The 248,232-nt window shown below is 38.5% G+C and overlaps 1 protein-coding gene and 2 pseudogenes across 20 annotated transcripts; 2 read left to right on the top strand and 1 right to left on the bottom strand.

Annotated features, from left to right (window-relative positions):
* Nucleotides 1-30,248: 30,248 nt before the first annotated feature.
* On the bottom strand, nt 30,249-30,347 carry LOC116587415 (annotated as a pseudogene).
* Nucleotides 30,348-70,655: 40,308 nt separating this feature from the next.
* PAM (peptidylglycine alpha-amidating monooxygenase) lies at nt 70,656-225,496 on the top strand. Of its 20 annotated transcripts, none has more exons than XM_032335635.1 (26): nt 70,656-70,814; nt 71,796-71,916; nt 107,233-107,290; nt 119,801-119,888; nt 131,540-131,625; nt 133,034-133,117; nt 158,256-158,304; nt 159,584-159,651; nt 160,898-160,978; nt 161,267-161,343; nt 161,854-161,957; nt 168,889-169,073; nt 170,519-170,587; nt 173,019-173,102; nt 182,043-182,378; nt 190,351-190,480; nt 200,610-200,726; nt 202,853-202,925; nt 204,071-204,281; nt 204,707-204,907; nt 207,068-207,183; nt 212,232-212,331; nt 214,595-214,648; nt 220,106-220,309; nt 223,234-223,287; nt 224,360-225,496. In XM_032335635.1, exons 1-26 carry the CDS (start codon nt 70,726-70,728, stop codon nt 224,539-224,541), a joined length of 3,021 nt encoding a protein of 1,006 aa, XP_032191526.1. In that variant the 5' UTR covers nt 70,656-70,725; the 3' UTR covers nt 224,542-225,496. The 20 variants fall into 20 exon arrangements, with proteins under 20 accessions (XP_032191526.1, XP_032191525.1, XP_032191529.1 ...); XM_032335634.1 differs by having other exon boundaries at nt 223,231-223,287; XM_032335638.1 differs by lacking the exon at nt 173,019-173,102.
* Nucleotides 225,497-239,042: 13,546 nt separating this feature from the next.
* LOC116586079 lies at nt 239,043-240,470 on the top strand (annotated as a pseudogene).
* Nucleotides 240,471-248,232: the final 7,762 nt, after the last annotated feature.

The raw sequence follows: 248,232 nt of genomic DNA, 5'->3' as shown, positions 1-248,232 counted from the left end.
TTTTTACTTTTAATGCTTTTTCAAATATCTTACAATTTGCTCCCCATTATTGTGATAAGTGAAATTAGTGCTTTATAAAAGTTTTCTTTTGATACATATTCCTGCTTCGTAAGGATGAGCAAACTGAGTTCAGCTTTATGACAAGAATGCTTTAGTACCACTTACAACATTCACATAGAAGATCCATGAACACATACTTCCTTTTTAAAGTTTATTTTCTGTTTTAATTTTTCTATTACAGTATGCCTCATCAATAGACAATTGACAAGAAAGTACACAAGCCAGGTTTCTTCCTATCAGCCTGCTTCTGAATCTCACTGCATTAGGAGTGTTCTGTCCACATGACAATATTAGTTTTTTATATATATTTACTCTTTGATTTCCCACCGGACTGTTTGAGTGTGTCTTTGCAGAACATGCTACTGTGTATAAATGAAGTTGGTAGGTGAAGGCAGTTTCTAATTCATTAGTTAATGGATAGCCTTCCAGAGGAAAAAAGAATAAGGGTAGAGTGGATGGGTTAGGGAACTGCCTTCCGCCCATACACATTTTTTAATGTAACTGAATTTTTATTGTGTGTGGAGGTAAACGTCTGGATCTTTTGAGATGTGGGTAAATGGTTTTGTCTGTCCATTTCTCAGTGACGTTGATTAAAATTGGCATTTTTGTTTCTTGTATTTTTTAAATTTTTTTTAAGATTTTTATTTTTTATTTTTTATTTGACAGACAGAGATCACAAGTAGGCAGAGAGGCAAGCAGAGAGAGAGAGGGGGAAGCAGGCTCCCTGCTGAGCAGAGAGCCCGATGCGGGGCTCGATCCCAGGACCCTGAGACCATGACCCAAGCCGAAGGCAGCGGCCTAACCCACTGAGCCACCCAGGCGCCCCATGAATGTTTTAAGTCTTATAGATACTTAAACTTGCTCCTGCTTGAAACATGGAAATGGCAGGTCTGTAGAGTTTACCGGCAAGAACCGATGAAATCTGGCAGAGGAAGGATCACTTTGGTTCTTACTAGAAAGACAACAAACTGTATCAACATAGTATCCGCAAGAATTAGAGGAAACTGTATGGAGAACATAGACCTGGAAGTGAACATTTTTTCCGATGAGAGGAAAGAGGCTCACCTTGTGAGGGACTGGTTAGGTGCTTTGCCCAATTATTTGGTTATGTCATGGCAGAGCTAGGACTGGGACCTGGATTCCCACACTTCCACAGGCTGGTTTTCGTTTTCGTGGCAGCATACTCTCTAGTTAGAGGTGAGCGCTTTTTCCTATCAGCTTTTCAACTTCCTTTTCTCCTACAAAAGGAAGGATTAAAACCATCTCACAAGTAGGACTTGTATGAGTTTTCATTTGTTGCTTAGACATGACTGCAAACCTGGTGGCTTAAAGAATACGGAGTTAGTGTTTTGTAGCTCTGTTGGTTAGCAGTCTGGCACAGGTCTCGTGGACTGCAAAGTCAAAAGTGTCAGGAAGGCAACCTTCCCTTCTGGAGGCTGTAGGGGAGAGTCCGTCTGTCTCCCTGTCTTTCCCACCTTCTAGGTGCTGCCGGTAGTCCTTGACTCGTGGCTGCTTTCATTCTTCCTCACCATTAGCAGATGCTCAAGGAATCCTCATGCAGCCACTTCTCTGGCTCTCTGCGACCAGGAAAGAGTCTCTACTTTTAAAGACTCAATTTTTGTAACCCAGGACGGTCTCCCCATTTTAGGGTCCTTAACCTTCATCCCATCTGCGAAGTTCCTTCTGCCACATAAAGCAGCGTATTCCTGGGCCCTGGGGATTAGGAAAGAGACGTCTTTAGAGACCATGATGCTGCCCCTCAAAGGAAGATTACAAAATGCATAGCTGGTTTTATCAACATTAAATTCACGAAACAGTTATTTTTACCGAGAGCTCTAAGTTAAACTGGGGGCTGCCAGCAGACACCAAGAAAGTTTGACCTAAATGGGTGGGTGCAGCCATCTCCTTGCATAATTAATGAGGGAAAATCAGATTAGAAAGACATGTTTCACCAACTCCAACATTGAAAACTCTGAGGTACAGACGTCAGCCCTACAAAGTGACACTATTCTCAGTTTAATATTTTTAAGTGAGAGGCTCACGTCAAGTGAAGTTAATTAAACAAAGCTGATTGGGGAATGCAAAAACTCCATTAGTTAACTCATTTGTGAATCAGCCTGGGTTTCTTTAGAAACTAAAGGGTAATGGTGGGGCCACCAGAGACCCAAAGGTGAGCTCTCCTTACCTAGAGTTTTGAATAACACTGTCATTCATTGATCTGGTATTAAGCCATTTGCGTCAAAGACCCGGCAGATGAGTCTGGCAGGTGTGCCCTATGTGGTTTCCTAGGAAAGGCACAATGTATTACCATAATCAATAACACGAGATGGGAAGCCAACAGCTGCAAAACGTAGTTTCTTTTATTGTTCACATCCTGTGTTTATCGTAGATTTGAGCCAGTGCAGGGCACATGGGTCCTCCATACTAAGCATTAGATCATTATATCCAGCGGTAGCTTTTAAAACTTCTTTGCTAAACACTAGTGATAAAAGATGCAGAGAAACGACTCTAACATATTACTTTTCTACAGAAAGCCAAAGATTACTTTCTGCTGTGGTTCTTTGAAGGAAAAGCAATGGAAAGGAAACCAACTCTCTTCTTGCTTATATTCTTTTTCATTTTTGGAATCATTGTCTAAGGAATACTGAACAGTGTCTTAGGACCCTTGCTTAAAAGACAAGACCTTGCGGAAGGCACATTTCGTTGCAAGAAGTAACCGTTTGTCCCTTTGGTCCTAGAGGGATACAACAACCATAAGATTCTATATAAAAGTGTAATCTGATTTTATGCCATCGTGGAATTTATTTGTCAATAAAAATATCATTATTAAAAGAAAGATGTTATTTGACAATGAAGTTGAAAATCAAAATTAGCTAGTTAAACAGTTTGATCAACAACAGAGTAGCTGCATCTGTAGAAAATGCCTCTATAAACAAAAATATATATTTAGTTGAAAGTTTCTTACTTTATGCACATATTAAATTCACTTCATTGTTTACTTTCTTTATCAATAGTATGTGAATTTCAAGTGCTAATACAAATGAAAACTCAAACACTTTTTTTTTTTTAAGATTTTATTTATTTATTTGACAGATCACAAGCAGGCAGAGACAGGCAGAGGGAGAGGGGGGAAGCAGGTTCCCTGCTGAGCAGAGAGCCCTATGCGGGGCTGGATCCCAGGACCCTGGGATCATGACCTGAGCCCAAGGCAGAGGCTTTAACCCACTGAGCCACCCAGGCGCCCCCTCAATCACTTTTAAACATTAGAAAAATGTATATATAGACAGTATCCAATCTAATCCTGAATTTCCCCAGCTATGGTAAATTAGAGTAGAGATTAAATCTCTTTATGTCCTTAAAAGAAAAAATCATGAAGCAGCTGCCTTCTCTGATAGAAGAGACTATTTAATCTTTAAATCATTTTGAACTGGCTCAGTTGCTTTACTGATCCTTTAACTTTGTTAAAAATTATCTTAAAAGCTTATCATTGACAGAAATCAGAGATAAAGGAACTAATTAATGGAGATGAGAGTTTTGAGGTTCTGAATCTTATGTGGTCAGTGAGCATGGTGGATAAGGTAGAAGGAGACTTCAAAATCAAAACCTCAAAGATTATTATGATTTCTCATGGGCTGTTTTGAAAACTAGCTCAGTTTTATTTCTAGGGGGATTTTTCCCAGGGAATGGGAGTGAGGCAATTGGCAAAGAAATGATGGAACTAGGAAGTTATCCTAAATCTTTGTTGCTTGAAAGACTTTGTAGATCAGAGAACCACCACCCACGCTACTCACTTTCCTCACTGACCTTGCATTCTGTTGATTTCCTTTAATTTATTGTTGCTTTAATTTGACTTCTCTTTAAGATGGGTGAGACTTGCAAAAAAGAAAAGCAATCACTGAAATATTTATGAAGAAAGTTCTGTTATCTTAATTTGTGGAATGCCTCTATTTCTGCCAATTTCTGCTATAGAAGCAAGATTTTATAACTGGACCAATTTTTCCATTAGCTCCTGATTTGTTTTATTTATTATTTTTTAAAGTTTTTTTCATTTATTTGAGAGATAGTGAAAGCGAGAGAGATCATAGAGGGAGAGGCAGAAGTAGACTTGCTGCTAAGAGGAGACCCAATGTAGGGCTCCATCCCAGGACCCTGGGATCGTGACCTGAGCTGGAGGCAGTCGCTTAACTGACCGAGCCACCCAGGTGCCCCTAATTAGTTCCTGATTTGGAGTGAGTATTAATGGAAATAAAGGGTATGCATTCTGCACGCACCATCTGTGGCCTAGGGCAATTAGGGAGAGCAAAGTGGGAGCAGCACAAAGGCACAAGGACAGAAGCTTGGCATCTTCTGTTGGGAGGTAGGGGTAGGGGTGGTTGTTGTGAGCACTGCAGTGCGCCACCAGCCATGAGGTGGGAAATCGTAGAACCATTCCCCATACTTGGTGTTACTGTGTTCTAGATGACTTTATAAAAAGCAAGCCTATGTTGGGTGCAGGAGGTTGGTTCCTGCGTTTTAGCCAGCCATGATGTTGCAGGATTTCTTTTCCTTTAGTGCTTTGGGTTCTCGGTCCCACCACTTTGAAGAATGAAGAGGTAGACCAGAGGAAGAGTGGTGGGCAGCAAAGCAAAGGTTATTGAGTGTTAGTACGAAGCTCCTGAAGGGCGAGGAGAGCCGAGACGGCTGCCATTTTGGCATTTAAATCTCGGGGTTTTTATGGGTTCTTTGGTGTGGGTTCTTTTAATCTGATTAGCCCTCCCTGCGCCTGTCACCCAACCTGATTTTTGTCCACGTGCTCATCTACCTTTCTGGTAGTTGTTCATGTGGGAAAGGGTGGAGGGCTCCCTTCAGGGTGGTACTTAGTAACCTCTAGGATCAAGAAGGCTGCCACCCATCACTGCCCTAAGGCCTACCAGCCCCCCAGCCTAAGGCCACTAGAACAAGCTCTTTGTTTAACTATCCCGTTGGCTGCTGAGTTGCTGTTGGACTGGTTCCTTGGGCCTGGGTTAGGAGCTCAAGGCCCTTCTCTTCCTTGCTGTCACAGACAAGTTTTAAGTCCTCCCAGGGGGAGGAGTTAAAGCGGGGGCACTGAGTAAAGCCTAGAATTACAGGATGGGTCTTTTTCCTTATAAGGGTAGTTTCCTCTTGGTGGGGGGTGGGGGAGGTTGCCCCTGCCTTTCTTGCCTACTGTCCTCTATTTATGGTGGGAAATAGAGCTGCTCTCTGGTGCTTCTCTCCCACACACCAAAGGGGCAAGAGAGGGGAGGCAACAGCTGACCATCATGCAGCCTGGGCAGGAGCTCCCCAATTCACTGATTTTGTTAAATTGAAACCTTCTAATAACAAATACATACACCACAATTTAAGCTCAAAGTTTTTCCAAGAGTCAGGAGAGAAAGTGACAGGTGACTATGACTTAACCAATTGGAATATCAGAGCATGACAGAAGTCAGGCGGCCTTGTTTTCCTTTATTGGTGAAGGTCACTCTTGTCCTCTTCAATCAAAATGCAATCTCAGTAATTACTATTGAATGCCTCCACGTGCATGATGGTGCACTGAACACAATGCAGAATTAATCTAAGGACGTCGTGACCTTGGATTTCAGGGAGTTCCAGCTAAGAGTGGAACTATATATGGCAAGTAGCTTCCTTATCACTTAACAACTCGTATTGTTTTATTTTTAGGGTAATTTTTGCAAAGTGACAAATTGCAGTTGGAATTTGATAAAGTCATTTTATGCACATTCTAATGAAAAGTAAATTTCTCCTAAAACACCAAATGAATTGATGCATTTACTTGGTGGCAGACCTATTGTTTTGCTCTTCAGCTTTTTATCCCCCACCTCTTTGAGTCCCACTTGCCTGACTTTGAAAACACCTAACTTTCTCTGTGTTTTTTCGAATGTAGCGTACAACATGCACACGCTGACTTACCCAGAGTCACTTTCCCGTGGACGTTTCCTGCGTTAGTCCTTCTCTTTACTCCTGTTCGCATCTATCTTTAGTTTCTCTGGAACACTTCGTGTAAGCCGCCCAACTCCTTTTTACCGGATCTCTTTGAGTGTAAAACCCTTGTGCTGCACGCCCAGGCCTCCGCCTCTCCTTTTCTCCCGCGGCAGAGCGTGGATTGTGTCGTTATCAGTATCTCCTTCTGTGGCTGAAGGCACAGGACAGAGTGGGCAGAAGGAAGGGCCGTGGCGGGTTATAGAGAGGAGACATTGAAGTCAGACTTTGTAAACCAGGGAAAGGGGGACTGGACTCGAGCACGGAGCTTGTGCTGAGAAGTCGGAGTCTTGTTAAGTCGACAGGACGAGGTAAAGAAGCCACACCAACGGAATTATTTTGAGCGTTTCCTAAGACATTTTGTGGCGAGCAAGGTAGATTGCTGTATCTACACATGGAACCTTCTGCACGTTACCAGTGTATCCTTTTGAAATGGCTAAAACCCAAGTTGAAAACCCTTGAACCTTACATTTTTTCGAGATCACTGCACAACTATTCTGTTATCCTGCCCATTCTCTGGCCGACATTCCTCAATCTCAGGAGCTAAACTTGTAAAATGAATCCTCTACTTCTATTTAGGAAGAATTTACGTTTTCTAAATGGAACTTAAAGAACAGGGATTTTTATGCCAAGAAGCAACATATATTGGACTTGCTAATTAGTTGTCTAGAATTACCTCCTAATATGTTAGCTCTCTGCAGATTTTACTGGTAAGATTGAACCATTGTTGGAACACTGTGCAGAAACAATAGCTTGGAATTTGCCCAGACATAGTAAAATATGGAAAGTTTGAAGAATAATTGATTTTTCTGGTCACTGTAATTTTCATTGTAACAGTCTCCTGTATTGATTTGCTTACAGTCTATGGTCTTTTTGTGTCATAGCAGATAACTCACTGGTTATCTGCTTGCAGTTTTGGTATTTGGGTTTTTTTCATCTTTGCAGTAATGTCCAAGAAATGTAGTGGTTAGTTTTAAACTTGAGATTTGGCAAAAAGAAAAAGAGCATTCTTGATGAAAGCTTTCACTGAGAAATTTATACTTAGGCTTTGTGACAGCCAGTAATTATCAGATTGCAGTTACTTTTCAGAGGTGTTTATCCTGAATTGAGGTTTTCTCCAATTCATGATCTGAATCATGAATTAACTTTGATGTTAATCCATTGGTCTACCTCAGCATTCATTACGCCAGCCTGTGTAAAATTACTATATTACTCCTAGGCACATGTTTTTAATTCTTTGCCTCAAAAGTAATACTGGGCTCAGAGAATTAAGGCGTTCCCTGATTTAAGAAACTTATGTTAGAGTGGGAGAGAGAAGGTAAGAACACAGGGATATGATTCCACACTGATACAAACACTGTATTTCTTTGCCTTGCCTCATAGCAGAATGCTCAATATGTGGTCAACGAATTTTTCTGCGATTCATCCTCTCTTGGGCTATCTTGAACCTGTTTCTTTCAGAATCCAGTTCTCCACCAAGACTGTTCATGCTAGGACCATGACTGCTTTAAGGTCAATACCTTTGGTCAGTTTTCAGTCCTCTTTGGACATGACTTGCAGTATGCTTTGAAAAAGATGGTCAGGAGCGCCTGGGTGGCTCAGTGGGTTAAGCCTCTGCCTTCGGCTCAGGTCATGATGCCAGAGTCCTGAGATCGAGTCCTGCATCGGGCTCTTTGCTCAGCGGGGAGCCTGCTTCTCCCTCTCACTCTGCCTACCGCTCTGCCTACTTGTGATCTCTCTGTCAAATAAATAAATAAAATCTTAAAAAAAAAAGAAAAATAAAAGGATGGTCATTCTCTACTTCTACACATTCTGGTTTTCTTTCAACCCAACTTGCTGGTCTTCCCTGTCTTGTTTGCTTGTTTTCATCATCTTCCTTACATTAAAAGTTGGACATCCTAGTACGCAGTCCTTGGTCCCGGTTTCTTTTTTGTTGAAACCCGCTTCCTTAGTGATCTCATACAGTCTCTTGCCTTTAAATTCCATCTGTGCATTGATAGTTTCCAGATTCCTGTTATTGACCAGAACCTTTCTTTTCAACTCTAGACAATATATTCCACTTGGGGTATCTAAGAGGCACCCTAAATGCAGTATGTTCTGACCCCTCTGTGGCGGATGCTACTCTTCCTACAGTCTTCTCTTCATCAGTTATCCTAGAATGATCAGTATTAACACTTTGACATATATGTTTCCAAGCTCATGTATCTGTGTTTATTTCTCATCCCTACTCATGAGATCATTTTGTGTAGACTGTTTCTTCATCTGACCCTTCCCACCCTCCCACCCCATATTCACTATGACTATGTTTTGCATACTTTTAAATATTCTTTGGGAACCTAGCTTTTAGTAGCTACTTGGTTGTACCATAATTTATTAACTACCCTTATGAGTGAATATTGGATTGCCTCCCATGACTTGCTACTGTAATTTAAACTATAACTAGTATCCCCATTGCATTTAGTATCCCTGGTACAAAAAAGAAAGCAAAAAAAACCACTTCATCATTCTAGTTCTGCACTGTCCCAGTATGGTAACCTCTAACCGAGCACTTAGATGTGACCAGACCAAACCAAATGTGTTATAAACATAAAATACACACCAGATTTCAAAGAATTTGAAAAAAAATGTAAAATACCTTATTAATAATTGTTATGTTGATTACTTGTTGAGATAATTGTTTTATTGTGCTAAATAAGATATATTTTAAAAGGTGGTTTCATTTTTGCGCTTTTATGTTTGTAAATGTGACTGTAAGAAAATTAAAAGTTACCGTGTACGGCTCACACTGTGTTTCTTCTGCTGGACAGCGACATTTCTGTTGCTCACATCAAACACTGTCCAGTCACCCTTTCCTCCTGTTTTCTTCGTATGCTCCATATCCTGTTGGTGCTAGCCAGAAGCTGGCTCCTTCCCCAACCTGTGCTACCCTTCTTGGACATACTCGGGTCCAAGGCATCATTATTAACTCTTGCTTTGATTCTTGGAACAGCCCTTTAACTTGTCTCCAGACTTCTGCAGTCTAATTTCAACATAACTGGTCAAAGTGATTATTTTAAAACATGTCAGATCTCGCCTCACCTCTCCTGCAAACCCTCTAATGTCTTCTCCTCATATTTGGAGTATAAGTTAAGTTCTAAAAAAGCTGGTCTCAGCCTACCCCTTGGACTGTATTTCTACAGTCTCCTTAGGGTAAGCCAGACGCGTTTCCCACTTGAAATCTTGACATTCTCTAACCCCCAACTGAAGTGTTCTTTGTCTGGTTATCTGTAGGGCCCTTTCCTTCACCTCCTTTGGGTATTTGCTTCTTTGTGAAACCTTTCCTGAACATCTTACTTAAAATTATGAGCTTACCCTGCCCAACTGTACCCCAACTATCCCTAACTCCTTTTCTTGCTTTTTTCTTCTTCTTAGTGCTAATCAATAACTAATGTATTTTTCTTGTTGGTTGAATTTGTTTTCTCCTTTTCCCCACCTGAACGTAAGTTCCATGAGGGCAGGCACCTTTTTTTTTTCCCCTGCTGTATCTCCAGCTCTGAAAACAATGTTTAGCACATTAGGAAATAAATAACTATTTGCGGAATGGTGAGTAAATCAATGAATTTATTAGTACCACAAGTGCTCTAGGGACCCGAAGAGAAAGATTACAGTTGTTTGATGAGATACAGCAGCTGCTGCTTTCTATCCTGAAATGAACTAGAAAGAGTTGAGAATGGTGGTCAAGTTTGGGGCATTCTTAGAGAGGACCTTAAATCCTAGGGATCTACATTTAATTCCGTGGAAAATAAGGAGCTATTGAAATTCTTTAAGCAGAAGCAAACAGATTGGGGTTTAATCTTGTAGCTGAGAGAACAGATTGATAGAAAGACCGTTGATAACAGTGCATAAAAGAATAATTGATCAGATCATGGAAAGGCCAGAGGTGAGAGGAACAGTTGAATGGATAACGCAGTCATGCAGTTGACAATGAACGAAGGACTTAGCGCAGGAACCTACAGGTTTTGACAACCAGTTGTATGTGAGAAGGAAGGGATGGCTGTTCTCTAAACCCCGGTGACTGCACTGATGGCAAGACAGAAGAAATGGGGAAAACTGAAGGAGATACATTTTGAGAGAAGTTGATGATCCCCGTCTTGGGAATCTTCAGTTTGAGGAGAGATGAATTCACACAATGTTTCTGTGTGCATTTCGAGTCTCTTCAACACTAAGTGCACCAAACTCGGGAGCTTACTGGCTCTTAAGTTCATGCTATGATGGTGTTCTGGGAATGATAATACAAAGAGGACCCTGCTTATATTAGGATTTGCTAGTGGAAATCTAGTGAACTCAACTCTAGATCTGCATACTGCAGAAATATTAAGGACTCCCAAATCAGTCTGGGCCTAACAAGAAACTGGAGCACTGGTGAAAGAGATAACGTCCAGTGTTGAGGGTTTGCTTGCTGCTAATTAGTAATGTTGGGATGGGTATGTTTGGAGCAGTCATTAGGACTAAAACTGAGTTATTTTGGTCATGTTTGAAAAGAAAGTCACAATGCGTTACAAAGTACTTTGGTTGTGAAATTACATTTTCTGACCTCTTATATATTTTTAGAACTGAAGTTTGCATGTCCTTGTTCATTCAAAAGCTTTCTATAATGACATCAAGGAGCTTTAAATAAAGGTGTTTTCAATGGTTGGCCAGTGTTTGTGGGCAATCAGAAATAATCTCATCAATTTTCTCTTATCTAAGGATTGATTCAAATTCTTGACCTCACAATTGACTTTATCTCTTATTTTTGATTATTGATGCCAAGCCTTTAATAAAGTTATGACTGTGATTTTTTACCTAAAACACAAGTTCTAAAGAAAGCTCAGAAAACTTAGACCAGTCTAAACTTTTAGCCACTGTATAAAAAATGAGATTTATGCATCATTAGCAACTATCTGATTTGATTCATTCATTCGGTAGATAATTTTTGTGAATCAGCTGTATGTCAAGTACTGTTTATCTACAAACAAAAATTCTGCCCTTGATGGAGTTTGCATTCCAGTTGTGTCAAACTAACAATAAACAAATAATTAAAATGTATTGACTTTTAGAGGATGGTTAGCACCACATAGAAATATAAAGGAGGAAGCAGAGCTAAGGACTGGTGAAGTGTTTATGGTTGGGTTTGCAGTTTTAGTTTGGGTGGTCAGAGAATGACTCACTAAGGATTACATTTGAACAAAGAGCTTTGGAGGTGATAGATGAAAAAGCAAGCCACAGAGAGGGCTTTGTAAAGAGTGTTTCAGCCACAGGAAACATCGAGGGCCCTGGACCTGGGATAGGTGTGTGCAGGTGTGTTTGAGTAACAACAGGGAAGTTGCTTTGTCTGGAGTGGGGTGAATGAGAGTGAGTAGCTGGAGATGAGATCAGACAGGTAAGGGGACCACATGGTACAGGGCCTTCTCTGTCCTGGCAAGAGCAGAAGCCACTGGGAGGTTTGAGCATGGGAGTGACTTGATCGACTTGCCTTTCTGAAAGCTCACCCTGCCCAAGGGGCCAGCAGTGGACATGGGGTGATCAGTTGGGAGAAACTATGGTAACCATGGTGAAAGGTGATAGGGATGAGGGGGCAGTGAAGAGATATTCTAAAAATATGCTGAAGGTGGAGTGGAGAGGAAGGATTAGGTATGAAAGAAAGAGAGAACCAGAGATGACTCCAGAGTGTTTTTGGCCTGAACAACTGGCAAGATAGAGTATCTACATAGCCGATTATAAAACATTGTGTGATGTTTCTTGATTGTTCACAAGGACACATAAAATAGTTTTACTTTGGTTGATTTTTGGTAGCCTGGAGTCATTTTTTAATTTCCAAGGGTTATGAATATCGAAGAATTTCCTTTCACTCACCTGTCGTTCCTTAAGACTTTTCTTTCTTTCTTTTTTTTTTTTTTTTTAAGGATTTTATTTATTTATTTGACAGAGAGAGAGAGAGATCACAAGTAGGCAGAGAGGCAGGCAGAGAGAGAGGGGGAAGCAGGCTCCCCGATGTGGAGCTCGATCCCAGGACCCTGGGATCATGACTGGAGCTGAAGGCAGAGGATCAACCTACTGAGCCACCCAGGCGCCCCACAAATTTTCTTTTTTCTTTTTCTTTTTTTAAAAATTTATTTGACAGACAGATCACAAGTAGGCAGAGAGGCAGGCAGAGAGAGAGGAGGAAGCAGGCTCCCCACTGAGCAGAGAGCCCGATGCGGGGCTCAATTCCAAGACCCTGAGATCATGACCTGAGCCGAAGGCAGAGGCTTTAACCCACTGAGCCACCCAGGTGCCACCCCTTTTTTTCTTAATTTAAAATTTTCACCGTTTCTGCATGTAAAGACTCTATTCTTTCCTGAACCTTTGATCTATTGCTGTAGTGGATTATAACGGCCTCCTCACTGTTTTATTTAACTTGGATGACTGACTGCAATTATAAATCTATCAAGTTGTATATACTTCCTTGAATGGGAGGGAACCTTTAATGTAGCAGTATGGCAAAGAGTATAATGTATTTTGTTTTACTCCAAATTTAGTAATTTGGTCTAATAAATAACTTGTATGGAAAACACGTTTTCTTTAAAAAATAACCATGGTTTTTTGGAGTTGGGTGATGTGGCTTCTAGTTTTGTAAGAATTCAAAGTTAAAAACAAAAAAAAGGAAAAGAAAGCAGCTGGTTGTATTAAAAAGTCTCTTTGTATAGTATTAGATTAGTAACCTAGTTACTTTTTATAGGTGGATGAGGTAGCATTTAATTGAAGATCAAGATTCTGGTAATTGTAAAATGGTGATTTTAGGGTTCTAATGGTAATCTGTCACCTATTTCTAAGTTTTGTGTTTTCAAAACATTTTGAAAGTGTTTCTCTTAATATACTCAGTTCTGAGTTATCCATGTTAAGGGACTCTGATAATGAATTGATCATCTGAATTCCATAGCAAATACGAAAATTGACGAAAGACAAGGCTGATGTTTTACCCATGCTATGAAAAGGTAGCTTATAATAACTATCTTGTCACTACTTTTTCTGTGGATAAAATTGAGAAATAAAATTATGATAAGGTAGGTAGGTATCATAAAGATGGGAGATAATTTGGATAAAAAAAAGAATTGGCAAAAGGTAGGTATTTTGTATTTGATTGTATGATTTTTTCAATTAGTGTAAGAAGAAATAGTTCTTTAGTTAATTAAGAATAATTCAATAAATAATTTTGAAGAAACATATTTCTTTGACTAATTATAAAAATAACCCAAGTTTTACAGTCCCACGAAGCACAGCCATTTCTGTCCTACTTCAGCAAGCTTAGATCTTGAATTTTCTTTCCACTCTGTCTCCTCTTCAAAATATTCACCCCACTCCTTTCGTCTCTCTTCCTCCGCTTCCCTTCTCCCTCTTCTCCTGCTCTTACTGCTAAACTGCTACCCACTTCTTCATGTTATTTTGAAACCCGCTTCAAACCTAGGACTATTCTGTAAAACGTCACCAATAACTTTCAAACAGCTAAACGAAATATGCCCCTCTCAGATCTTATTCCAAATAACCTCTTGGTAGACCCTGTAGATCACCATTCCCAAGAGAGTAGGCATGAGGAAACAGTAGAACTGTCAAGTGTTCCCACCTTTCTACATGCTGTCTCCCATCTGGAATGTTCTTCCCCCACATCTGCCTTATTTCTCTCAGTGAAAGCCCACTTATCCCTCTGAAAGCCTCCCTGAATCCCCACACGCTTCATTCTTCCCTCCTCTGCGGACCAGGCATGCACTTTATTCAGTGTCTTACAACATGTGTTTCTTGTTTTGTATTCCGTTACTTGAGGGGTTGGCCACCTTGCTAGTCTCGGAGATCCTTTAGGACAAGGGAGCATTTTTATTCATCTTTACCTCAACTCAATGTATAATAGCCACTTGATAAATGCTTAGTGGATGAATGAAATTATTTTATTTTGTGCATATTTGGAGTTTAGAGATCCTTTTACTGTCAGTATTTGGGTATGTTCAATTGATCTTCTCAAACTTCAAAATGTAACTGAAACTTAGAGATCCCTATGAAACTCTGAACTATCTCAGGGATCCTTGATGCCAAATATTTGGTGCTAGTGGAAGGGTATTAGGGAAGACTGAGCTGGGAGAATATAAAATGAAAAGACAAAGGAGAGCTCTTTCCATTTAATTCTTCCCTATATGCTTCCTGTTTGCTTACACATCCCAGTCCTAGAGAGCCTCAGAATGCCTCCAGGGTAGAAGTGTAAACCAAGTAACATCTGTACTCCCCCGCTTCCTGTCCACACAGTGATGAAATAAGGTGGGTGCCAGGATAAATTCATTTATGAAAATACTAGAACAATAACCAAACATCCTGATACCATTAGGGAGGAAATGAGCAGGGTGTCACTTGCCAGAAAAGTTTTGAAAGTTGAGCTATTTCTTTTAATGAAATGAATTTTTATAATAATATAAAGATATATGAACAAATATAATAAATATACAATCTAATTTTAAAAATTCAATAATATAAATTTGAATATAAATTTTCTCATTTTATTGAATTTTAGTAGGATTACTCTTCATTGCAGCATATTTGGATAATATTTTACCTTTCAAATATCGCCTCTTCATGTTTATGTGTAGAATTCTCTCACACACATTAGAATTGCCTTAGAGAAAGAGTGAAATAGAGCTGCAGTGAAACAAATATTTTTGAGAGGATATTCATACCGTCACTAGATTTTGTTCTTAATTGACAGTGCTTTTTTTTTTTTCTGGTACTGTTTATGGCAATTTCTACTTTAGTTTTTGAAAGAAAGTACGTGTTATGTCTCTTGTACTCCATGAAAATGTGCAGCTCTGGCAGTTACACTGGATGGTTTTGCTGTAGTAATTAAAACACAGATGGAGCTCATTTCTTTCCCAAGTGTTTGATTGGCAGATACTCTGTGATCAACGCTTCCTTCAGCTGAACATGTCGGCACCATCTGCCTTCAGTCAGCTTGGAGAGGGTGGTCGCAGCAGAATTTCCTATCATCACATGAGTCGGTTTAAAGAGAGTATATTGGTCTCCCTGAGGACCTCAAATGATTTACGTAAAATCGCATGTAATATATAAGGGTTTTCATGACAGTTGGTTTGCAACTTGATGAACTATTCATTAATTAATATATACTTTTAAATACACCACTTCCTGTCTCCGATTAAAATATTTAGAGCATAACACAGAGTCACCACATCTTAAAAAGCTGAAGTTTCTAAACAAATTAAGCTGATGGGGCATTTTGTTTTTATTTTTTTATTTTTTTATTTTTTTAAAAGATTTTATTTATTTATTTGACAGAGAGAGATCACAAGTAGGCAGAGACACAGGCAGAGAGAGAGAGAGGAGAAAGCAGGCTCCCTGCTGAGCAGAGAGCCCGATGCGGGACTCGATCCCAGGACCCTGAGATCATGACCTGAGCCGAAGGCAGTGGCTTAACCCACTGAGCCACCCAGGCGCCCGGGCATTTTGTTTTTAGTGAGGTTTTTAAAGGAGATTTTAAATCAGGGTCCTGTGTTTTGAACCATTAGTGCAAGCATTAGTTACAAATAAAAAATCTCCAGTATGCTGTGTCCCAAACCCAAGAGTAAAATAGTTTAGAAGAAAATGCTAATTTTGAAAAAATTGGTATATTTGTAACTGTTAGAAATAGATGATGATGAATGGCACTTATTTACATATCAGGGTAAGAAATGGATAGAAATTTATGCTCATCCAGTTTTGATGCAGACGAATGAATGGGGTTGATTATTATGTAGAAAAACGTACATTTAAGATACTAGAAGCACTGAAACAAGGATGTATTTAAAAAGAATAAGATGGTTATTTCATATTCCTGGAAATGTATTTTGAAATCTGTGGTACTTGTGCAAACATATAGTCTAGATTTGTAAAGAACACACATGTATTATGCATAACAACATGATTTCTATATATAATTAAGTAATGGAGACCTGATTTGAGTTCCCCCTTCCCTGTCCAAGTGGATAAATAGTTATGATTGACAGGGACACCTGGGTGGCTCAGTGGGTTAAGCTGCTGCCTTTGGCTCAGGTCATGATCTCAGGGTCCTGGGATCGAGTCCCGCATCGGGCTCTCTGCTCGGCAGGGAGCCTGTTTCCCTCTCTCTCTCTCTGCCTGCTTTTCCGTCTACTTGTGATCTCTCTCTGTCAAATAAATAAATAAAATCTTTAAAAAAAATAGTTATGATTGACAAATGAAAAACATGGCTCTACATTATTGGGGGTCAAGGGGGTAGACAATAAATGAGACTATTGCTCACAGAATGTTAGAACAAAGAATAAAGGAATTGAGTTGAAAAATATTCTGAAGAACCTGAAATACACTCATTGCTTATGGTTCCTGTAGAAACCCACTTCAGTAAAGGGCAAGACTGACTTTTGGGACTTTGACAAGAATTTGAAGATTAAATTCCTCAAGCTAATCACTTTGCAGGTGGAGTGAAAAATGCGATGAGTTTTGGAAGGGAACCAACAGAAAAGAAGGAAAATAATTATGAATGTTTAGAAATTTATCATCTTCTATTACCAGAAACTTTTAAAGATAAAACTTTGAATTAGTTTCTCATTTTGTTTTAATACATAATCACTTCTATTCAAGGTTGGAATTTTTCAAAGGAAGGAATAGGGGTGGGAAGGAAGAAAAGGGTTTTAATTTTAGTTACTTGAAATGCATTTGAGTTTCTGTAGCAAATATTTATGCCAAGGAGCCTACATTCTCAGAAGGGGAAGGTTGGGAAAAATTTCGATACAACAGAGCAGATTAGGATAAGGACCGTAAACAAAGTGCTGTGGAAATTCAAAGAAGGGAGTTCCCAAATTGAAAGGTGCTCCAGAACACCTGAGTACAGTCTCATTCGCGGACCGTCTCCTGCTCTAACTTGCATTGTCTTCTTTCCCAACCAGTGTTCTGCGTTGATATTTTCTGTATGATTTACATTTGCAAATACGCTTCTTATCATGATCGTATGTCTAGTGTGAATCTCCAGGGAGCTTTGCCAGATGTCATTTGGCTAATAACAGCCAACATTTATTGAGGACTTCCTGTGTGCCCGTTTTCTAAGTACGTTCTTAGTTCATTCTTACAGCCACCCTTTGAGAAAAGTACTATTATTATTACTTTATTTTGCAAATGAAGAATCTAGTAATCCAGCCCTTCCGGTAGAGGGACTGGGTTTACTCTGGGCAGACAGGCCCCAGGTTACTGTTCCCTAGAGCCATTTAAACCCACCTAGCTCCTCGAACAAGATGTCTTGAGTATGAAGAGTGTTATGTCCCCTCCAACCTCACCTTCTCCAGGCAAGGGGCAGCAGAGGAGATTGAGAAGATCGTCACAATGAGAAATAAAACTAGACAGAGGGAAGAGGAGTTGAGAAGGGCATTTACAGTCGGGAGAGTTGGGCAGGGAACAGACTGCTTGGGACATGCACCCACCTTGGCTGGGAACAAACTCCCTGCCACGCTTGCCACCCAGCTTCCTCCTCATCCCAGTGTGAGCTCCTCCACCCATGTCCAGTCCAGAGGCTGGTAGATGATGGAGAGACAAGGTGATGAAAAAGTGCTCCTTAGTGGAAACAAAGTTACATTTCACCAATTATCTTTTTCCGGTTAAAAAGGATTTCTGAACACCTGGACTTGGTGTTGACTGGGATGTGGAAAAGGGAATCTCTCTTTTCACATATGACAGAAAGTTCACTGGTCAGAGAGAACGTGAGTTCTGTTGTTATAGTCCCAGGATTTACACTAATTTTTTCTTGTTCTTTGTTTTCTTGTGGGTAATACGAGGGACTTGGACAAACAGTTCTAGAATCCTTAATCAATTTACCGTTGATACCTATGGATAAGTTAGGTGAAAGGAGACAGTGAAATAGCAGTTTAAGATCTTAACCAAAGATAAAAAAAATTTTTTGATAAAAATTTTAAGTAAGAACAAAAGAAAATTTTAAAGGGACAGCCCAAAGTATACTATCACATCATCACTATAGAAAAAGGGTGACAATGTAGGTGACTGTTTAATGGGTTAAACACAAAATCACATAGCATAATAAAACACAAATATGTAGTGATATTGTCTAACAGAAGGGTCACCCTGCACTAGCTCTAAGAAAAGTTGTTGATGTTAAGTCTAGCTAGATTTAAGGTAGCCCAATAATAGACCTTGCCTTTTTGTATATGACAAAATATAATTTTGCTTCCCTTAATCATTTTTATTTCATTTTTCTTAAGATTTTCAAAAGTATTTTTAAGTAATCGATATCCAACATGGACCTCAAACTCACAAACCTGAGATCAAGAGTCCGGTGCTTCACTGACTGAGCCAGGCACCCCAACCATTTTTTATTTCTTAAGATAGTTTTGAGACTATTGGATTTTTTTTTTCTCTTTCCTTGTCTTAAGTTGGATCACATATTTCTTGATTCTTTCTTTCTGCGCTGTTTCTTCAAATTTCCCTCCTTTGTTTTTGTTGTTATTCTTGTTTTTAGTCTGGCAGTTCCTGTGTGAGGCTTACATATCTAGACAGTTCCTGGCACATATTTAACACCCCATAAATATTAGTTACACTGAACTGTTGAGTTTCTATCACTATATACTTGTGCTTTATTATGCCATGTGATTTTGTGTTTAACCCATTAAATATTCACCTACATTTTCACCCTTTTTCTATAGTGATGATGTGATAGTATACTTTGGGCTGTCCCTTTAAAATTTTCCTTTGTTCTGATGGGATTGGGAGGGAGACAAACCATAAGTGACTCTTAATCTCACAAAACAAACTGAGGGTTGCTGAGAGGAGAGGGCTTGGGAGAGGGTGGTGGGACTATGGACATTGGGGAGGGTATGTGCTATGGTGAGTGCTGTGAAGTGTGTAAACCTGGCGATTCTCAGACCTGTACCCCTGGGGCTAATAATACATTATGTTTATAAAAAATAAAAAAAATTTAAAAAATTTCCTTTGTTCTTAAAATTTTTATCAAAAAAATTTTTTTAATCTTTAGTTAAGTTCTTAAACTGTTATTTCACTGTCTCATTTCACCTAACTTATCCATACGTATCAACGGCAAATGACACTGAACGTGACACTGAAATTTTTGTTGTTGTTATGTCCAGTCTAAAAGTTTAAAAAGTGGTGCCTGGTTTGCTGTTAGATGACACAGGGATTAAAAGATAGTATGGTTAAAAATGCTTTATATTTAGGGGCGCCTGGGTAGCTCAATGGGTTAAGCCGCTGCCTTCGGCTCAGGTCATGATCTCAGGGTCCTGAGATCAAGCCCCGCATCGGGCTCTTTGCTCAGCAGGGTGTCTGCTTCCTGACTCTCTGCCTACTTGTGATTTCTCTTTCTCTGTCAAATAAATAAATAAAATCTTAAAAAAAATGCTTTATACTTAAAGGTCTTGCATTTAGGCAAGATGGAAAGATTGAAGGAGAAGGAGTACATGAAAGCAGTTGGAATAATGTTTAGCTTCGATGATGAGGTATTGAGGATGGAAAGAAGCACAAGACAAGGGATGGCAGCAGTTCCTGCCCTGCTCCTGATGCTCCTTTACCCAATGCCGTTACCAAATTAGCCAATCTCAATTTTTGCCGGTTGGAATTCATTCTGATTTCCTGTTGGTTATTTTAGGTCTTTTTTTCCCTCCTCGGTCCCTTAAGCACGTAAAGTCCATGCCAGTGTTACTCATTTCCGAAATCCAAAAGGTGAAACGGACCCTAGAAGATGATCTGGCTCCCTGGAGAGTCCATTTTCAGACTGCCCAAGAGATTTCATTTGAGCTCATGTCAATATCTCAAGATGTCCAGTTTCAGAGTTTTGATAAAACAAGAATAGGTTCTGGGCAGTGGTGGTATCTGAAATCATGGAGATGGAAAGGGTAGGATTAAAAAACTTTATGAAGAAAATAAACATGTTTCTATGGGACTCTGTAAAAATTTCAAATACTCCATTCTTTGTAGTGCAGTTCAGTGGGAGGCCAGATGAGTTTCTAAGCCCCGAGATGAAGGAATCCCTGAGTGGACATTAGCACCAGGGTCTGTCTGCAGTGAAGAGAAGCACAGAATCACCTACAATTTTTTAGCCTCATCTATTTAAATCTGAATGCTAAAACCAGATTATAAAAGCTGGTGTATTATACATATTTACATTTAATTTGTTAACCTTCTCTTAACAAAGTCACAAAATACAATGGTTGTATGTATAATATAATTTGAAGATAACGTTAGAAGTTTGAACTTAAGGTTGTTCGGGATATCTAGATTGGTGTTTTCCCACTGCCATCCTTGTGAACTTTCTGACTAATAATATTTAAACTTTTCCAAATGGATATGATAGAGACTATGTCCACAGAATGGTAGAATATTCAGGACAAAAAAAAAAAATCTCAGAAGTTATTTCTTTGAAATAGAAAACTTTGGTGGAAAAGTGTAGAATGAATGAAGAGTGTAGAATTACAGAGAAGATAGGGAAAAATTTAAGGAAAAACATTAGCTACTTTAGAATTAGATCTCTGGTATTTATATTATCAAAGCAGGGAGTTTTAGGAATATGGGAAATTGTTACAGTTCAGAATAAAAATCACAATGTTTATTTAGCAACAATGAGTTGAAACAGTCCTAAATTGCTACAAAATCTTACCTTATTTTAGGGAAGAGAGTTACAGGAAAAAATGAATATGTATATTTTTAAAGTGTAAGTAGTGGGGCTCATGAGTGGCTCAGTCGGTTGGGTATGACTTTTGAATTTTGCTCAGGTCATGATCTCAGGCTTGTGAGATTGAGCCCTGCCATCAGACTCTGTGCTAGGTGGGGAGCCTGCTCAAGATTCTTTTTCTCTCTGTCTCTCTCTCTTTAAAAAAAACAAAAAACAAACAAAAAAAAAGGAAGTAGGAATTAATGGTTTATATTATTCCTCTAATCTTAAAATCAAAGCCTAAAATAATTTTTTTTTCCTCCTTAGAATGTTTCATTTTATTTTATTTTATTTTTTTTTTTTTAAAGATTTTATTTATTTATTTGACAGAGAGAAATCACAAGTAGATGGAGAGGCAGGCAGAGAGAGAGAGAGAGGGAAGCAGGCTCTCCGCTGAGCAGAGAGCCCGATGTGGGACTCGATCCCAGGACTCTGAGATCATGACCTGAGCTGAAGGCAGCGGCTTAACCCACTGAGCCACCCAGGCGCCCATAGAATGTTTCATTTTAAGTATGTGACTATCATGTAGAACTTAAATGTGGGAAATAATTAGACAGGAAACACTCGAACAACTGGTTGATTCATTCTTTCTTGCATCTGTGACTAGATTCCTGGAAGGAGTGTTGGAGCAGATGTCAAACCACAATCAGGGTGAACAATTAAAACCAAGCCATCTTAGAGCATACTTGACTAGGAATTAGAGTTATGGATCCTTTCTTTTCCTTTGGGCATTTTCTTTCTTCTTCTTCTTTTTTCTTTTTTCTTTTTTTCCCCTAAGAATGCCCGTGAAGAAAGAAACTGAAATGATCCAGAATCAAACTTTAAACTCCAGTGGTCCTGCATTTAAATTTACCATAAATCTTTACATTCCTTGCTTACAGGTTAACTTTTAATAGATGTATTCTCATGTATACTTTATAAAGCAGGGCCTGAACTTTTGATAATCCAGTCACAGTACGGGAACTAAGTATATATCCAACAGATTCTGGCCATGAAAAAGATAGCAGTTCTTCTCCCTTGTCTATTTAGGAGAAAAATACTTAAACTTTCATTACTTAATCTTTTTCTTTGTGCATTCCCAGTTTACTAGGCATTAATTTATCTTATTGTGGTTAGGAGCATTGGAAATGGAACATTTAAGATGACATTTGGTTTGTTAAAACCTCACAAAACTAGCAGATGGTTTAGGAAAGCAACATTGAAGCTGCTACTTGATCCTTAATTCAAGACCATACTTGATGCTGCATCTGGAAAAAGAGCTATGCCAAGAAAAATGCTATTGAGTTAAAGACTATGTTATTCATAAATATTTAGGAATATAAAAGACAGGTGTTCATGAGCATAGCTTGTGAAACCAAATAGATGTGCCATGGGAGAAGGGTTCTGCAAACATTTCCAAATGTATAGTATTTATTCTTCTAACATTTTTTTTAAAGATTTTATTAATTTATTTGACAGACAGAGATCACAAGTAGGCAGAGAAGCAGGCAGAGAGAGAGAGGGAAGCAGGCTCCCCACGGAGCAGAAAGCAGGCTGGATGGATCCCAGGACCCTGGGATCATGACCTGAGCTGAGGGCAGAGGCTTTAACCCACTGAGCCATACAGGCCCCCCTCTTCTAACATTTTAATAAACCTATGGAGAATAGAATTGTATAATGAATCCAGGCTGAACTTTATAGCTGTAATCCTTTATCTTATTCATGCTCTGTACAAATGGAAGTTGTCATTTCTTATAGTCACTAGGATGAACAGTCACTGTGTATTTAAACTCCCTCACACCAGATACAGAATCCTCCAAGTTTTAGTCTTTAAATATTTTCCCAACACTTACAATATTAAAAAGCTGAGTGTAATTAATTGGTACCATATATAACTGTTGATAGCTGGCATCTGGTTGCATTTCTTGTTATGAAGTTTACTGTTTTGCTGCAACCATTACATTGGTGAAGTTGTTATGCTTCCTGCTTAATAAGTGCTAAATGTTTTGCTTCTTTTAGGCTAGGAAAGGAAAGCTTCAGAACTGTTAAATACAGGTTACAGTGTTTCCTAATTCATTTTATGGGAGTAGAAACAAATTATTTAAAAATTTATGAGCTCTTTGACCCCAATTCTGTTATTGAGAAATGCAAACTTTATAGAATACGGGCTTTTTGTAAACAAACACTTTTTTGTGCTCTAGTTCATGTAGTTAGCACATCGTTGCTGACCTAAGACCCTGTGTCTAGATGGCAAGTTAGACTTCAGGAGACCCTGTCAGATGCTGACATGGTCAGGAATAGGAAATTAAGCACTACTGGTACAGGTACCTATTGATAAAAGGCCTCTGTGGGCTTCCTAAGACCCAGGAAGCTCAACAGCTGGAAAGGAAAAGCCTTTTCTGCTTGAGCAATGATGCTATTTGGGGGCTTCTGGCTCTGGACTTGTAACATGTTAGCCTCTTGTGCAAGTTAATAGAAAATGTAATAATCTAATTTAAGCCATCCTCAAATATATGAATTAAAAGGCTAATAATTTTATTTTAAACAACAAACATTTCCTTAACGGACTTCTGAGAAGAAATCCTGGATAATGGATCTCCCTAGATACAAGTGGTTTTTAGATTCTATAATACTATTATCTTTTGTTCAACATTGCAAAATTTAGATCTAAGTCTTGGGTAGGAAATTAAATATTAACTAAATCAAATATGTTCTTAATAGTTCAAGAGAACGGAATCAGAATAGAATCAATGACATGTTTAATAGGAACCTGGTCATTTATTGTTTACCTTTGTAGGAGATCAAATATCTAATGCCAGATTTTTTTTAAAAAGATTATTTATTTATTTACCTATTTATTTATTTGACAGAGATCACATGTAGGCAGAGAGGCAGGCAGAGAGAGAGAGAGGAGGAAGCAGGCTTCCCGCCAAGCAGAGAGCCCGATGTGGGGCTCGATCCCAGGACCCCAGGATGATGACCTGAGCTGAAGGCAGAGGCGTTAACCCACTGAGCCACCCAGGCTCCCCTCTAATGCCAGATTTTAACAGCAGCATGATATGCTGGAAAGGCCCTCTAATGTGGTGCCAGGAGACCATTTAATATAGCCCAAAATTCAAGCTCCAAGAGCACAGGGTGTGTGAACTTGCCTTGTCATGGAATCTCTCTTTGAGTCTCAATTTCACCACATCTAATACGGGTAAATATGAGAATAATACTATTTTCTAGGATTAGAATATTCTGAGATGCGAATGAGATTATGAAAATGATTTATGCCTAGTATAGCCTGGGTTTAAATTCTGACTTTAGCACTTTCTGGCATTGTAGTTTTGGATACATTACTTAACTCAATAAAGCACATTTTTCATGATTTAAAAGAAAGATAAGAATCCAATATCTGCAAACTGTTAAAAAGTAAGAGCTTCAAAAATGTTAGTTGTTGTTATAACTTACTAGTTTTACTAAGTCTCTACAAATCTGTTGTCATCTGGAGATTGAAATTAATTAATAAGGGGCACCTCGGTGGTTCAGTCCAGTAAGCCTCTGTCTTCCGCTCAGGTCATGATCCCAGGACTCTGGGCAAGCCCAGCATCCGGTTCCCTGCTCAGCATCCCTGCTTCTCCCTCTGTCTGCTGCTCTGCCTACTTGTGCTCTCTATCCTTCTGTCAAATAAATAAATAAAATCTTAAAAAAAAAAAAAAGTAATGTAATTAAAATTATATTTTCTTTTAAGTTATTTAAATTCTATTCTAATCGGTCCTTACTTTTACTTGAAGATCTGTTACTGCCCACACCTTCTTGTAAATTAGAAAAACTTTTAAGCTAAGTATTTACGTAGAATGAGATACTTTCTTCCTAAAGAGATAATGTCTCCTCTGTATGTAATATTTTAACTTATTGATACAAGGGACTTGATGAGGAATGGATGTCCGAGACTCTTTCATTGTTTATAGCGTGCCAGAATTAATTACAATTTAAATCGTCTTGTGGGTGTATTTGGCATAAAATAAGGGAAACTTGTTTGACTCTGTAGATAGAGGGTCAGTGTTTAAAAAATTTTGCAATGAGAAAACCTTTGAAGCTACAGTGAGCTGCTGGTGCCCTCAGTGGAGAACATATTTGAGACACACCCGGGATCGCCTACCTCTTACAATCCATTTAGAGAGTTCACCTCGAACCTTTTCTTAGGTAATGGGATTAGCGCTGTGTTGGGACTGCAATCCTTAAAGAGACAAATTTGCTTCTCAATGTTCTAGCTAGTAATCCTGTGCTCTATTACAGGTTTTACAATGTAACTGACATTCTTGGAATTGAAAATGAAGACCTAGACCTCTTGCTGTCTATTGGGTTAGGAAATTCAGAGGTTTTAACAGAAAATGCTCTGTTCTGAGAGAGGTACAATGAGTTGCTCCTCATCTTTGTTCTTCAATGATGGTTTTGTTGAAGGAATGTGATGAATAAACTGCATTTAAGATACAGTGATACACAGATGCTTTTATAGCCCATTCAACCATACGTGAAAAAATTTCCTTTTCATTTGCTTCATTTTTACTTCTTCAAAATAAAAGCATGTTAGGAAATATTTTCAGTTTCAGCACATCTCTTGATACTTAAAAACTTTCTGAGCCAATTAGTTTTAGTATAAAAGGAATAAAAGTCAAGAAGAATTCAGTTCTTCCCTTTGCTATCCTCTTTCAACAAGCCATCTGTTAGTTCCCCGGAAGGACAATACAGGTATATTGAGACATTATTGTTCTTGGAAAATAAAACAAGACAAAATCTTAGTAAACGTGTTTTGTAACACATTCCTGGTCATATTCTAATGCTTTTATTCCCCTTTATTGTTAATTATATCCTAACATGAATAATGACTGAACATTGTAAACAGATATTATTGCTTTTAGAAAATGCCTGTAAATTGAAATATCCCAAGCCTATTTTGTGAAGCATACTTTCTTTAATAGATAGGATTCCAATGGACTATAGTATATAAACTACAATATCTTTTGAAGACCACTGTGAGTTTAATATAAACATTACCCTTGTACTACAATGAATAATTTAGATATTAAAAAGCAAGTATTATTGTATAGCAGAACTTTACCTGATATTGGTTGTAATTTTTTTCTTTTGAAATTATGTTCAGTTTTTTCTAAATTGTTTGTTTCATTTCCCTTTCACCTTCGATGTACTGGATTGACGATAACTTTAGCTTGTCCCTTGATGGCTTCTGACTATAACCTTGAATATCAGTTGTATCTGTGCTGTAGAAACTCTGGGGTACACCCTAAGGAATAATGACTTGGACATCAGAGTCTTGATTTACTACATGCTCTCTGCCTGCTTGTGACTTAGCCATTCAGCCTCATTTTTCTCATCTGTAAGTTGGGGCTGGTAATATACATCTAAGGCAATGGTGAGGGCTACATGAGATTGAGTTACCTCTAACAGTGTGTGGCAAAGGTGTTTCCTAGTTCACTAAATTTAATTTCTTAGGTCACTGCAGGCAGAAATGGAAATGCACATGGTTGGGTTTGGGTTTGGGTTTGGACTGCTCATGAACACATGCCGACCGAAGCTGTGGCCTTGAGGTTTATCATTGATTATTTCTTTTTTGCTTTTCACTAAAAAGAAGAAGAAGAAGATTGAAACTATATAATTTTCAAGGTAATATAATATGGCTCTTAGCAATATGGTTGAAAATATATGTGATTTAATCATCTGCATTTGCAGATGAGAAGTTCCTGCCTCATCGGGTTATTTTCAAGACTCAAAGATATGTAACAATTCAAATTGCTTAGCATATGCTAAGTGCTCAGTAGAAATAAGCTATTACTAGTAAAGTTGTGACTCTTGTGATAGAGGTTGGGTACTCTGAATTTTGGCTGGAAGTCATATGTGTAAAACATTTTCTGGGTACTCTAATGTAGGCTGCCTTTTTTTTTTTGAAAGATTATTTACTTATTTATTTGACGGACAGAGATCACAAGTAGGCAGAGAGGCAGGCAGAGAGAGGGAGAAGCAGACTCCCCACTGAGCAGAGAGCCCGATGCGGGGCTCGATCCCAGGACCCTGAGACCATGACCCAAGCTGAAGGCAGAGAGGCTTTAACCCATTGAGCCACCCAGGTGCTCCTAGGCTACTTTTTATTTCATTTTTTAAGATTAAGCTTTAGTGATTATAATTAACAATTAAAGTTGATAAATTTTGAGAATATATTTGAGCATATATTCATTTAAACAAATAATCTCTTTTAGATTTTTTATATGTGGTCTTTAAATAAAAGATCCCCAAATTAGCAGATAAGAGCTTTTTATTTTTAGAAAATTCTGAATGTATCTTATACTTTATCCAAATGTATACAGACTGTCTGTGTGTCTATTACCTTCAGAGACTTCAGAATCTAGAAGGAATTTTCTTCATCCCTCTTTCTGGGCCCTGGCCTTATATCATCTCAGTAGTGCACTGGTCTAAGAACATATAGAGAGTTTTTTCAATCTGCTGGTAAATATTTGCCCGTAACCCAGGCTTTTGTCCAGCTGGCATGCACTCCTCTCCTACTAATTAAAAATACTGTACCTAGCAAATTTAGCATTTTTGCTTTGAAAAAGGAAGGACCTAAAGGAGATTCACAGTTTTATAGGAATAATGCTTATCAGTTGGTAGACTCCAACTTGGCTCTTTTTGGGAATCTGAGCATCAGGGTCACAAGGTAACGAACTAAGAAGCCAGCTCTCTCAGTTTAGAGTTCAGAATATGAAGTTCACTGCAGTTAAGGTACGAGCCTAGGGATGGATAAGTTTTAACTTCCGTGTCAGCTCTGTTCAGTTGGGATTTTGGCTTCTTGGAGGCCGTAGATTTGACATTCTTCAGTTAGATCAAAGTCACACAGACAGTTTGTGGGCAAGCTTGAACTAGAATCTAGTTCTTTTGGTTTCTAGTCTAATTTTCATTTCTCCTGGTCATTTTATTCTCAAACTCACGGAAATCTTTATGTTGAATACGTTTTTATAACCTTGTAATCCATTATGTAGGCATAAAAAGTTAAGATTCTGACATTTTTATTATATGCAAAGGAAGTGAACATTATCTTGTTAAAAATATCATGCTTATTATTCAATTTTGGAAAATGCAGACAAGATGTGTGAAAGAGAAATGTAGCTTCATCTGCATATCTTTTAAGTCTGACCCTTTGTTACTGAACTCTGTTTTACAAAAAGTATGCCATCAGCTTTTTTAAAGACACATTTAACATGGATTAAATCTTTAGGAAATTAGCTTGAATTATTTTTAGGTAATTGCCAAATCATGCATATATCGGTATGTGCATAGAAATATATTATCAATAGCTAAAAGTAATTGTGATTTTATGAGTAATATGACTGTATTTCATATTGTTTTTAAGTCTGGTGGGTGTAGTTTGTGTTTTTCCCTGGGTAACGTTGTTAGCACACCGTAAATATCTAACAGTATGGTAACTCTTTCCCCATATAGTATTCACTTTAACTGGAGAAAAATTTACTACTAATCTGACATGGTACAATCAAATTATGTTAAGATGCTAAGTGAAAGCGAGGCATTTGTTACAACACTCTCATTTGTATAGGAAGTGATCTGTCTTTCTTCCTCTCTCTCTCTCACCTTCTTCCTTCACCTGTCCTATATCATGCTCTGTTTTCATCTTACTGCCTTAGTCACCAGTGGTACTGAAGTTCTACTTTCCCTTGAAACACAGGCTTTACAGATGGTCTCAGCGCTATTCCCTTTACTTCTTTTATCCACTAGTTCTTTATAACCTGAAAAATTTATAAACGTCCCAATTTAACCATGATTACAACTTCACAGACTTTTCTCTGACTTGAAAATTGAGCCCTCTTTTATCTAGCAGTGTACTGATTATTTGGGGATATACAGTGACTCCTCTTAACAAGAAGACTAATACATTATTGGAGCTAGCATCGTTGTAAGGCAAGCCTGACATTGACCTCTGCCTATAGCTAGGGCAAGGCCAAGCTAGTCTAGTAAGTTTCAGGAACTTGCTCATGCTCCTCCTCCCAAATACTATCCTCTTTTTCTCTTATTCTTACATACAGCACTTTATTCTGTAATAAGATATACAGCTTCTTTGCCAGAACTGTTTAGGGGGTAAGTTATGGGGAACTCATTCACATAAAAGTGTATAAACCACACAACTGTGTACATAACCAGCTCTAGACCAACGGGAGACAGAGCTGAGTAGCCAGGAGCATGAACTCTGAGTCAGACAGTCCTGGGCTTGTCTCTTCTTTCTTCTGAGACATTCTGTCACTTTGAATAAGTCAAAGTTCATCACTTCACTCAAACCACTGTTTCTTCACAGTGTAAAATAAAGATGATAATATTTCATCAACTGTTATTAGAAACTGTTAGAAACTATTAGAAACTGTTATTAGGCGCCTGGGTGGCTCAGTGGGTTAAGCCTCTGCCTTCGGCTCAGGTCATGATCTCAGGGTCCTAGGATCGAGCCCCGCATTGGGCTCTCTGCCCAGCGGGGAGCCTGCCTGCCCCTCTCTCTGTGGCTGCCTCTCTGCCTACTTGTGATCTTTGTCTGTCAAATAAATAAATAAAGTCTTTTTTAAAAAAATGAATAAATGAGAAGCTGAGGCCCCTACAGGCAGATTTTGTGGGGATCATATCTTTGTCTTCCTGTTGACTTGTATTGGTTGAGGAAATGTAGAGGCCCTGTTGGGGCTAATAGCTGTGTCCCATTATTTAGACACAGCTAAATTTTTTTTTTTGTTTTTCTTTGATGATGTTGTAAATGGATTTATCCTCACTAAACTGAGTATTTCTTACTCGAGGGTTTCTGCCCTCAAGCGTCTCTCACAGAAAAACAATATGGACATACAAGAAGCAGTTAAAGTACAAAGGTTGTTCTATAAAGGTCATCCGTGCTGTAGGATGTTAACGAAGGGAAAGAACACACCGTGGGGGTCAAACACCATATAAACGATGCCACTTTTCTGTTTGATGTGGCCATTGAGATAAATGGCATAAAAGTGTGTTTGATACCAGGACTCAAGGTTAGTCCTGTAAAAAGTCAGATCTTAAAAAATTTGCAAGATTTGATTTCATAGAAGAAATTCACATTTCTTCCAAAAGGACTTAATTCATTTGCCATCAGTGCTTGAAAGGCAGCTTGATTTCTTCCCATTCCAGTGAGTGGAGCCTAGAATTAATTGGGTTCCCCACACCTGTCCCTCAGGGCTCACATTTTCTGAGAACACACTGTACAGTAAATTTGTGATTATCCAAGAAACCATTGTAGAGTAATGGCTGAGATACAAACTTTGTCATGTGTTCTTTAATTCTACATTGACTATTTAATTAAGCAAAAGTTTCTATGAATATGTTGGAACTCTCCTGAGTTTAATGCCAGTTAGTTTATTTTGTTTTGGATGATTTTTAAAAATCTCCCTCTTGGTCCTCATTTTTGTATAATCTTTCCCCCTTCTTGTTGGGTGTCATCTTTGCACAAGGGCCAGTTAATCCTCTCTTTATCATTCCAGTTTTAGCATATGTGCTGCCAAACCACATACCCCTTCTTTTTGGAACATTTAGCTTGAACCTTAGTTCTGAAGAGTTTGTTATAATACTGTAATGGTTTACAGGTAACTCAGACTTGTATATGTGAGAGCTGCATGTCTGTTAACAAATATTTACTGATGTCTTGCTGTGTGCCAGGCACTGTGCTAGGTACTGGGGGTATAATAGTCCTAACATACGAAAATCTCTGCTCTCATAGAGTTTACGGTCAGAAATTAAACAAAGTAATAAGTAAAATAGGTCATATTGTAACGAGTCCAAATACTTTGGAGTAGTAAAGGGTGGTGGGTGATCCCAGGAACACCTGGGAAGGTTGCAATTCTAAATGTCAAGGTCATGAAGACCTCACTGAGAAGGCGGCAGTTGAGTAACCAAAGACCTGAACTGAGCAAGAGAGGAAACCACGTGGATACCTATGTGGTGTGAGATTATTCTAGGCAGAGGAAAGAGCAAGTGGGAGCTTGCCTGTGTAAAAAACAAACAGCAAGAAGGCCAGCGTGCCTGGGGGTCAAGGAGCTGGGGAAAGGGTGGAGAGAGGAGAGACTGGTGAGGAGGGTTAGGGGGTGGAGAGGTTGGCTTTGTAGGGCCTGGCATGCCAGGATGACTCTCGCTTTTATTCTGACCCAAATGAGAGGGGTGTTAAGCAGCAAGATATGAGCTGCTTTACCAAAGGCTTACTATGATTGCTGTGCATTGAGAACAGATTATAAGGTGGCAAGGGCAAAAGCAGGGAGCTGAGTTAGGAGGCAATTACAATAACCCAGGCATGAGAAGATGGTATCTCACTACTTACTGTGCGTTTTGTGCTGCCTATATTGTACACAGAGACCAGTGCAAAGGGACCATTTCTGTTTATTTTTCCGTCTCGGCATTCTCCCCTTGTGGCTCAAATCTTATGTGAAAGGGCAAGGGAAATCGATGACCTTGTTTCAGTCATTACTGTAAGAATATCAATCTTATGCGTGGGTGGCGTTTTATGGTATCCAAGCATTCTTATATGTCGCCACATCTAGCCCTTACTGTCTAAAGGGTGGCAGTCCCGAGGTGTATTGGACACAGCTAGAGTCAGACAGCCAGCTCCTTCTCTTTTCGGGAGTGTGCACGTTGGTTTCTGTGAATATGCATAAGCTAAGCAATAACCAATAACCATCTATTCATGGAAGATGGGATTTGGGTGCACTTAAGGAAATTTACTCAGCTGCCGGCTCATTAAAGAGTATATCTATCAAGGGTGATGACTGGGATGTCAGGCTGAAAAAACTTCCTTGTTATTGGAATTGAGCCTCTAAATTGTTCAGGGGACGTTCTTCATCAAACAAGAACATGCATAATTTTCTCCTTTTAAGTTCACCATTTCTTTTTGCAGGATTCACAAATCTAAAGATTAAGTAGATAGAAGTATACTAGAACTAGAGGACCCTCCCCCCACAACCGGGGGAATTATAATACCAAAAGATACTTAATTTTTGCTGAGCAGTAATACTAGGTACACTGTTGCCTTGTGTATGTCAAAATATTTCAGGCAAAGATGGTTTTCATATATGGGATTTAAATAACAAGGCCCATGACATTTTACTTTTAACCTACCAGATACATTGAATACAATTAAAATATTCAAGTTAATGTCAAAGAAAAGAACATAAATAACTTTTCTCTGTGATTTAATTTAAATTTAAATGTATTTTCAGTGTTTCAGAGAAAAGATGAGGGAATTGTAGAAATTGTGCTCTGTTACAGTTGAGAAAGCGGAGAGTGTGTCTTGTATGATGTAACAGCGTTTCCCAGATTTGAATGAAAAAAATCTGAATGGGAAAATATACCTTTGTAGTCAAAGGGAATAATATATCACTTGAATTGTGTTCCTCAATTGCCACTTGTCTAGGAGATTGAATTTTTGAACATAACCGCAATAAAATGCAAAAAAGGCATGTTAATACAGTGATGGCGGAAAAAACTTAAGTGCTCAGGGTAGGAATTTGAACTTATGGTTCAAACAATTGTATTCCATCTCTTTCTTACAAATATGATTATTGGAAAGATTAATATTTTGTGTTGAAAAAGCCACTTATTTGAATAAGCTCTCAATTATAATATTCTCCATTAATGATTTTTTTTTCACTTTTCCCTTGAAATCACGGTATGTGTAAAATGCAGTTGATGTTCCGGCTTTCGATCTGACAAGCTTTCACACTGCGTGATAGGTATAGCCTTTTCAGAATGTTCTTTTTGAACTTTTTGCTGGGTAATGGTTTCTGGAACTTTCTTCATCTCTCCTTTTACTTCTCTTTCTCACGGATTTCATTCCTGTGTTCGACAATGTTATTGAGTGCCTGCTACCTGCCAGGCATTGTTGTAGGGGCTGGAAATATAGCTCCTTGCTCTCTGGAAGCTTATCACCTTGTGAAAAGGGTGAAATAACTGAAAATAACTGAAATGACTGAAACAGGTGAAACCATTCACTGTGAATACGCCCAAACGACAAATGGTGAGAGAGTAGTACAGGCATGACGGTGGCGGGGTTGTGAAGGCCACTCAGTTCATGAAGAAAAGTGGTGCTGTTTCTTCCTTCTTGTGCCCTTTCCCCTTGATTCTGTCCCTGATGCCTAGTAGCCTGGCTGCCCTCACAACTTTCATGTACCCAGAGTTGAAGCCAATGCCATGTTATACCTCTTCCTCCACTCAGAGATCTACAGGATATAGATGGGCTGTCATTCCCTAATGTGCTTTCTCTTTCTTACTTCTTAATTCACTAATCATTATGTTATTTTAGGTGGCTTTCCCCTTCTGTCACCCCTGGCTTCATCCTCTTAGTAACACACACATTGTATTTGCTATTATTATAGACCTTCTCATGCTGTCTTGTAAGGTTTGTCTTCCTTCCCTGTATTATGCCACCCCCCGACTGCCCCAGGTCAGCCTGACTTCAGTTTATCTTTGTTTTTCCAGAGGCCAACACAGTGTCTGAAGAAAATAAGTTTCAATAACTTACATTGTATTTTTTTTAACTGAATTAATGAATTGTTTAATCTTAGAGTATTTGCTTTTAGAATAACTTCAAGCCTCAAATATATTTCTAAGACGTAACTGATTAAACGAAAGCATAAAATGTAATATATTAGGGGATTAATTTAAGAAACTAAATGCATTCTTGTCAATTAAATAAATGTAAAAGGTACATTAATAACTAGTTTCTTCTGTTTCACTATTTATAGTTTTCATAGCTGAAGAGAGAAGGTTTCTGAACCACATTTAGAATTAATCAGAAGATACCTAAGAGGCATATAGAAAAGTGACATAATTATATATGTGGTTTTATATATGCACTGGAAAGTGAAATTAGATAAGTCATTTGAAGAGCTGTATGATTCATTATGATGCAATTTATGTGGCTCACCTTGAACTATAACGTAACACTGTAAAAAATGCTATGACCCTAAAGAAATATTTTATGGGAGTGGTGTCATCAGGCATTTACAGGAATCAGTACAGATATTTGTAAATTTTTATGGGAAAGTTTTTAAACGTTTTCAAAAGAAGATTACATTTTGAATATTTAGTTACTTGTTTTTATTTGTTTGTCCACTCCTAAGGTAGAAAGAACTTGATTTTATCAAGCTCATTCTTAAGGTTATAAAACTCTTTTCCAATAGTTAAAAAAATAAATGAGTAAGTATAATCAGTTTACAAATCAGTGGTCATGGACTTTAAATGTCACGACATTATTGTATTTTGGTACAGCCTTTTTAAGTCTCCATATGTTTTTACCATCTTTAGACCTACCAGTTTTAAAGAATGGTTATTAAGTTCCTTGGACATGAATTACTGTCCCCCAAAGGGAGAGAATATAAACATCACAAATACTTAAGTTTATTTGTTTATTTATTTATTTATTTGTAAAAATAGTTACATTTAAAGATCCCTTTATTTTGTTCCTTCTAAAATGTCAGTTAGTAGACAGTAAAATCATAAATTTCAGCTGAATATAATGGAGAGAAGGGAAGAAGAAAGGTGATCATGACTTAATAATTTCGTAACTTTTGGTTTCCCCCAGTGTGGCAAGGAAACTTAGGTAAACTCTTTCAGTTTTATTTGAATGATAATTCTTATTGGTTATAAGAGAAATGTAGCATCATTGTAATTATATTCCCAAGGTGGATGTTTGCTTTTATTTTAATTCATTGTGAGTTCAAAGGGAAGAGTTATTTCATAATGAGTTTCTGCCCATGATCAGCAAATAAAAATAGGAAGAAAATAGTGAGCAGAGGGCAAAGTTGCAGCCTCTGTTTCATTTTCTAATCTGTTAGGATAACTTTTTTTGTTTGTTGTGAATGTTCTTTTTTTTTTTTTAATTTTTTTTCAGCATAACAGTATTCATTATTTTTGCACCACACCCAGTGCTCCATGCAATCCGTGCCCTCTCCAGTACCCACCACCTGATACCCCAACCTCCCACCACCCCCCTTCAAAACCCTCAGATTGTTTTTCAGAGTCCATAGTCTCTCATGGTTCACCTCCCCTTCCAATTTCCCTCAACTCCCTTCTCCTCTCCATCTCCCCTTGTCCTCCATGCTATTTGTTATGCATTGTTGTGAATGTTCTTAATTCTTAATTCAAAATCTTGATTAAGATGGAAGAGTTTCTGGTTTCTGGTTTTTCATCTTTAAATATTCTTTAACATAGAGAGCCAACAGTGATGGATGGACTAATATGTAATAAATACAGAATCAGAGGTTTAGAATCATCTTTGAAATATCACCTCCAACTCCCTGAATCTCAGAAGTAGTACACCCAAGTATTTGAACTCCTAAAGATCTTTAAAGAAAATTTCATTAGTTTTTTAATTGTCATATATATCATACATATGGGATCTTCTTTTTAAAATGTTTAAAAATTTTCCCATGAAAATTTACAAAAATCTGTACTGATTACTGTAAATGCATAAAAGAATAGCCATAAATTCCTATGGAACCATCATCCAGACCAAGAAATAGAACATTACTCTTGCCTCAGAAGTCCTCTCTCTGTGAAGTTGTATTTACTGTCTGTCAAAACCAGTTCCAGTTTTCTGTAATCTAGAGAGATTACATGAGAGAGATTACATGTAGAAACACTGCCCCACCCCCTCCCGCCCCAGTTTTCAGGATTCATTATCGGAGAGAGTTAAATCCTGCAAACACCCTGTCTAGACCAGAAGTATTTCTGTTTCTGGCACTTTTGAAATGCATTTAGTGGCTAAAAATAAAAGTGTATTATGTAGGTAATTGTGCCTGGTGATGTGTTTGTCGAATCGCTATGGAGAGCCTCCTTCTTTTTTTTTTTTTTTTTTTTTAAGATTTTATTTATTTATTTGACAGAGAGAGAGATCACAAATAGGTAGAGAGACAGAGAGAGAGATGAGGAGAAGCAGGCTCCCTGCTGAGCAGAGAGCCCAATGCGGGACTTGATCCCAGGCCCCTGGGATCATGACTTGAGCCGAAGGCAGAGGCTTAACCCACTGAGCCACCCAGGCGCCCCTGGAGAGCCTCCTTCTAACTGTCTTTAAAATGCAGAGGCTTAAGATGATGAGAGATGATTAGAGGTTTGGGTGGATGGGATTGAGAAGAGATTCTTGGATTGACACCGATTACATCCATCTTTCCCGATGATGTAACAAATCCAGTAGTGCCACAGTCAGTTGAAATAGCAGGGTGGAAGGTGGCTACCAGAAGGCAATTTTCAATTAAGAATCAGACAAATGATTTCATAGTAATATAATCAAGTTTTTCAGAAAAAAACAAAACAAAACAACAACACATACTGCCTTTCTTGACTAGACACTAGATCTTTAAATACACACCCCAGTGCTCTGCTCATAAAAATGTTTCTTTTCTTCATTTTGATAGGTACAGCATTTTGTCCAAACTTATTTCTTATGCCACTTTCTTATATTGGGGCCATTCGTTTGGTTTTGTTTTACTATATTTTAGATTCTTAGTCCGTGAGCAGATACTTGAGTACTGTTAAAAGGAATTATAAATATCATTGAGATGGTGCTGGTGGTGAAGGAGGAGATGGGGGCTGATTTCTGCAGTTTTTGGTTTTTTCATATTTTTTCATATGGTTTTTGTTTTTTCATATTTTCCCCTGGGATAGCTGTTGGCAAAGTGTAATGACCTACGATCAGATTATCGGAACAGAAAGAAAAAAAGGAAGGAAAGGTAAATTAACAATATGCAAATCTATGTATTTTTTTTCTAAAAAGAGGAAAAAACCCAACACCTTTAAATATAAATGTTTATTATAATTAAAGAGTGTAAACAATACTTCTATCAGATTTGCTATGACATCTATCCCACCTCATTCTTTATTTTCGTTTCCCCTTTCCCTCCTGTTTAACCTCTCTGCCCTGCAGCCGGTCCCCCGCGCACTCCCTGTTGCCAGTGCGGACCTGCCGTCAGCCAGAGAAGTGACAGTTCACAAAGAGAGATGTCTTGGCATTGCAGCACACAGAGGACATTAAATTTGGTGTGAGACAGAACAGGTCTTCTTTATTTTGACCTATAAAACATAGATGCTATTGTAAAAAATATCACTACACAAAATACCTTCAGCCAGTAGCTCTGGATGATATCAATCTTCAAGGTTCGCACTGTATTTTATTACTGGTATTTTTTGCCTTCTCTTCTTTATATTTTGAAAGGAAAACCAAAGGGATTCACTGTATGATATATCAATTTTGAGGCAGCTTGTCTGGCTTCAGAGGCATCTCTGAACGGAGGGTTCCATTTCCTTGTTAGAGTATATTCTTTAACATGTTAAAGGATCATAGGTTTTATTATCACCAGCTGGGGTAAAGAGCAAGAACTAATCAATATTCTTTCCTAGATCTGTCCCTGGGTGTCTTGCAACCCGATCTGTTTCCTCTTTCTCCTTTACTTCTGCTTGAGAGCTCTTCTAGTTAAAGTCACTCACATCTCATGCACAATCCATTAGGATATCCCACTTTCTCCACCTTCAAAACACACTCAGAATCCAACCACGTGTTATCTCAACTGCTACCACTTGGACTGAGCTACCAGGATTAAACACAAAAAGATAAAATGATATAGAAACACTATATAGGGGCACCTGGGTGGCTCAGTGGGTTAACGCCTCTGCCTTCGGCTCGGGTCATGATCTCAGGGTCCTGGGATCGAGCCCCGCATCGGGCTCTCTGCTCAGCGCGGAGCCTGCTTCCTCCACTCTCTCTGCCTGCCTCTCTGCCTCTTTGTGATCTCTGTCTGTCAAATAAATAAATAAAATCTTTTAAAAAAACACTATATAGATAACAGCAGTGTAATAATGTACAATAATGTAAATTTATAATGATTTCATAAATTAGATCAATGAAACAAATGTATAATAATTAAATTTATAATAATACAATATACAATAAGAAGAATATACTTTCTTTGATTTACGTTTTTGCTGCCCCATTCTCTCCACTGCCCCCAAGTCCAAGCTCAATAAAGGAGCCAAAATTATCCAATTGAAATGTAAGTCCCATATTGTCATTCTTCTCAGACTCTGCAGTGACTCCATTTGACCTCAAGCCATAGTCCTTACAGTGACCCACAGAGCTCTACTGATCCAATCTCCATCACCTGCCTGAGCTGCTCCACTGACCTGATGCAAGCACATGTGCCTCCTTGTGGCTGCTTATGTCCCGCTCTTTCTTCTATGTGGAGACATCTGTAGGCAGCCACTGTGCTCACTCCTGACCAACTACCTCCCTATGAGTCTTGGTCAAGTGTCACAGTTAGAGTCTCACAACGTACTGCACATCTTACGCCAGCTATCTCACTCTCTATCACGATGCTTTCCTTTTTCTTTTTCCATGATGATTATTACCTTCCAGCACATACTATTATTAACTTATTATATGTTCATTGTCCATTTTCCTGCTAGAGTGTAAATTGCATGAGGGCTGGAATCTTCATTCTGTCAATGTTGTATTTTAAGCACTTACAAATTATTTATGGAACAAATGAATAAATATGTATAAGATAAATAATTGGTATACCCCCCCTACTGGTTCTTTTCATGTTTCTTCCTTCCAGAATCTCACAGCTACCCTTATCTGTAATTAGACAAATGGGGGGCTCTAAGCAGAGCTCAAAGCATGAGCTCTGCTTAGATGCAACATCCCAAACCAAATATTAGAATCAAAATTTTAAAAGGAAAGCGAATCTCAAATGTAAATATCTTTGGATTATCTTTGAGTGACTATAATGTCCTTATTTCTGTCTCTCTCAAAAACATCTACAAACCCTCTTTACCTCTTATATCCAAAAAGGAGTTACTAAGGAAAAGAAGACATTTTCAATGTAGGATTAATATCCTTCTTGATAGCCATGTGACTCTAAGGGTAATAGAGTTCTCCATTAACTTATAGTTGGGAGTGAGGAATGAAAATCTCAGAATAAATGCGGAATAGGATCAGATAAGAAAATTATAGTCATCTTCTCATCGTCCATTTAGGCTGTTACAACAAAAACCATACACTGGGTGCTTATAAACAATGGAAAATCATTTCTCAGAGTTCTACCAGCTGGGAAATCCAACATCAAGCGGATTTAGTGTCTGGCGAGAACCTGCTTCCTGATTCACAGGTGGCCATCTTCACATTGTATCCTCACATGGGAGGGGCAAAGGAGAGCTCCAGTGTCTCTTACAAGAACACCATGTTCTCATCATCGACCACCGCTACTTAATCATGTATCAAAGGTCGTATATCCTAGTATCATCACACTGGGGGTTAGGAGTTCAAACATAAGAATTTTGAGGAGGGACACAAACTTTCAGTCTAGAGCACCTCTCTATTCCCAGATTTAGAAATAAGGTTGTATCAAGATTAAAGGAGGAAAGTTTTTAGGAGGAAGTTTGGCATTGAAATCCACCAAAATATTAAAAAATGTATTTTGGCAATATTAAAAAAAAAAAACAACCAAACACTTTATATATTATGGCCTAACTGAAAAGCATGATTGTTTAGTTCAGTGTCGTAAAATGTTTTGAGTGAAGTTAGGTGATAACATTTGAAGACACTATGGGTTCTGAATGAAAGAGTTAAGGTCTCATATAAATTAATGAAAAAACATAGAACCACAGAAAATGTAATAGAAATATGGGTTGAGTGCTGGAACAGGAAGGTGGATTAAAAATTTTACCAAACTTTGGCTGAAAATTTTTGCCAAATACTAATCAACGAAGAGAGAAATCCTTGAATTCAGTTTTATCCCTCACGCAGATCTCAGTGTCATACATTAAAAAGCTGGAAGGGACAGCAGGTACATTTGATTAGAGAGTCAAGGTCCCAAGCAATTGAGATGAGTTGGAGTAAAACAAACAGAATTTAATGCAGTTGTGAGGACTTATTATTTAGTACCAAAACAAAAAGCAAGCAAACAAAAAACACCCAAACCCACAACTGCATAATGAAAGCATGATAAACTATAGCATAGAAGGATCATTAGCATTCTAGTAGCTACCAGAGAAAAAAATCTGATGTGAAGATGAACTATTTTAATGCACACTCAGGGTACAAGGACACTTCTTAGGATTTTTCACTCTCAGAAACCACATTTTAAGAGGGCTTGGGATAAATGGGAACTCTTTCCAAGAATGTCGGTCAGAGTGCTAAATGAAGGAAGAGGAATGAACTATCTGGAAAATACACTGTCTAGGCGCAGGCAAGGTTTTCTTATTTAATCTCCTTTAGCTCTGTAAGTGGGCTAATATCTACACTATCCAAAAAATTTAGTGTTGCTCTTTCTACTAAATAGGAATTATCAATGAAACTCTCAAATGGGCACAATCTTGTTAAAATATTTTGACAGAGCTACCTCAAGAAGAAATAAAAAATTGAAAAGGTCTAGAGCCTTGAAAGGGATTCAGTCACTTGTTAAAACCTTATTTACAAAAACATCTCAAAAGGCCCAAACATTTTTACAGGAAAGTTCTATGAACAATTTCAAGCATATACAAACTGGACAAAGTAAGAGTCCAGAAGAATGTTTTATTCCCAAGTCATTTTATAAGGCTTGGATAATCTTTATGTCAAAACCAGAGAAGGGAATATGACCAGAGAAGATTAAAGGTAAATCATACTTGTAAAATTAGATATAAAAATCCTCAATGAAATAATGAAAACTGAGCCCAGTACATATTTAAAACATGTATCATAACCAAAGATGCTTTATCCAACAAGTTAAAGAGTGGCTGGGCATCAGAAAATTATTAAGGTAATTCCCCACATTAACGGATTAAAGGGAAAAAAGCCATTATTTTCTTAATGACTTCACAAAAAAGTTTGATAAAATATAGTTTCCTATTTTGTAATTAAAAACTGTTAGTTGGGCACTGGGTGGCTCAGTGGGTTAAAGCCTCTGCCTTCGGCTCAGGTCATGATCCCAGTGTCCTGGGATCGAGCCTAGCGTAGGGCTCTCTGCTCACCAGGGAGCCTGCTTCCTTTCCTCTCTCTGACTGCCTCTCTGCCTACTTGTGATCTCTGTCTGTCAATAAATAAATAAAATCTAAAAAAAACAAAAACAAAAATTCTCTTAGCAAGCTACGATTGGAAAGTCACTATTCTTGACTGGATAAAGGGAGTCTACCAAGACCCACAGCAAATGTCATACTTGATGAAGAAATATGAGAAGTGCTCCCTTTACATGAGAAATGAGACGTGTCTAATCTCACTGCTTCTGTTCACTTTTGTACTAGATGACCTAACAAGAACAGTAAAACAAGAGAAATGAAAATTCAAATATCATATGCATATATACATTAAAATTAGCATATGTGTATGTTACATATAATTTGATAGGTTAATTTACATTAAAACTAGTATACAGTCTTTTCTTGGAAACAACACTGATCCAAACTATTTTTAAATTATGCATAAAAGGAAGAAAATTAGATTGTCTTCATTTGTTGTGTATGGGTTTTACAAATATATTCTTTGTTTCTATTCGGAAGTGTTGATATTAATGGAAAAGACATGGGCAAAACAGTCTAAAGTATGATTGTTTTGTATTGGAAACTCTTTGGCATAAAAATTCTATGATTAAAATGTATTGGCTTAGATATGGTCTATTTCTGTAACAATGATAATTTAAAGAGAAATTTCTGTACAAAAGTAATTTAATACATTGGGTCCCACAGACTTTAATCTTACCGGGTAGTAGTGGTATATAACTTGGGAGTGGCTTCAGCTGCATGAAACAAAACAAATGAAAATTTTTCAACAGAAAGAAGTTACTTTCTTTCACAAAGGAAAGAGATTTATTTGTTTTGGAGATAAGGTGGGCTGGCTTTTCCATATATACATCAGGGATCCAGTCTCCTTCCAGGCTAGCACTCCTACATCTCTACGTATAACTCTTGTCGTCATGGCTCAAGAACAGCTATTAAACCTGCAGGCATCACATGCCCCCTTTAGCCAGCAGTATAGAAGAAGGGGCAAAGAAGGGCACATGAGGGCGCCTGGGTGGTTCAGTGCCTTAAGCCGCTGCCTTCAGCTCATGTCATGATCTCAGGGTCCTGGGATCGAGCCCCGCATCCGGCTCTCTGCTCAGCAGGGAGCCTGCTTCCCTTCCTCTCTCTCTGCCTGCCTCTCTGCCTACTTGTGATCTCTCTCTGTCAAATAAATAAATAAAATCTTTTTTTTTTTTTTTTAAAGAAGGGCATATGAATAATATTTTGGCTTTCCCTATCCACAGTTGCGTTTGAAGCATGTCATCCTATAATTGAATAGCAACGTAACCAGGTAAAAATCAGGGTTCTTGTGATGGAGGAGGAAGGGGTAAAGGGAGATTGTAAGCCTAGTGGGCCCTCTTATAGGAGGCTATTTCACTTCATAATAAAGCTGGTTTAATTGTTGGAAAACAGACATAGTCAGACATAGTCCTTCCTTAATTCTACCTTGTCCCTTTCAGGGTAAGAATAAGTGTGTCATTGAACTGTTTTGTTTTGTTTTTAAGACAATTTTGTCGTTGTGGATAGTAAACAAACTTACATAGAAACAAGAAATAACACAGATAATAAGCTTCATTAAAATTCAGTTATTTGGAGTGAAATTGCTTAATTCTTTCGGGCAACGCATGCTAACAAATTCTACTTAACATAATTGCAGGGTTAATACAATCTCTTTTTCCAGATTAAATATTTTTGATTCACATTTATTACAGCAGTTGTCCTCTGCACTTGGGGTAATAGCACTCTGTTTATTTATATTAATTCTAGGACCCAGAATCACGTTTTGTTTTTTCCTCCCATTTCCACCTGTTCACTCTCAAACTGTTAGAAACACACACAACTCAGAAACCGGTGTTTCTGTACCTTGTAGTGGAAGCATCATTATTTCCTCATTATTAAAAAAAAAAAAAAAAATCAAAGCTAAGGGGTCATCAGAACACTTGCAGTCTGTATCTTCTGCCCTTTAAAGATCATGGCACTTTTGTTGTGTGTATGTAAAGACCTAAAGAACTTTAAAGGCTAAAACAGGGAGTTGTGAATTTTAGTGCTTCAAGTAAATTTAGAGAGCATCCCCAAGTATTTCTCTCAATTGGCATTTCTTGATTTTACCGAAGAGCAAAAATGAACATTTGTAAAATCAGAGAGCACTCCCTAAAAATATTTATAGATTTGGTCACAATCAAAGTCTCACTAGGACTATTATTTTGAACTTGAAAATATAGATTCATTAATTTGTCATTAAAAATTAGCTGGAGGGGCGCCTGGGTGACTCAGTGGGTTAAAGCCTCTGCCTTCAGTTCAGGTCATGATCCCAGGGTCCTGGGATCGAGCTCTGCATCGGGCTCTCTGCTCAGCAGGGAGCCTGCTTCCCCTTCTCTCTCTGCCTGCCTTTCTGCCTACTTGTGATCTCTGTCTGTCAAATAAATAAATAAAAATCTTTTTAAAAAAATTAGCTGGAAATGATAGTAGCCAGCAAAGTATTGACAAAGAAGTCAAGGGGAACTTTAATTGTCAGATGGCAGAAGGAACTTATTATTTATTTATTTATTTATTTATTTATTTTTTAAAGATTTTATTTTTATTTATTTGACAGACAAATCATAAGTAGGCAGAGAGGCGGGCAGAGAGAAAGGAGGAAGCAGGCTCCCCGCCGAGTGGAGAGCCGGATGCGGGGCTCGATCCCAGGACTCTGGGATCATGACCTGAGCCAAAGGCAGAGGCTTTAACCCACTGAGCCACCCAGGTGCCCCAGGAACTTATTATTAAGTTAAAATATGACCCCCCTAAAAAAAGAATAGTTAAAACAATGAAAAAGATTAAGCACCTGGAAGGTGTGTTTAAATGTATATAGGTACAAGTATGTGTCTAGACTGTTCAGATAGGATTTAATATGGCACCTTTACTGAAGACATTGTCTTTTCCCTGTTGTATATTCTTGCCTCCTTTATCACGCATCAATTGACCATATAATCATGGGTTTATTTCTATCCGGTTCCATTCACTTGTGTGTCTTTGTTTATGCCAGTACCAAACTGCTTTGAATTACTCCAGCTTTAGGAATATCTTGAGATCTGGAATTGTGATCCTTCTAAATTTGTTTTTCTTTCTCAAGACTGGAGAAGAAGCAAACCATTCACGTATAGGCTGCTTTGCATAACTTTATGAGCCAGACTTTGAGCATGACGTAATTTCTTCATTGCATATGCACAGTGATGTAAGGATCTAGTTTCAAAACCCAGAAACATTCATATTCCACCATCAGAGGCTGGTAAGCCAGGAGGAAGAAGGGGAAATGCATTCATGTGGTTCTAGGAAGCATGTCAGCACAATGTCCAGTCATGAGTCTTACAGCTTGGTCAGTGGTATTATTGTATAGTGTTCTATCCTCAGGCCTGATGCTTCAAAGAAATCAGTACAGTCCTAGAGCCTGCAGATCCATGAGCAGATGTACCACCATATGTGATCCAGGACATGATAAAACATTTTAATGTTTCTACAGCTGTGCTTTCCTATATTTTATATGTACATACAGGGTAATGACTTGATTTTTTTTTTTCCTCCCTGCAAAGTTTCTATTAAGTTGAGGGCACACTTCAAAACTGATGATTGGTCTAAGCAAATAGAAATTCAAAGTCAAAAAAAGGAACTTCAACCTAAGCCTCACAGCTTATATGAAAACTAACTTAAAATGGACCACAGTCAAATAGAAAACATAAAATTACAAAAGTTTTAGGAAAAAACATAAGAGAAAATCATCAGGTCCTATGGCTAGGTGAACAAGTTCTTAGACTTAACATTAAAACCACAGTTCACAAAAGGAAAAACTGATAATTGATGTCATCAAAACTAAAAACATTTGCTCCAAAAAAGACCCTGTGAAGAGGATGTAAAGACAAGGTACAGATGGAAAGATATATTTGCAAACCACATATTGTAAGCTTTTAAAATTGAATAATAAAAAAAAATCGAAGTAATGCAGTTAGAAAATGGACAAGACACATGAATAGACATTTCACTGAAAAAGATATATGCATGGCAAATAAGCATATGAAAAGATGGCCAGCATCATTACTCACTAGGAAGATACAGATTAAAAGCACCATGAGATATTACTACGTATCTGTCACCCTGGCTAAAATGTAAAAATAGTGATAAAATCAAATAATAGTCAGGCTATAGATAACTGGTTCACTCATATTTTACTAGTAGGACTCTAAAACGACACAGCCACTTTGGAAAAGAGTATGACAGTTTCTCACAAAATGGCCATATCACCCAGCAATTGCATTCTTGAGTGTTTATCCCAGAGAAAGAGAAATTTATGTTCACACAAAAACCTGCACACGCCTGTTCATAGCAGCATAATTTACAGAAGCCCCAAACTGGAAACAATCCAAATGTTCTTCAAAAGGTGAATAGTTAAACTATGGGTCATCTATACCACGAAATAAGACTCAGCAGTAAAAAGTAATGAATTATTGATATGTACAAGTTGGATGGGTCTTGAGGGAATTGTGCAGAATGAGAAGCCGATCTCAGAAGATGACCCACTGTATGATTCTGTTTATAAAACATTCTTGAAATGACAAACTTATAGGAGATGGAGAACAGATTTCCTCGTTGTGCAAGGTACTGTAATTGTGCAGGATGTTACCACAGGGAGAAATTGGGTGAAGGGTATATGGGATCTCTCTGTATTATTTCTTCCAACTTCAGGTGATCTTAAAAGCAAACAGACAAACAAAAAACTAAATGGTCCCTTCCACTCAAGGGAAAAGGGACAATAGGCTCAACCTTGTAGTTAAGTAACTTTCTCATGACCCCACGCCCTCTGGGTAGCACTGCTTGGACTTGAACCAGGAGAACTGGCTTTAAAGCTTGTCTCTGTTTCTACAGCATATGCCATCTTCCCAGTCCCACTCAAGATAAATGGCAGTAATTTTTAATGCAGGCCTTGGCAGCCACTTTTCCAAAGGAAGAAATTGAGAAAGAAAGAAAAATTGAAATTGAAGAAATTTAAAGAAAATTAGGATCGGAGGTTAGGTTGTAGTCAAACCCTCTTCCACCATGTTTCTTAATAATACCTGGCCGTGCCTCTAAAACATTTCAGGGCCACCTGGGGATCTTGATAAGATGCAGATTCGAATTGAGTCAATCGTAGATGAAGCCCGAGACTATTTCTGATAAGCTCGGAGGTGATGCTAAACCTGGCCCTGAGCAGCGGGGATAAAAGGAACTTCTGTCACAGCTGTTTGTAACTAAGGTGACTTGCAGAATGCCTTCCAACAAAGAGCATTTCAGATGTGGTTAGGATGCTGCAGTCCAGTGGCACACGGGATGAGAGAGGATGGAAAACATGGCCGGGCTGTAGCTGAAGCCTGGGGAATCCTTCTGTAAGTGAAGACAGCTGAAGAGAAAGAGACAGACTCCACAGAGTTTATCACCACCTTCGTGGTAAGGTGATGCTTTGTGGTCAGTAGCAATAGCAACAGCTGTTTGTTGTGACGGTGAGGTTGTCTCCTTTCCACCGTTGTGTGTAAGAGAAATTGCTGATCACGTAGGAACTTTAGTGTGTCCGCAGTCTAGACTATCATCAGACCCGACAGCTCCAGTTCTATCCCTGTCAGTGTTTTGGGATTTGATTTGTCTTGTTATCCAAACTAATTAAGATCAGAACCTCCACAGCTTCCATTTTTTTTCAGGGGTACGCACGTTTGACTTTTGTATTACCGAAGAGCACAAATAGAGGGTACCAAAGAGCTTGCAGATGCCCTTCGTTCAAAGTCAGTCATTAATTATTAACGCTTTTACCAGGCTTTCTGAAAGGTGCCATGTTTCCCGAAGTAACTAAAGCTTGATGTGGCTTTATGTTATGATGGGAAATTAATAAGTGAGTATGAGAACTGAGGAAATGAAGTGTGAAATTGTGTGGTATTTCAAAGGGTGAGCTTCTTTTGTGATCTATATTTTATCATGCACTGGGTCCCATTTGGTGGAGTATTTGCTCGTTGGTGAGCAAGCCTGTAGGTTGTGGTCGGTCCTTTAAGACAACAGGCCTGGAAGGTGGAGTCCTGTGCAGCTACAGCGCTGGCCCGGCTGCAGATTCTCATTTCCTAGGGTGTTGTGCTGACTTGCTTCTTAGGAACAAGTTGACGCCTTTTTCTTTTTCCTCCTCCCATAGAACAGTCCCTGATAGTAGAAATAATGACACACAAAACTATCCTGGAGAAGCTCACTTTCTCAAGTCTGTCTCCAGTCTTTCCCCCAATCTCCTGCACTTCAGCCTCCACTCCACAGCCCAAAGGGTCTCCAACACACTTCTGATTCCATCCCCTACAGGATTAAGACGAAATTTTTTGGCATGGATTGCCTCCTGCCTTTCTCGCCAGCTCCATTTTCTGACCCTCCCCCTTCCAGTGTTCCTTGAGCTCTGGCTCTACGAAACTACTTGGGGTTCTTAGAACTCAACTTGCGTATCTGCCTCAGGGTTGAGTTATAAATTCTTCTCTCTATTTGGAATGTTTTTTCTCTATTGGCCACCTGTTACGTAGCTCAGTCACTTCCTCCATGAGCATGACTTAGTCAAAGCAGGTTGGTTTCAAGGAATAGAAACCCCAAAATTGATCACAAACAAAAGTATTTCTGTAAGTGAAAAAGCAGACAACTTCATGTTTTCCTGAACAGGTCAGGAAATATGCTAGAACTTTGGGATAAAACCCAGTTAGGAACCAAGGTTGCTCCCTTAGTGTTGCCTGATTTCCGGCATTTCTATGTCAGCTCTGTTCTCTAATGATCTACGAAGTGATGTTCTGGCTTCTCTACTCTTGTCGCTTCACCCTGCTGATGGCTTTGCTTTGGCTTCCCCAATGTCATTCTGGCCCTTATAGTACATAAATTTTCAACTTATCTAACATCTCATTTTTGCAACATCAGATTTTCAGACAGAGACATCTGGACTTGTCCAGTTAAGTCAAGTGGCTAATTAGCTACAGTGGAAGAGTCGGGTCCTACCTTAACTTACTTGGAACCCACCTTTCAAGGCTGGGAGGGCTTGGTGCTGCTACTCTAATTCCACCACTCAGAAGTAAATGGTTGTTCTTTCCTCCAAGTCCCACTTTACTGTGTTCCTACATACAGTTTGACTTACCTTTCACTCAGAGGCTATATGGTTCTCAGGTTTTAGGGCATAACATCTCAATTCATATGAAGAAGCCCTTCCCCAGATTCTGGGGTTGCTTTCCCTCTCATGGATTTCTTGTCAATTAAGAAGGACAGGTTCACTTATTGGAATGGACATGCTCACGGGGATTATAGAATATCTCTGGTGGTGGCAGTGCAGGGGACTCAATTCTGTTTATTTGGGGAAAAGTTATAATTAAATTTAAAAGAAAGTTGGATTTTTAAAACCTCTTGTGCTGTGCAAATGTATCTACTTGAGTGAGCTAAAGATAGTAAAATTACATTGAGGTTAATATCATTCAGCTCTCTAAACTCCTTCCTGACTATTCCAATGAGAGTGCTTTAGATGATAAGGGGCAAATTTTTTTTTGGGAAAACTTATTTAAGTGGAAATACCCTAAAGAAACTCAATTAAAGCTGAAATCAGTCAGAGAATTATGGAGTTTTCTCTTTAAATACATGACACATCCTATAAATTCTTCCATGATGCCCTATTTTGAGAATTTATCTTACAGAATACCAGTTCTAAAATAGTCAGAATAAGAACATGGTGAAGATTTTATTGATTATTGCCAAGAAAAATACTGTTTTTGAGAGGTCTATTCCAAATAGCCTGTGTGGTCCTTTTGACAAACTTCTTACTTCATGCTGAGATTTGCAGAATATATAGAATGATTTCCCACTGAGACTGTCAGAAGGAGGGTATACCTGAGGAGAAGGAGAATTGGGTAAAAATTTTTGAATTATAAAATGTGTTCTCTTTCTCTCTCTCCATTACTTTCCTTTTCACTCTCTCTCTCTCTTTTTAATTATTTCTCCAGGAGTCATAGAACTTGATTGTGCTTTATTTTTCTCACCTATAAAATATTGAGGACATTGATGCCTGTTATCCTTACTTATTATGATTATTCTGGGGAATCACGGGCATGCACCTTATAAACCATTATGTGTTAGAAAGATGAGACACTGTTAGGGTCTAGTATGTGCAGTGCGGGTAATAAAGATACCTGACCAGTGGCCCCTACCCTGAAGGGTTAGCAGTTAGCCTGGGAGTCAGGCAAAACTAGTCTGCTCTTCTGAACAAGAGTCTGAAGATTTGGAATAGGATCTGCTACTATTTTAAGCCCCCACTCTCCTGCCCCGGATTATTCCTATTATCGGATAAGTTTAGGAAATACTGAGGGAAGATTTTGCTCTCATTTTCTTCACTCATGAAATGAGGGATACAGTGTCTACCCAGGAGACTGTAGAATGAATATGGTAACATCCCTGAAAGTGCCCATGTGGTGCTTAGAACAGGCTAGGTGCTTAGTAAATGGTAGTTCTCCTTCCTTACAATGAAATGAAGAAAGAATGGACAGAACCCAAGTGCAAGTGCAAATTAAATCATCCCGGTCCGTCAGAGCAGCAGGAAGAAGAGCTTGTTTCCATCTGGGAAGGAGAGATGAGTTCCTCCTGCTGACCTATCACTATGAAGTGTGGTGTGTGCAGCGGGGTTAGTGGTGAGGCTTTGGTATCTCTTCGTGCTACAAGACAGGGCTTCAAATCCTGGGTTTTCACTGAATAGCTGAGGAACCTGGAATGTGTCACTTAATCTCATTTTGTCAGTTTTCTTCTTTATTTAATAAGAATTAAAAAAAAAAAAGAAAAAAATCACACCTAACTCCTAGGATTGTTGTGAGACAATAAAGCACTCATTCATTCATTCATTCATTCAGCAAGTACTTTTGAGCACCTGCTGTCTGTCAGGCATTGTTCTGGATGTTAGGGATATAGCAGTGAACAGAGAAGAAGCAAAACACCACCATAGAGTGAACGCCCAAGAAATGAGAGCCATTATTATGCTATAATAAAAGCCTGCCGGCCCTGTTGTCTGATTTATATTCTGTACCATGACAGAGATATAAATTACCAGAGCTTTAACTATTTGACTGGAGCCACAGAATGAAAATCATAGGCCTTCGCTGGAAGGAGCACCAGAGTTCCTGTAGGATGTTTTTGGTGTTGCCCATTGTATACACATTTGGTAGCTGTTGGTGCATAGTGAGTTTGTATCATCGCTTATTTTTCTAGAAGTAGTGACCGATTGATCAGTGTGTGATCTAGGTGCATACTCTTATGATATCCTTCTTGTGAGCCAAGGCTCATCTTTGAAGCACTTGATAGTGGCTCTATTTGTAATCGTTGACCATAGGATATAATAAATTTAACAAGTCCACATTATGTGCAGTTGTATGTTCTGAAGGCACAACATTGGCAAGGAAAATGAAGGAGAGGGCAGGAGGAAGGATCTCCCACGTTGACTTCATTATCATTAGATACCGTTGGTCAAAAACCATTCATTATGGTCAAGATTAACATATTAATAGATTGTGTTGACAGTTTTGTTCCTCATCTTAGTTTATGGCTTATTTATTTTGCTGAAGGCCCTCTTCGCATACATGCACTGATAGTGCATCAAAACTTTGCATCAGGATTTTGGCAAATACCCAAAAGCCAGTTAACTCCTTGTTAAAGTGTTGTGATAACAGATAAGAGTCAAGAAAACCAGGACAGAACTTTAAGATGGTAGGAAGAGAGATGACATTGTTACATTTTAGAGGCGTTGTCCTTGAGCACAAACGCGAGATGTCTTCACAAACTAGCAAAGCTGAGAATTAGCACTGGGAGCCTTTGTGCTGAAAATTCGTGCTGTTTGTACAGTTTATTGACTAGAGACGTTTGCCACTTTCATGAATAAGAATTCTCTTTCTTAGTTCTATTTTTAGTCATTTCATTGAAGAAATAGTTTTCCTCACCCTAACATAGTTTCAGTTTTGGATAGAAATTTAGGGGCGCCTGGGTGGCTCAGTGGGTTAAAGCCTTTGCCTTCAGCTCAGGTCATGATCCCAGGGTCCTGGGATGAAGCCCTACATCAGGCTCTCTGCTCATCAGGGAGCCTGCTTCTCCCTGTCTCTCTGCTGGCCTCTCTGCCTACATGTGATCTCTGTCTGTCGAATGAATAAATAAAATCTTAAAAAAAAAAAAAAGAAATTTAAAAACATTTTTTATCAAATAAAAGTCACTAATTTAAATACTATTTTCCAGGAAAAAAAGTGTTGCCTTCAGAGTAGGCATAGGTACATTAACTTCTAATTAACAAGTGCCTTGCCAATAGTCCATTCCTCTGTATTTATCAGCTGTCATAAGATGTATTTGGATTTATACTGATCTGTTCTTACCATTTGGGAGGGTTAGGCAAATATCCAAGTTTACCTTATTGTCATTCAACTAATAGAATAATTTCCTGCCTTCCGGGAACAAAAATACTGAATGGAAAACGAAAAAAAGGTGTACAAAACAAAGAGTTGCTTTTTTGTAATTCTGCAAGTGGTATACTCCCTGACATCTCATGTTTCTTGTGGTCCATGTGAAGCCTCTGCTCTTGCCTAGAGGCGGGAGATAGCTATAAAGGCTCTACTCATCCTTGAGGATACTGTGCTCTGGACTGAGGAAGGGTCAGGGAGAACTAAAGTGCACATGAGGCCTTCTCTTGTCATCTCGCTCTGTTTCAGTCACAGCCACTGACCTCAAGAGATTTCAGTGTATCATTATTGGAAGGGCAGGGGAGCGGGGATAGTGGACTGTGACTAGAAGACTATCAAGCTGTCTCCTTTCCCTCAAACATCAAAAGCCCACCTCTGCCCTCCTGGTAGCCTCTGAGATTTTCATTATTATCCAGATACCATTTTTAGGAACAAACTATAGAATCCTAGATTAGTGCAAGTGGGATGGTTTTCCCGTACACCCTGGATTATGGTCAGTCTAGATGTGACCACCAAGAAAGAGAAGCCCCAAGGAAGAAAAGTCAAGGAGAGAGATTCATGGAAATGATGCTCAGTCTTTGATCCTGAATGGCTCTGAGAGGATCTTTTGGTTTGCAGACCTTACCAGTAGGGTAGATTGTTATGCATCAGATTTAGGAAGGCATCAGTATTTCACAAGACCCTGGAAAGCAATGCCTGTTGCAGAGTGATCAAAACCCCCAGGCTTTGTTTCAAAATTCATCCTCACCTCACCTGTGTCAGCAAACACATTTCAGGGCCTTATCAAAAGCTATTAAAACTGGGTCAGTAAATGTGTGCTCTGGAACCTACATTTTTTTAAAATAATCTTTTTGAGAACAAGTAGTCTGATCACAAAGAAATAATGAGTGATAATTTTTTTTGATGATACCAAATTCTCAAAACTAATTTGCCCTCAGTTTACTTAATTTAAAAAGTATTGGTTTAGGGGCGCCTGGGTGGCTCAGTGGGTTAAGCCGCTGCCTTCGGCTCAGGTCATGATCTCGGGGTCCTGGGATCGAGTCCCGCATCGGGCTCTCTGCTCGGCAGGGAGCCTGCTTCCCTCTCTCTCTCTCTCTGCCTGCCTCTCCATCTACTTGTGATTTCTCTCTGTCAAGTAAATAAATAAAAATCTTAAAAAAAAGAAAAAAGTATTGGTATACATTACTTGAAGTCAAACAGACACTATGATGTATTTTTTAAATTAAATTTTTTTCATTGTGATAAATGTACTCTTTAATCTTCACCCGCTATTTTGCTTATTTCCCCCACCCACCGCCCTCTGGTAACCATCAGTTCATTCTTTGCAGTTAAAAGAATGTTTCTTGGTTTGTCTTCCTCTCCCCCCCCCCCCCCCCCCCGCTCATTTGTTTACTGTAAAAATTTCCGCATAGCAAAGGAAACAATCAACGAAACTAAAAGGCAACCTACTGAATAGAAGAAGATATTTGCAAATGACTTATCCGATAAAGGGTTAATATCCAAAATATATAAAGAACTGATAGAACTCAATACCCCAAAACACAATGATCTGATTTAAAATGGGCAGAAGACATTTCTCCAAAGAAGACATCCAGATGGCCAACAGACACATGAAAAGATGCTCAACATCACTCACCATCAGGGAAATGCAAATCAAAACCATAATGAGATACCACTTCCCACCATTAGAACGGTTAAAGGCAAAAACACAAGAACAAGTGTTGGAGAGGATATGGGCAGAAAGGACCCCTCTTGCACTGTTGGTAGGAATGTAAACTCGTACAGCCACCTTGGATCACAGTATGGAGGTTCCCCAAATGATAACTACCCTAGGACCAAGCAATCATATTACTAGGTATTTACCCAAAGAAAACAAAATACCAGGGATATTTTGAGATGCAGGCACCCTGATATTTGTAGCAGCATTTTCTACAGTAGCCAAATTATGGATGTAGGCCAAGTGTCCATCAATAGATGAATAAATAAAGGAGATGTGGTATATATATATGTATAATAATATATATATGTGGTATATATATATGTGGTATGTATGTATATATATAATGTACATTATATATATATTTTAAAATGATGGAACATTAGTCAGCCATAAAAAGAAAGAAATCTTGCCTTTTGCAACAATATGGATAAAGCTGGAGAGTATAATGCTAAGTGAGATAAGCCAGAAAAACCCAAATACTATATGATCTCACGCATATGAAGAATTTAAGAAACAAAACAAGTGAGCAAAGGAAAAATGAGAGAGAAACCAAGAAACAGACTCTTTTATTTTTTTTTTAAAGATTTTACTTATTTATTTGTCAGAGAGAGAGAGAGCGAGCGAGCACAGGCAGAGTGGCAGGCAGAGTTAGAGGGAGAGGCAGGCTCCCTGCGGGGCAAGGAGCCCGATGCGGGACTCGATCCCAGGACGCTGGGATCATGACCTGAGCCGAAGGCAGCTGCTTAACCCACTGAGCCACCCAGGCATCCCCCTCTTTTTTTTTTTTTTTTTTTAAAGATTTTATTTATTTATTTGACAGAGAGAGATCACAACTAGGCAGAGAGGCAGGCAGAGAGAGGAAGGGAAGCAGGCTCCCTGCTGAGCAGAGAGCCTGATGCGGGGCTCGATCCCAGGACCCTGAGACCACGACCCGAGCCGAAGGCAGAGGCTTAACCCACTGAGCCACCCAGGCGCCCCAAGAAACAGACTCTTAACTATAGAGAATAAAGTGATGGTTGGCAGAAGAGAGGTGGGTAGGGGGATAGGTGAGATAAGGGTTGGGGATTAAAGAGTACATTTATCATGAGGAAATATAATACAATACAATACAATGTAATAAAATAAAATAAATTGTGATACGTTTATTGAAAAGCTGGTGGTACAGGAAGGGGTGTATAAGAGACTTAAATAATCATTTTCCAAATTAAGAAGTCAGTAGCTAATGAAAGGAACTGTGAATCAGTAAACCAGAGCATTAACACGTTTGGAAAAATGAAATTAAATACCAGAATAGTCAGCTAAGAGCTGGCAAAGAGTTGCGTCTGAGGAGTAGGACTTGAGATATTTGGGTAGAGAACTGCTGTTTCATTGCAGGATTTTAGTACTATTTGACTTTATCTATGTATATACTACCTTGATTTGCAAAATTATTTTCAAGTTTATTTCCAATTTTCTAAAACTTGATATATATCCAAATTTTGGTATGTATAATTTTTCTTAAGCTTTACTATGAGACCCTGGAGAACTGTATGATGTGTTTCTTTGTATCCCTTGTTCCCATTCATTTGCTTAACATTTATTGAGTATGTCAGTGTTGGAACACGTAGGATGAAGTTCCAATCTCACTGGATTAAGAAAGAAAAAAAAACGAAACAAACAGAGTTTTTTCTACCTGAAGATGAGTATGAGGCCTTAGCAAACAGAGTGCATTGGGTAGAAGTAGGCATGGGAATGTGTACTGAAAAATCACGCATTTTCTTCTCTGTAACTCATATGAACTTCTTCCTAACACCTACCCTACAGAGTAGTTGGGAAGTAGTTAAATTAGCCCATTGGAATTATGTGGTTCTTCTGCTTTAACTTTCTTTTTTTGTGTAAATATTTGGGTAATTTCTTTCTTTCTTCCCTTTTTAAAAAAAAAAAAAAAAAAAAGATTTATTTATTTATTTATTTATTTGACAGACAGAGATCACAAGTAGGCAGAGAGACAAGGGTGGGGGAGCAGGAAGCAGGCTGTCTGCTGAGCAGAGAGCCTGATGCGGGGCTCCATCCCAGGACCACCTGGATCATGACCTGAGCTGAAGGCAGAGGCTTTAACCCACTGAGCCACCCAGGTGCCCCAATATTGGGGTAATTTGTAAATTCAAGTCCCTATAAAGGTGGCTGTTCCTTTTATTTGCCCTCTACTTTACTCAGGGAGGGTCTTGGTTCAGGCTGTTTGTGCAGCCTCCCTCTGATATCACCAGTCACTGAGTAGAAGGGCTGCGGGTATTTCTATAGGTAACACAGAAGGAAAGGAGGGGAGTGGTGAATTACCAGTGGCTTTTAAAACTTGAGCTTGGAGGTGCCTGGGTGACTCAGTGGGTTAAGGCCTCTGCCCTGACCTGAGGGTCCTGGGATCGAGCCTCCGCCCCCCTCCCTGCATTGGGCTCTCTGCTCAGCAGGGAGCCGGCTTCCTCTTCTCTCTCTGCCTGCCTCCCTGCCTACTTGTGATCTCTCTCTGTCAAAATAAATAAATAAAATTAAAAAGAATAAATAGAACTTGAGTTCGGTTTAAAACAGTTCACTGCTATTCCCCTTTCATTGGTTAGAAGAAGTCACATGCCCATTTGGTGACCAGTCCTAGTGATTTCCTTCCTTATAACTACAGGGAACTGAGGTATGTCTCTTTTATAGCAGATTATGGTTTCTGCAAAATTCAGACTTGGGAAATTTTGATATGAAGAATAGAGAAAAAAGAATTATAGGGGTAGATAGAAGAGCGGCAGTAGCCATTGGCTACCATTTGGGCTCAGATTCAAATAAATTGATTTGTGGGGCAAATATGAGGGGAGAGGAACTTGAATTAGTAAGTTCCATTTTGGGAAAATCAAAAGCAAGATAAGATACTGATTGGATCAGTGTGGAGCCTTAGGAATGTGGGATCAAGAGACCTTGAGAATGAGTATTTGTGGGGGACTCTGCTCCATAGATGCATTCTCCAGATTAGGAAATACTATTTTATATGCATAAAAGTATGATTGCTTCTCCCCAGAATTTTTCTATAAATTGATTAATGTTGACTTCCCCTTAGGAGAAAAGTTCAGAAGTTTCCAGGAGTGAATGAAATACTTGTGTGTGTATATATGTATTTTGATTATGTATTGGAACATATTGTGTAATTAAACTTAAATATTGTAATGATATCTCATTTGCTATATCCTCGGAGGATAATTGTAACTCAATAAAGAATTTCCCCTCCAGGGTGTTTTGATTTTACATAACAAAGGCTGCCTTAATGAACCTTTATCTCATTACAATGTGGTACCAGTAATGATTTAAATATCAAAATGAAAGGGAAATTTTATCATACTTTTATTCTCTTTTAGGCAAATTAATACTGCTTAATCCATTTATTTTCCTGGTTTTCATATTAGCATTGGTTAAGATAAAGCTCACTGATAAAAAATGACCTCTTTGATAACAAGCAAATTTTTTATTTTTTTATGAGAAGATAATGAGACAATTACCAAGTTTCAGGAAAAAGAAATAAAGCAAACCATCTTAAAATGTTAATTTGGCATTATATGTTGGCTAATTGAGCATAATGATAAAAAAAATTCCAAAAAAATGTCAATTTGGCTAAATCAGAATGAAAATTAATAGTATTTCTTTAATATCTTAAAACAATTCTGTGGTCTTGAGTTTGAGACAAAAACAGCACATGTTAGTGCTATATTATTATTTATGGAGGGAGAAATTTCACCTTTTTTCCCTAACCTTGACTTACTTGATCAAGTACTTTAAAGTATGTTTTCCCGGGGCACCTGGGTGGTTCAGTGGGTTAAAGCCTCTGCCTTCGGCTCAGGTCCTGATCTCAGGGTCCTGGGATCTAGCCCCTGGGATCTAGCCCCGCGGCGGGCTCTCTGCTCAGCAGGGGGCCTGCTTCCCTTCCTCTCTCTGCCTGCCTCTGCCCACTTGTGATCTCTGTCTGTCAAATAAATAAATAAAATCTTTAAAAAAAAAAAATAAAAAGTATGTTTTCCCATTGTTTGAATGAACTCCACTCATATTTAATAATGTTATTTTTTTGTTTCTATCATTCAACTTTAGTCATAGATGAAGATATCATGAAATAAAATGCAAATTCTACCATGCCCAAAGAGCAGTTATTGGTGCAGTATTTTCCTAGATGTGGAGCTGCCTTCCGGTTGGTATCCACCCTGACATCAGTGAAGCAGTTATCTCGCTGGCCATTATGATAGTGGGAATGACCAGCTGGTCAAGCATGGGCCATTAATTTTGAATGCATTGATAGAGACATAAATTTCCTGGAAAATCATATTGAAAGATAAAATGGTCAGCTTCTTTTAAATATATTCTGATATACCTCTGGGCTGATTATGTGAACCACCATTTTATGGTTTTATTTTGTTAAAAGGTTTGATGATATTCTTAATGTATTTTCAGGTAACAGTAAGTATGATCACTCTAAATCTTAACTACTTTACCTCTATGAATAGTATATTTAAAGGCCTAATGTCCTATTTTTTTTTAATTTGGCTTCTAATTTTACAAAATCTTTAGGAATATGCTGTTTCAAAAGAGAGAAATCTTTTGGTGGAATTACTGGTTTGGTAGTACATTGTTTGCTTTATCAGTAGAGTTTTGCATATTGTCCTAAGTTTTCTTATCACCGGAGTTTCTTTATCTGCATTATTTCTTTGCTTTTTGAAAGAGAAACTTAACCTGATGATCATAGAAATTCGCTATAATAAGAAGCAAATTTTTAAGAAAATAAAACTTGTGCTTAAATATACGGACTTAAAATTCCGTATCAAACTGTGAAAAAAATTCTATTTTGAAAGAATCATCTTCCAGCAACGTAATTCACATAATCCCTCTATCCCTCTATTTAGGAATAAATATTAAATTCTGTAGAAACAAGTAAATAGTAGTAAACTTGATAACTCATATAGCATTTAATACTTGTGTAGTACCTGGTAGTTATATAGCACATTTGATGTCAAAATGCTTTAGCAACAGTAAGTTATGTTTCTTGTCAATATTCCTATAAAGAGATAGACAAGCATTACTAATAAGAACCTGTTTGTCTCACTTAAACCCCAAGCACCTACTTGGGTCTACCATTTTATATTTATTTGTTCCCAGAAAAAAAAAAAAAATCTAACTGCTTGTGGAATATAAATTCTTGTTATTTACCTCCACCACTGATTTCTTTTGGCAGCTTGTTCTACAAGCCTGCCTCTGTATGGTTTTCTTAAGTCGTGCGACACAAACTCGAAGGCTATGACATACCATACCTGTCAGAGCCCATACCCACTAAATGATTCCTAATAATCTTGACACACCATTGATAATTCCTTTGAAATATAGATGTCAGATGTTATTCCTGATTAGTGGAGCAGATTTCAAGTGATTTAGGTTAAGATTTTAGTTCTCTCTTTGCTGAATGACAGAGTTACTATTTTTGTTCTTATTTTTCTTGTGAGGAAGAGTGTTTAAATTTGGATCTTTTAGCCTTATTTTTTTTCCTGACTTTCCAGGGATAATTTTACCATGTCTGCCATATGAAAATGTTCTAGTACTCTGAAACTTTACTCAAAGATGACGCATAAGTACATTACGACTGAATAGTGCGGCGTTAGAAAAACAAGAGAAATATTTTTAAATTTATCCATTGATAAAGCTGAACCTGAAACACTAACAAGAACTTATGTGTCTCTGATACTTTAGTCGTTTCAGAATTTGCCCAGGTTATTGTGTTTCTCATGCTAGCCATTTAGTAGTGCGTTTATCAATTACCCCTTATTGGTATAGGAAGAAACCAAAGTTCAGAAATGTGAAATGAATCCCTAAAATGGGACTTGGAACCACAGCTCCTGATTTCAAGTGCAAGTCTCTACTCCCCATTTAGCACCAGTGGTTTCCACCTTTTGACTCAGAATCCACTGGAGGAGGGAGATTCCGCGTGGAGACTGGAGTCACTGGTGGGAAGCAGGCGTTGTGCAATGTGAAATGCCATGTCTTATGTGTACCGTTGGTTTTAGTTATATGGGGGGGGCAAAATACAAATTCACTGAAAAGCATTATTAAATCAGTAATAGTTTACTTAACCTTTCCATATCTTCTTAATAAACAAATACCCGACTTACAGTTTCTATCAAGTGTAGCCTGACGTTTAATAGCTCCTACCTCTGAAATCAGCCATTGTCTATGTCAGTAAATTCCTTAACGTCTCTGTGCCTCTATTTCCTCATCCGTAAAATGGAGATAATACTCTAGTTCAAACGGTGTTGTGAAAATTAAATGATATAATACATGAGAAGTGTTGTGAAAATTAAATGATATAATACATGAGAAGTACATGTCTAGCATAGAGTAATCATTATTAAATATTATCCTAATTATTAAAAGTATCATGATGATTGTGGGTGGGTCCACGAAATGTTGTGATTTTAGAAAGGAGTTTTCTGACTTCAAAGGTAGGAACCAGTTTTCTTTCTGATCCTGTTGTGGGCCTCTTTATTTTGGTTAAAATTGGCCAACACGGCTGGGCTATTTCACATTTTTCTGTGATTTAAAAACTCACCTATTAGTTGTGATATAACTCAAGGTTAGGGCATATACCATCCACAATGGAGAGAGAAGGCAAACAAAATCAACTGGGTATGCTCAGGCCTCCCTTTCTTGGAGTAGGACCAACAGGACTCTACCCAGGGTGTTCTCTGAGGTACAGAGGATTATGGGCCTCATCCTTTTTTAGCTTTCATTTTCAGTTCCAGGGTGTAGTGCAAAATACTATGTGAAACTTTGTAAAGAAGTTTAAAAATTGAGGAAGAACAAGCTGGCCTGTAAGCATCTTGTTAAAATAAACCACTTCTTCCTAAGCTCAAGACAGCAAGAAACACTTTAATAGCAATGAAATAAATTCACCACCTGTTTGTGAAGCAGTATCAAAGAGTTCTAGCAAACATAAGAACGCTTTGATCCTTTTCAGCCAGAAGAAAATTATGAAGCTCTTCATTGATAGTTCATGGGGAGTTTGGGGACGCTGATCAAAGAAAACTATTATTATAGACTAGAAATTAAAATAATCTGAGTATAAGCTACTTCACTACATTATACTTCTTTCAATGGTGAATTGCATATTTAAAACTTCAAATGAACATCTTATGATTAAGTTAAATGTTATTGTTGCCTCTATATAAAATAAAATAAAAACACTAAAATGTTTTTAAGCAACCGTGTTCTTATTGTTAGCGGCTTTCGAATTACAGAGTTGAGATGGACCATGCAGGCGGTGCGTAGTGTAGACATTATAGAATCCCTCTAGGTTATGGTAAACTCAATTGAGTAGAATTATATAAATGAAAGAATGTTTTGGCATTGTTTTATGATCTTTAAGGAAAAAATCACAAACGCTTTTCAATTATATAATAGCATTATATGATTATAGATTCCACTTTTCAGTACTGTAATTATAGAGCTGGGAGCCTTGAAGAAAAGGATAGCCAAACTTATATAATAAGAAGGGGTATGTTTGTGGGCATTTTATTGTAAGTATTTGAACTCTTGAAATGGAAAACATGAGAATCATTTGAAAATTTAGTTCTGCTATGGGAGAAAATGCCTCTGTGTATCACAAGAAGCAAAAGATGAAGTTAAGTATTATTTTTGAATAAGAATCTAGATATTTGCCTGTAGATTTTTTATTTATGAAGAAAAAGAATACTTATTTTTAAACTTATTTTTAGCATATTCTGGATCTGAGCCAGGTTTCATGTGTAGCTAATAGCTCCTGCCTCTGAAGTCATCAGGAAGCATTTAACAAAATATGTAGTAAAGTGCTTTTGAAATAACCAAGCCTAAGGATGTGGAATCAAACAAGGAAAAAAAAAAATCCCTAAAAAGAGGACATCTTAAAAAAAAAAAAAAAGGACATCTTTTAAAAACTTGTGTTGATAATTGCAAGATAGAAGAAGAGACAGATCCAAACCTCTGGACCACATCCTTCTAAGCCTAATGCCAAGCACTAAATATTTGCACTTAAATGGGGTCCCCTCCACCCTCTTCTATACCAACTTCCTCTTAAAAATGGAAGAAAAGAATAGAGTGCAAGGACCCACAAAGGAAGCATTTCAAGAGTAATGCAAAACACCTTTCAACAACAAAATCAGTGTCTTTCGGTGATCCACACTTCATTGAAAAACACCAGACACTTGAAATTTAATCAGGTCGTGGGTATTAGTTTCGAACTAGTTTCTCAAAAGCTTCACGGAAGAGCAAGAAGAGAATTTATTAATTTTTGAAGTGGCATCTTGTGGAGATAGCTTGTAAGTTCAGGCGGGCATCTCGGACTCACTCCATGAGTTAGGACAGCAGACATCACGGAGGGCTCTTCACCTTGCTAAGTGACTCTGCAGGACAAGGCTGACACCTTGTTCCCTGTCACTCAACAGGAATGTTTCAAGGAAGAAAGTGGTGATAGCTAGCTGCAGAAGCGCTTTGTGCTTTTTTTCTGAAACTACATTCTCTGTGATCTTTTGAGCTCATAAATAAATCAGATACCTGCTAGGCAAATGAGTTGCATGCAAAGGAGGCCTTCTACTTTTCTGACATCATCAGGACTGCTCTGCTGTTCAAGGCACTGGTTTCTTGAAAACTTCCCAGTGCTGTCCTTAGAACTCAAAGATGTGTGCTGATTGGAACTCAGGGATCTGTTTTATCTTATATTAAACCATGCCAGCACTGACTTTAGATACATGTGTTATGAAGTAACATTTGTATTAGTCAAAGCTGAGAAATTTAATTAAGAATAATGTCTCTTGTTTTTTTCCCCATGGAAGTATTTACAGGACTGAGTGAGTTGGTGACTAATGCATATATTTAAAGGGCATCTGGTACTGATCATGGAAACCAAAAAATAAAGTAAAATTTGTTCCTGTTGGCAAGATGTTTTTCCAGTAGGATCATATGCTGAATGGTACCCCTGAGATTTTTTTTAACATAAATATTCTATAGTTACCCAGCCAATTTTGACTTGCTAGGGAAAAATACTTCAAATTGGGTACGTATTAAAATAACGAGTCCCAAACAAATCCACGTGAAGAAAATGCCACCCAATTTGGTGCGCCTTGGTAATGAAGAGAACCTTAAAGAGACAAGAAAACCAGACAAAGGAAAAGAAAAGTAAAGTAAAACAAAGCAAAGAAAAGAAAAGAAAAAAGAGAAAAGAAAAGCAACAACTTTGTATGTCAAATTTGTTGCAAATTCTGTGCTATACATAGGTTGACGTTTATCTCCTTACACAGAGGAAGGGTGTACCTCTGGGATCACAACACAGATAATTTTAGGGTACAGCTAGTAATGATAATGAGCAGGGCTGGCCAGGTGTGAAAAACAAAGCAAAGCAAAATAAAGACCTCAGATGAATATGCATACAACAACTGTACCTAGGTGCTGAGTGGCAATTAACACAACTCCTCTTGTCCTCAGGATCTGGGAGTAATAGGGAGCAGTGGGGAGTGTGGCGATGTTCAGATTGTTGGCCCTGTCTTAAAAGGAAGACACTACTTGGCTCAGTTAATTGTTGCCATATGGAAATGTGGGTCCAATGATGCCAGATTTTACAGTTCTTCAAAAGACACTTTTTATGTGAAATCTTTTCATTTTGAAATGTTTTCTCAGAATTCAGATTCAGTTGGGAAAAATTTATGCAAGCCAAACAAAACCTACTTTGGGACCAGATTTGGACCTTAGTCATAAATCTTCAATTTGTTCTTTCTGAATTAGCTAAATGAGTAATGTTAGTAGGCTTACAGAGGAAGTATGAATGCTTCCTAATATGTGAATGAAAAAAAAAAAAAAAAACTAGGTTGCACTGATAGCTGAGTAGTTAAAGGCTTCAAGTGTGGCATCAGATTTTCTGTGTTCAGTCCCAGCTATGTTTCTTAGACAAATTACCTATTCCCTTTATGTCCAGTTTCCACTTTGTGAGATGGGAATGATAATGGTACGGACTTCAGTTGCTTCCGGTGGGATTCAGCTGAGATTATTAGTAGCACAGTGCCTGTCATGTAATAGTTGCTCAATAAACAGTGGCTATTATTTTATAGCAAAGTGATCTTTAGACAACTTGGCATTTTTGTACTTGAAGAATACATCCACTGTGAATAGAGTCTTTTTTTTTTTTTTTTAATGCTGAAAAACAGGAACCAAGAGTATATTTTCTGAAATATACAAGCCAGGATTTACTGCTGGGTCACCAGAGCAAGTAAAAAAAAATTTTTTTTAAGGCGTAGAGAAATCATCTATTAAATGGGAATAATAGCCTGTATGTCAAAGTAATAAGAGTTCAGTGAGATAATATGTATAAAATCAACACCTGGCATGTAAGTCAATAAACATTACTTGCTTTTTTGTTATTTTCCCATTATTTAGAAGTTCCATATCTGCAAGTGCTTTTTGGCAATTTATGTCTCATAAGTATTTGAAGGGAATTGCATGACGTTTCATTTATAAATTAAGCTTCACCTTAATGAACCATATTACAACACTGGTTCTCAACCAAGGTGATTTTACCTTGCAGAAGACATTTGGCAATGTCTGAGACATTTTTGTTGTCACAACTGAAAGCAGTGCAACTTGAGCCTAGTGGGTCGAGTCTAGAGATGCTGCTGAACATCCTGTAACGCACAGGCCAGTGCCCTACAATGAAGAAGTATTGGGCCCAAAGTTTTGCTAGTACTGAGCTGCAGAAACCCTGTATTACAGCTATAAAACCACCATAAAATGTGGTTCAGAAAGTTCTTGCCAAGAAAGGAGAGTTATTTGTTTTTCAAGACATCACCTAGCTCAGAGAGAAATTAACATGTATATTGAAATACATAGATTCACATCCAATAAAGTATTTTAAAGATACATTTTATTTTATTTATTTGAGAGAGAGAGAGAGAGAGAGACAGCATGAGAAGGGAGAGGTCAGAGATTGGAGCAGACTCCCCGCCGAGCAGGGAGCCCGATATATGGAACTCAATCCCAGTCCCCCTGGGACTCCAGGATCATGACCTGAGCCGAAGGCAGTTGCTCAACCAACTGAGCAACCCAGGTGCCCCCAATAAATTATTTTAAAATGCATATCTTCACCTGTATCTGCATGTATATTTTTCTGGTTACAAAATGCAATATACGCTTGTAGAAGTTAAAAGACTACAAAAACCTATCAATGGAAAGTAAAAGTTTATCTCCCCCCCATCTCCAAAGAAAATCACTGGAAATACAATTCAGTTATATTTCTTCAGATTTATAAATACATGTTTATAGTGTTCCATAATTTGATTTCTTTTCTCTTTTGAACAATTCAGTACTAAAGCTGTTATGTGGGGCAGAGCAAGGTAGGCATTCAGGGAGGGCAGCCTGGCATAGGGTATGGAATACAACTTTGGTAAGGAGAGCATCATTGTGGTGGGCTGGTGGCCTGGCATGGGTTGTCATAGCCCAAATGAGGTAGAGAAGGTATCCGTGTGTGTGGGCAGCCCACTGTAAGATGCCAGCAAAGGCCAAGGGGAATGAAAAGCATGAAGAGAAGGACCTGGTATGGGATTTTTGAACCCAGGGGCAAAAAAGCAAGAAAGTGCTCAAAGAGTACTAGGGTATGTCAGAAGGACACAAAAGCTAACTTAAAGAAGCCACAACTGAGACAGTTTGAGCATCAAAATAAATTAGTGTAAGTAAATTGAGTTAGTATCAAATTAAAACCCATTGAATAAAATAGGAAACAATGAGTCCATTACGATGTAATAAATAAGTGAATAAATGAAAGTTTACTAAAATTAGAATATTTACAAAGTCAAAAATAACTTATCCACCAAGAAAATTAATTACAAAGGGAAAAATGCTATCTTTACAGTGGAAAAGCCTAGAAGACCGCACCTTTATCAAATGATTACAGTTAATGTCATCAGTGATGAGACACATCAAAATTGCACACCATCTCATGAGATGCTGCTGTAACCAGCTTCCAAGAAGATGAACTTTGCCTCATGGTATTCACGTCCTTGGGTAGAATTTGCCCACACTAGTGGAGTTGACCTGTGTAACCATAGCATATTACAGAAATTGTGACATGTGACTTCAGATGTTCCATGCTGAAAGACCTTGCTCAGTCTGGGGAAGGACAGCTGCCATATTATAAGGGCTTTTAAGCAGCCCTTATAGAGAGGGCCACATAGTGAGGAGAGGTTGTTTCTGCCAAAAGCCAGCACTGACTTGCCAGCCACTTTGCAAGCAGATCTTTCTGCCCCAGTCAAGCCTTCAGATGACTATAGCCCTTGCCAACATCTTGATTGCAACCGCATGAGAAAATCACCAAGCTAACCAGCTTCTTGTCCATATGCACAGAAACTATTTGAGGTAATATTTGCTTTCAACTACTAAGTTTTGGGATGATTTTATATGTGGCAATAGACAACTAATATAGAAAGTCGAGAAGAACACAGCATCCCTTCCGTCATATTCCTCCCAGAGATGAACAACATGAATCTAGTCCTTGTGAAGCAGGAAACAAACACTGAGAGGCATTCTGCGAAACAACTCGCCTGTAGTCTTTTTTTTTTTTAATTTTGTTATTGTTATTATTATTATTTTTAAAGATTTTATTTATTTATTTGACTGAGAGATCACAAGTAGGCAGAGAGGCAGATGGGGGCGGGGGGGGGGAAGCAGGCCCCCCACTGAGCAGAGAACCTGATGCAGGACTTGATCCCAGGACCCTGAGATCATGACCTGAGCCAAAGGCAGAGGCTTAACCTACTGAGCCACCCAGGCGCCCCATAACTAGCCTGTAGTCTTAATAGAGTCAAGGTCATGAAAGGTAGAGACAGACTGAGAAACTTTCTTGGAATGTGGAGACTAGACACGCGGCAACCTTACATGTAACACTTGATTCTGAACTGGATTCGTTTGCTATAAGGGATACTGGTGGGATAGCTGGCAAAGTTTGGAGACCGAGGATTAGATGATAGCCATGTGTTAGTGTGAATATGTTTATTTTGATGGGTGTATTGTGATCATGTAGTAGATGTACTTCAGGAAATGCATACTGAAGTATTCAGGGGTGATGGGGCTCCACGTCAGCAATTTACTCTGAAATGGTTAAAGGAAAAAATCCTTTGTAACTATACTTGCAGCATTTCTGTAAGTTTGAGATTATTTAAACATTTTTTTAATTATGCAAAAAGAAAAAGGATGTCATAGACTACAATCTTGCCTATAAAAATAGACCCATCTTGTCCTTTAAAAAAAAAAAACAAAAACGATTTTATTTATTTATTTATTTGTCAGAGAGAGAGAGAGAGAAAATAAGCAGACAGAGGCAGAGAGAGAAGCAGGATCCCCACTGAGCAAGGAGCCTGATGTGGGACTTGATCCCAGAACCCTGGGATCAATGACCTGAGCCAAAGACAGCAGCTTAACCCACTGTGCCACCCAGGCATCCCCATCTTGTTCTTTTTTAAAAGGAAGCATAGCACTCAAGTTTTTATAACCAAAAAAAATTTTTTGCTGATCTCCTATTGATGAGCATTTAAATTGATTCTAATTCTTTGCTATTGTAAACACACAGTTCTTTGTTATTATATACAATGTCAGTAAATACCATTTTAAACACATTTATGCCTTTGTTCAATTTTTGCCTAAGAACAAATCCCTAGAGTTGAATTGCTGTGTGAATAGATATGCATCCTTTCATCAGTTTAATCATAAGTCGTCATAGGAAACCACATAATATCTCCTTTAAAAAAATGAAATTTATAATTTGGGAGTTATTTTCATTGGTTTTCTCCCCCAGTAGAAAGTGATCTCTATAAGACTGAGAACTTTATCTGTCTTGATTATCACCATCTCCAGCATTAATATACTCTTAGGCACTCGATAAATACTTGTTGCAAGAACAGTAATAGCGAACATATATTATGTGTCTGGCACTGTTCTAAGGATATGAATTCATGTACTTCTTGAAACAGCCCTACAAGATAGGTAGTAGGATTATTCATTTTACTTTTGAGGAAATTGAGGGGAAGGGAGGCGAAGTACTTGCCCAGTTTCAAAAGGCTATTCTGTGAGGGAGCCAGAAGTCTGGCCCGTTTTGCTTTGGTTTACAAGCTCTCAGCCACTGTCTTCTATCTTGGTTCTCTCTTGTTGAGTGAATGAATGAATGAATGGCCAATATATTTATTTGATTGTTTGATCAATTACAAATTTCAGCTACCTTTTTTTTTTTTTTCCCAAATGAAAATGGAAAGGAGTGGAATGCTTACTTCGTAAAAGCTAAGTTAGTTTTATGGTCCTCTGTACTAGGCTGTACTTACTACATTATATTACTGTTCCTGAAATTAATATCTGTACCGGTATAAACCATACATCATTCTTGCTAAGCATTTATGGATGTGGAAACAGAATATTTGCTTTGTATTACAAATAAAATAGTAAATCTGCGTCTGCCCAGCACTGGGGCTCTGCCTACCACTTGGGCTCCTCTGTCCCTGCCTTCCCTGAACCTGGAATATACACTGTCTCCCACAGTGAACCTTCCAAGCGAATCCAGTGGATTCACTTCCACTGATCACTGCTTTGACTTTTCCTTTTCCGACTCTCCTCTTGAAGGTCAAGATGATCTTTTCTTCCTCAAAATTACCTGAATCTTTTTTATAGGAATACTATATTCTAAACATACCTTTTATTTTTTTTTTTTAAAGATTTTATTTATTTATCAGAGAGAGAGGGGGGCAGAGAGCAAGCACAGGCAGACAGAATGGCAGGCAGAAGCAGAGGGAGAAGCAGGCTCCCTGCCGAGCAAGGAGCCCGATGTGGGACTCTATCCCAGGACGCTGGGATCATGACCTGAGCCGAAGGCAGCTGCTTAACCAACTGAGCCACCCAGGCGTCCCTAAACATACCTTTTATTAACTGTGTTAAGTCCTCATCTCCCTTAATAGATTGTATTCTTCCAGTTTTATTCACTTTATAAATCCCAACAATATTTTGAACAGAATATGAAATTACGAATTAGTTTTTTGGATGAGGGAATGGATTCTCTCAAGGAAATATATTTTGAATCTTTAAAATACTGAAAAAAGACTACTAAGATTGGGATATTATATTTTCCACAATTATCAGGAATTATAAAATCACGAAATGGTTAGCCATTATTTTTTTCATGTGGTGATTTGTATTCTGTCTTTAGTTTATAAGGCAGGAAGAACCAAGAAGCATAATCAGCTTTCATTTCTGTAAGACCTTTTGTTCAGTTCATGGCTATAAATATCAACTTTGTTTCTAACCCACAACTTCAGTTCCCTTTCTTTTAGTGGGTGTTTTAGGGACATCAAAGGTAATAAAATCAATCAGATAAGTGGAATACTTTTTCAAAGGCTAGTGCTTAAGGATGTGTTCCTGTTAGAGAATTTTAATACCAAATTTGTTTCAAGTGTTTGTATAGAATCATATCTCCCTGCCAACTAGAAGGACTGTCCTTGAATCCTGTTCTGCATGAAATAATAAAATACAATCCTTTCTTCACATATATTAAAAAAAAAAAATAAGAACTTCAGGGCGTGTGACATACTGTTACTAGACAGGATTCTCTTTTGTTGCAAAGGCAATAGTATAGCCTTCAGGCCAATTGTTTCTCTTCCTCCAGAAGGGCTTCTTTTCCTTTACCCACAGGATTCAGACAAAGCTGAAGGGTTTTGTTGCTTGAAGATTGAACAGCAAGCCAAAGAGAAAGTTCAAACAATTATCAAGTCTTTTAAAAATGCCATTGCTTATGTAAATTAATTGGGAGCTGGTGAGCCTTAAGCACCCTTAGATTGGTTGGATATTCAATTATGTTCTATTTGCATTTGGTGTAAGTCACGTTTCCTCTAGAAAGCATTGACCATGAAGTTTTCTGATTTAACTTTAGGTTAGTTCATACTTTTTTGTTTTCTTTTAGGCTTTTGTTTTTTTAATTTTTTGCTTGTTTTTGTTTGTTTTTGTTCTTGTTGTTTAGGTTAGCTTCAATATCTTGTGAATTCCAAAAGATAATTAAGAGGCTAATATGTTATTGTGATGCACTTCTATATGGTCTTGCTCATTTTTGGTTTTTACTTTTATTCAGCTGACTAATAGATTTATTTGAGATTTCCCCAAACCATGCTTATAATTAGTGATTGAAGTAAAACTTTAAGACATATTTTTCTTTGGAACTATTTCTATATTGTGAATGATACATCTTAAAATAGTATCCTCTAACCAAAGTTTAAAACTTGATACATAGCCTGAAGTATGTTCGGAAAAATAGTTAAGTCAAAACAAGCATATTTCAAAATTTAGCCTAGTTGAGTCTTATTTCTAAAAATCCTGAGTTTTGCAAGGCTGCTCATATACATTATCATTAAGTTCTTGATCATATCCTATGTAGATAGAATTTTGGGGGGGCCAGCTGGGATTCTCCTTACCGTTTCTAATTGCATTGCATTGTAAATCTCCAAACTTTGTCCGGGAAAGAGTATCTTTTGGGAGGCATGCCTTATAAGTAAGAAATTATTACTTTGCGTATCCGGTACAGGATTTTTTAAATAGGCATTTAAATTTCCTATATCATATTAACTGCAGATTTTTTATTTGCTTTTAAATTACCCTGCGAACTTCAGAGATTACTTGTTTGGTGATCATTCTTGACAGAGGGTATCTTTCTCCTTAAATCTGTAGCACTGTTGATGCGTGTATATAAACATGCCTTTGTTCTCAAAGTCCTTTTCTGTTTGATTACTGTTGTAGCCAAGTGCTTTGTCTCTGTCTTAGTTGTTTTTTTTTTTCTTTCTCTTTTTTTTCCCTCCCCTCCTTTTTCTGGTACCTTTGTCATTTGCGTGAATAACTTTGTTTACATTCAGCAAAGGCATTAAGTGCATTTTTGATGACCAAAGGGAGTGATAAAGGAAGTAAGGAGAAGAAATCCAGAGAGTGGGGTGGATGAAAGGGAAAAGGAGGGAAGAATCCGGAGAGGAAAAGGAGAGAGTGGGTGCGATGGAGGAAGAAAGAGCAAAAGGCTGAACAGGGGCTATGAGGGTCTTCGAGATCCTGGGGGCTGGTCAAGGGGGAGGGAGACCAACAGACCAGCATTTTCCCCAGGCTCGGGCTCAGGCTTGTGAAAACTACTAATGTATTAAAGAACCTCCGCTGGGATTTGCTGAGGACAAATGCTGTAATGTGTTAGTCATCCATTATCTGCTTCTATTTTTGCAGGTTCTGAATGATGACTGACGCGGGTTTGTGTGATAGCCCTCCCAGTGCCTGTCATTCCTGAGGGATAAGGTCCCCGCGCGTCCAGCCCCAGCAGCGCCAGGGCAGAAAGGGGCTCTGGAGGGCGGAAAGCGTCCGCGGGCGGACTGGACAGAAGTACCGCCTCCGCACGGGGTTCTGCCTGCGGCGGGTGATCCAGACCCCTCGCCTCGTCGTCCGGCTCGCCGCTCTCGCAGAGGCAGATGGTGTGTGGCCGCCGCAGGACGCCCGCCGCGCCCGGGCCATGAAGTAGCGGCCGCTGGCGGCGCCGCTGCCCGACCGCCGGCCCCAGCCCAGCTCCGCGCTCCCGGGTGCGCGCCCTGCGGGGCCGGAGCGGCGAGGACATGGCTGGCGTTCGGAGCCTGCTAGTTCTCCTCCTGGTTCTCCCAAGCAGCTGCTGGGGTTTCAGAAGCCCACTTTCTGTCTTTAAGAGGTGCGTGGGTTTTTTTGTTTTTTTTGGGTTTTTTTGTTTTGTTTTGTTTTTTAAAGCAGGCGGAATGTTGTTTGGATAGCTCCTGGGTAGCATGCTGTTGAAACCGGGATCACGTCTGCGAACCGGAGTGTTGGAGAAATGTGCCAGGTCGATTGACTTGGCCCAAACGACTTGGGGCTTTTAGCACAGTAACTTGGTGTGAAGTCCTCCTGAACAGAAAAAGCCCACTGTGTTGCAGCCAGGCTGCCCTGGGTCTCAAAACTCCAATTACAAGTTGTGATTTCCAACAGGAATTCCCTCCCTCTTGGGGAGACGGGACTGTTGAGTCGTTTAGACTTGAATGCCTTCTTGCTGAAACCAGCTCAGAGAATAAAATATCAAGATAGATAAGTGATGGGGAGAAGCAAATCATGGGCTGGAAGAGCTCAGGAGAAAACACGGAGCTGTATACGCAGTCCTCATAATTACCATATGCAATATTCATGCACTTGTACATTTGTAATTCACATAGCAGTCTTTTTCCAAACCCCTCCTCATGCAATATTATTGTTGCTGTTTTGTTTCTGGCTAGGGATGCGAGACACTCACAAAGTCGTTACACAAATTTTACTGAGTTATAGTTAATGTTTATGCCATTAGAAAACCGAAATGCCAATGTTAATTTCTAATTTACTGATATTGTATTTTCACGAAATAGAAAAAGTATGTATTTTGACAAGCTCTTATGCAATCGAGTTTTAAATGTAGCCCGCTTGCTTGTTTTGATCCTATTTTGTTTCCAAGTTGATCATATGTTACTCCTAGACTGTAAACTGCAATTCTGATGTTTTAGAACATTATGTAGTCATTATATCTTTTAGAGTTGTCTTTGGATTTAAATCAATAATCTTTCATTTTAAGGTCTTAGAATTTTTTTTCCTTCTCGTGTTGAGTTAAAATACCATTATGTTCAGGGATATTGAAATGTTCTTCTTTTTTAAGGTTTAAAGAAAGTACCAGATCATTTTCCAATGAATGTCTTGGTACCACCAGACCAGTAATTCCTATTGATTCATCAGATTTTGCATTGGATATCCACATGCCTGGAGTTACACCTAAACAGGTGAGAGGAATTCTATATTTCATCATTCCTTATTCTGTATATGATCTATAATGAAGCAAGGAAACTGCGTTTACAGTAGTAGTAACTTTCTTTGAAAGTAAGCATTTGTTTTCAGGACTCCTTAGGTAGGGCCAGAATAATTGAATATTATAAAGAGAAGTAAATCTTTCAAAATAAATCTTTCAGGTAAATTTCTTCTTTAAAATTTTACTCATATTGTTATTTGTGTTTTAAAATGGAACCTTGGAAATTTATGTTTTGAAATCCTCAGTGGACTAATAGCCTCTGTAACACAGCATGTAATTATGGATTAAGATATGAAAAATTATTCTAATAAAGGGAAATGATATTGAACAGCTGCTTCTGAGAAACTACTTTATTTAAATGCTCTTCTACTGCAGCCACAAATTGAGAAATTTAAAAAAAAAAAGCGTGTGTGTACTGCCAAGAATTTCCAAAACATTGCATACTTTTAAAACTTAAGAAAACTGTTCATACAGGTGGTTGATTGTGAGTTTTCTTTGGTGTGATGTCCTTGTTAGAAAAGATATATTATGAAGAGATAATGGCAGAGCTCATACAAATGTGACCTACAGAGCATTTTGAGTAGAACTAGGTTGTTGCTAGGGCTTTCCCTATTTTAGAAGAAGCTCTAACTCACTGCTGTCAGTTTGTGCAAGGTGTTTCATTAAGCATAAAAAGGCCAGAATTAATTATGCTTTGCAGCCAGGCAGTGCAGGGATTTACGTGTGTCATTAAAAGGTAGTCTTCTCCTTTGGAAGGGCTGCGGAGATAGGGGAAGACTGAGGTGTTATTGAGCCGCAGTGGCTGATGACTCATTGCTGCAGATAACATTCTATTTTCTTTCTTTCTTTCTTTCTTTCTTTCTTTTCTTTAAAGTCCTAAGAAAATAAAAGTCTTCTATTTATTGGGGAGAATTCCCTTGAAATTGACAATCAGATGCCCTAAGAAAATACACACAGTCCTTTTTGGGGGGGAACTAAGGACTGACATTCATTTACTTGAAAACCTGTGTGTAATCTAGCTATCTATGAATAACTACTTTACCGTTGTCAGAATGACCCTCGCCCCGATCCCCTGTCCATTCCCAAATGACCAGGCACGTGACTTTTCTGTACGTTCAGTTGTTAGTGTCCCGGCCTTTAATTCTATAGCTCTTGATTTGGTATTTAGTCAGAAGAGGTGTAATGAGATTGGGAATAGGAGAGACCAGCGCCAGTTGCTCACTTGTGAAGTGTGCTTCTTCTCATCTCTTCTCACTTTTCAAAAGCTATTTTTCACCTATATTTGCTTTACATTAAAACTGACTTTACGGGCACCTGGGTGGCTCAGTGGATTAAGCTTCTGCCTTTGGCTCAGGTCATGATCTCAGGGTCCTGGAATCGAGGGGCTCTCTGCTCATCAGGGAGCCTGCTTCCTCCTCTCTCTCTGCCTGCCTCTCTGCCTACTTGTGATCTCTCTCTTTCTGTCAAATGAATAAATAAAATCTTAAAAAAAAAAACCTGACTTTATGTTACCTTTTTTTTAAAAATCCACCAATTGGTCTTTAAGCACTCTTTTCCCACAGGAATATTAATATTTTCTCATATAATCATTTGTCAAGTTTCGTTATTAGTCTGTAGTTTTTTCTTCTTATTATTTTGCAGTATTATTTAACTTAACAGTAATAATAGTAAGTAACTGTGTTTGCACCAGTACTCTCAGAAAGAGTTCCTAGAGGAATTGATTATTTAAAAAAATGAAGAGTAGCTCAGTTTCCATAAAATAAAATGTGTTTACTCTTTTTTATAATCTTATAATTATCAAAATAACTCCATGGCAAAAAGACTGCATATCGAGTTACTGCTTGTTCTTTTCCCCCATCTGCATTTTTTTTGCCTCATGCCGTGGACACTTGCTGGTCGCCTTCCCAGCAGACAGTCCCGCATGGCTCCTTCTCTTTAAACCACACGGTTTCCAGGATTTTTCTAGCCAGGATCTGGAAGTGGAGCCCATGGATGAGGATTAGCAAATCACTGCCCTCCACCTCCCCTGCTACACTAATTGGTTCAGAAGAAGGTGTGTGACCTAGGCTAGTTCAATTAAATCTTGGGACTTTTGCTGGGAATGTGTTTTTCTTTTGCATGCGAGCACAGAGCACACTGTCCTCGGATCTGCTGCATTCACGAGGGCAGCCATGCCTGCGGATAAAACTAATACCACAGAAGGCGGTGCAGAGACACTGAAAGAACTGATGTTCTTGGTGACCTTGCTACATAGGGAGTTTTCAGTTATGTTAGGCTTTTTGTTTCAACCAGGTTGAGTTGGGTTTTCTCTAAACTACCTAACTGGCTAAGTGATTCCATTGTTGTGCCTCGTCAGCTCAGAACTGGTGGTTGAATGTTTCTTCCGCTTTCCCCACCACAAAAATGCCATGACTGTTTACTGATTTGATCCAGCCAACCTATACCTCGTAAAACTTCATGAGAAATGAAAGTTACACTCCTTACTGAGTATAGCCGGGAAGAGACGGACGCGGAAATCCCTTTCTCTCCTGAACTTGGGGTTTTGGGTGGTGAGGAAGATGCGGAGCTGTGGTAGTGTGAGGGCGCCTGGTCAAGAAAATATTCTTTTTGTAAAATGCAGATGAAACTAAATTTAACCCAGACTCTTAAGAGGAACAGAGATTACAAGGCTAGAAAAGAAAAAGGAAACATATTAGAGGAAAGAAATGAAAGATAGAAGGGAATAAAAAGAGTTGGCTCTCCTCTAACCCTCCGTCCCCCCAAATCTAAGAGAATGGAATGATCCAGGACAGATATAAAAGGCAAAAGAAAAAATAACTATAATTGGAAGAACAAAACATTTAAAAAATACTATAAACAGACCCCTGGGTGGCTCAGTCAGTTGAGCGTGCAACTCTTGGTTCCGTCTCAGGTCATGTTCTCAGGGTCCTGAGGTGGAGCATCCTGCGGGGCTCCCTGCTCAGCAGGGGGTCTTCCCCTTCTTCTGCCCTTCCTCCCACTTGCATGCACACCCTCTCTCTAATGAATAAAGGGGGTCTTTAAAAATAACCAAATAAAAGGTTAATTATAGAAAAAAATCTTATAAGAAAACCAGGAGTAAGGAAACATCAAAGAAAGAGAAGGCCTTGAGGATTTAAAATCTTTTTTTTTTTTAATAGCAGAAGATCAAGAAGAGCAACAAAATTAATTAATTTTAAAGATTTTTCTTGGTTTATTAGAGAGAGGGAGGAGAGAGAACACAAGCTGGGGAAGAAGCAGAGGGAGTGGGCAAAGGAGGCTCCCCGCTGAACAGGGAGTCGGAGGCCAGGCTCCATGCCAGGACCCCGAGATCATGACGGGAGCCGAAGGCCGACGCTAACCGACTGAGCCACCCAGGCGTCCTGAAGATTAATAAACTTTAAGGAAAGAAGTTGAGTTGGTAATTGAGGGTGGACCATGTTGGTTAAAGAGATATTCACTCAACAGGTTATTTTTGTTTTGTTTTGTTTTTTTTAAAGTTTATTTGATAGAAAGACATCACAAGTAGGCAGAGAGGCAGGGAGAGAGAGTGAGAGGGAAGCAGGCTCCCTGCTGAGCAGAGAGCCTGACGCGGGACTCGATCCCAGGACCCTGAGATCATGACCTGAGCTGAAGGCAGCGGCTTAACCCAGTGAGCCACCCAGGCACCTTTTTTTTTTTTTTTTTTTTTTAAATAATACACCTCTTAAGTCTTGGCAATAACACGATACATCAGTGAATCTGGTCTAAGTCCTTTCCTTGGGAAACTTGAGATTGTCCGGTGGGTCTGAATAGAGAAACAAGCAGATGCAGAACAGGGGTGGGGAGAGCTTAGCTATAATAGAGACACAGTGCATGTAACTAATTTTGCTGGTGGAATATCAGTCTAAATTAGTGTCTTACCAAAGAATATCCAGTCGTGTCAGGCCTCTGTGTTGCAGTCTTTTCTACCATATCATAGAATTCAGAGAAGCCTTTAAAAATTGCTCTCATTAAACCAGCTCTGGAGAGTCTGGGGAAGGTAGTTTAATTATCTATTGCGATATCAATTTTATATTCAAAGTAAGCTCACTCTCTTCTGTGACTTGAAATTTTAAAAAATAATCTCTGTCCTCTTGAATAAAATCCTTCTAATTCAGTGTTTTCTCAGGCTTTGGGAAGTTAGGGAGAATAAGCAGCCAAGTAGTCTAGAGTTGAGGTAAAGAAATCAAAATCTGGTCTCTGATGGCACAGGTTTCAAATCCAGCAAAGCCGAGGAGTGGTGCTATCTTGAGGTATCTTGAGGCTCTTCTCTTAGCACTTTTTCTTCTTCATTTAATTCTCTTTTCCACCAAAGATCCTGTGGGCTTTTGCTGTCATCGATTCATATCAATAAACAAAAACCAACTGATAAACTGCCAGTTCCTGGTCATAGTAAGGTGCTCTCATCAATTTAGTATGTTAACTATCCCATGAATGTTTGCTTTTAAACTAAAAATAGGGGCACCTGGGTGGCTCAGTGGGTTAAGCCTCTGCCTTTGGCTCAGGTCATGGTCTCAGGGTCCTGGGATCCAGCCCCACATCGGGCTCTCTGCTCAGCAGGGAGCCTGCTTCTCCATCTCTCTCTCTCTCTGCCTGCCCCTGCCTACTTGTGGTCTCTCTCTGTGTTGAATAAATAAATAAAATCTTAAAAAAAAATAAAATAAGTAAAATAAATGAGGCACAATTACGATGAGTTCATGTAAAGTCATTGTCTGACAATAAGCCAGATCTAGTGGGTCATATAGGCTTCAGAGCCAGGTCAGGAGCCTTCTCGTCCTAGCTCTTGCAATGTCAACGTCTTTATGGTTTTGGACCGTCTAGGCCTGCTCCTTCATCTGTGGACAGAATCATAACTGGACTTCCCTGCGACTGTTTTTAGGCCTGAGCAAGGTTATCCCCATGGCACATTCAGTTGTCCTGCACGTGATTAAGATCTCATAAAATGTGAACCCGTACTGTTATTGTTATTTTGTGTATTGAAGGAAATGTGACTGAGTCTTAAGAGGAGAAAGAAATTGCCAACCTTTATGCTTTCAGAAATAACTTCCTGGAGAAGGTAAGACATCATCGTAATTTTGAAAGAGAGGAAAGTTAGCCAAATGAAGAAAAACAGAAAGTATGGACCTGGATAAGAGAAACCTGGAGAAAGTAAGCAGGGAAGTCAGTCTTGCCGTGTGCTCATTCCTCAGTAATTTCTATTAGAAATGGCCCTCGTGATCAGAAAATGAAGGAATATTGAGAATGGATATGTTTTTCTCTGAGTTCTTACATATCTTACATACCGCTTAGAAAAGAAAGTATCAAAAGCCATTTCATCTGGATAAAGCCTTATTTTTTTTTTTAAGTATTCATTTGAAATTAGCCTGGATTTCTTCACTTTACTAAGAACTTTGTCCATTGGCCTTATTAAAAAAAAAAATCACTCTTACCTAATGTTAAGTCTTTTCAAATCCTAGGATTTATATAGCATTTTTATTTATTTGTTATTTGTGTCCCTTGGGTCCTCTGGTTTAAGGACTTACTAATATAAACTAATTTGTAAGAGATACAGTTTTATAGAATTAAATACTTTCTTTGATCCTAAAAACTTGAAATCATGTAATAATTGCCTGTCTTTCCACTAGGGTATGTTAGGCTGTCGTTACTGTGGTCACAGTCCTCCGTTATTTTGGGAGCATTTTGAGAACTATAAAGGAAAGCACCTTCTCCTTCTTGAACCTCTTGCAGATCCTTGTCTCATTCTGTAGTTGTCTTTTGAAGAGTCACACGTTATGCTCTGAAATTAGACAACTGTCTTATCCTCTGTTCCTGAGCACAAATGTCTATGGCCAGGAACACCAGGAAATGGAACAATTCTGAGTTTAAAGATCGCAGCAGGTATCTCTGAACAGCAAGTTGAAAACCTTAAATTAGAGTCTTAAGTTATCACTTATTTTACAATACCCTGAAAGAAAGTAGCATTGACACATAATCAGAATGAACAAAGTACTCCTATGACATTTTCTGAAAAGCTTCCCACAGTGTTTCTCTTTGCTTTTTTCTCAAAAAAGTGAGAAACCATTAGGAAGTGTTTACTAATATATTTTAACTTTTCATTCTCTGACATAAAAAGGAAGAGAATTCCCTTTGCTTTCACATGCATATAAACTTGTAAGAAGGACCCAGCTTACACATTCTTTTTTTACTACACCTGTTTAAAATATCAAGCCGCTATAATATAATTTCACTTTTAAACAGCACTTGCTTAAGGTACCTGTTTATCAGAAGTAGTATACAAGTAAATGCAGAGTCGCTGTGGTGCCATAATTTTCTTAAGTTCAAAATGCTGACAAAATTCAGATTTTTTCATGTAGTCAGCTGTACAAAATTTGGCTTATGGTTAATTTGGGGGATATTCTAATATGTTAAATGTATATGTTTTTAATTTAATGCTTATGGGGGGAGAGGAATCCCAACCGGTGCTTAGAATTCAGGACAGAATTACCAAGGATACCTCCTCTGCAAATGGGGCTTTAATGGAAATGTTTTTATTCTTTGGGAGTTGTGATTTGCTTGTCTCCTTCTCTCTAGTTATTAGTATGTAATAATATTTGCATTTTTAAAAAAATAAAAATTCTGAGGTTTTCTTTGAGCATGAGGCCAAAAGAAAGGGAGGTATCCCACATCCCACTGCAAGACTAGTTTGACTTTGGGATTAAGCCCTATTGTATAAGGGGAGAAAATTAATCTGCGGGTACCAGCAACCTTCTGGATACTTGTCTGCTATCGTCATTGGGGAGAATGGATTCAGACTCTTCTCAAGGCAGCTGGGTGTTTGCTGGGAAATGCCCAGAATAGATCCCTACCTGACTCTAGAGCCTGTGTATCTGGAACCCTCCTAGGTTCCCTGCCCACCTGTGTGTGGTCAGTGGCCATGTCCTACCCTACTTTCTCTAGTCCTCTGACCGACCTCAGTGTCCTCATCCTCTGCTAATTAAGTCTGTACAGTAAGACAAACACGGAAGATGGATTTGATTTTTTTTTTTTAAAGACTTATTTATTTGACAGACAGAGATCACAAGTAGGCAGAGCAGCAGGCAGAGAGAGAAGGGGAAGCAGGCTCCCCGTTGAGCAGAGAGCCCGATGCGGGGCTCCATCCCAGGACCCTGAGATCATGACCTGAGCCGAAGGCAGAGGCTTTAACCCACTGAGCCACCCAGGCGCCCCTGGATTTGATTTTTGAGGCAAGTCCATTTGATTGGGAGTTACTGCCTAGAAAATGTTAAGAATTGTGAAACCACGAGTGTGAAAAACAGAGGTAGTGGCTCTAGTAGACAACCCTGTACCAGTGCATTTCTGTTGTTAGAAAAAAAAAGATCATGGGTAAAGGTTGAATGCTTTAAGTCGTTGTCTTAAAATGAGCACAAGTCATGGCTTTTAGTGTTTCTTAGTTCTTAGGTTTTTAATTTTTTTCTCCCTTCGCAAAAAAAAAAAAAAGAAAAAGAAAAAGAAAAAAAAAGCATGGAGGTCTTGCTGTTGAAACAGGAAACTTGAAAAATATCCTTATTCTGGACTAGTATTTGCTTTTTATTCAGAAAAACGTAGGCAATGTATATAAACTTCCAATTTAATTTAGATTTAGAGAAAGAGCAACAGAAGAGATTAAAATGCTATACACGTCCCGTTCCCCAAACCAAAGAAGTAATATTATCCATTTACCAATGGAGAAGCTAATAGCAAAGAAAATTCAATGATTATTAGAAAGAAGGGTCACCAGACCCTTGTTTTGTTTACTTAGCTGCCTCATGTTAGTTTTTCCCACTTCCTTTTTTGAAAGTTTGGGATTGGTGTTGTTTCAGAGGCTGCATGTCCCATTCCCTGGTTGTATTTGTTTGTGAGATTCACCCCTTGATTCATTGGCGAGGCTCAATTATGTGAATTAAACAATATAGAAATATTAAAGGGATCTTGTAAACTGCAAATTAAAGTCACGTGTAGTTCATTGCTAATTGTTTACACTGAAATCATGACACTTCCTCTTTATTTTTTTACTGAAACCTATGTAATGTCCACTTAGGGAGGATATGATTGAGCTAGGAACAGTTTTTTCCTCTGTGAGAATAATCTAAACTTCACAAATTTGGGTTCAGAACTGCAAATACACATCAACCGGGTTTTTTTTTTTTCTCTCTCTCTCTTTATTGAAAATGAGAAACAGAAAGGGGACTTTTTATTTTTAATTCTTTCTTGGTATTTTTCTATCAGTATGACACTTGAAGAAAATATTTTAAAAAGTTAACTCCAGAGGGGGATGGAGTAATTGGATGATGGCATTAAGGAGGACACGAGAGAGTGAGCACTGGGTGATCTACGCAACTGATGAATCACTGATTTCTACCTCCGGAACTAATAATACACTCTAGGTGAATTAATTAAATTTAAATAAAATAAAATAAAATAAAAAGTAACTACAATCCAAGAGACTCCCTTATGATTACCTATTTTCTCAGTAAGATTTAGAGTTCTTGTGGGTCTGAAGGAGGGCAGGTGTTGTGATGGACACTGAGTGTTATACGCAATTAATGAATCGTTGAACACTACAACAAAAACTTATGATGTACTATATGCTGTCTGACTGAACATAATAAAAAAAATTAAAAAGAGAAAGAGAAGTCCAAAAAAAAAAGATTAAGAGTTCTTCTTGTTTTGTTTTAAAAAGAAATATATTTATTGAGTACTCATTATATAACAATATATTAGGTATTTTATAAGCATTGTCTTATTAATTCTCATAAAAATGTTGTGTTTAGGGGCGCCTGGGGGGCTGAGTGGGTTAAGCCTCTGCCTTCGGCTCAGGTCATGATCCCAGGGTCCTGGGATTGAGCCCCGCATTGGGCTCTCTGCTCAGCAGGAAGCCTGCTTCCTCCTCTCTCTCTGCCTGCCTCTCTGCCTACTAGTGATCTCTGTCAAATAAATAAATAAAATCCTTAAAAAAATTTTTTGTGTGTGGTTAGGGTAGTAATGTTCCTCACACATTTTTTTTAATGTGAGATATTGAAACTCGGGGAGATTAAATAGCCTGATGATAACCAAATAGCCAGTAAATAAAAGAACACAGGTTTATAAACAGGTTTATTTGAATCTGAGACCATGTTTACTTCATAATTCTGTGCTGCAAACCTGTTAATGCTTTATAGGTATTTTCTAGAGAATGTTTCTATATGCATTTTTATGTGTGCGTATGTGTATGTACACACACATATATTTTTTATTACACATATGCTATAAAATAAGAGCTTCCTTTTGTTATATAAATTAAATACAGATTACTGGATCCATCCTAAACCCTTGAATGACTTTTTTCTTATATTTTTCTCCTGTCCATCTAGAAAGAAATGTTACTCATCTGAGTTCTGATAAGGTATTTCTGATCACCTGGCTCTTAAAAGACACCTTGTAATCAGCCTCATTCAGTTTAACACAATTTTGACATATCCCTCTCTAAATCTAAATGGAGATTAGTAAATTATTTCTTAAAGTGTCAGATAGTAAATATTTTCAGCTTGCCAGCCATACGGTCCCAGTCATAATTGCTATAGATAGAAAGTAGCCCTAGATAATATGTAAATGAATGGCTTGACTATGTTCCAGTAAAAAAATGTATTTACTCCAACAGACAGCCACGCATGAGCTGTAGTTTCCTGATCCCTGATCGGAAACCATTGCATATGCCAGTTAGGCTAATAAATGGATTTAACCTTTGATATCTCATGCACTCGGTTTTCTGACTTACAGAAAATGAAGAATAAAAATACTGATGCGAGGTGAACAGTGCTGTGACCTTTGTTCCTTAGTTACCTATTTAGTTTTCATGAGTTAAAGGGTCATACACAGGAGTTTTCTTGTTTGGGATATTGTCTTTCCGTCTTCTCCATCCGTGAATAGTAGTAATCGCTGTTATATGGTTCCTCTAAGCCAAATACACTGGAGTTTTTATTGGTTTCTCTTTCTCACGCAACGGGCGATATGCCAGCAACTCCTGTTGGTTCTCCCTTCCAATATATCCAGAAACCAGTCCTTTCTGACCACACCCATCTTTCCTACTCTGGCCCAGACACCGTTCTCTCTTTGCTGAATTATTACAGTAGCTCTCCTAACTGGTCTCCTTACACCCTTTAATCCTGGAGTCTGTGCTCCTTCTGGCAAACATTGTGCAATATCATTCTGTAGAATATTTTGCACTAAGCGAAAGACTGAGATACGTCTACTTGTGTTGCCCTAGAAGCATTATCACTGTGTGTAAAGGGAGAGAAGCAGACTATTGTCAGATGCAGAGGGAGATCCCATCTTCATAAAAATAAATAATAACAAAACACTATAGAGGTGTGTGTTATATATATATATTTATATATACTTTTGTATATATATTTTTGTATAAGCATGGAGGAAGTTAGAAGGAGGCACGTTAAGCTGCAAATGCAGTTTCCCTTGGAGAGTTAGCGATGGAAGATGACAGCAAATTTTTTTTTATCAAGGCCATTTTGTTGTTAAAAAGATCATTTATTATTTTGTAATTGTTAAAAATTAATAAGGAAGTAAACAGGCAATATCAACAACAAAAAGAATACAAAACAACAACAAAAAAAGATCTACCTTTCTGATATAAATCCTAATGTTCTAGAGATCTCTGGAGGGGTTTTCCACACAATGCCTCTAATTGATAAATTTTTAATTCCTTTTCCCCTGCTTTGCAACAGTGCTATTAAGAGAGCCTGATTAATTAAAGAATTTAGGAAATTGGTACACGTTTAGAAACAAATAGAGCCAGATTTGTAGGGTGGTATTCTTCTATTTTAGTTGGTCTGAAGATATTTGTGGAAGGCAACCATGCATATCTTTCTGCATTTGCAAGAAAAGTGATTCTCTTTGCACTTATTAGCCACCAGAAAAATCCTCTGTGTTTCACTTATTTTCAGATTTATGTAGTCTGAATTAATATTTCAATAACCCTATACAAGAGGAGCATTTGGAACCATTCCATGTAAATGTTGCATTCTTTAAGCAAAAGTGCAGAACACACTCTTTCCAGGCAACGATTGCTTTTCACAGATCATGTATTCTACTTAATCATATATAAGGGACACATCTAAGGTACACATTAAAGGAATAGTTTTGTCTTCACAGGTAGAAGTCACCTCATCCAACAAACCTCAGTGCATGTTTAAAGAGGAAGGTATATAAAAATAGCCAGCACATTTCTGGTGTGCATTGTGTCGTGGTCTCACCCTCAGTAATCCACGATTAAATGAAAACATTTGCCATGGCAACATCGATTTACAAAGGGCAAATGATGTTTCTGAGAGATTGGAGTATTTCTTTCAGAGATCGCAGATGCACACACAGTTAACACTTGAACACCCTTACTAAATATTTTTATATACAACTGCAGAAGCCTTACGTGATTATTTTTGCATGTTTTCATTGGGAAATAGAACCCCAAACAAAACCATAAACTCTCAACAAAAACTGACATCAAGTTAAATAAAAGCTGGAAAATACCACTAAAACATTTCAGCTTTCACTGTCTGTGGAAATAAAAATTATTGCATGCGGTTGGCTGGACTGAACTATGGTTAAATCATTTGCTTTCCACCGAATGAGCATTTTGCCATGAAAATGCAAATTATCTGTTTACCTCCCTTTCTATAACTGATGTTATTAGTTATCATATTTAGCTTCCCCATTTTGGACATATTAAAATATTAATTTTATCTCCTTAATGTATTTTTCATAAATGCTAAGGCGGTATTCACAGATGTTTTATGTTGTGGTTTCATCCACTTGCCTCAGAATTTGAAGGCAGATGCCAGAGGTGTAAGCAGGAAGATGAATTGGTAGCCTGGGTGAATGCAAGTATTACAGAGGTGACTGGAGTGGGGTCAAATAAGTTTAGAAGTTAACAAACAGTCTCTATTGTTTTTCTGCTGTCATAACCATTCCATAATACAAAGTGTGTGTGTGTGGGGGGGGACAACAACTGTGTTCAGAGGTGAGGAAATTAAGTTCCTGCCCTATCTAGCTCAGAGCGGAGGGTAAAAAATTCATCCTACTCAACATGAATTCTTTTGACTCTGCCAGAAATATATACTGTTTCTGTATTCTACCTGTCATTTATTTAATCAGCACAGCGAGCTTGGGTCTAGAAGCCCACGGCTGTTAGGTGTAATGGGACTTTTAGTCCCTCAATCAGTTATGGCAGGAGTCAGTTGAGATAAACAAGGTATTTCGTACAGTTACTGCCCACAGTATTCCCTTTTCACTTGGGTCTGTGATGACCTGAAAGCCTTCTACAACAGCCAAAGAGATTTGAAGAACCACTGAAGCAAATAAAAGCCAAATCTAGCACTTCTGTTAATGCTTTCAAGTCTGCTGCTGGTGAGAGACTCCACGTTTATCCGAAGACTGTGTATCATTTATTTCCACTTGCATTCCTTCCTCCGCATGTGTTCCCCAAGATTCAAAAATGTCAGTTGTCTAAATCAAGTTTACAAATACATGATTCCAGGGGCACCTGGGTGGCTCAGTAGGTTAAAGCCTCTGCCTTCGGCTCAGGTCATGAACCCAGAGTCCTGGGATTGAGCCCTGCATTGGGCTCTCTGCTCAGTGGGGAGCCTGCTTCCTCCCATCTCTGTGTCTCCTTGTGATTTCTGTCTGTGAAATAAATAAACAAAATCTTTAAAAACAACAAACAAACAAACAAAAACCAAATACATGATTCCAAGGTAGTTTCCTGCCTTTAAAAAGAGTAAACCTTCCAGAACCTATTTATTGTGGTTAGGAACTTTATAGAGAACAGAAATATGCCAACCTGGGACACACTCTCTTACAAAGGAGAACGTTATTTAAAGAATGGTCTTGTCACTTGATTGTGGTAGTCAGTTCAGGAAATTATTGACTGACGATGATTTTTTCTTTGAGGTGTGTTCACATCTACTAGTGAAATCCAAAGATACCGACATGTATATTTTAGTGGAATTAATTCGGATGTATATGAAAATCTTTCAAGTAATTTTGAAATGTAAACAAGATTGAAATGACTTTTCAAATTCTTTCCTTTCTAAATGTCAGTCTGCCAGACCGTTTCTCCCCCAGGCTTTTATAAAATAATCCCCTGTAACCATTGTGATAGCAGTATATGGCAGTCATTTTTATACCTAAATTATTGTATATTGCAGTGAGTAAAATTGCCTTGATAGCTAGCCGTTCTTTACAAATGTGCTTTTGTGGATCCTGGGCAATAGTCTGAATTCCATCTGCATAGTCATCACTCGAGGAACAAATCTCCGTTTCATGTCCATTTGTTGAAGTATTATCCCCACCTCTGCCTTTCTCGAGATGTCCTGTCCAGAAAGTAAGATCCTTGAGAGAAAAGACTTGTTCGTCTTGTTCACTCTTGTAGCCCTTGGGGCTAAAACAATGTAAAGTGTCCAATAAAGATTAGTTGAATATTTTTTTTTCAAAAGGGAAGGAGGTTACCCTCATACTAGGAATATTCCCTGCTCCTCCCCAATACCCCCAAACACACACACACAGACACACACACACACTCCCCTATCCTGGGGACCGCTATATGTCTTATGCCTCCATATCCATCACACATCCTCTGCTTGTGAGTCCTTTGCAGCCATACTTTTTTTTTTTTTTTTTTAAGATTTTATTTATTTACTTGACAGAGATCACAAGTAGGCAGAGAGGCAGGCAGAGAGAGGAAGGGAAGCAGGCTCCCTGCCGAGCACAGAGCTGGAAGCGGGGCTCAATCCCAGGACCCTGGGATCATGACCCAAGCGGAAGGCAGAGGCTTTACCCCACTGAGCCATCCAGGCGCCCCTGTGTGCCATACTCTTAATATGTAAGAAATGTTCTTCAGCTCAATATTTTTGTTTCAACTGTTTCTAACTTTTTACACTTGCCTGATTTTTTTTATCTTTATCAGTTTGTTTGAGATATAATTTACTTAATAAAAATTCACCGATTTACAGTGTACAATTCAGTGAATGCTGACAAACATATGCAGTCGTGTGATTGCCCCTAAGTCACAGTAAAGAACATTTTCATCACCCCCAAACATTCTTTTGCGCCCCTCTCTGCTCCCTCACATTCCTTCCCCATCCCCAGCCTCTGGCAGCGGGGCCTCTCTGTCACTAAGTTTTGGCCTTTTCTAGAGTTACATATAAATATAATCACAACAGTGTGTAGTCTTTGGTGTCTGGCTTCTTTCAAGTAGCATGACACATTGGAGATTCATCTGTGACATTGTGTTTATCAGTAGTTTGTTCCTTTGGCAGGCAAATCGGAGCGACCGAGTCTGGACTCTTGACTCAGGCAGGCTGGCTCCGGATCCTGTGATTTTAACCATTATGTTATGATGTTTTTAAGTCCATATAATTTTTTTAAAAGATGTTATTTATTTATTTGACAGAGAGAGGGAGACTAAGCAAAGCAGGGAGAGGGAGAAGGAGAAGCAGGCTCCCCACCAAGCAGAGAGCCCGATGTGGGGGTCAATCCCAGGACCCTGAGACCATGACCTGGGCGGAAGGCAGATACTCAACCAACTGAGCCCCCTCTGGCGTCCCCAGTCCATATAATTTTCTTTTCTTTTTTTTTTTTTTTTTTAAGATTTTATTTATTGATTTGACAGAGAGAGAGAGATCACAAGTAGGCAGAGAGGCAGGGGGAAGCAGGCTCCCCGCTGAGCAGAGAGCCCAATGTGGGGCTCGATCCCAGGACCCTGAGATCATGACCCGAGCCGAAGGCAGTGGCTTAACCCACTGAGCCACCCAGGTGCCCCCATATAATTTTCTTGATGGTCCTCTCTGATAATATTGTTCTGTTACACAAAAATCTTCAGCAACTCCTCATTCTATAGCAAATGTGTAAATGCTCTGTGCGATGGTCCCCATCTGTGCCACTCTAATTCTTGTTCCCTTTCTGAATTTCCCATTTTCTACCCCTGAGCCTGTTTGTCATTCCTACCAGTAGATGCCCTCAAACTGGTGTTATTTTTTCTGCCTATTGGAATTTCTTTGCCTTTATCTTCATCTATTTAAATCGTACCCTGTTCAGTTACACAGTGTAAGTACCTTTTCCTGTGAACCTACCCCCTTCCCTCAAACTGATCCGATGTGAGCGCCATAATATTTTCTATCACTCTTATAGACCTATTGTACTGTCACTTACAGTGATTCATTTTCATGTTCTAAATCTCTCCCACTAAAGGGTCTCTGAAACCAGTGACTGCATCTTATTCATCATTGTGCATATTTTTGGCACTTTCCGCTCATGCTGAACAGACAGACATCACAGTCTATATTCAAAAGAAGCCAGCTTGTACCTGTCCTGCAGACTAGATATTTTTTTCAGTGTTTTGTATCATGTCTTACAGATAGAAGGTACTCAGTGAATATTTTTTGATTAATAAATCTTCCTTGAATCTGTGCCCATCTATCTCTTTTGCTCTGGGGTGCATGTAGAAAAGCAGGTCGGCTTATGACTCATATGACTCATGTGATGTAATAAAGATTGTCTGTCTAGTTAAGGCTCTATTCCCAGTGCCTTGCAGAGTGCCTGGTAAATATTTGTTAAGAAGAGATATGTATTCGTTGTGTTTTTTGGTCAGGGCACAGAGCATATTAGCATATATGGGCTGATGAGCCGGTTCAACATCCCACCTCCTTGGTTAAAATGGTGAGAACAGCATTGGACTATTTTGCATTCCTCATGTCTCAATTCTAGATGTCTACAGTTCGTTTCATTTCTTCTTTGAAGTGTCTTTCAGATATGTCTCTTTTCTTCTCTGTCGCAGTGATTCTGCTTTCCTTTCTTCCCTGTGCTTCCTGCGTTCCCTCTTCAGGCTTTGCCCTCGCTGTGTTCCTGCCTCGCTTGCTTCCCCCTCTGTTTGTCTTGGGTAATACCTGCCTCGCTTGCAGCCTCCCTACCTCAGAGTGGTCATCATTCCTTCAGAGGAGCTTATCCTGACCACCTCCCATAGCCTCCATCCATCCTACGCCCCTACGCACCCCCCATTCAGAGAGCTGGCTTAGCTCTCAGAGCTCATAACACCTATTTTAGGAGATGCTTCACAGTGTCAATTTTTTGTGTGGGGGTGGGAGGCAGGGAGAAGTGTCTGTTCATGTCTTCTGCCCCTTTCTTGACGGGATTATTTGTTTTTTGGGTGTTGAGTTTGAGAAGTTTTTGTTTGTTTGTTTTGTTTTGTTTTAAATTAACATATAACACATCAGTGTTACACTTGTTCCTGTTGTTCCTCTTCTCATGCCTCTGTTTTGTTGCCAGACTGTGGCCTTTGTGAGGGCAGGAAGCACATCTGTTATGCTCACCATAGTCTGGCCATAGAACACTCCATATATATTGGCGGGATAGATGGATATATGGACGTATGGCTAGATGCATGGGCAGATTTCACTGCTACTCTCCCGTTAGAGACTTCTGGTTTGTTTCCGGGCTCCACTGCCTTCGCCTTCCCATTGGATCCTCGTTTTTTTTTTTTTTTATTTGACAGACAGAGATCACAAGTAAGCAGAGATGCAGGCAGAGAGGAGGAAGCAGGCTCCCAGCTGAGCAGAGAGCCTGATGCGGGGCTCGATCCCAGGATCCTGGGATTGTGACCTGAGCCGAAGGCAGAGGCTTAACCCACTGGACCACCCAGGCGCCCCTGGATCCTCATTCATTATTCTGAGTTCCATCAACATGTTCTTCCTAAAGGAACACACTCATGACTTAATGCCCCTAGACCTCAGTCACTTGCCATAACTAACATCACATCTAAACAGATCAAATCAAAATTCACCTGGTCTCTCAGCCCCTTTCATTTTCATTACCGGACTTCATTCCCTTTATCCCACTAGGGTTCTTTCTCAGAACCCCCTAAAATGTGACCTGTGTGCCTTTCCATCCAGTCACTGCACTGTCTCTCCTTCTACCCCATTTAGTCCCATCTCAGGGTTTTGGGTCAAACTAGTTTTACAGCTTAGGGGGTCTTCCTCTTCCTTGACTTTATCTGAATTCTTCCTTTTGTGCACAGCAACTCAGCTTCTCTGTTCTAGACTCCCAGAGAAGTCTGGGTCACTTCCTCTGTTTTTTGGCTTTTCTTTTATCGTTTTTTGAAATGTTAAGAAATGCCAAACCAGGAGTATGAAAGGAGGGGTGTATTCTACAGGTGACAGAGTAGTTACCGTTGGTCTCTCCACTCTTCTCCAGCCTGCTCTGCTCTGCGGGAGACTGACCTTTATGGGTGCGGTCCTTAGCCTCCCTTGCTCTGTGCCTTCCAGTTGGCTCTAGTCAGTGGGAGGAGATGGAAGACTGGAAAGCAGGAAGACGAGGCCAGGGAATTTATTTCCTTGGCTCTTTCTCTGTTGGGCAGCAAAATGACCATGACAGTGTTTCTCTCCCTCTGCCATAGCTCTGATTATCTCTTAGGGCTAAAACAGTTTCTGATTTTGCCAACTCGTCCCCTTCTTGCCTCCTGTGTCTTTAAGTGGTAACAGCTTGCTACTTTGTAAATTCCTCGAGCATTTCAACATCCCTTACAGGCTTGCTTTAACCTAGCCCACAGCTTTGTTCTTGGTTCCCCGGTTACATTTTCCTCAGATGTCCCCTTTGTTTTGCCTTCTGTTTCCTAAAGGAAGCCTGACTGATAAAAATATAACATTAAATGTAGCAAATTAGTACTTTTATTATAGAAATGGTACAGTACCATCCACAAGAAAATGACAAGATTTGTAAAATATGTTAAGTCTCTGAATTACAAGTGGTGGACAAGTTGAAGCTTGTAAGGTAAATGCCATCTTTTTTCAGTCTTGCGTCTGTCTCTCGCTCTCTCTCTGCATAATCTTGCTAGGAGAAAAGGCCCTCCAATATTAGGCCCAGGCAGGTGGCCCTCCTCCCTGGACTGGTCCTGTCTAGGATCAAGTCACCAGTTGTTAGTCTCCTCCTTCTCTGGATTCCCCTATCACTCTTCTAGCCCTTTTACAGTCAGCTTAGCACTTCACCCTTTCCTGAGGGTGGGCTTTGTCTTCTTCATTATGTTTTAAAGCTTCCAAAGGAAGAAAATTATTATTATCTATTTTTATGTCCCAGGATCAAAAGGTATATGGAATCAAGATATGCTTTATTGTTCAGTTTGTTGTTTATTGCATTGAGAGGTGATAGCAAAGATTCCCAGGGACAAACTGTATCTTCTTTATATTTTAAACATTTTCAATGGAAAACTCCTAATATTCACAAAATTAAAAGGCTTGTATAATGTATCATGAACCCCCCACATACCCATTCATGATGATAAACTCATGGTCAGGCTTCTTTTATCTATAGCCCTTACTTCATTCCTCCCCCAACACACATGGAATTATGTTGAGGCATCTACTAGATATCATTTCATTTCACAGTTTTTCAGTGTATATTTTTAAAGTTCTTGTTTTTAAGACAAGCACAATTACCATTATATCACCATATATCTGGCCAATGTCAAGATTCTCTGTTATATTTTTTAAATGTTGGTTCATTTGCATCAGGATCCAAACATAGTCTGCATGGTATATCTTGTTGATATGTGTCTCTTAGAGGGACTCTTGAAATTCCTTTTGTCTCTTTTTCCCCTTGTAATTTATTTGTGAGGAAAACAGCGTTTGTCCTAAGAGTTTTCTGTATTCTGCAGGTGCCTGGGTGGCTCATTGGGTTGAGCCTCTGCCTTCCGCTCAGGTCATGATCTCAGGGTCCTGGGATTGAGTCCCGCATCTGGCTCTCTGCTCAGCATGGAGCCTGCTTCCTCCTCTCTCTCTGCCTGCCTCTCTGCCTACTTGTTATCTCTGTCTGTCAAATAAATAAATAAAATCTTTAAAAAAGTAAAAATAAAAATAAATTATAGTTTTCTGTATTCTAGGTTTTGCTTATTGCATCTCTGCAGTTCGATGTAACAAATACCTCTGTCCCTTATATTTCTATACTGGTACATAAAAAGACTTGAGTTGAGATTGAGTTGAGAGTTTTGGGCAAGAATTTTTCATAGGTGATATTATATTAAGCCAATAGGAAACATAGACTGTCTGATTGGTCTCTTCTTATGATATAATTCATAGATACTAAATTTGGAATTGAGATGTTGATTATATATAAAGTTTCCTATCAGCTTTTCAGCTATTGGTTTTAGCAGCCATGAATATTTACCATTGCTTAGATTCATTGAAAGTTGCATATGATGAGTATTCTAATTATGTCATTTCTTCCGAATTTGTCAGTGGAAATACTTTTGTAAAAAGAAACTTTCCTCTGGGGAGACTCTTGTGGATTGTTTGTGGGAATGTGAATTGGGACAACAACTATGGAAAACTGTATGGAGATTGTTTAAAAAATTAAAAATAGAAATAGCATATGATCCGGTAATTCCACTACTGTGTATTTACCCAAAGAAAATGAAAACTCTAATTAGAAAAGATATATGCATCCCTAAATTTATTGTAACATTGTTTTACAATAGCCAGGTTATACAAACAACCCAAGTGTCTATTGATAAATAAATGAATAAAAAAGATATAAATGTGTGTATATACATAAACACACACACATTCAATAGAAAGTTTCTCAGCCAAAAATAATGAGATCTTGCTATGTGAGACAACATGGTGAAGGAGACCTAATGCTAAGTGAAGTGAGTCAGACAGAGAAAGATAAAAGCCGTATCATTTCACTTATATGTGGAATCTAAAACACAAAGCAAACAAACAGACTTTTAAATGGGAAGAACAAACTGGTGGTTGCCAGAGGCAGGGAGAGGAGATGAGTGAAATAGACAAAGGAGACTAAGAAACACAAACTTCCAGTTTAAAATAAGTAAGTCATGGGGTACCAGGATGGCTCAGTGGGTTAAATGTCTGCCTTCGGCTCAGGTCATGATCCCAGGATCCTGGGATTGAACCCTGAGTCTGATTCCCTGCTAAGAGGAGAGTCTGCCCTTCCCCTGACGTGCTCACTCTCTCTTTCTCTCAAATAAAGAAATAAAGAAAAAAAATAAATAAAATCTTTTAAAAATAAATAAAATAAAAAATGAAGTTTATTTTATTTTTTTAAAAGATTGCATTTATTTATTTATTTGTCAGAAATATATATATATACATATATATATGTATATATATATACATACAGAGAGAGAGAGAGGAGTGAGTGTACACAAGCAGGGGGAGCAGCAGAGGGAGAGGGAGAAGCAGGCTCCCTGCTGAGCAAGGGGCCTGATGTGGGACTTGATCCCAGGAACCAGGGATCATGACCTGAGCCAAAGGCAGATGCTTAACCAACTGAGCCACCCAGGCATCCCACAATGAAGCTTTTTTTAAAAAAAAAAAATTGTATTTGCTCTTTCATTTAAAATTAGGTTTTCTCCTAATTTCCAACCTGGCTTAAAGAAGGACACCAATACTGCGTGAAGTGCAGTTATTTATGTCTATAATGTGAAATGAACTGATGATAAGCAAAAACATATCTGGAAAATGGACTTTTGCAGTTTCTAAAGCTATTTGGTTCATTATAATAATAACTCTATTAACTGTATGACAATATCCACCCCTGGGATTTGAGACGCAAAGAGAAGACAAGCTTTGTAGAGTCATATTTTTTTTGAATTATTAATATTGTCTTTCAGTGGAAGTTGGAAAATTATAGTGGGATAAATTTGGCTTGATCGTCTTAAAAAAAGCATAAATAAAATTCTTAAAGGAAAAAAATGACTCCATGCTTTGGAGCTATTTTTGTAGGAATAGGCCCTTTATGAAAGGTTATTAGTCATGTAGTTTAAAAAGAATTCAACAAATGAATTCAACCAGCATTCACTACATACCCGGTTCTTATGCCAAGTGGTCTTTGGGAATACAAACAAGAATAAATCAAGGCATTAGCCTTTAAAACACATCCAATAACAAGAGACAGACTAGCAAACAAGGAGCTTTGTTCTTACTGCCTAATGTTGAAACAGAGATGTTTATGACATGCAAAGGAAAAACAGAGCGTTCCGAAGAATATTTTTATATTTGATTTTATAGTTCCTCTTAGAAGTTTGAGGCAAAGGATGCAAATCTGTTGTAATGTTTTCTTTATGAGTTGGAAGTCAGACGAAAATGAATAGGTTGCAAAAATCACTATGAGGGAGGTGGAGAGAGAATGAATTTGCCCTTGATCATTAGAGTTAAATATATGACTTCGTCATTAAACGTAAGTACCCCTTCTTTTGAAGCAAAGAAACATTTTTTTCAGAAGGCACAATTGTCTTTTTTTTTTTTTTTTTCTGAATTTAGGATTAAAATGGCTTTCTATCTCTTATTCCCCTCAAGATTATCAGGTTGGCCAAACTCGGAATTTGGCATTTTATCCACTCTTGGTCCCTAAATCTTAGTGTGTTTTTGGCATCTAATTAAGAGATGCTGCAGAAATGGTCTAATTGAGTATATATTTGGTTGACTTAATTATTTTACTAGACAAGAAGACAGGGGTTTCAGAAATTCTGAACACCACAGATCTAGACATTGAAATGGACCCACTTGCCCAAAGATTATCTACCACTGGCTAAATTTAGAATTACGAGGGTTTTGGTTTTTGTTCTCAGGAATATCGTCAGGACCTATTGGTTGCCCATTCTACAGGCATTTTTCTCCCTTTCTTTTTTGACCTTCTCTAGCTCAGAAAGTGACTCTTGATTAGACCAAGCCAGTCATGGTAATTCCTTTAACCTTAATATGATTGGTTTAGAGAATGCATGTGTTACAGTTCTGGCCAGTTAGATGTGAAGGGAATTCTGCTCCAAGCAAGTGCTTCTGCGAAAGCTTCACTCTTGAAATGGAACTGAAGAAAGAGACTTTCCTTCTGGTGGCTTTTGGCAATTAGTTTCTGAGACTATGATCCTGGAAGCTGCTACTGCCATCCTGTAATAAGGACAAAAGAATTCTACAGATGAAAGGCAATATGCTGAATAGGATAAAACTGATAGATGGAAAGAACCAAAGTCCTTGATGATTTCACACCACACATTATGTGAGAGACTACATCTCTGCTTAAACCATTTTGAGTCGTTCTTCAGTTTGCAGCCAGATGTCCTCTTTGTGATCATAAACATATTCTTAAGCCTCTTACAGAAGACAGAAGTTACGTATTTGATTAATATGGTCTTTGTGATCTATCCTGGTACATGTGCTCAATTCATTATAAGGAGAAAGGGGCTGTTTTTGATAAACACTTTCATAGCCCTAACCATTCATTGCCATTTTGCTTTTTTGAAATGTTTGTACCAATTTTAAGTATCACAATAAATGAAATAAAAAATCAGTCATCTTTCAGGCCAAAAAATCCTTTAATCATTGCCATGAGTACATAAGTATACTTAAGACTTACAAGATTATTTACCCATTTTAGATCTCTTTCATAAGAAATTTATCAGGCAATGGTATACCATACTGATGTCAGTTATTAATGCATAACAAATAGTAAAAGTACAAATAATGAATTAATACATTAATTTATAAATTGTTCTCTGCTTATGTATGTAGCAGAGTCAGAAGTCACACACTGCTCTCCAAGTATGCAAAGAAAATAGATCTTACTTTAAAAAAAAAACTTACCTAATTTAGCTTCCTAAGCTCCTGACCCTCTGAGTAGTAAGGAAGAAAATCTTAAAAGTATCAGTTGAGGGTATCCCACTCCCTTTGGGTTCAGACAATCATCTCAACTAATGATTAGGCTTTTCCCCTTCCTCCTTCTTTTTTTATTTGTCAGGGTAATATCTGGGTATATGAAAAGAAGGGGTCTTAAATTAATAGACTTGGGCGGTAGGAGGGGTTTCAAGTGAATGGAATTCTTGGGCTCAGTTCTCTTCATTGGTATCAACTCTGACATCTCATCTGTGACTCTGAAATTAACTTCCTCTTGGCTGGAGATTTCCTTTCCTTTCCTCCTGCCTCAGCTGTGCCCGTTCTCCCCTTTCCGAGCTCGCATTAGCCCTGCCTCCTTTGGAGCCCTATTAACAGAATGGCTTCTGGGGAACCAAATGTGATTTATTTGGGAGAGAAATGTGAGTACAACAGTTTTATATTTTCACAATATTAATCTCATTACAAATATATAATACGGAAGACTTAGATTTTTGCCCAGAACTGCAACATTTATACAGGTGTGCTGAAGTCCGTTGGACTATTACTAAAAGTTGACCATTTTAATTTTGCAGTATTTGTACTTCTCTATTTTATGTACAAAGTATGCACTTTTATAGTACGTCATCTCGCTAGTCCTTAATACATGACACAAAAATTTAAAATCAGTGTGTGCTGAAGAGGTAAATCACACATTCAGATTCCTAGGTTTTGTTAACACCACTAGTCTATGAGATAAAAATGTTTCTTGGGTGAAAATCAGCAAGCATCCATAGAGATTTATTACTTGGTGCTATTATACCCTGTTGAACTTATATAATACCAGAATTGTGTCAAATAATTGTCCTTATATTGTTTTATTTTGAATATTTGGAGGTTTTAAGTTGATTTATTGACCCATCGTTTTTCTTCAGCCTCCTAAATCTTTGGTTTTTGCTGCTGCTGTTGCTTTTTCTTTCTCTTTTTTTTCAAAGTTTATTTTATTTTATTTTATTTTAGTCATCGCTACCCCCAATGTGGAACTCAAATCCACGACCCTGAGATCAAGAGTCACACGCTTTTCTGACTGAGCCAGCCAGGCGCCCCAGTTTGTCTTTTCATTTCCCTTTTCACTGATGTTCTTTACTGTTTCCTATGTTGGAATAGGCCCTGTGACCATCACTGGAGGAGCTGGTGGGAGAACTTTGTGGTGACTCTGCCTTGTCCTGTTGCCGCAAGCATTTCTTTATTGGGAGGCAGCGTAGAGGGCCAACACTAGAGAGTGTGGGGAATTTGGACTGTAAGTGTGGTGGGAGCTTTACATAGCCCTGAGAAGTCCCTGAGTCAGGAGGCCCGAGTATCCAGTCATAGTCCTTGAAGGAGGAGCTACCAGGAGGAACTGGCTTCCTTAAGGAAGGAAGGAGTGTTAACACTCAGCTAGGAGTGTTAACACACAAAACAATATATGTCTAAATGTTAGAATTAAATTGTAGGCATCCCTACCCCCCACCCCCCAAGAACACTGTTAACAAATGGGTTTTAATTAGAGAAGTTATCAACTACTTTCTCCTTTTTGAAACATGGCCTCTCCTCAGCTTCTGGGTATAATACTCTCTTGGTTTATCTCTGACCTCGGTGGCTGCTCTTCCTTTGGTCAGCTCCTTAAGAGCTCAGTCACTTGTCTTTTCTGTTTTCTACTCTCCCAAAAGAGCTTCCTCCACACCCACTGCCCAGCTACCACCCACCTTACATGTGGCATATACTTCTAACATTTCTAGGCCTTTCCTCTAAAAAGGAACTTTGATCCAACTTCCCATTTGATATTTACTGACAGGTTTTTCAAATGCTTCCTAAGTTCCATATGTCCAATGACAAATCCATTTTCTTCTTCAAACCTGGTCTTCTTGGGTTTTAGGTCTCGACTGCTACCAGTACATTCAGTCAGGAAGATTTCACCAAAAATCTAGGAATCATCCCAGTGTTGCCTCCTTCCGTCCCATCCAAATCCACTCCTAGTCATGTCTGTTTCACCATTTATTTATTTATTTATTTAATTTATGATTTGTTGATTTGAGAGAGAGCGAGCACATGGGTAGGGGCAGGGGCAGAGGGAGAGGGAGACAAGCAGACTCGCACTGAGTGGGGAACTAGATGCAGGGCTCAATCCCAGCACCTTGATAGCATGACCTGAGATGACATCAAGAGTCAAATGCTTAACCTATTGAGCCACACAGGCACGCCTATTTTACCTCTTAAATGTCTCTAAAATCTGTTCTCTTTTCTCTTTCTTTAGTGCCAACACTCACTTCCAAGCTAATATCACTTTTCTGTATAACTACCCGGCCCTTTTACTTACCTCTCTAATTAATTTGAGCCTCTATGTCAGTTTCCTACAAAACATTTCATTGGCTTCCTATTGCTTTCAAGAAAAACAAAATTAGGGCACCATGCTGGCTCATTTGGAAGAGTGTGGAACCCTTGATCTTGGCATTGTGAGTTTGAGCCCCATGTTGGGTGTAGAGATTCCAATAAATAAATGTATATATGTATGTAAATAAGTAAGAAGAGAAGGGAAAAAAAAATAAAAACAAAATAAAACAAAACAACCAGAGTCCTTAACATGGACTACAAGGTCTAGCAATGTGTGCCCCACATCTCCTTTTCCAGTCCAACTTAACTTGATTCCCCTGTCTAAATGCACTGACTTTTAGGGGCACCTGGGTGGCTCAGTGGGTTAAAGCCTCCGCCTTCGGCTCAGGTCATGATCTCAGGGTCCTAGGATCAAGCCCCACATCAGGTTCTCTGCTCAGCAGGGAGCCTGCTTCCTCCTCTCTCTCTCTGCCTGCCTCTCTGCCTACTTGTGGTCTCTGTCTGTCAAATAAATAAATAAAGTCTTAAAAAAAAAAAAAACCAGCAAATTCTTCTCTTAAAAAAAAAGTAAAGGCACTAACTTTTATTTTCACAGTCCATCAACTTTTCTCCAAGTATAGGACCTTTGAAAAGACTGTTTCCTGTGCCTAAAGCTTTGCTAATCCTCCTCCATCTGTGTCATTTCCCGTGAATTCCTGGCTCTTAACAGCAACCTTTACTTCTCCCATGTATTATTCAAAACAGCAAAACACATGTATCTGTGTGATTATTGGTCTGCTCAGCTGGCAGACTGCAAGCTCTGTGAGGACGGAAACCACGTATACTTTTCCTCACAGTTTTGCGGGAGTTGCCCACCCAGTATGTTTGTTGAGTGAATGAATGGATGGGTGGAAGAATGGATTTCGACACAGACGTTAAGAGAGATTTTAAAGGTGAGCAAGTATTCATGAGACGACTACAAGGCATGTGGGAACAGCTCCAGGAAGAACAGAAATTGTGTAGACCACTCTGTTGTCTCACGGTTCACTTTAAATTTCCAAAGAGTAGAATGCATTTCAAGTAGTAAAGTAACTGGCAGACCTGTTAAGTTCCAGAACTTCTCTTCCATGACTCCATATTGTCCTAGAATCAAAGGTAAGCCACGTAGCTTAGAAATATGCTGTTTGGGGGGTAGGGACTGTGAGACCTTTCTGTTCTGAAGTATCTCCAAACAGATTTGAGATAGTCACTTTCCAGTCTGCTGCTAAGAGAGAGGTGTGGCTGTGGCTAGTTAATGCTGGCACACGGTTCAGAAAGCTTTCATTTTTGGGAAACTGGATGAAAAGCATAAACCACTGGCTTAAGCTTGGGGGAGGTAAGTAGTAGAGGTCATCAGCAAGCCCTGTTGAGAACAGTAGTTTCCTCTCACAGAACTTCCCCAGAATCAGAAATCCCAAGGAGGATCCTTCCATTGTCATCACTGGTTGTGGCCTGAGTGATTAATTATATACTGTTATTAGTATGTTCCTTTCTGTTATCTCTTAAATAAAAGTGTGTGAAAGCTCTAAGACAGATGTTCACTCACCAAAATATTTTTTCCTTCATCATTTGCTCATACAGATTTGTAATTCCCAAAGAAGAGCCCTTGCCAGGAAGTAGCTTCCACTTGAGCTACTTGGCATTAAGAATCTTGTCATCATCAGCCATAGTGTGATTATAGTTTAAAAATGCAAATGGGATTCTGGGATGAATCAACTGAAGGATAAAATTCATATGAAAAAGTGATGCCTTGTAAAACCCTAATTAGGCAGCATCTATAATACAGGTTTCACTTCGGCCTTTCTTAAATTGTCCGTTTTTTGCCACCAAAGGAGAAAGGTACAGGCAAAATTCAGCAAATATTTATAGAGCTTCCAGTATGTGCCAGATATTATTGTATATGCTTAGGATGCAAGGCAGACATTATGACAAGAAGATTACATTCTAGATTGGACTAAACATCCAAAAAGTTGATGGGGCTGGAGCTTACAACCTAACGTTTAGGACAAGAGTAGAGCGTTTTGAAGAATGCTTTCTTTTAGTCAATTTGGGAACATTTTTAACATAAAATTCTCACTATGACTATTTATTCTACAGCTTAATGAATATAAACATAAAAAACATATTTTATATGTATTTTTTAAAATATCTTATTTATGTATTTATTTGACAGAGAGAGACACAGCGAGAGAGAACACAAGCAGGGGGAGCGGGAGAGGGAGAAACGGGCTTCCCACCAAGCAGGGAGCCCGATGCAGGGCTCCATCTCAGGACCCAGGTATCATGGTATCCTGATACCATGACTTGAGCTATCAAGTCATGACTGAGTACTCGGTGCCCACATATTTTATATGTATATGTTAAGGGAAAGACAAGAGCAGAGGGAAAATTAGGATAGAGTATACACAAAGTGACAGTTTAAGGGATTTTATCTTTAAGTATCTTAAGTTCTGGCTTTAGAGAGGTAGATTGTGGGTTTTTTTTTTTTTTTAATTACAAGGTTTTTTATTCTTCATCTTCTTCCAACTTTGCAACATAAATATATATTGCTGAAGAAGTTTAATAGCCTGTTATGCTTTTAAATATAGAATACAGCATCTAAAATAGAAAGTCTTATCTTTCTTGATTCTTTTATGTTCTCCAGATTTTTATTTAAATTCCAGTTAGTTAACATGCAATGTAGTATTGTTTTCTGGTGTAGAATTTAGGGATTCATCACTTACATTACATACCTGGTGCCGTCCTTAACCTCCATCACCCATTTGGCCCAGTCCTCCACCCACCACCTCTCTAGCAGCCCTCGCCTTCTTTGCAGTAAAGAGTCTGTTTCTTGGTTTGCCTGGAGAGGTAGCCTTTTTAAACCTGCGTTTTGCTCCAGAAAAGCATGTGTGTTCTGCTCTAATTTTCCTTTGCTTTAGCTTTCTTTTATACTAGGATGACGTTGAAAATACCGACTCCTGTGTCAGTTTAAGCTTAGTAAGCATGCATTAAAATCACTTTGGGAAACAGCAATTTGATTCCGTTTTCAAACTGGATCAATTAAAAGAAAACTTTGAAAAAACAATTTTCCAATCTCTTCCTTCCTCTCCTAACTAAGGTCCTTGTCACAGAGACTTCATCATTTTCTGAGCCTTTCCCTTGTTGGACTAGCAGCATGACCACCATGCCTGAGGTTTCCACTAGTGCTTCGCAGAACTCGAATTATTTAAACTCAAAGTGAGGGGGCACCTGGGTGGCTCAGTCTGTTAAGCTTCTGCCTTCAGCTCAGGTCATGATCCAGGGGTCCTGGGATCAAGCCCCAGGTTGAGCCCTGTGTGGAGCCCCAACTCATGCTTTCTGCTCAGCAGAGAATCTTCTCCTCCCCACCCCTGCTTCTGCTCCCTCTCTGTCTTGCTTTCTCTCTAATATATCAATTAAATAAAATCTTAAAAAAAAAAAACATAAACCCAAAGTGAGTACTGTGTGGAAATGAAGGGCTTTTGTGGAGCCGCTACAGTTTGTATGGATTGGATTTAAACTGTGTGTGGTCTCAGTTGGTCAAGAGATTACTACTCAGCGAAATAAGTCAAGCGGAGAAAGACAACTATCATATGATCTCCCTGATATGAGGAAGTGGAGATGCAACATGGGGGGTTAAGGGGGTAGGAGAAGAATAACTGAAACAAGATGGGATTGGGAGGGAGACAAACCATAAGTGACTCTTAATCTCACAAAACAAACTGAGGGTTCCTGGAGGGGGGGTTTGGGAGAGGGGGGTGTAGAATAAAATTCTAAATTCTACACCAGAATATCATAGAATATAATAATTGGGGAAGGTATGTGCTATGGTGTGGCTGTGAACTGTGTAAACCTGGTGATTCACAGACCTGTACCCCTGGGGATAAAAATATATTATATGTTTATAAAAAATAAAAAATTAAAAAAAAAAAGAGGTTACTGCTCGCTTTGCAAGCAACAACTCGAAGGCACAAAGTCACAGTTGCTACCACGAGATGATTTCACTGCTCAAGGGACGGCTGAGAAAAGACCAGAGACCACGCCATACACAATATAATATCTCTATGGGTTGAGGCCTATTCACAGAAAACCATTTGCAAACAGCCGCAGAAGTAAACATATCTGGGTAAGACGGGGTCGTATTGTCTATTTGTATGCCTATTTGTGTCACCACATTGGAGAGTCTCCTTGAGAAAGGTGGTCTGCAGGGATCCTTCAAGTCCAAACAATATAAGGGCCTGTGAGGATATTATCTAATCAGGATCAAATCAGAGTGTTCTGCACTAGAATCTGAATGGTACCTCTGGTTTCCCAAAACAAAAATTACTGGTTTTGTGTGAACAGATGGTTTTGTTTGTTCCGTATTAATTTAAATATGCAGTTGATGTTATTAACTACTTATTCTGTAGAAACCACTGTATTTCTGTCTCACGAACAACTAAATCAAAATAAAGAACACTCTTTAAATAATTTAAGCAAGGTGTTACTGAACCCTATTGTCTGCAAGAGAACTCTTGGTTTAAAATGGGTAATAACAGGGGCGCCTGGGTGTCTCAGTCAGTTAAGCGTCTGCCTTCGGCTCAGGTCATGATCTTGGGGTTCTGGAATGAGCTCCCCGTTGGGCTCCTTGCTCAGTGGGGGAGTCTGCTTCTCCTTCTCCCTGCGCCTTTCCCCTGCTCATGCATGCTCTAAATAAAATCTTTTAAGAAATGGGTAATAATAGAATATAATAGAAGTTCTTTAGCAATAAAGAACTTTCATTTCTGGTACACTACTTTTGTCAGAAAAATGTGCTTTTCTTGGCTCGCTCCCAGGAGCCGCAGTAAAGAGGCATCAGCAATATCATATCCCTCTTGATTCAGATTTGGCTGATGTGCCACATCGGAGAGCCCTGGGAAGCACGGCTATGTAGATTCACATTATTTCTCCCTTTTTGTACATCTGAGCCTTATGTTAGCAGTTTGAATCCACAGTATTTTACAGACACTCCCCTGGCACCAAGCTCAGATACTACGTTCTTCCCACAGAGAGAAAAATAAGATTCATGATGATGATATGTGGAAAATTTGTGAAAGGTTGTACTGGTAGTTTGGGTTGAATTATGGAAGCATCCTTTCTGGGACAGTGTGTTCAAATGGAGAAACTATTATAATGGGCAGTAACGTGCTGTTTTTGTGTCTTCGGAATATGTTAGAGAGAAACACTGATCTGAGTTACATATAGGCTTTCAAATAGCTTTACTTTGCAGAAACAAAATAATGACAGAATTAAATCGCTGTGGTTCTAGTCTAGTTCTTTGCAGTCTGTCAACAAGCTTTCATGAGATACTCTCAGATGTTATTGAAAATTTAGGGGACTTGGACTAAAACTTCTTGTTAAATTTTATGTGTCTTGGATTCATTTATTTCTCCCCTTCTTCAAGGAAACAACTAAAGTTGTGTCTAAGAACTGGTATTTTCTTTTCAAATATTAGAGAGATTTGAAAAACAACCTTTTAATAGCTATTTTCTTATTTTGGGCAGAGAAATGTTTTAATGAACTTGGCTCAAATTCCATTTCATCAGTTTCAAGAATTTTGTTTAATCACAAACAAGTTACTTACCTGTTTGAGTTTCAGTTTTATGCCTTTAAAACAGTGTCTGTTTTAAAGCACATTTTTCTGACAAAAGTAGTGTACCATAAATGAAAATTCTTTATTGCTAAAGAACTTCTATTATATTCTATTATTACCCATTTCTTAAAAGATTTTATTTAGTTATCTGAGAGAGAGCGTGCAGTGTTATCATGGGAAATGACTATGATGGGAAGTTCTAGAATAAAGTACAATTGCATTCAGTAAATGTTTTCCCTTTGACAAGGTATCATATGCTAAATATTGATCATATGTTTAAGTCAGTTGAATTTGGTTTGTATTGTTGACAAAGGGTGTGGGGTTATAGTTATCTGATCAGGGTACTATTAAATGGTGTTCTCCGTGGTTATCCTGAGAAAAAGAAAAACATAACTGGTTACTTGTTCATGAAGTTTTATTACTTTGAGAAATGTATTGTCCCAGGTTTCTTAATGTTGTTGACTCAGAAGCCTTGTTTTTTGTTTTTTTTTTTTTTAATAGTTTCTTGATCGCAGGGTTGGTAGTAGTTAAGTATGTGATTACATGTTATTATAGCCTTATATTCTTATACTGACTATTGCTTTACAGCATGGAATTAAAATTTAAAATAAACATCCCTTCTTGGAACTTGCTATAGAAAGTAACCTATATTGATGAAACAGTATTGTGTAATCACCTAAAAAATCTTTCTTTCCCTGCACTATAATGAGTTCATAATAGTTTGGCAAAGGCTATTGTCTAAACCATTCTTAAGCAAATTACCTGTCTTGTTAAAAATAAAAATTAAAAAAAAGTTATTCATTTACTTACGAAGAGCCTTGCATTTAATTTTAAATATAGCATTTTCTCTCATAGTTAGAGAAAAAGAGGTATGAAGGTTCAAAGGACTCTCCAGAATCACATTTAACTAGACTAAAATGGCAAGAAACTAGGTTAATGGCAAGAAAATGGCAGGAAAGACACATAGCTATTTCTAATCATCTTGAAGGTGTAAACTTGAAGACCTTTAATCCTTGTTCTGACACTAACTACCTGGGTGGCCTTAGGTAGATCAATAACCTTTCTGTGAATCTGTTTCCATTTCTGTAAAAAATGATTCATTGCCTCTTAGTCCTACTCACAGCATAATTGTGAGAAGAAAATGAAGTAACACAAAAAGAGTGCTTACTCAGACTTACCCAGCCTAAGGGGGACAGAACTTGGCTCTTAGACATCTTTAAGGTATTGCTTCTCCAGTTAAACCATGTAAATGACACTTAGGGCCATACCTTCCTTACATAGACCTTGAGCTCTCAACTTAATTCTAGGAAGCAAACTGTATTACCAGAATACTATAGAACAAATTCACTGACACCTTTTACACTTGCAGAGAAAAGAATAAATTACTTTTTGTTGTTCTCTGTTCTGTTGAACTGGTCTTCAGAGCTTTCAGCTGAAGGCTAATTATTGATTTAATAGACACTGTATTTTTTAGTGTGCTCATTTTTAGGAAAAGAAAAAGGTTTTACCTTCTTTTCTTCTAACAGAATTATTCTTTATCTTGAAAAATGGGGCATAAGTAAAATCCTAAATCAGAGTATGATGGGGCATGGGACACCATTGATGCAATGTGTAATACAGACTTTGCTCTCCCCAAATAATTTTGCCAAACCCTATTTATTCTGCAGAGGATCTCTCTCATCTCTTCTTAATTTTTTTTTTAAACTGGCTTCAACGGAACAACAACAAAAAAATCATTGAAATCTGAATTTATTCTCATCAGAGAAGTTGTAAGCTGAGAAATAAAAATTGGTAGAAGGAAGACATTCCCAATTTTAAATTGCGCAACTGCTGATAAATATGAATACAATATGGCTCTGATCGATTCTGAGTATAATAGTAGTTTCCTTTATTCTGTACATGCAAGCATTAGTGTTCTTAGTTGTTTATTTTTAATCAAAAGAACCAACTTTTTAAATTTGATATATGTATTTAGTCCTATAAGTTAACTATTCCAAAAACAACTTGAAGTGGCTTATAATAAAATGAAAGATAAATCCAAATATGAGAGAACTTTGGTTTGAGTTTAATTGCAACCTTTTATCCTTTCCTATTATAAATATGTACTTAGCTACTTTAAACTGACTTTTGTTTTTATATTTCCTTTTAAGTCATTAATTGCTCATAGTGCTTTGAATGATCTGTAATGCATTAGTCAGGCTACTTCGGTACAGATTCCAGCTCCCACACTTACCAGTGTCAGAAGGTAAATTAGGTGGAGATGAGTTAACGTGGTAAAGACAGATTTCTTCAAAAATAACCATTCTAGGAGTGAAGGAGGTCCAATGTGAACTGAAGTCAACTCTGCCAAAACAAGGGGCAGAAGACCTTTGGACTCTGGGGGATGCTAAGGGAAAAGCACTGAGGAATATTAGGTGGGTGGTCCTTGCGATGAGACCTTCTGGGTTTACTCACTGGTGCCTGTCTAGAGGAAAAACAAGCCTTTCGTATCTTTATGACAGGAAGCAGTGATGTGAGTTAGAACAAGGCATCCACTGGCTGAGAACCAGAGCAGGATTGTTTCATTGGATATGAGAAGACCGTTCTGGGTTATGGAAGATTTACATCTCAGAGAGGTGGAGCAAAGATTTAGAATTGCCAGCTTTCTAAAGCAGCTGTGCTAAGAGGGGCTTCACAAGCCTACCTGCCTAGTGGCAGGTTTTGGCTAGAACAAACAGAAAAGTTACTTAGCCTCGGTTTGCCTTGGTTTCCTCATCTGGAAAATGGGAGAGAGAGTTTATCACAAATTTGTGTTTTGAGGATTAGAGAAGACATATGGAGTATTTAAAACAGGGCTGGCACATAGTAAGCTCTCAGTAAATGTTAGTTATTATTCTTACTATCTTTAAAGTGGAGTTCCTAATAGTAGCTACCTACGATGTTTGGTTATTTTAATTATTAGTTGCTAGAGTTCGTGGAGAACTATGCCTGGCACATAATAAGCATTCATTGACTGTTTGCTTAGCAATGGTAACAGTAGCAACAGTGGCTACAGTAGCCACGGATAGTTTCCAGCCCTGAATTACTCATAGCTCAGGGGGGCCAAATAGAAAAGAATCTTCCACTTTCTATTTTTTATGTTAGAATGGGGTTTTGTGACAGTAGTAATTCAGAGATTGGAAAAATATTTATGAACAGTGTCGTACATGATTATAAGATCTTTAAGCATTATTTTCCCATTACATTTCTCGGGTTTTGGTTACACAGTCCACATCTCTGTCATTCATGTAACTTCACCTCCTTGCTGTGCAACCATCAACATCTCTCAGCACATTTCTTTCTTAGCAAAATAAAGGTGAATTGAAATAATTATAAAGCCTTTTATTAAAACAGTTTGTATAATTGGGAAAAATGGCATATATAAAATCTTACACACTGAATCTTATTTCTTACAAAGTTTAAGGTGGTGATTTGAGGTATAGTTGAACTTCCATCCAGGACAGAATTTTTTAAAAAAGAGGTACGAGGGGCGCCTGGATGGCTCAATGGGTTAAAGCCTCTGCCTTCAGCTCAGGTCATGATCCCAGGGTCCTGGGATCGAGCCCCGCATCGGGCTCTCTGCTCAGCAGGGAGCCTGCATCCTCCTCTCTCTACCTGCTTCTCTGCCTACTTGTGATCTCTGTCTGTCAAATAAAATCTTTAAAAAAAAAAAAGAGGTACAAATTTCACAGTTTTTCAGGGCTATCTAGTAGGTTTATTGATATACAGATGATCTCCGTCCATGTTTATGGAGCCTCTTGATTCTAGCACTGTATAGTAGTAATCCATGAAGTATGAATTATTAAATGAGTTTGGTCTATATTTGTATTGTGCATATAATCAACCACGCACACAGTTCACTGCCTAGGATCTTCTACTAAGGAAGTGGAATGTGTAGGTCGACAGAAGCCCATTCTCTTTAAATTGCAATCTTTATCACTAAAAATTCTTAATGTTAATATATTTGATGGTGGAAAAACGACCATTTAGATAAGAGATTAGTTGTTGGAAAAGAAAGAATAACTTGAGTGCATGTTGATTTCTTCAATGTACAACATAAGAAGATTAAAGTAAGGGAGAACAACCAAATATTATTGTTTAAGACCAACTTTTATTCATTGTCCTTCTCTAATTAATATTTGAGCAGCTGTAAAGTGATTCCGGAAATTAAATATTTAATTACGCATATAGCGAAGATGGTCAACACTAACTCCTATACCACTTTCAAGTCAAGTGCATTAAAGTGTTTCTCTCTTTTTATAGAAGCATCTAAAATGTTGCCTTTTAACTGGGACAGTACAAGAAATACCACTCGTGACAACTGGCCTTGTCGATAGGATTTGAAGTCAATTAGGAAAGAGTCCTAGAACAATGTTTGGAGTGCCTATGTTCTAGACTTAGCCCTTCCATTAACTTGGTCGCACCCCACTGGGAGGCAACTTTACCTCACTGGGCCAGTAGTAGTTCTTTTTCAGTCACGGAGCCCTTGCTTTACTGTTTTTGTTTGTTTGTTTGTTTGCTTGCTTTCTCTGTCTGTCTGTCTCTCTCTCCTTTACTAGCAGCAGATTCATTCGATTTTTTATCTTTCTTTCCCTAATAGTCTGATACCTACTTCTGCATGTCAGTGCGTCTGCCGGTGGATGAGGAAGCCTTCGTGAGTAAGTATTAATTGGATGGTGTGCCCAGGGTGGGTGGCTGAAGGGAGGGCAAATATTTGAAATCAGTGAAAGGTTCTCTTTGACGGTTATGAGCTTATTAATCTTTCACTGTCAGTCTCTGAAATGCATTTATCATGCCTAATGCAGAAACAAACGAGAGAAGGCCTCTCAGAGACAAGATTACAAACTGCATCTGGAGAGATTCACGGGTAATAATAGTTAAGGACTTGCATGCAGATGTCCACGGTTGCCAATGCCATGGGGTCCCATTTGTATAGTATTGGCTTTCTGTCTGTGGCTGGATGCTTAATTCCACTCCACTCAACAGACTGTTTATTTACCTGTTGGTTCGTGCGATAAATCGACTGTACTTAGACTCAACATCATGGAATTTAAGATTTTGCCTGTCAAACCATAGATGGGTAAACAGGAAGGAAGGAGAGACTGAGAGGAGGAGAGAAGGGAAGCAGGGAGAAAGGGGGAAAGGAAGGAGCATTGGTCCTGTTGCTTATATTATAGAATAAGAGGACTCATAAATGGCAGGTCCTACCTACCCTGGCTGAGGCTTTAAAACAGATGGGAAAAGTGACAAAATGCCATCTGTTTTCATCTAGGTTTGTTTTGTTTTGTTTTAAAGATTTTATTTATTTATGTGACACAGAGAGAGATCACAAGTAAGCAGAGAGGCAGACAGAGAGAGAGAGGGGGAAGCAGGCTCTCCGCCAAGAGAGAGCCCGATGCGGGGCTTGATCCCAGGACCCTGAGATCATGACCTGAGCTGAAGGTGGAGGCTTTAACCCACTAAGCCACCCAGGTGCCCCCATCTAGGTTGTTTTAATGGAATTATCCCGATGACAGACTTTTAACTATTTAGGGAGGAGGTGCGATTGGCATGTTTATTCACACCTTTATTCTTTTTCTCCCCCTGCTTTACTTTTCTGGTTTGAGATGTTGATTTTGGAGAGAAAATAATGGTAATGAGAGTTGTGCTTTAGTCCCATGAAACTAATCATCAAGTGGGCTGTCTGAAATGGCTATTATGTGAATTATAAAATGTGTACAGTCACCGTAGGGCCATCTGAGGGTGAATTTTCATGAGGTGTCCCCACAGGAATATGCAGTATAGACCAGAAAAGCCAGACCAAAGTATATTTGTTTTCCCACCCACTTTGGTGGCAATTCCAACACAAAATACAACTTATAACAACTCTCTAAAAATTTGTTTCCATAGTTAATTCCTAAGAATGAAAGTCAGACCTTGGGACGTTGAGGGTTGTCTGAGTGTCCTTACTCTGCACAATAATCGAATATTACTAAGAAAAAAAAGTAGGAAGGATGATGCTCCCAGATCCTGAATTCTAAAGATAGAGAATAACTTAAATTGTTAATTGTAGTGCCTTGCGTAATGCTGAATGTGACTTGGTATACAAATTCATCATTAAAATATCCACAATAGGGGTCCCTGGGTGGCTCAGTGGGTTAAAGCCTCTGCCTTCCGCTCAGGTCATGGTCTCAGGTCTCAGGGTCCTGGGATCGAGTCCCGCATCGGGCTCTCTGCTCAGCAGGGAGCCTGCTTCCTCCTCTCTCTCTGCCTGCCTCTCTGTCTACTTGTGATCTCTCTCTGTCAAATAAATAAAATCTTTAAAAAAAAATAAAATATCAACAATAAAGCTCTCCTCAATTTCATATCCACATATTTGGCAGCCTAGGAGAAAATAATATTTGCTTGCTGAAAGTTATTTTTACATGAAGTTTTTTTCTTTACTGATTGTATGTTTTCTTTCCAAGTTCCAACAGAATCTTGACTGGCCTTGTTTCACATTTGCTTAGAAGGCCAGTCTCCATACCTGTATAAATATGGTAGTCATGTTTCATAACAGCATTACAGGTCTCACATTAATAGGTTACTGATTTGTTTCTGGAGGGCGGTAGTAGTATATGATTTCAGAGCTGGTTACTCCAAGGACTGTAAATATATATCCTGGAATGAGTTATTGCCCTCCTAATATAAATGTGTTTACTTTCACATAAATTAAAATTGAAAAGTACAAGTCAATATATATTCGGAAAATATTCATAGAAAACTCGTAAAGGGCTATATTAGAACTCGGGTACTAAACGTTTCTGCATTTTCTTAAGCACTTGCCTTCTAAGATTAAACGATTCCCAGTTCTAAGGTCTCTAGAGGAGCTTGTAAGATTAATAATTATTTCAGTATCTTTTTCCTTCTCTTTCTTGCTGAGAGGATTGCATGAATACTAAAGATTTTGTCACTTGTCCAAGTCCTTTAATGTACTAACTCCAGGCAATCTGTGGTTACCATTATCTTACATGGTCTGGCAACCATCGGTGTTTAGGTGTAAGCAAAGTAGAACTGGAAAATTTGCAAACCAAAGAGAAATACCAAACAATCATTTATATAAGGGAATAAGTAAGGGGAAGTTTACGTGTGTTGTCTCATTAATTCTTAGGTCAACCTTGAAGGTAGTCCCTTTTTATAGTCAGAGAGACAAAGACAGAACATCTGGGTCTTTCTTTGATTTAATCAAATGGTTGGACGATAGTTTATATAGAATCTGTGTTCATACAATCAGCTCATCACCACGTGTTCACTAAGGATCTACCAGACGCTAAGAAACTTAGGGCCAGCAAAGCATAAGTAAGCCATTTTGTAGAAGAGGAAACAGAGGGTCAGAGAGATCAAGGAACACGCCAGGACTTTTTACTAGTTATGTGCTCCCCTACTGTACGCTGTTAAAATAATAACTGATTTGGATGTGAGGATAGTGAATGAAAGAAGAAATGAAAGAAGTTATCAAATGGATAGATGGAGCCAGAATACAGCAGCAGCCCATCTCCGTCTTCCTCATGTCAAGTACAATTATCCTTTCATTCCCTCTTCTTCACTCCCTAATGGGAATGCAGTTTGGCCAGAGAGACAAGTAAACCTCAAACCATCTTACAAAACGAAACCCAGTACACATGAAGATTAAAGATTAACAGAAGGAAAAGGGTTTGGATGCATAGGCTGTATGGTGGGCAGGTGATCATACATAACTTTACCAGATTCCCAAAGTGAAGGCTTTGCTAGGGGTAACCAAGGCTTTACCATGAATGAAAAATGTGGGTTGTCCCAAATTCTTTGTCTCAGGATGCCTTATCATAAGATTAGATATGGCTGAAAATGAGGACTTGTAAAGACGTTAATAGTTTATTTCTCTTCTTAAGACATTTATCAATTTTATACTTTCTGCTTTCATTATCTGTGTCTCTTCGATTTTTGAATGCCAGAGGGATATGTACAACCGGATATGGTAGAGACTCGAGATCGTTTGCTTCATACATGAGTGAACACTAAACAAGTATTTTGCTTGACCATTTTTAAGGCAGTATATCATATAGTGGACAATTTACCTTTTTGCCTTTAATTATACTCTTCTTTGAACATAAAGGAATAATTCTTTTTTAAGAAAAGCCACTTGTTGGGGCACCTACGTGGCTCAGTGGGTTAAGCCGCTGCCTTCGGCTCAGGTCATGATCCCAGGGTCCTGGGATCAAGCCCTGCACCAGGCTTCTTGCTCAGCAGGGAGCCTGTTTCTTTCTCCGGCTCTGCCTGCTTGTGTTCTCTCTCTCTCTTGCTCTCTCTCACTCTTGCTCTCTCTCTCTCTCTGACAAATAAATAAATAAAATTTAAAAAAAAAAAAAAGGAAAGCCACTTGTTCATAAATTTGGCAAAGTTTGGGGCACCTTGGTGGCTCAGTCATTAAGCGTCTGCCTTCGGCTCAGGTCGTGCGTGGTCCCAGGGTCCTGGGATCGGGACCCGCATCGGGCTCCCTGCTTGGTGGGAAGCCTGCTTCCCCCTCTGTGACTCCCCCTACTTGTGTTCCCTCTCTCGCTGTCTCTGTCTCTTTCAAATAATAAATAATCTTTAAAAAAAAAAAATCCCTTTAAAAAACAATTTGGCAAAGTTAAAAAATTCTGCTATGTGCCAGTTACTGGGCAAGGCAATGGGGATGTGAGGTATGATATAAACTCAAAGAAATATTACAGCCTGGCAGAATTCTAGAAGACAGGAATACAAATATTATAACATCTGAAAAGAACTTTCTCCTTTGGCTTTTGAAATTTCTACAGAAAATCACAAAAGGCAGAGTACATTTCAGATGGCTTATTAGGACTAAAACAAACTCTCTTGATGGTGTGAAAAGCCAGAATTGCATTTGAATAATTCATAATTTTGGTTTTCTGCTTATGTGACTAGTTATGTAATTCATTTTAGATAAACATACTTCTTCATTTTGAGAGGAAGATACCATCACAGTTGTCATAGAATTTCTATGTGCATATGCCTGTCATATTCACGTTATGAGCATACACAACATCTTTGATACATTTATGTGTCCCTACTGAATTATTAAATGAGAATTAAAGTTGTTTGGGGAAATACAATAATGAAGATAAATATTTTTATGCTTTGAGCAAAATCATAGCTTTCTCTAGAGCATTGCTTTTGTTTATTGTTTTAATAAGAAATCACAGATTGGAATGGGTGAAGGTATGATAAAATCTGCATTTGACCACCGAACCGTGATGCTGTCTAAAAGGTGTTTTACAGACACTCAGAGGAATTGACTCTGACAGCAGCCCACTCAGCCAAGAAATTTGACTGTCGTCTTCATCCACTTGCTTTCCCTCACATGGATGACCAGTAAATAAATGTGTCTTTTCCTTAGTGAATGATGGCAGGTCCCTATCTATCACATTGCACTATACAAATGAGATAGAAGCCATTGAATTTAGAAATAGATGAAATTAATCTAGTGATTCATGGCTCTTCGTTTTCTTGGGCTTCTCTCTTGAATTTAGAACAATGTCTACTGCAGAATATCACAGTTAGACTTGAGTGTTTCCAAATGTGACCTTTCTTCAACAAAGCACATGTTCAGGGGATATTGGGTTACTCCAGAAAATACAGGAACAATCTAATTTTGATCATGCTTATGGGTTATTACGTAGAGTCATTACATGACTCTAAGATCAAGGTCTGGTAGGATGAAGTGCTCAGATAATCACATTTTATGTCATGACAGCAATAAATAGAAGGGTGTGGGGGTGTGTGCGTGTTTGTACCTGTGTGAGTCTCCGTCCACATGCAGTCTCTCTCTGACTGTTCTGCTTCCAATTAGTTGACTGCGTATCCTTTCCTTTCCCTCTTCACCTAGGATTTTCTCCAGCATGAAAAATGTAGGCTGTCTCTCCACAGGACCATTGGATATCTTCTCAGAAGCCCCCTCGGAAGCTTTTCAGGTTTCTGAGTGAAAGTTACTTGGAGAGATAGCACAAATAGTAGGTCTCTGATGAACAGGGAAAACCCGATTTCCTTGGTCACCATCAGGGAGGAGAAGCTGCAAATGTCTGCCTTGTTTCAGAGTATTTCCAGGATGCCCTCTATGGTTTGGTCACCCAAATACCACATTCCTAACATGATGTCCCCTGATAGCCCCCGGGGTTTTCTCTTCAGGTGATAAAACATAGGGGGAAGAAGGAGTAGGAAGCATCTCACCATATGTTGTAAAGCTGAGAGTTTGGAATGTCTTCGGTTAGATACGTCTGGGGATCACCAGAAAATAACTGACACGTGGACAGTGCTGTCTTCCTGCAGTAATGTCAAAATGCCACCCCCCCCCCCAGTGCTCCCAGGAAAATGGCCAATTCAGAAAGCCCAGGTCTGAGTCAGATTTGATGTGTGAATGCCCTTCATTAGCCAGGGCTCCGTGGCATTTTGACAGTCATCCGGAAGTAGTCATTTCAGCTCTTTCAGCAGGGCCGACTTCAGGGACTAACTCTCAAAAGGTGAGCATCAGCTGTGCTTGTCAGACCAAACACCATGTGAGTGACAGAGGATTTTCTCAGCATCGGGGAAGATGGTCCATTTGGATCTGCAGAAGGGAGGAGAATAGAATATTCCAGTGGCTAACAGTATGATCGATGAAGGAGCACACACACTGGGCTCAAGTGTGAGCCCAGCCACCTGCCGGCTGCAGCCTCTCTGCCCTCAAGGCTCAGAAGCTTGAGGCGGAAGGACCAGACTCCTAGGGTCATTGTGAGCTGTGAGACAGTCAGGGCAAAAGCCCTGAGTAAATGTTAGTGGTTAGGGATGGTTATGAAGTGCAGAGAGCTGCCTGACTAGAGTGCAGAGTGGTGTAGGCAGCTGCATTGTGCAGACTTGGCGGGAGTTTGGTCAGGGAGACTGGTCAGCATTATGCACAGCCTGAAAAGGCAAGAAGGGGCAATGGGTTTCTTTCTGCAGGAAATTAATAGGGGACCACTGCAGGGATGACATTGCAAATACAAGGCTTAATGAAGCTGATGCTGGTTTATCTTGCACAGCCTGGCTGATAAAGTCTATTTATTGATAACGTAGTTGGTTCTGACATATACCAAAAAGTTCCATTTTATTTATTTATTTTTAAATACTTTATTTATTTATTTGACAGAGAGAGATCACAGTGAGGCACAGAGGCAGGCGGGGGTGGGGGAAGCAGGCTCCCCACCGAGCAGAGAGCCCAATGTGGGGCTCGATCCCAGGACCCCGGGATCATGACCTGAGCTGAAGGCAGAGGCTTTAACCCACTGAGCCACCCAGGCTCCCCAAAAAGTTCCATTTTAAAAGTTCTGTCATTCAGAAGTTTAATTCTTTTTTGTGCTTTAATTCCTTTATTTGGAAGCAAAGATTATTTCATTTTAAATTTGTGTTCCATTCAAAAGCTTGCTCATGTGTCTTTTTTCTTGGTTAATTTGGCAACAACAGCTTCAAGTCCTCATAAACCATGTGAAGGGCTCCTCCTGATGTGTACCCCGTTGTCCAAGTTAGTGAGAATTAATGACAATTTCTCTATTAAACTTTCTGATTAAATATGTTCGAGCAAAAGGTCTTTATTTTAATGCAGAATTGCTTTATGGTTATGCAGGAAACTGACAGAAGATAACATAATAGGCGATGGCTGTGGGTTTTTACCATGCTGCTAAATGGGTTTTGTTGCTGTGGGCTTTATCTGTGTCTGAGCCTTTCTGACCCCACAGCACGATGACGAACATTAAGGATGATTGTATCCTACCTTTCCATGACAATTTGGAGCATTATCTTTATTTTCTGTGTGTGGATTTTAAAATACAATCTTCAATTTGGGGGAAACAAAGAAATGTTTATGGAGGTGATGCTGAGATCTGGGTCCCGTTATTTTTATTTTTTTCTTTTAATGATAACAACTCTTTTACGTTAGTATGTCTTAAACCTGACATCTCTCTAGTCTCTCAATATTGAATTTAGCGTAAAAGCACTAGCTGTAGTGGAATACAGACACCGCACAGAAATTAACCATGAGCACCAGGGACTTAATGGGGGTGCCTGCTTCAGACCTCAGGTGATTTTGCTGGATCAACAGTTTTACCCGCGCACACCTCCCCCCACACGAAAGCTTATTTATACATTTGTTTTAAAAGAAACTTTGTTTTTACTATTTGCCTTGTACCTGTAGGAGGGCAGTACAATCCAGGCTAACTAAGATGAGTTAATTAGGGACGACTGGGTGGCTCAATGGGTTAAGCAGCTGCCTTCGGCTCAGGTCATGATCCCAGTGTCCTGGGATCGAGTCCCACATCGGGCTCCTTGCTCGGCGGGGAGCCTGCTTCTCCCTCTGCCTCTGCCTGCCTCTCTGTCTGCCTGTGCTCGCTCTTGCTCTCTCTCCCTCTATCCCTGACAAATAAATAAATAAATAAAATCTTAAAAAAAAAAAAAAAAGATGAGTTAATTAAACTTTAACATGCTTACGTAATAGGTATTCAGCCACTAAAAGTGTTGACGGGGGTCAGAATCACCTGGGATTCACCTGTGAAACTTAACATGTACACTTGCCTGGAATGACCTCTCAGGTTTAAATGAGATATTGATGGAGGAAAGACGAGGACTGACCCTGGATTGACCTTGAGCATTTGTCTTTTTAATAAGTTGCATAGAATAAATCTAATGTACAGCACTAGATAAAAAGTACCATTGACAAAAATTGTTTAACACGTAAAAATATCCACAGCATAGGAAATAAACCGTTTACTACATACAGTATGATTCTACAGGGAGGAAAAAGGAAGCAAAGCCAACAATAATGATCCCTAATGATATATACGGGCAGTAATTCTAGAATGCCTTACGTTCTGAAGATCCCAGTTTGCATTTACAAGTCCGTTCTTTTTTATATGATTAGTTAATTATCCATGGTCTATAGTATTCCTCTAGTAGATGTATTTAGCTAACGGGTGTTTCTCCCATATTCAGTGGTAATTTAGGGTTGATTTTATGTGTATGGCTCTCTCCTAACTCTCTAGTTCCTACACTTGGCTACGTGGGTTCTTCGAAATCTTTCCACGCCCTGCATCTGGCAGATGCATTGAAATTTGACATGCAGACCTGAATATCCACTTGGAAAGGAAAAATGGAGAGAAAGCCAAGTGCTAAATAAAATTCTGTCCTAGGTCACATTCCTAGAGGATTCTATGGCCCTGATTATAGTCTAACATTAGCTAAAAGAACCCATAAATTTCAAACAACCTCATGCAGTTAGTGCAAATTTTGCTTGGCACTCCAGAAACTAGACCCAAGTATGTCTGCTTAGTATGTCGGCCACATGCATCCTTTCAAGTCTTTCCCTTCAGATGACATTCTCCTTTGAGAAAACCTTCCACCTGTGCACTTTCAGAGCCATTGCATTCCTTTAATTAATGTGCACAAGTTACTATTTCTGGAGTCATAGTCCTTCAACAATATTTGATTCCCAGGACTGACACTTACTTGCCTATAAACTTTTCCCTGATCTTCTTATCCATCAGGCAATCTGAAACAACACCCATTGAGACTCAAGTTCCATTTCCACTTAAGCAACTGTCATCTTGTTATTGAGTTAGAAGAGTCAGTGGCACTTTTTAATCTTATCGGATATAAGACTCCCTTGCGTTCTCACAAGGGCGTGCTTCTGCCCGTTTGTCGTTCTCCCAAGGCTGCCTTTGTTGATTCGGCCTGTTGGTTGTTTTCATTATTATCTTCTGGCTCTCTTCGCTTCGGATCATTTATGTCTTTGCTGTATGATGGGAGAAAAAGAAAGAAAGTGGGGGTGAGGGGTGGAATTCTTTTAAGATGTGATTTGAAAATATTTTACCATATTCTTTTCGTAATATAGTAATATATTACTATATTATAGTAATACACTGTTGAAACCTCCAGTATAGTCATATGTGTATCTTGTGCCCAGCAGACTTCATTCCTATTCACTAGGGTGGGATCTTGCTCCTCAAAGCTAGGAATAATAAGTAGGAAGAGAGCAAACCCAGGAAATGAACCTGTCAGACTAATCTTTTCCCAGTTGACCCCTCCCCACCACTGGCAGCAGGCCCTTCAGTGAAAGTGTCCAAGGCTTGCTTTGTTGGAGGGCACCTACTGTTTGTTTTAGATTTACATTTTGATAGGACATTCCTTTTGCTGGTGGTATTTTTCATTGCAACTTGCAGTGAGTTGTACTTTGAGCTATAATTATATAAATACTTTGATATTAGACCCTTTCTGTAGGATGTGAAAGAGATGGTTATATACCAGTGTATACCAGTAATTTACTTAGCATTCAAATTAGGTCTCGAGGTTCTAGAGGAATGCATGAGTCACTGACAGTAAGCTATGAGAGGGAACTCTGAGGAATGTTCTTTTACTACCTCTAAAGATATTGATTTGTTCCTAATTATAGAAACTAAGATTAAACACTTATCTAGTAGGAGTTCAGTGTGGAGCAAATAGTGGTTCTTAAAATAGTTTGTCAGAAGGAGCAAAAAATCAGAAAATGGATAGAGAAGTTATACTTTGTATAATTTCTGCCCTTTATGAAGGACTATTAGAAGATCTCTTTGCATAAGCAGGGGCCCAGGCAAAACGTTCCGCTTTCCTTCCTAATGAAGAGCCAGAGATTGTATGCCTTCAGGATCTCTTTTTCTCCCAACAGGTCTCCTCTCTGTCCTTCCCTGAATTTTTTGATTAATATTTCATTTTATGAACTTAATGATAGCCCACTCTGTTTTCAAAAAAAAAAAAAAAAGTTTGCCTTATTTCACAACACTACACATACTGCATTAATATTAAAAACAAACAAAACAAAAAAACTTCTGGGATCTCCTACACGGATCCTGCCAGCTTGAGGCTTTCCCTAAGATTCTGTCCTGAGCTTTTTTAAAAAAAAAATATTTTGTTTATTTATTCGACACAGAGAGAGATCACAAGTTGGCAGAGAGGCACCAGAGAGAGAGGGGGAAGCAGAGAGCCCGATGCGGGGCTCCATCCCAGGACCCTGAGATTATGACCTGAGCTGAAGGCAGAGGCTTTAACCCACTGAGCCACCCAGGCGCCCCTGTCCTGAGCCTTTTTGTCCACCCTTATGGCTTCAGGATTCAATTTTTGAGTGATTCCCAAGTATATAATTCTCTGACTCTTTCTTGAACAAGGGTCACAGAATCCCAGTCTTCTGCTGGGTATTTCCATCTGGGTTTTTAATGTTGCTTTGCACCCAGCAGCTTAATTCCTGATAAAATGCACTTGCCATGTTGGCTTATTATCAAACTTCCCGGAATGATTCAAACTTAGGAAGTCTACTAATATAAACCTCCCATAACAAATGAATTCAAGGGGAATGGGAGCCATATGGGCATCATTGGTTCTGAAAAAAACAGGAGTCATCCTCTTGCTTGACAAACCCCTCACTGGACTGGCAGAGGGATATTGAAAAAGAGAGAAAGTAGGAGGTGGATACAGTCAGATCAAAAAGTTGGGTATCCATAGAGTGATAGAAGCCATTTGATAAAAACAAATATAAGATAACAATTTGCATCACATACCAAGATAAGTTTAAAGGAATAAAAAACAAAGTACTCCTACCTCAGAGCTTTTTCAGATTTAATTCTGCCAGGGATGATACCATGGGAAGATTCTGGAAGGGAGGAAGGAAATCCTGCACTTAATTGGAGAGTGAGTCTATGGAGATAAAATTCCTCTTATTCCTTCTGTAACTCTTGGTAACAAATTTAGGCTTGTTAACAGTAGGATTTTCTATGATTTGTGATCTGTGGTAAGCTCCAATTGATTCTTTGCTTCCAGAGTATCTTCTTCAACCTCGTAGGCTTACTGTATTCTTTGATGTTAAGAAACAAAGCCTCAAGTTATAGCAAGTCCATTTTCCAGCCATTCTCTCTTTGTTAGCTTCTTTAAAAAAATGGTGACATGAACATCTATCTCATGATGGGATTTTTAGGCTTTAAGTTCTTATTTTCTGTGCGGTAAGTGAAAAACTTTATTTTTCCCGAACGTTGTAAATCAGAATGGCTCATAGTAGGCACCTTTGTGTTTTCTGACTAACCACGCTTTGTAAGTCATGGTGCTATAATTCGATGTAAAACATCTTTTATTTTATAAATATGTACTATTCAGATACACATTTTAGCAGTAAATGACGTTTCATTGACTTTATAAGACAGATAAAAAGAGCTAACAGATGCAGTTTTGCATACACCTGAAACTTAGGGTCATTTTAGACTATTGAGCATTTTTCTATGTAGAGGGTACTTAGAAACGGTCCTGGGAGTGCAGCATTTCAAATGAAGACAAAAGGAGATGAACCACACCCAAGCCAGGAAAGGCAGCTCATGCCTAATAGTGTCCATGCATACTAGCATAATTTATCTTTAGTTTTGGCTTTGTTTTGTCTCTGAACCCATTTCTGCTTATTTTTAATGTCTCTCAACCAACCACTATCATCAGGAGAAAAAAAGAAATGACATTACATAAGTTCCAGTATCCCTTTAGCAAGTGCACCGTGCCCATCCAGGACAGTGATTTTCTCTCTTTTATACTTCGTAAAAGGTGCATTTTCCAAAAAAGGATACATTTTCCACTTTTACTTCCTAGTAAATTGTTTCTTCCAATCACATCCCGGCGACTACCGTTATTTTGAGATGGAAATAAATTCGTGTTATGAATCCTTTTGCTCATGTTCTGACCCTCACTGTGGTTTCTGTCGTGCCGTGTCATGGGGTGTTTTGTGCTACTCAGCACTCTAACAAAATCTGGAAGGGAATATATTGTCAACGCATAGCCTGGAGCTTTCATTTTGCACCCTCATACAGCTCTCAACCTTTATAAGGGGTCTTCCATGAAAAAAGTATGTGTGGGTAGATGTGTAGTTTCAGCCTATTGATTATTTTCTCATTTTGTTCTATAATAGTTCACTCTCCTACTAAATTAAAACGTCAAGTCACACTCCTCTTACGGAAGGAGAAAGATAATTTAAACCATCAGGGCCATCTATCCTAAAAACATCGTTGTTATACAGCTATCGGGACTGTTGAATGACGCGGTCTCTTGGGACAGTTTGTGCACAGAAGTATAACTTGCATTCACAATCATGTGTCCTTCTCTCTTAACAGTTGACTTCAAACCTCGTGCCAGCATGGATACTGTCCATCATATGTTGCTTTTTGGATGCAATATGCCTTCCTCCACTGGAAGTTACTGGTAAGGGATAATGGTCCCACCGTCAAAAGGGGTGTAGAAAATGTATGTATTTTATAAGTACAAATCGCATCTGTGCAAGTATTTTGCAGCTGATTAATAAACAGGTAGAATATTTACTTTCCAGGAGGGAACACGGTTCTTTCACATCACGTGGTTATCATGGTCTGATTATCACTGTTATTGAGTCTGCTATGGAGCACATCCATCAGTCTTTGACAGACTTAATAAATTTATGTCTGTTGTCGTAGATAGCATATCAAGGTACAGACAGCTTATAAAAAAAGGCTGTCAATTTAGATAATGGATGCTCTCATGTTTACTTTTTTAAGCTCATGCTTCAACCCAAAGACCACCAAGGCTCTGTTCACTGAGCACTCTTTTATCCCCAACGCTGTGCTAGGTGATCGTATACACCATTTCATTTTTTCCTAAAGTGTTTCCAGAGCAGTTAATATTGTCCCCGCTTAACAAACAAGGAGCCTGAGCCCGAGAGCTTCAGTATCATGTTCACGGTTACTCAGCTGGTTGGTGTCAGATGAGGGTAGAACACTGAGTTGTCTGGTCCCAAATCCAAAGTTATTTGCATTTCACCACACCGCCTCCCATTGATTCAAACAACTATTGCAGTTTTAGAATTTGTTTTAATCACTGCGGTGAGTCTTCATATCTTGCTATATATGGTCAGTAAACATCTATTAAATGCCTGTTATATGCCAGAATGGTAGCAGATGCTATGGAAGGTTCTAGAATAGATATGCTTTTTATCCCTAGGAGCTTACAGCATAATTATGGCGTGAGATCTGCCCTTTCGTTTTGTTCTTTGGTGTTCATGAAGATTGGTGAGCTTTGAAAATAGCCATGCGTTTTAAGTCTCCTATTTTGCAACAAGAGCCAGAATCACTGTCCGGTATTGAACAGTCCAGAATGACTAGTGTGCCCTGCTTTGCATGGAAGAAGGGTCTCTTTTGTGCCCCTGTCCCTACATAATCACGTACACTAATAGACCTTTTTCTGTACATCCTCATATTTGTCAGACTGATGCAAGGCACACAGAAATTGCACTCTGGTCGTCGTTGCAACAGACAATTGTAATATATATTTGGAACTGTTAAAAGCACAGGGCAATTAGTGGAAATCTCCAGGGACCAAGTATCATCAAAGCATTTGTTAATAGGCTTAAGTTATTTGATGAAAGGGTTGTATCACATAGGAATCCAGCTCACATGACTGGGTTTATGTAAAAACGGGACCAGCAAATCACAATTAATACCCTTTGCTATCAACATTCCAGTTTTTTGCTCTTCAGTAAATTTTTGTAAATAAGATTCTGATATTAAAAGATTATTCCGTGACAGCTTCTTCTGAATCTTGTTCACCGAATCACGTCCTTTGGCTTTATGTTTTAAAAATATTTCTTCTGAAACTGGCAATATTTATCTTCAGATTAGAATTCGTGAAAACAGCTAGAAGGGATGTCAGCTTTTAAAACCTGCTTTACATTTACCTTGGTTAAAGAGAATGAGTGAAAAAAATAAAACGTCACTAAATGTTATTATGGTTTTAATTAAGAAAAATCTCATTATAAAATGAACTAAGCCTCGTTCATTGTTCTCATATCAAGGGAACATCAGAACAAATATTATTTTGGTCCTGTAAAAATAATTATTAATATTCTTAAATATACAGTTCTGAAATTAAGTCTAGTAAAATATATTTTCCAAAAGACTGCCAAATGGAGGAAAGAAAGAATTCAAAGAAAATGTAAATGAAAGCAAAAATAGCAATTTTGAGTAAAGTAATTACTACGTGTATTATTACTAACATTATGACTTGAAAGTCAACATAGTAAAATGAAGGAGTCGTGAACTAACTAGCGGAATCCCTGGGTAAATCACTTATGTGTGAACTAGCCTCGATGTCTTCATTTTAGCAAGGGACTACCACCAGATCATTCATAGAACTCCTCTATGCTCTAAAATTCCGTAATTCTATGAATATAAATTGCACGCAGATGCTGAGTCAGATTAGAAAGCCATCATTCTAAGATACGTTCACTGGTGGAGTCATCTCAAACACGCAGCCCGCTGCATTTTGCCATTCATTTGCATCCCTGAGTAATTTGAGCTCTGAATGGCATTATACATATGTATGCCATTTTAAATGGATTTTTAGCATCAGCCTTGTAGCACATATTTCCAGTTATCTGTAGGTTTGTTAGGGTTGACTTCATCACCCTCAAGGACAGTAATTGGTGGTGGGACTTAACCTTCTTTCAGCCAAGCCCAAAGTGTTCACGTAACATTTAAATTTATTTCAATATATGTATATAGTACCTGTTCAGTATGTAAACTAAGAGGTATGCATTAATTGAAACTGTTCTAGTGAAGGGTGCCTGGGTGGCTCAGTGGGTTAAAGCCTCTGCCTTCAGCTCAGGTCATGATCCCAGGGTCCTGGGATCAAGCCCCACACTGGGCTGTCTGCTCCGCAGGGAGCCTGCTTTCCTCTTCTCTCTCTCTCTCTGCCTGCTCTCTGCCTCCTAACGATCTCTGTCAAATAAATAAATAAAATCTTTAAAAAATAAAAAATTAAAATAAATAAATAAAATAAAAAGAAACTGTTCTAGTGACTCCAACTTCTACAACCCAGTCTTATTCTCCATTTAAAAATGGTACAGACTTTTTTTTATCTCCCAATAATTGGCAACACCCTCGCTTCTTTAAAGCATTGGAGCTCGTGGGATATTTCATGGACTAAACTTCGTGGTTGCTTCACAAAAACATCTTCTGCTCCCTCCCACCGAAGCCACATAGCCTCAGCCATGGAAACAGTCAGCGGATGTTTTCCAACTGCTTGGCTTCTTATCCTCCCACCTGAATTACAATACTAATAACAAAAATCTATCAGTGTCAAAGCCTTGCATTATTTTTCTAAAATGGTTGAGTCATGAAATTTATCACACTCATTTTACAGTTGCAAATCTATTCCTCAACTGCTCCAAGATCTAGACAGTAGTTAATTTACGATTCCCCTACTTTCACATGTATTTTTGGATACGATACCTATAATGTTTTTTGATGCTTAAGAATATCAAGAACTTGTTCACGCCCTGGGGAAATCTTTATGAGAGTACAAAACTGTTTTAGTGAAAGAAGAAAAAGCTAACAGGATATTTTAACACACAAACGTCCAGCTTAGATTTCCTTTTCTGTTTTCTTCTGGTAGCTAGGATTACCCCCTCTGTCTTCACTTGAGTGTTCTAGTTTCATTGCCAGAAGGTTGGCAAATAGGTATGTGTCTCTAAGAAAGTAAACATTTTCCCCCTGAAATTAAGAAGTTATAATTCATCCTCTGTCTTCCGGCAGCACTTTTAATATGAAAACAAAGAGCTCTTCTGATGATATTTCTCTGTTGTGCTGCCCTCCTTTGCTCTTTGTAATTGCCTCTTTCTACTGTTCATTAAAATATATTTACAGTTATATTACGTTTACAGGAAAATAGTAGACACAGCACGAAGCAGTTTTCATTATGTAGTCATTTTAATTTTAAAGGTTTTTTTTTTTTTCCCCTACACATCTTCCAGTCTTTGGTGTCTCATTCCAAATTAGCAGCTCACACTGGTAATGTGTCTAGTTAATTGTATGCATGTGCATTTAAATTGCATACATTGATGTGAACCTTTTAATATACCATGGGGTGGTCCCTTTATAGTTAGAGTGGGCCTGGTGCTCAATTCCAAATTAACATACCTCTCGAGGATGCAAATAAGGACCGGCTGATGGAAAGGCAGCAGTATCTGTCAGATGTAACCCTCAAACCTTCTTTCCCAGATCTTTAAAGGAGAAGACAATTAACTGTATCTGGGGACCCACAGAACGTAATAGCACCAAGAATGGAGCAAGCATAGTGACTTGTTGGATTCCATTGGTACTTGCAGACTCAATTCAAAGCATAGCAGTTCTAAGTTCCCCAGATTTCTTGGCTGAATTTGAGCCATAAGTGAGTAGATGATTTGGGGGGCTTTTTTTTTACAGTCAGTAAGGAAATGAGGTGCTGAAACCTGGGTAATTTAGACATAAGGTACCTATTACAGCTCCTCACGAAAAAAGGGTAAATTTTAGGAGATCTTAGAAATGGACATATTGCATTTGTTTGTTCTGTAAACAGCTTTATTTTATTTTTATTCTAACAATCAGGTTTGTTTTGTTTTGTTTTAATAATGTATGATTGGCTATGGATAGTATTTCAGTCTTTGAAAATCTCGCTGTTTTGTTCATACAAGCCGTTTAACATTTGGGGTAATTCAGGAGCACCACTTTTTGTAATATGAGTTTGTACAGGCCCGTGTACTTTAATCTGCTGGACACAGGACCAGGGTTTAAAGAGTTTATGACTGCCAACTGCAAGCTTGTGTGTTCACAATACTGGAAGATTAAAGTGAGTGGGCTTCTTATGTACCTACCTGCCTTGTACTTAGGCGTCGTCTTCTATGCATAACCGAAATTAATATGTTTAGTCTTAGCCATTAATATTTGATCGAAAACTGTTTCTAATGATGCTTGCGACCTACTACGTTTTACAAATCAGAGATGCCTTCTACAGGTTGTTTGATCTTCTCTGAAAAGAAGCTTCCCAGCTGGTGAAGTGAGGCTATTTCCAGCTGTTCTAACTTGGAATCATTCTCCAGCTAAAGCAGTAGAGCTTTCCCATCCTAGAAGCCTTAGCTTCAGTCCCTTTCAACTGCTTCTATTTATTAACCACCTGCTGTGTCTTTTAAAATGCCGCTGTCTCCGCAGGGTTACAGATGCTGATGAAAGAGAAGAGTAGCTAAAACATTATATAGATATGTATACATATATAGCAGCCAGTATGTGAGACACCCTGCTTAGTTTTTCATTTAAATGACTGTTTTTTTAGGGTGATATTATGTCCACAGCTTAGTTGCCTCCCTCATGATGATAATGATTCTCTGGTTAAGAATGGTGTTTGCATATGCCGCCTTTATGCACCCTCTCCATATCCTAGCTACCTATCATCTGTACACAGTGTATCTTCTGCAGCCCCCTCTTTGTTTCTTCGGCCACAATGAAACTTCTAAAGTTAAACACATATATAACATCCTTGTCAGTATAAATAAAAATAACAGGGTCTACAAAACCTGTGCTATGCCTTGTTCTAAAGCACTATAAAATGTGCCTTTGATTGTAGTAGCAAATTTTAGATACAAATCTCTGATAGGCTAAAACTGATTGTATCCATTTTTTAAAATATTATAATAGATTCATATGATGGTGCATATCAGGGTAGTATGGGGGATCTTTGTTTATTTAAGACACACGTGGTACTTATTGTATTTACCAGTGATCGTAACCATTGGCTAATTTTTTTAAAGACTGTTTATTTATTTGAGAGAGAGAGAGAGAGAGAGAGAGAATGAGTTGGGGGGAGGGGCAGAAGGAGAGGAGAAACAGATTCCCCTCTGAGCTGGGCGTCCCACACAGGGCTCGGGGCTCGCTCCCAGGTCTCCAGGATCACAGCCTGAGTCAACCGAAGGCAGACGCTTAACTGATGGAGCCACTCAGGTGCCTTCCTTGGCTACTTTATAGAAACCTGGATTAGAGGTGTTGATAGGAGTTCCTTAGCAACTGACCACTTCTTAGTAGACCAGTGTCAACTTTAATAATGTACAACGGCATGATTGTAACAATTTAACAGTTTCAACAGAAACAAACATTACATAACTTTGAACAATTGTTCTTTCCTGACAGACTAGCATTTATGTTAAACAGAATAGCAATATTATAGCACAGTGCTGTAACATTCAGCCTAGAGCCAATTGTAATAAACACTAATCAAATTATTTAACCTGTGTTGGTTTGTTTCCTCATCTGTAAAGTGGAACTACTAATCCCACCTAATAGGGCCATGATGAGGAATAAGTAAAGGGATGTAAATAATAGTGCAGTGCTGGGCACGTAGATGTACTTAATAAATAGTAGTTGTTATCCTTATTTGTTTAATTAATAAAATATTTCTTAACCAGCTATCATGTGCCAACCTCTTTGTTAGGCACTGAAAATTTGGTGTGAACAAAACAGACACACCCTCCTTTTTTATAGACTTTATGGCTTTTATCTCACTAAGAAGGTGGGGCGTGTATATTTTGTGGCCATTTATCAGGCTGGTGACTTTTAATCACCGCTCTTATTTAGCTTTCCCAGTAAGTTTCCTACTTATTGATGTGCTAATAGTAATACCTATTGTATACCCACTGAATTGATATTCACATCAAATTTGTCTGAATTGGGAAGTATGTTCTGTGGGTTTATAGAGAGCAGTTAATGAAATTTGAATACCTTACCCATTCCAGATACAGTTTGGAATGATCAAGATATCCTACATATGCCATTGATTATATATTGTGTTTCTTAAAGAGACGTTCTCATTTTGGATTAATTTTCCTGTGGCCCTGATATTTAATTTAGTAAAACTGGAATTTAAGTCTACATAGACTTAACTTGAGGGCGTGACAATTTTAAAAAATTTTTTAAAAAATTTTTTTTTAGCGGCACCTGGGTGGCTCAGTTGGTTAAGTGTCTGCCTTCGGCTCAGGACATGATCCCAGAGTCCTGGAGTCCAGTGCAGCATGGGGCTCCCTGCTCAGAGGGAGCCTGCTTCTCCCTCTGCCTGCCACTCCACCTCCTTGTGTTCAGTCACTCTCTTTCTGTCTCTGACAAATGAATAAATAAAATCTTCTAGAAAATTTTTTTACATAAAAAAAGAAATGAGTTGTCAGTTCTGATCTTCCCTGAGTAACCTTGGATTTTAAATAGCCTTTAACGGATACAACTAGAGGGTACTTGAACAGTCAATCATGCTTTATTTGGATAATGCAAAATGACAGGTTAGCATTTTTCAGTGCTTGGCATAGTCTGAAAATATTCATGCCATCTGAATGGTTTCCCCATGGATTAGAGGTGAAAAGGCTCTAAAGCAGAGGTCCAAGAATCCAGAATAGTTTTCTTTTGAAAAGTTAATTCTCACCATTTTTACTACAAATACTAAGAAACCACAAGGGAGCTATGTGAATCTTTTCACGATTAATTGGCTTAATCTGGAGGAGCCTTAAGGAGAAGCTGCTAGAATTTTAAGACCAAGAGACTCAGTTGATGAGGCCTGAAGTTACAACAGCCGTTGATCAAGGGTTACATTGCTTCCTAGCCTTAGGACTTTTCTTATTAATAAGAATAGTAAAGGGCACCTGGGCGGCTCAGTTGGTTGAGAGACTGCCTTCGACTCTGGTCATGATTCCTGGAGTCGCAGGATCGAGTCCCACATCAGGGTTCCAGCTCTGCGGGGAGTCCGCTTCTCCCTCTGACCTTCTTCCCTCTCATGCGTTCTCTCACTGTCTCAAATAAATAAATAAAATCTTTAAAAAAAAAAAAAAAGAATAGTAAAGATCTTCCTTATTTTATAGGACTCTTTAGAAAACTAAAATACCATCCTTATCCCTTTGGTCTTTGTTTGTTTGTTTGTTTGTTTTTTAAGTAATGTCTATATCCAATGTGGGCATCAGCCTACAAGCCCAAGATCAAGAGTTGCTTACTTGATCGACTGAGCCAGCCAGTCGTCCCTCCTGTGGACATTTTGTGTGGAGAAAATACGATGTTTTGTTTTTGTTTTTGTTTTTGTTTTTTCATTTAAAAGGGAAGATAGAAATCCGACAATGAAAATGTGCAGGGACTTTATTCAAATGCTCTTTGCCACTCTGTTGTATTTTTCCATTGTATTATCCATTCCAGAAGCCATTTCTCTTAATCTCTTATTTTTCCTCTTCTCATCGTCTCATATACTAAGTTTTAGGATTAGTTTCAATATCCTAGTGCTTTCCAACGAGTCCATCTTTACTCAGTCTTGAGTTTAATAAATTTCTTTTTTTTTTTTTCTTAAAGATTTTATTTATTTAAGAGACAGAGATCACAGGTAGGCAGGGAGGCAGGCGGCGGCGGGGGGGGGGGGGGGGGGGCGGAAGCAGACTCCCTGCTGAGCAGAGAGCCTGATGCGGGGCTTGATCCCAGACCCTGAGATCATGACTTGAGCCAAAGGCAGAGGCTTAACCCACTGAGCCACTTAGGAGTCCTGAGTTTAATAAATTTCTTAAAAATTATAAAACAGGATTTGAAAAATCAAGGTTTGCTTTTGGAGCTCTTTTACCAGAGCTGATGAGAAAATAAAATGTAAGATTGTTGTCTCTTTGCGAATAAGTGAGAACAATTACCTAGAATTTGATTTTAGAATTGTATACACACATTGCAACTTAGTTCAGATATTATAGTCATGTAGTCATCGAAGTTTATCTTCACAGAATATCATTTTCTGCCCATAAATCAATCTCATATATTGAGATAGAAGGAAGTGTGACAGGCAGAGCTTTGAATCATGGCTTGACTATGTGACCTTTGGAAGTTAAACTCTCTGTGCTTATTCAGCTGTAAAGCATAACCTATTTGCAATGTTCTTATGAAAGCTGATTTCTACAAACTAGCAGGCAAGTCATAATTCAGATTTATCGTTATTTAAATATTTTAGTTAAAAGTTCTTGAGGAAGTTTTCAAAAAAAATATTATTATACTTGACAGAACAATAACATTTCGGGCCAATCCAAATCTTTGTATATGAAAAGTTAAAAACTTACTTGGAAGTTAACGCCGCCAAACATTTCTTGAATATTTACTAAATGCCAGGCAGGGTTGCAGGTGCTGGGAGTTTATTGGCCACAAAGTATGCACAGTCTGGTCGGAAAGGAGATCCGTAAGCTGATGCTTAAGATGGGCGCTATAGTTAAAGAGTGGAAGTTGGCCTAGATAAGGAACAGAGAAGGCTTCCCTCAGGAGGAAGTCTGAAGGGATTTTTTTTTTTTATGATTTTATTTATTTATTTGACAGACAGAGATCACAAGTAGGCAGAGAGGCAGGCGGGGGTGGGGTGGGGTGGGAAACAGGCTCCCTGCTGAGCAGAGAGCCTGATGCAGGGCTCCATCCCAGGACCCTGGAATCATGACCTGAGCTGAAGGCAGAGGCTTTAACCCACTGAGCCACCCAGGCGCCCCCTGAAGGGAATCTTGAAGGAGAAAATAAATACAGGTGTGTCAGGCAGAGATTTGGGGAAGGGGTTTTCCGGGCAAAGGGAATAGTATGGAAGAGAGACTGAAAACTGGCAGAAATTTGGCATGACTAAAATGGAACTTTTTTTTTTTTCTGAGATATAAAAGTTCCCAGATAATGAAAAGCCTCATGTGTTATGCTATAATGTTTGGGTTTTATTTTCTTGTTATTTTTGCGAAGCGTTGCAAAGGTTTTGTGCCAGCAAAATGACCTAATCAAGTTTGTAGCTTAGAAAAACTTACTAAAGCAGTTTTCTCTGTTATATTTCATTCTGGTTCCTTCTAGTCATACACTGAATTGACTTCCATATCAGAGGAAACAATTATCTTGTTTAACCTAAGACTGTCATCACAATGATGGGAGGCACTTTTGTATATTTATGATCTTTGTTGAAAGCTATGAAAATTGCCACCCAGATCTTTAAATTTTAATAGCTCACAGTAGTGAGATACAAAGTTCATCACATCTGACAATCCCATCTCTTAAACTCTAAGAGTATGAGGCCAAGGAGGGAAACTGTTTTGGGCACTGTCCAATATCCTAAGACTTGTGGCTCAGGGGGCACAAGGGTGTCAGACATTTGTTCCAACGCACCCATCTCACGTGATAATGGTCCTTTGTCGTTAAAAGTATATTGTTCTTGACCGTGAACACTAAGAAACCACTGGCTGATGTGTTTTACATCGCACCTTACCCAACTTCTTTCTACATCCCGACTGATAGAAGCAAAAGCATTTGCTAAACAGAACCTTATGGGAACCTCCTGATTTGCAGTCCCTCACCCCTTCATTCAGCTGGGTAACAGGTGTCTGTCCTAACTGCCTAGTCTCCCACCCATTTCTGGCCTTAAGTGGGAAACTTGTTAGGAGTTCCTGCCTCTGAGTTTGAAGGTACGTTTTACCAGTGATTTTATTGTCTGTGACCTGGATGTTGGACAGGTTCTAGCCTCAGTTCCTACCTTGTTAAGAAAGCTACCACAGCCTGCCTTCAGTTTTCTCCCAGGCCATGGGCATTGCCCACTTTCTCCTGTGTGAGCCAGCCTTCTGCCCAAGAAGCTGTATTTGTCCTTGTCTTTGATAGCCCTCGAACCTCTCAAGTCTCTCTAAACCCCTGACTCGGACACTGCTTGGTGCCAATTTCACAAAACACAGAGCTAGAAAGGCAACATAAAAACATCACCGAGGGGCGCCTGGGTGGCTCAGTGGGTTAAGCCTCTGCCTACGGCTCAGGTCATGATTCCGGGGTCCTGGGATCGAGCCCCACATCAGGCTCTCTCCTCAGCAGGGTGCCTGCTTCCTCCTCTCTCTGCCTGCCTCTCTGCCTTCTTGTACTCTCTGTCAAATAAATAAATAAAATCTTAAGAAAACATCACCGAATGGTGTTTTGAACAAATCCAATTCTAGAAGAGAAAAAACTAAGAGATATAGTGTCATGGAAAAAAAAAAAGAAGAAGAAGAAGTGTGGACATGTGTGCCTTGAACTCAGGAAGCTTACCATTCATGGATTTGGTTGGACCAACATGAACTCTAGCTTGTCAGTCAGCGTAGGGGGAGCCACAGCACATGGCCACCACAGCCTGAGCAAGAAGCTTTGCACACAGGCCTCTGAGGGTTTGCAGACATGCCCTCAACCCGCAGCGGCTGACTGGAGGTGCTGGGATTCAACTCCACATGGATCTTTCTGCCTGGGCTCCTTTCGCTGCGCAGCCCTGCTTCTCAATAATGAATCTCTAGATGAAGTGAATGCCTTGTTAAAGAATGCATTACCCTGGTACAGTGCTTTGAGGTTTGTAAAGTGCTTTCACTTATATCTAATTTGATTTACAGAATGACTGTGAGGTAAGTATAACTAACCCTGTTTTATAAAAGAGAGAACACTGAGGCTCAGTAGACTGAGTGACTTGCCCGGCATGAAACAACCTCTCAACAGCACAGCCGGTATTCATACACTTGAAGTCCTAGATTTAACACCAAGAACCCCTTACGTGGGATACACTTGTGTGGTTCCCCAGGCTGATGGTAAGTATTGTGCTCCACCAAGTGTGGATGTGGCCAAAGATTTAGTGAAAATGCTGATCCCCAAAGGGGAAATGTGAACGGCATGTCTTTCAGTCCACCTCCAAATTAACACCGTGTGGACACTGGTTTCCACGCGCTGTCTGCGTAATGCTTACCTTCCTCCCTGATTTTACAGAGTACGTTCCACATAGGAACAGACCAAATTGCAAACTGTATATCTGCCTCACAGGATCGTTTCACATCAGGCAACGCACAGGCACACCTCCCTCTTTATTTACTTTTTTCAGATATTAAATTATTCTTGGCTCTAGTCTTTGTCAGGATCTTAAAGCTGGTATGACGGCCATCATGATATTTTATGTATTTTACTTTGTTTTCAAATCTCTTCCCTTAGCCTCTCCTCCCTATGGTGAATGATTAATGTGTTTTGCTATTTGGATCTTCGTTTATGGCTGCATTTTTTTTTCTTCAGGTTTTGTGATGAAGGAACCTGTACAGATAAAGCCAATATTCTATATGCCTGGGCAAGAAATGCTCCCCCTACCAGACTCCCCAAAGGTATATCTGAGGCCTCTTGCATCACCTTCCCTAAAGCTGTTTAATTTCTGACTCTAGAGTACTTTTTATCATGTCCTTTCCACAGTTGTCAACAGTGTTCCATTTTGCAATTCCACACTGAAAAATTGCCAGTATTACCTGCATTGTACTGAGAAGGTTTCATTTAGGTAGTTCCTCTTTTTTCTGCCTCTCTTTGGTAAGTAACCTGACCATTCAATAGTTCAGGTAGAAGCAGAGAGTACACAAGAAGTATACCTCACGCTACCTTCAGCCTACGGCACATTGATTCTTGACGGCAGGAGCATTTCATGAGCCAGGAGAGCTAAGAATTAAATAAATTGCTGTTTCAGCAAACAGATTTTTTTTTTTTTAATAGTCTTGGAACCTGGATATTTAATGCAATGTCAAACCTCAGCTGGCTTTCTGACTTCACTCTAAACTGTTCACAACTTCCAATGTGTGAATGAATTACCAGGCTCTCTTTTATTACTGTGATGTTCCTTAGTATCAAGGGAATGTGCAGTTCTGGAACAGTATAAGTCTGCCATGGTTCAGGGATAGTGTCTTGGGATACACGTGTCCCTCTCTTGCCTCCCCAGCTTTGCCAGCTCTAATTGATATTTGTTTTGCTTTGCTTCAAATGAGTTTCTGGATCCTCTCAATAGTTTACCAGGCAGCTGCTACCAAACAAAATTGGAAACTAATGGGGGCTGGGGGAAGGCTGTTATAGATTTGCTGACATTTTTAATGTTAGCATTAAACCATTAGTTGAGCAGATAGAAAAAAATTTTCCTCGCCTATATATATTTTCTCTGTTGATTTTTTATAAAGCTTCCTAGCAACTCTATTAATAGTACAACTCTTAGGAACCCTTCAGATTCCAAGAACCTATTGACACACTGGACTTTGCAATCTCACTGATAACTGATTTCCTCAATAACATTTTTGCAGATACCAGTTTTCATATGCGAATGAAAGCATTTCCCCTGAGGTGCTCTTAAGAAGTCTGTTTTCTATATTCAATCAGAAAATAAAAATGAGTGTGACTATCTTCAAAACAAAACAAAAGAATGGATTTATGTATATCTGTTATATAATCACCTAGAGTAGCATTTTGTTTTGTTCTATTTTTTTCAGAATGAGTGAATTCTCCTCTTAAAGTATATATGATTACTTCGGTTCTGAAATGGGAAGTATGAATAGAATTCTATCAGAGCTTTGAGAAGGAATGATAGATTATATTAGAAATGTTCAGGGATTACCTAGTTCATTTTTTCATATAACATAATTTCTTATGTTATATGCTATTTTATTTCCCTTTGGATTTCATAGATCAGCAACCTGAGATTAGCTCCATTTTAGACTTTGATTTCTAAAATATTAATTCATCTTCTTTCTAAACCTTTAGGTGTTGGATTCAGAGTTGGAGGAGAAACTGGAAGTAAATACTTTGTACTGCAAGTACACTATGGGGATATTAGTGCTTTCAGAGGTAAGTTTTGAAATGCTGGGACTAGGCACAACTTTAAATACTATAAATATATGAAATATATATAAAAATGTAAAATGTACCTACCGACTCTTGACCACACATTCTGCCCACTGGGAAACAACTGCTTTTGTTCCCTTTAATTTGGGACTACCGAAGAAATGACATTTATTTTGAAAAGTGTATTCTCTTATCCTACTGTGCGCCTTTCTCTTAGGCCGACTTCAGGGTTCTTTGGCTTTCCAGTGTATTGTCTTATCTACCCTCTCCTATTAGGGGATTCCTCCCAACGACGAATGTCAGCAGACTAGGGATTTCGCCATTTATTTCCACTACTATAGGCAAGCCACTGGAAGAGCCCACATGTCTTGCAGTACCAGGAAAGTCCCCCAACACTCAAGTTCGTGTCAGTGCTTTATCTGTGATCTACACTTGTCTCTTCATGACCTCGTCCATCGTCTGCTGCCCTGACGCACAGACCCCACCTACTCGTTTGACACCTGCTAAAGTGTCATTGGTCTACCTATGATGACAATGCCCTTTATTTTTTTTTTTTTTATTGAAGTATAATTGACATACAATACCTTATTCATTTCAGGTGGGCATCATAGTGATTCAGTATTTTTATACATTATGAAATGATCCCCATGATAAGTCTAGTTACCATCTGTCAGCATACAAAGTTATTACAATATTATTGACTATATTCCCTATGCTGTACATTAATCCCTGTGACTTTATTTTATAACGGGAAGTTTGTACTATGTACTCTATTTAAATCCTCCTTTTCTTATTATAGAATCATTACCATGAGGAAGGGGCCCTGTTCCCAAGGCAACCGAGACTGGTACTTCTTCCTTCTGCTGCATTTAGTCAAATTCCAACTGCCTTCCAGGTTCACACTTTAGTGTTCACGGGAGTGTAAATATTAAGCAATCTTCTCCTTGGCTTATCAGCTTTTCCACTGTGTCTTGCTGACTTATACATATTGCCCCGAGTTCTCTAATTTAACATTATATTTCTCCTAACTAACCTCATACATTTTCCTCTCCAGATTTTTTTAGCTTCCTCTCTGGCAACTAAGTCTTGAAGTACATGTCCGTCTTGGTCCATGAGGTATCCTTGGGGACCTTTGCTGAGAGTGCCTCCTGTGGTCAGGTTTCCATAGATTCTCAGTATTCAGGACTGGGATAGTAAATACAGTCTTTCTCTGGAAAAAGATAGTAGGAAGGATAATTTTATATGATTGAAAAATTATCATTAACACTGCAATCAGATATATTATCAGCTAAACAAGCTCCTAGGGACCAGCCCATGAAGCTAACTTCCAAATAAAGCTTGTTTTTATATTAAAAATACACTTTGAGTTATAGTATACAAATAGCTTTCCATTTTTGGAACAGAGACTTAAAACTTAAGTTGTTAACTGTAGTGTCGAGATAGGGTTTTGTTGAAAACAATGGAATGAATGTTTGTGTTTGAGGAATAAACAGAAATGATCTGTTCTAAAAAGTTACCATGTTGGCGGGGCGCCTGGGTGGCTCAGTGGGTTAAGCCACTGCCTTCGGCTCAGGTCATGATCTCAGGGTCCTGGGATCGAGTCCCGCATCGGGCTCTCTGCTCAGCAGGGAGCCTGCTTCCTCCTCTCTCTCTCTCTCTCTCTGCCTGCCTCTCTGCCTACTTGTGATCTCTCTCTGTCAAATAAATAAATAAAATCTTAAAAAAAAAAAATTTAAAAAAAAAAAAAAAGAAAAGTTACCATGTTGGTGTCAGCGGAACAGGGAGAGAGTCAGGCACTGCTGACTTCCAAATATTGATCAAGACTGTAATTTTCCCAAGAAGGCAAGGAAGGCTTTCCCTGCCCACCACAACTAAAGTAGCTGGCCATACCCACACACGTTCCCTCGCCCCACTTTCTGTCCCTCTGTGGAGCTCTGGACTTCACTTTTCGGCCACATTCCTCCTAGCTTTGTAATATGTCCTAACAGGTAGCACACTGATACCCTAGGGAAGACGGATGATAGAGACTAGTTTTAAAATATATTACTGTCCTAATTTATTTTATTACTGGTGAGGAATTAGTTTTGTTTTGTAATTTATGTTTAATCTAGGGATAATTTAAAAGTTCTGAGATTTGATAGGTAAATACACAGTTATTCTTTAAGAGACTGATGAGGAATGTTTATACAGATTTTTCATTTTTTCACTTTTTTGGGAACCGTTTTTCTAAAAGAAGGTGTATATGAGGTATGAGTTAGAAGGATTACTGGTACTATAATTCATGAACCTTACTGAAACATAACAAAAATATAAACAAAAAATTTCAGCCATGTAATCTTTTCAGTAATATTAGATAAGATCTTGTGCCTTAAGCTATATGTGACTTAGAAAATAAAAAAACGCATGGGAAGATATCAAATCTCACTAAAACTAGAGAGGATTTTATATTTATTAAATCAGGGGTGAGTAGAAATGGAATTATGGAAGTAGGACTACCCGGGTTTGAATTAATCTGGCACAGTTTGGGAAGCTTTTAAAATTAGTGCAGTGTTTTGAAAAGCAACTTTGTCATATTATATGGATTTTATATAGAACATTAAAATCTTACTGAAGGCTTTTATCCTAAAGAAAGAGTTGTTGTTTTTAAATGAGCTACCTACCCATGGTTGTTTATGCCCCATTAACTATTAATATGAAAAACTGGAACTTTAACAAAGGTCCCTAATAGGGGACTAGTTAAATAAATGGTATAATAGCAAATCATAAAAATTTATATAGACTATATAATAACAAATCATGAAACTGTATGTATGCGTGCTTGTTTCCAAGTATTAGAAAGAACAAGGAAAAGAAAGAAAATAGTCAATAAGCAGGAAAGTCAGAATTGTGTGATTCCTTTTCTTCCTTTAAAATGTTAAAACCATTATCTTGATGTTTCTCAATTTGAACTTAGTGTTCAAACTTTTGATGATATTTTTAAGTATAGAAATTAAATATCAGAAGCAGACTAACTATAGAAGGAAGTTGCTACACTACTGAAAAGTAGGGAAATACTTGTCTTAAGGGTGTAAGTATTTATCCTTATGGGGAGTATATATCCTTACGTGAGAAATCTAGTACTTTTCTTTAATAAAACGCCAACAGTGAAGAAAAATCTTTTAAAATTTTTTGGAATGAGATAAAGTATCAGAAGCCAGACTGAGTGTGTCTTGGACTGTGATATCTATTAGTAGGAAAAAATTGAGAGTGATTTTAGTGAGTTCTGTGGGATTACATGAAATCTTTGTTTCAGTTTGATCTTTGTTTGTTTTGGAAATTGCACAGAATGTGAAGCTGTAAAAGTGTCATTTCGAAAGAGCCATCTTTATTAAATGCCACATCAGGCACAGTGTCAGACCCTTGCTGGGTCTGGGTATCCTAACCTTCCTGTCCACAGGAGTTGAGTATAGGTTAGCAGGAGAGATAAGCACAGAATCTGCATTTCTAGACAATACTAGAAATTTATACCAGCTCCGGGGGCTGTGGAGAAGAGGAGCGTGCAGGTTTGCTGGGAAGAGAGGGGAGGTGTCTAGAAAAGGCTTCTTGGCAGATGGAAACAGAGCAAGGATATTTGAATGGTGATCAGGAACCCCCAGGTAGGCAGGGGCAGGGGGAAGCCTCGTTCCAGATGGGTAAAAGCATGTGTCTAGACACGGGAGTGAAATGCCTCACGTCCACAAGGAACTTTTGGTAATTTGGTGCTACTGGAATGTGAAATGCTGAGAGAAGTGGCAAGAGATGAGAACATTGGTGAAGGGTGGGGTTGGACAGTACCCAGCTTTGCTAGGACTTTATTCTGCAAAGTACTCAGAGCATTTATTAGCCAAGCAGTAACCTCGGCTTCAGTCCTAAGCTTGACCATGTGAGAAATCACTAACCTTATGTATGAAGAAAAAATCGGGACTTTAGCATGCCAGGGTGACCCAGGACTGAGGCTCCGGGAAGCCAGAATGAATTCTTTTTTAATTGTACACTTCCTAGATTTTTATAAAATAATATTCCACAGAAAAAATAATGCAATATGATTAGAAATGATTGTCCCAGGGATCCTGACCAGCTCGGTTAATGGAGCATAAGACTGTTGATCTTCGGGTTGTGAGTTCAAGCCCTATGTTGGGTGTAGCGATTGCTTAAAAATAAGATTAAAAAAAAAAAAGAAATGAATATCCCAAATAAACAATAACATTGTGCCAGGGGTTAGGTGATCTGACTCTAAAAGACCAGATGGCCTGGCAAAGGTAGTTTCTAGTTCTGTTACCCTCACAAAGTTTCTAGACCTCTCTGTCCTCCTCCTCACCTATAAAATGGGATCATAATGGTTCATAGAAAGGTACCTGCTAAGTACTCAGTAAATGTTAACTGGTATCATTATTGTCCCTATAAAAGGCTTCAAGGTGACATAAATTGCCCTAAATCCAACCTTTTGGTCGTAGTTGCTCCTAATATAAAGAGTGCGCTGGTTACTTTTCCAGGGTGTTAAAATTTCTTGTTAGATTTAGACACAGAGTTGTTCATAGCTGTCACGTTGTGACTAGAACTTTCTTAGTTAAGCTGCTTACTGTTCTCCACAACAGATTTTTTTTGTTCATAGTTCATTTATAAGAAGATAAACTACAAGACTGTCCCTTCCCTCAAGGAAATTAGAATAATAGGAACTAGAGATTCTTCCTGGTCCTTTTTTTTTTTTTTCCCCAACACAAGTTTTTTCAATAGAGTCTTGTTCCAAAGAGAAAATTCTCCTGAGCTTGTTACAGAAATTTGCCACATTTCTTCTGGGTGTTTTCACTTATGGGAATCTTTAGAAAACTGGCCTCTCCTTTGCAGAGTTACTGATTTTAGCTTCTTGGTCTTCAGCATTAACTCAGTTCTCCATTTGAGAAACCCATTTACTCACTAACTGAAGTTGGAACAGGTATCCTTAAAAATGGTGGAAAGGACCTGTGCCCAAGTCATCAGCATCTTTGGGTTGACAGAATTTCCAAGCTGTAAACTATGTATTCTCCTTCAGCTCTTGTTGCTTACAGGAAAAGTAGCAGGTATTGTCAGGGATACAGACCCTCTCCCCGTGTCACCAGGACTGTCACCAAGTGCCTGGACTTGGTGACCTTCGGATTTGATTTCTTCTCACCTTCTTTGTTTATGCCAGCCTATGATCCGTTAGGTGTAGCTTCTGAACAGCTTCCTTCCAGGGAGGTGGGCGTTACTAGACACAGGGTGTGAGTTCAAGTGCGTACACCCCACACTCACCCATATAGGCATGGGAGGTTCCTGGCTCACCACCACTGTAGGGACTGTAAGGATGAGCACGAGAGAGTGGAAACAATGGCAGGCAGAAGGGAACACAGAAAGCTCTGAAGGCATTCTAATTCCACTGTGACTTCTGCCGCGTCTCTGCCTCTTAACGAGACTACTGCCAGGAAGCTAGCTATTGCAAAAAGCTTTGAAATTGTGAGCCCAGGAAAATCCCTTGCTAATGCATTTTTGAACAAGATGGAACATAGATCAGTGGCAGGGCAGCTGCACTTAAAATTACTTCATTCCAGTATAAAGCAGACCACTCTGACTTTAGTGGAAGCATGAGAGTGCTCTTGACTCCCTGATACCTGATTGCGGAGAGAGCAGAGATGGGGGGAAATTGCGGGGAAGGTCATGGCCCACCGCTTCCTCTGGTGTTTTCTCTAAACCCCTCCCAGCGGCTTCCTCCTGCATGCTCTCTAGGAAGATACATCTCATGTGCTTTTACTCCTCTGCAAAGTGAGGGTTACTGTGGGTGGCATGTTTAAATCCATGTATTTTCTAACATTCTGGATTACTTTCCATATTTAAGAACCTCCTCTGAATCTCCCTGATATGAGGAAGTGGAGATGCAACATGGGGGGTTTGGGGGGCCGGAAAAGAATCAATGAAACAAGATGGGATCGGGAGGGGACAAACCATAAGAGACTCTTAATCTCACAAATCAAACTGAGGGTTTCCAGGGGGAGGGGGGTAGGGAGAGGGTGGTGGGGTTGTGGACATTGGGGAGGGTATGTGCTATGGTGAGTGCTGTGAAATGTGTAAGCCTGACGATTCACAGACCTGTACCCGTGGGGCTAATAATACATTATATGTTAATTAAAAAAATAAATTAAAAAAAAAAAAGAAGAACCTCTTCTGAAATTGCACATGTGGACAGTGTTACTGTTCCCCTGCCTCAGGGAGCTGCCTAAAAGCCATGAGCCTTTCTACGTGGACAGAGAGACCTAGACATCACATTACTAGCACACAGCCTTGCCTTCCCTGAATAGGACCCTGATGTGCACCTAGTCCAACAAGCCTAATCCCCTTCCACAATATAGGAGCTTAGGGGCACCTGGGTGGCTCAGTTGGTTAAGCATCTGCCTTTTGAATCCTGTTGTGATCTCAGGGTCCTGAGATCCAGCCCCAGGTCAGGCTCCCTCCTCAGTGGGGAGTCTGCTCTTCCCTCTTCCACTGCCCCCCTACCCCATTCATGCTGTGCTCTCTCTCAAATAAGTAAAATCTTTAATATATATATATATGTATACATATATATATATACACATATATATATGGTTAGTATGAGGTTAGTTCTCACCATGGTCTTTCTTTCCAGGGTTCTCAACACAGGGACAGCAGCCCTGCTTAAACAGACATATCCTCAACACATACAGAAATGTGGTTCCAGGAAGGGTACACTTTACATCATTTCCCTCTTTTCTCCCAAGACTTGATACCCATGCCACTCTTCAAGTCTCCTTTCTTCCCTCTCTGACTCCAATTTTTTATTTCTTTATTATTTTTGATATCAGGCCACAAAGTTACTCAAGTGCTGTGGGATAGATGCGGCTTGGAAGTAAGAACTTTAAATCTGATAGAAAGGAATTGGGACACATAAATCATTATATCACCTTTGGGAGTCTGGGACACCATCCCTAATCATATATGCTTGTATTCCTATAGAAAAATGTTCAAATAGTTACTCTACAAGGGATAAATGAAGACCATAAATAGCATCACATCCGTTTAGACCAAATTTTGCTGCCAAACACTATTAAAAAAAAAACCTTAGGATTCCAGAGCTTTTCAGACTTTAGAATTGCAAATACTTCTATTAGAACAAAGAAACCTATTCTCTAACACTTGAGTTCTCAGTTAAAATAAAAACAAGGGTGTGAGGACTCTGGATATATCTGAATACTTTCCCATTAAAATAACCACCCCCCCCCAAACTTTACTTTTCATGTTTTGGAAAATACAGAAAAACCTTAAAAAAAAAAAACACAGTAAAAAAAAAAATCACTCACCACACCTTACGATTCAAAAACCTGTAATATGAGGTGACAGTTACACATCTCAATGTGCTAAAAACCGAAGACTTACACACTTTAAAGGGGTAAATTGTATGTTATGTGAATTACACCTCAGTGAAACTGCTGAAGAAAATCTATATAGATTACATGTGTATGATACCCTTTTCATTTCTATCCCCCTCTGTCCCTGGACTCCTACCTCCAGGTAACTATCATTTATATCTGCCTACTTTTCACATGCTTATCCTAACTAACCTCTCTGTATAAACACAGAAACCCCAGATGTGTATCTATGCACTTTTTCTTTTTGGGGCAAAAATCAGACCACTCTCTTCACAGAGCTGCATCTGCTGTTGTCTTTAATTTAACGATGTACCCTGGGTATATTTCTAAGGCAGACCATGTAAAGCTCTTCCATTATTTATAATAGCTGCCTAGTATTCTGTTGTGCAGATATACTAAAATTTATATATCCTGTTCCCTACTCAAGACATTTAAGTTCTGAGCTTTTTGCTATCATGAGTGATGCTGCAGTGAACTTTAATGTAAGCAGTGTTTTAAGTAACGATGTGTTGCTCCTGCAGGGTAGATTTCTAGAAATGGGGTTTTTAGGTCGTGTGGTGTTAAAGCCTTAACAGATTCCACCAAATTACCCAACAAAACAGTTTTTCCCATTTACAATCCAAGCGAACGAGCGAGCCTCATATCCTTACCTCCACTAGATGTTTTCACACTTGAAAAATTTTGCCCATTGTTTACTTAAATAAACAGCTTCTCTTATTATTTCATTAAAAGGATTGGAATTAGCTGGAGGGTCTTAATAGAATTACCTCTAAAGTACATACTCTTTTTCCTAAATCCTGAGAAGTCAGGGTTTCTCAGAATTTAATCTAAGGAATACCTGAGCCAGAATCTCCTTGGGGTGCTTTTTGAAGTGAAAATTTCTGGTTCCAACCAGGTACTGAGTCAGATGCACAAAAAGTAGAGGTGAGGCGCTGGTGGGTTAGAGCAGGCTCATGCTGACGCACAAGACCCAGGTGTTAATTTTCGGATGTTTTTTGAGTTGTCTGCTGATTATAACCATCCCTAAAAATGAAGGCAGTAGTTACTCAAAAATTATCACTTCCTAATTATTTTACTACATCTTATTAATTCTGCTCTTGGGCATAATTAAGCCATTATTTCTCTTGCATCCACAGAGTGGGAATACTCTAAAATAGTGTTTAACCGCTCATCTCTCCCCAGGCCAGGGTTCCGTAATGTCCCATCCATGGCTTGGAATCAACCACAGGTTGTTTAGATTTAAGAAAACAATGGAGGGGTACCTGGGTGGTGCTGTCCTTTAAGCTTCTGACGGTTGGTTGCAGCTCAGCTTGTGATCTCAGGGTTGTGAGATCAAGCTCCCAGCATGGGCTCCACACTCAGCATGGAGTCCGCTTGAGATTCTCTCTCTCCCTCCCCTGCTCTTCTCACTTGTGCTTGTTCTCTCTCTCTCTCTCTCTCCCTCTAAAATAAATAAATAAATCTTTTTAAAGAGAGAGAGAGAAAATTATGGAAAAAGTGTTAGGCAGATTATTGTGAATAGTCTAAAAATTTGAGGAAATATCTTTACAATATTAGAACTCTTAACCAGTGCAGCAAAGACTTTGCCCACTTTATTGACAAGCAGATGCATTGACAACATGTATCTTTGTTGTTTCAATAAATAAGAACAGCAGCATACATTCTTTTTTTTAAATTTTTTTTTAAGATTTTATTTATTTATTTGACAGAGAGAGATCACAAGTAGGCAGAGAGGCAGGCAGAGAGAAAGGGGGTAAGCAGGCTCCCCGCTGAGCAGAGAGCCCGATGCGGGGCTCAATCCCAGGACCTTGAGATCATGACCTGAGCTGAAGGCAGAGGCTTTAACCCACTGAGCCACTCAGGCACCCCATCAGCAAACATTCTTGTCTGAATTACTCACTCATCCATTAAAACCATCCATTGGCTATGGAAAAGTTCAGGAAAAAACTAAGGAAAGAATTCTGTGACCTTGAACTGGTAATAGGGAATTTACAGCAAAGAATAGTATATATTTTATTATTTATTATGTGCTACACATCATATATATTAATGAAAACTATATTAAATCCATATGTACACATATGTGCATATTTTTCCCCAGAGACAATATGTTACTAGTGTATCAGTAAGCCCAGAATTCTGATTTAATGAGTTGCCCAGTTTATTTTGATGCGAACTAAAGTTTAAAAACTGAGGCTCAGATTTTCTTGTAAGAATTGAAGTTACTTCTACATTTTTCCCCCTATACTACGGGTGTGTCAGGGCAATCTCCTGGGGCTTGGGACATGAGTAGAATAATTTGCACTTACCAAAATAAGTATAATTAAATCTCAATTCTCTTAAGAAAGGGGAAGCTTTGAAAGAAGAAAATGCATTTAATTACTGCCTGGTATTCTAGCACTTTCTTGATTTCACTTAGAAATTTGAAGAAGAGTTTATTCTTAACTTTTTCATAAAATCTGCTGTTTGGGTTTCAAGGAGTTGTAATAGTAGAAGCCACTTACAATGCAGAGAGGACTTTCTTGGAGATCCCCCTTTCTATACATAGTTATGCAAATGTTCCTTCTTTACACTTAATCTAGATGAAATTATTTGAAGGGTGAGCAAAAATAAGTTATATCCTCCCCGTTTTTTACATTTTTATTTTTAAGTAGAATATATGGACTGAGAGGGACTAGAGAGTGAGAGGAAGGCAGAGACCATGAAACCAATTCCGAGAGAGAAATGATTGACAAGCAGGTGACATTCCAACTGCACAAAATTCTGTAGTCTCTTAGACTTCTGCAGATGCAGAGATGGAAATATGGCTGAGAAGGCATTGTTGAAAAGAAAATCACAACTTTCTTTTCTTCTGAGAAGAAAGGAGTAAAATCCATAGGTCTTCTGTGTTGTGTACTAACGTGTTTTTAAAGTACTTGTTTCTAACTCCAGAGACTGAGTCTCCGGCATGATCAGCTAAGAAACAGGGTGCCAGAAGGGCTCCTCCGGCCCAACCTCTCCATTTTACAGAAATGGGGGATCGATACTCAGAAAGGTTAAGTGATTTGCCTAAGGTGACATAGCTGCTATTCCAATGCTATTAAAAATGAGAAAAATTTAATTTGCATTGGATTTCTAGTTTGTATAGGAGCCAAAGTTCATCTCCTGACTACATGAAACAAACAATGAACCACCAGGAACTGGGAGGGATGAACTCATTCACGCACAACAGAATAAACATGTATAAAGATGGAGCCGTTTACCTCATCTTATTTATGCCTTTTCATCCTGATGTATGAAGTAGTTGACTTCCCTTATCACGCAGGGATATTTCTATATCAGGTCGCTTGATCATCCCATTGATTTCAGAAGAATTGTAATCGGATGTTCTTCATGTTCTTGTCTACCCTTCATTATACACAAGCAGCTTGATGTGAGTCATGGGCATGATTTTAGGTCTATTCAATACCTCCCCAATGATCCAAAAGCAGCCTATTATCCTGCAATATTTTTTTGCTCTTGCCAATCTCTTCACATAAATGTGAGCTCCTTGATTCCCTAGCTTCCTGCATCTCAACTTTGTTAATCATCCTCAGTATGGAAAACTAATGATCCTTATTCATCTCCTTCATTCCATGGGACACCTGTTTGTTTTTATACCTAAATATAGCCATAAAGGATCAGGAATTACATTTTCATTCATTTGGTTATGAGAAGACCTATAAAGCACTGGAGTATTATTTTTTTTTTAAGGCTATATTCATATACCTTTAAAAATTTTTTAATCTCTAAAATGTGTTTTTTAAAGAATGTTTTTATCTGTAAAAATGTGTTTTTTTTATTTTTTAAAGATTTTATGTATTTATTCATTTGCCAGATTGAGAGAGAGAGAGTGTGCAAGCGCACAAGCAGACAGAGTGGCAGGCAGGGGTGGAGAGAGAAGCAGGCTCTCTGCAGAGCTAGGAGCCCGATGCGGGACTTGATCCCAGGACCCTGGGATCATGACTAGGGCCTAAGGCAGCGGCTTAACCGACAGAGCCACCCAGGCATCCCGCTAAAATGTGTTTTTTAAAGAATGTTTTTTATCTCTAAAATGTGTTTTTTATCTCTGTTTTATTTATTTATTTTTTAAAGAATTTATTTATTTATTTATTTGAGAGAAATCACAAGTAGATGGAGAGGCAGGCAGAGAGAGAGAGAGGGAAGCAGGCTCCCTGCCGAGCAGAGAGCCTGATGCGGGACTCGATCCCAGGACCCTGAGATCATGACCTGAGCCAAAGGCAGTGGCTTAACCCACTGAGCCACCCAGGCACCCTTTATCTCTGTTTTAAAAGCAACTTAACATTAAGCAATATAATATTCAGTTTAAGTTATGTCTTTTTTAGGAAAAAAGAACGTTCCCTAATACCATTTAGTTTTGTCGCATTTCGAATTTATTTTCTAGTTGTTTTTCAAGAAAACCTTATGCTTTACCTTCATTTATTCCTTTGCAACTCATGCTTTTGTAGTCACTTATAATTACTAACTCCTCTTTTGAAGTCGGTCACGGCTCTATAGTCTCAACTAATTAATTCCCTTTAAATTAATAGCAGATAACATTTCATTTTTTAACCGAAAGAAATTGAGAGGATTAATAAAGTTACTTGCCCATCAGCTCACATAAAAATGAGAAGATGCAATTAAGTTTCATTGATGTCTAGTTCAGGGTCCAGACGTGCTTCAAGGCATTTTTCACATATTTCATACATATTCCAGCAGGTTTCCTACCCTTCACCCTGTCCCTCACGGCTCTCCTTCATTGCCTTCCACGTTTATGTTTGCTCACTGTGTCCTAGGAATTCTGGCAAATGGTAGAAGTTTGTAAAGAGATATACTAGGATTTGCACCTTCCATTTCCCATTTACTATTAATTCCCTTGTATGTTAGTTGACTGTCTTACTCGTAAAATGGAAAAGATAACCCTAAATAAATGCATGACCAAAAAGCATTTGATAAAAATGATTCAATTATAGTATTTAGTGATATTTACAAAATATTGTTAGAAAAATATAATTCAGGGGTGCCTGGGTGGCTCAGAGGGTTAAAGCCTCTGCCTTCGGCTCAGGTCATGATCCCAGGGTTCTGGGATCGAGCCCCGTACCTGGTTCTCTCCTTGGTGGGGAGCCTGATCCTCTCTCTCTCTCTGCCTGCCTCTCTGCCTACTTGTGATCTCTCTCTGTCGAATAAATAAATAAAATCTTAAAAAAAAAAAAAAAAGAAAGAAAAAGAAAAAGAAGAATAAAATAAAATAAAATAAAAAATAAAAAGAAGAATAAAATAAGAAAGAAAAGTATAATTCTCTGGACCTGAAACTCCACAAAACTCCCTCTTTCTGCCAGCAGAAATATTACTCCCCTTTTTATCCAATTTGGAAACCCTTCATCCTGCTCTCCATTTCTTTTCATTACCTATTAATTCTTATTTTCTCTTTGAAAACGTTCAAGAGTTTTTCTTATTATAGGAATATTTCTCCTCTCCACACTTCCCTAGCCTCTTTTTTTTTTTGCAAGTCTTTCTTATTCTTGTTTCCCCAACTTAGGTGTAACATACCACCTAGAAATAACTAAAAGGAAAATAAAATCTGGTCAGTAACCAGCGTCCCTTCTACCCTAACACTTTATATTACAGTGAAAAGACTTGCTTAAGGACTGAGGGAATTTTGAGAGATAATTTGGGTCACCGAAGGGTTCAGTGTTTTTTCTTAACGTAGAAGTGATACTTAGTACTTATACACCACCTCTTAACTCTAAAGTGCTTTATAAATGTTACTTTAGTCACATCTCAACGTAAACATATTGAATGACTGAAAATTAATGCTAAATCAAATATATGGGCTATAATGTTCTAAGTGTATTCCCTAGTTAATACCACGGACTACTTGCATGCATAATTATATGTAAATTAGATACTTCAGATTAATTTTTTCATTGAAGAACCAGCACAACATACAATAGTATTTTAAGCTGATGAAGACAGTTGGGTGGAAAATGTAGCCACTGATTTTAGATTGAGCTTCAAAGGCATATATTGTAGTTTAATTACTGCTTTTGCAGAATATAAACTTCCTGTTTTCAGAACAAAGTAGGATAGTGTTGCCTCTTTTTGTTTATCATTCCTGAGCAATTAGAGGTTTGAGCTAAATAAAAGGCGGGGGTTGGGAGGGAGAATATGTTGCACAAAGGAGTTGAGAATTCCAACAGGAGTGAAAGGTTAACCTTTTATATACATTAAAAAAAAATACTCTCAAAATGATTCAGAAATTCATAATGGAGCATTTTATATGAGAAACAATTTTAACTTTATGTTTCAAATTGAATTTAACAGAGTATCTCTGAGACACCTCGTCCTTTTAGCATCTGCTTTGGGCTCAGATCATGATCCCGGGGTACTGGACTTGAGCCTTCGGTCAGGCTCCCTACTCAGTGGGGAGTCTGCTTTTCCCCCTCCCTCCACCTCACCTCCCACCCCACCTCCCATAGTGCTGTCTCTCACTATCTCTCTCTCTCTCTTAAATTAATAAATAAAACCTTTTTAAAAAATAAAAAATAATAATAAGTAAAAATAAGTAAAACAGCATCTTTGGATAAAAATCTTAAAGTCCCTTTTCATTCCATTATTTATTTTATCTAATATTTTCTGTGTGCCTCCTAGACTTTTGCAGGTACAGTCAGCCCTCGGTGGGGAGAACAGACAATAATTGGAAGAATGCAGAAGAAAATTTAAATTATCATTTTTAAAGTGAATATATATTAAAAACAGATACAGTAAAGAAGTTGAAGGACTTTCCCTGAGAGAAAGGGGAAAAAATATTTCTTAGTAACCAGATGTGATATTTTAAATAGTCCAACCAAAGCCCCTGAAGCTTGTGGACAATTAGTTAAATGTGCCTGGTTTTAGCTAAAAGACAATTCCAGAAAGACAAATAAATGTTTGCATATAGCATATCCATAACATAAAGTTTTAAAACTTAATGCCTCAGGAATGGGACACAAATGGGGGGTTTTGCCTCTTAATATGGGTGTTGTTTACAAGGCTTTATTAGGTCTTTTGAATTCCTGAAGCTGTGCCTTCTGATTTGTGCATTTTTCTGTATATTATAGTTCAATAGAAAGTTCAGGAATCAATCAATAATTTAAAAACTCACTGCTATTTAAAAAAAATACTCTTGGGCACCTGGGTGGCTCAGTTGGTTAAGCAACCGCCTTTGGCTCAGGTCACGGTCCCGGAGCCCCGGGATCGAGTCCCGCATCGGGCTCCCAGCTCCATGGGGAGTCTGCTTCTCCCTCTGACCTTCTCTCTTCTCATACTCTCTCTCAAATAAATAAATAAAAATCTTTAAAAAAAAATACTCTTTACCTAGGATTGTTGGGTTTTGTCTTTTAATTTTACTTCCTTAGAAATATGATTCTGGAGATGATTCATAATTCTCAGAGAAGAATCGTGTTAAACCCTAAACTTTACTGTAGATTTTTTATTTTTTTGGCTTTCATCAGGGATGGAAACAGTAAGGTGCTCTGACATTAGTCATGCCATAACATCCTATACACACAGAGGAATTATAAAAGCACGTTGGTGAACCTGCCTGCCTGCCTTCCATTTGATCTCTTTTGGGAACAGAACAGGCCATCATTTGTGAAAGTCGTCTTCTTGCAAGATGGATAAATGCATTTTCTCTTCCTTGCCACAGGACAAATGGAAGCCAGTAATTTCTAGTCCCATAGCAGTGAATACGAAATCAAAAGAGGCTAACTCGCTATGGTGACAGCTTCAAAAGGAATTCTTTTTTGAAGGCAGGCTTTTTTTTTTTTTTTTTTTTTTTCTGGTTTATTTAACACTGAGGCGTGTCTGTTAAGCCAGCTTTCAACAGCCTCCAGGAAAACCTCTGTGCGGGTTGTGTCTGCATCAGCAGTGCCCCTATTTCACTGATTTCTGCTAAACAGATAGACATTTGCCGTGACTGCTCAAGGTGTTAGTGCTTTTTGAGAGGAGATTATTTTATATCAGTGTGTCTGTAACTGGAGAGTCCTGATATTCTGAGATTAGGATTTCAAGGAAGCTTGAAAATGCCCCCTTCTCTAGGGGGCATTTGGTGACTTGAATTTTGTTTTGAAGAAACTCCAGAATTCTCTAGAATTCCAGGTATGCATTTTCTGTTTAATTTGGAGGATCATCTTTTTACTGAATACTGTCAAGTGACTTTAAGACCTGCATTTATAAGGGCATCTGGGTGGCTCAGTGGGTTAAGCCTCTGCCTTCGGCTTAGGTCATGGTCTCAGGGTCCTGGGATCCAGCCCCGAATCCGGCTCTCTGGTCATCAGAGAGCCTTCTTCCTCCTCTCTCTCTGCCTACTTGGGATCTCTTTCTCTCTATTAAATAAATAAATAAAATCTTAAAAAAAAAAAAAAGACCTGCATTTATAGTACGGGTGGTACTAAAACAAAAACAAAAACAAAAAGACAACAACAAAGGAGCTGTGTATTAGCTTCGTTAAAACCAAAGTGAACGCAAGACCCCGGTCTGCTGTTCCCTCTATTCTTTCCTATTTGCCTCTTGTGCTTGTTTCCAGCTCATTTGCTGCAGCATTTCAAATGTACAGAAATAACCTTTTTTTATATAACTATACAGTCCAGCTGTGTAGAAATAACTTTTTTTTTTAAACAATGTGGCCCAAATGATGAAACTGACAGCAATCTGTTCCAATGTGAAGGAAACAACAATGCTGTGTTGTATCTATTAAGAGACCGCACACTCCACTCTCCTAAGGGATTTTCCAAGTGATTTTGACTACGTGAAAATTCCCTAACTTTAGAAACGAATCCCCAAGTCATCACCCATTCTTGGTCACCTTGGGTGCCATGACATAATCTCAGCAAAATCTCATCTGTCCCCTTAATATCATTTAGAACAAAGAACCATAAGGTGACGATCAAACCAGCTTCATGGACAAAATAGTTATTACACTATCTATGTACATTTTTGCAAAATTATTGGTGTGTGTCCTCTGATTTCCTTGATTCATTTTTGTTCTAGACAGTGAGAAATTCAGGAAGGTGGCCTTAAACTTATGTTCAGAACACTCTTAAAGGGTGGAAGAGTATGATACCGTTGACTGCTTGCTTACAAACTTCGTGAACTATGTTTTTATCATTAAACATGTTATTTCTTTGCTTTTCGTAAGATTTGGCAATGGTTCCAGGCATGCTTTGTCAGTACTTCCATAAGGAAAGGATCCATTATCCAAAACTGTGGCTGGAATAGTAGATAACGTGCATGCTTTCTCCTTTACCTTCCTAAGAGAGTGCAGTGAATTGAAATCCACTCTACGACTGTCTTTCTGAAGGACTTTTCCAATTAGTGGGATGTAGCTTGTAACAATACACTCGTTCCCCTAGGATCGATGGTTAACCTGTTTTTTATTGAAGCAGGAAACCACCAGGACAAGCTGAGCTCATGAAGTGTAGAAGGCTCTCTCCAGAGGGAAAGATTAGGAGAGACCAACAGTCTTCCAAGGACCTACCATCTAATAGGTTATTATCATGCATTATTCCACATAGTTACTTTACTACTTAGCCCTGTATCCAAGCAGGAACGACAAGCTATTATTAGAAAAGCAAGCTAAATAGTTTGGAATGGATATCTTTCCATCCCATGCATTCACCTCCCATTAAGAGAATGAACTTCCTGCGTAAGTGGAGTCCTTAAGTACCACTTATCCATTCTTGCTTAATTCCTTTATCTTAGCTTGAGGATATTTCATAGATAAAATGCCTTGGAAGTGTTTCAGAAATGGAACTCTTTTTCTTTAAAGTGAGACATGTTTAGTAAATATTAGCATAGGAGAATCAGTTTTGATACCCAGGTGCGTCCCAGTTAGCTGAATTATTTTAGCCAACACTCTTAATCCCAGTAGCCTCTTTCCCCCTGTCTATAACGCGTAAGAATTGAACTCCCTCGTCTTCTGCATGCCTTTCAGTTCTGAAATTCTGAGTCTATATATTTGATAAAATACCGTGCTGTGGGTTATACATCTCTGCCTCGGCAGAGGAGAGCAATTTCTCAAAAAACTCAAACTGGAGATCCTTGTGGAGTGGTCGTCCAGTTTTCATCTGGCTCAAGATTAGATTCTGATTGAATGCTATTGTCAAGCCTCATCCAGTATCTGGAAATACTTGTTTCTGCCGTTATCAGTCTACTTCTAGAAGTCTTGCCACTCAACTACTGGTGCTACATTATAGTCCTATGCTTCTGAGACATTATTAGACTTTCTGACTTTATATTTCTTCTTAAAAATAATTTTTTTAACTTTTCCACTTTAATGTCTTCACCATTACAAAAGCTCCTAGTACCTACCTGTGACATTATGATGAAATATAGTGACATATAATGAAATTAGTCCCAATGTCACCTGATGCCTACCTAGTGATAAAGTTTCATCTCCACATCTTGAAATCCATTAGGGTACAATTATGTGTTACTAAAAGAGAACAGCAATCATGAAAGATCTCTTTATCAGGGATGTCTGGGGTTCAGTCCTCAGTAAGCACAGAACATGAATAGCTAAGGGTCAAGAATTCACCAGTGTACCTTAGAGAAAGAGTGAACCTATAGCCCAATCCAATGAAGAAGAGAATGATTTACTTTGGGATAAGAAAACTAAAATAAAATAAATGAAGCTACCTGGAAGGAACAGCTGTCAGGATTTTTGCACGAAGATAGTTGTTCAGGATAAGTGAGCAAAAGTAGAATAAACAACAATTTCAGTATCCGTATAAAAAGGCCTCACTCTCTCTTCTACAAACAAGGGATCCTGTTGAACTGACCTCTAGTCTAGACCTCAGAAAGAAGTATATTGTCTTGGGTCTGGTCAAAGAGAACTTTATTACTAAAAGTTGGGGAGGGACCTTAAGACAATGCATTATCAACTCTTTCATGATCCAAAAATTTCATTTTAGCCAGACCTTGCTACTTACCTCTTACTAATATTTCCATATTTCACTGGTGACTCTGTTCTGTATCTACCCAGTGCACACCCTTCTGAATCAGCATTTCTGTAACCACTTCAGTATCCCTGTTTTGTACGGTATCTTTAAAATACCATTTCTTGGGGCGCCTGGGTGGCTCAATAGGTTAAAGCCTCTGCCTTCAGCTCAGGTCCTGACCCCAGGGTCGAGCCCTGCATCGAGCCCTGCATCGGGTCTCTGCTCAGCAGGGAGCCTGCTTCCTCCTCTCTCTCTGCCTACTTGTGGTCTCTGTCAAATAAATAAATCTTTAAAAAAAATAAATTAAATAACATTTCTTTTCTTTCTTTATTTTTTTTAAAATTCACTTTGGTTCCTAATTTATTTATTTATTTTTTATATATATATTTTTAAGATTTTATTTATTCACTTGACACAGAGAGATCACAAGTAGGCAGAGAGGCAGGCAGAGAGAGAGAGAGGAGGAAGCAGGCTCCCCGCGGAGCAGAGAACCCGATGCGGGACTCGATCCCAGGACCCCGAGATCATGACCCGAGCCGAAGGCAGCGGCTCAACCCACTGAGCCACCCAGGCGCCTTAGGACAAAATTCTTTACAATATAAAGTATTTCTTTGTTTTTGTTGTTGTTTTTTACTAGAGGAAACAGACTTTTTTTTTTTTTTTTTTTTTTTTTTTTGGTGTTCAGTGATTCATCAGTTAAATTTAACACACAGTGCTCATCATAGCACATGCCCTCCTCAATTCCCATCACCCTGTTACCCCCTCTACTCCCTCTCCTTCGCTCTGAATCCCTCAGATTGTTTCCCGGGGTCCATTGTCTCTTTCAATTATAATTCCTTTTTTTCATCATCTCTTTACTCATTTAACATTTCCATGTTCCTTTCCTCTTTTCTTCTATCCCTCTGTTATTACATGAAGAAATTCTGTGTTTCTTCAATGAAAGAAACACTTCAATTAAAGAAAAATTTCCAGTTTCTTCAATTAAAGAAATTCCATACGTATGATTATGAAAATGTGTTTCTCAAAAGAAAATATTCATGTGTTGAAGATTCTTGGAATCTACCAATAAAAAGAAACCTGGCGGTTCACAGACCTGTACCCCTGGGGATAAAAAATATATGTTTATAAAAAATAAAAAATTAAAAAAAAAAAGTATTTGTTTTCACCTGGTGGGATACCAGGTGGTGGGTATTATTGAGGGCACGGATTGCATGGAGCACTGGGTGGGGTGAAAAAATAATGAATACTGTTATGCTGAAAATAAATAAATTTAATTAAAAAAAAGAATAATGATAATAATAACTAAGATGCATTGGATTTTTACTGTGCTCCATTTAGAGTGCTCCATTCTTGACATAGATTATCTCATTTATAGACTGCAGTTTCTTAGTGGTATCAATATTGATCGCAAGTACTAATCTACCAAGTGTTAAAATTGGTAACCTTCCAGCTCCTACTCATTTTAAGCAAAGGCACTCAGTGAGCACATAGCTGAAACTGATGATGATCTTATTAAGGCACTATGGTCAACTAACTGTGTAATTAAAATACACAGATTACTTTCAAACTTTGCACTCAGCAAATCTGACATTGGACATGTACAAATGTACAATATTTATGTGGAAATACAAATTGGAGAAAGAATCCACTTCCTATTCTACCTTTCTTTTAGACAAATTCAATCCTATAATTTCACACCATTTTAGTTATTGACTCATCACCATTCCCATCTATTTTTTAAGCTGCGGAATTCCATTGCTCTGGTCTTCTGCCCTATGTTAACCTTTACATCTGTTTCCTCTCTTCTCCTCTCTCCTGTTTACTTTCATTCTAGTCACGGAATCAGCCTTTCTGACCAACTTTTTCAGCTAGCTTATGATTTGGTATTCTGAGTTCATTTTCTATACATTTCTTAACTATCTCAGTCCTGATTTCATTTTTTTTTTGTTTGTTTTATGTGACAAAATATTAGCAGAGGCATTGACGTGTATTTTTAATGATAATAAACCTTCTAAGTTGTCATTCATTTTTATGACGATGCGTGTTAGAGACAGATTTCATATAGAGCCGAGTGAATTGAAATGAGTCAATCCTTACTTGTATCTTGTAACTTGTATCCTTGCTTTGTATCTTGTGGCTAAAGCACTGTGTTACAGTAGAAGGGCAGACAAAGTCAGAGCACACTGAAAATCATCAGTAAAATGTGCAAAACTAGCTGAAGTTTCTGAGTTCATGTGAAGTAAGATCAGAATAGAGGTTATGTAAATAATAATGCATCATTGTGGCAAGGATCACACTGGGAGTTAGAAGGTCATAATCTTCATACCAGACACTAGGTTAAAACAGGCTTCTCTCCAAAGTTGCCACATGCTAGAAGAGTATCAGTAGATCCAGTAGCCCTCCAGGCCCCCGGACCACCTTGTTTGAGGGAGTTCAGGTTGCTCTCTCTGGGGCTTCTCACTATGTGTATATACAGGCACATGGGCTCTTCAGGTCAAACTGTGAAAAGTAGTACTAAAAGAGATCACAAACATTTACAGTAATAAAATTTGACTTTGAAATAATATATGTGGAACAATTGACTCTAATGATGTCTAAAATGCATATATGTGCTTTATAAGTATTGTCTTTACTTGGCAATAACTTCTAGAATTGTGTTCAGCTTAAAATGTCATTGTTATAATGTGTATTTATCAATTACCAACAGAATTTCTTAAAGTCACACAGAATTATCCCGTGATTAAATGGTGATGATAATCTGAAGTATTATCCATAATTTAAGGCATCATATCTGCATGCTTACACACATACCCACATACTCACACAGCACAATTTTTAGAAATGCCTCACTTCATGCTGATTCAGTGGATCAAATTGACCAGATAAATTTGATGTAAACAAATTCCTTCAGCAGTGATGCAGAAATTCTATCTAGTGTGGTTTTTAAGTGATCTTGTAACTAGTATCCATTCTACATTTTTTTTAAATTTTTTGAGCTTTTTACAAAACAGACATCATTTTTACTTTGGATTCTTTTTTTTTTTTTTTAATATTTTAGTTATTTATTTGACAGAGGGAGAGAGATCACAAGTAGGCAGAGCAGCAGGCAGAGAGAGGGAAGCAGGCTCCCCACTGAGTGGAGAGCCCGATGTGGGACTCAATCCCAGGACCCTGAGATCATGACCTGGGCTGAAGGCAGAGGCTTAACCCACTGAGCCACCCAGGTGCCCCTTTACTTTGGATTCTTATATGCGTATTCACCAGCCCTCTACCCATATAAGATTAACATTACATAAGAAAAAAACCTATAGAGAGTCTAAAATTCCTATAATGACTTCCCTAAAATCATTGTAATACCTAAGTCAGAAGTTTAGTATATTTTTTTCCAGAATGTGTTGATCATCTCATAAAAACTTAAAATGAGTTTTTAGTGGTTTAGCTATTATTGTGTGGTATTCTCAACTTTTTTTTATAGGATATAGCATGTAGTTGATAAACGTGGAATCAAAGGAGAACCTGTACTATGTCTTTACAGTGGGGTGAGTGGTGATACTGACTCACTTTTTAAAACTCTAGAGTGAAGGGGTGCCTGGGTGGCTCAGGGGGTTAAAGCCTCTGCCTTCAGCTCAGGTCATGATCTCAGGGTCTTGGGATCGAGCCCCACATTGGGCTTTCAGCTCAGCAGGGAGCCTGCTTCCCCCTCTCTCTCTCTGCCTGCCTCTCTGCCTACCTGTGAGATCTCTCTATGTGTCAAATAAATAAATAATATCTTTAAAAAAATAAAAATAAAAAACCCTCTAGAGTGAAGCAAATATACAATATTTACATAGCAAGGGCTCTTATTTAATTTGGAGAAAACTTTGCTAAGTGTAGTTATTAAAAAGAAGTCTTCAAATTAGATTTTGACATATTTACTAACATACATAAGTTTCTGACCTATTTTTGAGATTTAATCTGAGTAGCAAGCCACTCAATTGAGACCATTGTACTCAGGAACATTAGGTAGGAGGAGGCATTGTCATGGGTGATAGCTGGCATGTTACTATTAGTAACATTCCTGCTACTCTAAATTTGATGATATTTCATCTTTTATGATACATTTTTTTAGTAGTTTATGAAACATGTTAATTCATCTATTAATTGTTCCCATTTAATTTTTTTAAAGTCATGGTTAAGAATATTAGCCAAAATGAATGTCAAAATGAGATTCACTTGGTTCTTCCAATGCAAAGATGTAATGTAAAACCAAGAAGCAATTCTCATTGCACACTGGCCCTTTCGCTTGGACAGACATTGTATGGGGGAAGAAACTTTCTCCTGGTTTATTGTGAATTAAAATAAAAGATTACAAAGCCTAACATCCAGTAAATTAGTAATCTGTAAGTGCCAGGTGCTGTGCCAGATAAACACCTTATATAATCCTGTCATTTTGTTTAAAATCTTCCAGTGGGGGTGCCTGGGTGGCTCAGTGGGTTAAAGCCTCTGTCTTCAGCTCCGGTCATGATCCTGGGGTCCTGGGATCGAGCCCCGCATCGGGCTCTCTGTTCAGCAGGGAGCCTGCTTTGCCCTCTTCCTGCCACCCACCCCTTTCTTGTGCTCTCTCTCTCTCTCTCTGAAAAATAAATAAATAAAATCCTTTGAAAATATTTTTAATAAATTAAAAAATACTCAATTATCCTTTCTATATTTAAAAGCATATACAAAAATTAAGATAAATTTGTATTGTTTTTGTTATTATTTTCTCCTCATCTCTTTAAAACCCGCTCAAGACTTTATTTCATTTTCTTAAAGATTTATTTATTTATCTGAGCTAGAGAGAGTACACCCATAAGTGGGAGAGGCAGAAGGAGAGAGAAATCTCAAGCAGACTCCACTTCCACGCTGACTGCCCACCACTGAATGTGGAGTCAGAGGTGGGGCTCAATCTCACAACTCTGAGATCATGATTCTGAGATGACAACCCTGAGATCACAAACTGAGCCAAAACCAAAAGTCAGACACTTAACCAACGGTGTCATGCAGGTGTCCCAACTCACTGGAAATTAATAGGAAAATAGCACCACACTGGAATTTGATTTAGGATATTGGATAAAGATCCCTTCCTAAAATGACAAAAAACAACCTGATTGGGGCACCTGGGTGGCTCAGTGAGTTAAAGCCTCTGCCTTCGGCTCAGGTCGTGATCTTGGGGTCCTGGGATCGAGCCCTGCGTCAGGCTCTCTGCTCGGTGGGGAGCCTGCTTCCTTCTCTCTCTCTCTCTGCCTCTCTGCCTACTTGTGACCTCTGTCAAACAAATAAATAAAATATTTTTTTAAAAAACCTGATGAAATATAAAATGTTTATCATTCCACTTATTTCTGTACTATCACTGTTAAAACCAAGCTTAATACTAAATTGAGAACTTTCCTTTGTGTTTTATTTTCAAAGCACTAAATGTGATTTGTTATACTTTCTAAATCTTAGGTCTGGTAAATCAAAATCTGTATCTTGTTACTTGGTTTATCTGTTATTTTATATTACTGTATAAAGCTACCTTTGTTTTTCTCATAAGAATTACAGCTGAAAGAAAATTTCCTTAAAACCATTCATCTGCTATTTATTCGCATAGTTCACTTTTTGATTTCAAGGATACATATGTTCATCATGCACACACACACACACACTAGTTATTTATAATAAAATAAACTCTCAAAATTGAGATATGAGGGACGCCTGGGTGGCTCAGTGGGTTAAAGCCTCTGCCTTTAGCTCAGGTCATGATCCCAGGGTCCTGGGATTGAGCCCCGCATCGGGCTCTCTGCTCAGCAGGGAGCCTGCTTCCCCCTCTCTTTCTGCCTGCCTCTCTGCCTGCTTATGATCTCTGTCAAATAAATCAATAAAATCTTTAAAAAAAAATTGAGATATGATGTTTTATAAATACTTAGAATATAAGTGTGAAGTACAAAGAATTTAGCATACACAGAAATAGAAGGAATGAGTAAGTATGAGTTACTATTCATGGTCTCTGTGGTGAAGGGTCAGCAAGTTCAACAAGATAAAAATTTGGATGGGTAATTTAAATTTTTACCTTCTTTCTACTTGGGGAAGGCAAAGGAATAAGGGAGAGGATTCGTAAGAGGTCTCTGAAGCGTCCTTGGCAAAAATGGGGAGGCTTTCCACTGAAGTTGGGGTGAATGTTGCCATCAGGTTTCTATTGAGAAGGTAGGAATGGGCAAAGCCTAGAAACCAAACAAGGTGATCCCTGTACATATATCAAAGACATTACAAAGGCTAGACAGGGTCCTATCTAGAAAGGTCAAATTATGGACTACTTCCATTTTTGAAAAGTAGAGAAGCTAGTTGTTCGGAGCCAGCATGGAACAAACCGGTTAATCAGCTTTCCTGGATGTTTCAGCAGTGTAGATCATTCATAGAGTAGCAACAACTTTCTTCTGTGAGCTATGACTAGTATCTAGTACGGCTATGGGAAAGGAGGTAACTCGTCAGTTTGAGGAGTCAAGAAAAAAACCACAGGCTGCTCGAAATGATAGCTTTGTTGTTGATGTCGTTGATGCACTGGAGATTAAATATATTCATGAATAAGAAAATACTCTGTAGACTATAAAGCACCATACAAACAAAAACATAGTTTGTGTTAGGACTGAGTTATAATCATGTAAAATTTAGTAGTTTGAAATCTGCTTCTCACATTTTCATATTTAAGGTGTGTACTTTGTCTGCATGTGTTTTCAGATAATCACAAAGACTGTTCTGGTGTGTCTTTACACCTCACACGCCTGCCGTAAGTACTTCTAGTTACCCTACCTAAGTGACAGCTTTAAGATCTTTGAGAACCTGAAAGTGGGAAATCCACTGTATTCATTGTCTATTGTTATATAACAAATTACCCTAAACTTAGTGGCCTAAAACAACAAATATTCTGGGCACAAGCTTAGCTGGGGACAGTGGCTGGTCTCACACAAAGGCTGCAATCAAGGGCTCAGCCAGGGTTTCAGAAACATCTTGGGGCTCCCCTGGGGTGGGAGCCACTTCCAAGATCACTCACACAGCTATGGACAGGATTCAGTTCCTTGTTGGTTGTTGTCTGGAGGATTCCTTCATTTCTTGCCTTGTGGACTCTAAACAGGGCAGCTTACAGTATGGTGGTGATTGGCTTCCATCACAGCCAGCAAGAAAAAGCAAGATGGAAACCACAGCCTTGTAGCCTGATGTCAGAAGTTAGTGAAGAATATAGAAATCTGATGGGTGAAGAAAAGGGTTGCCACAAATCTTCATACTCTAACTCCTATGGGGGAAAAAAAAGTGAAATTGCTTTGTCTTATTCTTTTTTAAGAATAACCAACCCCGAGGTCCAGTTACTATGCCCAGCCCATGCCCAAGGGAAGAAGATTAGACAAGGGCATGAATGTCAGAGCTAGGAATTACTGAGAGCTGTATCAGCCAGAATTCTCTGGATAAACTGAACCAATAGAATGTACACACGCATGCACTCACACACAAAGGGAAAGAAAGAGATTCACTTCAAGGAATTGGCTTACACAGTTGTGGGGTCTGGCAAGTCTGCAGTCTACAAGGCAGGCTGGAAATTCTGGCAGGAGTCAGTGTGGAGTTTTGAGTCCAACGCAGTCTGGAGGCAGAATTCTTTCCTCTTCCTGGGACCTCAGGCTTTACTCTTAAGAGACCCACCCACACTGTGAATGGTAATCTGCTTTAGTCCAAGTCAGTAATTTAAATATTGGTCACAACTAAAAATACCTCCCAATGTTTGACCAAACTACTGGGGTCTATGCTTTAGATAATGGACAGAGACACTTAACCATCACGGGAGCCATTAGAGACTGCCTTCCACATTATTTATGGCAATAAATGTTTTTAGCTATTTATCCAAAAAAATAAGTTATTTAAATAAAAAAACATATATCCTACCTCTTTTTCTGTATTGTTTTCATTTTCATATGAATCATATTTTATAGATCAGTGTATTAAAGTTTATCTTATTTTTCTAAGGCCATAGTTTTGATGTTTCAGATAGTTGATATAAATGTTACTGTTTCCTGCAGACAGCCTCTCATTGCTGGCATGTACCTTATGATGTCTGTTGACACTGTTATTCCACCGGGAGAGAAAGGTAATTATCTTTTAGTATTTACCATTATCTTTACTTAAACTATATGAATGGATTTACAGTATTTTTAAATAAAATTTTGAAATGATCTATTGCCCTGAAAACTAAACCAGTTCTTTATTATCCTTAGATTCTAAATAGATTTCTCTACTATTCCAAGCCAATAGTTTATTATATCCATTCTTTTATGAGATGCTAAGGACTGAGACCCATAGGCAGGTAATAGGTTATGTAAATACAAAAATAAATCTTGAGTATTTTACAAATCAGTCATCCATCCTTTAGATGCCAAAGACGAATCTCATCATGTACTGTGACATTAACTACTGTAGAGAATATCAGTTTCAAAGTCAAGAGGCTAGCAAATCCAAGACCAGCTCAGTCTTTGAACTTAGATGCTGGGCTTAATTCCCTATTTGTAAAATGGAGATAATAATAGCTGATTCTTCTAAACTTACAAAAAGCTATTAGAGTAAGTGTAATATTATTTAGCAGTGTATCTAATCATCTGATGAAAATGCCATGTTAAATATTACTCCTTTGTTTTTACTGGGATTCTTGTAAAGTTATTGACAAGTATGATTTCATTATTACTATCAAAGACACATTTATTGAATAACGACAGTGTTTTCGACTGAAAGAGAAGTAAATGAAGTGGTTCCTTCTCAACAGGTATTGTCAATGTAGTTATCTTAAGTGTTTGCAGCCAGTTGTTAAGTTTTTTCAACTGCATAAATTGTCATGATAAAAGTAGCAAATGAAGGGGCACCTGGGTGTCTCAGTGGGTTAAAGCCTCTGCCTTCGCTCAGGTCATGATCTCAAGGATCTGGAATCAGGCCCCGCATGGGGCTCTCTGCTCTGTGTGGAGTCCGCTTTTTTTCCCCTCTCTTTCTGCCTGCCTCTCTGTCAAATAAATAAATAAAATCTTAAAAAGAAAAGAAAAAAGTAGCAAATGAAGCCTATGTTTTCGCTGACAGGGTATCTTATTTTGGCGCTAGGCATTTTGTTTATGAAAGAAATTAAATGTGAGGGCCAGAGGTTATTAACTCATCTTAGTAAACTGGCTGGCACATAATAGGCCTTAACACCTGCTGCATACCTGAGTGCATGTTTACTTTATAGGAACCCCCCCCCCCCCACCGCACCCCGCCGCCTAGCCACTTGTGAATAACCTGTATATATTTTTAGATGAAAATGCTATTTTCCAGTTGGATAGTGACCCTTTTTTCTGTGTTTTCATTTTGAACAGTGGTGAATTCTGACATTTCGTGCCATTACAAAAAGTATCCAATGCATGTCTTTGCCTATAGAGTTCACACTCACCATTTAGGTAAGAACTTTAACTTACAGGTTAAATTATAAATATTTGACTTGCCGCTTGCTAACACTATAAATGTAAAATGTAAATTGTATTTGACTTTAAATCTGTTTCAATGAAAGATTTTTGCATACTACCTTGAAATTGTGTGTTTTTTCATCGTATCGTTTTCATTAAAATACCTAGCATTTTGGGTTCTGACAATATTCAGATTTTATTTTGAAAAAGGAAAGCAAATGATGCCTTTTATTTTTCTAATACTTCATGACATTACATGATTGTAATTCGTGTTCATTACAGGTAAGGTGGTCAGTGGATACAGAGTAAGAAATGGACAGTGGGCACTGATTGGACGCCAGAGTCCCCAGCTGCCACAGGTGTGTAGAAACTGGTTTAATTTTTTTAAAAATATATAAAGTATTATTTGTTTCAGGGGTACAGGTCTGTGAATCATCTGTCTTACACAATTCACAGCACTCAGCATAGCACATACCCTCCCCAGTATCCATAACCCAGCCACCCTATCCCTCCCCCACCTTACCCCTCCAGCAATTAAACTGGTTTAATTTTGAGACAAAAAAAAAAATAGTAATCAACAGATAGTAGTCTTAGAAACCCTTATAGAATCCTTGTGAATTTCTCTAGAATCCTAACATCTCTAAATCTACATTTATTGTTTATCCAAACTGCGTATAACCTCCTTTTTTTACAACTTCCAGCTTGACTGTTTCTCTTAACATTTGTAAACATGCTGGTGAATTGTGTGTCTGTGTGTTCATGTCTTCATTGTCTCTATCCAGGGTATGCCAGGCCTCACGTTATCAAAGCACATAGTTCTGGGTTTTATTGGCAATTTTAATGAATCAATGTGTTTATCTTCTTGGTAGGCTTTCTACCCTGTGGAGCACCCAGTAGATGTGAGTTTTGGTGACATATTGGCAGCAAGATGTGTGTTCTCTGGTGAAGGAAGGACAGAATCCACGCACATTGGGTATGGTTTTGTAAATTCCAGTATTTAAAAATACTTTATTGGGGCAAGGCATGATTATAAGTGATAGATATGTTTGTGAATGAATTGCACAATTTTTTATTATCATGAACAATTATAGCAAACTGTATATCGCAGTTTCTCATTTTCGAGCTGAGTGATTAGGATAAACTCCAGAACATGTGCTTATTTTTTTATGTTTCCTTTCCTCCTATTTATTCAGAACCCTGAATATCACACCTCTATATATTATAGATGCCACAAGAGTATATATTATTTCCTTAGGTTCATTTAATAAAGAAAAATATAATGGATTATGAATTTTTTTCTCAAGTGTCTTTTTGTCCTATGTTCAAATTTAGGCAAATATATAGCTTCCCCATTTGGTGGTGTCCATTAATTACTCAGAACTGTGACTTTTTTTCCCTGTCTTTTAAAACTTCTGTGTATTCATTTTTTTTCCAGTTGTTTAGGCTACCAAATAGGAACAATAATTTTCAGCTCTTTTCCAAAAGACAACCTTAACTAGTTTTCAAATTATTGAGCCTCTTTGAAATACATGTATTTTATAACCCTAAGTAAAATTTTCAAAGCACTGTGAACGCATTCAAAAAAAGTTTGCCTGAATTAAAAATGAAAGATAAAATGTCTTTTTTTTTTTTTTTTTTTTTTTTTTTCAAAAAAGAACCAAGAGCCTTCTTTCCATGTTAAATTAGGTTATAAAATATTTACTGATGCCACCTGGAAGCTGGAGTTTTAAGCCATTTATCTTTGATCAAAGAGAGGTTACAGAAAGTAGGCATCTGAAAATAGATATTAAATGTACTAAGGTTGAGTCTTAAGATGACAACACTAGCTCTTGGTTGTCAGGGGAAACAAAAGCTGCTGAAGCCGGTGAAAGTAAAAAGGCATTTGAGACAGTGGAATAGGATTTTTTTATGTCACTCTAAAGGGTTGCTGTATTAATAAACATCAATGTTAAGGCTAAAGATGGGACAGTTAAGAAAAAAATTAACAAGTTCTATTAAACAAGAAACCTCCAAGAGTTTTGCTTTTGAATAAATTTTGTAAGTTTGGGAGAGATAAGGAAAATAATAAAATCATGATGTTGCATGCTAACTGTAAGAAAAAGTTTGACAAAGTAGATAAGATTAGATTTAAAGGAGTGAGACATTCACTTCTTAGTAGTCATTATTATTATTATTATTATTATTATTATTATTTTAAAGATTTTAAAGTGAGCTCTGCACCAAATATGGATCTCACACCCACAACCCCAAGATAAAGAGTTGCATGCTTTGCTGACTGAGGGGGCCAGCCAGGTGCCGCCTTACCAGCCTTGTAATATATGAGTCATAGAGTATTGATGAGCTGTTTTCCGTTCTATGTTAGTGTAGATCCTCTACAACTTTACTTAAGTGCCATTGGTAATTTTAATAGCCTTTAGAATAGGTAGACTAAATAGGAAAAATATCCCTTTCAACACATTCTACATATTAGTGTATAAATTCAAGTGTGGAATACATAGAATTTTTGGTTTAAATAATCTGGGAGGTCTTATAACTTTGGCCAGATTGTATCCTTTGAGTATCCTCCATGAGACAGTATCAGACATAGAAATGAGTGACTTATTACAATGCCAGGATGAAAGGCCAAAGTAATCTGAAGAAGCCTGTTTCATCAGGAGTTCAGAATGATTCAGTCTTTTAACAAATGTGCATCTTGCTTTAAAATAATACCTTAAAATGACTGTACCAGTCTCTCTTTTTGTAAATCTCATGTGGGCCACAGGGAATGCTATTTTGAAATACAAATGAAATAGAAAGAAATTATAGGAAGTTAAGTTATTGGATGAGTCCATATTCTGAATATTTAATTTATATTAGGGCAGCATTTTTTTCCCCTGTAGAATGATAAACTAATAAGACAGGTTTGAATAAAATTTAAATATGAATACAAATTCTCATATTAATGCATAATATTCCTGTATCACTTAATATACATTTTAGTTTTAGAAAGGTAATAGTATCAATGCATCCGTTTTATAAAATACAGGATACCACTGCCACAGGGAGCTATAGAATTACAGTGGAGAATGTAACCAGTTTAAAAAAAAAAAAAAGAAAGAAAACTAGTGTTTTATGAGTCTGTTAAATGAGACTCTGCAAATCTCTCCCTTTTCTCCCTTCCTGCCAAACCCCCAACATGAACATACATGAACATGTACCCCACCCACAGCCCTGGGCACAGGTTAGAAACATGAGCATAAAAAGACTCCTCAGATACACGCAATTTACCACAGGTCGTATGGGCAGCAGATAGTCCTCCATGCCTTGGAAGAACTACAAGCATCTTGATTTTAATTTTCTTAATTCTGAAGCTACCTGGAAACTAGGTTTTACAGGAAAATTCTATCGGTGGCCTACCAAGAAGATGTTCAGCCAAGTAATTTTTCACCCAATCCAAGCTTAACTCTATATTGAGCTAAAAATCTTAAGACTGGAGAAAATTTTGCTTATGTGGAACAATCATATTTAACTAATAAAAAGCCCTTTTAAACATAGGGACTGATTTTTTTTTCCCAGCAGGGATGCATCACAAAATACAACCATTAAAAATTAGGTGGATTTTGAGATAAGACATATAAAGAAATTTACCAAATGGTAGTAATTTTTATCTGGGTATATTAAATTTCTTTTTAAATTGTAAATATGAATACTATGTCTTAGACAAATTTGCACCAATGTTGGGGTACCTGGGTGGCTCAGTGGGTTAAAGCCTCTGCCTTCAGCTCAGTTCATGATCCCAGGATCCTGGAATCGAGCCCTGCATCGGTCTCTCTGCTCAGTAAGGAGCCTGCTTCCTTCTCTCTTTCTCTGCCTGCCTCTCTGCCTACTTGTGATCTCTGTCTATCAAATGAATAAATAAAATCTTTAAAAAAAAAAAAATTGCACCAATGTATGTACTAACAACATAGTACCCATTAATCAATGGAGAGGCTATATTTTGTGCCTGTCTGCATTACATATTTTATATTCCATATGACACTTCTCTGAATTCCTTTCAAATGTTCAGTCAAGTTTAAACAAACAACCAAAAAAAGAATTTTATTAAGGCAGCCGATTAAGCTAATTAAGTCAGCTAATTTGCTAATATTTTAAATTAACTCTTGAGAATTGGTAGATAATATTTACATATTTGGTCAATTTGTTGGTCATATTTTTCCTTTGGAGCCAGTTATATCATATACATATGAGAATGTATAATGAATATTCATAGATACTAAACACAGCACTTTAGTCAACTTTTAAAGTATATTATATGTAAAGGTAAAATTATATGGACAGAAACTCCTTAATGTGTAAGTTTAAAAGAACCATGAAAGCTCTGAAGAAACGATTCAGAGTTTTGAAAAATAACTTCTTTAACGTGTCCTATTTCTTTCCAAAATCAGTATTTCCCATCATTGTTTTTTGTTTTGTTTTGTTTTTTTAAGCCCAGCATCTGTTGAGCGTAAGGGACCTAGGAATGAGGGAGTCATCGAAGTGGAGGGAGTATCACGGTCTGATACACAGTCATCACAGACAACAAGATTTGTGTTTTTTTAAAAGGTTCATTCAGAATATTTAGTACTTTCTTAAATCTCTATTACATATCTTTATAATATGAAATAATATATTTTATTAAAACCCTCCTAAAACATAGATGATAAATAGGTAGATAGATAGACAGATAGATATAAATATTTTTCTGGAATGCCCTAGACGGAGTTCATAAAATTAATGTGACTCAGCAGTGTGATACATTAGGGGCTAACAGGCTATACCATAACAAGTTGTAAACATTTATTAAGATATATTATTCATTCTTCCTTCCCTCAACAAATATTTATTGAGGGCTTAACTATTTTCAAGCTCATCACAGCTTGTCAGATTTAGAGTGAGCTGATAGGAAAAAGTAGTTATCACATAAGCACTTTATTTTGCATGAAGATGAAAGAAAGGCACCACTGTAATTTGGGAATATAAGTGATGCTAGCAGGCATCATTTAGAGAATCACATTGGCGTTAGGAAATGCTGAAAGGGCCATTCAGCAGAACCAGGGCAAATGTGTGAACACAGCCTCTCTCCATACTTTCTCATATTAATAATCATTAGATTGACAGAGTTGAATTGTGTGTGTTGTCCTCTATAGAAAACAAGGGTAGATGTGTCAACATTCTCCCTTAGGAATACAGAAAGCAGTTTGATTTAAAGTCAGAGCTTCTTTTATTTATTATTTTTTTTCTTTCGAATGAAGGAAAGATGGATGAGGAATAAAATAGGCAAACTGGTTTGCTGATACTAAGATTTGAGTCCTGACATATTTAAGATGTGATTGTTTCTCTGTCAAGTAGGAGAAACTTAGCCACCTTAACTACGAGTTCGATGATAAGTGGAAAGGCATAAAGTCTGATCTTTTCTTTTCCTTCAGGTCTTTAATGAATTTTTCTTTGTGATAGCAAAGATTTTAAAGTGATTTGATCAGTTCAATTTTGTATCAGAGAATCAGTACCTTAAATGAATATTGGTGAGCTGATTATGCTGTCTCATAAAGTCATGTGTTTAGAGATGAACATGGACATGAGGTAAAACAGGTAAAATGTGGAAGGATCTGTCCATGGATTAGTGGCAAGTTTCAATTATAACTATATACATTTACTGATTTTTTTTTTTTTTTTTTTTACTTTCACTGGTTGGAAGAGTTTGCTTGATTATTTTGCTTATCCTCTCTACACGATGATTCAAGGTCTTCTAAGCTAGAGCCACATCTTAAATTCCTTTTCCCTCATCTCTGTCTCTTGATCTACACATTTTTCTGCATTTTGAATGGGGAAAGAGTGGACAATATGGTGAAGGGTTCTGGCTTATTACTCTGGCACCAGCCATTTCTTTTATAACACACAGCTTTCTGGCCAGCTCCAGTGATGTTAAAATGAAATTCTTAGGGAGGGTGTTTTTGACACGTGAAGACGTGTGTAGCGAACAGGTGTTTGTTTGGGGCTGCACCTCACGACTTGCATTTCACAGGAGAGGCAATTACACTGACAGGTATCAGATTCAGAGAGTGAGAAGCCAAATGACTTTTAAAGCATGAACAGAGCTTCCTGTGGCGGGGATTCATTGCTGTGGTCTCTCGGGGGCTCTCCATTTTCCAAGCTTACAGAAACCACATCCCTGTTTGGAAAATATTTTTTGTTCCTTCCCTTGCTCACGTCATTACTGTTGCTATGGAGAGGAAGTGAGTGCCACATGACATTGCTGGAAAAATCAACATTGACGTATTTTTGTACAGCAAATAAGCCACTTCGCAGCTTGTTTTTTATTAGCAGAGGCTTGCTAAAAATTGTCAGAACACCAGAAAGGAAACATTCATTTGCGCAATCTACCTTGGAAATGAAAGTCTTGTGGAGGTGTATCAAGATAACTCCCTCCTATATTATGCTTAGCTAAATAAGTCAATCAGAGAAAGGCAATTATCATATGATCTCCCTGATATGAGGAAGTTGAGAGGCAACGTGGGGGGTTTGGGGATAGGAAAGGAATAAATGAAACAAGATGGGATCGGGAGGGAGACAAACCATAAGAGACTCTTAATCTCACAAAACAAACTGAGGTTTGCTGGGGGGGTGGTGTGGGTAGGGAGAAGGAGTGTGGGGTTATGGTCATTGGGGAGGGTATGTGCTATGGTGAGTGCTGTGAAGTGTGTAAGCCTGACGATTCACAGACCTGTACCCCTGGGCTAATAATACATTATATGTTAGTTTAAAAAAAAAAAGATAATTCCCTCCTAATGATGGTGAAGAAGATGAAATATATGATAGCCCTCGTGAACTGAGGAAGAACAAAACCATGTGTTAAGCTATTAGGCATTACCTTGTGTTGTTTGGAGCTTGTATCTTAGAAATGTCCCTCCCGCTGTTTTATTTTTTTATTTTTTTTTTTTAAAGATTTTATTTATTTATTTGCCAGAGACAGAGGGAGAGAGAGAGAGCGAGCGAGCACAGGCAGACAGAGAGGCAGGCAGAGGCAGAGGGAGAAGCAGGCTCCCCGCCGAGCAAGGAGCCCGATGTGGGACTCGATCCCAGGATCCCAGGATCATGACCTGAGCTGAAGGCAGTCGCTTAACCAACTGAGCCACCCAGGCGTCCCCCTCCCGCTGTTTTAAAATCTGTTTTTAACAATTGAGTCTTTCAGCAGCAGGGCACTACCCCATTGAGATCTGAGCCATTAGAAGAGGTTAGGACTGACGTCCCTTTGTACCGTTCCTTTGTTTCTCTCTTTACTTTCCTGCTTGCCAAGGTGCCACGTAGGATATCAGGGGCCCATTTATGATGTCTTAGTATCAATACGGGATTCTCAGTTCATCTGACCCTGCGGCTGGAGACAATTACCAAAAACAAGATCCTAGGCTCTCAGGGTTAAATGGAAAAAGCCATTTATAAAGACTTGTAAATAATATATGATATTTCCGTTAAAGTGTTCTGAGTTTTACCATTATTAAGTAAATAATTAAGATTTTTCCATGAGGCATGTACTTTGCCCAATCTGCGAGTTTTAGCAAATGGAAGGACTAAAGGATGAAAGGATTTAGAAGAGGAAGGAAAGTATGTCCCTGCTACTCAAATGCCTTTTCCATCTGCAGTATTGGGTGATATCTATGGAGTGACTGCAAATGGATGCTCGATTAGGAAGTGGAAATGTACCTTTGACAACATGCTTTAGATGCTGAAAACTGTGACAGGTTTTAATGAAAGCTATAAAATAAAGGCACAATATTTTCACCTCTGAACCTATTGCTGGCAGATTTACTGGTTGTCTTTTTCTTGCATTAAGAATGTGTTTTATGTGAGTAGCTGATTTGTTATGTCTTTTTTTTTTTTTTTGCTTGCAGTGGCACATCTAGCGATGAAATGTGCAACCTATACATTATGTATTACATGGAAGCCAAGCATGCTGTTTCTTTCATGACCTGTACACAGAATGTGGCTCCGGAACTGTTCAGATCCATACCACCAGAGGCCAATATTCCAATTCCGGTGAAGTCTGACATGGTTATGATGCATGGACATCACAAAGGTAAAGCTGGTACTCGTTTAAAGTAAAATATGATTTTGTAGTTTGTATTTTCTTGTGTGTCTCACTTGACTGTATAATTAATGCTTGAAAGCATCCACCTTCTGTCATCACATGTACACGTAATCCAGTTCCCACTTTTCCCTCCTTTTTTTCTTTTTTTTTAAAAGAATTTATTTATTTGACAGAGAGAAATCACAAGTAAGCAGAGAGGCAGGGAGAGAGAGGAGGAAGCAGGCTCCCCGCGGAGCAGAGAGCCCGATGCGGGGCTCGATCCCAGGACCCTGGGATCATGACCTGAGCCGAAGGCAGAGGCTTTAACCCACTGAGCCACCCAGGTGCCCCCACTTTTCCCTCCTTTTAACCTACCTACCTTCCTGACGTGCCCCCATCAAAACAGTGAAAGTGAAGAATCTAGTAGTGGAACAGACTAGTTTGGGGACCAGTTCAATAAATGCAGCTCTCTTTCTTCATGTAATTCATGTTTTCTCACTTCCCCATTTGATTATTCCGTAGTCAGTGATGACATGCAATTTATGGATTTATACACCCGGTTCTAAAGAGTGAATTCAGTTTGCCAATGAAAATGGTTATCGTCTCCAACCGCACCCTAAATTATCTATTTTAATGGGCCTCCTCAAGCAAGAAGAGTTCTTGATTTATGAGGCATTACTAATCTTGGCCTTTTTGGTCTCATTCTCAGAATTGTTGATGAATTTACTCTTCTTCTGAAAAATGTTCATACTGATTGTCATTTCATTAGTTTAAAATTGCAAAACCCACACCCTGTTTTATTGGATGAAGTATACTGAGACTTTCCTGAGTTTTACAGATCTAATCGTAAAATGCCAGAGCGGCTTCTTATGTCTTTCTGTTGGAAATTTTATGAAAACAAGTTTAAATAGCAATTAGATCACTTATTAAAATCTTAATATGCTTATAGAATTTGCCTTAAAATATTCTTAAAGTATCCTTAAAATGTCACTAAATTCAATTTTTAAAAATACAAGCAGTTTTTTTAATGCATTTTTAAAATTGTCTCATGTATATATTACTGAAAGGGTAATTGATCTTGTTATTAAGTCAGAAGTCTGGTAGATGGTGGTTACACTGGAATTTTTTTGTGTGTGTGTGATTAAGAACATTTCTGCATATAAATTCTTCATACTGTTTTTCGTTTGTTTATTTTTTAATTTTTTTATAAACATATATATTATTAGCCCCAGGGGTACAGGTCTGTGAAACACCAGGCTTACACACTTCACAGCACTCACCATAGCACATACCCTCCCCAATGTCCATAACCCCACCACCCTCTCCCTACATTTTTTTTTGTTAAACATAAGATCCTAAAAATATTTTTATGTTGATAATATATTTCCAGTAAACTATTTAACATATGTGATATATCCCACAAATTTATGCTCAGTTTTTTTAATCCTTTACAGAAACAGAGAACAAAGATAAGACTTCTTTACTACAGCAGCCAAAAGGAGAAGAAGAAGTATTAGATCAGGGTATGTATGCATAGTTTTATAACTAGGCCTAAAAAAGTATTCGTGTTCTAATTAGGCAACCAACTTTTAAAGTTACTGAGATATTTTAGGTCTCTTTATCAGCCTCCATCCCTATGCACTGTTGTTTTTATATAATACATAATTCATGAGAAAATGGTCATTTGTTGTCCTCTAGCTTTGAAAGTAAATTTCCTCGATGTAATTTAAACTCATTAGATTTTTCCACCTTTGTTTTAGTTTTTTTAATATGGTAAGTTTTATATGTAGTGCAAATACAATCACTAGAAACAATTGGTTGGCTACTTTTGAAATCTAAAGGATTTGACCATTTAAAATCTTGTGTACTTTGGGCGATGTGTTTATTGACTCTGTTTGAAAGAAATTAAGACTTATCCTTCATCCTGCCTCTCTTGAGGCACTCTTCTCTGCCGTCAGTAAAATAGGAGGGATTATCAATGTAGGCATTTGTAGTTTTGAGTTAAGTTGCTGTCTGATGAGTTAAGAAAGCATCATTCTTCCTCTGATCTGTTTCTTTGAAAAAATATCATATATTGCACGTGTTGACACTGAAAAGTTATTCTTGTCTATCTTGTTTTCTTACTAGTTGTTTCAAAGATGATACTTTGTGCTAGGCGTTGGAGTATATTATCAAGTTATTTTGGACTAGATACAAGATATTTTTTAAAGCATTTAGTTTTATGTTCCTCCAAGCATGTGTCTTATAACAACATGAAGTGTACAGGAAATAAGATTTTTCTTTTGGCAACGGAGAGAAATTTCTCACTCTTTGGATTTTGTAAACCACTGTAGGAATTCTTCAAAATGTATTCTTTTAGGTCTAGGCCAAAGACAATATTCTTGCATTAAGAGTATTTACAAAGTTGATGAATCCAGACTTTTTAAAGGAAGACATACACTCTGAAAAGGGATTAGGGAAAACTTTAATATAAAAGTTTTAAATTACATAGAGTCTGTTCCATAACATTTAATTATAACAAAGTGGCTTCTGGAAAAAGAATATAGTTTTAGCTCAAAGTTGTTTCTACTTTCTTATTAAGTCAGAAAAAGGGAGATGATTTTATGCTAAATAGTTTATATACTAAATGGCTCATATTAAAGTATTGAGTATGATTTAAAATAGTTAAACTTATTAATCTGTGTATAGAATTGTAAGGAAGTCAGTAATTATAAATAACATATGGTAGTATTAACACTCTTTGTTATAACTGTACTGAAATTTGTTCAGATTTAAAGTGAATTATTTTGATATTGGATGCACTATTTGAAATACAGGCCTTTGAAATAATTCGAGTTATCTTAGAATACATTTTGAAATACTAACATATGTGATAAAGTATAGAATGAGACCACCATTTAGTGGATGTGCCTTATAAAATGATAAGTTTCTGTGGAAACTGAGGTTGATCTGTTTTCATTTTCAAGTTATTTGAGTTGTTCAAGGGACACATTGAAATTTCTGAAAGATTAGAAACCCAGAGGTTTCATTAGCAAAAAAACCTTAAATGTTAGGTTTAATCTCTTCTTTCCAAATGAGATTTAAGAGATGTCATGTATACCTAAAAACCACATCCTTTAAAACGCTTTCATATTTTGCCATTCACTTATACTTTCAAGTTTGATGATATATGTTTATAATATTAAGAAGTTTAAATATACCCAAAGCCTTACTGGTTCCAGAGAAGAATTCTGTGGACACAGAAGAAATTATTTTCTCAGAGTTGGTGTTTTATTCTACTTATGAATAAAAAAGCTGTAAAGTGATTTAACTTGGGAGAAACATATATTCTTCTGACTGAACTTTCATACTGCAGAAAATAGGCTATGGCATTCCTATGTTGAAATTAGGGGGCCCATGAAAATGTCAGCTGCTAGGTTATGTGAAGGCAGATAACTAACCAAAAGCCATTTCAGTGTCCAGTATAGCCCATATATTATTCTGCAGGGCTTTGTGCACTACTAGCCTAGAATTTAAAGAGAATAGAGAAATATACCAAGTGCGTATTTGTGCACATAGTCTAATTGATTCGCTAATGAGATCAATCTATCTCATTGCAGTGCACAGGACAGACCTACTCATTACTGAGAGACTATCCCATTCTTCTCAGAGTTGTTTGTTTGCACAAAATGTGTGTTTGTATTAATTCTCTGGGGAGATAAATTGGCCAGGGAGCTAATAAGAGGGGTCTAATTATTCAAACAAATTATGCCACATGTGCTGATTTTTAAGTAAGCCCCCCAGCTCAACCTTTTGCCTTAGTTTGGTGCTCTGGCCAATACAATTTATGTGCAAGTACTCCGCCAGCTTGTATCGATCCTTTAAATATTTTAAATCCCCAATAAATAAAAGCTGTGAGTCATTTCAGGTGTGCTAGCCACAAGTTAACAGACGGCATCTATGTTGGTCACACAGAGGATGTCAGACCCCCATTGGAAATAGAACATTTGTGGAGCAGGAAGGGAAAGACCTCAAACGTCAGAGGACATGTACTCAAAGGCAAGTTCTGTACCCATCAGTGGCTAAACAATATAGTTCTGCCTGGATAACACAAACGATATTGTTTTTACTTCCTATCTTAATATACTGGAAAACATGTAGGAAGATAAAGGTCAAGATGTGCAATAAATGCTCTGTTGGGAAGAAGGGATGACTTTTACTCAAGTAGTAAAAAAAAAGATGGCGGTAAAGATATTCATATGCTATAAGCTGGAAAAAAATTTTTTTTTCAGCCTATAGATTTTTTCCTACTGTGCTGTGTTCTTTTTCCTGCCATTATTTATTTATTACTCTGTTTCTCCAGGAGGACCAGAAGTTGGGGGTTATTTGTATTCTAGTTACAAAAATAATTATCAATTTTTTTCAGAATATTAATCTTGATTGGAGATTTTACTAGTTTAAAAGGAATAGTTGAGTTATATGAATCTAAGTACTTAAAAACACTCTTACCTCCTGCAGTATCCTTATCTGTATTTGCTTCCTGAAGAAGAAAATCTGGTGTAAGGCTCCGGTATCTCAGACTTATCTCAAAAGATGTAATTATGAGAAATACCAGAAGAGCCTCATTATATGACAACTTTCTGTCAGGTTGTCCTGGATCATGCAACAATGGGACATATTTTTAATGAAGCTTTAATTAAGTCTGTGGGGGTTTCATTTATTTATTTATTTATTTATTAGATTTTATTATTTATTTGACAGAGAGAGAGGGAACACAAGCAGGGAGAGTGGGAGAGGGAGAAGCAGGCTCCCCACTAAGCAGGGAGCCCCGGATCAGGGGCCACGCCAAAGACAGATGCTTAACAACTGAGCCACCCAGGTGCCCCAACTGTGGGGAGATTTTTAAAACATAATGCTTATTTGACTGATTTGCTAAATAATATTCATTTAAAAAGAAATAGAATTTACAGAAAAATCCGAAGAAGCAAATAAAATTCATACATCATCCCTAGGAATATGGGTATATATGTACATCTCAGTGTGAAAAATATATTATCGACACATTATTTTAATAATATTTAGAGCATGTGTGCATAGTTTTGCATCCTGTTTTTTAAATACTATATACTGAACATTTCCTCCAGCTATAAAAATCATTGGCAAGCGTGATTTTTATTGCCTGCATATTATGTGTATATTCCTGCCCATACTGCTTTGAGACTAGTCTGTTTTTCTGTAGGTAAGCTAATCTGTGATTGAGTTGATTATGTCTGCCTCCAAGCAGAAAAACACTAGTAGATATTCACAATGAACTGAAACCTTACTATCCTTTGAAGCCATTGTAAGTGAAGAATTGCCTGGCTCTGTAATAAGTACAGTAAGCTAAACAATAAAACTCAATTAGACATTGATTCTAAGAAAAGGAAACAAATCCTGGGAGACTATATTATAAGAAGGGTAGCATTGAGGTTTTCCAGAGCAGACACAGGAACACATCCTCTACTTATAGTTGGCCCCATTTAGGAAAATAAAGTGTTTTATAAGTTCTCTTTATTTCGTAGGCCTCATGAGTTCTTATATCTGTTCACTCTACCACTGATACAACCCAAGCTTTCTGTCAGCATTGTTTGGGTAAAGAATAGGTTCTGAAACCAAGAGGTTTACCAGCTTCAGGCAAGAATCTATGCAACTACTATTAGGAGTTCTGATTTTGGGTGTTTCTCTCCCTTATAATTCAAGGTAAAGGTGCAGTATTGAAATTTATGTTAGTTGTGTTGAGAAGATTTGATGTCTTAAAAAACAAAAAAAACTCATGGCAGAGCTGAAAGTCAAAATCTACAATAGCCGTTGTCCTTGTTATTGTACATTATGCGCCAGACAGCATTTCTTTTGCTGCAGAAAGGGCCTTTAACATGTTTTATTCAGTTTGCTCCAAACTCTTCTCATTGTAGTCTTTGTGCCCTCATATAATCAATCTTCCTACTCAAAGGTCAGCATGAGCGGCTATATTCCCAAGGCAGGGAGAATATGACAAAAATACAATTTGTAGAGGGAAAACACTCCATGACCCCAGATAGTTAAAGGTCTTCAGACACCTTCTGTGAAACAGAATAATTTCACAGTGGTTTTATGCTAACAAAAATGAATTAACATTGGCATGTTTTATCAAATAAACAGAATCAAGGGAACACAGTTGCAAGTTAAAAAGACCATAGTCTACTGTAAATGCTTGTTAAAGTAACCGTTGGTAAATCATTTCTGAGAGGAGTGATACAAAGGCTAGACTTAGTAACTAAAATTTCTGTTTCTTTGCTTTGTTCAAAATAGAACACTCCCTTCATTCCCTAATAAAGTACAAGTGGTTTTAGTAGCATCTTCTTGGCTAATTCTAAAAACCCACAATGCCACTTTGCTGTTTGAAAGAGGATGCAATTCTTGTTTGCATTCCCATTCGCTAAAAATTTATCAGTTCTTTATGATTTACGAGCAGCTCACAAGTCTTTATATATTGAACTCATCTATCAAACACAATTCTAAATACCCCCCAAGGCTCTGGGAAGCTGAGTGGATGCTGTTTTGAATTGGCTTCCTAATCGCAGAATAGGCAGATGAGAACGATCATTTATCACACAGTTGTGCTTTCTGATATACATCTGTGTGCATGGTAGTTGCAAAACCCATCATCTGCTAACTTCCCCTTTTCTATATTTGTCTCCTTTGTTCAATTCAGTAAAAGAAACAAATAATAAAGTTTTGCTTCGTTTGCAATCCTTGAGCTGGCCGTCATGATCATGTTTTATTTCACGAACCCTGGTAGGGTCAATGTTAGTGATAAGTCAACAGTTAATAAACCGAATCAACTGACCAGAGGGGAAAATCAAGTAGGTTATAAACCAAAATATTAAAATCTGAAAAGAAATGCTTCTATTTTTCCATTCCTCATCTCTTTCTCATTAATTAATTATTATGTTCCATGTTGCAGTCTCATTAGTTTGGTTATTTGGCATACTTTATCTGTGGCTAAACTGCTGATGAACATCCTATTCACTTTCCAGGTACCACAGAAATCACAGAACAATAACAAAAGTTGTTTGTCTTAGGTAATAAAGTCCTGGTGACACGTGGGGGAAATGGGACTTCATATTCTAAAGCTTACCAAATGGATCCTGATCATTTTTTTAAATGCCTCCACAATTAAGATTTTTACACTGTTTCAAAGTAACTTATTTTATTATTCAATAATTTTAAAGCATTTTATTAAAAAAAAAAACTCACGGGGCAATTTTTTAATGTACGTTTTTCTTCCAGTTTATCTCACCATATTCCGGAAAGTAAACCAAAGACATTTTCATGTTGATGGTAGAGAATAGTGAATGGTCCCTACTAACTAGAAAAATGCCCATTGAGTCATGAAGTAGTTAATGGAAGCCCACAACTTAACGAATTGGGAGTTGAACTGGTAGTGTTTCAGATTTTCTCCTACTGTGGTGTGTTCTTTTTTCCTGGCACGTTAGCTGCTACCACAGTTATGTTTTCCAAATCCAGACCCACGCAGTCAAATTACTTAAAAGAACTAGAACATTTCTGAGTTTTATAAGATAAGAATCAAAGTTTAAGTGAGAAAAAGAAAGAAACAGATTCACTGCAGCCTAAAATCATCAAAGAAATATTTTTATTGCTATTGATAGCCGAAGCAAAGGGTGACATTTTTAACAAATTATTATTCATTGCAGAATAATTTACTGAGTATCTGCTGTGATAGGAATAGTAGTAATCACTGGAAATATGACAGTGAGGAGGAAATGAGAGGATTTTTAAAAATTTTTTCACATATGGGGCGCCTGGGTGGCTCAGTGGGTTAAAGCCTCTGCCTTCAGCTCAGGTCATGACCCCAGAGCCCTGGGATCAAGCCCTGCTCTTTGCTCAGCGGGGAGTCTGCTTCCCTTCCTCTCTTTCTGCCTGCCTCTCTGCCTACTTGTGATCTCTGTCTGTCAAATAAATAAAAATCTTAAAAAAAATTTTTTTTCACATAAAATCATATTTATCCCTTGCCACCTGTCCCTTCCCAGATAAGTGAAATATACAAAAAAAAATTTAGAAAATCTTACAAAATTTGATCAGACATGTAAGGTATATTGCCAGCGAAGTGAAAACTATTGAAGAGACAGAAAAAATTTCTACTTTTTCAAACCATTGTTCTTTAGGCCAGTTTTGTGCAAGTCACTATGTTACATAGATATTGACCAGTTTACAACCATTTTACGTTATAATATGAAGAAGACAGGCCAGGAAAGGACAAAAAGAAACATGCTCTGTTAAAACACCCAGCACCTGGCCTCAGAAGGCAGTTAATTTAAATAGAAAAATAAACAAATATAGTAAGATTGTCAGGTCCAAGGTAATTTCACAGGAAAGGGTTTATTGGCCATTATAGATTTTTTTTTTAAAAAGGGGGGGTGGGGGGGACAACCTGGATCCAATAAAGTGATCAGTTAGAAGGCGGGCCCCTCATTCATGTTGCTCCTTCAAATCCCTGTTCTACTTCCTCCTAGATGTGCAGGTTAGTCCTTTACCATTAATTTCCCCATCTAAAATGAGGACAAGGGGTATTTTGCAGATATTAAATGTATTAAACTGTATAAAGTAACTCAGCAAAGTAATTAGGTAATGCTAAACTCACAAACCATATTAGCTATTACTATTATTATCATGTATAAAGTACTTGTTTATCTGTTATCTCTGTCAACAATAAGTAGGGTAACTATATATCCAAGTTTTTCCAGGATTGTCCTAGTATTAAACAACACCCTTTCTCTTCTCAAATGTGTCCCAGGTTGGGAAATAAGTTACACGGTCATTTTAGCAGTAGGAGCCAGAATAAAATTAGAGAAGAGCACTGTGGAATACATAGGTGGAAAGAGCTGAGAAAAGGCGGGGCGTATAACCCGGGAGTGTCCATGTTATTGGCTCCCATCGCAAGTCAGTTCCACAGAGGTAGGTCAGCTTTATACCATTACAGACAGATGATGACATTGAAGGCAGGGATGAAAATCGGTTCTGAGGAAGGGGAGAAGGCCAATCAGGTGATAAGAATCCCAAATGAATCATGGTAGTAGTGAGTGAAAAAAATGGCACTGACATATCAGCGTTGACAAATCAGTTGACTTTGTGATTCACTGGTGACAGAGAGTTGAATCCAGCTTTCTGGACTGATTGACCAAGACACATTTCATCATCGGGAGAGATACCATAAAACGGATGAAGTCTGAGGAGGAGATTAAGAGCTCAGTTTCAGACATGTTGAGTTCAAAATTCCTGTGAAACAGACATCCAAGTGGAAATTTCTAGAGGGTGGTTTTAGCTATCAGTTTGGTAGTAAGAGAGCTCCAGATATGAGAGTCATTTGTCTGGAGGCAGCAGCTGAAGACTGGGGAATGGCTGGTATTTCTTGATAGGAAGGACCTTTACCAGGGGGAAGAAACGATGCCAAGGATAGACCTCAGAAAACACCAGTATTTTCATATGCTGGGCAGAAGAATAAGAGAAAGCAAAGAAGACAGGTGGAAAAGATCTAGAAAAAACAATGTTGTAAGAAAAGAGTTTCTGAAGGGACCAGTGGGTCAGTATGAAAGGTCTCTTGGCTTTGGCAAGTAGGAGCTCTTGAGCAACTCGTGAAGAAGTCATACAGGCGTGAAAGAAGATGTGGAAGCAGATACCTGTGGCCTCAGATATGAGGAAGGGTAAAGTGGCCTTGCACTGCCCAATACAGCAGACACTGGCCACATGTGGCTATTTAAAAATGGTTATACATTAGTTGGAAACAAGTAAAATTAAAAATTAAATTCCTCAGTCACACTAGCTACATTACAAGTTCTCCATAGCCCCGTGTGTCTACTGGCTTTCATGTTGGGCAGCACAGGTATTGCAGAAAGCATGATTGCAATGATTGCAGAAAGCACTGTTAGACAGTGCTGGAATTGTCAAAGGAAAGGGAAGGCAGAAAAGTTTGAAAGATGTAGTGCATCTGAGGAAGGTCTCTCTTGTCTCCATGGCCGCTCAAGATAACTGCAGAGTGAGTGTGCTTTTAACCTGAGTCAAGCCTTTGGCAAAGAATTTGTATTAGAAAAGAAAAGAAAGGAAAGCATTTGGGAAAGGCTCCGGAGGTACTGGGAGGTCTGGCATCCAGAACACTGGAATGGGAATAGTTCTTTGTCCAAAAACCGAGAGAGAGTGAGAGAGAAAGTGCAAGTACCACTTCCTTTGGTAAAACTAGGACGCAAATCACTACAAAGCCACAGTGACTTGGTGAGAAGTATAGGGCTATAAATTTAAAGGAGCTTTTTTTTATTATTATGAAAATCCCAGTATTTGAATACTAGATAAGAACTGAATTTTTAAAAAATTTTAGGTAAACTACAGATTGAAGCAGGTGCATGTGCATGTTGCAACTAGATTTTTTGTTGTTGTTGTTAGTAATTATAATATAGTTACAATTTGGTGATACCTACTTTAGAATATACACTGGACTGGACTTTTCACTTCTTGAAATTCACAAAACAATTCTGAAAGGTTGTATTAATTCATTATCTTTATAATGTTAAGTAGCTTGTTTAATGGCACAGAATAGCCACTAAGTGTCGGGGTTGGATTCAAACACACCTGGGAAATACACACCAGACATTGTGACAGTAAAAATTCAGGGGAAGACCTGAGTGCTACAGGAGGACAGAGCTGAGAGCCCTAATCCGATCATCAAGGTGCCAAGGAGGCCATCTTGGACGTAAATGTCCCTGAAGTAAGATCTGAAGGCTTAGGAGCTAGTTGGTTACTGGGGAGACTGTGTCCCAGGAAGAAGAAACCTCTTAACTAAGAGTTGACATTCTAGGAAGGGGAAGCCATGTGGCTATACCATAAACTAAGAAGAAAGAAGGGACTCTTGAGAAATGAACCTGGGGCAGAGACCACACAATTTCCTCTGTTTATTTTCTCCTCCACCCATCACACTCAAAGCTAGATATATATGGCTCGAAAAAATACTTAACATTTCAGAATTTCATCTAGCCAGTACCGCAGTAGAGAAACTCTCAGCTTTGCGCCTAAGGATGTTGGAGATAGTCATTTAGTGGTCTCTCTCTCTCTCTCTCTCTTTCTCTCACATGTAATCTCCATAAATGAGATGCAGCCCTGCAGCTTTGCTTTCATAAGGCCAGTGCAGCCTGTGTGCAGCCAAACCCATTATATCGCTAAAGTTTGTTTTCCTAACCCAGTGATCACTGTGAATGACAATTTCAAAGGGACCGGAGCGCTGTGCATTTTCTACTTCATCACGGCTCTTAGATTTTTACTGACACACCTGAGTAACTATGCAGAGTGACGAGTCTGCATTCCTCCATCAATATTAGCCTAATGACATGGATTCAAGTTTTCAAATGCTGATTTTTATCCTTAAAATAATCTTTTGTTTTATTTTCTATATATGTGTTGCACTGCATAACAGCACATTCAACTATGTATGTTTAGTGGGGGTGGGGGGCCAGAAGAATTTAGCAGCAATGGATTAATTTCTTTCCTGTGAGGCCAAATGCCACGGTGGCCTAACAGATTTGGTTGAGTTGTAATTTGCTTTGTTCATTTTACTGAGATTGGCCCTATTACTTGGTAATTATTTTTTGATTGAAGATTTCACCTGGGATCAGCTGCTTTCCTGGGCAAGAATGGAAAACCTACTTTGAATCGTTAAACCAAGATATTTGTAAACATGACAGGATCTCTTAGCATCATTTTAGAAAGACTCCACATCCCCTAGTACAAGTTTTTAAATCACATATTCTTCAGTGGAATGTGTCCTAGTTAAACCGGTTATCATTTTCATTTCCTACTGGTCATAAAAATAAGATTTTGTAAATGTTAACTGACCATGCTATAAATGTAATTAAAATTGAAGCAATGGTACTCTATTGTCATAACTGATTTCATTAGCAACATTTGGAATAGGTTGAGGAATAAGTAGAAATGAGTGTTTGTTACCTTTGGGTTTGGCTTTAAAAAAGCAGATTCATGTTTCTACTGCGAATGTAAACATGTTTCCCATTCACATAGTTGATATAAATGGACTTCAAGCCATAGATGTAAGTGATGAAGGTTCAAATGCTTTATGAAACTTCCATGGTCATATTTTATATCTGTCATAATGCTTTATAAATCATTATTGTCATGGAGTTAGGTTATCATATCCAAGTTTACATTTTAGTATAGAAAGACATAAAATATATTTTAGTGATGAATCATTCCAATGATACTAGTTTATTAAGATCTTCTCTTTTGTTTGAAAGTAATTTAGAATATTCTTGCCTTGCAAAATTATTTTTCTGGAATTTGTTCATTTCTTGTTTAAAATGAACAACGGGAGCTATTTATGGGAGCACAGCCAACAAAATAATAGCAATAAAACTTTGGTTTTCCAATTTCCAAAAAGATGTGTATCTATTAGATTTCTTGTGTTTTATAGCATATGCTGAAAAATATACATTTAATTTCTTGTACATTATCCTCTAGTAAGCTTTGAAAGACAACTTCAAAGGGTTTTCCCTGAAGGTAGCTGGTTCCTGATGTAGCTGTTGATAATAGCTTTAGAAATCTGATGAACCTTAACTTCCACATCAGTTCAGCTCTACTGTGAAAACCATTTATTGAAACTTGCCATGCAATCATATATACATTGTTTTGTTTCCACTAATATGCAAATAGAGGTAATCTGGTGTTATTGGCTCCTGAGATAAGAGAAGGAATAGGTGGTATATGAAGTGAAATGGGAAGCATATTATTTTTTTTTAATTATTCTGGAAAATCGTTTTTCCCCTCCTGCTTGAACATCTGAGAGCAGCCTTCTTGCTTACTTACTATGCCAAATCAAGAGATGAAATCCTTAAAGCACAGAATTTCGTAAATTTTGCAATCCTACCAACCTTCCACTCTTTATGTCTTCTCTTTTTTCCACAGGTGATTTCTATTCACTACTTTCCAAGCTGCTAGGAGAAAGGGAAGATGTTGTTCATGTGCATAAATATAATCCTGCAGAAAAGGCAGAATCAGAATCAGAATCAGAATCAGACCTGGTAGCTGAGATTGCAAACGTAGTCCAAAAGAAGGATCTTGGCCGATCTGATGCCAGAGAGAGTGCAGAGCATGAGGAGAGGGGCAATGCTATTCTTGTCAGAGACAGAATTCACAAATTCCACAGACTAGAGTCTACTTTGAGGCCAGCAGAAAGCAGAGTTTTGTCATTACAGCAGCCCCTACCTGGTGAAGGCACCTGGGAGCCAGAACACACAGGAGGTGCGTTTAGGGCTTCTTTCAAAAGAATGAGTTGCGGAGTGCTACAATCCACATTAGCAAAATCTGAAGGGAATAAAAATGAATGGGAGAAAAAACTTAACCATCAAAAGAACTCATCAGGAAAAGGAAAAAAAAAAAAACTCAGATATGAGTTATCAGATACTACCTTTGAGTTTTTGTTTTGGTCCAATACTACATAAATTTGGTGTCCATTCAATCTCTGAGCCAGAATTACTAGGACCAAAAATATCTAGATCATGCTGGGGAGGGAGGCACATGAAATTCAGGGTAACAAATTCTTACCAAATCGGTATTCTCTATTTTCCTCGATGGAAAGCAACTGAAAATTCACCACCTGATATATTAAATCTCAGTGTATGAAATGCTTATATGCTACCTTTTAAGGTAATTAAGTTCCTTGCAAAGGAATGTTACGCTTCCAGCATTCTCTTCCAATCGACTTGTAAAATAGAACCATTTTTATGACTTTGATTTCTTAAGCTCATTATCAATTACTATCTTAACTGGAAAATTGAGTAGTTATTTCTGAGGGGACCTCCAGCAAATCAGAACCTTTTGGATTTATCTTTATTTCTAACCAGGACTGGCTTCTGTACCTCCAAGGACAATACCTTATTCCCTTCGGGTTTCTATACCAGCAAGCTATGGATGCCTCACCTTTGTCTTTAACTGTGTTGTGGCCTCTGTCGTATTGTTTGTTTCATGTTACTTGCTAATGTGGAAAGCTAAATAATACAGCATGTGGAGATAATCTCTGAAAAAGTAACGGGTATGGGTGCATGGCAGCTGTCCATGTGTAGGCTGGAATGGCGCAGGCTGCCAGCTTGGTGTTTTCAAATACAGCTTTGCAGGAAACCATAAATTATTCAACACCCAGCTGATTTTTATTTATAATTGAAAAAAATTAGCAGGAGGTGCCTTTTGCTCACACAGAAGTTTCAAGGCCTGTCCATTGGGACTGATCTAATAGTTTCTACGGGCTGCTAACTGGGACCCAGATTTTTACATCTTCATATTTAAATCAGATCAGCCCTGCTGTGACTTCTTCTAAATTTATCTAATGAAACTGTTTCTCAAGAGGGGGTCCCTGAACTGCATTGCATCGCAACCAGGTAGAGTGCTTATGAAAAATCTAGACTCCTGAATCCTATGAGAGAACAACGAAATTGACACTTCTGAGTGTGGTGCCTAGAAAATCTGCAGTTTTTCATGCCCCATCCATCTCATAAACAAACTCGAGTGTCTTCCTGAACCTCCACATGAAAGATAGTAAATGGTGTAACCCATACAACATGAAAATATAAAAGGCAGAAGGGCCTCTTTGGTGAGAACACAGTTCTGTTCAAGTGTGAAATGTTAGAGTTGCAGCCCACTCATTCCATGATGTCTCTCTGTCACTCCTGAATTTGAAAAAATGTGGTTAGTTATTGATAGGTATCCTAAGTGTCCGTTGTAGAAATCATCATTTGACTTAAAGTACTATATTCCTAAAACGTATTTAGTTATTGATAGGTATCCTAAGTGTCCATTGTAGAAATCATCATTTGACTTAAAGTACTATATTCCTAAAACGTATTTAGCTTTTCTAGGGAAGAAATATTTAAAATAGGGGCGCCTGGGTGGCTCAGTGGGTTAAGCCTCTGTCTTCGGCTCAGGTCATGATCTGAAGGTCCTGGGATCAAGCCCCACATTAGGCCCTCTGCTTGGCAGGGAGCCTGCTTCTTTCTCCCTCTCTCTCTGCCTGCCTTTCTGCTTACTTGTGATCTCTGTCTGTTAAATAAATAAATCTTTAAAAATATATACTTAAAATACCCCAAGTACATTTACTTGCTAGATCTCATACCTTATAGGGTGGTCAAAATGACAGTATCCAAGGAGAAAATGATTCTGCATGATCTGGGTCAGAAAATTCCCTTTGACTTTAACTATGTGGGTAAATGTCACTGAATTAAACAAAACAATGAGTCATAGAAACATACAGCATGAATCCTAATTATAGAAAGGAAATGTGCATGTATTTCCTTTCTGAAATGATTTATTTTAGTGTTACATCACTATCCTGATTCAAAAACTTTTTAAACGTTAAATTAAAAATAGCGAAACTCATTTTTAGGTAAGCTATTTCTGAGTCTTTTTCTTTTCAATTTCCTTTCACCATTTACCATAACACAATGTAATAGCAAACCTTAACTGAAAATGTTTCATTCCTTTGTATAAGCCAGAGAAAGACCTATCCTCAGGAAGCTTCCATTTGTAAAGAAGAAAGTAGGAAGTTATTAGCATAGAGTACCCAAATAAAATATATTAGTAGTCTAATTCATGTGTAGTTCCTAGGGTATAAATAAGGGGAATAAATTTGATGGATAATTTTCCACTGTTTTTCTCACACCCTTTCTTCAGGCAAAACTGAGAATGGGATCCTAATTGTCTGGAAGAATTAACTATCTCCCTAAAATGCCCAATGTACTGTAAGGAATTATATTAGCCTCAAAGAAGAAGGTGGTTTCTCATATGAGATTATTACTAAAACGAAAATGTAAGGCAATCATGTTGCTCAATAGTATAGCTCATACTCACTTCACATATCTTTGAGAACTATTTTAATTTTCAGAAGATACTGAAGCCTAGAGAAGTTAACCCATTTCAATGAGGTCACAGTCTGAATTTAAAACTGAACTTAAAAGTAGAATGTGCACTATCTGGTTCCTTACACTTCATTACCGTTGTGCTCAAAATACGGGGTGAATTGATTTGCCCAGCTCAGATACACGTTCCCGGAGCTCTGGACCATCACTGCTTAGAAGCTGGAGAGTTCTACTCCGGACCCCGTTCTGATGTCTATCATTCATGGCATTAGTGCACCCCAATGTCCATCATTCATGCTGCAGCACCTGAGATTTCATTGACTGGACCATATTTTGGAACTGTAGTACAGTAATGAACTCCATCCAGCTGATTAGAGTGGTCAAAGGTGAAATATTGATCTGTTCAAAAATCTGGATGTGACTGTGTGTGGTAGACCCAGGACTATGTGAGGGACTGCCTGTGTTCTGTGGAACACAGAAACTACTCAATAAACAATGTAATACATTAACAATAATTATGGTTATAATTGCCACCATTAGTGTCACGTCAGATTGAGATTTCAAAATTTTAAACACCAGAGTAAGAGAACTAAATATTAATTACTTTAACTTAAGCAGCACCCGTGAGAGAATTTTCTTGGAATGTGTAGGAAAGCTGTAAAATTTGGCACTCCAATTTTATAAATTCAGAAAATGACTTGGCAGTGTTCTACCATAATGGGAATCTGTGGCTCTTGAAATCTCTGATCACTTATATCAATCTGCCTTGATGTTTACTTGTTATATATGATATACAGTTGTGAAAATATTCAGCTAGGTAAACTGAGATGCAAATACAGTCCTTTCTACATTTAACATCATTTGGTTTCTACCATTAGTTTGATATCTGTATGAAACAATATTAGTAGGATGGGTATAAAATCTTAGTCTTTATTCTCGTTGCCTTCTGGAAACCAAAGCATTGAAAAATAAATATAAAACTACAGATTGCTATTCTGAATGGCAGACTATTTGCTAACATACGGAAGCCTGACTCAACATATATTAGATACCTCTGGACATCAAAAAATAATATCTGCATTTGTGTGATGCTTCTTATCAGTTAAAAGAATTCACAGCCTCTTTAAATACACTTATGAATATTTGGATTTTACTTAATTTTTTATGGACAACTTTTAGCTCACTCAGAGTCCACACTTTCTAACATATTTCAGTCATACGCTTACCTCTAGGTTCACATTTTATAGGATCCCCAGGGTAAAATAAAGCATTCAATCGGCTGAATTTTTTCTCTGGAGGGAATAATAAAATACTAAAAACACATACAGCCTCCCCTGTGAGCCAGGGTAGGTGTTTTAGATGCATTAACTTATTTAATCCCCGTAACAACCTTATTTATAAAAGCATTTAGAGAGGAAGAAACTGAGGCATGGAAAGTTGAGGTCACATGCCTTAAGAGCCATAGCTCAAGGAGCCACAATTCAAAGCCAGTCAGACTTGCTCCAGGTCTTGGTTTTTAACCACTTTGTTATTCTGCCTCTCACAATAACATAAAATAGATAGACGGATACATACTTACATACATACACACATACATAATAGGAAGGCCAGAGGGAAGCATGATGGCTGGTTTCTGTCCAATCATTTCATCATCTCATCTACAATTATAATAACATTAGGTGTAAATTACTTTTTATTTAAGATTTTATTTATTTTATTTGAGAGGGAGCATGAGCGGGGGGAGGGGCCGAGGGAGAAGAAGATTCCCTGCTGAGCATGGTAGGGCTCAATCCTGGAACCCTGGGGTCATGACCTGAGCCAAAGGCAGACACTTAACTGACTGAGCCACCCAGGCGCCCCTAGGTGTAGATTACTTTTGATCCTACTTTCTCATTCAGTATCCAAACATTTTGACCAAGTTGAAGATCTCGTTTGCAATTAAATTTTAAGAAGAAAAGAAATTCTGCTAGTGCTTTTGAGCCCTAGTTATGTCTTAATTCTCTTCCCCCACTTTATCCCCATTAAATGAAACATTATAATTTAAGTCTTGTTTTCTTTCTGACTTGAGTATAAATATTTCTCCTGTAGTTTCAGTTAATTATACTTACTGCTGACACTTCTGATGAATAACAGTCCCTGACCAAAATAAGGCATCTTTTCCTCACTAGGTGAGAATTTGCAAGTATAGAAAAAGCCACCACTACCCTCTGTTCTTGTTGAAGCTGTCTATGTGATTTCATCAAGGTCTTTTACTTATATTAAATGTGAAGAGCCCTGTTCCACTGAAGTGAAGTCACAGCTCTGGGTTTGAAATTATATTTTTTCTCAACTTTATTTTATTCTGTTCATTCTTCTGTAACACAGATGAATGAATGCCCTTTTAAATGCTTATTAATAATTTCATATGAAAGCAGCATTGATCACGAGCATTAATCTCCCTCTGGGAGAGGTGTAATTCATTAATTACAGTGATCTATTGATACAATTTTAATAGTAACGTATTTTTTTTTCTGAAATTAGTAACTTTTTTCCTAATATACAGCTGGAATATGTCTGCACATCTACCTTTATAACGCATATAAGAATTCTGAAATAATCTTATTAGTTGACATCTGAATTTAGAGCAACTGACACTTAGATTTGGGAATGGTTTGCCCAAGGTCATGTATAAGAAATTTGTATTAATTTTCAAATTAAAACTGGAAGGCTACAGCATTAGTCATAGACTGAATCACTTCGTAAATGAAGGCTGAGAGAAATCCAAACTCTAATTTTTAACTTCTCCGTGATGGAAAATGTTACGTTTAAGTTAGAACCCAAATATATTTTATCATATAATTTCCTTAATAAGGATTTGGACTATTTCTTAATTGGGGATTAGAAAATAATGATCCTTGATATCGATGACTAAAGTCTGGCCCAAGCCTACAGTTCCTTTCCTGTGAAATGAGAAAATGACGTGGGAGAGGCCGGTGCTCTGCTAGCATTCTGTGATTCTCATGTAACAGTGGGCAGGGATTGGAAGAACCTCAGTGTTAATTCCATATACATGTACCACCGGTCCTAAATGATTGCCTGGATTCTTGATCACTTAATCTTAAAAGGCACAGCCTTTAACCACCTCATGACAAAAAAGATGGTGACACTGGAAGCAAAAACAACAGTTAACCAAGCTAACGTTCACAGAGAAGAACATGAACTCAGTTTTCCTTTAACCATTGTAGAATTTCTAATTAACACAGGGACCTAGAGAATTTTGAGGTCTTGGGTAGGTAATCCTGAGAATTTTGAGGTCTTGGGTAGGTAAACTTAATAAATATTGTATGATATTTGAAAATAAAATTTAAAATAATATATAATATTATATAAATAATATATTTAAAAATAACATATAAAGAAAATATAATCTCCAAAGATTTGCCACACACAATGTAGTTCTCCTTGGCATTGACTCAGTGCTAAACAAGCTGGGTTGCTCATAGTATTAACCTTCTTATTTCCTTACATATTATCTTACTGTTTTGAAAATTCACCAGAAGTATACATTTTAGTAAGTACATTCCAGATATTTACACTGCTTTTCCTTCTTGAAAATGTCCACTCCAAAGGGACTCTCCTATGTGACAAAATAGGCTGTTAACAACTTAGTGCTTTTTGCAGACTTTTGAGTGCTTAACCTATCTAAGGTCAATGAATACTGGGATCATTCATAGCCAGATTGAAGCTTATTACACAAAATTTCCAATATCTTATGAAATTTACATTTGTCCCCAGACAGTATCGTTCTTTTGGACACTGCATAGTATTTCTTATCAGAATTAGTATTTCTGCACCTTCCCCAGGACCTAGCTACCAATGCCTGCTGCTGAACCCCTGAACAGAAATGTTCCAGGAAATGTGATATTTTTTTCTTTTCTTTAATGAAAATAATTAACCCGTTATCATTTTTATTGAGTCCCTTAAAAGTGTCTTCAGCACAGTGCTGGGGGTAAAAAAGAGATAGTACAAGTGAAATATAAGATGCTCAAGGTGTTTAAAAGCTACCAACATAGATAAGTGGAGCCTGGGTCCGAGAGTTCTGTCTAGCGGATTTCTTAGGCTATTGCAATGGGCCAGACCCTGCGTAAGAGCTGGTGAAAATAGTAAATACAACAGGATCCCTGCCCCCAAGAAATTCCATCTGGTTGCAGTGGTTCTGGGCTCTGAGAATCTGATGAAAGCAAGTCAATATCTCTGTTGTCACGAGGTTCCATGTTTCCTGGAAGCCCTTCCGGACTCTTCAGGAGCTGGTCAGTGAGCACAGAATGATGACCGCCGAATGGACAAGCTGTAACCGAGATGAGAATGGATGACATATAACCTGAGATTCCAGCAACTTTAAAATAATTTAAAACATGTTCTTTGGGGAATGATTTATCCATCTGGGGATCTATTTAGACATACCTAATTGCTGCTTTGCTACTTCTCGGCGTCTTTGTTGAAGCATTCGGGAGGGGAAGAAATATTGACACTGATACGGTAGATTTCACAGTATCTTCATAACTTTAAGCCTCAGTTAATATTGCACATCCATACAGCACGCCTCTTTATTCACTAGCACATTTATAAAAGGAATTAACACAAATAAGCCCAGGTATTCTCTAAGTATAAATATATTCTGATCAGGAATGAAAATAACTTGGAAATCGTCCAGTCACAAAGTTTCTGTTAATGTTCCCCTTCTCCTATAGTAGGAAACAGTGAAATGCAAGCAATGAAAGTGTCTCTCCATTCCCATTGTTACAGGAACACTCAGGATCGGAGGCGTAAGATCGGTATCTCGGACAGGTTGCTTGTGCAGGAGATAATTAGTCATGGCTTACTATAGGGTCGTGTGTATATCAAACATCCAGAATTGACAGGAGTTAGACCACACACACACACACACACACACACACACACACACACACAGGCTTCTTTCCCATGCTTGCTATTTATTCACGTGTAAAAGCTTTGAATTTAAAATGTTGCCATCCATGTTGCCATGTTCCCCCCAAATACAAAGTTTAAAGAAGAATCTTGTCCAGCAGAAAGCAGTCTCAGATTTGCTCTTTCATGACCTAAGGGTAAGCTGGTTTTACAGGCATGTCATCGATAGGAAACGTGGGCCTACGGTCCCCAAACCAGTTCACAGGCCCTTCCTTGATCTCGTAGCTCAGGAAGCTGGCCGGCATGTGCATGTGGTGCATTGATGTAGAGCACGGCTTGATTTTGTTTTCCTTGCATCTAGTGACAGTACTGCATGAGTTTCTCATAACCACGGTGAATCTTCATGAGGTTACACTAGCTTTCCTTCTTATACCAAATGTATGGATTTATCTTTTTAGATTTCCATGTCGAAGAAGCCCTGGGTTGGCCTGGAGTATACTTGTTACCAGGCCAGGTTTCTGGGGTGGCTCTGGACCTTAAGAATAACCTGGTGATTTTCCACAGAGGGGACCACGTCTGGGATGGAAAGTAAGTACTATTTTTCCTTCGAGGAGTAAATGAAAACACACCGAGTCCGAGTCACTTTTTGTTAAACTAAGAATAACGGTAAGAGAACTACCAACGTTCTTTTCGAACTTGATTTTTGTGAGCAAACCGCATTTATTCTTTGAACACATGTCTGTGATAAGTAGCAGCAAGGAAGTCTTGTGCATTTTAAAACAAATTAAAATAGTTTCACAGTCGAGTTTATGGAAAGAAAGCAGTAACAATCTGTGGTTCTGCATGCTTACTGTTTTCTTCCTTCCTCCTTAAAGCCACCTTCGCATTCCTGAGGAGAATAATATTACAGGCAGTTAGGACAGTACGTTGTTGAGGCATTTCACGACTTCAGAGAAGGTGCATCTTGAGACATGATCAACTAAGTAAAGTTATTAGTTGACTACAGTGAAGCATTTTGTTATTTCTGTGTATACGCTGTATCAAGAACCCTTCTAAGCCAGTTGAACTCTCCTTTTCCATTGAACTGCTCCGTGGTGGTGATCACCATTGGCCTTCCCATTTTCATAGAGATTAATTTTATTATTCAAGTCTTCTCTTTATAAAAGTACCAAAGACTTAAGGTCTAATTCCCCTGCTTTTCCCTCTGGGTTTCTCTTTCCAACCTTTTATTCCGTGTTCCACTATCTTCTTGGATGGATTTTTGATAAAAATGTCTATCTAACATTTATTGTTTACTCGTGGGACTCTGTTCTAAATGTTTACATAAATCACCTCACATAGTTGGGCACTCTTACTATCACCACCGTTGACATTTTCCAGATGAAGAAACCAAGAGAAGGTAAGAGTCGGAGTTAGCGAATGGCAAAGCCAGGCTTCAGTTCCTTTCTGTGTGACTCCAGCATTGGTCCAGGTGCCCACCCTCTGATACTGCCTTTTATAGGATTGGAAGTACATTCACATGATGATATTTTTAAATGCTTGGTCCTACATTTAGCAGGTTGTGTCAGTTCTCCTGAGTAATGAATATCCATTTATTCATTTGTTTTTATCACAAATTTACACATGAAAATAAATCTTAAAATATCAATGAAGTGTCATGAATCTTTTCCATTCAGGTGTACAGCTGTAGGGTCTCATTTGGAAAATTGAGGACCTACTAGATCAGTTGTATTTCTCTTCCCTTCTCAGAGGTACTGACTAAGCTCATGTTAATGCCTAGCCTGCCCTGTGACTACACACAGATGGGATTTTCTTTGTGCAGGTGAAGAGAGAATTCAGGCAGCATTTCAAAACAGATCGCTAGCTTTGTTTTGTTTAATTGTCCTTTCCAGTTGTCACACTTGAAAATGGAATCTGAGAAGGAAATCACTTTAGAGTTCAAAGCAATCGAACTCAATATTCCTATTCATACATCTCTGTTACATCGTCGTAGTCATTATTGAACATCTAATGGTATTTTAACAAGTGCTTTTAAAAGCAAACTATTTCTATTCATTGTAGCATATTCTTCTTTTTAATGAATATTGCTACATTTTCTGCATGGATTTCTAGCCACATTTTACCAGAGGAGAAAATTACAGCGTCATTTTCTCCCATTGATACTGTTTCAGCCGGCTAAAGCTAAGTTGGATAAAGTCCAATTCTCCATTTTAATGTGAGACTCACTCCAAGCAAACAGCCCGGGCTGCAACGGTTTAATAGGAGAAGGGACCTATAAGGGGCCAGGTTGGGGTAGAAGACGAGGACACAAGACTATGAAGTAAGAGCCACAGAAGAACATTTTCTGTGACTTATATGTTAGTCCTAGCTAAAGAGCTGCTTTTTCCTGGCATCAGGCTCTCATCTAGATAAACAGTATCATGGGTAAATAGATCCCAGTTTCTTTGCCAAAGCCCTGGTGTGTTTATCCTGATAAATGGCACCAAGAAAGGGTGTTGTTAAAAATGCAAGACTTCTTCAGAGCAGATGCACTGATTTAACTCATTAAGTCTCTGTTTCTTCTTTCTTACTCATCTTTATCTTTCAGATGTAAGAATTTCGTTCTCTCTTTTTCGTGGTGTCTCTCCTGTATTGTCCATTGGCCTCTAGCAGCCATTTCAATCCATACTTGCCAGGAAATTCTCTTCTGGAACTCACTTCTCTGCTTTTAATCACTGTCTGTTTATTATTCTATGAGGAGAATTAGAAGTGGATTTGGATTTGTGGGTTCCATTCCTTTTTCTTTTTTTTTTTTGTGGGTTCCATTCCTTGAACCATCATTCATGGTCTTCCTTCATGCATAAGTCGCATTATATATAATAGACAAAGAACGGTTTTTGTTCTCCCTCATTAAATATTCAAGGTTTGTAAAAAAAAAAAAAAAAAAAAAAAAAAAAAAAAAAAAAACCTGCCTGTAGAACTTGTGACATCCTGGTTGAGAGACAACGGACATTAACAATTGGGTGGAAATTGCATTCTTGTTGCTACCACTGTTTGAAGAGAGTAGTGAGAAATCCTGTATTCATCTTACTCGGAATTTTTCCCTTCCTGATATTTCCCATGTTCACAAAAGTATAGTTTCTGTAAGGCCAGAACTTGCTCTAAATCAAATCTAAGCACTCTGTATCCCCTAATTTTTATTTTTATTTATTTGGGAGGGGGGAGATTTTATTTATTTATTTATTATTTTGTGAGAGAGACACACAGCAAGAGAGGGAACACAAGCAGAGGGAATGGGAGAGGGAGAAGCAGCCTCCCCACCCAGCAAGGAGCCCAATGTGGGGCTCCATCCCAGGACCCTGTGATCATGACCTGATTCAAAAGCAGAAGCTTAACAACCGAGCCACCCAGCCACCCCTCCCCTAATTTTTATGATAGGACCATTCTTTAACTCTCAGGCAGCCCTTGGCATTAACACTCCACAAATTAATATAGTACCCAGTGCTCTTTGATGTCATCATATCAACTGTTTTTATAAGTACTGTTGCTCCTCATCTCTACCTGATTTCCCTGATCACCCCTTACTCGTCTATAAAACCATGCTAATTAAGCATGGCATCCAAACTGAAATAATAATAATGAAAACCATTTAAGCTCCTGAAAGGTGATTGCCACTCCCTTTCTCTGTCTGATTTCCATTTTCTTCCCAGTCTGTCCTTTAATTTCAATATGGCTACTTTCAGAAGCTTCTAGCTGAAAGAAGAAATGCCTCTTACCAGCAGGGTGTAATGAAACTTTTAAGAGCCTCTGTGTCTGTCCTGGTGTTAGGGCAGCATGACAGCTGGAACTCCTTCAAGTTTAAATGCCTCCCAGCAGGAGCTGGGTAGCTCCTGCCTGGGAACAGCTGTTCCTGGGTCTCTGTCTTAAAATCACGACTACTGTCAAGTCTTCTCTCTTGGCCTTTCTTTTATTTCTCTCAGCTAGGGTTATGGTTCCACTAGGCAGGACTCACGTCACATACCCACTTAACCAAACCATGGGTTTTACCCTTAATTTTTAGGTGTTAAAAACTGTTTCCTTTATATCATTTACTATATTTCACATGAAGCTGGAAGGGATCTTGGAAGTTGTATCACTTGGCATTCTTTCAATAAGAGAGAAAACCAACACGCACTAGCTTAGGAAAAGAGGAAATTTATCAGTTCGTACAAGTGAAAACTTCAAGGGTATGGTCATCCATACAATATCACCCAGATCCGTTTTTTAACACATTTTCGTTGGTTCCATTCCAGGGCCCTGAGTGATCCCTCTCCCTGTTTTCAGCCTCGGAATTGCATTATCACATACTAGTCTCACAGAAGACATAGTCTATGTCCCTGACAGAAAATCAGAAAATCAACAGAAAATCCTTAAATTGAGTCTTTTAGCCTATTTTTTGGTGTAACGTAGGTCACATCTCCTCCATCTCTGAACCAGTCGTTGTGGCAGAAGAAGGAAATCCACTCTTTGGCTTTGCCTAACATTTTTGTTCTGTCCCTGGAATTTGGGAGTAGAGTTGACATCATCGGAAGAAAATGGGCTGAGAGTGAGGCTCGGAATGTTGGATCAACCAAACAAACATGGAGGTTTCATCAGCACAACATGGGGCAGTAGACACTGGGCACCCAGAACAGTAATTGCGCACCAGAGAGCTCACCTCCCACTTCCCACCAACTGCAGACGCCCCTTTACAAGATCGTTCAAGTCATCCAGGGCTTGAACTCTCAGTGCCAGGAAATTCCCTACGACATGAGACATCCTTTCCAATTATGGGACTCTTCTAGGTGTTATAAAGTTCTTCATTATGTTAAACTCAAATCTGAGTCTTCTAACTCTACCTTCTTGACAACCTAACACAGGATGAACTTACTCCCATTTTCCATATCAGCTCCTTACATATTTTTTTTAAAAGATTTTATTTATTTATTTGGCAGTCAGAGATCACAAGCAGACAGAGAGAGAGAGAGGAGGAAGCAGGCTCCCAGCTGAGCAGAAAGCCCAATGCGGGGCTCGATCCCAGGACTCTGGGATCATGACTCGAGCTGAAGGCAGAGGCTTTAACCCACTGAGCCACCCAGGCGCCCCAGTTCCTTACATATTTGAAAGAAATCTTATCTTCTCAAGACTAAATATCCCCAGGCCCTCAACCAGTCTTTTTTTTTTTTTTTTTTTTTTTTTTTAAGATTTTGTTTATTTGACAGAGATCACAAGTAGGCAGAGAGAGAGAGAGAGAGGAATAAGCAGGCTCTCTGCCAAGCAGAGAACCCGATGCGGGACTTGATCCCAGGACCCCGAGACCGTGACCTTAGCCGAAGGCAGAGGCTTTAACCCACTGAGCCACCCACGTGCCCCTTCAACCAGTCTTTATGCTGACATGATACTGTATCTGAAGACACTGATTTCTCATCCTTCTAAGATGTTTGGTGGGAAAGTGGCCACAATACCTCATCTATTACTGGATTAGCAGTGCAATTATTGTCCTTTAGATATCTCTGAGTGTAAAAGGATTGTATTCACTTTTATTTAAAAGTCATCTCACCTTGTTACCATGTGTTGAATCTGCTAGTATCTTCAAATATATTTCATAAAACTGTGCTCAAATTTTGCACTGGAAATTTATACTTATGTGGTGTTTTTAAAATAATTGAATTCAGGACTCCATTCCAGTTACATTTCACCATGTTAGATTTAACAATTTACAGGTATTATTATTTTATTCTTAATTAACCAGAGAACGAGCTGTCCCTCCCAGCCTTGTATCAGGTCTGTTTGATGAGCACGCCTTTGGTATCTTCATAAATGTTCCTCATAAATGTTGTTTGTAAGATTTGAATAGTTGAAAGACTGACTTAGCAAGGTTTGTTCTTGGAGATGTGGTCTCCTGGGAATCTTCTCCCATTTGCCCACCCCCCACCCCCCCACCAAACAGCTCACAAAATATCTCTTCATCGGTGCTTCATGGAATCTTGCTGAGATCTGTTGTTTCGGAAATCTCTCTGCATCCTAACTTTTAGAAAAATCAGTTCAAGATTAGCCTCACTAGTTTTCTGGAGTCTCCGTTAAGTTATCTGCTTGAGGTTCTGCTCTTCCATCTGCATATTCTTTCATACCTTAAGAATTTAGTGAGCTTTGGGGTGCCTGGGTGGCTCAGTGGGTTAAGCTGCTGCCTTCGGCTCGGGTCATGATCTCAGGGTCCTGGGATCGAGTTCCGCATTGGGCTCTCTGCTCAGCGGGAAGCCTGCTTCCCTCTCTCTCTCTGCCTGCCTCTCTACTTGTGATGTCTCTCTGTCAAATAAATAAATAAAATCTTTAAAAAAAAAAAAAAAAAAAAGAATTTAGTGAGCTTAGAAAACAGAACTCAAAGCGACCGAACTTAGTACCTTCATTTCTGAGAGAAGATCCCGAGGAGTTGTACAGAAAGAATGTCTCCAAATTCTAGCATTTTCTCTCACATTGCTATTTGCCCCTTACTCAAGCCATTTCCTTGCCAGTGTTACGTCCCTTTCTCAAGTTCTTCCTTACGTGACTACTCTTCCATCTCTTCTGCATACGCATATTAAATTTGATAACAGGCAGGGAGAGTCTCCATTCCAGTGAGGTCAGTCCTAGTAAAAGAAAAACATTTCTTTCTTTCTTTCCTTTTCTTTTTTTTCTTTCTTTCTTTTTTTTTTTTTTTTTTTTTTTTTTTTTTTTTTTTGAGAAGAGGAGACCTGGGTTTGAATCTTGATTACCATTTCCCAGGCCTGAGACATGCATGAGGATGTTTGCACTCCCTTTCGCTCAGTTCCTTAGCCCAAAAAATGAGGGCTTTATTAAGTGCCTCATTCTGTTGAGTAACAAAAAGCCCTTTGTTAAGCACCTGGTCCTCAGTGGCTTTACCCGACCTAACAAAGCCCTGGGCCATAATACCTAGTTCTTTTTTCCTTTCATCCCTATTTGTGATGTCTCCGGGCACTAAAGTCATGCTGGTTTCTTTGTCTACCTCTTTTCCTCCTCACAGGGATTTTTTTTTTTTTTTTTTTTTTTTTTTTGCAATGTGCTTACTTGCAGAAGTGAACGTTTTTAACATAATATTTAAGTGTATTCCATTTAAAACCTCTGGCCTCTGTATGGTTATCTTTGAATCGCTAATATTGGGGGAATCTTTCCACTTATTTTCTCACTTGAAAATTTATGGTTCTAATAGATGGTTTAGAGAGGCTGGGCAGTGAGGGGGTGGGTGAAACGGGTGACGGTGTTTAAGAACACCCTTATTGTGATGAGCTCTGAGGAACATTGAGGTGTTGAATCGCTATATTGTACACCTGCAATGAATATAACGCTGTGTGGTAACTATCCTGGCATTAAAATTGAAAAAGAAAGAAAAAGCAAAAGAAAACCTATGGTTCTTTCTCCAGCTTCTTAATTCATATAATTACAACATTATACTTCTTCTCCTCGGTTGCTGTTATTTATTTTGCATTCCCAGAATTTTGATTGATGGCCCAGAAGTTTATTTTCTCCTTACTCTCGTTTCTTTTCTGCGTGAATATAGCAAAGCGTTTCTCCTCAGCCTTATCTAAACTGTTTGATTAGCTGCTAATGTGCAAAATCATTAACGGGGAATTCAAACTGCTAAAATAAAGAACTGATGAATTCGGGCCTATGAGGCCGCAGCTCAGCCTCTTTGGCTGAGTGCTTTTTTAGAGAAGCAAACAAAAATCAGCAGGGCTGCAGGCACCGTGTGAAATTTGCCGGGTATTATTATATCCTGCAAAAAGTTAAATGCAGTTGAAATAAAGAGCTCTCTGCAGCATACCATGCGGGGTTGCTGCTTGAGAACACTAAAGAAGCAGTTTTCCATAGCAACAGTGTATCCAGCTCTGTAATCTGACATCCGGTTATGAACCGTTCAGGGGTTACCTTTCTTTGAAAATTGCAGGAGTTTATAAACTACTTTATTTGGCAGATTTAGTGCATGGGTGTTTGTGATTTTTCCCATTCAAGAAAAAACATCAGTTGCTTTTATTACTTGCCCTGTGTCACTACCAAGGGCCAGTAGCCGGTTGTAGCAAGCCCCCGCTATCCCAAATGAAAAGGATTAGGACTGGTGAGCCCATCACCTGAGTAACTAGTCCTTGATGTGGAGCAGGGCATGCTGAGGTCTGGCATGCTTCAGTTTCATCAGGATATACAATAGGTACCATCGCTCCTGTGCAACGCCACTATTATGAGCTGTCAGGAGCGGGTCCGAGCACTAGCAATATATCAAGTGCACAGCACGTGATAAGAATTACGAGGACTTGGTAACTGTCCATAGTACTCCCAAGTGGGGGTGAAATAGAGAAGTAATATACTAATATGTTCCATGTCCAAGCAGGTAAACTGAAAGAATAAATGAAAATTTTAGGAAATGCAGAAAGGAAAAAGGAAATGCAAATATGGTCAGTGGATTTTTAGCGACGTCAATAAATACCCGGGTTATGATGTTGTGCTACAGTCGTGCAAAATGCTACCTTTGAGAAACTTCTCTCTCTATTTAATTTCTTGCAACTGCATGTGAATCCACAATTATCTCAAAATTTCAGTTCAGAGAAAGAGGAAGCAGATTTTTGACTCCGTACAGGAAAAGCATAATTCCCATTATCTAGATTGCCATTGTGCCATTATAAAGCATTGCAGTGTTCTTGGAAAATGAGGAATATAGCATAAGCCTTAAAACAGAAAGTAAATGAGACTTATTACACACGAATGTGAACCTTATAGCGTCCTATGAGTCTTAGACTTGGAGAACTTGAATGTTATCTGGTATCACAAACGTGTTGGCAAAAAAACGAACATTAATGATTGAATCCAGGGCCATTGTTTTCTAGAAGAATAGTTATGATGTTTTTTTAGTACAGAAATTCATATTGAAAATAGAGTTTCAGATATAGGATAAACTCTTTCAGTTTTCATCATTTTAAAGAGTTACATCATATCTGCCTGTTATCAGTCTCCCATGATTTAATAAGACCTTGTATATTCTTACATTGGTTCTAATAAAGTTTCACATTTCAATTTAATAATGATCCCATGATTATCTTAATGAAATCTACTTTGTCAGTTTTGTTACTTCTGTATCATAGACTCAGATAGTTTTTTTTTCCTAGGGACTGCTGTGTGGTTTTTACTACACATAATAGCATATGTAAACAGTATTACTTAAGTTTTAGGTTGACAAAGCTGAATCAATATTTTGTTTTCAATTGAATGCATCATTAATAAGAACTACTTCAGGGACTTATTGTTATCTTTCATGAAAAATGTTCCCAAAAGACTATAGCAGTCAAGAAGCTCAAATAATTGTGTGATGTGTATTTTTAATGGCCAGAGAATGTAACTTTGAAATTTTTATTCTTCTACTGGGACTCTGCATAAATTCCACAAAAATTGCAACCAACCAGTCAATAGGTATGTGACAGATTTGATCATTCTTTTGCCTTTCCAAATTGCAACTCTATCTCCATAAATATTTAATACTATTCAGAGTCTTCTTTTGTTTATACAATTGAACTACAAAATAATAATAGTTTTTTCCCACAGGTTTGTCTGATTCTGTCAAGGAAATTCAATTACAGAAATATTCACTGATTATCCATTGAGTTTGGCAAAATATAAATATTTATATTTTTATATAGACATATACATGCATATGACTGAACTATGTGCTGATCCAATTCTTTGTTTTTTTTAATATAAATTATTCTCTTGGTGTCCTGCACATTTATCTGTTACATAAGATTAGATTACAAGATTTTACCTTTGTCTCTTAGTTCTAATAATTTCCCAAACAGGACTCAAAATAAGTACAGTATCCATGATAATTGTCAGTTTAGGGAAATATATTACTAGCAATTCATATAGAAATATAAATGGAAAAAATATGTAAACATATACATTCATAATATTTTATAACCTGGGAGATACAGATATAAAAAGCAGAAATTGTCATATTTTCTTTAGTTTTTATATTACTATATAGTAATCCATTTTGTACTTATAGAGTAGCTGTTTTATGGAAGTTTTATGTTTCTAAGCATTTTTTTATTTCAAGACTCGCGGTTTATATTTTTAAATTTATATTTTGAGCATTTTGTCCTATATCCTTATAATATGTGTTTGCATGTTATGCCTATGGCAAATACAGTTGCAAACATATTTTTGATCACTACCCTTCCTGCTATCAAGTACACTTTCCTTATTACAGTGTAAGATAAAATAAGTTATGCTTTCTTTTGTAGTTTGAAGGAAAATAGCTATTAAAATGTTTTTGAGGAGCTTTGAAAAAAAATAGTAGTATTTCTTTAACTCTCATGTGAATATGAGTCACCTGGGGATCTTGTGGAAGTACAGATTTCAGCTTTGGTGGGTGTGAGACCTTGCGTCTCCAGACCATTCACATGTTGCTGACCACTCTGAGCAGCACGGTTCTACAGGCTGATGGTACATTTGTAACTACCATTATATATGCTGGTAGGGGTGTGTGTGTGTGTGTGTGTGTGTGTGTATACATATACAGAATCAAATAGAAATGTGAAGGACAACAAAGTTTAAGCTCTTCTCTTGATTCTGTATTTTGAATCTCAAGTGAATGGTCTGCATTTCTCAAGTTCATTGCCATTTCTCATTGCCTTATTTTCCATTCTAATGTCTTTTTTTTTTTTTTTTTCTTTTTAAGCTCTTTTGATAGCATGTTTGTTTACCAGCAAAGAGGACTCGGGCCAATTGAAGAAGACACTATTCTTGTCATAGATCCAAATAATGCTGCTGTACTCCAGTCCAGTGGAAAAAATCTGTGAGTGTAATTACTTCTGTTGTTGTTAAGGCTTGTACTACATGTATTTTGTTAAAGTGTGGCACTGGCTCTGGTCTTGGAAAGACTGTATGGTCTGATGCTGGTGAAAAGGCACAGCTTACAAAAGCAGGAGACTAAATGGGCCATCTCATCTTTCATTTTCTAAGTAGGTGGTTCCAAACCCTGACTGAAATTAGAATCATCTGGGAAGCTTCAAAAACCCAGTTTGAGATTTAGGCAGGGACGGAGACCAGGCATCAAAAGCTACTTACTTTTAAAGCTCCCAGGTGATTCTAACCGGTACTCAAACTTCATAGTGCCATTGACACACATGGCTAATGAAGTGAGTTCCTGGTCAGCTTAGATCTGAAGATTAAAAAAAAATTTTTTTCACCATAAAAGCCACATAGCCAAAATCAACATTAAGAAAAAAAGTCTTCTTTCTTCCCATCTCAAAGTGAAAACTAAACAAATATCATCATTTAGCTTCCTTAGCATGCATAGGTAATTTGGCCTTGAAAGACTTATTATTTGGTCTTATTCCTAGATAACATTTGGCAACCAAAAAAAATTGGCTGATATTCACCGTCATTGAAGGGAAGGGGCACCTGCTTACAGAGTGTCCTCAACCATTTTAACCTGGCAGCTTCTGGAACGATACCCTGCTCCATCTGCTTAGGCACAGGAAAAGCCAGGGAGCCATCCATTCTGAGCGCAGCTGCTTATGAGGATGGGAATAATTAGATTTTTTTTATAGGATTCTAAGATGGCGGGTCAGGTGCCAAATCCTCATGGCGGCTCTACCACTTAGTGGGTTTGAGCCTGTCTCCTTGGTGCTATTCCCATGAATCAGAAGCATTCTCTTTGCAGAAAGGAATCAGAGGAAGACAGAGCAAGGGCTGCCAGATGAACCTGGCCAGCAGTGGGGTGTTCTGTTTTGAAAGCAAATCATAACCCCTACATCCAGTCACCAAAACACAGATCTAGTTCATTAGTCAAGCTCAGGGTGTTATATTCTTGACTCATGAAAAAAAAAAAATCTGTGGTGTCCCCACCATGGTTAAGGCTAGAAGCTGACAAACAGCTTTTGTGGTTTGTTCGATGTCATTTGACTACAACCACATGAAGATGTTGCCCATGTGTTTGTTAATTCTAAGTTCCTTAAGCCTGTGAGATTCTGCCTACACCAGCTTACGGTTAGTTCTCTTACCCCGATCATCCCAATTGATTTGTTAAAGTAAACTTCTTTATTGATTATCGGCTTACACCTTCCCTTTGCTTGGATGAACATTTCTGTTGGAAGTGGTTTCCTTTGGGTTTTACTATCTTGAGGAGGTACTCTTAAAGCTTTGGAGTCCTATTTTTAATATTTTCTATTAACACAGCTTACATTACCTCGAAGTATATTTGAACTACTCAAACTATATAAATCCATGTATGTTTCTCTAGACAGTTTGCTTTATACAATTTCTAAATTATTAATATTTATAATCTTTGAACTTGTTCTTAAATTGATGTTATTTGTGTTGTTTAATATACCATATTTTGTGACAAATGTTTGTCACTGATTGTAGGCTTCATTTATAGTTTTTTCAAAGATTAAATAAATACCATTTAAGATATGTCAAAAGGAGGGGTGGAGGGGAAGGGGTAATGGGTGATGGATATTAAGGAAGACACGTGATGTGATGAGCCCTGGGTGTTACACGCAACTGATGAGTTTCTGAACTCTCCATCTGAAACTAATGATGTACTGTATGTTGGCTAATTGAATTTAAATTTAAAAAGTATATATATTTGTATATATATACATGTATATATATATTTGATGTATGATTTGATATATACATGTATATATACATACATGTGTATATATTTGAAAATATATATTTTTTCAAATATATATATATAAATATAATATATCAAAAATTAAAAATTTATCAAAAGGAGGTTTCTATTACAGCAGGTATTTTCATTTAATTTAAGTTGGGCTTTAGTAATACAGGTACACATTTATCAATTCATAAATTAATACTATCTTTACAGATGCATTAGCAAAAAAAAAATCTTCTCACGTATGCTTTGGGAGTAACTATATAATTAAGACCATTGTTTTTATTTTGCAGGTTTTATTTGCCCCATGGCTTGAGTGTAGATAAAGATGGAAATTACTGGGTCACAGACGTGGCTCTGCATCAGGTAACCTTCCGTTTGGCAGTGATTCAAATAGAGCTTAATGGAGTTATGCTTTTGAATGGCTCTAGAGCTGTCTGGGTCTTTTTCTGTTACCCAGTAAGTTGGTTACAAGAACATGGAACTGCTACATCTGAAATCTTTCTTTTAGAACGCAGGCAAAGCTAATATGTAAATAATTCAGTCACCCTCCTATGTTGGGCCAGCAGGAAACTATGAGCCACATGCAAGGCTTCACCGCAACAATTGTGTGGACTTTCCCACCCTCCTCGGCTCTCCACATTTCTTTCCTTTTCTGTGTTCCCAGGTCCTGGTTCTGTTTAATCACTTGTGTTTTTATCACTATGTTGTTGTTGTTGTTTTCCCTGAAACCACTTTAATCTTCTGTAAATCCAGGCAAAATCTTAGGTACAGCCATGTTTATATATAAAACATGACATTTTTCTTGTTTTTAAGAGAAGTTCTGTGTCCTTCACAGAACAGCCACAAGGTCTTCCTCTCAAAAGATGAGCTTTAATATCCATTTTATGAATAGGTGGCAAAGAAGTATGAATACTAGCGGGGAAACAAAAACCTGGAACTCAGAAGACATAACTATAAGAATCTTCAAATATCATCTCAGTAAACATTTATTGCTTGTGTATTGAAGAGCATCATACTATTAGCCAAAGAGAGACCAAAAAAAAAAAAAAAAAGTGATGTAGGGGGCGCCTGGGAGGCTCAGTTGGTTAAGCAACTGCCTTTGGCTCAGTTCATGATCCTGGAGTCCTGGGATCAAGTCCCGCTTCGGGCTCAGTCTGCTTCTCCCTCTGACCCTCCCCCTTCTCATGCTCTCTCTCTCTCTCAAATAAATAAATAAAATCTTCAAAGAAAAAAGAAAGTGTGACTGGGTGGAACAGGACATCCATTCACCACTAACTACCTGGATGACCTTGATCAGATCACTTAATCACTAAGGGCCTCACTTAAAGAATGGGGGCATCAGACCAGATGGTTTTTAGAGTCCCATCCAGTTCTACGGAGTATCTTCTTATAAGTAAATCTCTGGGAGTTTACACTCGAAGTGCCCGTGCAAGTGGCCTAAGTCAGGCAAGGGTGTACCCATAATAACCATACAAAACAGTTAAAACTTTTGTTCCTTGTTTAAAAAGGTGTTCAAACTGGATCCAAATAGTGAAGGCAGCCCGCTGTTAGTCCTGGGGAGGAGCATGCAACCAGGCAGTGACCAGAATCACTTTTGTCAGCCCACCGATGTGGCTGTGGACCCAGACACTGGAACCATCTATGTATCAGACGGTTACTGCAACAGTCGGATTGTGCAGTTTTCACCATCTGGAGAGTTCATCACACAGTGGGGAGAAGGTACTCAGTCTTGCTCTCTAATTGTTATTATTCGCCAGTAACACTAGGAACTAGTGACTGGCCACCCCTCACCTTCTTTGGGATGGAATTGGCCCCTGCAGTGGGGAAAGCAGGGCCTCTGTATGCATCCGGTTGGCAATTTTCTTACACACACACACACACACACACACACACACACAGTTTTGTGAGAGGAAGAAAGAATGCTGCAACCCCAAAACTTTGTCCAAATAGGGAGAAAACCCCTAACATGTTTGTGGGTAAGAGATGTTATAGAATAAATGTATAAACCGCTTTACCTTATTTTTCCCCCGGGTCCCAGATATTTCACGGTTTACTACCATAGATTTGGAAAATTAGAAAACTTTAAAGTCAGACTTTGGGTGATGTTACACATTGTGTGTCTGAGGTTTTTCTTTGTTCTGTAGAGTCTTCCAGGAACAATCCGAAACCCGGCCAGTTCAGCGTTCCCCACAGCTTGGCTCTTATACCTCATCTGGGCCAGTTATGCGTGGCGGACAGGGAAAATGGTCGAATCCAGTGTTTTAAAACTGACACCAAAGAATTTGTGCGAGAGATTAAGCATGCATCATTTGGAAGAAATGTATTTGCAATTTCATATATACCAGGTACTTGATCTTTATTTTTTGTTTTTTGCCGTGCTGTATTCTATCCTTACAAATTATTTGTTGTATCATAATGTGCTCCTCTTATGAGTTTTTTTTCTTATTAAGGGATAGAAGATGCTTTAAAGATCAGATCTTAAAACTATTTGAAAACTCTAAGTGCCTTGCAAATCATTTTCAACTCATGTGACCTTGTTCTTTTTACAGAAATAAGAAAGCACTTGTAATGGATTCAAAAATTGTTCCCAAATATTGATTTTCATTTTTCCTTAATTTGGATCATTTGCTCTGGTTATTAAATGATTAATATTATTTCTTCACACATCCTCAACAGATGGTGTTTGGTAAAAATCAGTACGGTATTCAAAATACTTGTGCTTCCCATTTTTTAAAAAAGCAGTGGCCAAGTTTTTTTTTCCTTTTTTAAGATAAATATGTAAAGTAAGTGAGGCTTATATTTAAATGCCAAGAGAAAGGACCAATAAAATCTGGAATTTTTTCTCCTTTTCAAACTAGATTTTCTTGATTTGGAGAAAATCAGAAAAATAATATAAATTTATATAATAAGCTCCATTTGATTCATATTATAAAATAACTGGCATAAGAATTTCTTTAAATCATGAATATCGAATAACTAAAAATATATTTCTAAAATATATATATAATTTTTATAATATATTTCATAAGTATATGTGCACCTCTATTAAAGTAGCATTGACTATTGGTAGCCCTCCCTATTTTATTTACATTTCTTATATTATTAAAGTTGCATAGTCTGCTGTCTTCCCAAACAGCTCCCAATATGTTTAGGAAATGGAGTAAAGAGACTCAGGTGACCAGATAAAGAGCAAGTTTGGCTTCCACTAGGAACAAGTAATAAAATAATAAAAGACTCTCATTAATGTCAGTGAAGAAGAAATTCTCATGTTAGTTTTTATTTCATATGTAAAGAATAAGTTTGACAAGACCATTCACTTAATAAAGAGGGTGATCAAATTCATAGTGAATAAAAATAAATCAAATATGAGGAAAAAAACATTAAGAGAGAATATGAGAGAAAATCTGGTTAAAATCAGAATCTAGGGACTCCTGGGTGGCTCAGTGGGTTAAAGCCTCTGCCTTCAGCTTAGGTCATGATCCCAGAGTCCTGGGATCGAGCCCCGCATCGGGCTCTCTGCTTGGCGGGGAGCCTGTTTCCCTTCTTCTCTCTCTCCCTGCCTCTCTGCCTACTTGTGATCTCTGTCTATCAAATAAATAAATAAAATCTTTAAAAAATAAAAAATAAAATCAAAATCTATGCAGAGACGTGTATTATAATTAGAATTCCCTCTACAATATTGTATAATAGTAATTAATGATGATAGTGTTGGGTTTTTCTTAGTATGATATGTTAAAGAACCTTTTCCTAAAATCATTTGAAAAAGGATAAAAAGATCTTTGATAACACTTTAGCGCGATGTATATTTTATTGTGTTTTAAGTCTTTAAAACACAATATTCAGTCATCCGAAGTGTTTATTTAACCCAAACATCACAGTTTCTATTGTTTTGTATAAACACTACTATAATAGGAAATATAATTTTACTACAAAAAGTATTCATGGAATTAATATTAAAAAGACGATCTAATTTTTAATTGGAAAAAATAGGTCTTTGATAACCTGAAATATGCATCTCACATTTTCAAATTTCAATTGTTCAAAATCAGATTATTTGGTTTCTACGGTAACTTCACTTGCTGCCTTTGTGTATTTTTCTCTGATTCTCTTTGTAATGATAGCATATTGTACTTATTTTTTGGAGGATCTGATATCCCACAATGTCTGACTTAAAGGTTATCCCTAGGATGTCTGTAATATCTGTATGTCTCTGTGTCTGTATCACTATCTGTGTATTCCTGATTTCTACTGGCTTCCTAAGTGGAAAAGGCCTTGCAGTTCATGGTTTTCCTATTATAAGGAGGTTATGTCTTAACTAACCTGTTTGCCCCTGTTCTTCTTATTCGAGATATATTTGCTTAGTGTTTTATTTTCTACTTTCGTCTTCAATTATAGGGTCTAGGCTGACTACACAAAGTTAACTGTTTGTGTAATGTACATGCATGTACTTGAAAGCCAGTCTCCTCCATACCTTAAAGAAAGATTAACTGGATGTACTGTCACAGGTTTGCTCTTTGCGGTGAATGGGAAGCCTTTCTTTGGAGACCAAGAACCTGTCCAGGGATTTGTGATGAACTTTTCCAGTGGGGAAATCATAGATGTCTTCAAGCCAGTGCGCAAGGTACTCACATACATTGCCTAGGTGTCAGTTATCCTAAGAATAAACTAAAATATGAATCTTGGCATTCAATTTGTTCTTGAATGATATCTAAAAACTTTAAGGAGGTGTGATAACTTTCTTAGCTAAGTTTTTAGGAGTTTCCTATTACTATGTTTTATTTAGAATAGATATCCTTGTCTGTGCTTAGGTCAGTTTCTTCAGATGCGAAGTACTACTGTATGCATTTCTAAGGTTCTTAGGAGACTTTACACACCAGAGCAGGTTGGAATTCACTGTAGTTTAAATTAAAAAAAAAAAAAAAAAAGTCTTCTGCTTTCATCCAAGTAAGGAGGATATCACAGTATGTTCAATTGTGCTTTTGTAGCTCTCTTTGCTCCAACAGAAATCTTGTTTGCCTTTTGTATGCTGTTACCACATTGAGCAACAAGACTTGAAAATAGCGGTTTCTGGAATTGAATATTTAAATTCTAAAGGCTTAGTTTAGGACAGAGACTAAAAGTTAGTTTTAACTTCACAAATGCTTTACTGCTGCTTATTCCAATAGTGCTTTTTGCAAACACTCTGGTTCACTATGCCCATCGCCCTTCTGTCCCTTTAGTGTATTTTCTCTGCAATATGGCTGCCAGAATGGTCAGAATGTTCACATCTCCTGCCTGCATGCACTTGTGGCAGATCATTTTTAGAAAATCCAACCTGCTACAATGATGCAAATAAGAGTTATTTTTCAAAAAATATCAAGATGTACTGGCTTTCCTTGGATCAAAGTGCAACTGTCATTAAACACTGGACAAACTCTATCTCCATACTCATAACTCTGACAATAGGCTTTAAAATGCCAAGTTTGGGGACGCCTGGGTGGCTCAGAGGGTTAAGCCTCTGCCTTCGGCTCAGGTCATGATCTCAGGGTCTTGGGATCGAGCCCCACATTGGGCTGTCTGCTCAGCAGGGAGCCTGCTTCCCCCTCTCTCTCTGCCTCTCTGCCTACTTGTGGTCTCTGTCTGTCAAATAAATAAATAAAATCTTTAAAAAAAAAAAAATGCCAAGTTTGCTAGATTAAAAAAAAAAAAACTTCAAAATGCCTTAATATTGGAGAAATTTGTCCGTTCGAATACTGACACGTAGGCTGGGATTTATCTAATCAGTGTGAGGCACCATGCTAGATCCTGAGGGTATGATGGTGAACAGAACAGGACTGAGCCTACACAGCATCTCTCAAACAGAGTTTTAACAAAAGTTACAGGATCTGAACTGAACCAAACTGAATCTGAACAAAAATTGCAGTACAGCTTCCCCTCGTTTTGTAAGTTTCTATTCGTACACAATAAACAGGACTTTTCACTCTATTTCATCTGAAAAGCAGTGAGGAAAGAAATTCATTACATTGATCATATCTATTTTACTTCAGTAGTGTTTCAGATCTTTACTGATTATCCGATCTTCATTGTTTTGCCTCTTTGGGTTAACTTCCTCGTATCTATTGATTCAATGACAGATTTAACTTTCATGTCTTCGCTTTGTATTAGTGCGGTATTTGCCTTGGCTTTTCTTTTAATGACAATATACTGTGTCAACCAGGACATTAACTTTTAATTCAAATATGCATCAAGAAAGCAAAACTGTGTGCTATTAAGCAGCTAAATTCTAAATGAGCCTTATTCTCATATGAACCGCCATGAATGAAAACCTCAGAAGGCATTATACCTAAACATTAGCATTCACCAGACATTCAACAATGAATAAGTCATAATATGTAAGTCAGTACAGCCCACTTATAAAGACAGTCTAACTGCAAGGTGAATTTGCTTTTCCTTTCAATACATAAGACTTGATAGTGCACCAAAATATAGAAATTTGTTTTGTGTTGACTCAGTAAACGAAAACCAGTCTATGAATCTCTCAGAATTGCCATTTAATTACATTATCATCACAAAGCTTAAATTGGGGTGAAGGAAATCATATGGTATATCGACTCCTGTGAGAGAAGAGATTTCTACCTCAGATGGAAAGTCAAGTTTTACGTAATGTGTCTGCGCCTCTCTGTGTGCCTGTCTACCACTTACTCCCTGGGTACTTTAGTTCTCCCTCTTCTATTACATTCTTCAGAAAAGTTTATACGGATGAGCTCCGTTTTTATGTCAATGCAGGGAGGCTGAGACAATGGGACGATACAGAGGATGGTTCTCGTTCTCTCCGACGGTATCAAAAATGTATGAGGGCAAAAGATACATAGTTACCTCCCACTTTCTTCTCCCCATAATCACAAGAGAGGCTGCGGTCCCTAACAGCTGCTTTGTATAACACATCCTTCACATCCTGGCTTTTTTTCTTTCTTTCTTTCTTTTGCGAGGCAGCTCATAGGGAAGGGAATGATCCCCGCCACTCCATCCCAAAAAGAAAAGAAAAAAAACCAGTAAGCCCAGATTCATGTTGTCTCTCCAGCCTTAACAATGGAGATTAAAATTTATAATATTTGACAGGATTCGAGCTCAAAGTGTCACATAGATACAATTATTTATCCAAAGCTAAAAAGTAAGAGCACAGCTGGATTTTATACAGGTCTGTAGACCCTAAAATGCGTTTAACCTTTTAATCCCCTGAGGGGCGCATTGGTATACCAAGGGATACGTTAAACTACGACATAACTTGGTGCAAATTCTTAGAGAACTATGTGACGTAATGTAAAATTTAAACATTATTTGGTGTTAAAACAACATAGTTATGATACTGAGAACACAAATCCCCTTTGAATTTTTTTTAAGGTTTTATTTATTTATTGAATACAGAGAGAGAGAGATCACAAGTAGGCAGAGAGGCAGAGAGGGAGGGGGAAGCAGGCTCCCTGCTGAGCAGAGAGCCTCATGTGGGGCTTGATCCCAGGACCCTGAGATCATGACCTGAGCGGAAGGCAGAGGCTTAACCCACCCAGGCCTCCCCTCCTATGAATTTTTAAGATGAAGTATAAGATTTTGAGAGCAAGTTGCCCTGGGCTCTGTCACCAAATGCCCCAGGGCACCTGGTGTCATTCTTCTTTCTCTTGTCAGTTTGACTTTGTTAGGGAGGGGTACCTAAACAGAAGAGAAAAGAAACCTCAGAAGAGTTTACAAATGACACAAAGGAGTAGAAAAGTTCATTAAAAACATTACAGTTGAATGTTTCTGACTGCAGTAGGAATAGAGGTTCCAAAGTCCTATCCACTATCCTCCTCCTGAGCCCCCTAATGGCCACAGAATATTTCCAACAGAACCTGGGCTCCCTGGATCTGTCTGAGAGCCACAGGTAGAGGTTTATTGTTATTGTAGCCTTGCATTGATGACATATTGTGATTTATTTAAAGCAAAATCTTTGGCCAACGAATAATTCACACATTTCTCCCCCACCTTGTTCTATTATATTATTTTTCCTATTAAGAAATATGAAGCACTTTACAAGCATATGTTTTGCAAATTGGTTTCTAAGAACATATTTTGGTACAGAAGAGGAACTTCCTGTAATTTGCAAGCCTGTTGCCACCTTTTAGCTGAACCCAAAATGAAGATGAACATTTAATGACTGGCTTGTGAGATCAACAAGGCAACATTTTGATTTCTGGTTTTCTGTTCTCATGCACATTTGTCACAGCTCATTTGGTAGTATGAAGGAATGAGCCTCCTTGGCATGGCTGTCTCATTTTTCTTTTCTTTTCTTTTCTTTTCTTTTTTTTTTTTAAGATTTTATTTATTTATTTGACACAGAGAGAGAGAGATCACAAGTAGGCAGAGGCAGGCAGAGAGAGAGGGGGAAGCAGGACCCCAGTTGAGCAGGGACCCTGATACAGGACTCAATCCCAGGTCCCTGAGATCATGACCCAATGCGAAGGCAGAGGCCCAACCCACTGAGCCACCCAGATGCCCCTCATTGTTCTTTTCAATGTGACAAACTGTTGATGACTTTCAAAGAATAGTATCTCCACAGTGAGTATTCTGCCTCACCTACAGGGAGCTAAGAACAGTAGTTTGCTTCATGAGTGCCCTTTGTAGTCAGCACACCAGAGTGGACAGGTGCTGCCTCACAAGACTAGAGTCTGGATGTGCCTCCTGTTCATACACACTGGTCATATTTTTGAGAACTCAGACAGGCCTGTGAGCCTCAACAGTGAAAAAAAATCATCCATGTCCTGCCAATGGGTGGCCACCTGGCACCTTTGAAAGCTTCACATGCCAGACAGAAATGGCAGCAGCACATTTTAAGGCTGCTCTTCCAAGAACTACTTTGGTGGCCTTTTGAAAGTCACACAAAGTTCTCCCCTCTTATGTCCTAATGACTGAGATGGTGGTGATTTGAAATGGAAGAATGTCATGAAGAAAGACCTATTGAAACACTGAATATCTAAAATAGGTACAAAAGAAAAGAAAAGAAAAGAAAAAGCCCAAGATGTACTTGGTGGTAACACTCAATTTGTTTCCTCTTGCTGACTGAAAACACTGCAAGCCCTGGTGTCAGAGAAAAGAATCCCTACACTGCTACATGTCTCTGGTATGCACTTCAGAAGTAGTCTGAATGCCCGAATCTTTGAAGTGACTCTTCTCATCAGAAATGTATAAGTAGTTTTTCAGGAAGCGTATGATAGCTTGATGGGAATAATAACAAAAATTAAGGCTCCATCATTTTTTTTTTACTTGTGTAGATTAAAACAGGCAAATGTGATAGTGTTTAAAAGAAAAAAGAAACATGAAGGCAAAAGTACAAATAAATAGGTAGCTAATGGAACACCGAGTAAACAAAACTGGAAAACTGTAATTTCATAAATGTTCACTTTTAAAAGACTTGAAAGTCAGTGCTGAGGGTCCCTCCGCATTTTCCAGTGGATAGAATTATACGTCATGGAGTCGATGCTCAGTGAGTGAGTGAATGTCTCTTCCTGGCCTAAAGGGGTCTGGATGGAATTATAGTTTGTTTGATTTGTTTAACAGGCTTATTGTTTTATGTGTGCTTTGCTTTGTTTTCCCACCTTTTCCCAAAGAATTCAAGGAGAGGCTCACCCCCCTCGTATGTGCTTCTTCTCTCGGCAGCACTTTGACATGCCTCACGATATTGCTGCGTCCGGAGACGGGACCGTGTACGTTGGAGACGCTCACACCAACACCGTCTGGAAGTTCACCTTGACTGAAAGTATGGTGTTGACAGTATTCCTGTCCGTATCTTCCCTCAGCTTTTTTTTTTTTTCCCAACGATTTTATTTATTTGACAGATCGCAAGTATGCAGAGAGGCAGGCAGAGAGAGAGAGAGGAAGAGAAGCAGGCGTCCTGCTGAGCAGAGAGCCAGATGTGGGGCTCGATCCCAGGACCCTGATCCTCATAACCTGAGCCGAAGTCAGAGGCTTAACCCACTGAGCCACCCAGGCGCCCCTTCCCTCAGCTTTATTGCCTCTGAGCATGTGGAAAAAAATATTTGCGTTTCCTTCTCTTTTTTCTGATAGGAGTGGGAAATCAAACTATAATTGGCAGTTGTTAAAAGACCTGTTCGGTTTCATTTCAGGGATTAAATTAATTTTTAAAAAGTAGAGAGAAACAGCTTCCCCCCGCCCCCACCTGGCAGTTATCCCCTTGTTTCCACAGATACTCCACAGGAAATTCTTGATGCCTGGAGTAATGTCTGTTATGTTGAAAGCCAGCGTTAATTCCAACTTTGTTCCAGAGGGAGATGATGGCTTTGGCAAAGCAGAAGGGCTGATTGGCTTCCATGCTGGTATCACTTCCCGTGTGGCTCTTCAGCTCTGAGTAGCTGCTGAGCATCGAGGAGGGCCAACCTCGGTGTCAGACACAGATTACCCCAAGCAGGAAGCACTCTGCGTTTTCCCTTTAGACAGCAGCTTGTTCAAAATACCAAACTGTTATTTCATGTAACTCAGAAGTATGTCTGGGGACAGAAGAGCGTCTCTCTTGGGACCAAGCCGGCTAGTTTGGGGATTTTCTAATTGCAATTTGGACATTATTTTTAATTCTTGCAAAAGTATTCTAACCTAGCCTCTGATATTGTACTAAAAACATACGCTTTCTAGATGTATTAATAAATGCTTAATGGGCCACAAAACCCAAAGTCCAGAGATGCTTTTAAAATATGGCAGAGTCGAACCATAGGAGAAGATGGAGTTAAGGAAAGGAATGGTAAATCTGAGGTGTCAGGAGCAGCAGCAGGCAATTTTAGATAGAGAAATAATAAGGACATTTGGAATTGATGATGATAAATACTAATTATAACAAGGGAAAGTAAAAGTTACAGCAAAGAAAAAAATGTAAGTTATAACAAAGAAAAGTAAAATCAGGAGCCCAAAAACTTTAATCAGATATCACACAGATCTTAGAGTCCAAGTAAATTTGGTAACTGCGATCTTCACAATTGTCCTTTGAGTGGCTTTTGCCATTATGTAATAAGGACCCAGTTAAGGTCAAGTGCACAGAAGTATGCGTGGCCTATTCCACTCCAGCAATAGCTTCCCGTTCCCCATGCAAGTGCAGCCTTCCCCCAACTACCTCCTCAAAGAGGAACCAGAGGGTGTAGGCAGACAGGAAAGCAAAGAGAGGGATGGACAATTCCCAATTCCAAGACTGAGCCCAGGCTTTTAAGAATTAAAAAAATGACTAACTTTCAAGCTAGAAAAGACCTCAGAAATCTATCCCGCACCTTCATTTCACAAGTAGCAAGATGATACTTAAACTCACTAAGATTCTGATCTAAGGCTCTTGAGACCACCCTCGTGCTCTGTACTCAACAAGATGCATATCCAAGTCCAATGGGGAAGACTTTCATAACACACATGGCCAGACCCTACACAAGATCTATAGAAAGAAGAGGAGGGATAAAATGTGTATATTTTGGAAAGGCTTCCCACGCTGAGAAGTGCTGCAGTGTAGCATTCAGCTTTGAAAGAGAAGAACCCTCTGTGTAATCCAAAATACACCTGAATAATAAATCTGAGAAATAGTACTTCTAGAACAGTAAGACTGCCATCAGAGGCTACACGAATGTCTCCTGTATTTGCATTCTGGTATTTAACTAGTCAAGTCTATTTATGGGAGCTAGAAGACTGGTGATCAAACATGGCAGAATTAGTAAGCAGCCTAGATGTCCACATGAAAACAGAACCACTTGATATTTCAGAAATAATACATTATCATGAACTCCACAAGGACAACCTCACTTTAAATATGAAGAGTTTAGAAATCGTTCAGTTTTTGCTAGGAGATTTTATCCAGGATTCATGGGCCTGGCACTTAATCAGTGGTTTGTCTTAAACTCTTTTGTAATATGATAATGCCTTTGATGAATTAAGGAAATATTTTCCACTGAGCAAAATTAATGTCAAAAATAAGTTTTCTAGGGTTTTTTTTTTGGACATTCTGATTTTCTTTTTCCTCTGCTGTGCTGTTACAGAAATGGAACATCGATCAGTTAAAAAGGCTGGCATTGAGGTCCAGGAAACCAAAGGTTGGTCTGTTATGACTCCGAAACCCAAGCTATTTGTGCTGAATTCTTCTATGACTCTCACTGCACTTAAAAAATGACCAGACTAAAAATATAATATAATCTGGTAAATCTTCCATAACTTCTACTGTGTACTGAGCCTTTAAACCTGCATGTTGCCACTGTTTCCTCTGATAAATGGAGTGTTGATAATGAGCTCAGATTCACTGATTTCAGATGATAGAAAGTGATTCTGTAACAAGTGGACCAGAGACATTCAGGGAGAAAAAAAGGAAGTCAGTCACTTTAAGAAGTACGTTAACCTCAGGCAAGTGGAAAAATACCATCCAGTATACTGGAAAAGGCCTTCCCTAATGGGCTCTAGTCTAAATGAGTGAGCTACTGAGAAAGGGGCCTGAAAAGATGAGCTGCTCCCTAAGCTCCAATCTAAGTATCATTTTCCCCCAACATTTACTGAGGGCCATCTAAGTACAGGGCACTATAATGGGCTTAAGGGAAATGAAGCTGGGCCTGACTTCAAGAGACTTATAACCTATAAGGAGTGTGTGTGTGTGTGTGTGTATGTGTGTGTGTACATACCTGTGGATATATACAAATAAGTATAACTTTAGTATATACTGTCAGGAACAGGAAATGGAATTTAGCCACTGGTAAGCAATCACTGGCTTCCCGGTAGAACTGTTTTCTCCCTTTCCAAGGACCAGTTTATATTTGTACATGTTCTCCTATCTGCAGGGTTTTGACCTGGTCATGTGAAATTAAGAACTCACTAAAAGCGCTCCTAATGTTTAAGTAGCAAAGTGATTCCATTATTAGTTGCTTTACAAATGATCCACCTACATATTCAGACCTAACCCTAGGCTTACTTGTTTTCCTTTCTCGTGAAAGCAGGTGGAAAGAGATGCAGAGAGGCAAGAACCAAGAGGGAGTTTAGGGATTTTATGTAGGCAGATAAGAGAATATAGCCTGCTTAAGGTTGAGAGGGGTAAGATAATACAAACAATAGTATTGTTTGGCATTTGCAGAGATTCCCAGGTGACTCTATTAAGTGACATTCATACCACACCCATAGCAAAGAGTACCCAATCCTCTATTTTTCTATAATTGTTACGTATAGAATTATTGGTGAGTTGTTTGTTCTTGAATCAAGATATTATTATTAGTAAGCGCTATCACTTACGGAACACAAAAAATGAGCTATACAAGAATTACTAAATTAACTCCTTACACCAACCGTATGATAATTGTTATTATCCCCATTTTATGTATAAGGAAATTGAAGATCAGAATTACTACTGAGATAGTAAGTGGCAAAACCAGACTTTAAATCACAGTTTGTTTGGCACCGAAGCCTGTGCTCTTAACCACTGTTCTTACGCTACTCAGGAGAAATGAATACCACCAATTCATTTACCATAAGTTCTTCCCAGAGCTACAGATTGGGGATGGTTGAAGTTTATTCTGAGATCTCTGGGATTTCAGAGTGGCCTCAAACCATTTCTGTTTAAATAAATCCCACTAACAAAAAAGAATCTTAGATTATAATGCATGACTTGTTGAGAACAGCTCAACCACATTGACCTCTTTTTGCCTGGCCAATAATGAAGGATGAACAGGGTTCTCCCCAGGCCATTTCCTCTATCCTCACTCATTGCACATCGGTGACTGCGTTTGGTCGGAAAACCTCCCAGCCTTGTGGAAGAACACAGGAGTTCAAATGGTAAATGTTCTTGAAGTATCTTGTTATGACAGTCCCATTTTAATAACTAGGAATATCCAGATGCAAATGGTTTGTTCCAGTCCTCTTTGAACCCATATGACTCTCATTAAGTCTTTATTTTTTTAAGATGATTTTCTTGTTACAGAAAGGAATAAAAATCTTGCTAAATCCCCAAAAGTTTGTCTTTTATCAAAATCTGGAAGCTTAACTTAAACCACTTCTTACAAAAGAGAGGGAGAAACATCCCAGATGGAACAGCCTTATACATTTCCAACTTTGAGCAACCTCTCATGACACTTGCCTCCACTGTGAATGGTCACAGACCTGATGAATCATGAATCACGACAGTGTTTTGGAACCAGTGTTGTGTTCACAAGGAGGTGCAGGGATAAGAGAACTTGTGGTGATCAAAAACTTAGGAAAAGGATTTTCAAATGAAGTTGCTAGGGGCCAACCGCTATGCCAATGTCCCACCAAAATCATAGCCTTCCCTCCTCCCTCCCCAAAATAAAAGATGATGATGGTGAATCAGTCTCAATAAAACGAAAAGAAACTCCCTAGTGCAGTTAGTATCTTAGGCCTTAGAGAACAACACATTATAGGGGAAGCACACGGCATTAAAGGAAAAAAAAAGGGGGGGGGGAGGGAAGAGAAGAAGGAATGATGGAGAAAGTGATCTCATTGGTGCCATATGCACTTTCCCTGTTACTTGCTAGTAGGCCATCTAAGATCTTCAGCCTTCAGCTCTGTCTGTAATGAACTGGGTAGTAATTGCCGGGTTCGTGTATTAAGAATGTCTCTCCTTTACTGTCTGAGTTATTCGAATTCCCACTGGTCTCTGGACTTCTCCCCCTCTCTCCAGGGGAAAGAAATAGGCCCATGCCTCTATGTGTGAGCTCACACAAGAATACACCTAGCTTCCCTGTCTAAATGCAGTGCTTAAAGAAGGAAAAAAAAAAAAAAAAAAAAAAACAACCAACTTCCTATACATCCGCTTTTCAAAATTATATTTATTTCCAAGTATCTATAAGGATACCAGAAGAGCTTGTTTGAAGACATTGTTTTCAGTGGAATACGGCTGGCATCTTAGATGATAGAAAACATCATATAAGGAACTCTCTAACTTCCAGAAGCCCCAGGTTCTAGCCAATGTTAGAGCTTCTTCACTGTTCCTTCATCAGGGATGCTCCAAATTAAAGAATTTAATTTTTAATTAAAGAATTTTTTAAAAGATTTATTTATTTATTTGACATACAGAAATCACAAGGAGGCAGAGAGGCAGGCACAGAGAGAGGAGGAAGCAGGCTCCCCACTGAGCAGAGAGCCCGATGCCGGGCTTGATCCCAGGACCCTGGGATCATGACCCGAGCCGAAGGCAGAGGCTTTAACCCACTGAGGCACCCAGGCGCCCCTAATTAAAGAATTTTTAAAGAATTTCAGATAAGAGAAAAAGTGGAAGAATTTTGAATTATTAATGCTTTGAGTGAAATTCCTAGAATCGTAAATCATAACTATTTGTCAGACTTTTTACTCCACTTATAAAGGTTCCTGAGAAAGAACAACAATATTGCTTTTTTTTTTTTTTTAAGACTGGGAAATTTAAACTTTTTACCCTGTTTCTTTAAAATGTAGAGTATCTTTGAAAAATCTAAGTGTACTTCGGTGGGTTTCAAAAGTGAGAATGTTCAAGCATTTTTAGTAGATGACACTCAGAGAACCAGGAGTGTGGGAATCGAGAATTTCTAAAGTGCAGAGTGTGTACCTTAGCAAGTTCATTACCGCTTACCGCCTTCTCAGTACGCTCTCTGTGAATGCTAAACCAATTCCGTTAGTTAGTCTGCCACCTGCTTCCTAGTTCTTGTTTCCTTTTACTGGAGCCCAGTCCTAGCTCTGCCTCCTAAAGGAAACTAGATATCCTCTGGTACAGCCATTGTCTTTGGTGTAGGTAAACCATGAATGACAAAAATGCTGTAATTCTTCTAGTGATAGTCACCTTCCTATAGAAACAAATCCTTTCAAGACAATGAGTTTTTTACTACCAAGCTACACCTTTGTTCTATTTTTTAATCCTATCCTCTATTTATTGTTACTTTCCTACAGAAGTATAGAAGGAGCTTAAATAAAACAGAACAATTTGTATGTCTCTTCCACAGTAATGAAGAAAAAGACACAACAGTTCGTGGGCAGGCAGAGTGAGAATCAAACTTAACATTCCTCTTGGAAACAGCTCTAGACAGGTTAAATGTAAGCCATCTAAACCTATAAACCAATCCCTTTCCTTCTCTCCTGCTGAAGTTTCAAAAGCCACTCCAGTGGACACAGAAGAGAAATAATGGTTTGCCCTTCACCATGGTGTGGGGAAGGAAATGAGGGCTATGAAGCCACTGTAAAATGGTGATACTAACAGTGCCTACTTATAGGCTTGGTGTAATGATTAAATGAGAATATTGCCTGAAACCATGCAAGTGCTCAGGAGATATCACTGAGACCATGACGGAACAACATGGAAGTAAAAACTGGGACCTGCCGTATGTGTGCATCACAAATTGTGTTTATAGTGTCTTGAGTAGTTTGAGAAATGCTTCCTTGGAGAAATGTCCAGGAAGTGGACATTTCTAATGATAAACATTAACCCAAGATGCTCTGAGAGTGTTAAACCACCTATTCCTGCCACTTGGTCAGAAGTTCCCTGAGGCCATGTGATACACTCTGTATCGTAGGGCAGAAGGGCACACCGAAAAACTGAACTTCCAGAAATCTTGTGAGCCTTTGGGCACACATGTGGTTGTAACTGTTGGCCTTGGCACACTATGGTTTTTGTACGAGTACACGTATGTGCTTTGGGAGGGCAAGAACATCGCAAGGCTCAACCTCATTTTCAAGTCAGTAGTTATTAAAATCCCTGAAGCAGCTTATATGGTGTCATTGTATCAGTTCCCAAAAAGCACTTTAGGCCCAATATCTGCCCAATGCTGGTCAATATCAGAGAATTGTTCTATAAACTATTTTCATCAACAACAATAGGATGTACCATACATCTTTGTGCCCTCGTGACTTGCTGGAAACCGTATAAAAGAAACTGAAAAGGTTATTTTTCCAGTTTGTAATCCTAGAGTTAATGTGTGCAACTATGCATGTGATGTATCAGTAATTCATTGAACATTAACAAGATTCAAAAACTTAAGAGTCAAGGAAAGAGATTTCTTAAGCACCTTCTCTAAGATAAGCATTTACACTCAACAGTTTTACGAAGGAGGTGTTTTTGTATCGTCACAGTTCTACAGATGAGGTTGAGAAGGCCCAGACCATTTAAGTAACTTGCCCAAAGTTACACAGCTAGTTCTGTAGGCGAACTGGGATTTCAGTTCAGATTTATGTAACTCCAGTACGCACACCAGTTCTTTGCCCTGCGCCATTGCTGCCTGTTAATTTCAACCTTGAAAAAAAAATGCAAAAGGAAGATACCTCTTTTATGGAATTCTCGCTCAAGAGGAAACAAAGGGCAGACTCAAAGAAAACCAATTTAGAGGTGCAAAACCACTGAGTGGAAAGTACTAATTACAACAGCTAATTGTGGCCTGGTAGCTTGGTAGATTCAGATACTGAAATGTGAACCCCCATATGCATTGACCTCAACAAGTTCTTTATGAGCAGTTGTTGATTTGCCTGGGTAGGGGTGGGCGCGAGGGTTTTGGAGTCTTTGAGTCAGTTGAATATTGTGAACTCTTCTTTCCCCGAAGAATCCGAGGCAGTTGTTGAAACCAAAATGGAGAACAAACCCGCCTCCACAGAGTTGCTGAAGATGCAAGAGAAACAGAAACTGACCAAAGAGCCGGGCTTGGGAGTGCCCATTGTTCTCATTACAACCCTTCTGGTTATTCCGGTGGTTGTCCTGCTGGCCATTGCCTTATATATTCGGTGGAAAAAATCAAAGGCCTTTGGAGGCAAGTAAAATGAGCCCCTTGAACTTAGAACCTACCTTTGAAAGAGTGTTTGGCCTAATTATCCTCAAAGTCTTGTCTTGATTTTTTTTCAGTGTTTTGTTTTTGTTTTTTTTTTTAAGTGCTCTCTGCCTTTTTTGGTGTTACTATGTATGTTCCATATATTGTCTGCAGTTAGTATCATTGTAGGAAGGTATCTGAAGCCTCAGAAATTTGGATAGTTAGATTAAAATGTAACCTTTAATACTGCCTTTTAGCAGTTGGCGTAAGCCCAGTTAATGTCCCCATACAAAACTGTGCAGATAAGTAGTCAGTATAAATTAGGGTCAGGAAGGAGGAGATCCTTGGTTTTAGAAACAGGCCCACTTCTCAAAATACCTGGGTCAGGCATTTGGGAGTTGTCTTTTCCCCTCCTAGCCCTGGCTTTAGCTCCTAGCTGCATGACCTTGGGCAAGTTACTTAATCTTCCCAAGCCATAGTTTCCTCACCTACAAAGTGGGAATAAAAAAACTCTGGAGATTGTGTGAGGATTAAATGAAATGATAAACAGAAAGCATTTATCACAGTCTCTGTCCCATTGTAAGTGCTCAGTTAATACCACCAATGACTACAAGGAACAGTCATTGATAATAAAGGACAAAAGTCCTAAGAAGTCATGGAGGATACCTGTCTTGAACCTCAACTTTCTCCAGAAACCAGCTATTTCTATAATACACCATTTGGTAGTTTTTAAATAGGCACAAATCAGGCCATCAGCCTTCCTTTACCAAACAAGGCAGGGTCCAGTACTAGAGTCAGTATTTTATGAACTCATCATCATTATATAGGACCCAGGAGCTGAATTCCTTTCGAGACATTCAGATAAACAAAGAAATAATCCAACCCAAGATTCTCACCTCTCAGGAGCCGTCTCTTGGCTGGATCCTCAGGTCCTAAGGCAAGAGTCTACAGCTGCGTCTAGGAAGGAATCCATGGGCCAGGGTGGGAGGCAGCATTTGATCAAGAAAGAGCATCTGATTCTATTTCAGGCCAAGGCAACGGTGGCAGGGATTCAGTGCCCATGGCAAAGCCCTGACACAGAAAAGGACACAGAAACAAAAAAACAGAGGAATCTATTTAATAAGTGGTGAAAGCAAATTTTTCTAGGACTGGTTTGCTTTTCATCTGCAATCGATAAAGCTCTGGAAAAAAAATACAGTTAACTCTTCAAAAAAGAACTTTTGAGCCCCTGTTATGGGTATGGTACTGCGGTGAGCAGGGGGCAAAGACAAACACAGCCATTGTCTTCACGGAGTTAGATGGAAGCTTCTGAAAGCAAGAGTCTCCCATGTTTGCTTGTGTACCCATGTATCCTCAGCACAAGTAACAGTTCCTGGCTCTCGGGCTTTGATAAACAGTCATTGGAAAAATGACTGAATCCATAAATGGAGCTCCCAGAAGAGATGACACATAATAAACGAGGTGATATAGAAAGGTAACAATAGACGGTGGTAAGTGCAGTGATAAGTACACAGAGGATCAGGAACACACAGGGCCCAGGGGCAAGTAGCAGGAATGTTGGCCATCCACCCACACTAGAAGGAGTGACTAGGGAGTCGGGAAGGCTTGGCCTCTCCTGTTTGCTGTTAAGCACACGGGACGTGGCACTCCTACAGAACACTGAGTTCGCAGGAGGGTGTTGGGAAGGCAGAGACCCAGGTCACACCGTAGGAAATTACCATTCCTCAATCATGTTTTATTTAGAAAAATTGCAGTTTTATATGGTTCCATGTAATACATTTAATTCTAAAAGTAGGTCAGCCTCTCACCCTCTTGCAGCATTTGTTCCGGAGAGAGCTTGTCCTACCCGTGAGAATTTTTAGGAGCCCTCCTCAAAGACCTTCCATATTTATTCAGCCCGTACTTTGCATGTCAGCTCCACAACAGACACTGTACTAGGCACAGGGGATACAAAGCCAGCTAAGGACTGCCCTGCCTCCTCATCGAACTTACAGTCTTATTTTTTTGGCTTCCTAACAGTCTTAGCAAGAGTCTTCCCTTCTTACCTGTTTCTCTCCACACTCACTCTTCATGACGTTTCCACTGTCATCTGCTTGCTAGCTTTTTTCACGATGCTGCCTCTACTCCTGGCTAGGGACTTCACAGGAGAACCCCGAGCCTCACTTCCATGACCACAACCCTGAAGGGGGCAGCCCTTCAGGGAAGCCAGGATGGAAAGTGCAGAGATAGAGAATGAAAATGAAGACGGCTGGGAGTCCTGGTCCACCCCAACCCTCCCAATAAAGAAGGAAAGTCCATCCTTCATGGAGACGGGCAGTGCCATTTCAACTTTTTACTTGAAAATATTCAGGTCCTTGCCTTCAGTTAAGTCTTTTATAAAAAAGAGAAACGATCTACATGGATCCAAAGCTTTCTCAAGCAGGACATGTTGTGTTCTTAATGGAAAGACTAAAGCCAAAGACAAACACTCCTAAGTTATAATAATCAGAGCTTCCAAATTATTGTAAATTCTTGGTAATTTAATCTTGTCCTAAGAAAAAGTGACTAGTATTTATTGAGCACGTCCTGTATGTGTACCAGGCACGGTTCTAAGCACTTCACATGGAGAATCCCGTCTAAACCTGGCAGATAGGTAGGGATCATCATTAATCCCTGTTTTCTCTGAGGAGAAAACCAAGACTCAGAGAAGCAACTTACTGAGACTGCACAGGCTGTGAGGACACAGGCAGGCGTCAAACCCAGCTCTGGCCCTTAGACACTATCACAAGAATATGTTGCCTTTCTTCCTCCCTTAGAATTGCATACAGACAAGAGCCAGGCCCTGTTTTTAATTGTCTATGAATTCCTGATTTTGTTTTGAAAGTTGAACCCGTGGCTGAGGAGGGCGATTGGGATTCATTTTGAAATGTGCCATCTCTTTCTAGCAGATTCTGAACACAAACTTGAGGCAAGTTCAGGAAGAGTACTCGGAAGACTTAGAGGTATGCCTGTGACCTTTTGGAATCCTTCACATTTGGCTTAAAGTCAACAAGCTCATGTCCTTTATAGAGCAAGGAGACATTTCTTATTTTCTCTCGGAAAATTAAACTCCTCGTGTGCAGCACAGCAATGTTAAGTGCAGAATGCAAACCAGCAACGAAAACCAAAGTGTGTGGCTCTGGCAGCAGATTTCCCCAGTTTCGGGTTTTTTCTGCTATGCCTTTCTGTATCATCTAATTTTCTTCGCCTGTCTTTTATCTGGCTTCATTTGTCTTCAGTCAATTTTCTGTCACTCCTGTCGGCCTGTCAGTGCTTGTCATAGTGAAGATGACCTTTTCATATAGTCATTGAAATGAAGAGCTCCTTGAGGGATGCCAGTTCCAGAGAGCCTGAAAAATGAATCTGAAGTGGTCCTACACAAACACATATATAATCCTGGGGAGCTTTTTTATTTATTTTATTTTATTTTATTTTTTAAAGGCTTTATTTATTTATTTGAGAGAGAGAGAAAGAGGGAAAAGCAGACTCCCTGTTGACCAGAGGGCTGACACAGGGTTCGATCCCAGAACCCTGGGATCATGACCTGAGCTGAAGGCAGACGCTTAACCAACTGAGTAAGCCACCCAGGCGCCCCTTTCTTCTTCATTTTAATAAATGCGTGGTGTAATATCTTCCTGACCCTATAGGATAAGTATCTCTCTGTCACATTTTTGTTTTGTTTTGTTTTTTACTAATATCTACCCTTTGGAATTATAACTTCTAATTTATCATTTAAGAATCTATAAGAAGGGGTGCCTGGGTGGCTCAGTGGGTTAAAGCCTCTGCCTTCCGCTCAGGTCATGGTCTCAGGGTCCTGGGATGGAGCCCCGCGTCGGGCTCTCTGCTCAGCAGGGAGCCTGCTTCCCCCTCTCCCTCTGCCTGCCTCTCTGCCTAACTTGTGATCCCTCTCTCTCTCTGTGTCAAATAAATAAAATCTTTAAAAAAAAAATGTTTAAAAAAAAAAATCCACAAGAAGACGGAGAATCATTTGTGCAAACCTGACCTCAGTTCCATGTCGTTGTGTGCTTTCTTCAGGAAAGAGCGGTGGAGGCTTAAACCTTGGAAATTTCTTCGCAAGCCGGAAGGGCTACAGCCGGAAAGGGTTTGACCGCCTTAGCACCGAGGGAAGCGACCAAGAAAAAGACGAGGATGATGGAAGTGAGTCCGAAGAGGAGTACTCCGCACCTCTGCCTGCACCCTCGCTGTCTTCCAACTGAAAACCCGCCTTTGATTTAGGGTCACGAGATTTTCTAAGAACGCCGGATTCCTTTCCCTTTAGCACGTTTAGGGTTTTGCGTATTTAACTGTAAACTGTACTAGTCTGTGTGGGACTGGACACATTTTATTTCCTTTGTTTTGATTGAGTTGGCTTCTGTTTCTAGTTGAGGAGTTTCCTAAAAGTTCATTAACAGTGCCATTGTCCTTCTCTGAACATAGACTAGAGAAACGGCCCTCTTCTTCCATCACACTACTAATTTAATGATGGAAGGTTTGCTCATTTACATTTTCGAGACTCTTCTGTAGATGTAAATAACCCCTTTCTCTGCTTGAACACAGTATTTTCCCAATAGCACTTCCATTGCCGATGTCTGTCTTTGGTGCCTTTCCTGTTCAGCATTCTCAGCCTGTGGCAGTAAAGAGAAACTTTGTGCTACATGAGGACAAAGCTGCTAAATCTCCTTCTATTTTTTTAAAATCACTAACATTATATTGCAATGAGGGAAAGAAAAAAGTCTCTATTTAAATTCATTTTTTAATTTTCTTCTTCAGTTGGTGTGTTTTTGGGATGTCTTATTTTTAGATGGTTACACTGTTAGAACACTATTTTCAGAATCTGAATGTAATTTGTGTAATAAAGTGTTTCAGAGCATTAGCTGTCAGAGTGTATTTTTGGAATTTTTGCATACTTGGAGGGTTTTGTATACAACTTTTGTAATAATTACACAAACCACAGATACAGTGAAAACTACTCCGTGTCTTCAACAGAAAGAAATGTGTTGTATTGTATTAAAATGAAGCTGATATTTTGTTATATGGCTGATATAAATTAAAAGCCAGCAATCAGACTTTACATACATGTGTAAAGCAAGGTTCTCTTTTCAAATTCAAAGAGGGGTTTTGCCTGTATATCAATCAGGAGGTAAATTATTTAATAAAAGGTGATCTAGCTAAGAGGAAGGCTGTGTCTCAAATTACATAAGCAAATGAGTCCATCAGGGTAGGTTACCACTAATGGTTTTCTTTTTAAAGAATAATTTCATCAGATTCTCAGGTGTTCATGGGAATACTCATCTTACAGTGACTACCAATTAGTTATTTGTTATTTTTTATTAACATATAATGTATTATTTGCTTCAGAGGTACAGGTCTGTGAATCATCCATGTAACACAATACATAGCACTCACCATAGCACACACCCCTCATCCAGCCACCCCGTCCCTTCCACCTTCCTCCCCTCCAGCAGCCATCAGTTTGTTCCTTGAGATTGAGCGTCTCTTATGGTTTGTCTCCCTCCCTGGTCCCATCTTGTTTCGTTTTTCCCTCCCTTCTCCCCACGATCCCCTGCCCTGCCTTTCAAATTCCTTATATCAGAGAGATCTTATGATAATTGTCTTTCTCTGATTGACTTATTGCACTTAGCATAATACCCCCTCATTCCATCCATGTCATTGCAAATGGCAAGATTTCGTTTTATTATGTCTGTTTTATATATATATATAACATCTTCTTTATCCTTCATCTATTGATGGACATCTAGGCTCTTCCCATAGTTTGGCTATTGTAGACATTGCTGTTATAAACATTGGGTTGCACGTGCCCCTTCGGATCACTACATTTGAATTTTTTTTTTAAGATTTTATTTATTTATTTGACAGAGAGATCACAAGTAGGCAGAGAGGGAGGCAAAGAGAGAAGGAAGCAGGCTCCCTGAGGGCCCACCATGGGGCTCGATCCCAGGACCCTGAGACCACGACCCAAGCTGAAGGCAGATGCTTAACCCACTGAGCCACCCAGGTGCCCCACTACATTTGAAACTTTAGGGTAAATACCCAGTAGTGTGATTGCTGAGTCATAGGGTACCTCTGTTTTCACCTTTTGGAGGAACCTCCATACTGTTTTCCAGAGTGGCTGCACCAGCTTGCATTCCCACCAACAGTGTAGGAGGGTTCCCCTTTCTGTGTATCCTCACCAACACCCCTAGTTGCCTGACTGGTTAATTTTAACCATTCTGACTGGTGTGAGGTAGTATCTCACTGTAGTTTGTTTGTTTTTTTTGTTTTTAAGAAATCATCCTTTTCTTTATTTTTACTTTTATTTTATTTTTATTTATTTATTTAAAAGATTTTATTTATTTATTTGACAGAATGAGAGAGAGAAAGCATGAGTGAAGAAAGGTCAGTGAGAGAAGCAGACTCCCTGCTGAGCAGGGAGCCCAGTGTGGAACTCGATCCTGGGACTCCAGGATCATGACCCAAGCCAAAGGCAGTCGCCCAACCAACTGAGCCACCCAGGCAGCCCCTCACTGTAGTTTTGATTTGTATTTCCCTGATGCCAAGTAATGTTGAGCACTTTTTCATGTGTCTGTTGGCCATTTGGATGTCTTTGCTGTAATGTCTGTTCATGTCCTCTGCCTATTTCTTTTTTTTTTTTAAAGATTTTATTTATTTATCAGAGAGAGAAGGGGAGAGAGCGAGCACAGGCAGACAGAATGGCAGGCAGAGGCAGAGGGAGAAGCAAGCTCCCTGCTAAGCAAGGAGCCCGATGTGGGACTCGATCCCAGGACGCTGGGATCATGACCTGAGCTGAAGGCAGCTGCTTAACCAACTGAGCCACCCCAAGCGTCCCCCTCTGCCCATTTCTTGATTGGATTATTTGTTTCTGTGGGTGTTGAGTTTGAAAAGTTCTTTATAGATTTTGGATACTAGCCCTTTATCTGATAAGTCATTTGCATATATTTTCTCCCATCTGTCGGTTGTCTTTTGTTTTTGTTTTGTTTTAAAGATTTTATTTATTTATTAGAGAGAGAGAGAGCGCAGGCAGACAGAGAGGCAGGCAGAGGCAGAGGGTGAAGCATGCTCCCTGCCGAGCAAGGAGCGGATGCGGGACTCGATCCCAGGTTGCTGGGATCATGACCTGAGCTGAAAGCAGCACTTAACCAACTGAGCCACCCAGGTGTCCCCATCTTTTGGTTTTGTTGACTGTTTCCTTTGCTGTGCAGAAAAGTTTTGATCTTGATGAAGTCCCAGTAGTTCATTTTGCCCTTGCTTCCCTTGCCTTTGGTGATGTTTCTAGGAAGAAGTTGCTGTGGCTGAAATTGAAGTGGTTGCTGCCCGTGCTCCCCTCAAGGAGAAGGATTTCTGTCTCACATGGACTTCTTTCATCCATTTTGAGTCTATTTTTGTGTGTGGTGTAAGGAAATGGTCCGGTTTCATTTTTCTGCATGTGGCTGTCCAATTTTCCCAACACAACTTGCTGGAGAGATTGTCTTTTTTCCATTGGGGCATTCTTTCCTGCTTTGTCGAAGATTAGTTGACTGTAGAGTTTAAGTCTGTTTCTGGGCTCTCTATTCTATTCCATTGATCTATCTGTCTGTTTTGTGCCAGTCTTGATGTCTTGATGACTAATGCTTTGTAACAGAGTTTGAAGTCTGGAATTGTGATGCCACCAACTTTGGCTTTCTTTTTCAACATTCTTCTGGCTATTGGGGGTCTTTTCCGGTTCCACAGAAATTTTAGGATATTTGTTTTATTTCTTTCCAAAAAATTGATGGTATTTTCATAGGGATTTGCATTAATGTGTAGATTGCTTTAAGTAGCATAGGCATTTTTCATAATATTTGTTCTTCCAATTCATGAGCATGGAATGCTTTTCCATTTCTTTGTGTCTTCCTCAATTTCTTTCATGAGTACTTTATAGTTTTCTGAGTACAGATTCTTTGCCTCTTTGGTTAGATTTATTCCTAGGTATCTTATGGTTTGGGGTGCAGTTGTAAATGGGATGGACCTCTTTAATTTCTCTTTCTTCTGTCTCGCTATTTGTATATAGAAATGCAACTGATTTCTGTGCATTGATTTTATATCCTGACAGTTTATTGAATTCCTGTATGAGTTCCAGCAGTTTTGGAGTGGAGTCTTTTGGGTTTTCAACATAAAGTATCATATCATCTGCAAATAGTGAGAGTTTGACTTCTTTGTCAATTTGGATGCCTTTTATTTCTTTTTGTTGTCCTGATTGCTGAGGCTAGAATTTCTAGTACTATGGTGAATAGAGTGGACATCCCTGCCGTGCTCCTGACCTGTTTGTCCCCATTAGAGCTGTTTTTCCCCATTAGAATGATATTCGCTGTGCATTTTTCATAGATGGCTTTGATGATATTGATATCCTATACTGTGTAGAGTTTCGATCAAGAAAGGAAGCTGTACTTTGTCAAATGTTTTTTCAGCATCATATTGAGAGTATCATATGGTTCTTATTCTTTCTTTTATTAATGTGTTTGTATCACATTGATTGGTTTGTGGATGTTGAACCAAACTTGCAGCCCAGGAATAAATCCCCACTTAGTTGTGGTGAATGATCCTTTTATGTACTGTTGGATCTTATTGGCTAGTATTTGGTGATAATTTTGCACCTGCATTCATCAAGAGTAACAAAGATGCTGTGTAATTTTCCTTTTTGATGGGGTCTTTGTCTGGTTTTGGGATCAAGGTAATGCTGGCTCATCAAATGAGTTTGGAAGTTTTCCTTCCACTTCTATTTTTTGGAACAGTCTCAGGAGAATAGGTATTAATTCTTCTTTAAATGCTTGGTAGAATTCCCCTGAGAAGCCGTCTGGCCCTGGCTTTTCTTTATTGGGAGATTTTTGATGACTGCTTCAATCTCCTTACTGGTTATGGGTCTGTTCAGGTTTTTCTATTTCTTCCTGGTTCAGTTTTGGTAGTTTATGTGTCTCTAGGAATGCATCCATTTCTTCCAGATGGTCAGATTTCTAGTGAATAGTTTGCTCATAAAATGTTCATTTAATTGTTTGTATTTCTTTAGATGTTGGTTTTGATCTGTACTTTCTCATTCATGATTTTATTAATTTTATTAATTTGGGTTCTTTCTCTTTTCTTTTTGATAAGTCTGGCCAGGGGGTTATCAATCTGATTAATTCTTTCAAAGAACCAGGTCCTAGTTTTGTTGATCTGTTCTACTGTTCTTTTGGCTTCTATTTCATTGATTTCTGCTCTGATCTTTATTAATTCTTTTCCTCCTGCTGAGGTTTAGGCTTTATTTCCTGTTCCCTTCCTAGCTTCTTTAGGGTTAGGTTGTATATTCGAGATCTTTCTTGTTTCCTGTGAAAGGCTTCTATTGTTATATACTTTCCTCACATGACCACTTTTGTGGTGTTCCAAAGATTTTGAACAGTTGTGTTTTCATTTTCATTTATTTCCATGAATTTTTTAAAATTCTTCCTTAATTTCCTGGTTGACCCATTCGTTCTTTAGTAGGATGTTCTTTAACCTCCACGTATTTGAGTTCTTTCCAACTTTCCTGTTGCAGTTGAGTTCTAGTTTCAATGCATCATGATCTGAATATATGCAGGGAATGATCCCAGTCTTTTGGTACTGGTTGAGACCTGTGACCCAGGATGTGATCTGTTCTGGAGAATGTTCCCTGTGCACTAGAGAAGAATGTGTATTCTGTTGCTTTGGGATGGAATGTTCTGAATATATCTGTGATGTCCCTCTGGCCCAGTGTGTCATTTAAAGCCTTTATTTCCTTGTTGATCTTTTGCTTAGATGACCTGTCCATTTCAGTGAGAGGGGGTGTTAAAGTCCCCTACTATTATTGTATTGTTGTTGATGTCTTTCTTTGATTTTGTTATTAATTGGTTTATATAGTTGGCTGCTCCTGTGTTAGGGGCATAGATATTTAAAATTGTTAGCTCTTCTTGTTTGACAGACCCTTTAAATATGATATAGTCTTTGGATTAAAATCTATTTTATCTAATGTCAAGATTGCCACCCCAGCTTTGTTTTGAAGTCCATTAGCATGGTAAATTGTTTTCCACCCCCTCACTGAAATATATATATGTATATAATTAGACTGGTGAATATAAAAGAGCCACACAGTTGATTTTGGGTGTATTTTTGTCTGTTAGGAGAGAATGCCTCCCAAAATTTTAAAGAAAGAAAAACTTATATATATACAAAAACAAGGGTAAACACAACGAAGTGATGGAATATGACTATAAGATGAAAATTTGAAAAAAGAAAAATAAAGGAGAGAATGTGATCAGGCTAGAGACTAGAACAAAGCTATATGCTAGATTTAGGGTATGTTCTGCTCTGTTAGAAGAATCTATATCCCAAAATTTCGAAGAAAGAAAGACATATATGGGGAGGCCTGGGTGGCTCAGTTGGTTAGGCAGCTTCCTTCGGCTCAGGTCATGGTCCCAGCGTACTGGGATTGAGTCCCACATCGGGCCCCTTGCTCGGCAGGGAGCCTGCTTCTCCCTCTGCTTCTGCCTGCCATTCTGTCTGCCTGTGCTCGCTCTCTCTCCCTCTCTCTCTCTGACAAATAAATAAATAAAATCTTTAAAAAAAAAAAAAGACATATATGTATATAAAAAATAAGGTTAAATACCATGAGGGGATAAAATATGACTATAACAATGAAAATTTTTAAAAAGATTTTTTAAAAGTTATTGATAAAATAGTTAAGTTAAAATAGGAAAGGGGAAATTTTTAAAAAGAATTGAATAAGAAAAAAAGAAAATCTAAAAAATGTAACTTTGAAAGACTAAAGAATCCTGGGGGAAAGCCATGAATTCTATGTGCTGTGTTCCCATAGCTCTGATGTTTTGCAATTCTCACTGATCAGTGAACTTGGTCTTGGCCGGAGGTTCTTGCAGATCTTCTGGGGGAGGGGCCTGTTTCAGTGATTCTCAAATGTCTTTGCCTGAGGCAGAATTGCACTGCCTTTGCCCGGGCAGCCTAAGGAATCTGCTCAGGTTCTCTGTAGCTTTTGCTTCCGGAATGCTTTCCATAGAGTTCTGGAGGATGGGAATGAAAATGGAGGCCTCTCAGTCTCCGGAGGGTAGGAGCCAAGAGCTCGGGGCTGCATTCCTCAGAGCGACCCTGGAGAAAAGCGCTCAATCACTCCCGCCTCCCTGGTCTCCGGCTGCACTGCCCAGCCTGTAACTGAGCATTTCTATCTCTGGCCCATGGCCCTGTTTGGAGTCTCCAAAACCAGCAGATTCCTGCAGCACGCTCCTGCACTGCTCCTCTCAGTGGAAGAGGGGATGGCATCTCCCCGGATCTGCCAGTTGTGGGGTCCCTGCTCCACGAGGAATGCCTGACTAAGCCCTGGATCACGGTTTAAGGTAACCCGGAGCTGAGAGCCCACTCTTCGGTTCCTCTCTGTAGCCTGCTTCCCCACTCCAATACCTGGGACCTCTGCTGTACTCAGACACCCCAGGCCTTTCTGTGACCCCACAGGTCCTATGACCACACTGTCCCGGTGAGGACTCCACCCCATGCTTAGCCTCTGGAGTGACGTTCCTCCGTGGAGCAGACTTCTAAAAGTTCTGATTTTGTTCTCCGTTGCTCTACTGCTTCCTGGGAGCCGGCCCCTCCCCGCTGCGGTCTATCTTCCCATATAGCACCTCAGATTCACTTCTCTGCATGTCCTACCTTCCAGAAAGTGGTCGCTTTTCTGTTCCTAGATTTGCTGCTGTTCTTTTTTTCGATCTCCTGTTGAGTTTGTAGGTTCAAAATGGTTTGATAACTAGCTGAATTCCTGGGACCCGAAGAAATTTAGATTTCCTACTCCTCTGCCATCTTGCTCCTCCCCCATACAAATTACTTTTATGACATCTTTTTCATTATAATCCATCAATGCAATTTAGTAAGAACCTGATAACTTTGCTTCATATAATAATCAGACTCTAGATCCCTTTCTTCAAAATGCCTACATGCAATTCAAGCATCTTAGTAGTGGCATAGCGGAGATTTAATTGACCAATCATGAAAACACTATAGACTGCTTTGTAAAAAATTATGTTAGAGTGTCTTCCAGTTATGTTATTTTTAAATTATTTTTTAAATTATTTTTTTAAATTTTATTTATTTATTTGACAGACAGAGGTCACAAGTAGGCAGAGAGGCAGGCAGAGAGAGAGAGAGAGAAGGAATCAGACTCCCCGCAGAGCAGAGAGCCCGATGCGGGGCTCGATCCCAAGACCCCGGGATCACGACTGGAGCGGAAGGCAGAGGCCTTAACCCACTGAGCCACCCAGGTGCCCCTATTTTTAAAAACTTAACTCAGATTTTTTTCCTCTCATCATTGATACCAAAGATGATTGCCTTCTCTTGCAAGCTTAATTTGGGCATCCTCCCCAAGTAGAAACTTCACCTTTCTTTATATTTCTTTGATCTTCCTTCTCAAATGAGGAATAGCATTTTCCTTTCTTGACCACTCCTTTATTTCCCTTTTGGTACCATCCACAGTAAATATGTAAATGTAGAATAACAACTCTTCTGATGTATATGTGCCTGTCCACTGTATCTTACATATTTTTTTTTATTTCAGTGTGAGGATTAGTCCAATACCCCAAAGTAAATGTTTTATGCACTGACTTTGATGGTGCTCAAGTCTGCTTACACTGAGGAAATTAGCTGACTTGCACTTTTGTGGTACAATATTTGACCCTCAGCTCCATCAGCTACTTTTTTGAATGTTATCAAATGTTCCTAAACAGTTTACAGTGACTTGATGGATTCAAAAAAATAAAAATAAATATGAAAATGGTGTACTATAAGGAGGTGAGAAAGATAAAGGGAGAACAAAGATAAAAAATGAAGAGTTAATACAAAAAGTCATTCCTATTACATCTGCTCGAGGGAGAGAATTTGCCTCTAAACTTTCTAGCAGCTCATTAAATAAAAAATCGATTACTTACATAATTCATGAGCCCATTAAACATTAAGAGTTCCTAATTATAGACCAGAAAAACTTGCTCCCAAGTACCTCTGAAAGACAGCAAGATGTGTCATTGAGGTCTTCAACGATATCCATTGAGTAGACAAATACATTTTGCAGGTATGTTCTTACGTATGTCCCTTACTATAACATGCAGAATTTTATGCCTAATATAAGCAAATGGCATGATAAAAAAGAAGAGTTGGGAAAAGAAACTCAGGGGTGTTACAATCCTGTCCTAGTACACTACCCTTATTCTACTAACCTGGCTTGACTGAAGATGGTAGACTAGAAATGAATGAACTCTATTGCCTTAAGTCTCTCCACTGATGATTGCTCTTAGGTGAATTTCATTTATTGAGACCCTCAGAGATTGCTCTGCTTAGGAAGTACCTAAAGAAGTGCATCCTATACCTGGCTTTACTGTAGAACCACCTGGGGAATTAAAGAAGAAAAAAAGACAGGGGCACTCCTTCCAGAGATCCTGATTTAGTTGACTTAGAGGAGTATCTTGGTATAGGCCATGCTTTTTAACATCTCTAGGTAATTCTAATGTGCATCCAGCATTGAAAACTGCTGTCTTTGAGAACAGCTGTTCCACTGTGCCAGTTACTATGAGTAGATATCTATATTTTCACATACGTTATGGTTTACAAATGTTTGGAGAGAGAAGATGGGATCTGGGGTATTTTAATTTTGACCATTAATACCAAGATCTGACTGCCTTAATTTCTCAGTGTTTTAAATTGGATAATAAAATAAGCATAATTGACTTATTAAAAAGACAAAGAGAAACAGCTGGGCTTTGATTTGTTACATTAAATTATCCAGAGAGTATTATTTGGGGGAGGAAAAGAATTGCTCTGTCATTCACTGAATTGGCCCTGAATTATCATATGCATAAAATCTTTTGTTCTAAGCTTTCTTCTTAGTTTATCGAATCAGCATATTCTTTCTCAAAATTCCCATGCATCTTTAAACTCTCACTCAACTGTTATATAAATTGAATATTTAAGTAGGTGAATGACAAGGGAAGCCAAAGACTTGGTTTTAGGGCCTTGCCCCCAGACTGTCATCTACCTAATAGCTCAAAGTTGGTGTAAGTCAAAGTTGATGATGCCCATAGCATACTTCTCAGATTTCAGTGAATATAAGAATCAGCTGTGGGGGACGCCTGGGTGGCTCAGTTGGTTGGACGACTGCCTTCGGCTCAGGTCATGATCCTGGAGTCCCGGGATCGAGTCCCGCATCGGACTCCCAGCTCCATGGGGAGTCTGCTTCTCTCTCTGACCTTGTCCTCGTTCATGCTCTCTCTCACTGTCTCTCTCTCAAGTAAATAAATAAAATCTTTAAAAAAAAAAAAAAAAAAAAAAAAAAAAAAAAAAAAACAGCTGTGGGTACTTATTTTGAGAGGACTGACTCTTGATCCCGTACCCAGAGTTTCTGATTCACTATGCTGGGTGGGGCCCAGATCTCTGCATTTTTAAGAAGCATCCCTGGTGATCTGGACCCAGGTGTTCTATGAACCATCTCCAAGAAATACAGTCCCACAGAGAGTAGCCAAGCCTTAAAACAATTATTAGGCATACGAAGCCATGTTCTCAAATATATGGTCTCCAGAGAGAGAGGCCTAGAAGTCATTGACCCCACTTCCTCAAACCCACATCACAGAAACCACTGGTGCAAATTATCTTCACAGCCAGAACTTACCTACCAGCAACGTCTCCCTTCCATCCCTTAACAAGGATCATCCCAAAGACAAAAATGCAAGTGATGTCCTCCACAGGCCACCATACTAGTCTTATTTTCTCTTTTCAAATCACACCTAAAGGCAAGAATCCACCAGATACATTTGGTGTGTTTTTCCTGCATCCTTATTTAAGGGAGCATATATATTCAATCTAGAGAATACACTGATGATGATAAATGTGACTCCTCCTTTATAGACTTACAGTTTCTGAATCACCAACACCCAGAGATGTCGGTCATACCTCTAAACTAAAGGTACAAAATAAGAAACAAGTATTTTCTGTGCTCCAAAACTGAGTACACTGTACCATCACAGGGATTTACCAAAGAAGACTTGATAAGAGAGTGCCCAAGTTTGGACATATGAAGAAAGAATATGAAATAGACGAGTTTATAAAGACAAGTTTGACAATAAAAGAACTCTTTTCATTTTTGAGGAAAAATGCGTTTTCTCCTATACACATACATACATAACCTGAACAAACCAGTTACTTGAGAATGCTTCATTTGGTTCCTCTATTATACTAACATCACTCTCCATGTCTTTAAAAATATATATTGTCCAGGAGCTGACGTAAGCATGCAAATGGATGAAACAGCACAAATGCACTGGTTCTTACGATTAACTTCCAGATAAGGAGGTAGTTCCATTCAATAGTGCAGCCTAGTCTTAGCCAATATTGACTTTGGAAAGAACGCCGGGTTAAGATGAGAAAGTTCTGAAATTCCAAGCACTAGATCTTACTATACACCATTCTGAACCCACCTATAGCTGTATCTTATACACCTATAAAATACAGACCATTTTATTAGTCAAAGTTCTTTAGTCATAAATCACAATTTACACAAATCTTACTTATTAAGAATTAATAATGATAATAATGAAAAATTAATAATTTATTAAGATATAGTACTACTATTTATTCATTCACATAACTGAAAAACTCAGGCATGGCTAGATTCAGCAACTCAGAAGATGTTATCAGGAATTTGCCTCCCATCGTCCCTCAGTTTGTCTTTCTTCTACAAAGGATTCATTTTCATGCACACTCTCCACCCAGAAGTAATAAAGGTGGCAACCAGCAACTCTGAGTTTAAATCCGCCCAGCATTAACTTTGAGGGAGATAACTTCCCTTTCTAAAGAGTTCTAATACATTGACTAACTGGCCTGATTTAATTTCTGTGCAACTTTAGAATAAATCACCATAGGCAGGGCAAGTGTGATATGTAGAACCAGAGCAGAGTCACATCTCACAGTAACCACACTGATGATTTATAGAGAATTTGTTTCACCAACAAAACTTCAGATACTACTGCCAGTTGAATAAATGTTGATTCTGGTAAGAAAAAAAACAGTAGACAGGCACTAATGTTCTATTTCTTGGATAAAGAGGTTTACTGAAATGCCTATTTGTGTGGTGCTTAAATTATTACATTAAAAAGGGACATTGAGCAATTAAGTCTGTACCAGTGTATAAATGAAAAGAGTCTCAAATTCCCACAAACAATACTGAATACAAGAAGAAGTGTTCAATTTGGATCTTTCACAAAAATAATGACAATGAAAAATATACAAAGAAAACAGAGCAAAGATTTGAGACCTAAAATCTGTCTCTTATACTACGATTTCTACTCATCTAAGGTTGATGGAAACAGGTAGCTTCGAATCAATAAAAGAGATAGTTGTCTTACTTAAAAAAAGATAAATCATGGATGTTCAGTCAATACTATTCATTCTAAAACAAACAAATTATGATGTTCTTTTGTCCCCAGTTCTTCCTCTGAAAATTTCAAAGCTATAGCAATACTGAAGACTGTCATATTGACTATCCATATACCCTTCGCTTACACTTAACAGAGATTAACATTTTGCCATATGTGTTTTTCTCTCTCACAGGTGTGCAAAGCATGCACACACTAATTTACCTCTACTGAGCAATTTGAGAATAATTTGAGGATATCATAACATTTACACTCAATAGTTCAACACATATCACCTACAAATTAGGCATTCTCCTACATAACCACAGAAACATTGTTACACAAAAGAATTGAACACTGAGTCCTTAATATCGGCTAATATGTAGTCTACATTTGAACCCCAGTATCTCTAAAATTCCTTTGGAGCTTTCTATTTTTGATCCAGGATCCAATTAATATTCACGTGATGCATTGTTTCTTACAACTCTTTTGTCTCCTTTTTAAAAAAAATTATTTATTTATTTATTTGACAGAGAGAGAGCACAAGTAGGCAGAGAGGCAGGCGGGGGGGTGTGGTGGGGGAGCAGGCTCCCTGCTGAGCAGAGAGCCCAGTGCGGGACTCCATCCCAGGACCCTGAGATCATGACCTGAGCCCAAGGCAGAGGCTTCTTCCCACTGAGCCCACCCAGGCAACCCCTCTTTTGTCTCTTTAATGTAATTATTTTGCCATTCTTTTTCTTCCAAAACATCAACACTTTTAATAATCCAGTTTGGGGCACCTGGGTGGCTCACTGTGTTAAGCTTCTGCCTTCAGCTCAGGTCTTGATCTTCAGGGTCCTGGGATCAAGTCCCTGCATCAGGCTTTCTGCACAGCAGGGAGCCTGCTTCCCCACCATCTCTCTCTGCCTGTCTCTCTGCCTACTTGTGATCTCTCTCTGATAAATAAATAAAAATCTTAAAAAAAAAAATATAGTGCAGGCCAGTCATTTTGCACAAGGGCTCCCACTGTAACTTCGTCTTTTTTTCTCATGATTGATTTATAATTCTGATGATGCCTACCTCCCACCGCCTCATATTAGGAGACACACAATGTCAGTTTGCTCCATTATTGATGATGCTACATTTGATCACTTAAGTAAAATGATGTCCAGGGCACCTGGATGGCTGAGTCAGGTCATGATCTCAGGGTCCTGGGATTGAGCCCTGCATCCAGCCCCCAGCCCCCTGCTCAGTGGGGAGTCTGCTTCTCCCTCTCCTTTGGTCCCACCCCCCGCAATTCTGCTCTCTCTCTCTCTAATAAATAAGTAAAATCTTAAAAACAATAAAAAATGTTTTTAAATGTACAACAAATTTCCCCATTATATATGTTCCATTTCTACCTTTTCTTATAAAGTGTTTCTGAGAGAAAACATTTTTTTTGAGATTTATTTTTTACTTTTTTATTAACAAATAATGTATTATTAGCCCCAGGGGTACAGGTCTGTGAATCGTCAGGTTTACACACTTCCCAGCACTCACCATAGCACATACCCGCCCCAAAGTCCATAATCCAACCACTGTCTCCCTACCAACCCCCCACCCCAACAACCCTCAGTTTGTTTTGTGAAATTAAGAGACAAAGTAGGAGAGAAAACATTTTTAAGATCATGTGAGTATCTACTCCCCCAAAACTTTTACCTAATAGTTTTTTTATCCATTGGTGATGTTTTCTTGAATCTATAATTTGGGGGGAGTTCTTAAATAATAATGGTTTTCTTATTTTTTTTTTTTAAGATTTATTTATTTATTTGACAGAGAGAGATCACAAGTAGACAGAGAGGCAGGCAGAGAGAGAGAGAGAAGAGGAAGCAGGCTCCCTGCTGAGCAAAGAGCCCGATGTGGGACTCAATCCCAGGACCCTGAGATCATGACCTGACCTGAAGGCAGCAGCTTAACCCACTGAGCCACCCAGGCACCCCATGGTTTTCTGATTATATTATTTTTTCTTCATTTATTAGCAAGCATTCTTCTGTAAATGACTGAGTCTTAATCTCACCCCAGTAAATATTGATAGCATCTGTTCAAGAACATAAATTAATCCCCTCATTTTATATATAATTAGTATGATATATTCCCCAAACTCATGGCACAAATATGGTCAAATACCTTCTATCATCCTACTTAACTGCTCAGGTCCTCACCTTTCTTACTGATAGAAAGCCAGCTACCAACGTTTGGATTTTGGGATTCCCTCTCCTTCCTTCTCTGAAGTGGTCAAAAAAACTGACCGATGGTCAGAGCAGGAAGGGGTGAAAGAGGGACAGAGGGAAGGAGAGATGAAGGTGACAGCCACATAGATTTTTATAAAGCATCTTCAGGGTAGTTATTACCAGTGTAGTGAATGGCTGACATCTGGTGGTAAAACAGTAAAAATTTGCATGGATTTGTACACTCCTAGAAGAGGGGCCATTTGGTGAATGACGGTTGTGTCTTCAAGAATAATTTAAAATGCTGCGAGTCACCCAGTTTTTATGTCCACATCATACCAAGCACCCAGGTATTTGAAAAGATCTGTAACATCAGGTGTCACATAGATACTGACAGTATCCATTGTCATCTTGACAATGGAGTCACTATTCTCCAAACCAAAGAATGGAAAACCATGAAATAGTTCAGCTACTTTTTCTTTTTAACATGAACACTTAAGGAAGGAAAAATAAACATATATAATGGCATTCAAAATCATTTGCATATTTTGTTAACCCATTGCCATTTTAAGAAATAAGAGAAAATTAAAATTAAGTTCAGAAAAGTTTAAAAAAATGGGTGCTTGGTATTGATCTCTGGGAAAGAAGACACAGGCGATAATGATGCCAAAGGCCATTACATCATTGGCTAGGAGATTGTGACCTGGACTGGATCTGAAAACTGGCAGATCTTTGTACAGTGCTGTGGGACTTGCTCATCTTCCACAGCTCTGGGGACAGCGCCAGTCCCAGGTTTGTGCCCCTACTCATCAATCAGTTCTTGGTGGTCTATGGCAAGAAGCCCAACCTCAAGTTTGCCAGTCCTCCAGGTTTCAACAGCCATGGTGGAGCCCCACAATTCCTTCTTGATCATTCACATGACCTTAGATCATTCTTGCTGTGCCTTCATGGTCACCAAGGAAGCCATCTATGACATATAGGTCAGCGCAACCAGGATATCATACATACTAATCTCCATCATTTGATTGGGCAGGTTGTGTCTATCATCATTACGTCTCTGCAATTTGACAGTACCCTGAATGTGAATTTGACAGGCTTCCCAACCAACCTGGTCCCATACCCCCACATCTACTTTCCCCAGGCCACCGACTCTGAGGCATCTCAGCTAAGAAGGCCTACGATGAGCAGCAAGATCACCAACACCTGCCTGAAGCCAGCCAGTCAAATGGCCAAGTATGACTCTTGCTGCAGCAAGTACATGGTTTGTGGCCCGTGGTGTTGGAGGGACAAGCCATATCAACACAGCCTTTACCAGCAACAGGATGAAATGCAACACCCAGTTTGTGGATGTTGCCCAACTAGATTTAAAGTGGACGTCAACTACCAGCCCTCTGATTGTCATCCCCCAGGGAAACCTGGCCAAAGAGCAACAGAGTGTGGGCGTACTAAGCAATACCACTGCCGTGGCTGAGGTCTGGGCCTGCCCGAACCGTAAGTTTGATCTCACGAAGCAAAGTGAACATTTATGTGTTGTATGTGGGGGAAGGCATGTAGGAAAGAGAGGTCTCTGAGGCCCAGGAGAACTTGGCAGCTCTGGAGAAAGATGGGGAAGAGGTAGGCATGGATTCTGTGGAAGAATATGAGAATGCGGCTGGCAGCATGGCTGGTTTCAAGTTGTTTACAATTAAATTTCCTGTATTAAATGATTAAAATAATAACTCTATGACTACTAAAAACCATTGAATTTTCACTTTATTTTTATTTTTTTAAAGATTTTATTTATTTATTTGACCGAGAGAGACAGAGATCACAAGTAGACAGAGAAGCAAGCAGAGAGAGACGGGGAAGCAGGTTCCCCACCGAGCAAAGAGCCCGATGTGGGCTCGATCCCAGAACCCTGAGATCATGACCTGAGCCAAAGGCAGAGGCTCAACCCACTGAGCCACCCAGGTGCCCCTGAATTTTCACTTTAAATGAGTGAATTTTATTGTATGTTAATTTTATATACATACACACACACACACACACAATCATATTCAAAACTGGTAAACAAGACCATCCTCAAAGCCTGAAAATTCCTAGTCACAGTCGGGCCATGTAGAAATTGCTTTGTATCTTCCAAAACTGAGTCATATCTCCTTCAAATAATGAATCATTCCTACCCCTACCAGGGGCCTCACTGATGAATTCTCTAGCTTCACACTTGTGAAAATGCCCTATAGCTGTCCTGCTTAGGCCAGCTGTCTACTCTTCCCCAGGGTGTCCTGCAACCCTGCTTTCCTTGCTTAGGTAAAGGCCTACAGATATGGGAACATTTTTGTTGTGGTGTGGAAGTCTGCATCCCACAGCACAATTTCTCTACCTGGTGCCGTCCTCTTGCTGTACCCTCCTGCCCTCCATCTCACTGTCAGGCACATCTACTGCCTACTGTGGATTCCACAGCTCAGGGAGCCCAAGTCTGTGACATTCAAAACCTGAAGAGTCTCCCAGAGGGGAGAGATGAGAAGCTAGCTATGGAAAGAAAGGAACTGTGTAGGAGGAGAACAGAAAAACATTCAGCTTTCTACTCCTTCAGTACCTTCAGTGCCCATTCTGTCTTCCTACTATACATGACCAGTCTTTCCACACAGCTGGAATAAAATTCTTTTCCACTGGAGCCAAACACAGCTTCCTGTCAGAGTGAACTGAAATATCATATTGTTTCAGAAAAGCTCTGTATCCCAATGATCTTGGCAATTCAGGTATCTCAGTAAAATACATACTATGCTAAGACTTTCAGGTTCTATTATGAACTGACTGGAATTCAAAGGAAGATTTAGGATTGAAGGCTAATAACTTCAAGTTTGTGAGGTAGGATAGGACATATTCCTAAGAATTTCTGATTCTTATTCTGGAAAAAAAAAAAAAAGGTTCTGTCTCCAATTTTCAAATTGAAAATTGAGGTAAAAGTAGGAATTGATATTCTATATAAATTACACTGGATTGTAAATTCCTTAGCAAAGACTAAGTGCTATGTGATTACAAAATAATATGTTACTGCAAAGACTAATGTTCTATCTCATTAGGTTTCTATTGGCAGATGAGAATGAGATTCTTGAGAACTTGCAGGCTTTATTTGTAGTCCCTTAAATGTGGCGTTCACATCTGGTATACCCAGCAAAAGGCGGAAGGGGGCCAAATGCTCTGCTGCCATCATTCATAAAGCTAGGAACCTTGCTTGAGCATCTGTTCGATTGGCCAGGTAATATAAATAATGCCACAGACTATGTATAATCAGTCACCAGATGTCTTGGATCACTACCTCAGCCAAGATTAACAAGAAATGTGGCAGGTCAATAGCAAGTACAGATCTCTGTAGCAAAGAGAACGTCTTGGCCTCTCCAAAGGGACACATATTAATTAAAGTTTCATTCTGGAGAGTTCCAAACTGTGCATAAGTGAATGCTGAATTCCTATCCCCAGGACTCCAGATTCATATCCAAATATCTACCCAGTGGATCTACTCAACGTATAATAAGCATCTCAAACTCAACACGTTCAAACTGAACTTCTCTTTTCTTCCCCAAACCTGTTCTTCCTAGTCTTCTTCATCTCCGTGCTTCTAGTCCTGCAAGCCTAAAAAGTTTAGAGTCCTCGTAGATTCCTCTCCTCCTCTAAAAGCTATCTCTGGTGTCAGCAAATCCTGTTTACCTTTAAAATATAACCGATACTAACCATTTCTCATCGCCTCCACTGCTATCCGTGCCGTCATCTCTCCCCTGAATTACCACAACAGCCTCATAACCAGTCTGCCAGTGTGCTTTTTCTCACCATTCCTATTCCAGTTTGCAGAGTGATTATCTAAAACAAAAATAATAAGTCAGATCATGTCTCTTTTCTCAAACACTTCCAGTGAGCTCCCATCTTAAACTAAAAACAGAGTCCATACAATGACCTATATGGCTGGACACAATTTATTTCACCCCCTAGCCTCTGTGGTCTCCTGCTGTACTCCCCCTTATTTCATTCTAGGTCTCCTGGACCCCTTCTTATTCCTCAAAATGCCAGACACAGAAACACTACATTTTTCACTTGCTATTTCTTCTCTCTGGAATGCTCTTCCACTAGGTATACACATGGCTCCCTTTCTCATTCTATTCAGAATTTGTCATCTTCTCCTGTTAAGTTGATTTTTCTGCTCCCTATGATGTTTCTGATTTCATCCATGCTTTCTTTTTATGTAGCTTTAACCTACTCATTTTCATTGCATTTAGCATTCTACTGTACAAATATGTCACAATTTATCAATTCTATTGATGAAAATCTATGGTGTTTCCAATGCTTTGTTATTATGAAAAAAATCCTCTTATAAACATTCTTGAACATAGCTCCTGGTGCAAAATTGCTGGATTATAGACTTGCTGCATCTTCAGCTTTGCTTTGCTACATAAAGCTTAACTATTTTTCTAAAATAGTTGTGTCTATTGATACACTCACCAACTATGTATAACTGTATTATCTCCTCTACATCCTTGCTGATATTTTTAATTATTCCCAATATGGTAGTTTTAAATCATCTTTAATAAGGGTTTTGATCTGCATTTTTTTCTGGCTATTAATGAGGTTGAGCATCTTTTTGTATGTCGATTGACTGTATCAGGAATCCAACAGGGAACAAATGACAAGTTAGTAATCAAAGGAACTAAGTACAAAGATGTACATGGAGTGTAGGAGAACCCAGTCTGTCCACAATAGTGTTGTTTCCACCCTAAACCCAAAAGGACAAGAAGAGGAAAAGGTTACTGAAACCCTAGAATAGTTCTTACAAAGCAGGAAACTTCGGCTAAAAGAAATAGCTAGAGTGAGGAAGGGATCAGGGAGAATATCTCAACTTCATTCTCCTCCCTCCTTCTGGTCTATTGTCAGGAAGCTCCATTGGTTAAATCCAACTGGAAGTCAAAGGGAATGGGAACTCTGCCAATGCCAGGATCCGGGACAGAGCACAGGAAAAGAATGTAAAGTTGGTATGTAGGGGCAAACAAAAGGTATCTGTAGGTGCTGTTCATGTTCACTTTTCTCTCCTATGAAGTACTTGTTCAAGACTTTTGCCCATTTTTGCATTGGATTATCTTTTTCATATTGATTTATATGGACAATAATTTCTATTGCAAATGACTAGTTTTTCTCGTAATCCTTACGACTTTTCTTTTTTCTTGTCCTAATATATTGGCTGGAGCACCTAATACAATAGCAGTGACACCTGTCTTGTTCATGATCTTAAGGAGAATACTTTCAATGTTTTCCTCATTAAGTATAAAGCTTACTATAGGATTTTTTCTTAATAACATATACTGTATCAGGATAGGGAAATGCTCTTTTGAGTTTGCCAAGAGTTTCCTGTTGCTCTTGTTGTTTTAAATTTCAAATGGATGTTAATATTCAGTGAATATTTTTTTCTGCATCTACTAGATCCAGGGTCTAAAAACTAGTGTCCTTAAAGGCCAAATCCTTCCCACATTTTTAAAAAATAAAGTTTTATTGGAAAACAGCCACACATACCTGTTTAGTACACATGGCTGCTTTCACACTACAATGGCAAAAATGTGTAGTTCTATGGCCAGCAAAGCTAAAAATATTTACTATCTAGTTAGCCTTGGGCACAAGTTTGCCATCTAGATGATTATACAAGTTTCCTTTTTACTTCTGATCTTTTTGTTTAACTGGCTATTCTCAGAGTGAACACCCCAAATCCGCTCCTTGTCATTTACTGTTCCATTGCCTACAAGGCTTATTTTTACTGCTTGCATCCTGAAGCTTCCTTGCCACTTGCTTTTCCTGGAGGCTGACAAATGAGAGGAAATAGGGAGCCCCCGTTGGTCACAGCACTGACCAGAGGTTCTGGCAGTAGACACATTCTTCTATGGCTACAAATACTGATGGTTAACCCTCTTCCATAACTCCATCTCTCACTAAGCATTTCCTCTTCTTGCGCTTTCATTCCTATAGGTTTCTGGCTCCTACTGGTCATCAAAGGGATGTCCAACTATCCCTTATTGGTTCCATTAATCCTTCTTTAACTTGTTCCTTAAATTTCCTTCAGTTATAACTGTTTTTTGTGTTTCATCTCTTTCTTGCCGTGTCTCTTAGAAATGTAGCCATTAATTATAAAAATTGCTTTTCTAAATCAACCTTTAATTTTGGGGATCTACTACTCAATTGCTCATAATGCATATTGTTATAGGTCACTGTATTCAGTTTGTTTTTTATTCTTTTTCGTGTTTGTATTTGTATTTATTTTTAAATTTTTATTTTATTTAATCAATTAATTAACATGTAGTACATTATTAATTTCAGAGGTAGAGTTCAGTGATTTATCAATTGCCACATTTGTATTTATGGGAGAATAACTTGTTACTTTCCTTTTTCTTTCTGTCCTTTTCAGATTTTGATTATTACAATTATGCCACCCTCATGTCAAGACTGAAGGAGTATCCTGTTTCTAGACTGAATAGTTTGTGTAAGGTGTAATACTATGTGTTCTTTAAATTTTGTTATGTTTGGCAAAATCATCTGGCTTATTATTTTTTTTTAATCACAGTCAGTTAAATTTTTTTTAGAATTTATCCATTTTAATGTTTCAAGTTTATTGAAACAAAGTTGTAATATCTTCTATCTTTTAAATATATGTCTCATATCAGGTCCTGACCCTTTTTACCTCACAGTATTGTTTATTTATAAATTCCCTAGGTTTATTTTTTCTTAGTAGAATTGCTAAATTTTGCCTCAGTTCATGTCATTATATGTTCATTTTCTATTCCATTAATTTCCATTACTCTCATGATTTCAATCATTCCATTTTCTTTAGGCTTATTCACTTGTTCTGTTTAGATCACATTAAATTACGTTAACTCATTACTTTATAACCCCTTTTTTTTTTTTTTCCAATATAAGCACATAAGTCATAAATTTTCCTCTAAGGACAATTTGAGCTGCATTCTACAAATTTTAAACAGCTTAACTGAGATATAATTCACACAGCATATAATTTACCCAGTTAAAGTGAATACCATAACAGTTTTTGGCATATTATGTTACTCACTTGATGGTAAATTATAGTAAAATATATATAATATAGAAGTTGCCATTTTAACCACTTGAAATCTACCATTCATTGGCATTAATTGTATTCACAGTGCTGTGCAACCATCACCACTATTTCCAACATGTTTTCATCATTTCAAACAGTAACTTTGTAATCAATAACCATTAACTCTCTTTCCCACTCCCCTTGGCCCTAGTAACTACTAATCTACTGTCTCTATAAATTTGCCTATTCTTAAATTTCATCAAGTGAAATCATACAATATTTGTCCTTTTTGTTTGGCTTATTTCATTTAGAATAATGCCTTCAGCAGTCAATGACGTAGCATTATTCAGAACTTCATTCCTTTTGATGGCTAAATAATATTCCATTGTACATATATACTGCATTTTGTTTATCCATTCAGTTGCTGATGGACACTTGTGCTGTTTCCACCTTTTGGCCATTGTGAATAATGCCGCAATAAACACTGGTGTTCAAATATCTCTTCCAGTCCCAGCTTTTAGTTCCTTTGGGTATACACCCAGGAGTGAAATTACTGGTACATACGGTAATTTTATCTCTTTGAAGAACAGCCAAACTCTTTCCTTAATTAACTGAACCATTTTACATTCCTATCAGCAATGTACAAGGGTTCCAATTTGTCTACATTCTCATCAATACTTGCTATTTTCCATTAAAATATAGTGCAGCCGTTCTAGATGTGAAGTGATATCTCATTGTGGTTTTGATTTGCTTTTCCCCAAGTACTAATGATACTGAGCATATTTTCCTGTGCTTTCTGGCCATTTGTAGATCTTCTTTGGAGAAATGTGTAATTGAGTCCTCTGTACATTTTTTTTTTTAAGGTTTTATTTATTTGACAGAGAGAGAGAGAGAGAGAGCACAAACAGGGGGAGTGACAGGCAGAGGGAGAGGGAGAAGGAAGCTCCCTGCTGAGCAGAGAGCCCAGTGTGGGGGCTTAATGCAGGGATAGATCCTGGGATGCTGGGATCATGACCTGAGAGTTTTTATTTTTTTTTAATTTTTTAAAAAATTATGAGTTTTTAATATATATTTTTTCTGCACTTTAGGTTTTGTTTTGTGTTGTTTTGTTTTTTTACATTACATAAATAGAAGCCATTACCTCTTCAAACCGTATTAATTACCCTAGGTAAAATTAGTGATTATTAAACATAGTTGGGTATGGCTTAACAGAGGTCTGACTCTAAGTCTTGTTCTGAAAGCCTAGGCAGATTTGCCACTGATTTACTTCTAGTATGATCAAGTCACATAAACCACCACTATGATCATTTTATCACTATTTATTACATAAAATTGAAAAAATGAGTAATATATATATTTGTAAGGATATATATCCTTATATATATATTTGTATATATATACATATATGTATCTCTTGATACATACATATCTCTTGATATGTACAGATATACATATATATATGTATATATATTTGTAAGGATGAAATTCTAAATAAATAGAGCAAAACCCAGAACAAAACACTGCTCAGAAGCTCAGAGACTACAGATTTTGTATTATGATGCAATAGAAAACGTGGTATTGGAGGAGAATTATTCCATCTAGTCTTTTTCCTCCATCGCTAATATGAAAGTGATACAGGGGAAGGATTAAAGTCAGACCCCCTTTCCTTTAGTTTCTCCTGATTCTCCACTTCGATTCCTGAGACTTTGAGAACTAACAGAGGCTTCCTTGGGATATAGGGGAGAGGAACAAAGTTGTCATTGACTATCTGGTCTCCTCCAACTACTCACCAGGCTATCTGGTCTCCTCCAGCGACCCACCAGCCAAGGCTTTCTTGTGTGCTCCTCACAAGACCTTCAAAGTCTGAACAATGAGGTGGTCAGATACGGCAAGTCCCCTGGGCCCAGTGCCACTTAACTTCTAAACAAGTTGTGGCTGGGTGCACAAAGGAAGTAGTATTAATGGGAATAAGGAAGAAAGGGGGTGAGGAGAACACTGAAGGATTGATTAGAGGAAGCAAAAGAGTCATTTTGCCTGGGCCTCACACTCAGGGCAAGCTACCAGTTTAGGTACTTTTTAATTTGATGGCACCGAATTGATCTTTGCCTGCTTAACATTGTTAATACTGCACAAGGCTAGCATTTCCCACTGAATAATAAAGCACTTGTAGAAAATAAAAGTTTGAAAGAAGTTTGCTTTTTAAATGCTTAATTTCTTTTTTTAATTACTAATTATACT

Source organism: Mustela erminea, chromosome 3 (assembly GCF_009829155.1).
Source record: "Mustela erminea isolate mMusErm1 chromosome 3, mMusErm1.Pri, whole genome shotgun sequence".
NCBI lineage: Eukaryota > Metazoa > Chordata > Mammalia > Carnivora > Mustelidae > Mustela > Mustela erminea.
This window is presented reverse-complemented; position numbering and strand designations above follow the sequence as displayed.

What these genes read in the sequence shown, in the direction of transcription:
- PAM (XM_032335634.1), top strand. Translation starts at nt 70,726, where the DNA reads ATGGCTGGCGTTCGGAGCCTGCTAGTTCTCCTCCTGGTTCTCCCAAGC. An exon ending in GATGCATGGACATCACAAAG is followed by an intron (nt 169,074 to 170,518) that starts GTAAAGCTGGTA and finishes AATCCTTTACAG; the next exon opens with AAACAGAGAACAAAGATAAG. An exon ending in AGAAGAAGTATTAGATCAGG is followed by an intron (nt 170,588 to 173,018) that starts GTATGTATGCAT and finishes TTGGTCACACAG; the next exon opens with AGGATGTCAGACCCCCATTG.